The following is a 269248-nucleotide window of genomic DNA, read 5'->3' as shown; positions in this document are numbered from 1 at the left end:
CTAAATCAGGGGTCCTCAAACTGCCGCCCGCGGGCCACATGAGGCTGTGTGATTGTATTTGTTTCCGTTTTGTTTTTTTACTTCAAAATAAGATATGTGCAGTGTGCATAGGAATTTGTTCTTTTTTTTTTTTTTTTTTGTAGAGAGAGTCTCACTGTACCGCCCTCGGGTAGAGTACCGTGGCATCACACGGCTCACAGCAACCTCTAACTCTTGGGCTTAGGCAATTCTCTTGCCTCGGCCTCCCGAGCAGCTGGGACTACAGGCGCCGCCACAACGCCCGGCTATTTTTTTGTTGCAGTTTGGCCGGGGGCTGGGTTTGAACCCGCCACCCTCGGCACCCTACTCACTGAGCCACAGGCACTGCCCCATGGTGGTTTTTTTTTTTTTTAAACTATAGTCCGGCCCTCCAATGGTCTGAGGGATGGTGAATTGGCCCCCTGTTTAAAAAGTTTGAGGACGCCTGTGTCTAAATGCTATCATTGCTTTTTAAAAACCTATTTTATCTTCAGTCAAAGCAATAGTCAGCCAAAATCACAATTTTCATTTTCTTAAATTCACTCAATATATTAATACTACTCATAATATTTATAATATCTTAAATTATATTAAATATATTTATATTTAATTTATATAATATATGAATATGATTATATATAATTTAACATATTAATATAAATATAATATCTAAATATAAGTATATTTAATAATTATATGTAATTTAGTATATTAAATGTTAAATATATAATATTAAAAAATATTCATGTTTGGGCACAGTGGCTCACACTTGTAATCCTAGCACTCTGGGAGGTGGGAGTATCCCTTGAGCTCAGGAGTTCAAGACCTGAGCATGAGCAAGTCCCCCTCTCTACTAAAAATAGAAAAACTAGGCTGGGCAAGGTGGCTCACACCTATTAATCCTAGCATTCTGGGAGGCCCAGGTAGATGGATTGCCTGAGCTCAGGAGTTCTAGACCAGCCTGAACAAAAAAGCAACCATGTCTCTACTAAAAATAGAAAAACTAGGCTCAGCGTCCATAGCATAGTGGTTATGGTGCTGGCCACATGCACCAAGGCTGACAGGTTTGAACGTGGCCTGGGCTAGCTAAAACAGCAATGACAACTGCAACAAAAGGTGGCCAGGCATTGTGGTGGGCGCCTGTGGTCCCAGCTACCTGGGGGTTGGGCAAGAGGATTGCTTGAGCCCAAAGAGTTTGAGGTTGCTGTGAGCTATGATGCCATGACACTCTACCAAGGGCAACTGAGTAAGACTCTGTCTCAAAAAAAAAAGAAAAAGAAAGAGGCTCGCCGCCTATGGATGAAGCGGCTAAGACGCCAGCCACATACACCTGAGCTGGCGGGTTCGAATCCAGCCTGGGCCTGCCAAACAACAATGACGACTGCAACCAAAAAATAGCCAGGCGTTGTGGCATCTACTGGGAGGTGGAGGCAGGAGAATCGCTTGAGCCCAGGAGTTGGAGCTTGCTATAAGCTGTAATGCCAGGGCACTCTACCCAGGGCTATATTTGAGCTCTGATTCTCTGACTCAAAAAAAGACAAGAAAAGGAAAACTAGCTGAGTGTTGTGTCAGACTCCTGAAGTCCTAGCTACTTAAGAGGCTGAGGCAAGAGGATTGCTCTAGCCCATGAGTTTGAAGTTGCTGTGAGCTATGACACTATAGCACTCTACCCAGGGCTACAGAGTGAAACTGTCTCAAAAAAAAAAACCCCCACAATATGTTAATACATTCACATTTATTTAATTTAAAAATATTTGTTGAGGGCACTGTGTGGCAGACACTGTTCTAGATGCTGGGACACAGCTTAGAACAAAATGAACAAAATATTTACGTCCAGCAAGTGTGATGGGCAGTAAATATTAGAACAAAAAGAGAAAGCGAGAGAGAGAAATGTTCTGTGACTTTAAGTGATTTTTTTCTGGGAGGAGGAAAAGCTACTTTAGACAGAATGATCAGGAAGGGCCTCTCTGAGTAGGAGGACCTCCAGACAGGAGATGAAGCCAGCTTAATTAAAAGAGAACAAAAAGGTAGAAGGATCAATAAGTGCAAAGGCCCTTAGGCCAAAATGAAAGGAAACCAAGACAGTAAAAAATCCGCTAACACAAGGCAAGCAAGCCTTGACAGCTTTCTGTGTATTTCCATACTTCCAAATGCATGTGCACACAGATTTTTATCTGTGCTACAGGCCTTTGAACATGCTGTACCCTTTCTGAAATGCCATGACTTATTGCAAGAATAGGAGCTTGCCTTCTCATGCTTTCCGGATCACCAGGGTGAACTCCATCCCTCTAGGTTCTCAGAGTAGCTGGTACAGCTCCTATCCTGTGCATTCTCTTGACTATTGCCAGTTCCCCCACCAATCCCCAAGAAGGAGCCCTCTCAGCAGGGGAGACACTGCATCCATTCAGGCTGGACCTCGGGGAGTGGCAAAGAGACAACCTGGGATGCTTCACCGAAGGCTTGACATATGGGACAACTGAATGAGATTCAAGGAGGGAGAGTGCCACCACCACCAGTTTCCCCACTTCTATTCCTTCTGCTATCTCTTCCTCCACCAAAAACTTATCAGTCCCATGTCCCATTCCCTCAGGGCCACCTGGTTGGCACTGAACAGAATCTAATCACAGCTTACAGCCTCCTGGAGTAAATAATGAAGTAATTCCAGGCAAAAAGCCAAGCAGGAAGGAGAGAAGATTTGGGAACTTTCTTTTTTTTTTTTTTTTTGTAGAGACACAGTCTCACTTTATGGCCCTCTGTAGAGTGCCGTGGCCTCACACAGCTCACAGCAACCTCCAACTCCTGGGCTTAAGCGATTCTCCTGCCTCAGCCTCCCGAGTAGCTGGGACTACAGGCACCCGCCACAATGCCCAGCTATTTATTTTTTTGGTTGCAGTTTGGCAGGGGCCGGGTTTGAACCCGCCACCCTCGGTATATGGGGCCGGCGCCTTACCGACTGAGCCACAGGCGCCGCCCGATTTGGGAACTTTCTTTTTTTTTTTTATTGTTGGGGATTCATTGAGGGCACAATAAGCCAGGTTACACTGATTGCAATTGTTAGGTAAAGTCCCTCTTGCAATCATGTCTTGCCCCCATAAAGTGTGACACACACCAAGGCCCCACCCACCTCCCTCCTTCCCTCTTTCTGTTTCTCCCCCATAACCATAATTGTCATTAATTGTCCTCATATCAAAATTGAGTAGATAGGATTCATGCTTCTCCATTCTTGTGATGCTTTACTAAGAATAATGTCTTCCATGTCCATCCAGGTTAATACGAAGGATGTAAAGTCTCCATTTTTTTTAATGGCTGAATAGTATTCCATGGTATACATATACCACAGCTTGTTAATCCATTCCTGGGTTGGTGGGCATTTAGGCTGTTTCCACATTTTGGCGATTGTAAATTGAGCTGCAATAAACAGTCTAGTACAAGTGTCCTTATGATAAAAGGATTTCTTTCCTTCTGGGTAGATGCCCAGTAATGGGATTGTAGGATCAAATGGGAGGTCTAGCTTGAGTGCTTTGAGGTTTCTCCATACTTCCCTCCAGAAAGGTTGTACTAGTTTGCAGTCCCACCAGCAGTGTAAAAGTGTTCCCTTCTCTCCACATCCACGCCAGCATCTGCAGTTTTGAGATTTTGTGATGTGGGCCATTCTCACTGGGGTTAGATGATATCTCAGAGTTGTTTTGATTTGCATTTCTCTAATATATGCGTCTCTAAAGACGACAGACGATTTGGGAACTTTCTAACATCCCACTCCACAGTGAGTGCTCCAGCCACCCCAGAAAAGTTAATTTCTGTAGAGGGAGAGGAAGGTGGTGAACAGCTTAAACCAGACCCCCAGCTGCAAGGGGAAGAAAGTAAGGACACAAAGCAATGCTGGGTTCTGACATCTTGTCAGGTTTGTTGGTACTGGTAGGAGGCAACAAAGAATGGTGGCCATTATGGACTAAATTGTGTCCTCCCATCAAAATTTGTATGTCAGGCTTGGCGTGGTGGCTCACGCTTGTAATCCTAGAACTCTGGGAGGCCAAGCCAGGTGGATTGCCTGAGTTCACAGTTGGAGACCAGCCTGAGCAAGACCGAGACCCTGTCTCTAAAAATAGCTGGGCTTTTTGGCAGATGTCTGTAGCCCCAGCTACTCGGGAGACTGAGGCAAGAGAATTGCTTGAGCCCAAGAATTTGAGATTGCTGTGAGCTGTAATTCCATAGCACTCCACAGAGGGCGACAGAGTAAAACTCCATCTCAAAAAACGAAAAAAAAATTGGGCAGCGCCTGTGGCTCAAAGGAGAAGGGTGCCGGCCCCATGTACCAGGTAGGGGTTTAAACCTGGCCCTGGCCAAAAACTGCAAAAAAAAAAATTCATATGTCAACATCCTACCCCCCAGTACCTCAGAATGTGACTGTATTTGGAGACTGGGCCTTTAAAGGAGTAATTAAGGGCCTGGCGTGGTGGCTCACACCTGTAATCACAGCACTTGGGAGGTGGAGGAGGGTGTATTGCTAAAGCTCAGGAGTTCAGATCAGTCTGAGCCAGAGCGAAACCCCGCTCTAAAAATAGCCAGGCATTGTGGTGGGCAATTGTATTCCCAGCTACTCGTGAGGCTGAGGCAAGAGAATCACTTGAGCCCAAGTGTTTGAGGTTGCTGTGAGCTGAGACGTTATGGCACTCTACCAAGGGTGACAAAGCAAGACTCTTGTCTCAGAAAAAAAAGGTTGGGGGAACGGCTCAGCCCCTGTGGCTCAAATGGCTAAGGCACCAACCCGCCACCTGAGCTGGCAGGTTTCAAATCCAGCCCAGGCCTGCCAAACAACAATGATGGCTGCAACCAAAAAATAGCTGGGCACTGTGGCAGGCGCCTCTGGTCCCAGCTATTTGGGAGGAGGCAGACGCAGGAGAATCGCTCGAGCCCAGGAGTTGGAGGTTGCTGTAAGCTGTGATGCCACGGCACTCTACCCAGGGGGACAGCTTGATGCTCTCTCTCAAAAAAAGGGGGAGGGGTGGTGTAATAAGGTTAAATTAAGGTCATATAGATAGGCCCTAATCCAGTATGATTGATGTCCTTATAAAATGAAATTAGGGCACACATAGAGGGGGGGACCATGTGAGGACATAGTAAGGCAGCCATCTGCCATGCAAGGAGAGAGGCCTCAGGAGAAATCAAACCTGCTGAGACCTTGGTCTTGGATGTCTAGCTTCCAGGATTGTAAGAAAGTAAATTTCTATAAAAAAAAAAAAAAAGAAAGAAAGAAAGAAAGAAAAAAGAAAAGAAATAAAAAAGTAAATTTCTATTGCTAAGCTAAGCCATCCAGGTTATGATACAATATGTTGGTAGCCCTGGCAAACTAATACAGTGGCTAAGATCAGAGACTCTGGAGCCAGGGGATTTGAATTCAAATCCTGGCTCCTTCACTTACTAGCTATATCATCTTGAGCATGTTATTTTGCTTTGCTATGCCTCAGTTTCCCATAGGTTGGGGTGGCACCTGTGGCTCAAAGGAGTAAGGCGCTGGCCCCATATGCTGGAGGTAGCAGGTTTAAACCCAGCCCTGGCCAAAAACCACAAAACGCACACACACACAAAAAAAAAAGAAAGAAAGAAAAAGAAAACTTCAGTTTCCTATAGGTTAAGTGGTTATGGTTATAGTACCAACTTCATAGGGATGCTATGAAAATTAAATGGTTAATAAAGTATTCAGGAGGGCGGCGCCTGTGGCTCAGTGAGCAGGGCACCGGCCCCATATACCGAGGGTGGCAGGTTCAAACCCGGCCCCGGCCAAACTGCAACAACAACAAAAAAAAATAGCCGGGCGTTGTGGCAGGCGCCTGTAGTCCCAGCTACTCGGGAGGCTGAGGCAGGAGAATCACCTAGGCCCAGGAGTTGGAGGTTGCTGTGAGCTCTGTGACACCACGGCACTCTACCGAGGGCGATAAAGTGAAACTCTGTCTCTACAAAAATAAAATAAAATAAAGTATTCAGGAAACAATCCCTGGCACACAATATATACTTCGTATGTGCTCATTACATAAATTGTATTTCCCTGAGCAAGGTGAATATAGAGAAGGAGCCACAGAGTGATGTAAAATTTAAAAAGGTCACCAGGCAATAAATGTTTCCCCTTGTGGCAACTCTTTACCCTTTGCATACTGGGAGGCTCCTTGAGGACAGAAATTTATTCATCTCTGTGACAAAGGATGTAGCAAAAGAGAGTGCCCAGGAAGAACTTGCCAAACCAAATAGTTTCCAAACACCATCTCCTGATTCTGAACAATGTGGGAGTAGTAGGTGATATTTCTAGAAGTTCTTTGTGGTTCTTTTTCAAAATTTCCATTAAAAAAATCGTTTTCAAGCTGGCCGTGGTGCACATGCATGTAATCCTAGCACTCTGGGAGGTTAAGGTGAGTGAATCGCTTAAGCTCAGGAGTTCGAGACCAGCCTGAGCAAGAGCAAGACCCCATCTCTACTACAAATAGAAAAATTAGCTGGGTATCATGGTGAGCACCTGTAGTCCCAGCTACTTAGGAGGCTGCGACAAAAGGATCTCTTGAGCACAAGAGTTTGAGGTTGCTGTGAGCTATGACACCTGGGCACTCTACTGAGGACAACGAAGTGAGACTCTGTCTCTAAATAAATAAATAAATAAATAAATAAAATAATTGTTTTCATGGCTGGGCGAGGTGGCTCATGCCTGTAATGCCTGTAATCCTAGCACTCTGGGAGACCAAAGAGAAGGATCCCTTGTGCTCAGGAGACCAGCCTGTGTAAGAGCAAGACAGTATGTCTACTAAAACTAGAAAAAATTAGCCAGGTGTGGTGGTGCATGCCCCTGTAGTCCAGCTGCTCAAAAGACTGAGGCAAATGGATTGCTTGAGCCCAGAATTTGAGGTTCCTATGATCACACCACTGCACCCTAGCCTGGTAATAAGAGCAAGACTAATAGCTATTTTTTTTTTCTTTTTAGAGACAAAATCTTACTTTATCACCCTCAGTAGAGTAATGTGGCATCACAGCTCACAGCAACTTCCAACTCCTGGGCTTAGGCGATTCTCTTGTATCAGCCTCCCGAGTAGCTGGGACTACAGGTGCCGGCCACAACGTCCGGCTATTTTGTTGTTGCTGTTGCAGTTTGGCCGGAGTTGGGTTCAAACCTGCCACCATTGGTATATGGGGCTGGCGCCCTACCCACTGAGCCACAGGCGCCACCCAAGACTAATAGCTGTTTTCCAGTTTAATTTTTCTTCAAATGTATAAAACAAGCAAAAAACTTGTGTCAGTGTATTACAATACTTGAAATGTGTGTTGATCTGTTGATTACTCATCATGTTGTCTTGGGGGCCTGGTTACTTCTGACTATGTGCTGGTCATCACCCTTGAAAATTAAGGTTATTTGAAGCTGAAGATAAATGTGCCCTTCTCCAGGGAGGCTTTGTATCTGTTGTTGTTGTTGTTGTTATTGTTGTTTAGCTGGTCCAGGCCCGGTTCAAACCCACCAGCCTTGGTGTATGTGGCCTATCCACTGAGCTACATGTGCCGCCCTGCATTTGCTTTTTTGCCAAGGGTTTATGGGCACTTCTTGTCAGTTTTTACCTCAAACCAGGTTCCTAATGCATAGCTTGAGATTTCTTGATCTACCAGGATCTGTTTCCTGGGATGCAAAGGGACTCATCAATGGTCACAATTTTCCACAGAAGAGTTTTTTAAAATTCCCCTTTCCTTTATCTTCAACTACTGTCAGCACCAAGGCAACTTTTTTCTGCTGTCCCTTCGGGCTAGTGGTGTGGATTGTATGGCAGGCTCATATCATATTAGACTTAGGTAAAACCCTTTGGACTTTCAGCTTAATGGAGATTCTGTGGTAAGACTCCAGACTTTGGGCAGGCCCTGGGCTTTCACGTCTCTCCTTTCCTTGTATGGTTGACAAACTAAAACTCCCAGGTTCAATATTAGCAAATGTCCTCAACTCATAAGTGGCTGTGGTGTTCCAACACTCCAATCCTCCTGTTAACTATCTGGTTGCTGGGAATTCCTCATCTTTTTATTTTTTTGTTTGAGACAGAATCTCACTTTGTCACCCTTGGTAGAGTGCGGTGACATCATCGCTCACAGCAACCTCAAACTCTTGGGCTCAAGCAATTCTCTTGCCTCAATCTCCGAAGTAGCTGGGCCACAGGTGCCCACCAGAATGGCTGGCTATTTTTAGAGACGAGGTCTCACTGTGGCTCAGGCCGGTCTCAAACCTGTGAGCTCAGGCAATCCACCCACCTCAGCCTCTCAGAGTGCTAGGATTACAGGTGTGAGCCACCATGCCCGGCCTTGGAATTCCTCATCTTTATAAGCACTTCAGGGTTTTTAAGAGGATATTTTTATATATTATGTAACATAGTCACTATTTTCAGTGGAAGGATTAACTGAATAAATTAGTCCACCACTGCAAAAGAAAAATCCCAGAAAATCCAGTTTCAGTGATAATAAAGTAAGTCCAGCACAACTCTCTCCTTCACTGATTGCTGAAGTTGTCCTTCCTCTGACATGAGTCAATAATACATCGCAGCTAAAATACCATGTGACCCAAGTACCAGCCGACACCCTCACAAGTCATAGCCACCACTCAAAGTGTAGCTATTATCTAGAGACTACTCCACGCAGTGATATCATATGTAAACATCACCCATCCATACTTTGGGCCCTGGTAACACAAAACTGTCTTGCTTCAACAAGCATGTGTTGGCGTTACAGTGCTGGGATGACAGCAGAAAACAAGATGAGGTTTCTGCCTTCATAGAATTGACAGTCTGGTAAGGGGAATGGATAATGAACATGTTGTAAACCAACAATTTCAAAGTATGAAAAGTTCCATGAAGAAAAAATAAACAGGTTAATGAGTCAGAGTACAGGGATATCTAGGCAGTCCTCTCTGATAAGGTGGCATTTTAGCTGAAACCTGAAGGTTGGGAAGCAGCCAGCCATGAGAAAAGATGAGAGTGGTGCATACCCGGCAGGAAAATAGCAAGTGGGAAGGCCCTGAGAAAGAAGGGTTCCTGGCATGCTCAAGGAACAGAAAGGAGGCCAGTTTGGTTGGAGAAGTGTTCGATGACAAGAGGTGGAATATGGGAGGCAGGGGCCTGATCCCAGATTTTTTATTCATTCATTCATTTTGATCCCAAATTTTTTTTTTTTTGTAGAGACAGGGTCTCACTTTATGGCCCTCGGTAGAGTGCTGTGGCCTCACACAGCTCACAGCAACCTCCAACTCCTGGGCTTAAGCGATTCTCTTGCCTCAGCCTCCCGAGTAGCTGGGACTACAGGTGCCCGCCACAACGCCTGGCTATTTTTTGGTTGCAGTTTGGCCAGGGCTGGGTTTGAACCCGTCACCCTAGGTATATGAGGCCGGCGCATTACCGACTGAGCCACAGGCGCCGCCCTTGATCCCAAATTTTTAATTTATTTATTCATTCATTTTTTGAGATAGAATCTCTCACTCTTTTGCCCAGGCTAGAGTGCTGTGGCACCGTAGCTCACAGCAATCTCAAACTCCTAGGTTCAAGCGATTCTCCTGCTTCAGCCTCCCGAGTAGCTGAGACTACAGATGCCCACCACAACTTCCTGCTAATTTGTCTTTTTATTTTATTTCATTTATTTTTTTTAGAGACAGAGTCTCAACTTTGTTGCCCTTGGTAGAGTGGCATGGCATCACACAGCTCACAGCAACTTCCAGCTCCTGGGCTTAGGTGATTCTTTTGCCTCAGCCTCCCGAGTAGCTGGGACTACAGGCGCCCCCCACAACGCCCAGCTATGTTTTTGTTGCAGTTTGACCAGGGCCGGGTTTGAACCCGCCACCCTCGGTATATGGGGCCGGCGCCCTACCCACTGGGCCACCCTATTTATTTATTTAGAGACAGAGCCTCAAGCTGTCACCCTGGGTACAGTGCTCTGGCATCACAGCTCACAGCAACCTTCAACTCCTGGGCTCAAGCGATTCTCCGGCCTCCGCCTCCCAAGTAGCTGGGACTGCAGGCGCCCACCACCACGCCCGGCTCAGCCGTCATTGTTTGGCGGGCTCGGGCTGGATTCTAACCCGCCAACTCAGGTGTATTGTGGCTGGCGCCGAGAAAATTTTTATTTTATTTATTTTGCAGTTTTTGACCGGGGCTGGGTTTGAATCCGCCACCTCCGGTATATGGGACCGGCGCCCTACTCCTTTGAGCCACAGGCGCCGCTCGGAGACAATTTTTCTCTTTAGTAGACACGGGGTCTCGCTCTTGCTCAGGCTGGTCTTGAATTACTGAGCTCAAGTGATCCTCCCACCTCAGCCTCCCAGAGTGCTAGGATTTACCAGGTGTGAGCCACCACACCGAACCCCCTTCGGGAGGAGTTTGTATTTTATATTACAGGTGCCATGTAATTTACACTCTAAAAAGATAGCTATGATAACGGCTAAACAGTCAGAACCGTAGCGTCTAAAGAATATGCCCCGTTCCTCCCGCCGTCACCACCAGAGTCACCCACCCCAACTTTAAGGAGCGCGACTGCTCCTCTAGTAAACTTCGCTCCAAGACGCTTCTTTCACAGCCCACCTATGAACGGAACCCAAAAGAAAACGTCTTCTGATTGGACAAATGTGCGTGTGCGACCTTCCTGAGGCTGAGTCAGATGGAGCTCACTGTGATTGGTTACAAGCTCTCTATCTTTTCCAATCAGACAGCTATTCCGAAGAATGCGATCGTCCCATTCCCCTTGCGAGACGATTGCGCTCTGTGATAGGGTCGCCCTGGAAGAGTGACAGAAAACTCAGCCTATAAGTGCCACGACGCGACGGCCTGCTGGGGAGCAAAGGGGAGTACAGCTGGAGTCCGTGGCTGTCAGTTCGCTTCCACCTCCAAAGCTCCACGGGCCGCTCGCGCTATGGCCGCCCCGCCACAGGTGCGGGCTCTGCTCCTAGCCATCAACACACTGCTGCGCAAGCGCCGCTACCACGCTGCATTGGCCATGGTTAAGGGTTTTCGGAACGGAGCTGTGTGAGTGGGGCCGTCGGGCAGGGCTGGGGCTGAGGGACGGTCCTGGCTGGGGTCGGAGGCGCTGTGCTGTGTGCTGTGGAGCAGCCCTCTTATATCTCTAGATTTCGGTGTCTACTGTCTGTGCAAGGGAAACGGAATTTTGGATTCCCAACGCAGCTCTGGGCCAGGGCTCCCACTGCAGTTTCTGGGATCTCCGTGCTTTGCAACCTGGCCCTTTTGCTTTGAACGCCTCCATGCCAATCTTCTGTATCCCTTCATTTGGGTCCAGTTCACCCCGCTTCTCTGTGTGCCTCTGGGCCTGTCCGGCCTCAGGGGCCCCATCTGCACAATGGAAAACTGGACCCTGACCTCTACCAGGCCAACAGACATTTTTTGCCTATGCTGCCCATGGGCTCCTGTCCTGCTTTTCACTTTTCATCTGTCAAGTCCTCATTTGGTAAGGGGGCTTCTGGGGTGTGACAATGAATGTAAAAGAAGCTGCAACTATTCTAGCCGTTGTACCTGCAGAAAAGGTCTTAGGGTTATTTTGTCTGGCTGGTGCCCAGAGGGGAGCTTGTCCTCCCTTATACTCCATGCATAACAGCCACCATTTATTGAGGGCCTACGGTGTGAATATTGGGGACAAAGAAGAGGAACACACAAGACAAAGGTCTGCATCCCCCTGGAGTTGGCATCTTCCTGGCAACATGTCAGGTGGTCAGGCTCATCCTCACGTTGAACCCTGGTTCCACCTATCTGTGTGGTCTTGAGCAAGTCATTTAGTTTCTCTAAGCCTCAATTTCCACAAAATGGATATGACAATAGTACTTACACTATCAGGATTGAGTAAATACGTATGAAATGTGCAGCACAGCACCTGATGTGTAAAAATCACCGTTGGCGTTGCTGTTGTTATACTCACAGGATGTCTCCCTATTTTATTTTCTCACCTTTTTCACGGCTCTGTTTATGTGTTCCCTCCTCATGGAGGCCATCCCTGAACTCCCTACCTCCTCCTCTATTTTTTCTATATAGTACTTGTCACCATCTGACACTAAGTCGTTCACTTATGTATCTTTTTTTTTTTTTTTTAAGAGTTGGAATCTCACTCCGTTGCCAAGGCTGGAGTGCAGTGACACTATTATAGCTCAGCTGAAACCTCCAATTTCTGGACTTAGAGTAGGTGGACTTACAGAACCCACCACCACACTAATGTGTTTTTTTGTTTGTTTGTTTTGAGACGGAGTCTCACTTTGTTGCCCTTGGTAGAGTGCTGTGGCGTCACAGCTTACAGCAACCTCAAACTCTTGGGCTTAAGTGATTCTCTTGCCTCAGTCTCCCAAGTAGCTGGGACTACAAGGCGCCCACCACAACAACCAGCTATTTTTATTTTTTGGTTGTAGTTGTCATTGTTGTTTGGCAGGCCCAGGCTGGATTCGAACCCGCCAGCTCCAGTGTATATGGCTGGTGCCCTAGCCTCTGAGCTACATGTGCAGAGCCAACACACTAATGTTTTTAAAACAATTTTTTGTAGAGATGGGATCACATTATGTCTTTCAGGCTAGTTTCTTTACTCTTGGCCTCAGGCCATCCTCTCACTTAGGCTTCTCATATTGATAAGATTATATGTGTGAACCACTGTATCCAGCCTATATCCATGCCTGGCCTGTGTCTTATTTTGTCTTTTTTTTTGAGACAGAGTTTCACTTTGTCACCCTTGGTAGAGTGCCATGGTGTAAGAGCTCACAGAAACCTCAAACTCCTGGGCTCAAGTAATCCTCTTGTCTCAGCCTCCCGAGTAGCTGGGACTACAGGCGCCTGCCACAACACCTGGCTGTTTTTAGAGATGGGGTCTTGCTCTTGCTCAGGCTGGTCTCAAACTCCTAATCTTAAGTGATCCACCCACCTCAGCCTCCCAGAGTCCTAGCATTATAGATGTGAGCTACCACATCCAGCCCCTTATGCCTGGCCTGTATCTTGGTGGGTTTTTTGTTTTGTTTTGTTTTTTGAGACAGAGTCTCAAGCTGTTGCCCTGGGTAGAGTGCTCTGGCATCACAGCTCACAGCAACCTCCAACTTGTGGGCTTAAGCAATTCTTTTGCCTCGGCCTCCCGAGTAGCTGGGACTACAGGCACCCACCAGAATGCCCGGCTATTTTTTGGTTGTAATTGTCATTGTTGTTTGGCAGACCCAGTCTGGATTCAAACACACCAGCTCTGGTGTATGTGGCTGGTGCCTTATCCTCTTGAGCTATAGGCGTCAAGCCTATATCTTGTTTTTATGGTCCATCTCTGTCACTGAAAAATAAGCTTTAGGCTGGACATGTGACTCATGCCTATAATTCTAGCACTCTGGGAGGCAGGAAGATTGCTTGATCTCAGGAATTTAAGACCAGCCTGAGCAAAAGCAAGACCCCATCTCTACTAAAATTAGAAAAATTAGTTGGATGTGGTGGCCCACACGTATAGTCTCAGCTACTCAGGAGGCAGGAGGCTTGCTTGAACCCAGGAGTTTGAGGTTGTTGCAAGCTAGGCTGAAGCCATGGCACTCTAGCCCAGGTGACAGAGTAAGAGCTTCATGAAAGATGGAAATTTGTGGAAAAGAAAAGCTTCATGAGGTGGAAATTTGTATGTGTTTTGTTCCTTGGTGTATTCCTAGCATCTAATACCTGATAGACACTTGAATACTTATTGAATGAATTAATATGTGTAAAGTAGGATTTGCCATTGTCTCCATTTTCCAGATAAAAAGCCTGGCTCAGAGGTAAACCCTTTGCTCACAGTCACATCACTTGGTTAAGGCTGAATTGTTGAGCCAGAAATCAAACCAAGGCCAGACTCTTGGCTTCTGTGGCCACTCAAAATCGGGTAGAAACTGGTTCCCATGGGATCTAGCCAGATTATGTCAGCCACTGAGATAAGACCAAGGTGAGATGGACCCTGAGGTAATGATAGTGGCCCCTTTGCCAAACTATTCACAGGGCAAAGCAAGAATGAATAAGAATCACACAGGCCCTGGTGCCAGCAGGCATTGCCCAATGCCAACTTTGTACCTGCTCCTACACCCACTCTGTGTAATCTCAGAGGACCTTCTCAGCCAGAGCAGGTACTTTTTGGGGTTAGGCCCTAGCAGGCGTCCTCAAACTGCGGCCCACAGGCCACATGAGACGGTGTCATTGTATTTGTTCCCGTTTCATTTTTTACTTCAAAATAAGATACGTGCAGTGTGCATAAGAATTTTTTCATAGTTTTTTTTTTAAAACTATAGTCCAGCCCTCCAACGGTCTGAGGGACAGTAAACTGGCCCCCTGTTTAAAAAGTTTGAGGACCCCTGCAAGGCTAGAGTACCAGTTTCTTTCATTTATTTATTCATTGGTATTTTGAGATGGAGTCTCACTCTGTTGCCAGGCTAGAATCCCATGGCTTCAGCCTAGCTCATAGCAACCTCAGACTCTGGGGTTTAAGTGATCCTCCTGCCTCAGCCTCTGGAATGGCTGGTAGGAGTAGGGGCCGTGGCCTGCAGTGTGTTCAAGGCTAAAAAGGTGCCTGGGCTCTGTTCTGTGAGTAGGAGGAAGGTGTCAGTGGCTTTTAAGCTTGGAGCAATGAGATGGGATTTACATGTTTTAAAGATGGGAATGTTGGTTGGGGGTCATCCTTGTAATCCTAGGACTCTGGGAGGCTGAGGTAGATAGATTGCCTGAGCTCAGGAGTTCAAGACCAGCCACAGAAAGAACAAGACCTCTCTAAAAATGGCCAGGTATTGTTGTGGGTGCCTGTAGTCCCAGCTACTCAAGAGACTGAGACAAGAGGATCTCTTTGGCCCAAGAGTTTGCCCTCTCCTGAGGGTGGCAAAGTGAAAATCTTTTTTTTTTTTTGCAAAGTGAGAATCTTTGTCAAAAAAAAAAAAAGCTTACTTCAGCATCTGTAGCTCAAGTGGATAAGGCACCAGCCACATACACCAGAGCTGGCAGGTTTGAATCTGGCCCAGGCCTGCCAAACAACAATGACAACTACAACCAAAAAATAGCCGGGTGTTGTGGCGGGCACCTGTAGTCCCAGCTACTTGGGAGGCTGAGGCAAGAGAATCGCTTAAGCCCAGGAGATGGAGGTTGCTGTGAGCTGTGACGCCATGGTACTCTACCCAGGGTGACAGCTTGAGGCTCTGTCTCAAAAAAACAAAAGCAAACAAAAAAATAATAAAGGCGGGCGGTGCCTGTGGCTCAAGGAGTAGGGCGCCGGTCCCATATGCCAGAGGTGGCGGGTTCAAACTCAGCCCTGGCCAAAAAAAAAAATAATAATAAATAATAAAGGCTCGGCACCTGTGGCTCAAGAGGCTAAGGCGCCAGCCACATATACCTGAGCTGGCGGGTTCGAATCCAGTCCGGCCCGTCAAACAACAATGACAACTACAACCAAAAAATGGCTGGGTGTTATGGCAGGCGCCAGTGGTCCCAGCTACTTGGGAGGCGGAGGCAGGAGAATCGCTTGAGCCCAGGAGTTGGAGGTTGCTGTGAGCTGTGATGCCACAGCACTCTACCGAGGGTGACAGCTTGAGGCTCTGTCTCTTAAAAAAAATAATAAATAAAATGAAATAAAATAAATAAGTAAAATAAAAGATGGGAACGTCAGGATGGAACTGAAGGAACAACTCCATGAAGCCAGTTGAGCAAGGTTGGTGGAGAGCTTTTACATATACTGTCTTTTTCCATCACAATGATAGCTATTCCTCTGAGGTTTAACATCCCTATTTATAGTTGAGGAACCTAAGGTTCAGAGAAGTTAAATGACAAGTCTGAGCCCACATTATCAAGAAGTATCAGAGCTGGGCGGCGCCTGTGGCTCAGTGAGTGGGGCGCCGGCCCCATGTGCCGAGGGTGGCGGGTTCAAGCCCAGCCCTGGCCAAACTGCATCCAAAAAATAGCCGGGTGTTGTGGCGGGTGCCTGTAGTCCCAGCTGCTCGGGAGGCTGGGGCAAGAGAATCGCGTAAGCCCAAGAGTTGGAGGTTGCTGTGAGCCGTGTGACGCCACGGCACTCTACCCGAGGGCGGTACAGTGAGACTCTGTCTCTACAAAAAAAAAAAAAAATTAAAAAAAAAAAAAAAAAAAAAGAAGTATCAGAGCTGAGATTTGAATCCAGATCTAACTGTAAAGCCAGCATTATTTCTTCTCCCAAAGAAGTGTTAGAATTAGGGATGAGGAAGGGATAAGTTGTCAGAGGGAGGGCCCATAAAGATACCATGGTACAGTGATGCTGTAGTAACTATGTTCTTCTGTTTCCACAGCTATGGAGCCAAAATCCGGGCCCCTCATGCGCTGGTCATGACCTTTCTCTTCCGGACTGGCAGGTAGCTACCCCTATGGATACCTTTCAAACTGGGAGACAATGTGGTCACCCCTCAGTGCCAACACGGCTGCAGTACCTTCCTCACTGAGTCTAGCCTATCCCCCTGCCACAGATCCTAAAGTCCAACTCTGAGCCTTTTGTCCCTGCTAATACTGCCCTGTGACTTCCAAAGAAGCCCAACTTCTAGGCCTGGACTTTAAGGCCTTCTGCAGCCTGGCCTCAGCTACATCTTTACCGTGTCCACCCTGGGGCGCCCTTGGCACACACAACTCACTGCCATTCCATGCTCATGTCATCTGGTTCCATTTCCCACATTTGCTCATTCAGTATCCCCTTCCAGAAGTGTCTTTCCTTTCTCACCCCATCCTTATTTCCCTCCCTGCAACCCATACTGGTTCTCTAAGGATCACTTCCTCTGGGAAGCTGTCCTTCATCTCTCCTCTCTCACTCAAGATTCTTGGCCTTCCTCTGATCTCCTGTAACTATTCCCTCAAGGCACTTCTCAAACAAAGTGTGTGGCCTAGTTATGATATATGTAGACTCACACAGATCTAACAGGAATCATACTGGGTTTTTTGTTTGTTTTATTCCCTCCAAATCATTTTTTTAAAATCAAACTCATTCATTCTGCAGATATTTATTGAGCATCTGTTATGAATCAGACATTGTTCTAGGTGCCAGGGATTTAGCAATGAATAAAACAATGACCCTGCCCTCCTAGAGCTTACGTTCCAGCAGTGGGTAGCCAAAAATAACCATATTAAATAAGGTTACCTTATTAAGTATGTGGTATGTTAGAAGGCAATATGGCTGCAGAAAAGAAAAAATAGAGCCAGGAAAGAAGGAAAGGGGATCATCGGAGGTGCTGGGTGCAGCAGATTACAAAATTAAATAGGGACTGCTATACGAAAGTGACATTGTAGTAAAGACTTATTAGGAGATGAAAGGGTTGGCCAAGTGGCTGTCAGGGGAAAGAATGTTCCAGGCTGTGGGAGCAGCCTGTGCAAAGGTCCTGAGGAAGGATCATGCCTGTAAGTGGGAGGTGCCTGGAGTGGAGGGACTGAAGGTGAAAGAAGATTGGGGTTACAGCAGAAACCTGCATGGGTTCTCTCCAGCTTTAGAGCTTAGAGAGGAGTTTGGCTTTTTTCTTTTTTTTTTTTTTTGTAAAGACAGTCTCACTGTACCGCCCTCGGGTGAGTGCCGTGACGTCACACGGCTCACAGCAACCTCTAACTCTTGGGCTTACGCGATTCTCTTGCCTCAGCCTCCCAAGCAGCTGGGACTACAGGCGCCTGCCACAACGCCCGGCTATTTGAGTTTGGCTTTTTTCTTTAATCAGGACATCACTGTAAGATTTTGAGCAGGAGTGTGCATTATTTGACTTACGTTTTAACAGTGTGAATGTTAAGAATTTGCTGCTGGGTTAAGAAGAAATTGGTATGGCGGGAGGTTGGGAGGGACTGTGCAAGGGCAGAAGTAGGTTTGCACTGGAAGGCTGTGGCAATAATCCAAATGAGCAATGAAGGTAGCTCAGGTCTTAGTGGTGGCAGTGGAAGGGAGAAGCGTGGTCAGTCTCTAGAAATGTTTCGAAGGCAGTATAGTGCCAACATTTATAAACTGGGAGATTTCACATGAGAATCCAGCTTTCCTGCCTTAGAATTTGTTGCCATAGGATGAGAACCAACTGCTCTTGGTGTCCCCGCCCACCTAGCAGATTCCACAGGGCCTGGTGGAACCACCTCACTCTTCTAGGGTCACTTGAGTTTGCCATTCCTGAAGTGAGGAGTACACACTGCTCCTTTCCCTGCCTTCCCTTTGCTGCCCCCTCGTGATTGATATTTATTTATTTATTTTATTATTTATTATTATTTTTTTTTTTTTGAGAGAGAGTCTCACTATGTCACCTTCGATAAAGTGCTGAGGTATCACGGCTCACAGCAACCTCAAACTCTTGGGCTTTTTTTTTTTTTTTTTTCGCGGTTTGAACCTGCCACCTCTGGCATATGGGGCTAGTGCCCTACTCCTCTGAGCCACAGGTATTACCCAAACTCTTGGGCTTAATCAATTCTCTTGCCTTGGCCTCCCAAGTAGCTGCGACCACAGGTGCCCACCACAACACCTGGCTATTTTTTGTTGTTGCTATACTTGTCATTGTTGTTTGGCAGGCCCAGGCAGAGTTTGAACCCGCCAGCCCTGGTGTATGTGACTGGCACCCTAGCTGCCGAGCTACAGGCGCCAAGCCTTATTTATTTATTTTTGAGACAGAGCCTCACTCTGTTGCCCTGGGGTTGAGTTTTGTGTCATAGCTCACAGCAACCTCAGACTCCTGGGCTCAAGCCATTCTCTTGCCTCAGCCTCCCTAGTAGCTGGGACTACAGGTGCCCAATACAACGCCCTGCTATTTTTAGAGGCAGAGTCTCGCTCCAGTTAAGGTTGGTCTCTAACTCCAGAGCTCAGGCGATCTGCCCACCTTGGCTTCCCAGAGTGCTGAGATTATAGGTGTGAGCCACCATGCCTGGCCCTTAATGATTCTTAAAAGATAAACTGAATCCCCTTCTCTACTTAAATGTCACTTCTCAAGACAAAAACAAAGCAGCCCGGCTCCCAAGCCTCTGCCCCAATCCTTCTCCTCACACATTCTCAGCTCAGGCCACAGTGGCTTTTCTCTGTTCCTTTACTCCCCATGCTTGATCCCTTCTCAGGGCCTTTCCTGTGCTGAGCCAGGTGCCTCTGATGCAACCTCCCACCCCCTTGACCTCATGCACTCTTTCCCATTCATCAGCTCTTTCCTCAAGGTCAAAGTTTGACCCTTCTTTTGTGATTATTTCACATTTCCTGCTGCCATTGGAACATGAGCCCCATGAGGGTGGTGAGTAGATCAGTTTGTTTACAGACTTGTGTCCCCAGATCCAGCATGTAGTGGACACTCATTCTTGTATTCCTTTCTTCACATTTATTTAAAAAAAAAAAAAAAAAACGTTTTAGTTGGCCATGGTAGGTCATGTTGTAGCCCCAGCTACTCCAGAGGCTAAGGTGGGGGCATTACTTGAACCCAGGAATGTGAGACCAGTCTGGGGAGCATAGTGAGACCACATCTCTAAATGAGTAAATGAATGAATAAAAAATGTATTTATTTATTTATTTATTTATTTTTATTTTTTTTTTATAGAGACAGAGTCTCACTTTATGGCCCTCGGTAGAGTGCCGTGACCTCACACAGCTCACAGCAACCTCCAACTCCTGGGCTTAAGCGATTCTCTTGCCTCAGCCTCCCGAGTAGCTGGGACTACAGGTGCCCGGCTATTTTTTGGTTACAGTTTGGCCAGGGCCAGGTTTGAACCTGCCACCCTTGGTATATTGGCTGGCGCCTTACCGACTGAGCCACAGGCGCCGCCCAATAAAAAATTTATTGAACATCTACTATGTGCCAAGCCCTGTTGTGGGTCCTGAGGCTAAATAAGCCAGATCTAGATACCACTCTCCAGTAACTTGTCCTTGGGTAGGACAAAGGTCAGGGAAGATAATAAACAAGCATGTAGATGTCAGCTGGTGATACGGAAAAAAAAAGTAGGGTCAGAGGATGGGATATGATAGGCATTGTTTTCTGTAGGTGATCAGAGAAGGCTTCTCTGAAGAGATGGTGTTGAGTCCAGGCCCCCGAGGACATGATGGGTAGAGGCCTGGATGGAATGAGCATTGGCCATGAGCTCCGTGGCTGGTACAGTTTTGCTGTTGGAACAACTGGGCCTATTCTCATGGGGGACTCCCTGTTTCTGTGCAGCCTCCGGGAGAAGCTTCGGGCCATCCTGCAGGCCACGTACACCCACTCCAGGAACCTGGCCTGCTTTGTGTTTACCTACAAGGGTCTCTGTGCCCTGCAGTCCTACATGCAGGGCAAGACCTACCAATTTCACTCTTTCCTGGCTGCTTTCATTGGGGGCATCCTGGTGTTTGGAGACAACAACAACATCAACAGCCAGGTAAAGATGTTCCCCTGAGGGCGGGGCTGGGATGTGGGCCCTGGATCAGGTATAGAGGTGACAGTTGGGGTTGAAGAATATGAGCTCTTGGACCCTTCCCTGCCTGAGGTCTGTGATTTTCCAGTTCTTGTGTGATCTTGGGAAAGTCACTTCCCCTCAGATTCTCCATCTGTCAACCAAGTAGCTTGATGAAGTTCCATAATTCCCAAAATTAAAGTACATACTGCTCTCTGGGGCAAAGCTTTTATGCAAAAAACCTCTCTCTAGGGCGGTGCCTGTGGCTCAGTCGGTAGGCGCTGGCCCTATATACCGAGGGTGGTGAGTTCAAGCCTGGCCCCGGCCGAACTGCAACAGAAAAATAGCCAGGCATTGTGACGGGCGCCTGTAGTCCCAGCTACTCGGGAGGCTGAGGCAAGAGAATTGCCTAAGCCCAGGAGTTGGAGGTTGCTGTGAGCTGTGTGATGCCACGGCACTCTACCGAGGGTGATAAAGTGAGACTGTCTCTACAAAAAAAAAAAAAAAAAAAACAACTCTCTAGTGAAATGAGGGGAAAAAATGACCCTACAGTAAAAGAAAACACTAAACTCCAAGAATTATCTCTTATGGCTGGTCCAACTGCAGTAGTGTTTACAACTAATTGATCACAACCAGTTACAGATTCATTTGTTCCTTCTCCACTCCTACTGCTTCACTTGACTAGTCTTTAAGAAAAAAAAAAATGCCCATAACTCAGTGGTTAGGGCGCTGGCCACATACACAGAGGCAGGTGGGTTCGAACCCGGCCTGGGCCTGCTAAATAACAATGACAAATGCAACAAAAAAATAGCCAGGCGTTGTGGCAGGCTCCTGTAGTTCCAGCTACTTGGGAGGCTGAGGCAAGAGAATCGCTTAAGCCCAAGAGTTTGAGGTTGCTGTGAGCTATGATGCCACAGCACTCTACTGAGAGCGACATAGACTGTCAAAAAAAAAAAAAAAGTCTGTGACTTGTCCTTTTCTGGCTTAAAATTCCCTTTTTTAGGGAAGGATAATAATGATGAAATTAAATGCTACTTGTATTTTACTTTATTTTTGGAGACAAGGTCTCACTCTACCATCCTGTCTGGAAGGCAGTGGTGTCAGCCTAGCTGGACTGGACTCAAGTGATGTTCCTCCCTCATCCTTCCAGGCAGCTGGGACTGGAGGCATGCATCACTGCACCTGGCTAAGTTTTCTATTTTTTTTTTGTAGAGACAGAGTCTCACTGTACCACCCTCGGGTAGAGTGCCGTGGCCTCACATGGCTCACAGCAACCTCTAACTCTTGGGCTTACACGATTCTCTTGCCTCAGCCTCCCGAGCAGCTGGGACTACAGGCACCCGCCACAATGCCCAGCTATTTTTTTTGTTGTTGCAGTTTGGCCACGGCTGGGTTTGAACCCGCCACCCTCTGCATATGGGGCCAGCGCCCTACTCACTGAGCCACAGGCGCCACCCCAAGTTTTCTATTTTTTCTAGAGATAGGGTCTCGCTCTTTCTCAGACTGGTCTTGAACTCTTTTATTTTATTTTATTTTTTTTCTATAGAGACAGAATCTCACTTTATTGCCCTTGATAGAGTGTTGTACCATCACAGCTCACAGCAACCTCCAGCTCCTGGGCTTAGGCTATTCTCTTGCCTCAGCCTCCCCAGTAGCTGGGACCACAGGCGCCTGCCACAACGCCCGGCTATTTTTTGTTGCAGTTTGGCTGGGGCAGGGTTTGAACCCACCACCCTCAGTATATGGGGTTGGCGCCCTACTCACTGAGCCACAGGTGCTGCCCTTTTCTTTGAGACAGAGTCTCAAGCCGTCACCCTGGGTAGAGTGTGGTGGCATCACAGCTCACAGCAACCTCAAACTCTCGGGCTTAAGCAATCCTCCTGCCTCAGCCTCCCAAGTAGCTGGGACTACAGGTATCTGCCACAATGACTGACTATTTTTTTTTTTTTTTGGTTGCATTTGTCATTGTTTAGCTGGCCTGGGCTGGGTTCGAACCTACCACCCTTGGTGTATGTGGCTGGTGCCCTACCACTGAGCTACAGGTGCTGCCTGGTTTTGAACTCTTGACCTCAAGCAATCCTCCCTCCTTGGCCTCCCAGAATGCTGGGGTTACAGGCATAAGCCACCACTCCTAGCCTCATTTGTTTTTAATTTCTTTTTTTTTTTGTAGAGACAGAGTCTCACTTTATGGCCCTTCTGTAGAGTGCCGTGGCCTCACACAGCTCACAGCAACCTCCAACTCCTGGGCTTAAGCGATTCTCTTGCCTCAGCCTCCCGAGCAGCTGGGACTACAGTGTTTTTAATTTCTAATGAAAAAGAATAATAAAAGAGGGCTAGGCACGGTGGCTCATGCCTGTAATCCTAGCACTCTGGGAGGATTGCCTGATTGCCTGATTGATCTGATTGCCCAGATTGCCTGAGCTCATGGGTTTGAGACCAGCCTGAGCCAGAGCGTGACCTCATCTCTAAAAATAGCCAGGCATTGTGGGCGGTGCCTGTAGTTCCAGCTACTCAGGAGGCTAAGGCAGGAGAATTGCTAGAGCCCAAGAGTTTGAGGTTGCTGTGAGCTATGACGCCATGTCACTCTACTAAGGGCAACAAAGTGAGAGTCTGTCTCAAAAAAAGAAGAAGAAGAAAAGACATAAACAAGAATATTAAATATTAAAATGTCTGTTACAAGGTTGGGCACAATGGCTCACACCTACACTCCTAGCACTCTGGGAGGCTGAGGCAGGTGAATTGCTTGAGCTCAGGAGTTCGAGACCAGCCTGAGACCAGCAAGACCCTATCTCTAATAAAAATAGAAAAAAAGGCCGGGCACTAGTGGCTCATGCCTGTCATCCTTGCACTTTGGAAGGCCAAGATGGGTGGATTGCCTGAGCTCAAGAGTTGGAGACCAGCCTGAGCAAGAGGGAGACCTCGTCTCTAAAACATAGCCAAATGTTTTGGCGGGTGCCTGTAGTCCCAGCTATTTGGAAGGCTGAGGATCACTTGAGCCCAGGAGTTTGAGGTTGCTGTGAGCACTCTACCAGGGGTAAGAAAGTGAGGCTCTGTCTTCAAAATAAATAATCAAATAAATAAATAAATAAATAAATAAAAATAGAAAAAACAAGCCAGGTATTGTGGCAGGTGCCTATAATCCTAGCTACTCAAGAGGCTGAGGCAAGAGGATTACTTAAGCCCAAGAGTTTGAGGTTATTGTGAGCTATGTTGTCATGGCACTATCCAGGGGGACAGAGACTCTACGACAAGAAAAGAAAAGGAAGGGAAGGCAAGGGAAGTCAAGTCAGGTGTGGTGGCAGGCTCCTGTAGTCCTAGCTACTTGAGAGGTTAAGGCGGGAGGATCACTTGAGCCCAAGAGTTTGAGGTTATTGTCAGCTATGATGATGCCACAGCACTCTGCCCAGGGTGACAGAGTGAGACTCTGTTTCAACAATAAATAAATAAATGTCTGCTACATATACCTCAAGCTCTCTTGGCACATCAGCTTGGAAGAACACTGATCAGTGTGAGGGAATGGGTGGGCAGAAGGTTCCCGGTGGCTGCACCCACCAGTAATCCCTGTTATCCTCTCCCTGCAGATCAACATGTACCTGTTGTCTCGTGTCCTGTTTGCCCTGTGCCGCTTGGGTGTGGAGAAGGGCTACATCCCTGAGCCCAGGTGGGACCTGTTCCCGATGTTAACTGCAGTGGTGTGGGGGCTGGTCCTGTGGCTCTTTGAGTATCACCGGCCCACGCTGCAGCCCTCGCTGCAGTCCTCCATGACCTACCTCTACCAGGACAGCAATGTGTGGCATGACATCTCAGATTTCCTCATCTATAACAAGAGCCACCCCTCCAAGTAATGCAGTCCTGACGTAACAGTGGAGGGCTTCTCCACCTGAGTAGGCTCCAGGCAATGTCAACTGCAGCTCGGGGTTTGGCTCAGGAAACCCTCCCAGAGGATATCACCTTCTCAAAGTCACTGGCCTCAGACTCAACGTGTGTTATCCCAGGGTTCCAGGGGCCCAAGTAAAAGTACTGATGTCCACATCCCAGTAGGTACTCTTGAATGGTGGAACAAGTGGTGGAATGAGGCTGAGGAGTCTTGGGCTTGGTTCCAGCTGTGTATGCTGCTGACTTCTGTGAGATGGGGTGAGTCGCACCTCTCTCCGGGCCTTAGGGGTCACTGAGCTCGAAGGAAGGTCCTGAGGTCTCTTTCTGGTGGGTACATTCTTTCTCAGACTATTGTGATATCACAAAGTTCCCCTTCCTTTAAACAAAAAATTAAGTTCTTTATCTCAGGTTTTGTTCTCAGAGAAGTTCTAAAGCTCCACTGTCCAGTAGAAACCAAATGCGAGTTATGGAAGTAAATTTTTTCATTTACATGTTAAAAAGTAAAAAGAAGGGCGGCACCTGTGGCTCAGTGAGTAGGGCGCCCCATATACCGAGGGTGGCGGGTTCAAACCTGGCCCTAGCCAAACGACAACAAAAAATAGCTGGGCGTTGTGGCAGGCGCCTGTAGTCCCAGCTAGTCAGGAGGCTGAGGCAAGAGAATTGCCTAAGCCCAAGAGCTGGAGGTTACTGTGAGCTGTGATACCACGGCACTCTACTAAGGGTGACAAAGTGAGACTCTGTCTCTAAAAAAAAAAAAAAAGTAAAAAGATCCAGGTGAGATTAATCTTAATGAGATAGATACATACACACATATATATGTGTATATATAATATATATGTATTATATATAAACCCAATATTTCTAAAATGTTATTATTTCTGTCTTTCCTTTTTTTTTTTCTTTGAGATAGAATCTCACTCTGTTGTCCTGGGTAGAGTGCCATGGCATTATCATAGCTCACTGCAACCTCAAACTCTTGGGCTCAGGCAATCCTCTTGCCTCATTTTCCCAGGTAGCCATGACTACAGGTGGCTGCCATGATGCTCAGCTAATTTTTTCTATTTTTAATAGAGTCAGGGTCTTGCTCTTTCTCAGGCTGGTCTTTAACTCCTAAGCTTAAGCCACCACTTGCCTCAGCATCCCAGAGTGCTAAGATTACAGGCATGAGCCACTATGCCTGGCCTTAAAATGTTATTATTTCAACATAATTAACAAAAATGTAATTCAATGTTTTGTACTCTTTTTTTTTTTTTTTGGTACTAAGTCTTTAAAATCAGGTGCGTGTTTTACATAGCACACCTCAACTTGGACCACCCATGTTTCCAGTGCTCAGTAACCACATGTGGATAGTGGCTGCCAGATGAGCAACACAGTTATGTAATACCTGTGTCCTCACAGAAGATTCTAGTGGACGGTGCAGATCTAGAGCTAGAGGACATGGGTTTGAGTCCTCACTCCACCACTGTGTAACCTTGGGGAAGGTTCTAGATGTCTCAGAGCCTCCATTTTATCATAAAATGGGAATAATCATAATACCTGGTATCCACATTGGGCTAAGACAACTACAGCTGCTGCCACTACTACTAATTACTTCTGTTTAGTGACCTCCTACTTCCTCCTGGGTGCTTTGTACATGTTATTTTTAATCCATGCAATAACCTTGCAGGTATATGTTTTGATTCCCCATTTTACAGGTGTGGAAAGTGAGATCAGCGAGGGGAGTAACTTAGCCAAGGTAATATAACACATATGACACCCAAATCAGGATTTGAAACTAGATCTGTCTGATTTCAGTGCCTTGCTTCAAATTTAGAAACCTATGCCATACTATGCAAATGTTAGCTAAAGGATCTGAGCCAGAGGGAGGTGTAAACTCAAATGCCTGCAGGGGCCTGTAGTAGCATAAATGGAAGTGTTAAGGGTGCTATGCAGTAGGGAGTGATGAAGACATGGGAAACTGGAGTCTTGTGTTTCAGTCTGATGTTTTTAAACCACCAAGCCAGAACAGTCAAAACAAGTCTCCAGGCTAGGCACCTGTAGCTCAAGTAGCTAAGGCACCAGCCACATACACCAGAGTTGGTGAGTTCGAATCCAGCCCGGGCCTGCCAAACAACAATGACGGCTGCAACCAAAAAATAGCCAGATGTTGTGGCAGGCACCTGTAATCCCAGGTACTTGGGAGGCTGAGGCAAGAGAATCACTTAAGCCTAGGAGTTGAGGTTGTTGTGAACTGTGACGCCTCAGCACTCTACCCAGGATGACAGTTTGAGACTCTGTCTCAAAAAGAAAAACAAGTCTCTAGGAAAATTCAGTGTATGGGCTACCAATTGGAGAGCCTTGGTTTAGTAGGTACACTTTTATTATACTTGAATTTACTAATAGAAATGTACACATGAGTTACTGGAGATCTTATCCAAATAAAATTTACATTCTGATTCAGTGGGCCTGGAATGGGGTCTGAGAATCTTCGTTTCTCCCTGCCCATCTTTATTATCCCACGTGACAAGTGAGTCACAGAGCTGTAATTGAGGTGGGATTATGTCTGATTCTATAAGCATTGTTCTCAACCACAACCCCTTTTTTTCTTTCAGTTTAATGTGAGTATATAAACAACTGGGTTATGATATTTGCATATGTTAGGTAGAGTCCCTCTTGTGGTTGTGTCACGCACCCAAAAGGTGTGCCAGTACCCTTACATTGTGCCCATTTAGTGAGAGCATACCAGTCCTCACCCCCATCCCCTCTCCCTGCCCGTCATTCTCCCTCGCCCCAACTTGAATTGACTTTTTCTTTTATGTGGGTGCGTATTAGATCATCTACTGGTATTGAGTACACGGGATATTTGCTTTTCCATTCTTGTGATACTTCACTAAGAAGAATGTACTTCAGGGCGGTGCCTGTGGCTCAGTGGGTAGGGCGCTGGCCCCATATACCGAGGGTGGCGGGTTCAAATTCGGACCTGGCCCAACTGCAACAAAAAAATAGCTGGGCATTGTGGTGGGCGCCTACCTTCCCAGCTGCTCAGGAGGCTGAGGCAAGAGAATCTCCTAAGCCCAGGAGTTGGAGGTTGCTGTGAGCTGTGTGATGTCACAGCACTTTACCGAGGGTGATAAAGTGAGACTCTGTCTCTACAAAAAAAAAGAAGAAGAAGAAGAACGTACTTCAATTCCATCCAGGTTAATACAAAAGATTAAGTCTCAGCCACAACCTTTTACTGCAAGATGGGAGTAGGTGATTTTGAAGATCCTTAACTTACTCTGTGGAAGTTAGAAGGAGCAGGAGGCTGGCCCTCACCAAACGGGGTTTATAGCAGATGATGGGGTGCCCTGCCTACATCCACTCTAACTTACCATGTCACTGCACACCAGCCAACTTCTCCAGTTGCCACTCGTGTGTCTTTCTGCCCAAGAACACTTGTTACCGGTGCTTGTCCTGCTACCCTGCATTGGCCTCAGATGCTGGGGGATTAACACATCCCTGGAAAAGCCCTGAACCAATGGCTGATAAATATCCCATCCCAGAGCCTGCAACCCGAAATGGGATGACCCCAGGTATGTGCTCTGCACTGGCTCCCAGAGCTCCCCGGCAGTACTGAGCTCCGACTGCCCACAGTGGCAACTTGCTTAATAACCCTTCCCCCGTCTCCCTTCCTCCATCTCCCTTCCTCATGCCTCTACCCTTCCTGCAGCCACTTTTCATATGAAGTGCTGTTTTAGGTCTGCTGTGGGGGGCTTGTGGTGCAGCAGGTAAGAGGCAGTATTGCGTGGTGGTTAAGGACATAGGCTCTGGATCCAGAGTGCCTGGCCTCAAGCTCTGTCCTCACCATTTCCCTGGGTGAGTGACTCCACCGTTCTGTGCCTCTGTTTCCTCATCTGTGAAGTAGGTGTCGTGATACACACACCTTACAGGGTGATCTGGAGGATTAAATGAGGCAACACATAAAGTGAGCCCTCAATAAATGTTGCTGTTATTTCCAATACAGTGACCAAATGTAGAAGGAGGAAATATGGTCCTGAACTGAGTACAGCCTGCTTTTAGCCTGTCCTGCACCCCCAGCTGGAGGTAAAGGCTTGGCCAGCTGCCCTCCCTCAGTGCCCCCACTGCTGCTGGAGGTTGGCCGTCTCCACTACGGACTGTCTCTGCTCTCTAAGAATAGGTTTCCCTCACAGATGGCATCTCTCTGGACTCTGCCAGAGCATCTGGTGCCTCCAACTGCACACTCCAGGGAGGAAGGTGGTGTGGTCTCTCTGGCTGTGGCTCCCCACAGACCTGGGAGGTATCTCACTCTGCTCCTAGCTAGAGGACCCTGCATTTTCTAAGATCTGCATAATGGGGATGGCCAAAGGGCCTGGGCACACAGTAGGCACTGGCAGCTCCTAAATGCTATTTCCTGAAATAGCACAGTGGTTTGATTTGTGTTTATTAAGCATCTGCTATAGTCCTGTTAAGTCTTTTGACATGCAAGATTGTAAAAAAAAATTTTTTTTAAATCACTTATATATACACATAGTACAGAACTCAAACAGTTATAAGACTGTATCACAGGGAAAGGTCTGGTTCCCTCCTACCCCCATATTGCCACCCCCAGGCGCCCCCACTGTTAGCACTTTCTAGTATAGCCTTCCCGAGATAACCAATGCATAGTCACCTATCTTTGTTGTAAGAGAAACTTCTAAATTGCAAGATCATCTCAACTCTTTGGCATTTCCTCTGTGTGTTTGGTTTCTCTCTGATCAATAATCTGATATATAAATGAGTCCTTTCCTTGAGCCTGTCCCCCTACCCTCCTCTAATAACTTGGGCAGATCCTTCATGTGTTCAGTGTGAAGATGAACCAACCTAGATGTCCTGAGCCAACAACCCAACATTCAGGCCACAGAACTCCAAGTGAAAGGGGAAGCGCAGACTGGGGAGTTAATGTGGGGACCTTCTGCTGCTCAGATCCCAAATTAGAGATGTTAAGTGAGCCCATGTGAGAGAAGTGACTCACAGGCAGAGTGGCCAGGAAGCTGCCTCGTTTGATATCGCTGCTCCAGCCTTCTTCACTGGGGCTCCAGAAAGGATCCTGGAAACAGGGTTCCTTCTACACTATTCACTTTTACCCCGCTGTGAGTGCATTTTGGGTTTGTAAGTATCAGGCTTTGGAGCAGCACCTGTGGCTCAGTGAGTAGGACGCCAGCCCCATATACCGAGGGTGGCGGGTTCAAACCCAGCCCCTGTCAAACTGCAACCAAAAAATAGCCGGGCTTTGTGGCAGGCGCCTGTAGTCCCAGCTGCTCGGGAGGCTGAAAATCGCGTAAGCCCAAGAGCTAGAGGTTGCTGTGAGTCCTGTGACGTCATGGCACTCTACTGAGGGCGGTAAAGTGAGACTCTGTCTCTACAAAAAAAAAAAATAAGAATCAGGCTTTGAACCTACTCCTTCCTAAGCCATGGCCCAGATGAACCACAATCTGTGACTTCAGATGGGTTACTTTCTTTGACCAATTAGAGGGTAGTTATAAAAAGAAATGTTATTTTTTTCCTCCACTGTTTGTTCTAGATTCACAGGATGAGAAAGTATCTTCTTCAGCCTTAAAGAGAGCATTCTCTGCTAAGTGTTGTTTTGAGAAAGGGCTTCAGATGCAGGGCCCCCTGTCTTCTGTGCCAGAACTCTGTGCTCAGAGCTGCTGTAGGTGTTGGGATTTAATAAACAAAACAGAAACCAGGCCGAATTGAAATGCAGGCACCAGAGTCTGTGTCAGAAACCCGTTCTCATTGCATTTCCGAGTTCTCTTTTTATCTTCTCCTTGTGGGCTGGATATCAGCTGAGGGGAAGGATCAGGGCCAGACCACACATCAGCTCTTTAAGGACATCCTTTTTAGAGTTTTTGTTTTGTTTTGTTTTGTTTTTTGCAGTTTTTGGCCAGGGCCAGGTTTGAACCCCTCACTTCCAGCATATGGGGCCAGCGCCCTACTCCTTGAGCCACAGGTGCTGCCCTGTTTGCTTTTGTTTTTGAGACAGAGTCTCACTTGGTCACTCTCGGTAGAGGGCCATGGCCTCTTAACTCACAGCAACCTTAAACTCTTGGGCTCAAGGGATTCTCTTGCCTCAGCCTCCTGAGTAGCTTGGACTACAAGCGCCTGCCACAATGCCCAGGTATTTTTTTAGAGTTAGGGGTCTTGCTCTAGCTCAGGCTGGTTTCGAACTCGTGAGTTCAGGCAATCCATCCACCTCGGCCTCCTAAGTGCTGGGATTATAGGTGTGAGCCACTGAGCCCGGCTGAGTGTCTTTTTTTAAATGTGTGTCATGAGCCCCTTTGGCATCTGGTGAAACCCATCAACCCTTCACGGGCTATTTCCAAAACTCAGTAAATGAAATACATGGGATTAGAAAAAAGACCAATTCGCTGAATGTTGAAATAGTTATCAAAATATTTTTTAGATTTGTGATTTAGAAAATTAATGAAACTTGGGGTCTGGTGGATCCCAGATTCAAAGGAGTAGCCTTCCCAACCCCACCATGCAGCACCTGTTCGTGTTTACCAGGCCCTGAGCACAAGAATTATAAAGTAATAGCTAATGTTGGCTGAGTTCTTACCCAGTGCCCACTGATGGCAGAGGGCAGAATTCAGCAGTGAAAGAAGCCATTTCCTGCCCACCTAGGTTCATGATCTAGGAAGGGAAGACTGGCTCATGAATATGAAAGTGTAAAGGTCCTGAGGCGGGCACAGCTGAAAGCGTTCCAAGGCCCAGAAAGGGGCCAACCTGGCTAAGCAGTGTAGGGGTGGAGCTCCCCGAGAGGAGAGGCTAGCTGGGGTCCATGAAGTGGCTCCATGGGCTAGGGAAAGAGGTTTGGGCTTTCTTCTTATTGTGGTGGGCAGCCTTTGGTAGGTTTAGGCAGAGGAGTGATGTGATGGTGATGTGAGTTACGTTTTGGGAAGACCCTTGAGTTTCATGTGGAGAACAGAGTGTAGGGGCCAGGATGGCAGCATGAATCCCAGTGAGGAAGCCATGTGGTGGACTAGGTGAGAGTCTGTGATGGCCTCAACCAGGATCAAGTGTGGCAGGTGGTGACAGAGGTAGAGAAAAGTGGACAGATCTGAGTGTACTTTGGAGAAAGACACGGTGACTGAGCTTTGGAGGTAGGGGTGATGGAGAGGGGAACAATGAATGATTCCCATATCTCCCCTTCTTAGGCCTTGCCCCCCTGCCTCTTTAGCCCCCCACTGCCCTCCATGGCCCCTCTGGGCCTGCCGCCTGCCCACCCAGCCCCTGGCATGCAGGGCTTCCCAGCTGGCCCTGATTGTTGTTACTCCCCAGGGAGTCATGGGAACATGCTCCCCCACCCCCCTCCAGCCCTCTCTTCTCAGACAGGGCCAGGCCCTAACAATGCCCCCTCAGCCAGCCAGTGGCCTGGACACAATGCCCCTGTTGCCAGCTCCAGGAGGCCTGCTGGGTTTCCTGGCCTGTTTGGCATATATATAACTCTGGCTTCCAGCAGGGACTTTTTTGTTGTTTAAAAAATAAAAAAGAAACTGGCTCCTCCTCTTTGAATATCTTAGTGTATTATAAAACGTCTTTCTCTTCCCATCCTGAGCCCTCTCTTTTCCTCTCCCTGATTGCATTTGCCATGTGCCCATCAAGCTGGGGACCAAATGCAGGTCAGCAGGTGTCAGCAAGAAAATGAAAAGAAAGAAAGAAAAGCTGATCGTTCCACCATGGCCAACCTTGAATGTGCTGGCGATGCTGAAGATCATGAGCGTAACCTAAGGGCTCTTGACATGGCAGCACTGTGCCTGGGGTGTTTTGTACATCGTAGCTCTTTACTCCCAGGACACCACTGAAGATGATATGTGCCATTATTTTGTGCCCCTAAGAAAGAAAAGAACTATATTGACTTAAAAATGGACATTCCATTGATTATATGATGTGCCTCAATTTTAGAGATGTTAAAATATGAAAAAAAAAAAAAACCCTAGAATCGGGCAGCGCCTGTGGCTCAGTGGGTAGGGTGCCAACCCCATATACCAAAGGTGGTGGATTTGAACCCAGCCCCGGCCAAATTGCAACAAAAAGGATAGCTGGACGTTGTGGCGGGCACCTGTAGTCTTAGCTACTCAGGAGGCTGAGGCAAGAGAATCACCTAAGCCTAGGAGTTGGAGGTTGCTGTGAGCTGTGACGCCATGGCACTCTACCAAGAGTGATAAAATGAGACTCTGTCTCTAAAAAAAAGAAAAAAAAAACAGAGTCTCACTCAGTCACTCTGGGTAGAGTGCCTTGGTGTCATAGCACACAGCAACCTCAAAGTCTTGGGCTCGAATGATCCTCCTGCCTCAGCTTCCTGAGTAGCTGGGACTACAGGCACCTACCACATGCCCAGCTAGTTTTTCTTTCTTTTTTTATTTTTCTTGAGACAGAGTCTCACTTTGTCACCATTAGTAGAGAGCTGTGGCATCATAGCTCACAGCAACCTCAAACTCCTGGGCTCAAGTGATTCTCTTGCCTCAGCCTCACGAGTAGCTGGGACTACAGGTGCCCACCACAACACCTGGCTTTTTTTGGAGACAAGATCCTGCTCTGGCGCAGGCTGATCTCAAACCTTTGAGCTCAGGCAATCCATTCACCTTGGCCTTCCAAATGCTGGAATTACAGGCATGAGCTACCCACCTTGGCCTCCCCAGCTAGTTTTTCTATTTTTTCAGTAGAGACAGGGGTCTCACTTTTGCTCAGGCTGATCTTGAACTCTTGAGCTCAAGTGATCCACCTGACTTGGTCTCCCAGAGTGCTTGGATTATAGGCATGAACCACCCACTGTGCTCAGCCATCCGTTTTTTTTTTTTTTTTTTTTTGAGACAAGGTCTCGCTCTGTCACCCAAGTTGGAGTATAATAGTGTCACCATAGCTCACTGCAGCTTCAAGTGCTTGGACTGGAGAGAGCCTTTTACCTTAGCCTCTTGAGTAGTTGGACTATAGGTGTGTGCCACCATGCTTGACTACTTTTTCTTTTTCTTCTTCTCTTCCTTTTTTTTTTGTAGCAGTGGGGTCTCATTCTTGCTCAGGCTGGTCTCAAACTCCTAACCTTGAGTGATCCTCTGGCCTAGGCCTCCCAAAGCATTAAGATTAGAGGTGGGCCATTGCACCTGGCCTCAACCTTCATTCTTAATAAGAATTGACGCTCACTGAGCACTTCTTAGGTGCCAAGCACTGTTCTAACCACCTTAATACCTCAATGTCCCAACAACCCTATCAGGTAAACGCTATTATTATCATTCCCATTTTACGGATGAAAAAATTGCCCCTCTGCTTGCCAGTCTCCTCACTGTGGCCCTGGTCAGTGCCAATGTCCAGTTTTGACTCTTTCCTAAGAAAAACATATGTTTGGGTGATGCACAGAGAGAAAGTAGCACTGAAAGATCCCTGCAGGGAAGGGAGGTCCCCAGAGCAAGACCTCAGGGAGTGCCTGAGACTGGGGGATGGGGGCTCACTAATTGATCTGGGACCTGTCCAGTTACATTGGACCTTGCACCCTCCACCAAAACTCCACTGAACACATGAGCTGACTAATGGTCCAAGGCCACACAGCCAGGCTATTGGCTGGCTCTAAGCCACGCATGTCCTGTTTTACCATGAATGCCCAGTTTTCCTATCCTTCCATGTCCATGTCTTATCTTTAGTTACCTGCAAAACATAGAAGCTGTGCTGGGACCAGTTGGTTCCTTGATAGAAACAATATGACTAATAGTAGTTAAAGTTTACTGGATGTTCACTCTGTGCCAGGCACTATATGGAGGGGTTGCAAACTCATGCCTGGAATGTTCACTAAGAACTTGCCCTTGCAAGGAGGGACTGTGGTGGCTGGAGGGTCGAGGCACCGGCTAGATGAGGGACAATAACTGCTTACCAGCGTGATAGCCTGGCCAGCAATGCCTCATATTTGAATTTTTATTTCCAATTTCCCCCATTTTCTTTTCTTTTTTTTTTTTTGAGACAGAGTCTCACTGTGTTGTCCTCGGTAGAGTGCCGTGGCATTGCAGCTCACAGCAACCTCAAACTCTTAGGCTGAAGTGATTCTTTTGCCTCAGCCTCCCAAGTAGCGTGGACTACAGGTGCCTGCCACAATGCCCAGCTATTTTTGTTGTTGTTGCAGTTATCATTGTTGTTTAGCAGGCCCAGGCTGGGTTCGAACCCGCCAGCCTCGTTGTATGTGGCTGGTGCCCTACCCACTGGGCTATGGTCGCCTCCTGGCTATTTTTTTGGTGTTGTTGTAGTTGTCATTCTTGTTTAACAGGCCCATGCTGGGTTTGAACCAGCCCTGATGTATGTGGCTGGCGCCCTAGACACTGAGCTAGAGGCAATGAGCCCCCATGTTCTTTTTTTTGAGACAGTCTCATTCTGTGCCCCAGGCTAGAGTGCCATGGCCTCAGCCTAGTTCACAGCAACCTCAAACTTCTGGGCTCAAGCAATCCCCCTGCTTTAGCCTCTTGAGTAGCTGGTGAGAACCACCATGCCCAGCTAATTATTTTTATTTTTAGTAGAGACAGGGCCTCTCTTTTGCTTGGGCTAGGAATTCCCCCAAATCTTAAAATGAATTCATAATTTTAAAAAGTACTCTGTTGACAGCCAGGCACTGTGGCTCACTCCTAGCACTTTGGGAGGCAGAGACAAGTGGATTGCTTGAGCTCAGGAGTTCAAGACCAGCTTACACAAGACTGAGACCCCATCTCTACTAAAAATAGAAAAATTAGCCAGGTGTTGTGGTGGGTGCCAGTAGTCCCAGCTACTCGGGAGGCTGAGGCAAGAGGATCACTTCAGTCCAAGAGTTTAAAGTTTATGAAGCTATGGCACTCTACCCATGGTGACAAAGTGAGATTCTGTCTCAAAATAAAAATAAATTAATTTAAAAATAAAATAAATAAAAAATCATCTGTTGGGTTCGGCACCTGTTGCTCAAGTGGCCAAGGCGCCAGCCACATACACCAGAGCTGGCGGGTTCAAATCCAGCCCAGGCCCACCAAACAACAATGACAACTACAACCAAAAAATAGCCAAGCATTGTGGCGGGCACCTGTAGTCCCAGCTACTTGGTAGGCTGAGGCAAGAGAATCACTGAAGCCCGGGAGTTAGAGGTTGCTATGAGGTGTGATGCCACGGCACTCCACCCAGGATGACAGCTTGAGGCTCTGTAAAAAAATTAATAAAAAAAAAAAAACATACTCTGGGTGGCGCCTGTGGCTCAAGGAGTAGGGCGCCGGGCCCATATGCCGGAGATGGTGGGTTCAAACCTAGCACCGGCCAAAAAAAAAAAAAATAAGATATAAAAAATAAAAAAATAAACATACTCTGTTAACAAGTTAAATCATATCTAGGGGCCAGTGTGCAAACTTTGCTTGTCTTGTTTTCTTTTTTTTTTTTTTTTTTTTTGGTTTTTGGCCAGGGCTAGATTTGAACTTGCGACCTCCAGCATATGGGACCGGCACCCTACTCCTTGAGCCACAGGCGCCGCCCTGCTTGTCTTGTTTTCTTAAACCTGACACCTATCTAGTAATGAAACTATTATCCCTGTTTTACAGAGGAGGTGAGCAAAGCTCTTAAGAGGGTGAATCACTTTCCAAGATCATACAGCAAGGGGCTGCAGAATTGGGCTCTCCCTCACTCCAAAGGCTTGCCCCTATATTAGATTGCCTCTCCAGTGGGTAAAGGGTCAGTTCAGACACAGCAGAATTGGCACAGTGACAGAACATCTCCAGGGACAGTAAACTGTCAGTGTAGCATCAAGGGATTATTCAAGAGGAATGAGGAGTTGCAGATGCAAAACTCCCCACCTCCCTCTGCCAGAATTCAACAATGGATGTCTCTGTGCCTCTTAATAAAATTAAGTCATTATAGAACCATTTCTCCTAATTATGCATTCCTTATAATGATGGGATATTCATGTTTGGAGATTTTTTTTTAAGCTAAGAATGTATGTTTAGGGGAGGTGCTGTATGTGGAATAAATAGGTTTAAATTATTTGTGTCACTTGTCAAGCTTCTTAACAAGCATATTGTGCAGGGACATAGAAATGGTTTTTAATTCTCCCACTGGACTGTGAGCTCCAGGTGTCACAGATGTGTCTATCTTTCTTATAGCTGTCTCCCCAGCACCTGCCACAATATTTGACACATAATTGGTGCTTGATAAAAGCCTGTGGATTGGGCGGTGCCAGTGGCTCAGTGAGTAGGGCTCCGGCCCCATATTCTGAGGGTGGCAGGTTCATACCCAGCCCTGGCCCAACTGCAACAAAAAAATAGCCGGGCGTTGTGGCAGGCGCCTGTAGTCCCAGCTGCTCGGGAGGCTGAGGCAAGAAAATCACGTAAGCCCAAGAGCTGGAGGTTGCTGTGAGCCGTGTGACACCACAGCACTCTACTGAGGGCAGTAAAGTGAGACTCTATCTCTACAAAATAACAACAACAACAAAAAAAACCTGTGGATTGAATGAGTGAGGCTCAGAGGAAATGAATTGACTTGTCCAGGTTTACACACACACCAAGATTTCCATTTACATGCATCTGATTTGGAAGCGCAGGCTGTCAGCTCTACATCACCCTACCTCTTGGAAAGAGCCAAGGGAAAAATATCTCTAGGTAGAGGATCATGGACCCCAGAGCTTCCATCCCCTTGGATTCCTGTAGAGAAGCGGTTCTCAACCCCCTTTGGGGGACGAATGACCCTTTCACAGTGGTCACCTGAGACCATCCTGAATATTAGATATTTACATTATAATTCATAACAGTAGCAAAATTACAGTTATGAAGTAGCAACGAAAATAATTTTATGGTTGGAGGTCAGCAAAACATGAGGAACTATATTAAAGGGTCGCAGCATTAGGAAGGTTGAGAACCATTGCTCTAGAGTGAGGGGTTTGCCGGGTACAGTGGCTCATGCTTGTAATTCTAGCAGTCTGGAAAGCTGAGGAGGGTGGATTGCTTAAGCTAAGGAGTTTGAGACCAGGCTGAGCAAGAGTGAGACCTCCAGCTCTACTAAAAATAGAAAAAACTAGCTGGGTGTTGTGGTGGGTGCCTGTAGTCCCAGCTACTTGGGAGTCTGAGGCAAGAGAATCACTTGAGCCCAAGAGTTTGAGGTTGCTGTGAGCTACGATGCCAGACCACTATCAAGGGCGACAAAGTGAAACTACTCTGTCTCAGAAAAAAAAAAAAAAAAATAGAGTGAGGGGTTGGTGGAGGTCCTTTTTTTTTATTTTCCTTGAGACAGAGTCTCACTCTGTCATCCTGGGTAGGATGCCCGGACATCCTGATAATTCACAGCAACTCACAGCAACCCCAAACTCGTGGGCTCAAGAGATCCTCTTGGCTCAGCCTCCCGAGTGGCTGGGACTATAGGCATGCACCACCATGCCTGGCTAGTTTTTCCTATTTTTAGTAGAGTTGGGGTTTTGTTCTTGCTCAGGCTGTTTTTGAACTCCTGAGCACAAGCAATCCATGCACCTCTGCCTCCCAGAGTGCTAGGGCTACAGGCCTGATCCATGGGGGTAAACACTGGCTAAGTCACTACCCACTGTAGCACGTTTTGGAAACCACATAATTATCATCTCAACAGCCCTGACCTTGGCTCATGGATTTCTTACAGAGGGTGGCAAGTATGAAAGGTAGCCCCTGGGTTTTGCAGTGGAATAGGCCAAGTTCCCACCTCAATTGTGCTGTCTGACCTTGAGCTGTGAGTGCTCCTCTCTGAGCCTCCTCCTTCCTGCTAGCTTCATTTACAGGATGATGAGGTTGAAAGACACTCATCAGTGGAAGTGGCTGCCCAGTGATAGTGGATTTTTTGGAAGCCTAGCAGCAGGAAGAGGACTGTTGACATTGAGAACAGTCTTATCAGGATTTGCCAGGCACAGAGCCAAAGGGGCCTCATCTATCAAGCCTTTTCTGCTTTCAAGTAGGTATTAATAGATATAAAAGGCCCTTATCTCTTCCTTGGCTTTATGCTGGGAATTCTGGTCTTCAACTGAGGGATGTGAGGAAGTGGGAGAAGGGCACCTACTTCTACCTGGGATGTGTACTTAAAAACTTTGGGGAAGGCAGTGCTTTGGAAAACCCCTGGCCTTGGCCTCACCAAGCCTTTTCATCTATTAGGTAAATTCATGCCCTTTGGACCTCAATTTTCTCATCATAAAATGGAGCAATAATAACAGTATATGTCTCCTCTCTCTAGCAACCAGCATGATGCTGAACAAATACTTGTTAAATGATGTTGGGTTTTTGAGGGTTTTACAAAAGTGAGTGTCACTTTACAAGTGAGTTGTAAAGAGTAAATCACTTTACAAAAGTGAGCATTGAGTGTTATTGGCATCCTGTGGGACGGTGTCGGGAAAGGATGTGCTGTCCATCTGGAATGGGAATGTGCCAGTTTCTCTCACCCTCTGTTAGTGCCTGGCTTGGTTATTTAGAATGAGGCTTACCTAACCCTTGGATTCTCTAGGGGGGAAGAGGGACAGGCAGGCCCCAGGGCTGAGAATCCAGTGTAGGCCAGACTTTCTTAGTGGCTGGCTTTACAGTTACCTTCATCTAAATGAGCCTCAGTTTTCCCCTCTGTATAGCAAGAGGCTTATGTGGTCTCTGTGGTCCCTTCTAGTTTTGGCACTTCTCAGATTTGCAACTGGTAATTTCACAAACCATTCATTAGAGGAGAAAAGCAAATGCTGCTTTCCTAAACCACCTCATAGTTGATAAAACACTTTAAAATTGAAATCCGTTATGTTTTTCATCCTCATGGTGCCCTGGAAGGAGCCAGGGCAAGGTCTGTGTACCCATTTCACGGACAAGGAAATAGGCTGAGAAGCATCTTCGGGAGCCATAATTTGAGGCTGTAGCACATGTTTTGGTTACACAGTTATACCAATTTGTTCTCAAATGTGAGCGGGCATAAGAATCACCTGGAATGGGAATGGAAGGGCAATATTAAAATATAAATTCCCAAGCACCTAGAGATTCTTTTTTTTTTAGAGACAGAATCTCACTTTGTTGCCCTCAGTAGAGTGCCGTGCCATCACAGCTCACAGCAACCTCCAGCTCTTGGGCTTAGGCAATTCTCTGTTTTTTTAATTTTAAGAGACAGAGTCTCACTTTGTAACCCTCACTAGAGTGCTGTAATGTCACAGCTCACAGCAACCTCCAGCTCTTGGGCTTAGGTGATTCTCTTGCCTCAGCCTCCAGAGTAGCTGGGACTACAGGCGCCCGCCACAATGCCTGGCTATTTTTTTGTTGCAGTTTGGCTGGGGCCAGGTTTGAACTCACCACCCTCAGTATATGGGGTCGGCACCCTACTCACTAAACCACAGGTGCCGTCCTGCCCAGCTTTTCTTTTCTTTTTTTTTTTTGTAGAGAAGAAGTCTTGCTCTGGCTCAGGCTGGTCTCAAACTCCTAAACTCGGGGCAATCCACCTGCCTCCACCTCCCAGAGTGCTAGGATTAGATGCCTGAGCCACCATACCCAGCCAAGTTGGCAGAAATTATTAAGTCTTTCACATCTTCATGTTAGGTGTTCACACAAGGCCTGGTCAAATCAGCTCACCTAAGCTATGAGAAATACTGATGGAGATGTCTCCAGGCCTCAGGATTAAATTCATTATCATGCTCAGTCCCCTCACCTGCTCCCTTTGTGAGGTCTAACATAGACTTACTTTAATGGTGGAAACTGCTTCATCGTACTGTAAACATTGGTTACCTCTCTGTTCCCCTCCTCCCCTTTTCAGTAAATATGAGCTCCTTAGTACCAGTCAAGGTCTGAACTAAGGATAGGGCATAGATTAGCTGTTGTTTTTTTTTTTTGAGACAGAGTCTCACTTTATTGTCCTTAGTAGAGTGCCATGGCATCATAGCTTACAGCAACCTCAAACTCTTGGGCTCATGTGATCCTCTTGCCTCAGCCTCCCAAGTAGCTGAGACTACAGGCAACTGCCACAAAGCCCGCCTGGCTATTTTTAGAGATTGGAGTCTGGCTCTTGATCAGGCTGGTCTTGAACTCCTGCGCTCAATCCATCCGCCTGGGCCTCCCAGAGTGCTAGGATTACAGGCGTGACCCACCATGCCTGGTCCACAGAACAGGTTCTTGACATATTTGTTGAATGAGTGAATGAGTTCAAGCAGAGGCTGTATGGTGGCTATTGAAGGGATTTTGGATTAAATGGGGCTCCAGACTATATCTGGCCTGACATCCCTTCCCATTCCTAGCACACACCAGCTTGGGATCTGAAGAGGGATGGGACACAGTTTGAGAGTAAATGTCCTAGCTGCAAGTTGAAGATGGGATTTGGGCTGGGTCTTTGGAGATGGGCCTGAGGGAAGAAGAGGGGCTGAGCTGAGAGTATGGAAGCTACTAGGGTCTGGGGTTGAGGGTCTGGGGGTCTCATGGTATCTGCTGACAGCGGATGTGTAGTACCCTAGCTCTGTCCTAAGTCTTCAGTAGTCTGTAGAGCATCGGGGCGGGGTCCGGATCCCCACGCCTCCAGCAGGGGCCGCCTGGGCTGGGGGTGGGGAGTGGGAACACGCCTGGCATCGCCTGGACAAAGCCTGCGCGCGCCCCGCCCGGCGATTGGCCTCAGCACCTCGCGCCGCCGCCCCGTCCCGCCCACCACCGCCGGTCCCTCGCGCTGCAGCCAATAGGAGCCGCCGCCGCCACCTCCGTCACAGCCCGGAGAGCCAATGGTGGCGGCTCTCAGCGGCTCGTGGCTCTTTCGCGGCAAAAAGGATTTGGCGCGTAAAAGTGGCCGGGACTTTGCAGGCAGCGGCGGCCGGGGGCGGAGCGGGATCGAGCCCTCGCCGCGGCCTGCAGACATGGGCCCGCGTCGCCGCCGCTGCCTGCCACTCGGGCCGTGCGGGCCGTGAACGCCATGGCCGTGGCCGGGGCCCCAGCGGGCGGCCCATGCGCGCCGGCGCTGGAGGCCCTGCTCGGGGCCGGCGCGCTGCGGCTGCTCGACTCCTCGCAGATCGTCATCATCTCCGCTGCACAGGACGCTAGCGCCCCGCCGGCCCCAGCCGGCACCGCTGCGCCTGCTGCCGGCCCTGGCGACCCAGACCTGCTACTCTTCGCCACGCCGCAGGCGCCCCGGCCCACACCCAGCGCGCCGCGTCCCGCGCTCGGCCGCCCGCCGGTACGGACCCAGGGACGCCGGGCGGAGAGCGCTGCCCGTACCCCCAGCACAGACCCGGGCGGGCGCCGTGTTTGGCCTGGAGGCGGCGGGGGCGGGGGAGGGGTAGACTGAGGAGCCGGGGCTGGGCGACGCAGAGCTTGGGTTGGGCCTCTGGGCCCCGCCCTGGGGTGCGGGGTGACCTCGGGATGGTCAGCGTTTGCTCCCCTGTGCTCCGAGGCTCAGCTTCCTCACTGGAGTCTGTGGAACCTCATCGGGTCCAGGATAATAATGGCCCACGTGTATTCAAGTGGCGTTTACTGCATGGCAGTCCTTTGGCAGAGACATCAAGCCAGCTAAAAACTGACAACCCCTCTTTGAGCTCGGTTTTGTCACCGTGCCCATCCGACCGAGGAGGAACTGAGGCCCAGAGAGGGAAAGTGACTTGCCCCTGGTCACACGCTGCAGGTGGTGGGGCTGGAATTTGAACTGAGGCCTGCTGTCTTCAGATCAGGATTTGTACCTGGGTGGGGAGGCCAGAGGTGGGAGTTGGGAGAAGGTCCTGGGGCCTGAGCGTTGGAGAACCATCGAGGAGACCCTCAGTGCTGCCTCAATGCTCGATTGCCAGGTGCAGGCCTGGCCAACCAGGCCTCTGGGGATAGCCTTCCTGACTGGGAGGCCTTCTGCAGGGGCGGGGCAGCTGGGCCAGCTGCTGATCCCCTCCTGCCTGTCCTTCCATCTGCTGCCCTCCACCCTCCCAGACCCTGGTTGCCATGGAACCTCATTAATCAGGCAGGCAGACCCCTAAGTTTCTGTGGAAGGACTGGGTGGGTTGGGCTTCAGGGAGCTGGAGAGGAGGCCTCCAGAGCCAGGAGAAAGAAAAGGTCCCAGGGAGATCCCTTGTTAAAATCCTCCCTGATTCAGAGCAGCAAGGGACTCAAGACCATTTCAGATCAGGTGGCCCTGGAGAGCTGCTGAAGCACAGTAGGAGGAGTAGAAACCTGGAGCTTGGATCTGTGGGCTGCAGGACAGGGTGTGGAGACTTGTTTGACTGGCACAGCCTGTGTGTGAAGGTGGGGAGCAGACAGGCAGGAGCTAGCCAGGCAAGATGGGGTCTCTGAAGCCAGCTTGGAGCAAGGCGGAGAAACCAGGCAGGACCCAGGACTAAGAGTAGAAGCTGCTCAACTGCTGATGGGAGTGTGGGTGGCAGCTGGTCCCTGAGGCATCCTGGGGAGGCTCCCCAGCCTCCTTGGCCCCATGCCCAGTGCTGTCTGCCTTCCAGAATCACCAAAATGCTAATAATAATAACAATAGGAACCACCATTGTCTTAAAGATGATTTCTGTGCCAAGCACTTTAACCAATTAATTCTTTTAATTCTGTTTGTTAGCAACTGTCCCTTTTTACAGACAAGAAAGCTGAGGCCTAAAGATGTTAGAACTGTCCTGTGTCATTCAGCTAGTGAGTGGTGGGACCAGTCTGTATTTCCTGAGTGGCTAAATGACCTCAGGGATGCCTTACTTCCTGGGGATGCTAATAGAAGTTGAAGAAAGCCCAGGAAGGTCTTAGGGGTGCAGGAAGAGGTTGTAACTTTTCTTTATTCTAGGGGGCTTGTCCCATACCAGTTTGTGCTTTGGGCAAACATCCTCCATTCAGTTGTGTCACAAGCATTTAGCAGGCCCAGGACCACATAGACCTAGCAGAACCTGTGAGTCCTGTCCAAGAGTTGAGCTGCAGGCAGGGCTATGGGCTCCAGGCTTAGAGGAAGGGATGGAGAGGCAAAAAAAAAAAAAAAAAATACTACTGTCCTACCCCAGTGGAGTTGGGCAGCATCATTGGCCTGAGCATTCCATTCATTTGACAGTTGTTGAGTTAATGGGCTCGGAGCCCATAGCTTAGTGAGTAGGGCGCTGGTCACATACACTGAGGCTGGTGGGTTCGAACCTGCTTGGGCCTGCTAAACAACAATGACAACTGCAACAAAAAATAGCCGGGTGTTGTAGCAGGTGCCTGTAGTCCCAGCTACCTGGGAGGCTAAGGCAAGAAAACTTAAGCCCAAGAGTTTAGTTTGAGGTTGCTGTGAGCTGTGACACCAGGGCTCTCTACTGAGGGTGGCATAGTGAGACTGTTTCCAAAAAAAAAAAAAAAAAATAGTTGTTGAGTTAATGGATGCACATGAGGTGCTGGGGGCACAGAGATGAGGAGCCCCTACCCCCACAGTGCTTCAGGCCTGTAGGCTTTCTTTGAAGATGGCTAGGGTAAGGTCATGGAGCTGAAGCCCAGAAACATGACTCAGCTTTCGGCCTCCATCAACTTTCTGCACTGATATTTGTTTGGGGCAGTCCATAAAATGAACTTGGCTTCTGCACCCGTAAGCATTCATTGAATGCTTTCTGTATACAAGGCTCTGCAATTCAGCCATTCTTTCCGGTCTGGCCTTCTACCCTGTTAAAAAACTAGTTTTTCTTTCCTTTTTTTTTTTTTTTTCTGATGCAAAAGCAAAAGAGCCTTTATTGTCACAAGCTTGATCCTGGGCTCCTGGGGGCTCCACTGCAACGGATCCAAGCCAGGAGCCTAGAGTTTTTCTTTTTTCTTTTCTTTTTTTTTTTTTCAGTTTTTGGCTAGGGCTGGGTTTGAACCTGCCACTTGGGGCATATAGGACTGGCGTCCTACCTCTTTGAGCCACAGGTACCGCCCTCTTTTCTTTTCTTTTCTTTTTCAGAGACAGTCTCACTTTATCACCCTTGGTAGAATGCCCTGCATCCCAGCACACAGCAACCTCCAGCTCTTGGGCTTAGGTGATTCTCTTGCCTCAGCCTCCCAAGTAGCTGGGACTACATTTTTTTTTTTGCAGTTTTTGGCTGGGGCTAGGTTTGAACCTGTCACCTCTGGCATATGGGGCTGGCACCCTACTCCTTTCAGCCATACGTGCCGCCCTAGTAGCTGGGATTACAGGTTCCCGCCACAGCACCCGGCTATATTTTTGTTGCAGTTTGGCCAAGGCTGGGTTCTAACTGCCATCCTCTGTATCTGGGGCCGGCGTCCTACTCACTGAGCCACAGGTGCCCAAAACTACAGTTTTTCATTATAAATATAATACATGTGAAATTAGGAAATTGAAGGGGGCAGGATTCCAGCCCATCTATTTTTCCTTCTGTTCTCTTCCTGAGGTTTTTGATTTTGAGCTTTCATGCTTTTTTTAATTTTTTCTTTTGAGACAAGAGTCTCACTATGTTGCCCTTGGTAGAGTGCTGTGGCGTCACAGCTCACAGCAACCTCAAACTCTTAGGCTCAAGTGATTCTATTGCCTCAGCCTCCCTTAGTAACTAGGACTACAGGCACCTGCCACAACACCCGGCTATTTTGTGGTTGCAGTTGTCATTGTTTTGCAGGCTCGAACCTGTCAGCCTCGGTGTATGTGGCCGGTGCCCTACTCACTGAGGCGCTGAGTCAGCTTTCATATTTTAAAGTTTTAAAAATTTTAGTTTTTTATTTCCATGTTCATCATTCACACTGTATAGAGGTTGTCCCCAAATGCACTCTATAATAGAAACTGAACCAAAGAATTTCATGAGCTTTTTAATTCAGAAAGAGATAGTGTAAATATATTGCCCTATAGTAGTATTTTGCTTGTCAGTATGTCTGAGGGGATTCTGTGTCACCCTACTTCAGTCCCTGACAGGTGCTATTCCAGGGGCTAATAAACTAAAGCTTTCGTGCCTCTCCTTTACGAATGGGTGTTTGAGTCATTCAGATTTTTTTTGCCAGTGAATGTCTCTGCTTCTGGCTTTCAGGGACCCTGTGCCAGAGTTTATCTAGAGAGAAGTGGCAGAAATGGTCATCTGCTTGAGCCTTTGTTTTAGGATGTGGCACTGATCAGCCTTCAAGGATGGACAAAGGTGGTAGTCTCGGGGAGGTAGGGAGGGGTACAGTTGACTGGAGGGGGAGTGCACTCTGGTTAGTGCGGTGGGCGCCTGATTTCTGGACTAGATTCTGCGCCAACCTGTTAGAGTGAAAACCCTGGCTCTGTCAGTCACTGGCCGTGTGACTTCAAGATGGAGGTTGTCACCTGCTAAGAGGTGATTGGAGGGTTTGGTAGGGGAATGCAGATGAAGCAGTTAACTTCTGCACAGCTCTGCACTGGCTCTTCTCTCCCTGGGTGATGTGTGCATGGGAGGGAGCCTGTGGGGAGGTTTCAGCAACGTTAATGTTCAGGTTCTAAGGCAGACACTGGATGCAGAGATTATTTAGGCCCAGTGCCTGCCTCTGAGGGTGAGAGATACCTCTACAGAGTTACCTAGCAGGAAAGGTTTGAGGAAGTTCACAGGGAGAAGAGGTGACATCTCTCCTCACGGATGAGTGAGGTTCCTCCCCATAGGGGTGGAGGCAGAAGGTGTGAATGGGATGGGAGGGAGGCCAGGGCAATCCAAGGAAGGGGCTAAGGCTTGCAGGCATGGATTTGTGGAAAAACATGACTCAGCAGCAGTTCATATGGAGAAGAGGTTGGTGGCAGATGTGGGTACTAGGGCTATAGGGAGATCTGCCCTGACCAAATGAGATTTAGGAGGTCAGGGTGAAGATAGCTGAGTAGCCCAGGTGGGAGGTGACAGTAGAGCTGTCTGTAAAGTGGGGCCATACTGCCACTTTGGGGTGGAAGGAGCTCATGTATACAAAGGACTTGGTGAGCACCAGCTGCCACCCTGGTTATAGGTTAGTCAAACACGAGAGGAGGTGCACAGTAAACATTTATTATACAGTTTCTGTGGGTCCTGGAGTTCAAGTCAGACTTAGTTGGATGCTTCTGGCTTGGGGTCTATTCTGAGGTTGCAGCTAAAATGTTGGCTCTGGCTGCAGTCCTCAGAAATCATGACTAAGATTTGCTTCTAAGCTCACCCATGTTCTTGGTGGGAGGTCAGTTCTTTGCCCCACTTGTGCCCATCATTAGGACTCCTTGAGTGTCTGTTTGACATGGCCTATATTTAAGGGAAGAAGAATTAGGCTTTATTTTTTGAAGGAGAAATATTTAGAAATTTGCAGACATTTTAAAGCCACCACCAACCCCAGAGAAGTGGTGAAGCTGAAGCTTGAACTTGGGTCCTCTACCTTCTACTTCATTATCTCTTCCTGTGTAGTAGGATTATGACCCTTAGGCTGTTCCCTAGGATCTCCCTCACACACTTAGGCATCCTAGTAGAGAAACTGAGGCAGGGAGCAGCCCAGGGATACCAAGCCCTCAGCCAGGTCTCTTATTGCCTCACTCCTGGTTACTGGGCATCCTACCGTTGTTTTTGCCACAGGTGAAGCGGAGGCTGGACCTGGAAACTGATCATCAGTACCTGGCTGAGAGCAGTGGGCCAGTCCGGGGCAGAGGCCGCCACCCAGCAAAAGGTACCCTTGGAGCTCTAGCTGAGCAGACCTCTGACCAGGCTCAGGTTGGGGGTGTGGATAGATGAAATGCTTGCAGACTAAAGTCTGGCTTATCATGCTTGGACCTGGGCCAGGCCTTTGGGGGCCCAGAAGGGCAACTGGAGTCGCCTCCCGGCATGGTTTCCCCACGCCCTGGGGGATGGGGAGTTCCTTCCTTGGAAGAGAAATGCTGTGGTTGGCAAGCAGCAGCCACAGAGCCTCCCTGTATGGCCTCACCAGGGGGAAGGGGCCATCTGCCCTCTCCCCCCATCATCCTGTTTCTCCACATTGCCAGGGAAGCAGGCCTCACTGGGGGTGGGGTGGGTGCTGAGAGATCTTGCCTTCACTGACTATACCCCCCAGGTGTGAAATCTCCTGGGGAGAAGTCACGCTATGAAACCTCACTGAATTTGACCACCAAACGTTTCCTGGAGCTGTTGAGCCACTCAGCTGATGGTGTTGTTGACCTGAATTGGGCAGCTGAGGTGCTAAAGGTGCAGAAACGGCGCATCTACGACATCACGAATGTCCTTGAGGGTATCCAGCTCATTACCAAGAAGTCCAAGAACCATATCCAGTGGCTGTAGGTATCAGCCCAAAAGGGTGGACAACATCTGCTCATGCCAGCCCACAGGAACTAGTAGCATACCCACTGTGGCTGCCTGCATCCCTGTTTTATAGCGGGGGAAACTGAGTCTCAGGAGAGGTGGCTTCCTTGAGGTGACACGTGCTGAAAAGTGCATAGCTCTCACCTAGCCAGTTCAATGTACCTTTACATATTTATTGCCTGGGTTACCACCATTCAGATCAAGATAAGGAATATTTCCAATACTCTGAAAAGTTCTCTCATGACCCTTCCCAGTCATTGCCCACCCCTCATACCACCAGGTGACCACTGTGTGACTAGTATTATGGTTTTGTTGCCATCAGTGCCATTAGTCTAACACAGATGTTTATTCTTATTTTATTTTATTTTATTTTTGGAGACCGAGTTTCACGATGTCACCCTGGGTAGAGTGCTGTGGCATCACAGCTCACAGCAACCTCAAACTATTGGGCTTAAGCGATTCTCTTTCCTCAGCCTCACAAGTAGCTGGGAATACAGCAGCAGTTCATATGGAGAAGAGGTTGGTGGCAGGCTCCTGCCACAAAGGAGAAATAGCCACCCGGCTATTTTTTTTGTTGCAGTTGTCATTGTTTAGCTGGCCTGGGCCAGGTTCGAACCCACCAGCCTTTGTATACATGGCTGGCACTGTAACCACTGTGCTGTGGGCACCAAGCCAAAAGTTTGCTTTTAGGTTTATGATTTTTTTTTCTTTTTTTTTAGACAGAGTCTCACTTTGTCACCCTTGGTAGAGTGCTCTGGCATCACAGCTCACAGCAACCTCAAACTCTTGGGCTTAAGCGATTCTTTTGCCTTAGCCTCCCAAGTAGCTGGGACTACAGGCACCCACCACAATGCCCAGCTATTTTTTGTTGCAGTTGTCATTGTTGTTTAGCTGGTCCCGCCAGCCTTAGTGTACGTGGCTGGCACCATAACCATTGTGCTACGGTACTACGGGTGCTGCGCCTTTTTTTTTTTTTTTGGAGACAGAGTCTCAGTAAGTTGCCCTTGGTAGAGTGCTATGGCATCACAGCTCACAGCAACCTCAAACTCTTGGGCTTAAGTGATTCTCTTGCCTCAGCCTCCTGAGTAGCTAGGAATTATTCTTTCTAATTTTGATTTTTTCCTTTTCACCTCTGTCTAGTCATCCTGCTACTCTGTCTTCACTACATCTGCCTTGTCAGTTTTGGGTGGATCTTTCCTTTCTGTGTCATTTTCTTTCACTTGATGACATGTCTTGGAAATGGTTCCATGTGTACTTCTGATGCATTCTCATTCTTTTATACAATTGTACTATTCTGTGGTGTGTCTGTGCTATCATTTAATTCACCAGCCCCGTATGAGGGACATGTAGGTGTTTGCATATATTCTGGCCAGACTTTAAAGCCATGACAGGCTGATTTGGAGCCCAGCTGAGAAGCCAGACCCAGAAAGGGACAAGGGTATGCCTGGGCCTCACAGAACAGGAGTGGCAGCAGACTTGGTCCTGAGAGCCGGGGTTCCTGGGCAGAGCGGCAGGAACTGCTAACCTCCTTGGTGCCTACCCACAGAGGCAGCCATGCCACGGTGGGGATCGGTGGGCGACTTGAAGGGCTGACTCAGGACCTCCAACAACTTCAGGAGAGTGAGCAGCAGCTGGACCACCTGATGCACATCTGTACTACGCAGCTGCGGCTGCTTTCTGAGGATTCTGACAGCCAACGATATCCTTGGATTGGCTGAGGGCACAGAAGGTGGCTTGGCAGGCAGGGGCCTCACCCAAGTGGAACTAGAGAGGCCACCGACGCACTGGGTTCAGGAGAGGGCTCTGGCTCTGGACCCAAGTCCTGGGTCAGCATGTGATACTGGACATGTTACTTAACCTTTCTGGGCTTGTTTCCTCTATAAAAGGGGGATGATGATAATAATGATTGTACCCATAATTCATAAATACAACTTGGGTATCTACTAAATACAACTAAATTCAAACTGCAAATTTTAAAAAGCTAGTACCAGCAATGACAAGCATTTATTTAGTGCAATGATTCAGTAGATAATTGTAACTTGAAACTTGAGAAACATAAGTTTGGGCTGGGTTAAGTGGCTCACCCTTGGTAGATGGTGTGGTATCATATCTCACTAGCACTCTGGAAGGCCAAGACAGGCAGATGGCTTGAGCTCAGGAGTTTGGGAGCACCCTGAGCAAGAGCAAGGTAGCATTTTAGTAGCATTTTTCTACTAAAAGTAGAAAAACTACCTGGATGTCTGTGGTGGGCACATGTAGTCCTAACAACTCAGGAGGCTGAGATAAGAGGATCGTTTGAGCCCAGGAATTTGACATTGCTGTGGCATTCTACCCAGGGTGACAGAGTGAGACTCTACTAAAAAAAAAAGTAAAAAAAAAATAGATGTAAGTTTGTATTTTTCTTTTCTTTTTTTTTTAATGGTGAGCACTTTTATTTATTTATTTTTCTTTTTTCTTTCTTTTTCTTTTTTTTTTTTGCAGTTTTTGGCCAGAGATGGGTTTGAACCCGCCACTTCCAGCATATAGGGCTGGTGCCTTACTGCTTTGAGCCACAGGTGCTGCCCAAGTTTGCATTTTCATTAATAAAAATAGGAACTTTATTAACAAGTTTTCATTTAAGGCTGGGTACAGTAGCTCACACTGTAATCCTAGCACTCTGGGAGGCCGAGGTGGGTGGATTGCCTGAGCTTACAGGTTTGAGACCAGCCTGAGCCAGAGCAAGACCTCATCTCTAAAAATAGCTGGCAGTTGTGGCAGGCACGTGTAGTCCCAGCTACTTGGGAGGCTGAGGCAAGAGAATCACTTAAGCCTAAGAGTTTGAGGTTGCTATGAGCTATGACACCATGCCACTCTACCAAGGGTAAGAAAGTTTTCATTTTAGTAGATACCCAAGTTGTATTTGTGAATTTTGGGTACAATCATCAAGTTGATACCATGATCATGGGTCAAATTTAATTCTCATAGCCAGGTGTGATGGTGCTCACCTATAATCCTGGGTCTCAGGAGGCTGAGGGGGTAGGATCACTTGAGCCTAGGAGTTCAAGGCCAGCCTGGGCAATATAGAAAGATCCCATCTGTATAAAACAAGCAAAGAAAAGTAAATTATCAGCACCAGACCTAGATTGGGTTAGGCTTTTTTTTTTTCCCCCCCAAAGAGATAGGGTCTCCCTGTTGCCCAGACTTAAATGTAGTGGTGCAATCATGGCTCACTCTGTGTTTAAATTCCTGGGCTCAAACTATCCTGCTTTAGCCTCCTGAGTAGCTAGAACACACCCAGCTAAGTTTTTTGTGGAAACACAATCTCACTATATTGCCCAAGCTAGCCTCAAGTGACCCTTTTGTCATGGCCTCCCATTTTTTTTTTTTTTTGTAGAGACAGAGTCTCACTGTACCGCCCTCGGGTAGAGTGCTGTGGCGTCACACGGCTCACAGCAACCTCTAACTGCTGGGCTTAGAGCGATTCTCTTGCCTCAGCCTCCCAAGCAGCTGGGACTACAGGCGCCCGCCACAACGCCTGGCTGTTTTTTTGTCACAGTTTGGCCGCGGCTGGGTTTGAACCTGCCACCCTCAGCATATGGGGCCGGCGCCCTACTCACTGAGCCACAGGCGCCACCCGGCCTCCCATATTACACGTGTGAGCTGCTGTTCCTGGCCTGTGTTAAGCATTTTATGTGAAATTGTTGCTTGCAGCTATCATCACCATTACCTTGGGGTTAGTAAGTCAAAATGACCTTGTACAGATGTGGAAATTGAAGCTGGAGGGAATGAGGTATGTTTTGAGCAGGTGTGGGGACTGAGAAGATAGGAGTGACTAGGTAGATTGTGGGCCCCAACTTGTAAGCTGTGTGAGTGGTCCCTAGAGGTCAAAGGTCATATAGTCCTTGACTCCACCAACCCTGGCCTATGTGACATGCCAGGACCTTCGTAGCATTGCAGACCCTGCAGAGCAGATGGTCATGGTGATCAAAGCCCCTCCTGAGACCCAGCTTCAAGCTATAGACTCTTCAGAGGTGAGAACTGGGTCTCCAGGCCTGACCAAAACGGGCTGGGCTGGGCTGGGCTGGTGGTTCCTGGGGCCTCAGTTTATTGTGTCTGCTACCTTCACACAGACTTTTCAGATCTCCCTTAAGAGCAAACAAGGCCCCATCGATGTTTTCCTGTGTCCCGAGGAGAGTACAGGCGGGATTAGCCCTGAGAACACCTCATCCCAGGGAGCAGCTTCTGGGGAAGAAGACAGGGCAGCTGACTCTGCCACCACAGTTCCACCACCATCATCTCCCTCTTCATCCCTCACGGATCCTGGCCAGTCCCTGCTCAGTCTGGAGCAAGGTGGGTGAAGGGGTTTGGGTAAGCTAGGGCCCCTCTTCAGGGTGGGTGGGCAGGAATGACAGCCCCCTCTATCCTCCCTGCTGGGGTGTCCCAGGCCTGTGATGCTCCCCATTTCCCCAGAACCGCTGTTATCCCGGATGGGTGGCCTGAGGGTCCCTGTGGACGAGGACCGTTTGTCCCCACTGGTGGCGGCCGACTCACTCCTGGAGCATGTTCGGGAGGATTTCTCCACCATCCTCCCTGAGGAGTTCATCAGCCTCTCCCCACCCCACGAGACCCTCGACTACCACTTTGGCCTTGAGGAGGGTGAGGGCATCAGGGACCTCTTCGACTGTGACTTTGGGGACCTCACTCCCCTGGATTTCTGATGAGGTTTAGGGGGACCAGGGTTTCCTGAGATGCCCACCCAGTGTCTATAGCCCTGGAACTCCCTGCCTCTGGCCGTCCTTCCTGCCCCCATTGGAAACGTTTAATTTATACCCCCTCTCTCCTATCTCCAGTGGCTTCTAGCTCTAGGGTGTGGCTACTGCCAGGATGCTGAGCAAGCCTGGAAGGGAAGGATTCTGTGTATGGTGTGTATGTGCATGCACTCAACACCCTACATGTCTGTACCTGGGCTGAGTGTGGTGTGAGAGCATGTGTGTGTGCATGTACCGGGGAATGAAGGTGAACACATGTGTGTGCACTGCAGACACGCCCGTGTGTCCACACGTGTGCATGAGTTTATGCGTGTGAATGGAGGGGCTCTAACTGCACTTTTGGTTTTTTGTTCCGGGGGCCCCATAAGGCCCAGGGTGGCCGCCTGCTCCCAGAATCCTGTGCACTGACCAGGTCAGGCAGGGAGGCCTTGGCTGGCTGGGTTTGCAGCACAGCGAGAGCACTTCTGTCTTAAAGGTTTTTTTTTATGGAAGCTTTAATGAAGCGTTATTTATTTATCAAGGCCTCTTTGGCAAGCCTGGGAACCAGCAAAGGGTAGGAGGGTGGGGCTCATACCCTGACTCCCTACTCTCCTGGGCAAGGGCAGGGGTCCTGAGCTCTTTTTTTTTGTTTTTTTTTTTGCCCCACCCTGAAGGATCTGAGGCCTGAGTGATTTTATTTATTGGAAAAGTGAGAGAGGAAGACAGACTGACTTGACAGCCATGAGTGGGTGGATGGTGGGGGGGGGCCTCTCCAGAGGGCCACTTCAACTGCCCCTTAGGATGGATATGGGATGGGAGAGGTGAGTGGGGGACCTTCACTGACATGGTGGGCGGTGGTGGGGGGCTCTTGTGTTAAAGTGTTCCCCCTCATTACTCTGCCCCACCCTCCATTGTGCACTTTGATTTGCTTCCTAACAGCTCTGTTGCCTCTTGCTTTGGTTTTAATAAATATTTTGATGATGTTTGAACTGGGTTCTGGGACTCTATTGGGAGCAAATCTAGGGACAGGAGGGGCCAAGATCTCTGAGAAAATGCCCATTCTCCACTTTCCTTCCTGTTTGTGCTGATGTACTTTGATTTGAACCCCATAACCCTAAGGTAGTCTCTGGCACCATTTTGGGTTTAACTTTAAAATGATACAGTAAATACTTTTATAAAAAGTCAGAAATGCTAGGCTGCGGGTAGTGGCTCACGCCTGTAATCAACACTCTGGGTGGGGGAGAGTTGGGTGGATTGCTTGAGCTAAGGATTATGAGACCCCGTCTTTACTAAAAATAGAAAACCTAATGGGGCGTTGTGGTGGGCGCCTGTAGTCCCAGATATGCTGGAGGCTGAGAGAGGATCTCTTGAGCGTAAGAGCTTGAGGTTGCTATGAACTGGGACGCCATGTCACTCAACTCCAGAGCAGCCGAGTGAGACTCAAAAAAAAAAAAGGAATATGGAACGTTATTATCAGTGCAAAATAATGAGTAAACTTTTCCCTAGCCCCAGAGACCACTTGATCAGTTTGTGGTGCTCTTCCAGATGTTTCTGGGCAATAGTAAACATGGAACAGATACAATGGACTGGTTCTGTGTCAGGTGCTTTCCAGTACTGGGGACATGTATGTTCCTTCCACTCGAGGAGCTCTCAGGGTCTGATGGAGATTTGTACAAATGAAAAAATCAGGAGGGGCTTCCAGGAAGAGGCGATGCTTGAGTTGAGAGCTGAAAACAATATGGACAAAGGTCCTGGAGCAGGAGGGAAGAGGGCAGAGAGGATAGAGAGAAACTAGTGCCCCATGACCTGAGATCTGGGGGAGAGAAGGGTGAGTAGGAGTTAAACACTTTGCATTTCATTTACTGAGCCCCAACTGTTTTAATCTCTTTAATTTTGCAGACTGAGGCTACAGATTCCCAGTGAGGTAAAGTCCCTTGTGTCCCTCTCAGTGCCTCTGCTGTTTGCTTGTAGTACCTTACAGTGGTCTGGAGCCTGCCCTTTTGGTGGGCGTGCGCAGCTGTTCTGGCTGTGCAGTACTCGTAAGCAGACTGGTATTACTCAGCCTGTCCCAGGTGGAAAGGACCCCTTGGGGTGGCCCTCTGCAGTGGCCACCCCCAACCCACGAGGCTCCAGTGGCGGAAGCGTAGAGTTAAGCCGTGCTAGAATTTTACGTTGTGCAGCCTGGACTCTGCATTTTACAGATGGGAAAGCGAGGCCCAGAGAGGGCTTATCCGGCCAAGGTCTCGGTGGGTGGGGGGGCGGGGCCGCGGGGGCGGGGCTCGCGCAGCGGCGCCAATGGGCGGGCGTCCCCCAGCCCCGAGTCCGCGGCCGGAGCCGCAGCTGAGCCCAGCAGAGCCGGTGGCGCCATGGCGTGCGCGGGGCTGCTCGCAGTGTGCCTGCTCGGGCCGCCTGCGCCCCGGCCCCCGCGGCACCCTGAGCCCACGCCCGACGCCGGGCCCGCTGGACACGCACTCTTCCAGGACGTGAGTGGGGCCTCCCCAGGTCTCCGTCGCATCTTTCCCTGTGTCTCACTGGCCCTGTCTCTGCGTCTCTGTTTGTCTCTGTCTGTGGCAGTGTCTCTCCCGCCAGGTCTGTTGTACCGGGTCTGTGTACTTATCACTGCGGGCTCTGTTTTGGTCGCCCTTTTCTTACCCTGTCTGCCATTGTGTCTCTTGTTCTGTCTCTCTGAGTCTCCCCTTGTCTGTGCTCCCACTGCGCCTGCTGCATCCTGCCCCCAAACCCACCCCATCTATGTTTCTGGTGAGGGTGGGTGGTGTCAACAATCACAACAGCAGTCACTGTGCCCACTCTGGCGGCTGGGCTGCCTGGGCCCGGGAGCCTGAAAGCTAAGGAGCCCCTCCTGACCCACCAACCCAAGGGCAGTGGAGTCCCACAGTTGGTAAAGGCTGCCCACAGTCATCGTCTGTGGTCTGGCCCCACCTCCCATGGAGCAGCGGTGGCCCTGCAGCCTCTTCTCCACCCTGTGCTGGCCCTCTCATGCCCCTACTCCTGAGGTCCCTACCAGAGAGAAAGGTTGTATTCCTGCCCCCTCTCCACTGACCCCAGTGACTCAGCACCTTGAACGCAGCCCGCCGGGCTGGAAGGGACCTGATCCTCCCATTTCCCAGTTAGAAAAACTAAGGTCTAGGGCGGCGCCTGTGGTTCAGTGAGTAGGGCGCCGGCCCCATATGCCGAGGGTGGCGGGTTCAAACCCAGCCCCCGCCAAACTGCAACAAAAAATAGCCGGGCCTTGTGGCAGGCGCCTGTAGTCCCAGCTGCTCGGGAGACTGAGGCAAGAGAATCCCGTAAGCCCAAGAGTTAGAGGTTGCTGTGAGCCGTGTGACGCCACGGCACTCTACCCGAGGGCGGTACAGTGAGACTCTGTCTCTACAAAAAAAATTAAAAAAGGGCGGCGCCTGTGGCTCAAGGGGTAGGGCGCCGGTCCCATATGCCGGAGGTGGTGGGTTCAAACCCAGCCCTGGCCAAAAACCAAAAAAAGAAATAAATAAAAAAAAATAATAAAAAATAAAGAAAAACTAAGGTCTAAGGGGACGTGTCCTGGGTGGAGGCAGGGACATGACAGGGTGTGGCCCCAGGTGTCCTTATTCCCAGCTTAGCACCCCTACCCCCAACCCCACCCCAGTATCTCCATCTACCCTACCCAGGCCACACTGAGCTGCTGTGTGACCCTAAGCCAGTGACAGACCTCTGGTGAAGTTAGGGGTTGGAGTCATTCTTGAGCCTCTGTGACCCTGAGAAAACACCTGGTGAGAGTTGGCATTCAGGACCTGGAGTCTGTGGGGGATTCTCTGTCCAGGGCTTTAGCCTACCCCTCCTTGCCAGGCCTATTTACTGGTCTTCCACTTGCTGGCCTGTTTTGAGTGATCTAGGAGTGCTGGTCTATCAGATTCTGCTCCTCTCTGCCTCTGTTGCCCTTTACCTCTGTTTCTCCATAAATAAAGTCTGCTGACCCTGCCTTCTGCCACCCTTGCACACATACGTGTATATACATGCCTGCCCGAGGCCCTCACAGAATCAGCCTCATAGGAAGCCCCAGCCCTGAAAGGGTTAAGCCCAAGCTGCTCTCCCATGAGCTAGTGGGAAAACTGAGGCACCTGCAAAGAAAGGTCTAGCCACTACCTGTGTGTGTCATGTTGGTTTCCGAAAAGCACAGGATGAAATAGTTCAGAGAATAGTCTGGAGAGACCATGACCACATCGCACAGTTGCAGATTCAGGTCTGGAATGGCTGCCCAGGATCCTTGGGCCACAACTTGGCCCATCTCCCCAACCTTCCTCAAGCTGGGATTCTGCCAAGGGCTGATGCATCAAACAGAACTTGGGCTAGACCTCTGGGTGTGAGAGGGAGGGATGTAGGGAGCTGGCTTGAAGCACTCCCCTCCCTGCAGGCCAGGCCCTGCAGGAGACTTAAGCAAGGATGGCACCTGCTGTGTACTCATCCTGTGCCTCCTTCTGGGCTAAGCTGGGCAGTAGGAAAGGCTAGGCAGGGGATAGGCAGGTCAGCTGGGCCCTGCTGAGTTGGGAGGTGGGTCTCTTGCCTCCCAGACCCCACTCACAGCTCCCTCTCCCCCACTTTGTCCTCTAGGTTTTCCGAAGAGCAGACAAGAATGGTGAGTGTGGCTTCTCCTGGGTCCCATGGTGGGGGGTAGGGTAGGGGAAATCCAGGCTCCCTACATGTGAGGGACTTGGAAGGGTGAGGTAATGGAGACAAGGCCCTTTGGGATATTTTGCTTAGATTTTCAGAGGGCCTAGTAACTTTCATATGGCCAACCATCTGGACCTAGGGTGGGCTTGGAGGACACAATTAAACCCACCCTAGGGGCAAGGTTAAAGCTGGGTCCAGTGTCCAGGGAGTCAGCTTATCCTGCCCTAGGTCCTGGGCAATCTCAGACCCTGGTGGGGAAAAACCTTAAGAAGCTAAAGCAGAGCCCTAGAGGGTCCAGCAGGCAATAGGTTGCTGCCCCTATGTGACTTGGAGCAGCCCACTGTGCTCTGATGGCCAGTGGAGGGTCTTCGCTGAGGCAGCCAGTTAGCACTCCTTGCATCTGGGTCCTTAAAGCCTGTGTGTCTCACCCTCCTTGAGACGGGGTCATATCCCCACTCCCTGTCCCTTCTTGAGTCTCTTCAAACTGGTAGAGATGTTTGTCACAACCCATTGGTCAGGACACATGTCCTCACTTGGATCAGGGTCTTCTGTTGGGGAAGGCTCTGATTCTCTACCGTCTCGGCTCTTCCCACCCATCTGCTCAGAGACCTTGCACATCATTCAGACCAAATCTCTAATGTCGGGCGGTGCCTGTGGCTCAGTGGGTAGGGCGCCAGCCCCATATACCGCGGGTAGCAGGTTTGAACCTGGCCCCGGCCAAACTGCAAGAACAACAACAACAAAATATAGCTGGGCATTGTGGCGGGTACCTGTAGTCCCAGCTACTCGGAAGGCTGAGGCAAGAGGATTGCCTAAGCCCAAGAGTTGGAGGTTGCTGTCAACTGTGACACCACGGCACTCTACCGAGGTGACAAAATGAGACTCAGTCTCAAAAACAAAAACAAATCTCTAATGTCTTCGATTATCCCACTCTAATGCTCTCAGCTTCTGCCCACATTCCCCCTGTGATGAGGAGCTCATTCTCTCCTGAGCCAGCCTGCAGCTTCTTACAGAGCCTCTAACTCTTAGGAAGATTTCATCTGCCTCCCTGTGGCTTCTCTGTGAAGGTCCCCAGCACAGAGGTTCCCTCCACCCTGGAGCAAGGCTGGTTAGCATCTGGGGCAGAGACTCAGCTCCCAAGTCCTCCCAAGTGACATTGTTGAGGCCCTGCCATGCTCTGATGAGGCCCAGCCTGTTGATAGTTTCTTCACATGCCATATAAATAATTGAGTCCCTACCCAAAGCCATATGTGTACTGCCCAGTCCCCCAGTTGCCTTCAGTGGATACCTTTGAGGACCCCAGTCCTTTCATCTCTGTAAGTCAGCCTCCCTTCCCCCCGAGCTCAGACTCCCATCCCATCTTGCTGGGTGGTTGTGAGATGGGAGGTTGTGAGATGGGATGAGGCCTTTGGGTCTCGTGGCAGGGGTGCAGTCAGAAGTCAGGGATACCTACTTTGCTTCCTGTCCCCTCCACCCCAGATGATGGTAAACTCTCATTTGAGGAATTCCAAAATTACTTTGCTGATGGGGTTCTCAGCCCAGGGGAGCTGCAGGAACTGTTCAGCGGCATTGACGGGCATTTCACTGAGTGAGTACAGGAGAGGGGAGGGTTGGGCCATGGGTGGATGCAAAGCTAGGTTGTTCCCACCCTAATATGTCCTCTGCTGCCTGTTCTTTTTGGAGGACTCGGTGGGGGAGGGAGGAGGCAGAGAGAAAGGTGCTAGGGCTTGGTGCCAACTTAACCAGCCCACCCACCCCATCCCCAGCTCCAGCTTTGCCCATTACACTGCTTCCAGCTGGGACTCCAAAAATAGCCAAGTCTGAGTCACCACCCATGGCTCAGCTCTTCATTCCTGCTTCCTTAAGGGACCTGAGGATGCCTAGGGACAGCTGGGCCCCGCCTGCTTCCACTCAGTAATGCAGGTGCACAAACACACACACACTTCCTGAGTTGTGTTCCCACATATACACATCTTGGCAAGAGTGTACACACTCCTTTCTCTGCTTCCTCACATGGGTGCACACACGCACAGCTGTTCCTTCCTCTCACTTCCCTTTTCTCTTTAGGATAAATCTCAGATGGTGGGGGACCCACAGTGAGGCAGTGAGGCTCCCAAGACATGGGCTGGAGTCTTTCTAGTGTTCTCCTTCCCCCACTGACCAGACTCCCCAGATTCCTTGTCATTAAAGACCTGCTTTAGGCCCTTGTCTAGGAAGTCCCCCTGACCTATGGAGTGAATACCCCGTGCTGTTCCTGGACCTTGTCCTGTCCCAGTGCAGACCACTTCTTTGGCCTACATCCACATCTGTCTCCCCTGAGAAGCCAAGAGTGGGTCAGAGTCTTTGCCCTCAGAGTGTTTGATAGGGACAGTAGTACCCTTTCTCCTCCCCTGCAAGGGCTTAGCCCATGCAACAGCTTAATCTAGGGTGGAGCAGAATTCACCTCCTTGTCAGGCTGAGTTGGGAGTCAGTTAGTGGGGGGCGTTGGCTTCCCATTTTACCAAGCCCAAGTCTTAAGGTTCTGAAGGGCAACTTTTCTTTTCCCTGCAGCAATTTAGAAACAGAAAAACTGTGTGGTGAGTAGGCTCATGGGAGCTCTTATCTCCCGGGCCCCTGGATGGGTGGGTGTGGTGAGGGGATAGTTACCTGATGGACAGGGTGGATTGGACTTGGAATATGAGGCCTGCTTGATTGCTGCATACCAAGTTGGGTAGATGGGTGGGGGAGCCCAGGAACCCTTGAGTACCTCCTTTGCCCACAGACTACTTCTCAGAACACCTGGGTGTCTACCAGCCCGTGCTCGCTGCGTTGGAGTCACTGAATTGTGCAGTGCTCACGGCCATGGACACCACCAAGCTGGTGAGTGGAGTTGACTGATGGTGGGGGACTCACAGTGAGGCAGGGGGTGTCTGCTGGCTACTGGCTTGGCTCAGGACAAAAAAAAAAAAAGTTTCCACCTCCTTTTGCCCCATAGCTCTCTAGCTCTCTCTTGCTCTATTTTTTTTTTTTGTCACCCTAGGTAGAATGCTGTGGCGTCATAACTCATAGCAACCGCAAACATTTTTTTTCTTTTTTGAGACAGAGTCTCACTTTGTTGCCTGGCTAGAGTGCTGTGGCATCAAAGCTCACAGCAACCTCAGATTCTTGGGCTCAAGAGATTCTCTTGCCTCAGCCTCCTGAGTAGCTCGGACTACAGGCATGCACCACCATTGCCTGGCTAGTTTTTTCCTATTTTAGTAGAGATGGAGTCGCACTCTTGCTCAGGCTGATCTCAAGCTCCTGAGCTCAAGCTAGGAGTGCCAGAGTGCTAGGATTACAGGTGAGTCACCTGCTCAGCCAGCTCCATAGCTCTGGAGCTTGGAGGGAGGGAGCAATGAGCAGGACCAGGATTGTGCCTGACAATCTTTTTTACAGAAAGAGAAATTGAGGCCCTCAGAGCCAACAATCTATCTGAGTGCACAGCTGAGGTGAAGGCTTGTCCTGGTTGCTTTCAAGGAAGCAATTTAGTAGCTTTTCAGAGCTGCCCTTTGGGACCTGGTATGGAGTGTGTGTCTGAATGGTACATGGTGAGGGAATGAGGGGGACTTTCATATCTGTGGTGTGGACACAAGTGGTGGCATTGCCGTCCTTGTTGCCATGGAAACAGGGCCCTGGGGTGGACTGGCATTATCTGAACTGGCAGTGGTTGGGGGATTCAAAACTGCAGGTCAAAAATGAGGCGCCTGTGGCTCAAGCGGCTGTGCCATCCACATACACCTGAGCTGGTGGGTTCAAATCCAGCTCAAGCCTGCCAAACAACAATGACGGCTGCAACCAAAAAATAGCCGGGCGTTGTGGTGGGCGTCTGTAGTCCCAGCTACTTGGGAGGCAGAGGCAGGAGAATCGCTTGAGCTCAGGAGTTGGTTGCTGTGAGTTGGGATGCCATGGCACTCTACCCTGGACGACAGCTTGAGGCTCTGTCTAAAAAAAAAAGAGGGTCTCAGCCACCCTTTCCTGACCTCAAAAGGGTAGGGAGTAGACCATCACTACACAATGACCAGGTCAGCTCCAAACATTTGAGACTCTTTATCTGGTACTCCATGCCTCTGATAGAGCTACACCTTGGCCAGGGCCTCTTGCAGCCCTCAGTGGTACCACCCTCTCCAGTCCAGCCTGACTCAGTCGAACACTTTATGCACCAACCTAGGGCCACATTCCTGGTACATACTCCTGGTCATCCAGCTGCGTTGGAAGGAGCGCAAGGAGGCCACCATGGAGCCGCCTGTCCACACAGCAATGCCACGCCTGGGTTTGGCCACCAGGCGGGGCCGCAGGGCAGTGTAGCCTTGCCTCCGGCACAGTGCCTCCAGCTCCATGGCCAAGCGCTCAGGGAAGCCAGGGAAAAGCGTGGAGCCTCCAGCCAGCACCACGGTGTTGGCCAGCCGTGTCCGCAGCGTTGTGGGCATCTTGTGCAGAGCCCGGAAGGCCAGCACGGGCAGTCCCGGCTCAGTTTGCCCTACCAGACCTGGCTGGAAGATGGGTTCGGGGCAGCGGAAACGTTCGCTGCTAAGGTGGATGGAACACCCATTACTCATTAAGAAGCTGGCTGGACGGTGGCGGGCAGGGTTACGGAGATCGCCCTCAAAGTCCAGTGACACATAGCAGCAGCGCTTCTTTAGCTGTGTGATGGCTTTGCGGGGCAAAGCCTGCTCCCGGAGGTCTGGGCACCCTGATGCCAGCAGCTCCCGCAGGTAGCGTGAAAGGGTGCTGCCTGCCACATCCAGCCGGAAGGTGGCCTCCTGCCACGAGTGACCCGCGTAGATGGGCGTGGCGTGGCACACGCCCGCGCCCGCCTCTACTGCCAAACCGGTGAACGTGCCGGTGGAGCACAGCGCCAACAACGCGGTGCTGGCTATGTGGCACGCGGGCACTGCCAGGGCCTCGAACAGCAGCTCGGCCACCTTCTCGCGGCCCGCGGGCGGTGCAGAAGGCGAGTCGCTCACCAGCACTGGCCACTGCTCTGGGGACACCCGCAGGCCGCCCACTAGCAGACGCTCCCACAGCCCTTCCAGCGCCTCCCAGTCCACCACCACGCCGTGCTTGATGGGGTGCGCCCGCGCCACGCCGCCTGCCAGCTCGCAGCCTGGCGCGCCGGGCAGCACCGGCCGGTCCCAGCTGGGCACCAGACTGGAGCTCTTCAGCACTACGCGCGGCTGGTCCTCGCCCGCGAAGCCCCCCTTGGCGAAGCCCGAGCCCTGGTCTACCACCACAGCGACGTGGTCCCTTGAGGGCCGCCAGCGCACCCGGCGGCTCCCGGACGCCGACTCCACCTTCCGGGTTCCGCCCTGCCCTTCAGCGAGGGTCCCGCCCCCAACGCGCCGCTGATGCTTGTCTGGGAGACCTGCAGCAGTCGGAGGCAGGGTCTTGGCTCTTGCCTCTGCTTCCTGGACCTATGCCTCTTTTTCTGGGTCAGACAACTATCCTTTTCAGTTCTTGACTCCGTCCTCTGGTCGTAAAGCCCCACCTCTTCTGTCCACGGCGGCGGTCTCCTTTTCAGCTCCTAGCTCCGTCCCTGGCCTGAGACCCCGCCTCTGGTTCAAGTGTCAATCTGGGTTCTCGCTGGGCCCCGCTTCTCTCAGGACTCGCTCCTGCAGTGCAGCTTCGTCCCTTCAACTGAGGTGGGTACCAAGAGAGCAGAGCCAGATCCTTTCAGATACTGAAAGACCATCAGGACATATATCCCACTTGGACACCCAGGAACCCAGCCCAGTCCTTGAGCTCCAGGTAGCCTCCTCGTATCTCTCACCTGAGCCTTGGGGAAGAAGTTCCTGGTTGTGGAGGTGGATGGGGCCTGTCGGAGAAGGAAGAAAAGAACTTGGATTGGACTCATTGTGACCTCAGTCCTCAGCATCTGCTGCACTTCCATAGCCCCCTCCCCCCCACAGTTTCACGATTCATGAAAACTCCTGAATCCATTCTCTCTTGTGGACAAGGTCAAAGGCAAAGACTTCAGCGATCGGGGGGTCTGGCCTCAGCTGTCCAGCACAGCCAGTTTAATTTCGTCCCTAAACCACTTTGGATTATCTGATGTATTCTGGCCACATGTGAGGCTCCTCCTCTCTCAACACTCAGATCTACAGCTCTCTCAGAACTTCTGTGCCCTCAGCCTGAGAGGCTCAGGCAGCCCATATTAGGGGTCCCACCGTCAGGGGCCCTGTCAAATGGACTCATACAGGCCTGAGTTTCTGACTCAGTTCTGAAGCCAGCTCCATTGTGCAATCTCAAACAAGTCCTAGATTTTCTTTGGGCTCAGTTTCTTCAAAAGGTAGTGATAATCCTCATGGAAAAGAGGCTACTTCTCTCCACAAAGCCTCATTATTCTCTTTAGGACCCCTATGGTTGCAAGTAGAAAGCTCACTCAGGTGAACTTAAGATCAAATAGAGATTTATTACAAGGATATTGTTTTATGGATATGATACCAAAGGCAATGGTGAAATCAGTTCTCAGGAGTAGGGTCTGACCGTAGGGCTGTGGGAGGTGCAGTCTGTGCATTGTGTTTTTGTTCTTCTGAAAACTGACTTAAGCCTATGCTTGTTAATGTAGAAAACATGGTCCATTTCAGCTCATGAATTACAGTCCCCCTAAAGCGGCTGATACTTGTTGGCTGGACCAACTTGGACCAATCACATGTGGCCAGGAGGCTGGCCCCATGGAAGAATATGGTTGCCCTGGTTATAACTGTGGAGGTGGTAGTCAGTTCTCTCTCTTTTTTTTTTTTTGGAGACAGAGTCTCACTATACTGCCCACGGTAGAGTGTGATGGCATCACAGCTCACAGCAGCCTCAAACTCTTAGGCTTATCAATTCTCTTGCCTCAGCCTCCCAAGTAGCTGGGACTATAGGTGCCCACCATAACACCCGGCTATTTCTGTTGTTGTTGCAGTTGTCATTGTTGTCCAGCTGGCCCTGGATGGGTTCAAATCCACCAGCCTTGGTGCATGTGGCTGGTGGCTTAACCACTGTGCTACGGGCACCGAGCTGGTAATCAGTTATTGGACAGGAGTCATGCAACCTCCAGCCTGATGCAATGTGGAAGGGATGTTGATCATGTTGACAGTGACAAAAGTGCATCTTTCAGGCTGGGTGTGGTGGCTCATGCTGAGGCTGAGGCTGGAGGGTGGCTTGAGCTCAGGAGTTTGAGACCAGCCTGAGCAAGAGTGACATACCATCTCTACTAAAGATAGAAAAATTTAGCCCAGCATATGCCTGTAGTTCTGGCAACGCAGGAGGCTGAGGCAAGAGGATCACTTGAGCTCAGGAGTTTGAGGTTGCTGTGAGCTACAATGATCTCACTGTACTCTACCCAGGGTGACAACAGAGCAAGATTCTGTTAAAAAATAAAAAGTGCATTTTCAGCAGAAGCTGGGCTGGTGGCTCTAGTGATCTGGCCTTCACCACTACTGTATCTAACTCTAGAAGGGGACACTCTGAGGTTGGTCACCAGTGTGTGGCAGTAAGGAAGGCTGCAGGTTTGGCAGGGCTAGGCTGGCATTAGGGTGTGGAACTAGATTTGGGACCCAGGAGAATGAGAAGTGTCTGGGTTATACTACCAGAAAGTGTGCTTGGCCTGACTTGAGTGATTTAGGGAGCAAGCTTCACACTGGAGACTACAGGTGGGAGTATGGCTTGGATTGGACTCATTGTGACCTTAGTCTTTAGAATCCTCCTCCCCCCATGAAAACACTCTGGACCCATCCTCTCTTCTGGACAGGCCCAAGGACAGTGATTTTGGCATTCAAGGGTCTGGCCTCAGCTGCCCAGCACAACCAGTGGTTTGGAAGAAGACTTTGGCTGCAGTGTGGGGAAGGGCATGGGACAGGGTAGTTGGAGAGACAATGGTTGAATTTGACAGAAGTTTCTTGGGGAAGACTGGGGAGTGGGGATTACCAAGCACAGTCGGGTAGGAGTGAGGGGCAGAGGCTCAGGGGATTCCATCCTCGCCTGAAATCTCAGGCTCACCCTAGCTGACTGTGGGATCCTGGCTGTTCTTCCCCAAGATGGTGCCTGTCTGCCCAGGCCGCTGCCTCTAAGAGGGATTTCTGAATGCTGGGGACCCTCGAGGGTGTGTGTTAGGCCTCTAGTGGAAGCAGAGCCCTCCTAGCATACCACCCTAGCATGGCCAAGCCTGGATTTGACCAAGCCTGCCTTCCTTGGCCCTGGCGGGATCTGCTCTGGATCTGGTGTGTGAGGGGCATCCCGCCACTGCAGCAGAGCGTCCTCTTCCCAGATCAGGGAAGGGGTTCTGGTTCCGACCCTTGGCACGAAGAAGGAGAAGGCAAAAGACAGCCCTGGCTACAGACCATGGCGGTGGCTCTGCCTTCCGTTCGCCCGGTTCATCCCTGTGTGGCTCTGGGCCCGACGCCTCAGACAGAGCCAGCAGGCGCCAGGTTGCTATTGCGCTCTTTATTGGGCCGAGTCCCGGGGTCGGGGGTGGGGGCTGGGCCGGGCGCTCAGGGCCGCGGGCGAGGGCAGCGGCGCCGCTTGCGCGGCTGCTCCTCGGCGGCGTCGGCCTCGCTGTCGCTCAGCAGGCGCGCGTACAGCCGCGGCCAGCCCTGCGCCGCCTTGTTCCCGCCGGCGCCCCCGGGCCCGCCGCCCGCCCGCCGCCCCTCCTCCTGCAGCCGCGCGTCTAGCAGCAGCAGCAGGACCAGGATCTTCTTCATCTCTCTCCCGCGCGCGCCCTCGCGCCGCTCCGCGCCGTCGCCCGCTCCTCGCAGCATGGGCGCCTCCGGAGAGACCGCCGGGGCGCCCGACGCGTCCTCACTCGGCCGCCCAGCTTCGGCCACCTCCTGCCGCTTGTCCAGGGGGAAAAGCAGCACGATCTTGGCCTGGAAGCGGGGCAAGGGCGTGAGGGGAAAGCGCGCGCCCGGGGAGCATAGTCCGAGATCCGGAGTCAACCTGCTCTCCTTTCTCCTGGGACCCTCAATCGTCCGGCTCTGGGACTCCCCATGCGCCGGGCTGGTAGGGAGCCCACTGATCTATTCAGGCCAGGGAGAAGCGCACCCTTCCCTGCTGGACTCCAGGGACCGTCTCCCTGTCGCCTGGGACCCCCCCTCTTCTCTGGAAATCCTCATCCCCTCACCCCCAGGCTGACTTTCTGAGACCCAACTCCATCCACATTTATGAGACTCCTGCCTACCCTACCAGCCTTCATGATAGGGGCTCTCGCCCACCCCAGGCAGGGCCAGGACCTCTGCCCATTTGAAGGGGGAGGAATGTATCACATTTTGAGCCTGGGGGCTGAAAAGAGGGTATAAGGGAGTTCCCATGTCCATAGCCCCTGCAGCACCAACTAGGGCTGATTCCCTATGCCAGCACCTCCACCCGTTTGTCCCTCACTTCCACCCCCTGGGCTCCCAGGTCTCATCTACCCACGGTTTCTGGAATCCCTGTTCTCCTTATGGGCTTCTAGGACCCCTATCCACACCCATCTAGGCTCCTGGGACCCTCATCTTTGGGTTAACCCCGGGGACTTCTGCCCACAAGGCCTAGACTCTCAGTACCTCCCCCCACCTGTCCAGGTTCCCCTGACCCTTGCTTGCCTCCTCACTCATCCCATTCCACCTCCTGTACTCACATTTGGCTTCTTCCGCTTGACGTGGCTGAAGAACTGTTTACGTCGGGCCTTGTCCATGTCAGGTGGCCGCTCCTTGCGGGCCTGCTTGGGTGCTTTGGTCCTTTTGTGGGAACTGTTGTTTCCCATGGCAGGGCTGGTCACCACTGGGGGCCGCAGCCCATGCTGTCCCTGCTTTGTCCTCTGGGCCCTGACCCGTCTCCGGGGGAGGCCACATTGTGACCTCATGGGGTGAGGTCAGCAGCTCCAGGGGCTGAGCTCCTCCTCCCAGAACTCACAGGTGACTCTGGGCTCCATTCCCTCTGTCTCTGACTTCTGACCTTGGTTTCTCAGCTGTAGAACTGGGCTAATGCTCAGCAGCAATGCGTGTTAGGTGCTTGGTGGTGAGCAGAGAGGAATTCCTGTGGCTTGGCTTTGAATTCTGGCCCTGCTACTAAACTAGCTGTGTGATCTTGGTCAAGATTATCAACCCCTCTTGGTCTCAGTTTTCTCATCTGCAAAATGCAGTCAATTAGGGTTCCTGTATTGTTACTAGGGTTACATGAAATTCTTGGAATAGTGCCTGGCACAGAATGGGTGGTGTTTTTGTCAGTCGGTTTTGTTTGCAAGCAACACAAACTGATTATCTTAAGAGCCCAAAAGGGAATCTTGTGGAAAGATTTCTTGGAGAGAGAAACCCTGGTCTATGTGAGAATGAAAGGACCCAGCCTCCCCTCTGTCCCTGTCTCCTAGCTCATAAGCCTGGCCCAGGATTTCCCATCTGATGGCTGAGCTGAGGTCAGGGGCTGGAGATGAAGCCCCTGAAGGATGGAGCCTCCAGAGCCCCCTTGGAGGACAGGCTGTCAGATCATGGCTCCCCAGGGCTCACGTCCTCCCATCCCAGGCTCTGTGCGTGTGTGTTTCTGGTAGGGGTGAGCTAATTGTCAGGACACCCGTGACTGAAGGGTATACAAGTGGGCAGGTTCCTTGTTAGTGTTATGTTTGATGGTAAAAATATGGCAGTTCTCCTGGTATTGAGAACTTATTTTCTAGGCCCTGAACTGAGTCCTATGTAGGAATTAACTCCTGGGGCCTCTCAGCAGCCCCATATGATAAGTATTATCATTCTTGCTCTATAGATGAAGAAACTGAGGGTCCAGGAGTTACAGGGAGCTGGGGAGTCTCTGGGAGTCTCAGGATGGACAGTACAGGGCCTAGTCCTTGGCTGACCCCTGCCTCGCTGCTCACCTCGGGTGAGACTGGTGATATAGGTCAGGGTCAATACTAGGGAGAGGGGTGTGAGGAGAGCAACATGGTTGTCTCCTACTAAAAAAGGGCTCAGTAAACATTTCTTGTGAGAAAGAATGAATGAATGCATATGTAGAATGTCAGTTTTGCCTCATGTCAGAGTTGGCCCTTAGAAGTCCTATGACCGGGTGGCGCCTGTGGCTCAAGGAGTAGGGCGCTGGTCCCATATGCTGGAGGTGGTGGGTTCAAACCCAGCCCTGGCCAAAAACCACAAAAAAAAAAAAAAAAAAAAGAAGTCCTATGACCATCCCCACCCAGCCTAGCAGTGCCTAGGACCTTACTGGCCATGGTGACGGCCCTGATGGGGAAGGGGCTGTGAGATCCATAAAAGCCAGGCATGCCAGCTGGTAGACACCTTCCAAGAAGGGAGGCCAGATCGACCTTGATCAATAGTCTCAGTGCCCTCTTGCTCATCCCAGGTTTGCATGCCACTGTCCTTGGCACTGCCACTGTTGCTCTGATGGGCAAGAGGTAGGGGACCAGGGAGGTGGCTCCCCATTCAAAAGTAAACGTGTAGGCTGGGAACACTGGCAATGCTGACTGCCCCCACTTGGTCCCCAGGAGTATGAGCAGGCCTCCAAAGTGGATCAGTTTGTGACACGCTTCCTGTTGCGGGAGACAGTGAGCCAGCTACAAGCCTTGCAGAGCTCACTGGAGGGGGCGTCAGATACCCTGGAGGCCCAGGCCTGTGGCTTGCGGTACGTGGGACCCTGGCATCCTGTGAGTACAATTATAAGTGCTCATTGTCCCCATATCCCACAGCTTCATCACATTCCATAGTGTCAACATCCAAGAGCCCACTTTCTTGGGCAGGGAGTCCGTAAGGGGATGAGACAAGGTGGCTGGTTTCAGACCTAGGCCTTAATATCCCAGGAGGCCTCTCTCGTCCCATTCAGGTCCTTTCCTGGGGCCCCAGTCCTTGGCCCTGTGCGTCTAAGGGTAATGGCTGACCCTCCACTTCCCTTAGGTCAGTTGAAGAGAGTGTGGAAGCACAAAGCAGGCCCCGTGGCAGCCGACGGGCAGGGCGCAGGGTCCCGAGGAGCATCAGTCGGTCACCCACCCAGTCTCCTGGCTCCTCTGATATAGGTGTGCCTGTGATAGGGTGGGAGGATCCAGGGTGGGTGCTACACCCCCATGCCCCCAGCGTCTGCTCCCCTACTGCCCCTCAGTTCATCCTAAGAAGCCTCCTACCCTGAAGGGCCCAAGCCTAACCCCCTGGGGCCCCCACCCCCAGGGCAGAGCTCAGATGCTGAGATGCAGTGGCGGCTCCAGGTCAACCGTCTCCAGGAGCTCATCGACCAGCTGGAGTGTAAGGTGAGTGGTCATGTGGCCATGGCCCAACAGGGGTGGACCTTCTTGGCATCTGCCCAGGCCAGACCCATGCTGAGGACCCTACCCACACTCTTGGGTCCCTCACAGGTCCCCCGGCTGGAACCCCTGCATGAAGAGGACCTTGCCAAGGGGCCTGACTCGGTGAGCCGAGGGGAGGACCAGGAAGCTGGATGTCAAGGGCTAGGGATGCTCATGAAGTGAGGGTTCATGGGGTCAGCTGCTCACCCATCCAGGGCCAGCTGCTCACCTGTCCTCTGCTGTACGTGTGGGCCCTTTCCCAGGCCTCTGCAGGAGGTGCTGGGTTCTGTGACCCTGTAGAAACCCCTGCCCCTCTTGGGGCCTCAGTTCCCCTGTCTGCATTACTGAAAGCCAGGGCTGGTCAGCATACTGGGGGCATCAGGCAGCTCTGTTGGAGAGGGGGAGGAGAATGGAGTCCGGGATGTCCAGGGACAGGTTGGCAGCAGGAACCCACTGCAGGGTGGGCTGGCTGCACCTGGCACATGTCAAGAGGCTGAGGTCCTCCTGGAGCCACAGCCTGCCCCTCACCTTGTGCCCTGCCTTGTCCCAGCTGACTGGCTACCTCTCTTGCCAGCACATCTTCGTGGCCCAGAGGCAGTTCCAGGTGGCAGAGGAAGCCCTTAGGGACTTCCACCGAGCCCTGTGCTGCTATATGGACTTCACAGGGGCCCAGAGCCATTGTCTGCAGTGAGTCCCCAGCCAGCTTAGGTGGGGAGGGGGTGAGCATGGAGGGGTGCTGGGCTGGGACTCCTGGTTGGGTGGGCACTGGTGGTGGCAGCCCTGGCCTGGCCTGGTTGTCTTTTTGGCCCCACAGTGTGTCTGCCCAGAAGATGCTGGATAATGCCTCCTTCACTCTGTATGAGTTCTGGCAGGATGAGGCCTCCTGGAGAAGGTAGGAGTGACGGCCTAATAGCCAACATTTATTATGAGCCCTGGGGTGAGTCGGGATTGAGTCTGAATCTTCTTCTCCAACTTACTGAGGGGCCGCAGGTGAGTTACCTAACCCACCTGAGCCCCATAGTCCTCTTGTCAAAAATGGACATGACAGTGGTTCCAACCTCCAGTGGGCTAAATGATGATATATAAAGAACTGAATACAGTGCCAGGTACACAGTAGGCATAGTAGTGAATGTACACCAATGTGCTGTATGTCACATTCTATGCCAAGCACCTTCATTCAATCCTCATAGTATAGTAGCAAAGTAGATACTTTGTCCCCATTACACAGAGGAGAAAACTGAGGCTCAGAGCCAGCCTGAGGAAGGCCTGGTATCTGCATCCAGGCAGCAGGACTGGGATGGGCATGGGAGACCCAAGGGCACATAGCTGCAGCCTTGGTCCCCTCTGCAGGCATCAGCAGTCATCCTGCAGCAAGGCCTTCCAGCGCACACTCATTGACTACCTGCAGGCTCCGGACACCCTCAGCACTGTGTTCTTCCCAGGTGTGCTGCAGCCCACTCTCTCCCCAGCCCTGGGACCAGGAGGGGCGGTAGCCCCGATGGCTTATGACTCCCAACTCCAACCCACAGCTTCCTGGTGGATTGTGAATAATAACTGAGCCTGACCGGCATAAGCCAAGGACCCTGGGCCCTGCCTGCCTCCTTTAGGAGCCTTCTGGACTGGTCAACTCAGCACCAAGACCAAGGACCCTGCTCCTCCTAGACCTGGGCCAGTCCTGCTGGTGGAGGGTCTGTCAGCCCAGGAATCAGGGACTGGGCTGCTCGCTTTCTATTTATTATCAGTGTATTTATTGTTTGTAGCTTTAGTTTTCATGGCACTTTACCTTCCACCTGGCTCAGGAGGCCTGGAGTCTGGTCCCCTCTGCCCCTGCTTGCTATGTGACCCAAGGCAGGTCCCTTCCCTCTCCAGGTGGGCCTCGGGCCATCTGGCTGCCTAGCTGGTGTTCTGCTTTCTTCCTGCTGTCTTGGGGCCAGGCTTCTGCTCATTCCCAGCCAGTGGCAGAACCAGGCCTGATGCTCAGGGACCCCCTCCTAAGTCCCTCAAACCATGAGCCCTAAGGCTGGGCCACATCATTCAGCCATGTAGGGGAAGGACCTGGGTGTCCCCATCACCTGGCTGAGCTGGCAGGCCCCTGACTCTTCTAGCACCCATGGGTGAACCAGAGACCTCTGGAGGATCCTGGATTGGTTTGCATGTAATTTGCATGTACACACCCCCACCCATTCTCAGGGCACTATGGGGAGCCCCAAGGTGACTTTACCAAATAGCAATAATTTGGTCCTCGGGTTGCCTGCTGCCCCCAGAGACCTCTGAGCCCCAGTCTGGTACCCTGGCACAGAGGCAATAAAGGCAGTTGTCACCTCTGGCATCACTTCCTCTCTCTTGCCAAGGCCAGGACAGGGGGCCTGTAATGCCTCCTAGGCCAGAAACTCAGGGCAGGAAAACTTTCTTTAGAAATCACCTGAGTCGGGGTGGCGCTTGTGGCTCAAGGAGTAGGGAGCCGGTCCTATATGCCAGAGGTGGCGGGTTCAAACCTAGCCCCGGCCAAAAAAAAAAAAGTTTCAAACTTTCATAAAGGTGTTTAACTCATTAAAAAAAAAAAAAGTTAAAAAAAAAAAAGAAATCACGTGAGTCCTGGGCGGCACCTGTGGCTCAGTCCGTAAGGCACCGGCCCCATATACCGAGGGTGGTGGGTTCAAACCCGGCCCCAGCCAAACTGCAACAAAAAATAGCCAGGCACCTGTGGTCCCAGCTACTCGGAGGCTGAGGCAAGAGAATCGCTTAAGCCCAAGAGTTTGAGATTGCTGTGAGCTGTGACACCATAGCACTCTACCAAGGGCGACATAGTGAGACTCTGTCTCAAAAAAAAAAAATAAATAAATAAAAATAAAAATAGAAAAAATATCCAGGCAATATGGCTGACGTCTGTCTTCCCAATTACTCTGGAGGCTGAGGCAAGAGGATCACTTAAGCCCAGGAGTTTGAGGTTGCTGTGAGCTATGATTGTACCACAGCATTGGGAGACAGATAAAGACCTTGTCTTAACAACAACAACAACAAAAGGGCGGCGCCTGTGGCTTAGTGAATAGGGCGCCAGCCCCATATACTCAGAGTAGCAGGTTCAAACCCAGCCCCAGCCAATTTGCAACAAAATAAAAGCCGGGCATTGTGGTGGGTGCCTGTAGTCCCAGCTACTCAGGAGGCTGAAGTAAGGGGATCACCTAAGCCCAAGAGTTGGAGGTTGCTGTGAGCTGTGACGCAACAGCACTCTACCAAGGGCTGTCTCTATTAAAAAAAAAAAGAGGGTGGCGCCTGTGGCTCAGTTGGTAAGGCGCTGGCCCCATATACCGAGGGTGGCGGGTTCAAACCCGGCCCCGGCCAAACTGCAACCAAAAAATAGCTGGGCGTTGTGGCGGGTGCCTGTAGTCCCAGCTACTCGGGAGGCTGAGGCAAGAGAATCGCTTAAGCCCAGGAGCTGGAGGTTGCTGTGAGCTGTGTGAGGCCACGGCACTCTACCGAGGGCCATAAAGTGAAACTCTGTCTCTACAAAAAAAAAAAAAATAGAAATCACCTGAGTCTTATCTTGAACTTCCTGCTCACAGAGAGTGGAAACTTCATCACAGCTGGTATAGCTTTTCTCAATTCAGCACCGCCCCAGGCCTGTTTCTGGGGTCTTGTCTGGGAAAGGGGATGACATGGTCTCTCCTTTCAACACCCCAAATCTACCAGGGGTTCTAGCTTCACCCCATACAGAGCTTCTTAGGGTCCAAATCACTTGGCTGCATTCCTGTGGAAAGACCTGTCCCTAGACAGAACTGCCTCCCACAAACTGGGCTTATTGCTGCCATCACCTGCCATAGAGCCATTCCAGGAGAATAATGGCTGAGTGCCAGCCACTGGGAACCTTCCTGGGGGAAGAGAGTGGTGGCTTGGTGGGGGGTGACCAACGGACACCTAAGTTGATGCTGTATAGGATAGGGGAAGTATGTGGCACAAGAATGCAGGCTGGCGCCTCACTGGACTTGGGGTGTGAGGGAATGTTCCAGAGGGAATGGCCCCTATGGGGGAGGAGAGCTTGCCTGGTTGAGCCAGGAAAAGCTCAGCAGCAGGACTGAGGTGGAGGTGGATCTGGAGAGCAAAGGCATTTCCTCCCAAGGAAGCCACCGTAGGTGTTAAGCCAAGGGTAAGTGGAACTCCCTGATGGTGTCGTGTCCTTGTTGGGCACTGGGGCATGGCTAGAAAGGCAGCTCAGATGGCTCCAGCTCAGGGTGGGTGTCCCAGTCCAGGACTCCAGGCAGCGTGTTCCCTGTGGTTTTTCCCCAGTGGCCCCTGCAGGAGTTTCCTCCTCCAACCTGGCTACCTGAGCCAAAGGACAAATGCAGGGGTCCCTGGTGGTTCTTTGGCCAGTGCCAGTGCCGGGCGGCCCTCCTGCCACCACACACCCCAGAGCCCTGGCAGTTCCTAGAAAGTGCTGCCAGCATCTGAGCCATGTATGGCCCTGGGCTGGCTGGAGGAGGTAGTTCCCATGTGTCTGTGTGCATTCTTAGTGGAAAAGAAGCCAGCCCAGGAGGAAATAACCTGCTGCCTGTCCCCGCTGGAATGCCTTCTTTTTTTTGTCCTCTACAAAAACAGTAGCAACAGGAAGTCCTCACAACTAAAAACAACTTCCCATTGCCATCAGTAGACAAAGATGTCAAAGCCCTTAAGTTGACATCCCTGAAGTAGGTGCCTCCTTAATTTTACACCCTAGACACCTTGCCTGCCTCACCCGGTAGTGGAGTTCTAAAAGTTAACCCCTTTTTAATATTTTTAAAGTAAAATGGGCTGTGTCCTCTTTCCTCCCTTCTGAAGTCTAGAGTTGTGGGGGAGGGCCCTGCAAGTAGAGGTGTCCTATAGGGTCAGGAAGGCCACTTGGAGATGACCAGGTTTGGTCTGAGCTAGGACTGAGCCGAGGTCTGGGGGCAGACACCAGGTGGTTGGCAGGCAGAGTGCTGCAGGCAGAAGGGGACTGCAGTGTGAGACCGCCAGGGGCTGAGCTGTCTTACAGGTGACAGGGAGCTAGGAGGGTGCCAGACAGACAGGAGTGACGATATGAGTGGGTGTGGGGCTGACAAACAGGGATGGAGGTGGGGGGGCTGTAGCTGCAACCACAGGAAAGCAAACTTCTGAGCTGGAGCCAGGGCTGTGGGGACACAGGAGATCCTCAAGCCTTTGTGTTGCTTTACTCTACAAGCACATCTGCTTCTTCATCTTGCAGTCAGCCCCTCACCCTATCTCCCAAGTTAGGGCCACCGTCCACTGTGGCCTGGAAGACTGTAGCAATTTGGTTTTTTTTTTTTTTTGCATTTTTTTGGCTGGGGCTGGGTTTGAACCCACCACCTCCGGCATATGGGGCCGACGCCCTACTCCTTTGAGCCACAGGTGCCACCCAGACTGTAGCAATTTTTAAAAGAAAAAAAAAAAATTTTTTTTTTTTGAGACAGAGCCTCAAGTTGTCACCCTGGGTAGAGTGCTGTAGCATCACAGCTCACAGCAACCTCTGACTCCTGGGCTCACGCGATTCTCCTGCCTCCACCTCCCAAGTAGTTGAGACTACAGGCACCTGCCACAACGCCCGGCTATTTTTTGGTTGCAGCCATCATTGTTGTTTGGCGGGCATGGGCTGGATTCGAACCTGCCAGCTTAGGTGTATGTGGCTGGCGCCTTAGCCACTTGAGCCACAGGCACCAAGCCTAAAAGACATTTTTTTAAGAGATCAGGTCTCATTATATTGTCCAGGCTGGTAGCAAGTGATCCTCCCACCTTGGCCTCCCAAGGGATTAAAAGTGTGAGCCACCACTCCTGGCCTGTAGCAGCTGCTTATTGGGTTTCTACTCTCCACTTCCCCACCCCCAGTCCAGTCCCTATAAAGCCAGTTCAAAGTTTTGAAAACCACACTTCTCTGGCCAAGACCATTCAATGGCACCCACTGCCTTCAGCATCAAGATCAAGTTTGAGGCCACAGTACTCTATTGAGGGTGACATAGTGAGACTCAAAAAAAAGAAAAAGTTTGATTTCTGGTCCTGGCATTTAAGGCCCTTAGCAAAGAGCCCCCACCCCCAATTTATATAGCCTTTTTTTTTTTTTTTCTTCCAGTTTTGAGACAGAATCTCACTTTGTCACCCTCAGTAAAGTGCTGTGGCATCATAGTTCATAGCAACCTCAAACTCCTGGGCTTAAGTGATTCTCTTGTCTCAGCCTCCAGAGCAGCTGGGACTATAGGCACCTGCCACAACACCTGGCCCTTTTTTTTTTTTTTGCAGTTTTTGGCCAGGGCCAGGCTTGAACCCACCATCACTAGTATATGGGGCCAGCACCCTATTCCTTTGAGACACAGGTGCCACCCAACACCTGGCTATTTTTAAAGGTGAGATCTCACTTTTGGCTCAGGCTGGTCTCAGACCTACAAGTTTAGGCAATCTATCCACCTTGGCCTCCTAAATTCTGGGATTACAGGCATGAGCCACCGTGCCCAGCTAGCCACATTTCCTTAAAGGAGCTGGGTCATTTACACCCCCTCCATGGCCTTTGTCCTTAGCTACACGTCTATTATAGAAACACCTCTGCTGTAGTTCAGAGCCAACAGGCCTGGGACACCTTTCCCAATCTTGCTTTTGGTGGCACTTAGCTCCTTTCAACGGATGCTGGGCACCTGCTTTGTGACAGATGCTGAGGATGATATGTCTCAGGTTGGTGATAGCTAGCACCCAGGTGAAAGACAGATTATTAAAGCTGGGAGAGCTCAGAGCTCCTCAGCCAGCTGCCACCCCCACCCCTCTATTTATTCCCTGCACCTGCCTCACCTCTCTACCTATGACTTACCTGCACATGTTCAAACCTGCCCTGGGGACTGGCAACTAGTCTAAGACAGCAACACTCTAGATCAGTGGTTCTCAACCTTACTAATGCCGCGAGCCTTTAATACAGTTCCTGTGGGTCGTGACCCATAGGTTGAGAACCGCTGGTCTAGATGATAGCTATTGCCCTATAGCTCTTACAAGTCCCCTTAACACAGCCTCTGGTGGATTGAAAGGAAAGGACTGAGAACGAGGTGGGTCTTCAAAAGTTATTCTCAAAATAGATACAACTTGAGCAAGTCACCAGACCCTACGTAGGGTGCTGGGGACAAAAGTGAATCCTCAAGGAAATCACAGATGGCAGAGAAGGAAATAGGTGATAGTGGCGACCACAGTTTATGAGGGTTTCCTGGGTGCTAGACCTTGTGCTAGGGGTGATACCCATGTGATCACATTTTACCCTCACAACAACCCACTGGTGTAGGCATCATCAGCACCCCCAATTTACAAAGGAAGAAACAAGCTCAAGAGTAAGTACTTGGTCATACTCCCTTGGCAACGCTAGCTACTTGCCCAGTGTGAACAGCACTGAGGGAAGGCATCCTCTGGTGGCAGAAAGCAGCCCAGGCTGGAGGAGGCAGTGGCAGCTCTATCCAAAGAAGGAGCAATGCTAGGTCCTGGGGCCTGACAATGGCAGATGGGGCACCAGTGCAAAGCGGAGGGCAGATCAGGCCTGGGAAGGTGGGGGCTGTGGAGGCTGGTTCTGATCACTTCTAGAACTCCCTAGGAGACACCAAGGGGCAGAAAGGTAGCCTCAGACGAGGTGGTAAAAAGGGAGATGGCAAAAGATGCCGTGGGCACCCCAGAAAGGATTCAGTTTTGTGGACTGAAGTGCCACAGGCAGCATGTTCGGCTCTTTCCACAAGAGGGCTCCTGATAGCAGGCAATGAAACCAACCCAGGCAGAGGCAGCTTGTTCTGGCTCCAACCAAGGCGACATGCCTAAACCAGGATCCTGCAAAACCAGTGGTCAGAAACAAACCGAGACGAGAGGGAGGGGGAGAAGAGTTTAGATCCATGTGTTTTTTTCATCCTGAGGTAATCATCTCAGGTCAATTATTTCCCTTTAATACTGAGAAACACACATCAACAGGTTCCTTGAAGGCGGGGCGTAGTACCTCACCCAAGTACTCCTAGCACTCTGGGAGGTTGAGGCAGGTGGATTGCTTGACATCAGCCTGAGCAAGCATGAGACCTCGTCTCTAAAAATAGGCAGGAGCGGGCGGCGCCTGTGGCTCAATGAGTAGGGCGCCAGCCCCATATGCCGAGGGTGGCGGGTTCAAACCCAGCCCCGGCCAAACTGTAACAAAAAAAATAGCCGGGCGTTGTGGCGGGCGCCTGTAGTCCCAGCTGCTTGGGAGGCTGAGGCAAGAGAATCGCGTAAGCCCAAGAGTTAGAGGTTGCTGTGAGCGGTATGATGCCACGGCACTCTACCCGAGGGCGGTATAGTGAGACTCTGTCTCTACAAAAAAAAAAAAAAAAAATAGGCAGGAGTTGTGACCAGTGCCTGTAGTCCCAGCTACTTGGGAGGCTGAAACGAGAATCGCTTGAGCCCAAGAGTTTGAGGTTGCTGTGATCTATGACGCCACAGCACTTTACCCAGGGTGACTAAGCGAGACTGTCTCAAAAAACAAACAAAAACCAAATAGGCTCCTTGCTGTCTATGAAAGGGCTCTCCCCTCCCAAGCTACCTTCCAGAAAGAATAATGCTTTCATATTTACCATCTCTTTGTCTCTCTCTAACAAGGTAATGTGCTACTAATTTTCACTTCAAATTCATCTAATCTATTTAATAATGCACTGAGTATTTCAACGATTGTTGTTTCTAGAATTCCATTTACTTTCAAAACTGCCTAGTCATTTTCAGTCTTATTTTTTCCTGCTTCATAGTCACAGTCTACATCTGATAATTCCAATATATGAAGTCTCAGACATCTAAGTCGATTCCTGCTTTTTTTTTTTTTTGTAGAGACAGTCTCACTTTATCAGCCTCGGTAGAGTGCTGTGCCGTCACAGCTCACAGCAACCTCAAACTCTTGGGCTTAAGCGATTCTCTTGCCTCAGCCTCCCGGTAGCTGAGACTACAGGCACCCGCCATAACGCCCAACTATGCTGCAGTTGTCATTGTTGTTTAGCAGGCCCAGGCTGGGCTCGAACCCCGCCAGCCCTGGTGTATGTGGTCAGAGCCCTAACCACTGGGCTATAAGCACTGAGCGTCCTACTGACTCATTTCTGTGGATGTTCAGCAATTTTCCTGGACAGCTTATAATTGTTTGACATGTAATACATGGGAATGCTGAAGGTCCTTAGGTAATCATCTTAATTTTTCAGACCCAGGATTCCTTGACCTCTGGAGTAGTGTGACTTGGAACCCCAGTCCCAGACCTAAGATTCGAGCCTCTAGTGAGATTCCTTTTTTTCTTTTCTTTTTTTAAGAGATAATCTCAGTTTGTCACCCTTGGTAGAGTGCTGTAGTGTCACAGCTTACAGCAAACTCCAGCTCTTGGGCTTAGGTGATTCTCTTGCTTCAGCCTCCCGAGTAGCTGGGACTACAGGTGCCCGCCACAACCCCCGGCTATTTTTTGTTGCAGTTTGGCCTGGGCCGGGTTTGAACCTTCCACCCTCCGTATTTGGGGCCGGTGCCCTGCTCACTGAGCCACAGATGCCGCCCCCTTACTTCTTTTTCTCAAGCAGGGATGGGAGAGAAGTTTCTAGTTCAGTTCCCACTGCAGCAGATTTCCTTGCTGCCTTTTCAGGGGGGCCAAAAGACCCCCCCCTTCATGCAGCAAACCATGGTTTTGTTTCTCCACTTTGTACACTGTCTCAAAGCCCATTCTCACATTCTCCCCAAAGGCAGTTAATCCCTCCAACTCTTGAGTCCTTGGACCTTTTTTCCCACAAGCAGCACAAGTTTCAGCTTTTTTCCCCTGGCCTATAAGGATTTCTAAAACTTTACCAGTGACCTCAGCAATGCAGTGAAAAGTATATTCATTATAATTTGTCACGGGGGTTTGCCCATGGCAAATTCCCTTTGTACCAATATAGAGTTCAGCTCTTGTGCTAGGCTGACAGTCCCATGGCTGAAATTCTGTTATTGTTCTAGGTGGATTGTGACACAGCTCAGAAAGGCTCGCAGTTGGTACCACCTGCATCAAAGACCACACAGCCAAGTCCTGCCTTGCCTTCTGGGCCAAGGCTACAACCCAGCCCTTCTCCTTACCCCAAGATCTAGTAAACAATCCCTTTCTTTGCATTCTGGGGTCCTTCGAAGCTGGTGTTGCCAAAAGTCTCTCAGGCAGAGGCCACAGATGAGTATTCAAGTGATGATGTGAGGTCTCAGCTTAGCATCTAGTACCAGCTAGTAAACAGGACTGATGGCCCAAGGCTCCACACACAGGTGTGCCTGCACCAATCTCAGGCTCAGGTTAAGTATTACCTAGGGGCTGCTGGAGACACTGCAAGCTGGTAGCTTTCATGGAAACAGTCTGAACTGTTTCAGGCACGCGAGGAATGGTATTAAAAATCTCACTTTGGAAAATTATCCTAAGGAAATAAGGATATGAAGGAAGATGTTCACTTCAGTATGTCATACAGGAAAACGTGAAAGCAATCCAATTGCCCATTAGAAGGTGAAGAGTGAAAACAATTATGGTCTCAAATTATGCAACCATTAAGTAAATAAATGTGAAGGCAAAATGAACTAATTTATAATTTAACATAACTGTAATAAAGACATAACAATATTCACAAGTCCGGGTAATATTAGCGTTTGTGTTGAAATACATATGTTATTATAAAAGTCCACCACCCTATTTTTCTTTCTTTTTTTTGTAGAGACAGAGTCTCACTTTATGGCCCTCGGTAGAGTGCCGTGGCCTCACACAGCTCACAGCAACCTCCATCTCCTGGGTTTAAGCGATTCTCTTGCCTCAGCCTCCCGAGTAGCTGGGACTACAGGCGCCCGCCACAACGCCCGGCTATTTTTTGGTTGCAGTTTGGCCGGGGCCAGGTTTGAACCTGTCACCCTCGGTATATGGGGCCAGCGCCTTACTGACTGAGCCACAGGCGCTGCCCCACCACCCTATTTTTCAAACTTCCTGTGGTTGAATTGTCTTTTTTTAGACAGTCTCACTATGTCACCCTTGGTAGGGGGCCGTGGCATCATAGCTCACAGCAACCTCAAATTCCTGGGCTTAAGCAATTCTCTTGCCTCAGCCTCCCAAGTAGCTGGGACTACAGGCGCCAGCCATAATACCTGGCTATTTTTGTTGTTGTTGCTGCAATTGTCAATGTTGTTTGGCAGGCCCAGGCTGTGTAGGCTGTGTTTGAATCTGCCAACCCTGGTATTATGTGGCTGGTGCCCCAACCGCTGAGCTACAGGTGCCAAGCCTTTCTTCTTAACAGTGAAGACGAGAGAACAAGGAACTGGTAGTCTCTGTAAGCTGTCACTGGCACCTGACTCCAGGCCACTGGGTGGATTCAGTAGCTAAAACGGTTGGGGCCATCCCCTGTCCCCAGGCATGGGAGTTCCAACACCAGAAGCATCTCCTCAGCAGCACCTCCAGCTTTCTTTAGGCCATAATAGAGCCAGGTGGAGGCCCTGTTCCCTAAGACAGCTGGTAGCAGGTCACCTCCTCTGTATGCACCTTCCCACCCAGTCCCATTCCAGCTTGAGTCAGAAAAGGAATATAGTCTTTTTATTGACTACTTTAAGTAGAACAAACTAAATACATATTTAACAGTTTTGGTTCATTTATACAGTACATGAAATAAGTTATACACGAAGTAACAAAGATTCCTATCAGAGTAAAATGACAGAACACAGAAAAACCAGACTAACACATCCTGTGGGTGGTTTCACATTCATCATCCCCCTTTAAAAACCATGTTTGGAGGCTTTATTTATTTACATTATTAGCTTTCTTTTGTGAACGCAGCCTTTGTAACCTCATCACACCTCACCGGGAACTTGGAAAGCCACGTAAGCGGACTGAAGGCCTCTTAGCCGAACAGTCTTTTCACCATTCATTTAATGCTTTTTGCTGCTTCTCTCTGCCCACTCCAAGGCAGCAACTGGGCTGTCCTTGACAGACACCAGCTGCACCTGCTCTATTTGGTATAAGCATCAATGAGTGTACACGGGGCACCTGTAGGCCTAACCAGATGGGGTCTGCCGGGGAAGGTCCATCTCTGGAACTGTGAAGCAGAAGGTAGGGGACACCAGGCCTGCCCCTCAGGCCTCCTACCCTCCTGGTGCTTGATGGAAAAGGTCACCTGCGCCATCATCTTTGGAAATGAGCGTGTTAATGCCTGTGGGCAGAGGCAGGTAGTCAACAATTTGGTTTCACAGGAACTACAGATACTCAAAAGAGTTGGAAGGCCTGAGCTGTCCTGTGGTCCCCACCATATCCAAGCAGGACTCTTTGCAGATAGCTGGCCATATGGCCCATGCTGGAATAGTCCAGGTCCTTCTGGCTTTGACTACTTTTGGTTCAAACATGCTACCACCCAATTCTCTGAAAAAAAGTAAAAAAAATCTAAAGAAGTTGGCTTGGTCTACTGACCTGGAAACCTCGGTTCTAATATAGTTCTGAAGAAAGCCTCCAAGATGTGTTCTATTTTCAGTGATTTATTTAATCCATAACCCCTTCTACAGTTTTCAGGACAAATGGCCACATGGTCATTATTCATGCTTTCACTCTGAAGAACTGAATACCACACAATTCCAATTGTATTGCAGAACCTTCACACTTGCTGAGATATCTACACCTACCCAGGACAATGTCTACACCCTTTGCAAGGAAGTGACAGGGCTCAGGATGACTTCAACTTTGAGACAGGGCTGTACAAAGCAAATTGTAGATATTGTCTGGAAGCTGAAGATGCCCTAAGTTGACACCAAGAAGTGATGCACTCCTGGCAGACCTTCTGGCCCAGATGGGCAAATGAAGTCCATACTGCAGAGGAGAGCAGCCAGTGCAGGGGTGGAGTCCTGGTGCGTAGACGTGTCTTATTTCCAGACTTAGATGCACTGCCCTAGAAAATATCTGTGGGCTCATGGTCCCCTGACTGTACCTGAAGGGATCTGTGACAGCACTAACCCTGGAGCTGCAGGGAGCCCCCAGGTGGAGTGCTCACACCTCACAAGGTGGGCTGCCTATTCCTGAGCAGGTGGTTTTAAGCAACTTCTTACTGGGTCATCTTCCCCAATGGATGGAGTCAGCCATGGTGCAGGCAAGTGGGCATCCAAAGGACAATGAAAAGTATGAACATCCTGCCCTCAAGAATCCCTTGGAACTTTGCCACCTTTGGTCTTCTCTGGCTCCTAGAATCATTCCTCACTGGAGAGAAGACTGCGATGTCCCTGTGTTAGAGTGACTTCAGGGCTTGATGGTGGGCACTGGCTTTATCATGACTGATGGCCAGGGAGAGTTGCGTTTGCACTCGGTTTCTACTTTAACATCACAGAGCCTGTGACTAAAACACTACTCCACCCACTTTGACTTTAATGTCCGCACAAATATTAACTACCGAGGCCCTTTCAGTAGCCTGATTATATCAAGATATTTTTTCTTTTGTTGATGCCTGTAGCTTAGTGGCTAGGGTGCCAGCCACATACACTAGAGCTGGCAGGTTCAAATCCAGCCTGGGCCTGCCAAACAATGACAACTACAACCAAAAAATAGCTGGGCATTGTGGCGGGTGCCTGTAGTCCCAGCTACTTTGGAGGCTCAGGCAACAGACTCACTTCACACCAAGAGTTTGAGGTTGCTGTGAGCTGTGACGCTGTAACACTCTACCTAGGGTGACATAGTGAGACTCTGTCTCAAAAAAAGAAAAAAATATATTTTTTCTTTTAAATCCTACTGTAGATGAGAGTGGGAAGTCCAAATTTCTGCTCTCAATATGGTAGCTGGGGTAGTGTCAGCAGAGATTGGGAACCGTGTGGGGAACCTGGATTCAAGTCTTTTCCCTCCAGCTGGCCACCCCACCCCAGTGGTGTTCCTGCCCCCAACCAGAGAGGTCCAAGATTTCAGAAAGAAGCTGGAAAAGGGTATTCTTTAAATTTGAATAGCAAATGCTGTACAGATGCCCTAGCAACTTGTGTGAAACTGACCAGAATTAATACAACAAAGTATCTGCCAGGGAATACTGCCCAGGTTTCTAGATGGACAAATGAAGCCTAGAAAAGCATTACAAAGGGGCAGTGCCTGTGGCTCAAGGAGTAGGGCGCTGGTCCCATATGCCGGAGGTGGCGGGTTCAAACCCAGCCCCGGCCAAAAACCACAAAAAAAAAAAAAGAAAAGCATTACAAAGACTCCGAAATAAAACTGTTACTGGAACCACAGCCCACAAAAGTAGGCCAGGCTCTGTACTATGAGCTTAAACCTTAGCTGAAGAAGTTAACATTGTTAAACCTTAGCTGAAGAAGTTAACATTCTGGTAAATATTATTTTGTTGGTTTTGGTTATTTATTCCAACCAGTAAAATCTGGAGCTACTCTTGTGGCCATGAAAGATTTAAAAAACCTAGGCCGGATGTGGTGGCTCACACCTGTAATCCTAGCACTCTGGGAGACTAAGGATGGTAGATTGCTTGAGCTCACGAGTTCAAGACAAGCCTGAGCAAGAGTGAGACCCCATCTCTACTAAAAAAAATAAAAACTGAGGCAAGAGGATCTCTTTAGCCCGAGTTGGAGGTTGCTGTGAGCTATGACACCATGGCACTCTACCCAGGACAACAGCTTGAGACTCTGTTTCTCCAAAAAATAAAAAATTGTTTAGGGGAGGCTGAGGCAAGAGGTTTGCTTGAGGCCAAGAGTTCAAGACCAGCCTGAGCATGAGTGAGACACCATCTCTACAAAAAAAAATTAAAATATCGGGCGGCGCCTGTGGCTCAGTCGGTAGGGCGCTGGCCCCATACATCGAGGGTGGTGGGTTCAGACCCGGCCCCGGCCAAACTGCAACCAAAAAATAGCCGGGCGTTGTGGCGGGCGCCTGTAATCCCAGCTACTCGGGAGGCTGAGGCAAGAGAATCGCTTAAGCCCAGGAGTTGGAGGTTGCTGTGAGCTGTGTGAGGCCACGGCACTCTACCGAGGGCCATAAAGTGAGACTCTGTCTCTACAAAAAAAAAAAAAAATTAAAATATCAGCTGGGCATAGTGAAGTGTGCCTGTATTCCCAGCTACTTTTTTTTTCTTTTTGAGACGGAGTCTCATTATGTCGCCCTCAATAGAATGCTGTGGCATCACAGCTCACAGCAACCTCAAACTCTTGGGCTTAAGTGATTCTCTTGCCTCAGCCTCCCAAGTAGCTGGACTACAGGCGCCTGCCACAATGTTCAGCTATTTTTTTGTTGTTGTAGTTGTCATTGTTTAGCAGGCTCGGACAGGGTTTGAACCTGCCAGCCCCGGTGCATGTGGCTGGTGCCCTAACTGCTGAGCTACGGGCCCTGAGCCATGTATTCCCACCTATTTGCAAGGCTGAGGTGGGCAAGATCATTTGAGCCCAGGAGCTTGAGGTTGCAGTGAACTATGACATCACTACACTCTAGCCCAGGCAACAGAGTGAGACCCTGTCTCAGGAAAAGTTTTTTTTTTTTTTTTTGTGGTTTTTTGGCCAGGGCTGGGTTTGAACCCGCCACCTCCGGCATATGGGACTGGCGCCCCACTCCCTGAGCCACAGGCGCCACCCATGTCTCAGGAAAAGTTAAAAAAAAAAAAAAAAAAAAAGACCAACCTGGTCAATATAGTAAGACCCCATTCTCTACAAATAATAATAATAACAACAAAAGACCTGCTTAGGTGCTAATTCAACTTACCAAAGAAAAACCAGTAAGCCAAGGACAGACTCAGTGTATACCACGAGACACCACATCATAACTGATGCAGAAGCATTTTAAGGTACCACCTGTATTCCTGTTAAGTCAGGCTCCCCTACCAACTGATGTGGGTGAGGGACCCAAAGCATTAGGCTGATGGGAATGCTGTGGGTCTTATGCATTCCACAGTAAAGTAACATTCTTTGTCTGGTTATACCTTACTTTAGGGAATGGAAATCCAGGAATTTTAAGAGTACCATATACTGGGTTTCTTTCTGAGACTAAAAATCCTTGGGAATGGTAAGTCAGGGATGTTTTGCCTTGTGTGGCTTATGTGGGACAGTTTAACCCACTTAGGGACTTGAAGTAAGATACACCTTTGGGCAAGGACAAGGCTACCTATGCTGATCTCTTTTCCTTTATACTACTAAAAGCTTTTATTTAAGAGTCTGGTCAGTGCACAGAAGGCAGAGATAGAAACTTGGGTTTCCCAGGGCCAGCCAGAGCAGGGCCAACTGATTCCTTGTCAGAAGCATGAAGGTGTAGAGTGGGAGGGTCAGGGTCCTTGGACTTCCAACAAAACCCAAATAGCAGGAAAGAATGTATGAGGCAGTTTCTAACATTTCGAAAGGAGTATAGATGATGTCATGTTTGGCAGGCCAGGTAAGTACTGGAAAACTCCCCAAAGATCAGCCTTTCCCAACATGGTTCCCACATTGCACAACATCTTTCTGGATTGAAAGAAGGAAGCTTTCAGATAACACAGAGAAAGGAAATGGAGATTGCATGTCTAGTAATAAATCAACGAAGTAGCTATAATGACATGGAATTATGAGGTTTGTAGAATTTTTTCACGTCCAGGAGAGCTGCTCAGAGGAGACCAGGACTTGACAGGTGGGGTGAATCCTATCCACACACCACACCACATCCAGTGGGACAACTGCAGCTTAACAAGTGCCAAATAGAACCCAAGGCAAAAGGTGCCCAGGGTGCTCCAGACACGCATGGTCTGAGAGATAAAACAGCACAGAGTAAGATGACTGTGCAAACAGGCAGTGGCAGAAGGCTCTGCATTTTCAAGAGATGATCTACTTTATAATCTGGCAATACTAATTTGGCCAACATGCTCAGAGAGAACAGACTATCCACAATGAAGTCTCATTCTCACTCAGACCAATCCATGCGCTGGAAACAATTTTCTGCACAAGCAAAATCAAATTAGAGACGGAAAAAAATGGGTCCCACACTGAAGTAGCCAGCCAGGTTGGAAAATCTTGTCCCAAGTGATCTGTAACGCTTGGTGAAAGTTTTATTTTTTCTTGTTATGGGTGCTTTTACTGAAATGGTGACTTCTTTCCTATTGATTGTTTTAACAAGTCTGAATAGCAGGGTTGAGGAGAGAGTCCTGAGTGCCACTTTTTGCCTACCTAAATCCCTGTGAGGCCAATCAGTGTCACCTGCCAAGGGTAGAAATGGACCTTAAGGAGTTGTTTAGAGATAAAGAGGGGCAACCCCCCATCCAAGGAGGACTCCTCTCCAGCCTGCTGCCAGCTTCCAAGCCTTTGCAACATGAAGACCAGAGATGGAGTGGGAGATAGCGTGAGCTACCTCTAGCCTGGGTGGGCACACTCGACATCTGCTGACTCAAGGAGGCAGGGACGGGAGCTGAAAAGGGGCTGGCTAAGCCAGCTTCAGCTGGGAGAGGAACAAACCAGGAAAGATATGGAGGAGGCAGCTCAGGCCGGCCGTCTGTGTGCAGAGAGACTAGCACACTTGTTCCCCAAGGACCTAGACGGCAAGTGTCCAGAAAGGCCGCGGACTCTTTCTGCCTCCATTGCATCCCTTGTTGACGACCAACAGCTACTTGCACTAGTTCCAGCCTCCCCCACCCCTGATGCAAATGTTCTGTCATGCTGAGTGGTCACCAGAACAAGTGGAGTCTGGGCTCAGAGGCCATTGGTGTCAATGGCTGTCACGGAAGCAGGTGTTGAGGAACGCGAGGTGGTTGCAGAGGTCTTGTCCAGGGCTGGGCTGGGCACGCTGCAGTCGGCAGACCTGGATGAGGAGCCCCTCCCTCCAGGAAGCAGTGGCCGGCTCTGGCTGTGGGGACTCTGGCCATGCAGGTTCTGGCCACAAAGACGGTGGTGCCGCTCCCAGTCCTTGTGCTGGCAGAAAGAGCCACAGTATCGTGCAATATTGCAGCCACTGCATGTCTCGCTAGCTTTGCGGCCACAGTTCCAGCAGTTCTGCAAGACACAGGTATCAGTTAGTGATTGCTGGGCTCTCAAGAGGCAGGCTTGTCACTTGCTACCTGCATGGCAGAGCAGGGGCTGTATGTGGAGAGCCTGGGATTTGGAGCTACACAGACCTGTGGTGAGTCCTGCCTCTATAGTTAGTTACCTCTTTAACTGTGGGAAATACACAATCCCTTTCTGAGTTTCCTTAATTTGTTACACAGAAAAACTACCTATCCACAGCAGTGGATGAGAGGCTTAAAAAAAACCTTGCACGCGCTCACACACACACACAAAAGAGAAAAAACTTTGCACAACACAAACATATGTTTGGTAACAGCAGTTCTGTTTCATCTCCTGGTGAAGCACAGTCTTATTTTTTTGACTCATATTTTAATTTGGAGACCAAACTGTGTCAGCTTCCCTGCTATCTATCCTAAGAACACATAAGTATTTAAGACAAATAATTGTCTTTTGCTCCTCTCAACAGAGAAATAATCTTCATTTTTCACAGAAAATACACGATTTTTTAACTGATTTTTAAAGGAATATAGGTAATGATTCACTCTTTTAATAAAGTTCCCCTGCCAGGAAACCAGGATGGGTGAGCAGGAGTGGAAGCAGCTGTTACTTCCTCCTTTGTCTTCTGTGCCTGTTTTCCTTCCACTGTGAGTCTCATCATAGATGGGGTGGGATCATGGGAATACTTCTGGTTTGTTCTCAGGAGCCACCTAGAAGGCAAGGCCTTTGACATCTAGGTCAGGGGATCTTTTTACAACTTCTTGCACTTCCCTAGAAAGGGGGCAGATATACTAGGGCTTAGCAGAAACCACTAGGGAAAAAGAGTGCGCCTAGTGAGAATGTCCTAATTCAATTACAGAAGATATGAGCCACGTGAGGATGGTAAGAGGCAGAAGTAGCAGCCATGAACAGTCACTGGAGAACAGTGGAAACAGTCACTGACAGACAATTTTATATGTCCTACACTGGCTAAGAAGGAAGAGTGGCATCATACCACGTGAAGCTGGAGTACAGTTGCCAGCATTTGTGCCCTTTTGGCAGGCTCCATGTCTCATGACACACAAGAGCGCTTAACTTCTCCACGATCTGGTCTTATGGCACTAGCCAGGTGAAGCTGTCAGGAAGGACTAGCAGCCAGGCTGCTCCTCTCTCGTCATCCCTGTCCACAGGTACTCTAGAATGGCAGAAGCCAATCTTGAGAGAAAAAAGGCCCTATCCCAATCGAATCAGAATGCTCCTAGGTATAAAAGACAGACAAGTGCTGAAAAGGACTGAGGAATGACCTACTCCACTTGCTGCACTGTATAGGTGGAAAAACTGAGGGCCTGTGGGGACCTTATAAAAAAACTTGCCAATAAAAACACTATAGGACCAAAATAGGGAACAGAAGTGATTCTTAGGTTACATTTGCAAATCTCAATCAAACTGCATTCCAGACAGTTTCATACTTTGGAGTCTGATGGGCTGACTCCAAACAATGCTTTCGTAGAGTGTTCTTGCTTGTGGGGAAGATCTGAGTTGTTGCCTGTATGAGGCTACTGTGGATAGACAGGTCAATGAGCTGGCTGCCAGCACAGCGGGAGAGCTGCTACTCACCTGGTCAAAATAAGAACATCTCAGGGCTTGGTGCCTGTAGTACAGTTGTGACGGCACCAGCCACATACACTGAGGCTGGCAGGTTCGAATCTGGCCCAGATCAGCTAAACAACGACAACTCTAACAACCAAAAAAACACCCGGGCATTGTGGCAGGTGCCATAGTCCCAGCTACTTGGGAGGCTGAGGCAAGAGTACCACTTAAGCCCAAGAGTTTGAAGTTGCTGTGAGCTATGACGCCACAGCACTCTACCAAGGGTGACATAATGAGACCATGTGTCAAAAAAAAATCTCAGAACTGTGTTAGACTATTACTCCACTGGTGTTTTCATATTCGCTGCTATAATTTTTTAAATAGCTTATTTCATAATTTATAAAATACAATAAAACAAAATAAACAGCCTTCTACATAAGCAGAATCATAGAAATGCAAGAACAATGTGCTTAGTGCGGTGAAAGGTCAGTTTTATATTCTCTTCTGCTTTGGTTTTCCTCTGACTTAGCTAGAAGTGTTTTTTTTTCCCTCCTAAGGCAAAAGATTTATTGTTTTAGTCACCCTTCAAATAAGCATTCCTCAAAGACAGAGCCACAGATTTAGCCAAATAGTCATTTGTAGTTAATTGGGAAAGGTCATAATCCTTCTGAGTTACTGGCCAGGGAAGTCAGAAATGTGATTCTAGAATTTCCTTTGTCAAACAAGGACCATCAGTTTATGCTGGTATTACTCCAAGCAAGGCCTAGGACCCACCTGTATCAGAACTACCCAAGGCTTGTCAAAATCCCTGGGACCCATTTAAGACCTCCCTGGCCTTACTACAAACAAGAGAGAAATGACTCTCCATTTTACTAACAGCTGGTGGCCCTATTATGTTTGCCAGGAAATCCAGGTTAGGAACAGGCAATACCCTAAGCAGAAATAAGAAAACCTCTTACTTGGGCGGTGTCTGTGGCTCAGTGAGTAGGGCGCCGGCCCCATATGCCGAGGGTGGCGGGTTCAAACCTAGCCCCGGCCAAACTGTAACAAAAAAATTGCCGGGCGTTGTGGCGGGCACCTATAGTCCCAGCTGCTCGGGAGGCTGAGGCAAGAGAATCGTGTAAGCCCAAGAGTTAGAGGTTGCTGTGAGCTGTGTGACGCCACAGCACTCTACCCGAGGGTGGTACAGTGAGACTCTGTCTCTACAAAAAAAAAAAAAGAAAACCTCTTACTTCATGCCTTCACTCTCAGGCACCATAGGAAAGATGCTCTGTGTGCCTTCAAAGGAAGTGGTTCTTCTGTATGAGCAGGAGCTGGAACAGCTTACAACTAATCAATAGCATAACCAAATCCTTTCCATCTGCACACTGCACTGCAGTTTAAAAGGACTTCCTACAATTACGATCCAATTTTTTTTTTTTTTTTGAGATGGAGTCTGACTGTGCCCTGGGTAGAGTGTGGTTGTGTCATAGCTCACAGCAACCTCAAACTCTTGGGCTTGCGTGACCCTCTTGCCTCAGCCTTGTAAGTAGCTGAGACTACATAGAGGTATCCATCACAACGCCCGGCTAGTTTTTCAATTTTTTTTTTTTTTTTTTTGTAGAGACAGAGTCTCACTTTATGGCCCTCGGTAGAGTGCCATGGCATCACACAGCTCACAGCAACCTCCAACTCCTGGGCGTAAGCGATTCTCTTGCCTCAGCCTCCTGAGTAGCTGGGACTACAGGCGCCTGCCACAACACCCGGCTATTTTTTTGTTGCAGTTTGGCCGGGGCCGGGTTTGAACCCTCCACCCTCGGTATATGGGGCCAGCGCCTTACTGACTGAGCCACAGGTGCCGCCCTTCAATTATTATTTTTTTTTTTTAATAGAGATGGGTTCTGGATCTTGCTCAGGCTAGTCTTGAACTCCTCATCAGGAGATCCATCCACCCTGGCCTTCCAGAGTGCTAGGATTACAGGTGTGAGCCACTGAGCCCGGCCCAATTCTACCTTCCTAAAAATTACTAGACCAGGGACACAATTATAAGAGTGACTTTACCTAACAAATGCAATCAATGTAAGCTGGTTCTTTGTACCCTCAAGTAATCCCCAACAATAAAAAAACAAATAAATAAAAAGACATCCATGTTAAACAAACAAACAAAAAAACTACTAGACCAACAGGACCAGGGGCTGTAATACTCACTGGAGAGAGACAGAAATTGTACCTTTTAAAGATACACTATCAGTGTGAGGGAGAACTGGGACTAAAAATTAAAGTTCCTAACCTCCAGTCAGGGGCTCTTCTATATCAAACCACCTTTCATTAGAAACCCAAGGGATAACTTGGTGAACTTCAAGAGAATTTTCTGGATAAAATGGAGGGAAGCAGCCCTTCAGGTCCACAGCAAAGTCATTAAATGTTTTGGTCTTCCATTCTTCCCTTGCTTTGGAAAGTAATTTTGCTGGGTCAGATGTTGGTGTACACCTCACCAGCAGATCACTTTATGGACTGATTGAAATTACAGCTCCTTAAAAGCTCAATCCTGGGTGGCACCTGTAGCTCAGTGGCTAGGGTGCCGGCCACATACACCGAGGCTGGAGGGTTCAAACCCAGGGTGGGCCAGCTAAAACAATAATGACAACTGCAACAAAAAAATAGCCAGGTGGGGTGGTGCCTGTGGCTCAGTGGGTAGGGCGCTGGCCCCATATACAAAGGGTGGTGGGTTCGAACCCGGCACCAGCCAAACTGCAACAAAACAGTGGTGGGCGCCTGTAGTCACAGCTACTCCGGAGGCCAAGGGAAGAGAATTGCCTAAGCCCAGGAGTTGGAGGTTGCTGTGAGCTATGATATCACAGCACTCTACCGAGGGCGATAAAGTGAGACTGTGTCTCTAAAAAAAAAAAAAAATAGCTGGGCTCCTGTAGTCCCAGCTACATGGGAGGCTGAGGCAAGATAATCGCTTAAGCCCAAGAGTTTGAGGTTGCTGTGAGCTGTGACACTACAGCCACTCTACTGAGGGCGATGTGGTGAGACTCTTGTATCAAAAAAAAGCACAATCCTATAAATGGAGAGCTAAGATTAATTTACACAGTCCAGCTCCAGAATGCGTAACACCTTCTTTGGAAACAAACATGATAGCCGGGCGTTGTGGCGGGCGCCTGTAGTCCCAGCTACTTGGGAGGCTGAGGCAAGAGAATCGCTTAAGCCCCAGGAGTTGGAGGTTGCTGTGAGCTGTGTGAGGCCACGGCACTCTACCGAGGGCCATAAAGTGAGACTCTTGTCTCTACAAAAAAAAAAAGAAACAAACATGATTAGGGATAAACATAGAGATGAAAGCAGATAAATATGGGCTAACAAAGATACTGACATGGATGGTTATAAAGAATTCAACGGAGAGGGCGGCGCCTGTGGCTCAGTGAGCAGGGCGCCGGCCCCATATGCCGAGGGTGGTGGGTTCAAACCCAGCCCCGACCAAACTGCAACAACAAAAAAAAATAGCCGGGTGTTGTGGCGGGCGCCTGTAGTCCCAGCTACTCGGGAGGCTGAGGCAGGAGAATCACCTAAGCCCAGGAGTTGGAGGTTGCTGTGAGCTGTGTGAGGCCACGGCACTCTACCGAGGGCCATAAAGTGAAACTCTGTCTCTACAGAAAAAAAAAATTCAATGGAGAGAACAGAAATAGATCACTGCTTAAGAACAATTCTAAAGAAAAAGTAGAAGGGAAGGGGACTGGGGTTCAGAAAACTATTTTCTCACAATTCACAGTATCTTCCACTGGAATGCTTCAACATGGGATTCCGCCACATCCTCTAAGATGGCCACATGATAATGTAGGCATTTTCATCTTCATACTGCCATGCTATATTGAAAGTGATCATCTAAATATGATGAGAAGGCTAGGTATGGTGGCTCATGCCTTAATCCTAACACTCTGGCAGGCCATGGTGGGAGGATCCCTTGAGCTCAGGTATTTGAGGCCAGCCTGAACAAGAGTGAGACCCCGTCTCTACTAAAAATAGAAAAATTAGTCAGGTGTCATGGTGGGTGCCTGTAGACCCCACTACTCAGGAGGCTAAGGCAGGAGGATTGCTTGAGCCCAGGAGTCTGAGGTTACTGTGAGCTAAGCCAAGGCCACGGTGCTCTAGCCTGGGCAACAGAGTGAGACGCTGTCTCAAAAATAAACAAATAAATAAACAAGAAAACCATAAAAAAAAAAAAGAACAAAAAAAATATTTTTTTAAATTCAAAAGAATGAATATCCCAAATATCTCCCAATCCATAGACAGGATCTACCTACTACAGAAACAATTAGTGTCTTATGGCTGAAAAATGACTAAAATGAAAGTCATTAAATTCAAAAGGACAGTTATAATATTTTTGTCACAATGCTTTATTCTTTTCAGTTTTTTCATTTCTGTCCTGTATATAAGTATCACCAAGTCCTGGGCCCCAGGTCCTGGGCAGTTGGGAAGGTCTACCCAATCTGTCACTTTAGTTCATAAAAAGCTATCCTATTGGTAAGGAAACTAGATGTCATTTTCTTACTCATGTACTCTTGCTTTAGCACTGAGGAATTATGTCAGTTAAATTCCCTGGGAGCCAGATCAGAGTTTGCTTATCTGTAAGGTTCTACCACACAGGGTCATTGAGAGCATCAAAAAGGAAATATACTTAGCTGGGTGTCTGGCACACAGTGAGCCCATTCAGTCAAAGTTGGTCATCATTACCACTCAATTACACAAACTCTGTCTTTAGGGTGAGTCTTCAAAATTTAAACTAAGGATTCCCAGCCCAAGAATTAAAACTCTTTTGGAACTAGATAAAAATTATAGCCCCAGAGCTAACAGAGCTCAGACCTCCGTGGACTCTTCTTGCTCGTTTATGACCAGGAAGGCGTCCTCAGCAGCTTGCCGCTTGACGTCTGCTATGGTTTGCTCCATTCGAGCTCGCTCAGTTGCAATCACTTCAAAGGCTTTCTGTTCTGCCTCAGCGACGGCCTTCTGGACTTCTGACATGGCCTGAATTTTCACCTTATTCACAGCTTCTTCTAGAAGAAAGTGACAGTAAAATCAACTGGCCGAGAAATGTCTTCCCTTCCACCCCACAGCAGTATTTCTAAGAAGCAATAGAGCTGAAACAAGATTACTCTTTACTAACAATGCACAAGGAAGACCACATGATACCTACATTCACTTAAACAGAATGTTCTAGTTAGGTGTTGGCTGGGTACATAGATGGAGGTGGGCAACAAGCTAGGGCTGGGTATATCTGGGTGACTAGACACAGTCACACTCTCGTAACTGCTTGTGATCAGGGATAAAGGTGGTTCAGGTACATCATATATGGCAGTGTAAGAAACCAGAGTTCCAAGAAGAGTGGTCAGCTCTTCAAGGGGTAAGGGAGGGTCAAGAGAATGTGTTGGGTTGAGATGGGAGATAGAATTGAGTTTTTGGAAAGTCTTGCATGCCAAACTAATGAATCTGGCCTCCCCTCCGCCAAAAGAAATGTAAACTTCGTTAAGGGTTTTATGCAAGAAGAAGAAATGGAAAGAAACTGAAGACAAAGATAGCTACTGGGAGTAATCACGTCACTAGTGTTTGTTTGCTTTTTTTTTTGAAACAGGGTCTTGCTCTGTCCTAGGCTGGAGTGCAGTGGTGTCATCATAGCTCACTGCAACCTCAAACGCCTATGCTCAAGCAACTCTTCTGCCTTAGCCTCCCAACTCCCAAGTAGCTAGAATTACAGGCACACACCACCATGTTTGGCTAATTTTTCTAGCTTTGTGCAGTGGCAGTATTGTACATAGTCAATGAGGTTTATGTAAGGCACGATTATTGCTAATTTTTCTATTTTTGTAGAGATGGGGTCTTGCTCTTGCTCAGGATAGACTGGCCTCAAGCAATCCTACCACTTTGGCCTCCCTAAGTGCCAGAATTACAGGTGTGAGCCTATGTGCCCAAATTCACTACTTTCAGGGAGATCTTACACACATGCTAATCTAATCTTTTCCTCCACTTTTCAGTTATCTTCATTTTCCACAATTCTATTCCATTTCTTGTTATAATATACATTTTCCCATTTTCAACTGCAAGGATTTTTCTAAGTTCCAAATTGTTTCTAATGGTATAATAATACAGTAGAAACCCCATAGGTGACTACCTCCTTTAAGTAGACATGCATCTCACACACACACACTCATATAATTAATTACAGGAAACCTAGTTTCTTATGTTGACCACCTCCACACACTGAATACTTTGCTGGAGTCCCTTTGGTGGTCAACTTACTGGGGTTTGTTCTACTGTATTTTGTTATGTATCAAACTGTAAATTAACATAATCATTCACAGATATTTGTGAATTTTCCAGGTTGCCTTTCTCTTGCTCCCAGAATATGCCTTAAAATGGTATCTTTATAGATACTTTTCTTTTTTTGTTGCAATTGTCATTGATGTTTTAGCTGGCCTGGGTTCGAACCTGCCAACTTTGGTGTGTGTGGCTGGCGTTGTAACCGCTGCGCTACAGGTGCTGAGCCCGCTTCTTTTAACACGCTTTGTTTGTGTGTGGACCATTTAAAAGCATAAAAAAAAAAAAAAAAAGGAATGGTTCCCAGAATATGCAGGCACTAACTCTTGGTAATAAACAATTTCTTTCTTTTTTTTTTTTTTGTAGAGACAGAGTTTCACTTTATGGCCCTCGGTAGAGTGCCGTGGCGTCACACAGCTCACAGCAACCTCCAACTCCTGGGCTTAGGCGATTCTCCTGCCTCAGCCTCCCGAGTAGCTGGGACTACAGGCGCCCACCACAACGCCCGGCTATTTTTTTGTTGCAGTTTGGCCGGGGCTGGGTTTGAACCCGCCACCCTCGGTATATGGGGCTGGTGCCCTGCTCACTGAGCCACAGGCGCCACCCCAATAAACAATTTCTTACATAAACTTTTGATGAATTACAGTAGAACCTCTATAGTTGACCACCTCAAGTTGATCTAATTTTCATAGACCAGACATGTACCACATATACTAAGGTCTAATTCCTATGTTGACCACCTCCATATGTTATAGTCCTTTGGGCGGTCAACTTACAGAGGTTCCGCTGTATTTAGTGACATTAACAAAGTCTTCTAAAATGGTCAAAACTGATTATTAAATCAGGAGCTGATTTATCAGGGATATTTAATCTTGAACTTTTTTGATTAAGTTATTAATCTTGAACTTTTCTGTTTTTCCTACTGAGGAAAAACATTTTGCAATATGTTTATTTGTGTATCTCACAGTATAATGTGTTCTTATCTTCTATTTGTTTACTATTGCCTCGATGCTCCTGAAAGAGTCCTTATGAATACAGTCATTAAATTTTTACAAAAAAATTTTATCTTAGGAATAAGACCAAAAAATATTGGACTTAAAAAAAAAAAAAAGTCACTGGGAAGGGAACACAAGAAGGTAAAGCAGGCTATTACTTGGATAAGCCTAACATGAGTGATGTGAAGTTAGTTGCACTCTCTATCTCACAGGACAAGCAGTCCTCACCCTCCTTTATTCTTATAGAAAAAGAGGCCTACCAAGAACAGTCTTGACTGAGCTAGTTAACAGTGAAGGTGAAAGGAAGAGCAGAGGAATTGCAAAGCTATGCCAAGAGCAGATTGACAGCAGTGTGAACCGTCTGTGTAGATGCTAGCAAGGAGAGCAGATGAAATAAACTCAGCCACAGGCATGAAAGGGACTAGAGGGAGTCATTCCAAACTCCTGACCTGCAAAACAGCACAACAGGCAGTCTAGGAGACATGTGGGACAAGCTGGAGGGGGAGAGGCAGGAACCTAGAGCTCTATGAGGAATAAGTTATTACACAACCAAAGGACCAAGTTACCAATCTTTCACGAAATATGTGCTCCTTCCTCACACAAATTAGTGGGTACATGCAACCTGGGAGCAGTCAAACACATACCCGTTTTTTTCCAAAACTCCACAGGTACGTATCCTGTACTTGGCCTACTGTTAAATTCCCTCTGAGAATCTGCAGAACAAAGAGAAAGGAGTACAGAGTCAAAAGTTTATGATCAACAGTTTTATTTTTATGAAAACAACTTTCTAAGACTTCTCATTCATCACTTAGACTCAAACATGTATGTTTATTTAGCATAAAAATAAATTCTGGGCTAGGCATGGCAGCTGACGCATATAATTCCAGCATTTTGGGAGACTGCAAAGTTCCTAGTAAGGTGGGAGGATCATTTGAGCCCAGGAGTTTGATGATGCAGTTAGCTGTGATCGCAGCACTGTACTACATGCCCCAGGTAACAAAGTAAGACCTTATTTCTAAAAATAAAAAAAATTAAAAAAAATTCTGATAAGGACTAAAAATCAGATTAAAATAGCACACCTAGGGCGGCGCCTGTGGCTCAGTGAGTAGGGCGCCGGTCCCATATGCTGAGGGTGGCAGGTTCAAACCCAGCCCCGGCCAAACTGTAACAAAAAAATAGCCGAGCGTTGTGGCGGGTACCTGTAGTCCCAGCTGCTGGGGAGGCTGAGGCAAGAGAATCACGTAAGCCCAGGAGTTAGAGGTTGCTGTGAGCCGTGTGACGCCACAGCACTCTACCCGAGGGCGTTTCTACAAAAAAAAAAAAAAAAAAAATAGCACACCTAATTTTTAGTTTTAAAACATGCACATGTGACCAGGCACAGTGGCTCGTGCTTATAATCCTAGTACTCTAGGAGGCCAAGGTGGTTAGACTGAGCTCAGGAGTTTGAGACCAATCTGAACAAGAGTGAGACCTCATTGCTACTAAAAATAGAAAACTTATCCAGGAACTTATGGTGGGTGCCTGTAATCCCAGCTACTTGAGAGGCTGAGGCAGGAGGACTGCTTAAACCTAGGAGCTTGAGACTGCTGTGAGCTAGATTGACACCATGGTATTGTAGCCTGGGCAGCAGAGTGGCACTCCTAAACAAACAAAAAAGAATCCCACACTAACATCAAATATTAACAGTATTTCAGGGTAGTGAGATACCTACAGGTGGCAATTTCCCCCCCTATAAACCTGTACACTGGCATCATCCTGGCTTATTGCAACCTCAAACTCCTGGGCTCCAGGTATCCTCCTGTCTCAGCCTCACGGAGTAGCTGGTATTGTAGGTACAAGCCATCACATCTAACTACTTCTTCTATTTTTTGTAGAGAGGGGGTCTTGCTCTTGCTCAGACTGGTCTCAAAACTCTTGAGACTCAGAGAGTGCTAGAATTACAAGTGAAAGTCACTACACCTGGACATTTAAGGTACTTCTTAAAATACAAATATATAAATATAAGCACACACGTTTGCGTCTGTGTGGTATGTCTAATTTACCTGTACCCATCATGCATAAGTCTTTGGCATTGCTCTGTAGATAAGTCAGAGAATACAACTTTTGTTTCTTGGCAATTCTGAATCCCTATATGTAATTTAAGGCAGTTTCCTTTAAAGTTTCTTAAGACACTTATAAGATAAACTAAACTAAGAGAACAGTACATTTCAAAACATACCCCAAAGAGGCACCCCAGGGGTTAGCTTGGAAGGACATAGAGATGAGGGGTAACACCACATAAGTTTATTGTGATTATAAAATATGGCATTTTGCAAGAAATGGTTCCATTGCTTAAAACGTGTGAAACTTAGGTAATTTAATGTTGTTAGTACCTGGGAAATACTTTTTTCAAGCTTTAAAAAGTTTGCAATCTACACATAAAATTTACCATTTTAAAGTGTACAATTAAAAAAAAAAAGTGTACAATTCAGTGACACTTAGTACAGTCACGACATTGTACAATCATAACCATTACCTAGCTTCAAAATATTTTTACCACCCCCAAAGGGAACCCCTTACAGACACAATAAGTTTATAATTTTGATATTATTAGTGGTTTTGGGGGGACTGGGCTCTCTAGGAAGTGCCATTACCATTGCCAACAAAAAGGAAACTGAAGGGCGCTCTTCAAAACAGATTAGGTTCCAGATTCATGTGGCCATTTGTCAAACACTTAGAAACTACAGGGAAAAATCTACAACTCGAATAGCCAAAGGAACACAAGGGAAAGAACACATAGTGGATCATTTTAAAATGAGTCTTAAAGAAAAAAAAAAAAGGCTTGAAGCTCAAGTGGCTAAGGTGCCAGCTACATACACCAGAGCTGGCAGGTTCGAATCCAGCCCAGGCCCGCCAAACAACAATGACAACTACAACCAAAAAAAAAAAAAAAAAAATAGCCGGGCAGTGCCTATGGCTCAAAGGAGTAGGGTGCCAGCCCCATATGCCAGGGGTGGTGGGTTCAAACCCAGCCCTGGCCAAAAACTGCAAAAAAAAAAAAAAAAATAGCCGGGCGTTGTGGCAGGTGCCTGTAATCCCAGCTACTTGGGAGGCTGAGGCTGAGGCAAGAGACTCACTTGAGCCCAGGAGTTAGAGGTTGCTGTGAGCTATGATGCTACAGCACTCTACCCAGGGCGACAGCTTGAGGCTCTGTCTCAAAACAAACAAACAAACAAACAAACAAAAACAAAACTGGTGGGGAAAAGGGTCCCCACAGATAAGCAATCATCCAGTGTTAAATGACAGATAAAACAGTTTACTTGTGGGAAACGTGGGGAAGCCTTGACCAACCAAGAAAAAGCCACCTTACTTCAGTCATCAGTATGACCATGGTTGCCATCTGCCCCATTGTCAGCATTTTATTTCCTTGATAGAAATAAAAGGTGAGATGCACTTGACCCTCAAGGATCATCTCAGCTTACTCAGTATGGTCTGAGAACATTTTCTCAGAAGCTGGGAACATTTTCATTGTATTTCCAGAGGCCAGGGTAACTGGCTGCCAAAGTGTTGGGATTACAGGTACGAGGCACTTTTATATGGTTCTTGTATTGTTTGACCTTTTTACAAAGTAATTAATTTTTTAACAATTCCATTTAAAATCATATCCAAAGAAATGAAGTGAATCTAATGTTACCAGTTTATTAAACACATTCTAAAATTATAATAATAAAAAGTGTGATATATTGGGAAGCAGCATAACATAATTGCTAAAAGTGTGTGCTAGCTCTGCAATCAGAAGGCTGTATGTTAATTCCTAACATACTAGCTGTATGGCCAGTTTGGCCATGTTTTTAATTTATTTAAGCCTTGGTTGTACCATCTGTTAAAGAATATAATAGAAGTACCAGTATCTAAATACGTAGTTCTGAGAAACAAACAACACATGAGGCAGCACCCGTAGCTCAGCAGGTAGGGCGCTGGCCACAAACACAGGGGTAGGCGGGTTCAAACCCCGCCAGGGTCAGCTAAAACAACAATGACAATTACAACAAAAAAATAGCCACGGCAATGCCTGTGGCTCAATGGAGTAAGGCGCCAGCCCCATATGCCGGAGGTGGCGGATTCAAGCCCAGCCCCAGCCAAAACTGCAAAAAAAAACAAAAAATAGCCGGACAAGGCTCGGCGCCTGTAGCACCGTGGTTACGGCGCCAGCTACATACACTGAGGGTGGCAAACCCTGCCCAGGCCAACTTTAAAAAACAAACAAACAAACAAAAAAAAAAAAACTGCAAAAAAAATAGCCGGGTGTTGTGGCAGGTGCCTACAGTCCCAGCTACTTGGGAGACTGAGGCAAGAGAATCGCTTAAACCCAAGAGTTGGAGGTTGCTGTGAGCTGTGAAGCCACAGAACTCTACCGAGGGTGACATAGTGAGACTCTGTCTCAAAAAAAAAAAAGACCGGGGGCGGCACCTGTGGCTCAAGGAGTAGGGCGCCGGTCCCATATGCCGGAGGTGGCGAGTTCAAATCCAGCCCTGGCCAAAAACCAAAAAAAAAAAAAGACCGGGCATGGTGACTCACGCCTGTAATCCTAGCTAGGAGGCCAAGGCGGGTGGACTGCTTGAGCTCAGGAGTTCGAGACCAGCTGAGCAAAAGTGAGACCCTGTTTCTACTAAAAACAGAAAAACGGAGGCAAGAGGATCACTTGAGCCCAAGTTGGGGGTTGGAGGTTGCTATGAGCTATGATGCCATGGCACTCTACTCAGGGCAACAGTTCAAGACTCTGTCTCAACAAACAAACAAACAAACATCACATGTAAAAGGTTAGCACTGGCTGGAAGACAGTAAGCACCTATACATAGCTATTATGAAAAATGATAACTAATATAGTCAGATCAGAGAAGGAAGCAGAATGAAGCATTTATTTATTTATTTATTTAGAGGCAGAGTCTCACTTTGTCACCCTTGGTAGAGTGCCCTGGTGTCACAGCTCACAGCAACCTCCAGCTCTTGGGCTTAGGTGATTCTCTTGCCTCAGCCACCCGAGTAGCTGGGACTACAGGTGCCTGCCATAATGCCCAGCTTTTTTTTTGTTGCAGTTTGACCGGGGCTGGGTTTGAACCTGCCACCCTTGGTATATGGGGCCGGCATCCTCCTCACTGAGCCACAGGTGCCGCCCAGAATGAAGCATTTAATAGAATGTTGTATATGATAATTATGTCATTTTAACAGATAAAGGATGGTTTTCATTAATTGGTGGTGAAAAAATTTTGATTTTTGTATATCTCAAACTTTTGTAATGACCCATATATAATTTATCATCCAAACTGTTCTCAGTTTTGAGACTAAGGGAGGTAGTAGTAATAATTATGACAAGATACAGATGTAAACTAAACTGTCCCAAGCAGATCAGAACACATAGTCACCCTAGCTAAACCCTCAAGCAAAGGCTGAGAAAGATGAATAGTGGTATTCATTGCACAGCTGGCTCATGACAACATTCATTCTGTACTCCATGCTTTCTCACCCGCACGCTCACGGACTCATCAACACAAGGTGTGTGATTTAGATGGCGAACTTTAGGTAAGTTTCTGCAAGTTGTTATAAGGGATATTTGCAAAGGTTTAGGTGGTGAGGAAGACTAAATATTAGCTTTGTCTGTTTTTGAAGGTTTTGTAAAAGGAATTACTACAGGTATTCTTTGATGTCTTCCTGTGCTACATATGCCACATATTAGTGCTAGCCGCTGGGTGACTCAAGAGCTACTGCTATGGATAGGATGGGGGTGCGGAATCCCTTAGCTACCAAAGTTTAGACATATTATAGCAATTCTGGCTTTGCCTCAGTTTTTTTTGGTAGTCTTTCTGAAACTAACAGCTGTCTTCTCTGTGGAACATGCTAGGTCTGTCATAAGAAGAGATTTATTCTCCCTGGTGAACATTTGGGAACTTAGAGTGGGTGGGTGGGGAAGAAGTCAGATCACAGATGGCCTGTCAATCAGCTGAGCCTTTGATAGGGCATCTCTTCAGTTAGCGGGTGAATGTGATGGAACTTTTTTTTAGGAATAACTGTAGCTTCCTGGATGTATTCTAGATTGAGGAAAGAGCTGCTCATGTCTCTGCTACTTCAGGCTGGGAAAAGGCAAGATGGTACAACTCAGTTTGACAGAGTAAAAACTTTTGTAGGAAGCCACCAGGCTGTGGTTGGTAAGTGGCACTTTCCTGGATGAGGAGTTGGGGAAAAGAGGAAGGAAGGTGATATTAACACTTTTAGGGCTACCGTGAGGAATGAAAGTGATGACACCAGAGTACCTAGTACATTCAGCCAGGCTGAATTTAACACTCTTGGGTCATCATCTAGCACATGAATATGTAGAAAGAGTACGAGACAGAACAAACTCACATTATTTTCTCATTCTCCATCAGGGAGAATTAACATTTCTTCAACATGCCTGGTATTTTTTTATTTACTCTCATATTTTTCCATTTACTCTCCATATTTTTCCATTTACTCTCCATAATCACCTGAGTCTCATACTCCATAATTTAGCACCAATTCCCTTTAAAGTAAAATAGAAAAGCCTTCCTTACCATATTAGGTGGAGTCCTAAGGCTGATGCTTATTCTAGGTTCCCTTCAGACCCCTCTTACCATTGCTGAGATCTGTAGTCCCAGGGCTATGCTGCCTGGAGACCAAATCCGTCCCTGTTTTTCTCATCTCTGTGTTTTCATTACATCGTCTTTTCCAGTAGTTGAGCTCTTCGCGATCAGATTCTTGACAACGCCGCAGAACTGCCATGGAGCGTCGTGTTTTCTCTACCATTTCCATAATGCAATTCAGGGCCTGAGCCAGACAGGAAGTGAGGCAGAGATGAGAAAGAAAATTCAAACAACAAACATTGAAAATCAAGGACAGGCAAACACAATATAAAAAATTAAGGTTTAAGCATTTTATATTTAGAAGCCTTATTATACCTTCTTTGGAAAATATACATATATACACACACATAGTTATTCATTTCTTTAATTTAAAATAAGGCTTTTTTGATTCTTCAAAGTTGAAGGAGCCATATAGTCTCTTAATAACATGGTCTTCAAACTACAGTAAATCTCTGTCTAAATACGCCAAGTTATTTATTTTTTATTTTTTAGTGACAAGGCCTTGCTATGTTACCCTAGGCTGGCTTCTAGGCTCAAGCAATCCTCCTTCCTCAGACTTCTGAGTAGCTGAAACTACAGTCACTGGCCACCACACCCAGCTACAAAGCGCCCAGCTTGATAACCATTGTACTACCCAACTTTGCTTGGTTTACTACCTGAAGTGATTATCCCACCACAAAGATTTGGAAAAGACTCTGTAGCTCTCTAGCTGAGAGAGTAGCAGATAAACCAGCTTTTATTACAAGCTGTTATGTATTATTATATTAACTTCAAGCACGTATGCTCCATTAACTACTGATAGTATTAAGAATCAAAAGTAATAAAGAATTAGGGCGCCTATAGTCCCAGCTACTTGGGACTGAGGCAAGAGAATCCCTAAACCCAAGAGTTGGAGGTTGCTGTGAGCTATGACACTACGGCACTCTACCAAGGGTGATAAAGTGAGATTCTGTCTCTAAAAACAAAACAAAACAAAAAAAGCAATAAAGAATTAGGGAAATCACACACTGTAAGGTTCTTACATGGTCAAGATGTTTCCATTCATCAGCCCATTCCCTTTCTGTCAAACGGTGGTCTACCAACTCATCTTGATAGGTTCCATTTAGACCTATTACAAATTAGACATTAAATTTGAAGATAATAGGAAATAGTACAAAATTCTACCTAGTAAATATACACACATTCATAATAACTTTGAACATGCTAAGGCAATGATTTTATAATGAGGTATGGGTACTGTAAAATGATATATACCTAACAAAATATCACTATTCAGATTATATAAAGAACTCAAACAAATCAACTATGAAAGATAAATAGCCTAAAAGAAAGAAAGGCAAAAGAAATAAAAAGGTATCTCATAGGGTGGCGCCTGTGGCTCAGTCGGTAAGGCGCCGGCCCCATATACCGAGGATGGCGGGTTCAAACCCGGCCCCGGCCAAACTGCAACCAAAAAATAGCCGGGCGTTGTGGCGGATGCCTGTAGTCCCAGCTGCTCGGGAGGCTGAGGCAAGAGAATCGCTTAAGCCCAAGAGTTGGAGGTTGCTGTGAACTGTGTGATGCCACGGCACTCTACCGAGGGCCTTAAAGTGAGACTCTGTCTCTACAAAAAAAAGGTATCTCACAGATAAAAAACCATATACCTGGTGGCACCCGTAGTTCAGTGGGTAAGGCATTGGCCACATACACCGAAGCTGGTGGGTTCAAACCCAGCCCAGGCCAGCTAAAACAATAACAACTGCCACAAAAAAAATAGCCAGGTGTTGTGGCAGGCGCCTGTTCCCAGCTACTTGGGAGGCGAGGCAAGAGAATCGCTTAAGCCTAAGAGTTTGAGGTTGCTGTGAGTTGTGACGCTACAGCACTCTACCCAGGGCAACAGCTTGAGACTCTATCTCAACAAAAAAAAACAAACCATATCCCTATGATCCAAAAACATCTAAAAAGATACTCAAACTTAGCAGTCAGGCAATGCATAAAAACTTCATGGAGACAGCATTTCACATTTAATATGTCACACAAAAAAGTAAAACATTAGATTATACTGAGTGTTGGCAAGGATGTGGCACAATGCAAATGCTTAACCACTGCAACTAGAGTGCATACTGGTACAACTACTTGGAAATACCTTAGTATTTATTACCAATAGGTTTTTCTTTTTTTTTTTTTTTTTTTTTTTGCAGTTTTTGGCCGGGATGGGGTTTGAACTCGCCACCTCCAATATATGGGGCTGGTGCCCTATTCCTTTGAGCTACAGGCACCGCCCTTCCCCCCTTTTTTTGACATGGTATGCTATATTGACTGTGTGAATCAAGGGTAGAGTTGTCAACTATTTTAAAATATTCATGTCATGGGCAGCGCCTGTGGCTCAAGAGGTAGGGCGCCGGTCCCATATGCCGAAGGTGGCGGGTTCAAACCCAGCCCCGGCCAAAAAAAAAAAAATATATATATATTCATATCACATACAACAACACTGCACATAGTGTTTTCTTTTTCTTTTTTTTTCAGTTTTGGCCAGGGCTGGGCTTGAACCCACCACTCCCGGTCTATGGGGTTGGCGCCCTACTCCTTGAGCCACAGGTGCCACCCTGCACATAGTATTTGAATTGATAAAACAATACATCTGTTATCAGTCTGAATTTACAGGTATTATATTTATAGTGATTCTGTATCAGTGCAAGAATCTGCTTTTTTCATTTTATCTTCTAACATAGCCATGCCTGAGCATTAAAATATTTTATTATGATACTTTCTTATATATTATAATTAGAATAGTATGTTGGTCCTAAAATTATGGGTCAGGGTGGTGCCTGTGGCTCAGTGGGTAGGGCGCCAGCCCCATATACCGAGGGTGGCGAGTTTAAACCCGGCCCTGGCCAAACTGCAACAAAAACAAAAAAGAAAAGAATAGCTGGGCGTTGTGGCAGGCACCTGTAGTCCCAGCTACTTGGGAGGCTGAAGCAGGAGAATTGCTCGAGCCCAGGAGTTGGAGGTTGTTGTGAGCTGGAATGCCACAGCACTCTACCCAGGGTGACAGCTTGAGGCTCTATCTCAAAAAAAAAAAAAAGAATCAGGTATGGTGGGGTATGAACCTATAGTCCTACTAAAGAGGCTAAGGTGGGAAGATCACTTGAGCCCAAAAGTTTAAGTCCAGCCTGGGCAACATACTAAAACCCCATTTCCAATCAATCAATTGATGCAATTGACAATTAAAAAAAAACAAAACAAAAAACAAAACAGTTATGGGCAGCACCTGTGGCTCAAGGAGTAGGGTGCCGGTCCCATATGCCGGAGGTGGTGGGTTCAAACCCAGCCCCGGCCAAAAACCACAAAAAAAAAAAACAGTTATAGAAACTTGTTAGCAAATTTCTTTTGCAAATCAAACTGCCAAAAAACGGATATGACTTTCAAAGAAAATAATAACAAGCCTAGTGTTTAACAAATAAAAAAAGAGGCATTAAAACTATAGTGACTGGACACAAATACAGGCATCCTAGCGTATTGCCAGTGCACCAAAGCTTGGGGAGCATCACACAATTGCAGTCTGAATCTTGTCTCTGCTACTTACTAGCTATGTGATTTGGGCCCTAGTTTGTTCACCTCTCATCTGTAAAGAAAGGACAACAACTGCCTGGAACTTCCGTGATGATTAAATGAGATAACGTAAGTACAACACAATTTAAGTGGCAGCTAAGACTGAGTAAATGTTGATGCTGACAACCTCATAGCTGCCATGGCCTTGGGCCTTCACCATTCAGACACCACTGCATGAAGCCAGGGACTCCACTGTGGTTTCAGCCTCTAAACAATGCTAATGAGCCTAAGTCAGAAGAAGAGAGGGGAAAGATGTTGCAATTTCTTACTCCACAAGGTACTTCACAAAGTGAAATATAAGGGAAACCCCTGGAAGCTGGTTAGTCTTTGCTTCTGTGCCCTGACAGATGATTAGTAGTTAAACTCAAAAATCCTTCTGCAGTAAACTTTGTATACATACATGACAAAAAGCTCTGTCCAAGTGGTGGTTCATGCCTGTAATCCTAGCACTCTGGGAGGCCAAGGCAGGTGTATTGCCTCAGCTCACAAGTTTGAGACCAGCCTGAGCTAGAGCAAGACCCCATCTCCAAAAATAGCCAGCTGCTGTGGCGGGCCCCTGTAGTCCCAACTACTTGGGAAGCTGAGGCAAGAGAATCGCTTAAGCCCAAAAGTGAGCTGTGACGCCACAGCACTCTACTGAGGTTGACGATGTGAGACTCTGTCTCAAAACATAAAATAAAATAAAATAAAATAAAATAAAATAAAATAAAATAAAATAAAATAAAGGAAAAAAAAAGAAGTTCTGTCCAAAATTGATCTATGAGGTTAGGGGTTTTTGTTTGTTTGTTCCTAGATTTAATGGACTCAGAGGGCCCAAGTGTGAAGCATTCCAAATGTAACAATCCAGCTGAGGTGGTGGTGTCATCTCCATTTTAGAAATTACTATTCTGAGACTCAGAGCACCTAAGCAACTTGCATGAGATCACATAGCTAAGTTAGGATGCAGAGTCAAGATTTAAACTGAGATATACAATTTAGATATGCCTCAACTCCTGATCTAAATGTCCCTGTACATACTTTTGCCACTAACACTACATATTTTGCACCTTTCTTGCTCAATTTTAAAAACTTTTATTCTTTTATTAAATAAGTTTAGACTTACAGAAGTTGCCAGAAGGGTACAAAGAAATCTCACATACCCTTTACTGAGATTTCCCAAATATTATTTTACTTCATTTGCTTTTTCATTCTCTATTTTTTCCTAACCATCTGAGAATAAGTCATACCTCTTTATTTTTATGCCAGAGTAGTTCCTATAATTTGTTCTGTTTTAATCTCCACTTATCATTGCATTTATTATGCTATTTTTCTCAAGTTGATTTTGCTTTATTCAGAGTTCTGTCTTGATGGTAATACTACTTCTATTATATGATGACAGCAACAAGGTATGAAGTGATATTAATATTAAATGAAATCTTTTTTATTCTTTTTATGTACAATATTGTTTTATCTAATCAGTGAAAAAAGCAACGATGATATTATTTGATGTTATCACTGAGTAGGAAAGAATTCCAAGAATTTCATCTGATTTGAATCACTGTCACGCTGCATATGTCACTTACTAAGACTGTGGTGCCTATCACGAACTTCTCGATGTTCTACCATCTTGTTGGGCTCACGATACAGGTGAGAAGTTGCAATATCTTCTAAGGTATAATGCTGAAGAGGTGGAGGAGTAGGATGGAACTGGCCTCCAGGATTCATGAGGGGTACAGTGAGGGCAGGACTGTGCCGGGGAGCAGGGCTAATGGTACACACTCTCTTGGCAGGAGGCTCAGGAGCAATTGTATCTCTTTCAAAATTGTTCTCTTCTCTTCTGTAGAGGAACCACAAATGCACATCTGAGCTGTCAACAGGTGTTCATGCAAACATTTCCTGCACACCTGCTTTGTGTTACGTATTATGTTAGGCACTATCATAAACAGGAAGACTGCATGGAAAAGCACGCAATGAATTGTCTTTAGGGCCAGGCGCATCATGTAAACTGCTGATTTATGCCAGCATTAAAAGAGTCAAATCTACCCAAAACTTCACAGAAATATCAAACCCTCATGAAGCAAAGGCGAGACTAAGGTGATGATAGCATTTTCTTATGTCATAGGAATATTAAGAATTATCGGCTCAATTATATTTAGGAATATTTTAAAATCAAATTTGTTACCATGGAGGTGAGTTATTAGAAATAAATAATTCTCTACATGGGAGAAAAAAGGCTCACATAATTAATCCAGTTGTGACTTCAAAGTTGCAACAAATTTTCTTTAGTTACAAAAGGAAAACATTGCTTCTAGATTGTGTGTGGTGGCTCATTCCTATAGGCGCTCACCCCTATAATCCCAGCATGTTAGGAGGCTAAGTGGGAGAGTTTTCGGGGGTAGAGTGAGCAGAGTTTGACACCAGTCACACAGCAAGACCTCATCTTTATAAAAACATTAAAAAAAAGATAGGGTTAATTGTGGTGGCTCATGCCTATAATCCTAGCACTCTGGGAGGCTGAGGTGGGAGGACAGCTTGAATTCAAGAGTTCAAGACCAGCTTGAACAAAATCAAGACCTCTATTTCTACTAAAAATAGAAACAACTAGCTAGGGGTACTGGCATCCACCTGTAGTACTAGCTACTTGGGAGACTAAGGCAGGAGAATTGCTTGAGGCAGGAATTGGAGGTTGCTGTGATGATGTGGACAGTACTCTAGCCATGGTGACATAGCAACTCTCTGCCTCCCCCCACCAAAAAAAAAAAACTTCCCTGATAACTCATAGAATATTTTGGTAGCCACTCAAACCAAATTTTTTCAAGAATAAATTTATATAATTCTAATTTCAGTAATGTATTAAGTATTGTTATAATTATCCAAGAGTTCACACATTAGAAAAAAGATGCCTCTGACATAAAAATAATAAAAACTCGGCTCTGCGCCTGTGGCTGAAGCAAGCTAAGGCGCCAGCCACATACACCTGACCTGGCGGGTTCAAATAACAATGGGCCCACCAAACAACAATGACGGCTGCAACCCAAAAAAAAAAAAATAGCTGGGCGTTGTGACAGGCACCTGTAGTCCCAGCTACTTGGGAGGCAGAGGCAGGAAAATCGCTTGAGCCCAGGAGTTGGAAGTTGCTGTGAGCTGTGATGCTACAGCACTCTACCCAGGGTGACAGCTTGAGGCTCTGTCTCAATAATAATAATAATGATAATAATAATGATGATGATAATGATGATGATTCTCCAAAAAAAGGGAAAAGAATACCTTTGGAAGATAATTATTTTCTTAGGTTTCTAGAGTTTCTTAGCAGGGGTATGCAGAGTCATCTGAAGAGTTTTTGAAAAATATTCACGTCTGAGAGCTACTCCTATAGACTCAGACTTATACTACTGTTTGGTGTTGGGATAATGCAAAAATAACCTTACAGAAGTCTGAGACATTATCTGTTTACAACGATAGCAATAGAATTCTTTCTTTCACAAGCAAGGGAAAGGTCAGAGTAGTTCCATGAAGGCAAGGACAACAAAGCTCTTCTCCTGCTCACCTCTCTGGACTGGGCCTCTTCCCATTGCCATGTACCTCCATGAGCAGCTCAGAAGAGTCAGCAGGAGATGCGATGCTTGTGTTGAGAAGAAGGTGTTCATGCTGAGCCAGGTACTGGGATGGGGTCTGCTTGGCTGCCCGAGCACAGTGTAGCAGTTCTCGCTGCAGCAGGGGCAGGTTAGCCTTGAAAAGAAGAGGCAGTTTTCCCTACACAATAGGATTTAGCACCTCACAAAGGTTTTCATAAAGCCTATGATGTAAGGCAAAAAAATCCTCCCCTCCAGGTCAATATGATTTTCATGTGCTTCTGTGAGTAAAGTGACATCTATTATATAGTACTCAAATTACTGATTGTCTTTTGCCCGAACCAAATGTAAATCCTCTTAAGAAAGAGACTATGCCTTATTTACCTTTATGACCCACTACCAAGTCAAAGTCAAAGTTCAATAAAGATTTGTTAAATATACTAATTTAAAAACACACATTTTGATGACTTTGGTCAGTTAGAGAATTATTACTGCCTATATAGGAATATGAGGAATTCACTTTTTCCTCTATCATTATATGCCCTGGTTTCTCTCTTCTGAATTCTAACCTATCTCTGATAGTACTAGTCAACCTTCCTTTTTGTTCTCGATGACAGCTGCCACAGAATTCCAGAAACTGTGATCCTGCAACACTGGATTTTAAAAAGAAGTATTGGGAGTAATATAATATATAAAAGGATAATTAACTATCTACTGATATTTTTTCTTCTCTCATACTTAAAAGACCTATAATACGGAATCATGTTTAAAACCCTACACATACATATTTTTTTGAGATGAGGCTTTGCTATTTTGTCTGGGCTAGAAAGCAGTGGCATCTACATAGCTCACTGCAACCTTGAACTCTTGGGCTCAGGTAATCCTCCTTCCCTTACTTCCCCAAGTAGCCAGGACTACAGGTATGTGCTACTATGCTGGGCCATAAAACCCTATACATCTTTTAAACTTCAGCATTCTAATTCTATCATACATAGAATTTACTTTCCCCATATTTGTTTTATCAAAAAAAATAAGAATCAGGCTCGGCGCCTGTGGCTCACTCAAGTGGCTAAGGCGCCAGCCACATACACCTGAGCTGGCGGGTTCAAATCCAGCCCGGGCCTGCCAAACAACAATGACAACTACAACCAAAAAATAGCCAGGTGTTGTGGCAGGTGCCTGTAGTCCCAGCTCTTTGGGAGGCTGAGACAAGAGAATCGCTTAAGCCCAGGAGTTGGAGGTTGATGTGAGCTGTGATGTCACGGCACTCTACCCAGGGCAACAGCTTGAGGTTCTGTCTCAAAAAAAAAAAAAAAAAACAAAACAAAGAAGACTCATATTTTTCTCACCAAATTTAAAAATAATTCGGGCTGAGCCCATTAATAAAAGCCTTTATCCCAAGGGACACCCAAGCAACTGAAAGGACAGTACATGCAAGTAGTCATCCCTTCATGGACGGTTAATTTAGCAGGGACCATAATCAGTGACAGTTTTAAAGCAGAAATAAATTGACAAAACCCCAAATGCTAGCCAAAAAGCTGCCATAACAACCTACCTCATGCTGTTTTCCAAAATAACAAGAGTTAAGAATAGGGAATTTGATGATATAAAACACTTTTTAAGTCTGTTCCATAACCTTGATCTTTTTTCAACTATAAAAATTTATAGTTGAAAAAAATAACCGAAAAAAATAACATGACATCTTTACATTTTGAAAAAAAATAACATGACAGATCTTTACATTTGGAGCCAATTGGTGACATGTGTCCTTTGAAGGACAAAAAGCATGCTCATTATTTTCTATTAACACAAATTTCACAAATCTTTCTTTTTTTTTTTTTTTTTCTACAAATCTTTCTTGATTTTAGAGGCTTGGGGAAATAATTGTCTACTCGCTCGAACATACAGAAAGGAAACCAAGATAGAACTAGCACAGCTGCTTCAGGGCTGAAAAAGGAGCCATAGACTGCTTGTGGCAGCAGAGGCTTCAATGCCATTAGAACAAAGCCACAATAAAGGCTATGTACCTTCTTAGACCTATGTGTTTCCCTATGTCTGATATGCTCCAATTTAAAAAGTTGTTAAATTTTGAAAAGTTTTAAATTAAAAAAATTGGTATCTGTAAAGATAATACTATTTTTCTGATGCTATTATATTGCCTTAGGCTATGAAAGTAAGGTAAAAGAAGGTGAGAGGGACATATTTATTTGGCTAGACATTAAATATTTGAGGGTTTACAATTTGAGACAAAATTAATAATCTATATAGGTACTCATAAAAGAAAAAAATTTCCATAAATATTGTATTGGCAACATTCAAAATATAGTAACAGGCTGGGCTCCGTGGCTCATGCCTGTAATCCTAGCACTCTGGGAGGCCGAGGTGTGTGGATTGCCTGAGCTCACGGGTTCAAGACCAGCCTGAGCTAGAACAAAACCTTGTCTCTAAAAATAGCCGGGCATTGTGGTGGCGCCTGTAGTCCCAGCTACTTGAGAGGCTAAGGCAAGAGAATTGCTTGAGACCAAGAATTTGAGGTTGCTGTGAGCTATGACGCCATAGCACTCAACTGAGAGCAACAAAGTGAGACTCTGTCTCAAAGACAAACAACAACAAAAAACCCCAAAATATAGTAACAATTGAGTGTAATTGGAGGGGTAATATTTATCTACTACTAATGAAAAGAATAGAATTCTTTGTTCAGGGGGGAAGAAGAAATAAATAACATTTAGCTTAAGTGAGGTTCAAGTTAGTATTCCCTATGACCAAACTGATTGTAAATGTTCCTTGGCAAAAACCATTTTTAGCCATGGCATAAAATCATGTGGTGGGGTGAATTTGGGTTACAGTTTGCCAGCCTGTTCTCTAACACACTAGTATCTGACGCATTGCCTTTGAGCTATTTTATTTATTTATTTTTTTTGTAGAGACAGAGTTTCACTTTATCGCCCTTGGTAGAGTGCCGTGGCGTCACACAGCTCACAGTAACCTCCAACTCCTGGGCTTAGGCGATTCTCCTGCCTCAGCCTCCCGAGCAGCTGGGACTACAGGCGCCCGCCACAACGCCCGGCTATTTTTTGGTTGCAGTTTGGCCGGGACCGGGTTTGAACCCGTCACCCGTCACCCTCGGTATTTATTTATTTTAAAAAAAAGTTTTTGTAGGTTAGGCACAGTGGCTTATATCTGTAAAATTAGCATTTGGCACCCAGACTGTTACTGTATCTTAAATGTTGCCAATACAATATTTATGGAAATTTGTTTACTCTTTTATGAGTACGTATATACAGACAGGTAGATTATCTGAGCTCAGGAGTTTGAGACCCATCTGAGTAAGAGTCAGACCCCATTTATGCTAAAAATAGAAAAATTAGCCAGGGATGATGGCAGATACCCATAGTCCCTGCTATTTAGGAGGCCGAGTTAGGAGGAGTGCTTGAGTCCAGTAGTTTAAGGTTGCTGTGAAGTAGGCGAATGCCACAGCACTCTAGCCTGGAACTGAGCAAGACTTTACCTTGGGGGAAAAAAAAAAAAAGGTAACTTTACAGTGGGAAAGCAGGCTAGATGCCTTTATCAAATGATCGAGGTCAACATTTCCAACAATGGGACTAATTAAAATCTATTCCTTCTGGGGTGGCGCCTGTGGCTCAAGGAGTAGGGTGCCGGTCCCATATGCCAGAGGTGGCGGGTTCAAACTTAGCCCCGGCAAAAAAAAAAAAAAAAAAAAAAAATCTATTCCTTCTGAGAACATGCAGTGATACCACTTTCCTGCTATTCCTGCCTAAAATGTATCACATGAGTCTAATCATGACATCATCAGAAAAAAACAAATCAGGGTAAATTCTACACATATAAAGCAACTATCCTATGCTCTTCAAAAACGTCAAGATCGTAAAAAGCTGATAAACTGTTTCAGATTAAAAAGTAAAGAGGCATGACAACTAACTATAAGAAGTGATCCTGAATTGGATCCAGGACCACCCTCACCCCCTCAAAGCTTTCCTTTTGCTATAAAAGACATTAGTGGGGCTCAGTGCCTGTAGCTCAGCAGATAAGGTGCTGGCTACATACACCAGAGCTGGCAGGTTCAAACACAGCCTGAGCCTGACAAACAACAATGACAACTACAACCAAAACATAGCTGGGCATTGTGGCGGTCATCTGTAGTCGCAGAAACTTGGGAGGCTGAGGCAAGAGAATTGCTTAAGCCCAAGAATTTGAGGTTGCTGTGAGCTGTGACACCACAACACTCTACTTAGAGAGACATAGTGAGACTCTGTCTCAAAAAAAAAAAAAAAAAAAAGACATTAGTAGAACACTTTGTGAAATATGAATAAGGTCTATAGATAAGTGTTGTATGAATGCTAATTTCCAGATTTAGTAACTGCATTAATGTGTTTACACGTATAACATCTGCAGTTTGCTCTCAAATATTTCTGAGGAGGGCAGCGCCTGTGGCTCAGTGAGTAGGGCACCAGCCCCATGTACCGAGGGTGGCAGGTTTGAACCTGGCCCCAGCCAAACTGCAACAAAAAAATAGCCAGGTGTTGTGGCAGGGGGCTGTAGTCCCAGCTACTTGGGAGGCTGAGGCAAAAGAAACACCTAAGCCTAAGACCTGGAGGTTGCTGTAAGCTATGACACTACGGCACTCTACCAAGGGTGACAAAGTGAGACTCTGTGAGTCTCAAAAAAATTTCTGAGGAAAAAACAGAATGATAATATCTATGTGGTAAAATAAAACATTTAGAGAATCGGGGTTAAGGGTATATAGGAATTTTATTGCACCATTTTATGGCTTACTGTGAGCATGAAATTATTTCAAAATAAAAAGCTTTTTGGCTAGGCATGGTAGCTTATGCCTATAATCCTAGCACTTGGGGAGGGCAAGGTGGGAGGATCACTAATGCTTAGGAGTTCAAGACCAGCCTCAGCAAGTGAGACCCTGTCTTTCCTAAACATAGAAAAAATTAGCCAGGAGTTGTGGTGGGTGTCTATAGTCCTAGCTACTTGGGAGGCTGAGGAGTTTGAGCCCAGGAGTTTAAGATTGCAGTAAGGCACTCTAGCCCTGGGCAGTAGAGTAAGACTGTCTCAAATAAATCTTTTTTTTTTTTTTTCAAGTTGTCACCCTGGGTAGAGTACCGTGATGTCACAACTCACAGCAACCTCAAACTCTTGGGCTTAAGCGATTCTCTTGCCTCAGCCTCCCAAGTAGCTGGGACTACTGGCGCCCACCACAACGCCTGGCTGTTGTTGTTCCAGTTGTCATTGTTGTTTTAACTGGCCCAGGCTGGGTTCGAACCCGCCACCCTCAGTGTATGTGGTTGGTGCCCTGCTGACTGAGCTAGGGCAGCCGCCTCAAATAAATCTTTTTAAAAGGGGCATATTCCATATAAAGATAACACTGCCTCACTTATCACATAAGTATGACAATTTACAACAGTGTCCCCAAGTTATGTTCCAGAAAACACTAATCGCACCAGAGGACATTATTAGAAACCTGACCAACTGAGGCTTGGAGGATAACACCGTTTTTCTACATCCTCTTCTGCTTTTAGAGTAGTAAGTCCAAATTCCAACACCTTTCCTCTAAGCTAACCCACACTCTTCACACTTTGCTCTGGTCATACCCAAAAGATTTGGTGCCCAGTTACTTCCTCTGCCAGGAAGCCCGCCTCCACTCCAACCCCACCCTTCCAGCCCATTCCCTCCTGCACATAGACCATAACTCAAGGCTTTTGCAATTCTCATCTCATCAAGCACAAGGCTTAAGGCTTAACTGAAGATTATACTCACACCTCTCTTCAAGTCCAAAATAAAATAAATATATAAAAACACGGCAAGCCACACTGATTTAGATCATAGAACAGTGATCAGTAGATCTTGAGGAAATGCTGAAGATAAATGAAATTTAGTGCTTATCTCACAGAATTACCTTAAGAAATGGAATCACAAAAGGACGCAGAGGAAAGTTTGTGGCCTCTTGGAGCTTACAATGGAATTCTTCAATTGTCACTGTTGAGTTCTGAAAAGATAAATAATCTCACTCAACTTCCAAAACTGGATACTGGCTTATGGTGCTAAACTTTTTTTAACCTTAAGAAAAAGAATAATTCCAGGAGCTCTATTATGAACTCAGATCCCTCTCAAAAATTACCAAATTCTACTTCCTTTATGACAGACATTCAGCCTCCTGATTCTCTTTTCCACCACCCCAAATCTATATTGTTCTTTATCCAGCAGCCTGGGTTGCAGAATAGGATACTGCCTTCCTCACTGTCCATGAACAGATACACTCAGGTCCCTGCTATCAAGGGGTCTACTGTGAGTCACTACAGGGATAGGCAATCAATCAGACTTATTTTTCCTATTGAAGAGATCTTGATTCGGCCCAGGATGTCAATTAACAGACATATTTTTGAAATAACCCATTGCCATAACCTTTCAAAAGTTCAATTTTTTCAAAAGTTCAAGTTCTGCCCACCTCTTGGCATATATTCCAAAATCTTCTAAATGAAAACTTAAAAGAAAAAGAACCATAGGTGCCTTCTACCTTCAAGTGGCCTGTGTACATATAGGAACAATTCCAAATAGGCAAACTCCCACTGTTAAGTTTTTATTATTCTCAGGAAAGTTATCAGGATGTCCCATGTATTTCCTCAAAAGTCTAGGCTTTAGAGTAGGAATGAATCTGAGTTCTTCTTCTAAGAGAAATGAACGAATAAAAAATTTTTCTTCAAATTCACTGAATATTTTTATTTCATTTCCTATAGCACAGTACAGTACCAAAACAAAACAAAACTGCATTAAACTGAATTCGTACTCCCTCCAAAAGAGCAATTATCACTTGTAAGAATTTAGTTTTAGGAAATCAAGTGTTCAAAGGCCTAATACTTGATACACAAATTATTCACAGTGTAATACTGCTTCTTAACCTCCCACAAAGAAAACATATAGGTCCACCAACAGAAACCACAATAAAAAGCACAATAAAGTAATGAATCAGAATACTGGGGAGGATGGAGTATATTTGTATGCATTAATAAAGAAAAGTATCTTCAATATACTGCTAAGTGAAAAAACCAGAAACAGAACAGTATGTTTTCCAAGAATCCACCTATAAAAATCACACATGCAAACACACATAGATTATAACATTTTAAATATCTGTAAGGACAATTATTTCTGGGTATGAAAATACGCTGGATTTTCCAAATATATCATATTTATTATTCAATAAACATTAAGATATTGGATATATCCAATTTAACCATGTTAAATGAAAATGTTTCAACACTTTCTCTCATTCATTCCAAATACTTTGAGTACATGTTAAGTATATGACCTTTGTACAATACAACCAAAGAAATCTGTAATACTAATAGTCAGGAATAGAAACTAAGCGTGGGGCGGCGCCTGTGGCTCAGTCGGTAAGGCGCCAGCCCCATATGCCGAGGGTGGCGGGTTCAAACCCGGCCCTGGCCAAACTGCAACCAAAAAATAGCCGGGCGTTGTGGCGAGCGCCTGTGGTCCCAGCTACTCGGGAGGCTGAGGCAAGAGAATTGCTTAAGCCCAGGAGTTGGAGGTTGCTGTGAGCTGGGTGAGGCCACGGCACTCTACCGAGGGCCATAAAGTGAGACTCTGTCTCTACCAAAAAAAAAAAAAAAAAAGAAACTAAGTGTAAGAGTATGATACTCTTTTATCTCTACTGCACTGAATGCAATCAGGTCTTGAAAAGGAAAGAGAAAATTAAACGTATGGAAAGACTGCATGAATGCTTTTAGATTTTCTTATGGATATACAAAGAGAAAGAATGAATTGTGCAGCAAAGGGAAATAGTGAGTTAGGCCAGAGAAACGTACCCTGGGCTATATACCCTGTTTCCTCGAAAATAAGACATCCTCCGAAAATAAGACCTACTTACAGGAAAGATAAGACGTCCCCTGAAAATAAAACCTAGCGCATCTTTTGGAGCACACCTTAAAATAAGACACTGTCTTATTTTCGGGAAAACAGGGTATACCGTAAATACAGGGCAGTTCTGTTTCTGAGAAGGCTAAACACCCACTGCTTCCTCCACTTTTAATCATTTTATCATAAAGAACATAATTGTTTTTCCCCTCCAAAGAATGCACAGCCTGCAGTGGTGTCCAACCTGCAGCCCTTGGGCTACATGCAGATTTTTTGAGGCCCATTTTGCTTATCTGTGGTATTAGATATCACAAAAATTATACATGGACTTTTTTTGGTCATCAGCTTTTGTCAGCATTTGTGTACTTAATAAATGACCCGAGACCACTCTTCTTATTTCAATGTGCAACAGGAAAAAAAAAAAGTTGGACACTCCTGGTTCTAATGGGAAAAAGAGACAACTAAGCTGTTCATTACAGTATGATTAGGGTAAATGTGAGCAGGACACCACTAACTCACAGACAAGACATAACTGAATCAGACTCAGGGGAATAAGGATGGCTTTATAGAAGCATCACCCCTGGAAAAATTAAAGTGCAGCTCTCTGAAAAATGCTTCTGGCAAAGAGAGGAATTTGAAAGTTTAAAGTGTTAGGGTATCTGGTCTCTGAAGCTCATAGCATCAGAGGACAAGGAGTAGAAGACTAAAGTTTTGTTACTATGATTGTTTTTAGTTTTAGAGACAAGGTCTTGCTATACTACCCAGGCTGGAGTGCAAGGTATATTCACAGGCATGATCAGAGCCACTGTAGCCTCAAACTCCTCGCTTCAAGCAATGACCTCCTTCCACTTCCTAAGTAGCTGAGACTACAAATGTGAGCCACACTGAAAGTGGCTTAAAATATTTTTTATCTTTTAAAATTCTGAGATAATTATATAGAGTTAAAGGAATTTACAAAAATAGTACAGAGAAGTTCCTATGTATCCTATACCCAGTTCCCCCCCAATGGATATATCTTATATAACTATATTGTAATCTCAAAACATAGAAACCAACATTGGCCCAATCGAACCACTACTTATCAAAATACAGAAATCTACATGCCTTGAATCTCAGCATGCTGGGAGGCCGAGGTGGGAAGATCATTTCAGGTCAGGAGTTCAAGACCAGCCAGAGCAAAAGCAAGACCTTGTCTCTAGTAAAAATAGAAAAAATTATCTGGGCATTGTCCTATGCACCTGTAGTACTAGCTTTTTGGGAAGCTAAGGCAGGAAGATCACTTGAGCTTAAGAATTCGAGGTTGCTGTGAGCTATGATGATGCCTCTGTACTCCAGCCTGGGCAGCACAGTGAGACTGCACAACAACAACAACAAAAAGAAATCTAGAAACTGTATCAACTTTATCCTCCCCAGTTTATAATAAAATTGTCTCAATTATTTCCTCTATATACACTGACAACTGTTATCAATATTGTAATTTTTGCTTCAACCAACCAAACATAATTTAGAAAACTGAAGAGAAGGAAAGTCCACTTATTTACCTGTACTTTTACTCTTTCCATTTTTTATTCACCTATTCTGACGTTCCAAGATACTATATTTTATCATTTGCTATTATTTTCTTTCTTTCTTTTTTTTTTTTTTTTTGTAGAGACAGAGTCTCACTTTATGGCCCTCGGTAGAGTGTCATGGCATCACAGAGCTCACAGCAACCTCCAACTCCTGGGCTTAAGCGATTCTCTTGCCTCAGCCTCCAGAGTAGCTAGGACTACAACGCCTGGCTATTTTTTTTTGGTTGCAGTTCAGTCGGGGTCGGGTTTGAACCTACCACTCTCGGTATATGGGGCCAGTGCCTTACCGACTGAGCCACAGGCGCCGCCCCATTTGCTATTATTTTCAAGAACTTCCATTAGCCATTCTTGCAGAGTAGGTCTTCTGGAGATAAATTCTCTTAGTTTTATTGATACTTTATCTGAGAACATCTTAATCATCCCACCCTTAATTCCAGAAGGTATTTTCAATTAATAAAGGATTCAAGAGTGACAGTTCTTTTCTTTTACCTTTTATTTTTCTATTTATTTTGAGATGGAGTCTTGCAACGACACCCAGGCTGGCCTTGAACTATGATGGCTGGGATTAAAGGTACATACCACTATACCAACTGATAGTTCTTTTTATTTAGCACTTGAAAACTCTGTCACCTCCTTCTGGCTTCCATGGTTACTAATAAGAAATCTACCATAGTAGGATTTTTCCTTTTAGGTAAGATGCTTCCTGGTACTTTTGAGATTTGTCTTTAGTTTTCAAAAGTCTAAATATACCTTAGTATAAATTTTTGTGGCAGGGGGCTGGTGATGTTGTTATCTTTGCTGTTTTTTTAATTTTTTATTATTATTATTATTTTTGGAGACAGAGTCTCACTTTGTTGCCCTTGGTGGAGTGCCGTGATGTCATTGCTCACAGCAATCTCAAAATATTGGGCTCAAGTGATCCTCTTGCCTCAGTTTTTCATTTTTAGTAGAGACAGGGGTCTTACTCTTGCTCATGTTGGTCTCAAACTCATAACCTCAAGCCATCCACTCTTCTTGGCATCCCAGCCAATGTTCTTATCTTTTTTAAAGTTTGCTCAGCTTTCCTGAATCTGCAGGATTAGGTCTTTTGTGAAATTTGGGAAAAATTCAGCCATTATTTTCTAAAATGCTTTTTCAGCTTCACATTCTTTCTCCTCTCCTATTGTGACTCAGATCTTTTATTATAGTTGCTCAAGTTCCCGAGGCTCTTTTCTTCAAACAATTTTCTCCTGATGTTTAGATTGGGTTATTTTTTTTATCATTGTCCTACTTACAAGGTCACTGGTTCTTTCCATTCTAGACTCTCCATTCTACTGTGGAGTCCATCATTGAGATATTAATTTCATTATTTAATTTTGAGCTCTAAAATTTCCATTTGATTATTTTTTGTACCTTCTATTCCTTTGCTGAGCCTTTGTATTTTATTATTAGTATTTGTAATTGCAAAGCATATCTATGATGGCTGTGTTAAAATCTTTGTTAGATAATTTTAATCTGTATCATCAGTCTAATTGGCATCTGTTGGTTTGCTTTTCTCATTCTGAGAATGTTCCTGGTTAATTGTATGAGAAGTAATTTTCTATTGTATCTAAGACATTTTGGGTTCTGTGTTATAAGACTCTAAAACTTATCAATGTCTTATTTTCGGAGATCACTTCTGACACCGCATCACTGTATATTAGAGGTATATCTAGCAGATTCTCTAGAAAAACAGACTACTAGGATATCTATCTATGTCCAAGGGTAAGAAAAGAATGTAGCAGTTTTAGGGAAAAGAAAGAGAAAATTACCTTTTTTTCCCCTATTTTGTTCTGAGTCCTTAGCTAACTAGATGGTACCAGCCCACATTAAGAGTGGATCTTCCCCACTCAGTCCATGGACTCAAAAGCAGTCTCCTCTATCTCCTCTAGAAATACTATCACACACACCCACACCCAGATGTAATGCTTTACCAGTTCTCTAGGTATTCTTTAATCCAAGCAGGTTGACACTAAATATTAATCACAGAATAGGAGAATGCTTCATCAATATTGTCAGGTGGGGTCAATTTTCAGCTCTGCACTGGTGGTTCTCAACCTTCCTAATGCTGTGGCCCTTTAATACAGTTCCTGTGGGTCTTGACCCACAGGTGGAGAACCGCTGCTGTATTAACTAGGAGGGAGAGAGGTGGAAAGGAAAAGATCATGACTGTGGGTTAGGGGATGGATTTCAGGTTCCTCACTAAGCCTCTGATGGGAGGGGGAAAGGTGCCTTGTTACTGCATCGCCTCTACATTTCACTTGTCTCTTTCTCCTTTATGATCTGGCTGTAAATCCTTACTAAGCCTTTGTAATAAATCTTAGTTATGAACACAATTGTATGCCAATTCCTAAGACTTCTACCAAATCTCCAAATATGTAGCCTTTTTGGAGATAGAGTCTCACTTTGTCACCCTTGGTAGAGTACTGTGATGTCACAGCTCACAGCAACCTCAAACTCTTGGGTCAAGAGATTTTCTTGCCTCAGCCTCCCGAGTAGCTGGGACTAAAGGTGCCTGCCACAACACCTGGCTTTTTTTTTTTTTTTTTTTTTTAATAGAGACAGGGTCTTGCTCTGGCTCAGGCTGGTCTCAAACTTGTGAACTCAAGCAATCCATCCGCCTTGGCCTCCCAGAGAGCTAGGATTTTTTTTTTTTTTTTTGGCCGGGGCTGGGTTTGAACCCGCCACCTCCGGCATATGGGACCGGCGCCCTACCCGCTGAGCCACAGGCACCACCCCCAGAGGGCTAGGATTACAGGCATGACCCAACACGTGCACTCTCCAAATGTATAGTTTGAGGGTGATGTTGGCGACCCTGACACCGCCCCAAATTGAAAATTACTCATTGTCCAAGAGCCAAAAGGTATAAATTGTGGTATATTCCTGCAAGAAAACACTGTATAGCACTGAAAATGAGTAACTTACATGGTAGGGACTGAATTTCATAAATAATGTCACTTTACTACATTTTGCCTAATATGAAAATTGTTTCTTGGGCAGTGCCTGTGGCTCAGTCGGTAAGGCGCCGGCCCCATATACCAAAGGTGGCGGGTTCAAACCCGGCCCCGGCCAAACTGCAACCAAAAATAGCCGGGCGTTGTGGCGGGCGCCTGTAGTCCCAGCTACTCGGGAGGCTGAGGCAAGAGATTCGCTTAAGCCCAGGAGTTGGAGGTTGCTGTGAGCTGTGTGAGGCCACGGCACTCTACCGAGGGCCATAAAGTGAGACTCTGTCTCTACAAAAAAAAAAAAGAAAATTGTTTCTTTTATATTAAAATGAGAAACCTTTTAAGGGAGCAGTTCTTAAGTTTTTTGGTCTCAGAATCCCTCTAATTTATGTGGGTTACATCTATTGATATTCACAATATCGTTAAGTTAAAATAGAAAATTAAAAAATATTTACAGAATCCAATTCAACCCATCATATATTAAAATAAATAACATTTAGAAAAAGAAAACATAACTGCACTGGCTCCAACTGAAGTGGGATAAAAAAAGAATATATATATATATATATATATTTTTTTTTTTTAAAAGACAGAGCCTCAAGTTGTCACCCTGGGTAGAGTGCTCTGGCATCATAGCTCACAGCAACCTTCAACTCCTGGGCTCAAGCGATTCTCCTGACTACAGGTGCCTGCCACAACGCCTGGTTACTTTTTGGTTGCAGCTGTCATTGTTGTTTGGTGGGCCTGAGCTGGATTTGAACCCACCAGCTCAGGTGTATGTGGCTGGCGCCTTAGCCACAGGCACCGAGCCAGAATTATATTTTCTAAAAGAAATATACTGGCTCGGTGCCTGCAGCTAAGAGGCTAGGACGCCAGCCACATACACCAGAGCTGGCGAGTTTGAACCCAGCCCAGGCCTGCCAAACAATGACAGCTACAACCAAAAAAATAGCTGGGCTTTGTGGCCGGGTGCCTGTAGTCTCAGCTACTCGGGAGGTTGAGGCAAGAGAATTGCTTAAATCCAAGAGTTTGAGGTTGCTGTGAGCTGTGATACCACGGCACTCTACCGAGGGTGACACAGTAAGACCCCGTCTCAAAAAAAAAAAAAGAAATATACTAAGAAGAATGACATTGTTTGGCAATAATAGAGGATAGCTGGATTCTGCTACCTGCTTCTATATTTAATCTGTTGCAATATCACATGCCAGGCAGCCTGTAGAAAATTCCACTGTATACTCAAGAATAAGAGTAAAGGCTCAGCACTTGTAGCTCAGTAGTTAGGGTGCCGGCCACATACACCACCAAGGCTGGTGGGATTGAAACCGACCCGGGCCTGCTAAAACAACAATGACAACTACAACAAAAAGTAGCCGGGTGTTGTGGCGGGTGCCTGTAGTCCCAGCTACTTGGGAAGCTGAGGCAAGAGAATCACTGGAACCCAAGAGTTTGAGGTTGCTGTGAGATGTTATGCCACAATACTCTACTGAGGGTGACATAGTGAGACTCTTATCTCAAAAAAAAAAAAAAAGAATAAAAGTAAAAAAGTAAAAAGTATTATTATATATTATTATGAAAAGAGTTTTGACCTTTTAGAGCCCTGCAAAGGATCTTGATGAATCTCTGGGGTCCCTGGATTATACTTTGAAACTGTGACTTTAAAGACTGGTATTGTGATTCATCTTCTTATCACATAAAAATGGGCTAACAAGCAGAAAGGAGCATGGGATGCTTTTATTGGAGGTAAATCTTAAAAGAATTATTAGAAATATTGGGAACTGGCACAACTTCCCTTATATTAAACCCCACACAATTGTCAATGTCAGAAAAATCACTTCTTTAATACCCCAAGTTCACCACACTTAGTACAGAAAGAAAAATTATATGTACCTTGCAAATTCTAAAGAAACTGTATATGCATAAGGAGCTAAGCAATATAATCCTTATGATACAATTTATTTAGATGAAGAAATACATAATTTTATACACTATTATTTTGAAAATTAAACTTGCTATTTCTCTATTCTCTTTAGTTTAAAAACAATGCAGCAGGCATTGTATATATTAAATTTTAAAACCTTGCATTAACTTGGCTGAACTCAGTAGGCCTGCTGAAATCATTTTTAAGACAAATCCAAAGAGGCTTATTGTAATTAAATCAACACCTTAAACAATTAGATAAACATTATAGGTTTTATTCCTTTGATAGACACTATTGTCAGGAAATCTAAAATTTAACATTTTTATATAATTTATACAATAACTAATCCGTGTGTAGAATGTGGCACATTCCTATAGGTTTAAGAATAAGCAGAAACCTCCACTTCTCTGCTAGCTTTGGCTCTGAGCCACATACTCAGGAAGACGTCAACAGTGATGCTGTACTTACCACCAATGCTAGAACAAGCGTCCGCACCTTCTCCCCAATCTCAGGTGATATGTCATTGCCAAACTGTTGCAGAGTAGTGAGAAAGCGTTTCAACTTGCTGAGCTGCCGAGCTCCACAAGTGGCTGGCAACTGCTGGTTTGTTAGTGCAGATGATGTGGAAGAGGCAGGACCATTGCTGAATCTCTGTGGTGGTGATGGGGCACCATTCAGGGTAGGAGGAGAATGGTTGATTCCATTGCTTACTAAAAAAAGCCAAAATGAAAGACTCAGGGTTTTTTTGTTGTTGTTGAGGCAGAGTCCCACCCTATGCTCTGAGCAGAGTGCAATGGCACCATAGCTCACTTGCAACCTCAGACTCGGGCTTGTGGGCATCCTGCTGCCTCAGCCTCCAGAAGCTGCTGGGATTACAGGCACTCGCTGTGGCCCCTGGCTGGGTTTTCAGATTTTTTTTTTGGAGTCAGGGTCTCACTCTGAGGACTTTCGCTAAGTTTCTTGTCTGCACTCCCCTTCACTTTATTCAATTTTGTGAAGCACGTGTTCAAAGAGTATGCAAAACTCTGTTTCTGACCTCAATGAGATTTCTGCATAATAAGACAATCAGGCAGAAATGAAAACAAAATTAAGAAGTTTTTAAAAAAGTATACAGTACCATAAGAGCATGGAGAAGGGACATACAACTCCACAGGTGCCATGGGCAAGAGTGGCTCATGTTTTTTTTTTTGAGACTAAGTTTCACATTGTCGAGTGTGCCAAGATGTCACAGCTCACAGCAACCTCAAACTCGGACCCAAGCAATTCTCTTGCCTCAGTCTCCCAAGTAGCTGGGACTACAGGCACCTGCCACAACACCCAGCTAATTTTTAGAGACAGGGTCTTGCTCTTGCTTGGGTTGGTCTCGAACCCATGAACTCAGGCAATCCACTCTCCTTGGCCTCCAGAGAACAGGGGGTAGTTTTAAGAAAGACTTCATGGGTGGTGCCTGTGGCTCAAGGAGTAGGGCGCCGGCCCCATATGCCGGAGGTGGTGGGTTCAAGCCCAGCCCTGGCCAAAAACCGCAAAAAAAAAAGAAAAGAAAAAAGAAAAGATAGTGCTTGAGATGAGTCTGGGACAAAACATCTTTCTAGTGACTCATGCCCATGTTTTACATCACATCACCTTCCCAGTCTCAGGGTCCTAAAAAAACTAAGCAATCAGAAGGTAGCAGGACAACCAGATTTACCATAATGCGAGGGATATTTTTCTAGGCTATAGATTTAATGACTTATTCTTACTAAAAAATACCCATGTCCATTACACTCAGTTTTTCTCTGCCTTGACAGAATTAGATTAAATACTGCCTAATTCTTGGTCATTTAATAAAACATCTTTACAGGACACATACTTTTAAATTATTACTATTATTATTTTATTTCAGATTAATATGAGGGTAAAAATAACCCATTATTGGGCAGCGCCTTTGGCTCAGTGAGTAGGGCGCTGGCCCCATATGCCGAGGGTGGCGGGTTCAAACCCAGCCCCGGCCAAACTGCAACAACAAAAAAAAATTAGCCGGGCGTTGTGGCGGGCGCCTGTAGTCCCAGCTATAGGGAGGCTGAGGCAAGAGAATCGCGTAAGCCCAAGAGTTAGAGGTTGCTGTGAGCCATGTGACGCCACGGCACTCTACCGAGGGCGGTACAGTGAGACTCTGTCTCTACCAAAAAAAAAAAAATAAATAAAAAATAACCCATTATTATTGTTTTTACATAGATGGGGTCTTGCCATGCTTGCCAGGTTGGTCTCAAACTGCCATTCTCAAGTGATTCTCCTGCCTCAGCCTGCCAAAGTGTTACAGGGATGAAACACCACACCTAGCCTTGTTTTTTATTTCTGATCAAATTACAAATATGTCGTTACAGTCATTTCTTGGTAGTTTTAATTTGGAAAACAAACCTAGGCCTATATTTTTGGTAGTATTAAGTAAAAACTTCCTTTGTCACTGTACTGTGAAATAAAACTACCTACTACTTAAGGTTAATCTATAATTATATATATGCTTGAAAATCTAAGAAGGTGAAACTGTATCTAAAAATATAAGAAATAATTTAAGTCAAGATTTGAGTCATATTTAAAGAGCCAAATCATCTTTACTTAGCTTAGAAAACTGACATTGCGTGGTGCCTGTGGCTCAGTGAGCAGGGCGCCGGCCCCATATGCCGAGGGTGGCGGGTTCAAACCCAGCCCCGGCCAAACTGCAACAAAAAAATAGCCGGGCGTTGTGGCGGGTGCCTGTAGTCCCAGCTACTCGGGAGGCTGAGGCAGGAGAATCGCCTAAGCCCAGAAGTTGGAGTTGCTGTGAGCTGTGTGACGCCACGGCACTCTACCAAGGGCAATAAAGTGAAACTCTGTCTCTACAAAAAAAAAAAAAAAGAAAATTGACATTTACTTATATTTTGTCTATAAGAACTTATTAATCGGGCAGCACCTGTGGCTCAGTGAGTAGGGCGCTGACCCCATATACCGAGGGTGGTGAGTTCAAACCTGGCCCCGGCCAAACTGCAACAAAAAATAGCCGGGCGTTTGTGGCAGGTGCCTGTGGTCCCAGCTACTGGGGAGGCTGAGGCGACTCTGTCTCTACAAAAAAAAAAAAGAACTTATTAATCATGAAAAATCTTCCACTTGTTTTCTACTTTCTTTAAGCCAGTCATAGCCAGGTCAACCATCTCTGTTCCTTCTTCTTATATTGATCCATATTCAAATGTGACCTGGCAAACGCTTCTTCATCCTATATAGCTGTCATCTGTAGTAAGAGGTATTCTTTGACACATACTGCTGTTGCTCCACTTCAAGGAAGACTCCAGATTTACTAAACCTTCTCTGTGCTATCTAAGTATATCCTACAATTCTACTTTCAAGTTACACTTATTTCTTTCTATATTTGAACTCTTAATAAACTGTGTACTTCTTGATGAATACTACCTTCCACATCTGTGTATACTGTAATTAAGTTTTGCAAATAGTATACACTGCATAAGTGCATATACTTTCACTTTGCTCATTTGCGAGCAAATGGTAAGTGCTTAGAAAAATGCTGCTCAATGATTCACTCAAAAAAAGACTAACAGTTTGAGAAAAAGAGGGTAAGTCTTCCATTAAAGGAGATTACTAAAGCTACTGGAAAGGAAAGCTCAATACTTTACCTCAGCAATCCAGAAAATTACTGCACGGTTACAATGGTCTGCCATTTCTTTCTTTTCACAAAAAACTCAAATGCCATCGAAAAACTACCCTCTTTTGAAGCAACCCATACAAATAATAAAATAATATAATAATATAATATATTACTGTGCCACACTGATGTGCAGAAAGGCTTCTTCATACCTCTTGGTAAAACTGTATGATCACGTTTTCTAAAATACAACATATCCACCTCCAAGTTGCCAAAAATAGAGGTAAAAATAGGACTGAATTTATATATGCATATACTTATTGTCTGAATCTTGAAATCTGAATGATAACTAGGGTTTTAAATCTATTTCAAGATAGTACCTGTGCTCAAAGGGTGTGTAACTTTGAGATAAAAATTAGAATTAAAGAAAAAAGATGTCAAACTTCATATCATTCATTCTAGCTCAAACTGAGGGCTGCAGTTGCCACTCAATTTCAAATGTTTTGGGAAAATAATAATTAAACTTTCTATTAAAGCTGCATATCTTATAGTCTTTTTGGCTTTTTTTTCTTTTTTAGACTCAGTCTCACTCTGTCCACCTTGTTAGAGTACTGTGGTTCATAACAACCTCAAACACTTTGGCTCAAGCAACTCTCTTGCCTCAGCCTCCAGATTAGCTGAGACTATAGGTGTCCGCCTCAACACCCGGCTATTTTTAGAGAAAGGGTCTCACTCTTGCTCAGGCTGGTCTCAAACCCATGAGCTCAATCGACCCACCTCAGCCTCCCAGAGTGCTAGGATTACAGGCATGAACCACCATGCCTGGCCTTTTCTTCTGCTTTTTAAATTAATAAACACACAAAATACAAATTTTTGAGCAAAGATAGTATAAAAGTTTGTATATTAGCATTTAAATAAAATAATACACATGGCGTTCAGCACAGTGCTCTGACACATTTTGGGCATTAGAGAAATATAGCAAATGTGCTCTGGTTCACAAGGCAAAATATCTACAAGAGAATCAGTGTAAACTGGGGGTGGTAGCATGTGCACAGGAAGGCAGAACTCAAATTAAAATGAAGACATGTATGTATGTTGTAAGTCTAGATTTTGTTGTTGTTGTTGCAGTTTGGCCGGGGCTGGGTTTGAACTCACCACCCTTGGCATATGGGACCAGCGCCCTACTCAATGAGCCAGAGGCGCTGCCTGTAAGTCTAGATTTTAAACTGAAGTTAGTTTGTTTGTTTTTATATAGCACTGAAATTGCTGAGTCACTCCCCTGAATGTGGAGATTCAGTTTTAGTACATTTTACCAAACAATTTCCAGAAGTGGTTATTCCAAATTACATTCCAACCAGCAATGTATGAGTGCTCAAATTGCTCCATACATAACTCACCAAAACTTGACAGTTCTTTCTCATTTTGAACATCTGGAGGGTTTTAGTTTGCACTTCCTTGATGGCTGCTGAGGTTGAACACCTTGTTACATGTTTATTGGGTAATATAATTGTTATAGATTGAAGTATGTCTTCCTACCCACCCCCATACCCAATTTTACATGTTGAAGTCCTTGTGCCTCAGAATGTGACTGTGTATGGAAAGAGAGGTTTAAAGAAGTTATTAAAGTTAACTGAAGTCATATGGCAGTCCCTAATCCAATATGACTGTTGTCCTTTTAAGCAGGGAAAGAGATACTAGGTCTGCACATCAATGGAGGAAAGACCACGCGAGGACAAAGCAACAAGGCAATCAATCACCTACCTGTAAGGTCAAGGAGAAAGGCTTTAGGGCAAATCAAACCTGCCAACATCCTGATCTTTGAATTATAGTTTCCAGAATTGTGAGAAAACGAATACAAATATATTGTTCAAATAACTCAGTGTGTGGTGTAAGTTATGGCAGCCCTAGCAAATTAATGTGACGACGATATTCTCTTTGGTAAGGAGCATAACTACAATAGCCCTGGAACATTTTTAGATTTCAATAATTTTCTGAAACTTGCTTCAAATCATATGAAATTACACAATTTAAATTCACTATTCTTAAAGTCAAAGAAATGAAAAGTTATTTGCTAGCCAGAGAGTATGAAAACAAAATATTTAAACCACTAAATATCTAAATACCTAAGTACAATTCTTAGAGCAAATAACAATTCATAACAGTAAGAAACAGCAATCTCTAACTATACATTTTCTTTCTTTCTTTCTTTTTTTTTTTAAGAGACAGAGTCTCACTTTATCGCCCTCAGTAGAGTGCTATGGCATGAAAGCTCACAGCAACCTCCAACTCCTGGGCTTAGGCGATTCTCTTGCCTCAGCCTCCTGAGTAGCTGGGACTACAGATGCCTGCCACAATGCCCGGCTATTTTTTGTTATTGTTGCAGTTTGGCTGGGGCCGGGTTCGAATCCACCACCCTTGGTATATGGGGCTGGCACCCTACCCACTGCGCCACAGGCGCCGCCCATATCTATACGTTTTCAATTTCGAAAATGCTTGAATAGTATATGTGGAAGGTTTAACGAAAATCAGTCACTTAGATCCAAACGTCACTCTGAACTATAAACCCAAATAATTAAGAGGTCTCACATGCTGTAGGGGTAAAGGACACTGGCCTCGGTCCTCCAGGATTTATTGGTGGAAGGGGTGGCATGGTGGGAGGTGAGGATCTGGACTGTATCTTCACTTCCACAGGTGACCCAGGCATTGCTGGCACCCTTTTCTCAGAACCAACTGCAGAGAAAAAAAGAAATGGAGGTCAGAATTTTCCAGAACATAACGCAAATAGCAACAATAATTTGAAATACCAACACATTTTCCTAGACAATCAAGAAGTTAAGGGGCAGTGCCTGTGGCTCAAAGGAGTACGGAGCTGGCCCCATATGCCGAAGGTGGCGGGTTCAAAACCAGCCCTGGCCAAAAACTGCAAAAAAAAAAAAGAAGAAGTTAAGATGCTTCACACCAGTAGTCCCAGCGTTGTGGGAGGCCGAGGCGGTTGGATTGCCTGAGCTCAGAGGATCGAGACCTGTATGAACAGCAGTGAGCCAGAGTAAGACCCCGTCTCTACTAACATCAAAAACAGCCAGCCATTGTGGTGGGCGTCTGTAATCCCTGCTACTGGGGAGGCAAGGGGACAGAGCATCACCAGAGGAAGAACATCTAAAAAAAGAAGAAAGAAAATGAACAACAACAACAAAAAAAGTACTTCAAACGAAGAATGAACAAGCAAGCTGGAATTAAAAATAAAAAAAAGAAGTTAAGATGCTGTATGAAACCAGCACATTGTCCCCCTTGATTGAACAATTAAAAAAAAAAGTTAAGATGCTGAGTGTAATGGGTTGAATAGTGCTCCCCCCAAAGATATGTCCATGTCCTAACATTTGGAAATATGAATGTTACTTTATTTGGAAAAAGAATCTTTGAATATATAATCAGGTTAAGGATCTTGAGAGGCGGAGGTATACTAGATCATCTGAGTGGGCTCTAAACACAATCTGAATGGTGTCCTGTAGAAAAGAAGAAACGCATACACAGAGGTAAACCAATGTGAAGGCGTCACACAGAGAGAGAGGCATATGGTAGAAGCAGAGACTGATGCATCTACAAAGCAAGGAATGCTAAGGACTGTTGACAACCACCAGAAGCTAGGAGACAGGCATGGCACAGATTATTCCTCTGAAGCCCCAAGAAGGAATTAACTCTGGTGATACCCTGATTTTGGATTTGTGGCTTCTTAAAAATAAACTTTTATTGTATTAAGCTACCCAGGTTGATTTAGGTTGTTAAATCAACCCTAAAGCCAGGGAACAAGGATAAGGGGTGACATGATCTGAAAATTAACAGTCTAGATAGTGGCTGAAAAAGGAACAATGTTACAAACGTAGCTTACTCCAGATGCATTCCTTTTTTACTTCTCCATATAAATAAATGAATCAAACTAGTAGGGGGAAAAACTTAATGTGGGAATTATCTAGACTGGTAGGCCTCAACCACATAATATGAAAATAAAATCATAATCAGTTGTATATAAATTATTACTAACAATGAAGTATTAAGTGTTTAAATACCAACTATACCAAGTAGGGAAAAAGAGATGGAGTCAATCTCTCTTACCAGGTATATAAATATCATTTATATAAATTGTTCAAAAAGATGAAAAGTGGAATTGATTCTAAAGTAAGCAGAAGCTACTTCACCCATTAGAACAATTAATAATAAGCACCTGTTTGATAATTTGCTAAATGGCAACAAAATTCTGGAAACGGAAATGAGATAAAACTAACAATATTAAGGGGGGAGGATGAGTGGAGGGAGGGTAATTGGTGGGACCACACCTATGGTGCATTTTACAAGGGTACATGTTAAATCTACTAAGCATAGAATATAAATGTCTTAACACAATAACTAAAAAAATGTGGTGAAGGCTATGTTAACCAGTTCGATGAAAGTATTTCAAATTATATATAAAACCAGCACATTGTACCCCATAATTGCATTAATGTACACAGTTATGACTTAAATTAAAAAAAAAAGAACAAAAACTAACAATATGGGTGGCGCCTGTGGCTCAAGGAGTAGGGTGCCGGTCCCATATGCCAGAGGTGGCGGGTTCAAACCTAGCCCGGGCCAAAAACCAAAAAAACAAAAAACAAAAAACTAACAATGTTAGGATTAGGTCTGGACCAATATGAATCATACTTGATAATGAGAAGTAATGCTCTAATATCTTTAAGAATTATAATTCGTGGATGGGTATGGTGGCTCACGCCTATAATCCTAGCACTTTGGGAGGTCGAAGTGGGTGGATTGCTTTAGCTCACAGGTTCGAGACCAGCCTAAGCCAAACCCAAACCCTGTCTCTACTAAAAATACAAAAGAATAAGTTATAATTCGTTACATACTTGATTAACAATAGGCCAGGGATACCATAGCATCTTTTAATTGAGCTATGCTTCTCTTAGTGATTCTAAGCTCTTCACTTAAGTTTCATACATTCATCGTCTAATAACTGTTGAATTCAACTTAAAAATGCAAGAAGTGGGCAGCAAAGGTTCAAATGAGAATGTTATGTCAAAGTTTTCTTTCTGTGAGAACAGAGCTATTAAGACAACATATTGGCTTGGTGCCCGTAGCTCAGTCGTTAGAGTGCTGGCCACATACACTGGGGCTGGCAGGTTCGAACCCAGCCCAGGCCTGCTAAATACAACGACAATTACAACAAAAAAATAGCCAGGCATTGTGGCGGGCACCCGTAGTCCCAGCTACTTGGGAGGCTGAGGGAAGAGACTTGGCTTAAGCCCTAGAGTTGGAAGTTGCTGTGAGCTGTGACACCATAGCACTCTACCCAGGGCGACATAGTGAGACTCTGTCTCCAAAAAAACCAACAACATATTATAAACAAGACTGTTCACAATACAGTCAACAAGGTACATCTTTGCATATTCACAGGACATCTTATAGTGAGAAAAATATCTATTCTCATTTCAAAGCCATTTTTTTTGTGCTTGCAGTGGCCACACTTTGGAAAGAGATATAATGAACAATGAAATTCAATCAAGGATGCAATGCCCCTAATTTACAAATCCCCTGACAAAAATGTGCAGTTCTCTGAAAACCATGTGGGGCAACATTCTTGCCAACCTTTCTCATCTCTCTGTTCAGGACATTTTCTTTATGAAATTGATGGTCATCCTGTCTGATTAGTGGACTAATGAGCTGTTGCGCTCGCCTTTTTCTCCCTGACAGTATTTTCTCAATGCCCTTCAGAGAACAGTTGACACATTTCCAGCTTTTCCATCTGGGGCCCAGCTTTCTAGAGGTGGTAGGGGAGAAGGGAAGGAAGGAACTGACAGTTGTCTCGTACTGTAATGTGTTGTGTATAGTGTGCAACAACCTAGAGGAAGCCTTTCTTCAGACCACCTGCCTTTATAGCAAGGGCGCCAAAGGCCTGAGGAGGGCTCAGCAGTGAGATGTGTTTTAACATTCAGCACTTGGCAGAATAAAAAACCGTTGGAGCAGCCCAACTGCAGAACACTGAACCGTATGCTGTTACCAAATAAAAGATAATGGGCACAACCCAGCCGCTAGAGTAGTGTTTACAAATTAATATCCATTTCTTATTCATTTCATTACTCACAAACTTGTAACAACAATGTTATTCCTCATATTTCAAGCAATAATAAAGCAAAAAAAGGCACAGATATGGAGACCAAGAGATTTGGTGTGACTCCTCATTCTGTTACACGTAAGCCACATGAATTTTAGTAAATCATTTCTGGGTCTCTATTTTTTTTTTTTTGCAGTTTTTGACAGGGGCTGGGTTTGAACCACCACCTCAGGCATATGGGGCCGGCACCCTACTCCATTGAGCCACAGGCGCCGCCCCTGGGTCTCATTTTCAACATACGTAAAATAAGTAATAAAAAGATCAACCTGAAAGGAAAGATATAAGGATTAAAGAAAATGTCTAGGCTAGTTAAGCATAAAAAGGATGCTTAATAAATAGTAATGATGTTTAGAATACTGTGATCTTGGTGTCAAATTCTGGATTTACCACTTAACTAGGCATGTGACCCTGTCCAAGTTAACATGAACATGTTCCCTATAAAAAATGAGTTTACTACCAACAATTTATTCACTTAACCTCATAAATATTCTGCTGAATAACTACAGAATTACAGTTGCAAAGGCACCAAGCAAGGTAGTATTTTTGTTGGAGGCTAAGTGGCATTAATGCCTTTCATGTTTTAAGAGATCTATCCAAATAACATGACAAATTCAGCATTGCTCAGATGATGGGTAAGTTCCAAATGCCTACATCCCAAAGCAGGCATGCTACCCCTCTGCTTGGGGACAGAGCAGGATTAGAGTAACTTCCTATAAAATGATGACTATGACATGCTTTATGACATCACTGTTTTTCTGAAGTTTTATAAAACTGATGGTAGTGTTACATTCTAGCTGAATCCCTTGAAAGAACCAACCTTATCTTGAGTTCTTTTCAAATCCCAGAGAAATTTAGATAAAATTTAGTTCAAGGAAAAGAAATCTCTTTCTCTCACGTGTGTCTTGGGCCCATAAACACCACAAGTAACTATAAAGTGTTTGGTCCTAGAAAATCAAAATAACTGGGCTGGGTGTGGTGGCTCAGACCTTGTAATCCTAGCACTCTGGGAGGCTGAGGCAGGTGGACTGCCTGACTCACAGATTTGAGACCAGCCTGAGCAAGAGCGAGACCCCATCTCTACAAATAGCCGGGAGTTGTGGCGGGCGCCTATAGTCCCAGGTACTCGAGAGGCTGAGGCAAGAGAATTGCTTGAGCCCAAGAGTTTGAGGTTACTGTGAGCTATGATGCCATGACACTGTACCAAGGGCGATGAAGTAAGACTATCTCAAAGAAAAAAAAAAAGCAAAAAACTATTCTGTAGTTTCAAAAGAAAATAATACTAAACATATAGTCTGCCCTTATCTGTTGGTTGTCTCACTTTCCTCAGTTTCAGTTATCTTCAGTCAACCACAGATAGAAAATATTAAATAAAAAATTCCAGAAATAAACAATTCATTAAGTTTTAAGTTGTACACTGTTTTGAGTTGTGTAATGAAATATCACACCATCCCACCTGGGACACGAATCATCCTGTCCAGCTTATTCAATGCTATATATGCTACCTGCCTATTAGGCTTGCAGTAGCCCTCTAATGATCAGATCATTGTGGGGTGGTGGTGGTGGGGGAATCACAGTGCTTGTGTTCAAACAACCTTTATTTTACATAACAATGGCCTCAAAGTACAAGAATAATGATTCTGGCAATTTGGATACATAAAATACTTCCTGCAAATGAAAAGGTGGAAAGTTCTTGACTTAATGAGGAAAGAAAAAATATTGTATGTTGAGGCTGCTAAGATCAACAGTAAGAATGAATCTTCCATCTCTGAAATTATGAAGAAGAAACATGAAATTCATGCTAGTTTTGCTATTGTACCTCAAACTGTAAAAGTTACAACCTAGCTGGGCGTTGTGGCGGGCACCTGTAGTCCCAGCTACTCGGGAGACTGAGGCAAGAGAATCGCTTAAGCCCAGGAGTTGGAGGTTGCTGTGAGCTGTGTGAGGCCATGGCACTCTACCAAGGGCCATAAAGTGAAACTCTGTCTCTACAAAAAAAAAAAAGTTACAACCACAGTGCTTATCAAGGCTTAGTGGAAACATGGAAAAGTCATGTATGTAGGGTTTGGTACTCTCCATGGTTTCAGGCATCCACTAGAACGTATTTCCCTTGGGTAAGGGAGGACTACTGTATTATCGATAAATAACCCAGAAAAGTGCTACTGTCTGGCTCGGCACCTGTAGCTCAGTGGCTAGGGCGCCAGCCACATACACCAGAGCTGACGGGTTCAAATCCAGCCTGGGCCTGCAAACAGCAATGGCAACTACAACAAAAAATAGCCGGGTGTTGTGGCAGGCGCCTGTAGTCCCAGCTACTTGAGAGGTGGAGGCAAGAGAATTGCTTAAACCCAGGAGTTGTTGCTGTGAGCTGTGATGCCATCGCACTCTACCTAGGGTGACAGCTTGAGGCTCTGTCTCAAAAAAAAAAAAAACACAAAAAACAAGAGTTCTTAGCTTTTGTTTTCAGAGACACAGTATTGTTCCATCAACTCAGGCTGAGGTGAGGTGGTGAGATTAGAATCCTGCCTTGTACCTCACTTCAGCCTTGAACTTATGGCCTCAAGGGATCCTCCTGCCTTGGCCTCTGAGGTAGCTGTAATTACGAGTATGCGCCACCATGCCTAGCAAATTAAAAAATACATATTTTAGAGAGACAGTCTTAGTCTCACTATGTTGTCCAGGCTAGTCTCAAATTCCTAGCCTCAAGCCATCACCTCCCCAACTTGGCCTTCCAAAGTTCTGGGGTACAGGTGTGAGACACCACACCCAGCAAGATTTTACTGGAAAGTGACCAAGATTTTACCAAGGAAAGTGACATATACATTATTTGTTATTTCTTCTTCTTTTTTTTTTAAATAACATTTAAACGACAGGATGCTAACACTATGAAGCCAGAGCCAAGGCACTGCAAAGATAAGGCATCAACAGTTGAGAGATCTGCTTAAGAATATACTAGTAGGCTAGTAGGGTGGCGCCTGTGGCTCAGTGAGTAGGGCGCCGGCCCCATATGCCGCGGGTGGGGAGTTCAAACCCAGCCCTGGCCAAACTGCAACAAAAAAATAGCCGGGTGCTGTGGCGGGCACCTGTAGTCCCAGCTGCTTGGGAGGCTGAGGCAGGAGAATCGCTTAAGCCCAGGAGCTGGAGATTGCTGTGAGCTGTGTGACGCCACGGCACTCTACCAAGGGCCATAAAGTGAGACTCTGTCTCTAAAAAAAAAAAAAAAAAGATTACACTAGTAGTTATTTAAAGGGTTAAGACAAAAACTTCTATCTTACCTGAAGGCTAGGTATGACACCAACACCTGGTGTTTCCAATGGAATTCTTTTCTTTTTCTTTTTATTGAGACAGAGTCTCACTTTGTCGGCTTTGGTAGAGTGCAGTTGTCATTGTTGTTTTAACTGGTCCCAGGCTGGGTTCGAACCTGCCAGCCTCAGTACCTGTGGCTGGTGCTGTAACCAATGTACTACGGGCGCTGAGCTCAATGTAATTATTTTATATGGGCATCTCCTTTGGCTTGATTTATTGTGACTCACAGATGCCTATCTGCAGTGTTATGAAATATATATATATATATATACACACACACACATATACAGAGGGTACCAAATAATGTATACACATTTTTTTCTTTTTTGAGACAGAGTTTCAAGTTGTCACCCTGGGTAGAGTGCTGTGGCGTCACACCTCACAGTTAACATCAAACTCTCGGGCTTAAGCATTTCTCTTGCCTCAGCTTCCCAAGTAGCTGGGACTACAGGCGCCCACCACAATGCTGGGCTATTTTTAGAGGCAGGGTCTTGCTCTGGCTCAGGCTGGTCTAGAATGTGTGAGCTCAGGAAATCCACCTACCTCGGCCTCCCAAGTGCTGGGATTACAGGTGTGAGCTACTATGCCCGGCTGTATACATATTTTAAGAACGGAAAAAAACTGTATTAAAATTGTAAAACTTGGGCAGTGCCTGTGACTCAGTGAGTAGGGCGCCGGCCCCATATGCCGAGGGTGGCGGGTTCAAACCCAGCCCCGGCCAAACTGCAACAAAAAAATAGCCGGGCACTGTGGCGGGCGCCTGTAGTCCCAGCTGCTCAGGAGGCTGAGGCAGGAGAATTACGTAAGCCCAAGAGTTAGAGGTTGCTGTGAGCCGTGTGACGCCACGGCACTCTACTCGAGGGCGGTACAGTGAGACTCTGTCTCTACAAAAAAAAAAAAAAAAAAATTGTAAAACTCAATAAATACTGACATTTCTTATCTTGTATATTGTACTTTATATTTCTTATAACTGCAGAAGTCAAACATGATTTGAGTATCACATTTTAATACATATTTTCCCTTTCTTAAACTGTGTATATATATTTGTGGCATCCTCTGTATATTATATATGTGCGTGTATATATATTTATGTATTTGTCTTTTTTTTCCTTTTGTTATAATGTTGAGTGTTTTAGGCCTCAGGAGCAGGCCCCAGGAAAAATCATCTCTCTGAATTTCACCTGCCCCAAGGTAAGACTCTAATCTTCCCTCACCTAGCTGATTGTGGGTTCCTTCTAGACAGGGTCCTATCACACATACTGAAGGATGGTCACATTGTTGTTCATAAAAACCCAAGAGGACTAGTTTTAAAGAGCTTCAAACAGGCTTGGCGCTTATAGCTCAGCGGCTAGGGCGCCAGCCACATACACCTGATCTGGCAGGTTCAAATCCAGCCTGTGCCTGCCAAACAATGACAATTACAACCAAAAAATAGCCAGGTGTTGGGGTAGGCACCTGTAGTCCCAGCTACTTGGGAGACTGAGGCAAGAGAATTGCTTAACCCAAGAGTTGGAGGTTGCTGTGAGCTGTGATGTCATAGCACTCTATCCAGGGTGACATATTGAGACTCTGTCTCAAAAAAAAAAAAAAAAAGGAGCTTCAGACAAATGGTGGTGTCCCAGGGAGGGCATAGAATCTTTGCACTCTGTCCCCTCCTCCTGTTTCTCCCCCTATGCATTTCTTTATGTGAATCCTTTTACAATTTCCTTTATTATAAACCAGTGAACATAAATGTTTCCCTGAGTTTTATGAGCCACTCCAGCAAATTAATGGAACCCAAAGAGGATGTGAGAACCCAAACTTGAAGGTCAGTCAGAAGTTCTGGAGCATGAACTTGTGACTAGTGTCTGAAGAGATAGGGGCAATTTGGGAGAGTGAGCCTTCATCCTATAGGACAGAGGTTCTCAACCTGTGGGTCGCAACCCACAGAAACTGTATTAAAGGGCTGCGGCATTAGGAAGGTTGAGAACCACTGCTATAGGATCTGATGCTACCTCCAGGTAGATAACATTGTAATTCAATTAGAGGACAGCCAGGTGAATCCACTGTTTGGTGTGCATGGAGAAAACGCTCAAACATTTGGTCACTTAATTTTTCAGTGTTGATGACGACTGTAGTATAAGAGCACAAGAAAGGGCGGCGCCTGTGGCTCAGTGAGTAGAGTGCCGGCCCCATATGCCGAGGGTGGCGGGTTCAAACCCAGCCCCGGCCAAATTGCAACAAAAAAATAGCCGGGCGTTGTGGCAGGCGCCTGTAGTCCCAGCTGCTCGGGAGGCTGAGGCAAGAGAATCGCGTAAGCTCAAGAGTTAGAGGTTGCTGTGAGCTGTGTGATGCCACGGCACTCTACCTGAGGGCGGTATGTGAGACTCTGTCTCTACAAAAAAAAAAAAAGAGCACAAGAAAAAGAGTTCTTCCCAAAGCACCATCGCTTGGATGTAGAGGGCACAGCTGATGGTGTAGCCTCAGTAAGGAAGGCAGAATGTACTCGAAAGAAACCTGTACTTCAATCTACATCGAAAAGGTGACATCTATGCCTTTCATTATGTCCTTCATCTCTCTGACCGAGTCCTAATGAACTTTTTGGTTAGTCCTACTTTTATCTATGTTGATTCCCCAAATTTAAGGTAGGATTCCAATTACGTAAGATGACTACAGAATAATCACACACACAGACACTTTAGTAGCCAGAAAGGATATACAACCAATTGGTAGATGTTCTTATCTTGGGAGAGGGAGGCTGAGGGAAGTCTAGGCTTGTTCATTTTCTAAATAAAATACATATATATTGTTTTTCTTTTTTTTTGGAGACAGAATCTCACTCTGTTGTCTTGGACCACGTGCCATGGCCTCAGAGCCTAGTTCACAGCAACTTCACATTCCAGGGCTGGAGCAATCCTCAGGCCTCAGCTGGGACTACAGTCACACAATACAATGTCTGGCTAATTTTTCTATTTTGTAGTAGAGACGGGGTCTTTCTTTGCTCAGGCTGGTCTCAAACTCCTGAGCTCAAGGGATCCTCCCTCCTTGGCTTCCCAGAATGCTAGGATTATAAGTGTGAGCCACCATGCTCAGCCTTGCTTTCTCTGCTGTTATTTCCAGCTTCTAATTCTAGAAAACCAGGGTCTACTACACAAAGCCACCTTCAATCTAAACCAAAGCCCTTTTGGGAAAATCTCATTCACAAGGAAGATATGAAAAAGACAGAAAAGAAAGACAGGAAAGGAAACATGCCAATAAAGATCTTAATGAAAAAGAGAAGAGTTGGTTTTGTGAGACTGTTCTTTTGGTATACTAGTTTCCTAGGGCTATCACAACAAAGTGCTACAAATTGGGTATTATTTTTTTTGAGACAGAGCCTCAAGCTGTTGCCCTGGGTAGAGTGCCGTGACATCACAGCTCACAGCAACCTCCAACTCCTGGGCTTAAGCAATTCTCTTGCCTCAGCCTCCCAAGGAGCTGGGACTATAGGCGCCCACCACAATACTTGGCTGTTTTGGTTGTAGTTGTCATTGTTGTTTGGCAGGCCCGGGCTGAATTCGAAACCGCCAGCTCTGGTGTATGTGGCTGGCGCCCCAGCTGCTTGAGCTACAGGCGCCGAGCCCAAATTAATTTTAAACAACAGAAATTAATTTTCTCAAAATTCTGGAGGCTAGAAGCCTGAGATCAAGGTACCATATTTTGCCATGTATAATGCACACTTTTTTGCCCATATGTCTTCAGGGAAAAATAAGCATGTGCTATACATGGAAGGTACAGATTCTGTATCTATATAAATTTTTTTTTTTTTTTTTTTTTTTTTTTGCGGTTTTTGGCCAGGGCCAGGTTTGAACCCACCACCTCCGGTATATGGGGCTGGCACCTTACTCCTTTGAGCCACAGGCACTGCCCTATATTTTTAATTCTTTCATTTATGCCTATGCATTAAAAGTGAAACTCTAGAAAGCAACAACAGTATCCGAATACAAAATTATATGATAATATGCTGGAATACAGAAGCCAGTTTTGTTGATCTTACAACAGAAGCATTTTCTCATTATATACTGGAGCTCCTTATACACATGAAAATATGTTACAAACATATTTTCTTCCAATGCCTTGGTCCTCAGTTTACAGACAGCTATCTTCTTTATGTCTATTCACATAGTTCTCTTGTGTATATGTATCTAAATTTCCTTCTTATAAAGATACCAGTTATAATGGATTAGGACCCACCCTCACTGCCTTTTTTAAAACCTAATTACCCCCTCTAAAGATCCTATCTCCAAATAGGATCATATTCTGAGGTATTCTGGGTTAGGACTTCATATGAATTTTGAAGGGATATGATTCAGCACATCACAGTGTGGGGAAAAGGGAAGAGAATGAAGTCTAACCACATAAGAAGTTTGATCAACTTTTCCCAAAGGAATACTTATTATTTTTTCATCTATTCATTCACAAATATTTGAATAATTACTAGGTTCCCCACTGCTTAGGACCGAGGAGTAAATAAAGGAAGAATAAAAAAAAACAAAGGTCAAGGAACAATTTGGGTGTTTCTAGTCTAAGCAACTAGGAAGGATGGAGTTCCCATTTACTAAGAAGAGGGACATGGGAAAAAAAGACTGGTGGGGAAAAGCAGTTGGAGATCAGGACTTTCAAATGCCTAGCCGATATTCTAATAGATATGTTGGATAGGCAAGCTGGATATAAAAGTCTGGAGCTGAGGTCTTAGCTTGTGATTAAATGTTGTCACTAATGGTAAATAGATGCTATTTATAGCCTGAGACCAGATGTGATGATCAAGGTCTGATCTCCAGGTGCCCCAATTTTTAGAGATCATGGAAGACTAGAAACCAAAAAAAGGAGATTGAAAAGGAGTGGCCAGGGAAATAAGGGGAGAAACCAGATGCCCAAGTAAACAGTATAATCAGCTGTAGGCACTATAAATTTCAAGACTAAATATATAAATATTCAAATAAGTATATATGCTAGCTATGTAGATTATAATGAATAGACTTACGATTAATGAAATATCTTTTTTAACCTTATTTTAAAACTTGCTTTTTCAAAGAATCAGCAAGAATATGGTAACAAAGAATGTATGAACAAGCATACAATTTTTTGTAACAAATAATACAAAAAACATTTCCAGGACTGCACACAACTCTCACTCCAAAACTTAGGACAAGTACAATGGCTATTGTACTTTAGGCCAGATAAGAGTTTAATACAAAATTTTCCTTCCTCTCTCATCTCTTAGCTGAAACAGAATACATGGTAAATATGAAAAGTCTAGCAAAAGATGGTAAGGGTAGTTTGGCAAATAAACTACATTGAAGACCTTCTTGGGTAGTCAAAGGCAGACTGAGCATGAAACTACAAGACGTGACTCTGATTTTTCTGCTAATTTATCAGTTATTGTGGAACCCTAGACAAGTCACACTACACCCCTTGTTTCTTCATCTTAAAATGGAGGTGCAGGAAGTACTGAAAAATAAAGCAACATTTCAAAAACTACCGTATTAGACTATTCAAGTATAAGGTATTATCTAACACCTACCCACCAGGAATGCATTAACAATCATTATACCGGGCAATGCCTGTGGCTCAAAGGATTAGGGCGCAGGCTCCATATGCCAGAGATGGTGGGTTCAAACCCAGCCCTGGCCAGAAACTGCAAAAAAAAAAACAAAAACAATCATTATACCACTATAGGTTGAGAGTAACTAAAGGTTTTTTTCTAATGATAATGACTTTAATATTTACGATATGCTGTAATTGGCTGCCACTATCAAAACCCTGTTGATAACCTTAATGCAAGTTAAAAGCAGCAGCAGCACAGCTGACCTGATAATGTAAATAGGGAAAAGTAAAATATGGATTATTGTTTCCTAGCTCCAGCAAATGTTTATTTGGAATAATATAGTTATCTACTCCAGCAGCACACCATCTGTCTCAAGTCTCCATCAAGTTAATATTTCTCACATGAACAGAAATGACTTAAATTACATGTGACCAGGATCTTGTCTTCTTATGGAGGTTACACCTATCATACTCTAAATCTACTGCACCTCAACCTCTTAACAGTGTGTACCATCACTGTCCTGGCCACATAATCGCAGTCAAAGTCAGAAAACTCGGAATCTGGGACTGCCAGAGAAAAGGCAACTCAAACCTTTTTAATCAGATATAATCCTCATATTTTTTTCTGGACACAAGGAGAAATGCTACCAACTTCTCACACAGAGACTTAATGGCTTTCTCAACTTTCCTAAATTTCAAACTCTAACTTTCTGGTTCCAGCTACTGATGCATCTGTACGACAATGTCTCAGGAACAAAGAACCTTCTAGAACAATTATATCAGTAAGTCTTGACAATACAACTCTAAAATATATCACTTCTTCCATCTCTACTGTTCTATTTTAGCCACTATCATTTCACCTGGACTACTGCAACTGCCTCCTAACTATCCTTTCTGCTTCTGCTTTTGATCCCTCCAAACCATTCTTCATGTAGCATCCAAAATGCCGATTTAAAAACCTAAAATAGATCTTGCCCCACAAATCTATCCATTTTTACCTTTTATTTTTTTTTTAAGAGACAGGGTGTCACAGGCTAGTCTCAAACTCCTGGCTTCAAGTGATCCTCCCAAAACACTGGGATTACAGATGTGAGCTACAGCCCTGTTTAAACTCCTCTAATGGCTTCCCATTACCCTTAGAAACACAAACTCTTTCTCTTGGCTTAAATGCCATATTTGCTCAGCAGTTCTCAAAGTACCATCAAGGGACCTTCTGTGGGTTCTGGAGACCTTTGGGTATGTGTGGAGAGGAGGAAGGAGGGAAGAGGTTGAAACAAATTTCATACTACTACTACTACTAATAACAGCTTATTTGCCTTTTTCATTCTCACTCTCATGACTGTATAGTGGCTTTTCAGTGAGATTACATGATGAAGGGCGGCACCTGTGGCTCAAAGAGTAGGGCACTGGTCCCATATGCCGGAGGTGGCAGGTTCAAACCCAGTCCTGGCCAAAAACCACAAAAAACCAAAACAAAACAAAACAAACAAAAAAAAAAACATGATGAATATCATAACAGACTAAATGCAGAGGCAGACATAAGATTTCAGCTATCTTATATTAAGCCAGTCATTAAAGAGATTTACAAAACTCTTAAATGCTTGCTGTGGGGAAAAATTAAAAAAAAGAAAAAAATATATATATATATATATATTTTTTTTAGTCTCTCGACCCCTAGAAGCAGGGGTGGAAACCTTTTATTTTTTTTTGCAGTTTTTGGCCGGGGCTGGGTTTGAACCCGCCACCCCCGGCATATGGGGCCGGTGCCCTACTCCTTTGAGCCACAGGCACCGCTCTGTGAAAAATATTTTTCATAAAAATATTATTTACATCAACATGCAATAAGTTAATTATTGTTACTCTAAAGGAATTAGTATTTTAAAATTTTGTTTCAATCTCAAATGGGGGGAAGTATACATGTATGTGTACATTCCATAAGTATTGTTCTTTGGAGCCCTTAATAATTTTTAAGAGAGCAAAGGGATCCTAAAATCAAGGTGTTAATTAGGCTCAGTGCCTGTAGTACAGTGGTTCCGGTGTCAGCCACATGCACCGAGGTTGGCAGGTTCAAACCCAGCCTAGGCCTGCTAAACAACAATGACAACGACAACAACGAAATAGCCAGGCATTGTGGTGGGCACCTATAGTCCCAGCTACTTGGGAGGCTGAGGCAAGAGAACTGCCAAAGCCCAAGAGCTGGAGGTTGCTGTGAGCTGTGACTCCATGGCACTCTACCGTGACCGTGGGTGACATAGTGAGAATCTGTCCCCCCCCCAAAGAAAACCCACTGACTTATTAACCCAAGACTGTCTTTCCAATCTCATATCCTAAGTCCTGACCTCACTGTGTATTCTCCATGCTGACCTTCTTTCTACTTCTCAAATACTACTATGTCAGTAGGAGTTTTAGTTCAGGCTGTTTCTTTTGCCTAGAATTAGCTTTCCTCATATTTTTTATGGTTGATCCTTTATCATTCAGATGTCATTTCAAATATCACTTCCTCGGAGGAATCTTCCTTAACTAAAGTCTGTTTTCCCCTCACCCATAGACTATCCAATGATATATTTTCTTAAATTTCTTTTTTAAAAAATCATGCACCTTGGGCGGCACCTGTGGCTCAGTCGGTAGGGCGCCAGCCCCATATACCGAGGGTGGCGGGTTCAAACCCAGCCCCGGCCAAACTGCAATCAAAAAATAGCCGGGCGTTGGGGCGGGCGCCTGTAGTCCCAGCTACTCGGGAGGCTGAGGCAAGAGAATCACTTAAGCCCAGGAGTTGGAGGTTGCTGTGAGCTGTGTGAGGCCACGGCACCCTACTGAGGGTCATAAAGTGAGACTCTGTCTCTACAAAAAAAAAAAAAAAAAAAATCATGCACCAGGCAATGCCTGTGGCTCAGTGAGTAGGGCACTGGCCCCATATACTGAGGGTGGCGGGTTCAAACCCAGCCGTGGCCAAACTGCAACAAAAAAATAGCCGGGCGTTGTGGTGGGTGCCTATAGTCCAGCTACTCTGGAGGCTGAGGCAAGACAATCACCTAAGCCCAAGAGTTGGAGGTTGCTGTGAGCTGTGACTCCACAGCACTCAACCGAGGGCAACAAAGTAAGACTCTGTCTCTAAAAAAACTTCTTTCAGTCTATATTTCTACTTATTTCTGCTCTAGTTGGAGGCTTCTATCTTCCTCTTTCAATGAGAAAACTCAATGATTCATTCTAAATTCCTGACTTCATCACTCTCCAAAAATTTCTAATGCAATTTAAACTATTTAAATAAAACAATGTTTAGAACTAATGGTCCAGATGTGAGTGAACATCTGACTCTCATTTGCCTCAGGACAGAAATCACGGGGTAAGATTAACAGCCGAGACATAACAAGTTAAAATGAACTACATGTAAAATGATTCAACTTTGTCTTAGAATCATATAGTATATTTTCCAAACAGGTCCATTTAAGAAATGTATTTAAAACTGATCTCAATCAACAAAGGCAGAGCGTATTACATTTAAACAGTGAGGTTTATTCTCATATACTTTAAAAAGCTATCGGTCAACTTCATAGCTTCCAAACTATGACAATTCTCAATTTATGTGCCCTAATTATGTACTTTCTAAGGAAAAGAAAAATTAGGGGTTAAAAAATATCCCTCTGTGGAATCATAGGACTTTTTTCCAAATTTAGAGTCTTCTAGTGATACTTTCTCCTTGGCCTTTCATGCTTTAATTACAAAGAATTTTTGATTATTTAGACTCTATTGTCTTTTAAGATTTTATCTATTTTAAACTCATAGCCAATTCAAAAATCTGTTATAGATTACATATGGCTGACATAAATCCTTCTGCTGAGGTCAGAGAAAAACAGAATAAGATTAAGAACAGATTCCATTGTTTTGGCAAAAGACTATCAATAAGAAAATCCGTTTTTTTATCTCTATATTAGAGATAATAATGATAATAATTAATCACAATATTAATAGAATCTCATAAACATGTACTGGTAGTCCTTTGGGACACACTGTAAATTACCATACTAATTATCTAACTTTTTAGACATAATTATATGTAAAGAAGGACCAAAGGATTAAATTTATAATTTAACTGCAACCATGAAAAATTATCATGCTTTTTCTTCTACAGTTCAGCTTTCCTTCTAAATTTAACTTTCTGGCTCGGCGCCTGTAGCTCAAGCGCCTGTAGCTCAATGGTTAGGGTGCTGGCAACATACACTGAGTCTGGCAGGTTCGAATCCGGCCCAGGCCTGCTAAACAACAATGACAACTGCTACAAAAAAAATAGCCGGGCGTTGTGGGGGGCACCTGTAGTACCAGCTACTTAGGAGGCTGAAGCAAGAAAATCACTTAAGCCCAAGAGTTAGAGGTTGCTATGAACTGTGACACCACAGCAGGGTGACATAGTGAGACTCTGTCTCAAAAACCAAAAAGTTAACTTTCAATATACCATGGCCAAGCTTTTAAGATCATTTCCCTCACATTCCCTAAGCTGGTCCTCTGTTGCTCTGAGGGAATACTGAAAGAAAATAATTACGTTATTTCCAACTCAGGCTGTAAGGCTTTCTACATTATCTATATACTTACTTATTTCCATTAGTTCCAGTATCCAATTACTAATGTACTAGGAAGAAAAAGCACAGAAATAAATGTATTTCAAAGCACCAACATTCAATTAGCGGGGTTAAAAAAACATTTCTCTGCCAGAAAAATGTTCATACTGTTTGATTGTGTGACCTTACTCCTGGGAATTTGTCCTTAAAAAAATAACCCAAGGGAAAAAGCAATTTATACCACAGAGCAATGGTTAATTAAATCGTAGAACAGCATGACAATATGAACTATGAAGGCACTAAAAATTATAATTATGAAATCATTCAACACTTGGGGGAATGCATATAATGCAAAGTTATATGGGGGCGCCTTCTACACATATGCAGTATAATTATAATTATTTATGTTAAAAAATGGACACATGTTAATAGTAAGGGAAGAACATGAAAATGGAATTGATGACATAGTAGGATAATAGGTAAATACCATTTTCCACAAATCCTTTTGGAACATTGCTTATAAAATATTTCATTTGGTTTTTTACTAAATTTGCTTTCCTACAGAGGAATTATTAGATACCTACTCGGCTGCCAAGCATTGCTAACATGTTAGTATTCACACATGGGCAGCATGATGTAGTTATAGTGACCTCATGTTCAAAACCAAAATTATGACAAGTAGTTAAATGTGCTGAGTGGGCGGCGCCTGTGGCTCAAGGAGTAGGGCACTGGGCCCATATGCCGGAGGTGGTGGGTTCAAATCTAGCCCCAGCCAAAAAAAAAAAAAAAAAAAAATGTGCTGAGAAAACAATGGGACAGGGTATTTGAAATAATAAGCATGACAGAAAAGACCAAGGTTTAAAGTCAGAAGTCTAGTCTCCATTCTTTTTCCACCTAAGTAGCATAGATGGGTAAAAACATGTTGTCAAATTAGACTACCCTAGGCTATAATCTCAGTAACTTGGTTGTATGATCAAAGGCATCTAGTTGGCTTGGCGCCCATAGCACAGTGGTTACGGCGCCAGCCACATACACCAAGGGTGGTGGGTTCAAACCCAGCCTCAGGCCAGCTAAACAAAGGCATCTAGTTAATGTGCCAAAATCTCATTGTGAGTTTAAAGAATATATACTGTGGCGCTTGTGGCTCAAGGAGTAGGGCGCCGGTCCCATATGCCGGAGGTGGCGGGTTCAAACCTAGTCCCGGCCAAAAATCAAAAAAAAAAAAAGAATATATACTGTAAAGGGAGGGGGGTTAATATAGTAAATGCTTAAACAAACACACACATACACCAGTAACAGCAGCTCACTATTTCAGTAAAATGGGCAATTAAGTCTTCCTCTCTCCCCAACCTATTTTGTTATCAGAAAATGAACTTATAATAATCCTGTTTTAAACTTTAAACTATTTTATAAAATACGTCATCATCATCACCACCATCATCCACTATTATTGTTATTACTACATGTATTAGACCTACTAAGTCCTACTTTTAGTATGCACATATATACCTAATGGGCTAAGGGAGAAATCCTGTAATCTTAAAAATCCACTTAAACCTCTGCAATCAAGAAAGAAAAAAGGCAGGGTGTGGCTCACGCCTATAATCCTAGCACTCTGGGAGGCTGAGGTGGGTGGATCACCTGAGCTCACAAGTTGGAGACCAGCCTGAGCCACAGTGAGACCTCATCTCTAAAAACATAGCCAGGCATTGTGGCGGGTATCTGTAGTCCCAGCTAGTTGGAAGGCCAAGGCAAGAGAATCGCTTGAGTCCAAGAGTTTGAGGTTGCTGTGAGCTGTGACACCACACATCAAAAGTGAGGGTGACAAAGTGAGGGAAGGAAGGAAGGGAGGGAGAAAGAGAGGGAGGGAAGGAATCCATAATCAAATGCATGGTATTGTTGGCATGGGGGTAGGGGTACAGGAAAGTGCTTCTAGGATTTTGAGACAGTTATCCTACTGGAACACAGTGAAAGTACTGAGAATGAATACATAATATAATAGAATTTCCCACAGACAGAATATAGCTAATGAAATGGTTTCTAAATGCACTGCTAGTAGACATTTGGGTCACCATCTAAATCCAAACAAGTTGACTAAGGACTTAAATATATCTAACCAACCTCCCTCTTTGATTTAAATTGAACAAATAATGTACTCTCAGTTGTATGTAATTATACTTTTATAAAAATCAATATGTAGGGGCGGCACCTGTGGCTAAAAGGAGTAGGGTGCCGGCCCCATATATCAGTGGTGGTGGGTTCAAACATGGCCCCAGACAAAAACTGCAAAAAAAAAAAAAAAAAGTCAGTATGTAACAACTTAGATAGATTTAGAGAACATTCTCCTAAGTAAAGTATGGTAAGATTAGAAAAACAACCATCATATGAACTCAATATCAATTTGAAACTAGGAGATTAACAAGCACAGACCCACATGAGAGAAAAATCTCAAATTCAAGAATGGGGGCAAGGAGAGGAGGCGTAGTAGCTTTCTACCCAGTGGGTGTCATGCATGGATATATGGCACACGCCCTGGGTGTAGGACATAAACTACAACTCTGAATTTCACTTGTCATGTGTAAATTATTATATAACCTAATAGTTTGTGCCCTCATATTAACCTGAAATTAAAAAAAATGAAAACATTTTTAGAAAATATTTACTACTAAACATAATTTAAAGGGGGAAAAAAGTCCATAACTCTCATTCAATTATTGATTCCTAAAAATCTCACTTTTCCTCAGGCTGGTCTTGAACTCATGAGCTCAAGCAATCTACCCACCTTGGCCTCCTCGAGTGCTAGGATTACAGGCGTGAGCCACCTTGCCAGGCTGGACTGGAAAATTTTAAGGCTAACTTTTCTCTTTAGGGTTGAGAATAAAGAACAGATGGTCTCCACAGCATAAACTCTCACAAGAACTAATTTTTACCAATCACATGTGGTTAAAATCCAGATTTATACCTACAGATTAGTGAGCAAAACAAAAACCCTTATAATGACATGACAATTATTCAGCGTGACAGCTGTTTGTACCACTACCAAATGTTGAGTTTTAAAACATAGACTAACACCTCTGGCTCCCAGAGAATAAAACAAAACAACAAAAAACATGAGTTATAACACAGGTATACAGGGTATCCCAAAAGTCACCATACAGAGGGAAAATGGGAAATTGTAGCTAAATACACTTTTATTTACAAAATATCTCTATGTGTTGACAACTTTTCTCCACACAGCAAATACATTCCAAAATACCTGTTATTGTAATTCCCCATGTATGGCAACTTTTGGACACCCTATAAAATTAAGTTGTAAGAAAAATTTTTAAAGATAAGTAATACTGGCTCGGTGCCTGTAGCTCAGCTGCTAGGGTGCCAGCCATATACACTGGAGCTGCCGAACAACAGGGACAACCACAACCAAAAAATAGCCGGGCGTTGTGGCAGGCACCCGTAGCCCCAGCTACTTGGGAGGCTGAGGCAAGAGAATTGCTTAAGCCCAAGAGTTTGAGGTTGCTGTGAGCTGTGACGCCACCACACTCCACCGAGGATGACATAGTAAGACTCTGTCTCAAAAATAAACAAATAAATAAAAATAAGTAATCCTAAGAAATTAGGTAACCACCAGGGAAAACCATAGACATACATACCCACTCAGTTCAATATTCAGGTGGTATGCCACAGCTTCAGAAAATGTTTTAATTAAATTAAAAAAATAGCAATGTTATCCGTATACTGCCTATATGTCCTATTCAAATGGAGCCTCACCAGACTTTGATGGTGTTATCAGTGGCTGTGTGGTGAAGAATACCAAACAACTTCTGTTCACATCACAAAGTCCCAAATGCATCATTTGTTCATTTTTATTTGAGAAGGGGCCAGACTCTGCCCTTTAGGTTGCAAGCCCCTTGAGATGGAGACATGTTCATCTTGACCACTGCTATAGTCTCAATGATGGCCAGAATATATAGCATACTTGCTTATTTGCTTAATGAATAAAGTCAACTCTCAGATATTTCCACATATGTCCACATGTTTTCCTAATAATAGGACTATCAGGTTAAAAAAAAACAATCAGGGTTTATATTAAGGCCAGAATTGTAACTTTGATTTAAATACAAATAAAAACAAGGTACAGGCCGGGCCAGTGGCTCATGCCTATATTCCTAGCACTCTGGGAGACCGAAGCGGGTGGATAGCTTGAGCTCACAAATTTGAGAACAGCCTCAGCCACAGCAAGACCCTGTCTCTAAAAAAAAAACAAAATAGCTGGGTGTTGCGGTGGGCACCTATAGTCCCAGCTACTCTGGAGGCTGAAGCAAGAGACTCACTTGAGCCCAAGAGCTTGAAGTTGCTGTGAGCTATGACACCACAGCTCTCTTAAGGGTGAAAAAGTGAGACACTTGTCTCCAAGAAAAAAACAAACAAATAAAAAAACTAGGTAGAAGTTAGCTTTACTTCTAACAATGGATAACCCAAAGCACACTTCTATCTTAAAACAGTTTGTTACATACCTTTACATATATATGAGGGCTATCGGGAAAGTATCCAACCGTGTAATATGAATAATAAAGACATATGTGGCTGGATACTTCCTTGACAGCTCTAGTATACTTTATGTTAAATACAAAAGAGAAATCATACTATGCTCTAATACTATTCTACAACTTTTCACTGAAATTTGCAAAACGAATTTGTATAAATAAAAAAAAAAAAAAGAAACTTGCAAAACCAGTCCCGGAATAGCTGGGCGTTGTGGCGGGCACCTGTAGTCCCAGCTACTCGGGAGGCTGAGGCAAGAGAATCGCTTAAGCCCAGGAGTTGGAGGTTGCTGTGAGCTGTGTGATGCCATGGCACTCTACCGAGGGCCATAAAGTGAGACTCTGTCTCTACAAAAAAAAAAAAAAAAACGTTCCCGGATTTGGTAAAGTTTTAAGAATATTTCTTTTTTTTTTTGTAGAGACAGAGTCTCACTTTATGGCCCTTGGTAGAGTGCCGTGGCCTCACACAACTCACAGCAACCTCCAACTCCAGGGCTTAAGCGATTCGCCTGCTTCAGCCTCCCGAGCAGCTGGGACCACAGGCGCCCGCCACAACACCCAACCATTCTTTGGTTGCAGTTTGGCTGGGCCGAGTTTGAACCCGTCACCCTCGGTATATGGGGCCGGCGCCCCACCGACTGAGCCACAGGTGCCGCCCTTAAGAATATTTCTACATTTAAAAATAAAGGCAGGGCTGTGCCTGTGGCTCAGTGAGCAGGGCGCCAGCCCCATATACCGAGGGTGGCGGGTTCAGGCCCAGCCCCGGCCAAACTGCAACAAAAAAATAGCCAGGCGTTGTGGCGGGTTGCCTGTAGTCCCAGCTGCTTGGGAGGCTGAGGCAGGAGAATCTCCTAAGCCCAGGAGTTGGAAGTTGCTGTGAGCTGTGTGACGCCATGGCACTCTACCAAGGGCAATAAAGTAAAACTCTGTCTCTACACAAAAAAAAAATAATAATAAAAAATAAAGGCAAAAAAGAAAGAGCAAAAAGGATAGACATCAAGATGTTTCTATAATAATATTAAGGATACAGAATGGCCAAAGCAATCACAAAAAAGGACATGGTGGGAGGACAAACTCTTTAATGTCCAGACTCAGTGTCAAATAATTACAAATTAAACTGAATGGGGAAAAAGAAGTCCTTTTAACAAATATTGATGGATCTGGATATCCAAAGTGGATAAAAGTTACTTTGATCATATCTCACTCCTTACATAAAAACTGGTTTGTGATAGATCATAAATTAACACTGAGGATCACAAAATTTCTACAAAAAGGACAGGAAAATATCTTTATGATCTCATGGTAAGCAAAGAATTCTTAGGTCATAAAATATCAAAAATTGGCTCAGCGCCCGTAGCACAGTGGTTATGGTGCCAGCCACATACCCTGAGAGTGGCGGGTTCAAACTTGGCCCAGGCCAAAAACTGCAAAAAAAGAAAATGTATCAAATACACAAAGGTAGTCAACACCATACAATTGTGAAGGAAGTATACATTAAAAGTATAAGTTACTACCACACACTAACAAAATTTAAGAGACTGACTAAATGTTTTTGAAAATGTCATATTAATATGAGGGTACATAAAACGAGGTTACATTGTTTGCATTTATAAGGTAAAGTCCAAGTTGTAGTTGTGTCCTTTACCCAGGAAAAGACTGTCTAAATGTTTTATTCTTTTTTTTTTTTGAGACAGAGTCTCATTATGTTGCCCTCAGTAGAGTACAATGGTGTCACAGCTCACAGCAACCTCAAACTCTTAGCTGGGACTACAGACGCCAGCCCCAACGCCCAGCTATTTTTGGTTACAGTTATCATTGTTGTTAGTTGGCCCAGGCCAGGTTCAAACACACCAGCCTTGGTGTATGTGGTTGGTGCTGTAACCATCGTGCTATGGGCGCCCAGCCAAGACGGTCTAAATGTTAAAGCAAATGTGGAGCACCAAAAACTTTCATACAGGCTCGCGGCCTGTAGCTCCGCAGCTAGGAAGCCTGCCATATACACTAGGCCTGGTGGGTTCGAACCTGGCCTGGGGTCTGCCAAAGAACAATGAGAACTACAAAAAAAAAAAAAAAAAAAAAAAGCCAAGCATTGTGGCAGGCACCTATAGTCCCAACTACTTGGGAGGCTGAGGCAAAAGAATTGCTTAAGCCCAAGAGTTTGAGGTTGCTGTGAGCTGTGACGTCACAGCACTCTACCCAGGGCGACAGCTTGAGACTCTGTCTCAAAGGAATAAAAAAAAACCTTTCATACATTGCTGGTGGGGATGTAAAATGATATGATCATTTTGGAGAACTATTTAGTAGTTTCCTAAAGTTAAAGTTACATCTACCCAATGATCGACTCCAAGAGAAAGTAAAACATATATTCACAAAAACTTCTATATGGCTCTTTATAACAATCTTTCTCATAACAGCCTAAAGCTGAGGAAAACCCAAATGTCTATCAACAGGTAAATAAACTGCAATATAGCCATATAATAGACTACTACAATGTTAAAAAGAAATCATGCGGGTGGTACCTGTGGCTCAGTGAGTAGGGCACCGGCCCCATATACCAAGGGTGGCAGGTTCAAACCCAGCCCCAGTGAAACGGCAACAACAACAAAAAAAATAGCTGGGTGTTGTGGCGGGCACCTGTAGTCCCAGCTACTTGGGAGGCTGAGGCAAGAGAATCGCTTAAACCCAAGAGTTGCAGGTTGCTGTGAGCTGTGATATCACAGCACTCTACCCAGGGCAACCCAGCTTGAGACTCTGTCTTAAAAAAAAAAAAAAAGCCAGATACAAAAGATATATTCTGTATTGACTCCATTTACATTAAATGCAAATGCAGGGGAAGAAATGAGAAAACAGTTACAGGCAGTGAACAGGAACTCTCTGATCAATGCAATTATCCTAAGTTTTGTTTCAAAGGATGGTTACACACATGTAGACAATTATTAAAAACTTACTGGAAAAAACTATATTGGATTGAACACTTAGTATCTGTTTATTTAACTTTAAATATATATATTTTAATCACTGCAAAAGGATTTCACCACCCTTTCCACTGGCCCCCTCTAAGGGCAATTTCTACACATAGATGTGATATATTTTTTTCTCTGATGCAAAGAGAAAGCTGAAATTATGGTATCTTCTTAACATGTGGGAATCACTTTGGCTATTTTTGTACATCAGGTCTCTCCATACAGTAACTATGAAAGGGCCTTCTTTCAGATTCTATATATAACCAGTTTATGCCATCCTTCAGATTTCCTGCAGGATTTCATTCTCAAGGCTGAGCTGGATAATCAGACCAGCACTCTTGCTTCCTGAATGACCAGCATTCACTTCTAATCAATAACAGATGTGGGAATGGTGCCAGAGTGGGCCTTATGCCAAAGGAACAATTTTTCTCCTATTCGAGAGCAAATACCCTTCTTAAGCTCCAAGTCATCCAAACAGAGAGAATGACATCTGGAAATACACTGCAATGCCATGTGTTTGGCCCCTGTGGATGATAACTGTAAGCACTGCATGCAAAGGGTCGTGTGCCAGCCACTGTACACTGCAGAGTATAGCAAGTCCACAACCTTGTAACACGGAGAAAGCACTGAAAGCACAAAGGGAAAAAAATCTCCCTGTTGGAGGTTGCTGTGAGCTGTGTGATGCCACGGCACTCTACAGAGGGCCATGAGGTGAGACTCTGTCTCTACAAAAAAAAAAAAAAGAAAATCTCCCTGATTACAGTTCTTTTGCAAATAAATGTAAACTGTTTATCTCATTTTCATATTAAACTTTAGGCCTAAATTCTCTATTTATTCACAGCTTTAACTTTTTAACTCATTGCCATTTTGCCCCCCAAGTATTTTTAAAAACTAATACCCCCCAAGGAAACTAATACTCAGTGTGAATTAATCCATTCGGATTTAGGTTGCCCTAGTGGGGGCTAAAATCACAAAATTCTAGAGATGTGGAAAATTTTTAATTAGGGCTGTGAATACTAAAGTAGTCAACTGTAAAGGGGAAAAAAGCCACTTACTTTTAGTCTTGTGTTGCTGTTTCTCCAACTATTTGTATTATTCTTATATTAATTTGTGATATCTTTTTTTTTTTTTTCTGAGACATGGTCTCACTTTGTCATTCTAGATAGAGTGTAATGGTGTCGTAGCTCACAGCAACCTCATACTTTTGGGCTCAAGCAATCCTCTTGTCTCAGTCTCCCGAGTAGCTGGAACTATAGCCACAATGCCCAGTTATTTTTTTAGAGATAGGTTCTCACTCTAGCTCAGACTGGTCTGAACTTGTGAGCTCAGGCAATCCACCCGCCTCAGCCTCCTAGGATGATAGGCATGAGCCACCCCTCCCAGTCCAACTTGTTTTCTCTTGATGTTATTTGTGACCAATTGATACAAAACAAAATTAATTTAAAAGCCTTTCCTCCAATGTCCATGAAGTCTATACACCTTTTCTCAATCCACATAGATAATAATGAAGCAGTTCTCCAATTTACCTAAGATTTAAGTAGGACAAGACTTTCTTGCTGGCAAGGATAAGTCAGGAAGCGACCACAATAAGTAATAGCTACCATTACTCACCATTTCCATTTGTAAATAATAACAAAATATTTATTATGTGTAAAGAATGGTGGGAAGCATTCTATAAAATATTTTCTTATTTATACAACACTAAGACAACGGGAGTACCACCATCATTGCCACTTTACTCATTAAGAAACAAAAGCTCAGGGAAGTTAAATTATGCCCAAGTCACATAGCTAAGAAGTGACAGCTCTGCTGGGCTCCAAAACTCATAATCATAGCAAAAGAAATTGAGTGATGTTAAAAAAAAATCAATTATCATTGTATTCCATGAATTTTACACATCGTGACCAAGAATTTAATAGGGCAAAAGAAATGAACATGGATTATAGCTCAAAGAGACTTCACATTTTACTATATAGCTCTCATTTTCTTCAAAAATGTAGACATATGCTCAGCGCCTGTAGCTCAGCCAGCTAGGGTGCCAACCACATACACCGAGGCTGGCAGGTTCGAACCCAGCCTTGGGCCTGCCTGCCAAACAACAATGACGACTACAACAAAAAAATAGTCGGGCATTGTGGTGGGCACCTGTAGTCCCAGCAGCTTGGGAAGCTGAGGCAAGAGAATCACTTAAGCCCAAGAATTTGAAGTTGCTGTGAGCTGTGACGCAACAACACTCTACTGAGCGCAATATGGTGAGACTCCGTCTCAAAAAAAAAAAAAAAAAGGTAGAAGGTAAATGTATGGAATCTATAGCCAACACAGACCCTGGGGAAATCAGAAGACTGAGAGGTGGGAGCTATTATGTAGGAACCTACTTAAGTCCTCATCTGAAAAAGAGCCTCTGGCAAAGCAGATCCACTCTCAAATGGGCCCGAGGGAAAGCAATGGGAGTATCTTAAGGACTAAGCAAATAAACCATGATTTCAAAAATGTTGGCTCAACACCAAGATCACCCTTCTCTTCCCAGTATTCCTCCTCGAAAATCCCCAATCCAGAATATTCATTTCTTCACTATCTCCAAAAATTCCAAGAACTTTAGAACAATGGATAAATATGGGCGGCACCTGTGGCTCAGTGAGTAGGGCACAGGCCCCATGTCCTGAGGGTGGCAGGTTCAAACCCGGCCCTGGCTAATCTGCAACAAAAATAGGCATTGTGGCAGGTACCTGTAGTCCCAGCTACTTGGGAGGCTGAGGCAAGAGAATTGCCTAAGCCCAGGAGTTGGATCTTGCTGTGGGTTGTGACACCCTGGCACTCTACCAAGGGGGATAAAGTGAGACTCTGTCTCTTAAAAAAAAAAAAAAAGAAAGAAAAATGGATAAATACTATATAGGCACAAATACAAGGAGTCAACAGCCATCATTGCTCACTGAAGTAACTTTTTTTTTGAGACAGAGTCTTACTATGTCGCCCTCAGTAGAGTGCTGTGGTGTCACATATCACAGCAACCTCAAACTCTTGGGCTTAAGAGATTGTCTTGCCTCAGCCTCCCAAGTAGCTGGGACTACAGGCACCCGCCACAATGCCTGGCTATTTTTTTGTTGCAGTTGTTATTGTTGTTTAGCTGGCCCAGGTCAGGTTCGAACCCACCCACCTTGTTGTATGGCGCCACACTCATTGTGCTACAGGCACCAAGTCTGAAATAATTTTTTTTCCTTAAGAAATGGGATCTTAGCTCTGTGCCTGTGGCTCAAGTGGCTAAGGCACCAGCGACATACACCCAGGCGGGTTCGAATCCATCCTGGCCCGCCAAACAACAATGACGGCTGCAACCAAAACATAGCCCGGCCTTGTGGTGGGCACCTGTAGTCCCAGTTTCTTGGGAGGTGGAGGCAGGAGAATCGCTTGAGCCCAAGATTTGGAGGTTGCTGTGAGCTGCGATGCCACAGCACTCTACCAGGGCAACAGCTTGAGGCTCTGTCTCAAAAAAAAAAAAAGGAATGGGATCTCTTTCCTCATTAGGAGGTTAGCTAGGACTACAGGCAAGTACAACCATGCCTGGCTAATTTTTAAAATAATAGATATGGGACCTCACTATTGCCTAGGCTGGTTTTGAAGACCTGGCCTCAGCCTCCTGACCTACTGGGATTACAAGCATCAGTCACCCTGCCTAGCTGCAGTGACAATTTTAACACTGATATCCTAAAACATAACCAGGTATTCTCCTGTGTTTTCCAAAACAAACTGAAGGATACAGACAGAACAAAACCAGTTAGGAAAAAATTTTTTGGCAAAGATTTCAATGACACTATTAGCACCCACTCAGTTCGTCTATTATGAGAGCTCAATCTTATTTTGGCATTAAACTAAAATTGGTATAGGGAAGATAGGAACTAAACATGACAATATATAATCTTGGAAAAGTAGCAACCATTGAGATCTCATGGATTACTCCATCCAATACAGAATAAAACTCCCTCAAACAGAGTACACTTATAAGTGATTCCTCATAACTGGGAGCAGAAATATGGATATGCTATAGCAAAAGGCTACAGCTGCAGCTTGCAGATGTTGAGCTGTTAGCTCTGTGATCAGCAACCATGCTATCTGCCTCGCTGGTACTCTGCTCCTAGTCCCTGCCTCAGTCAGCACTCTAGGCTATGCTCAGAGAATTGAGGGAAGTTCCTGTTGGACTACACCTTTGTAATCAAGCAATGGAAAAAGAAAAAAAGACCTTCTTATCTGGGAACTGAAATCCTGATATGATGATAATGATGTCTTTGTTTCTTCCTATATAAAAATAAAAATACTACCACCTGGCTTTTATTTCCTATCCCTAGGGGGCTGTTATTAGGATAAAAAGCTTTGTAAATTAAGAGCACAATGCATATGTAAGTCTATATATTATAGTGGAGACAGAATCCCAAAACATAAATGGAAGGTAGATGGGCACTTTTGCAGGGCAAATAACCATGTCTGCCATCAGAACAGACTCTTGAGTTATTCTTTTATATTAAGAGGAAACCTCCAATAGTTGTTAAACAGACATAAGGCATATAAAACAGGTTGTACGCTCTGCCTAAGACGACCTTCTTTCCTGTGCTATGGCACTTCAGAAACTCTTACTTTACTGAAACATCATCTCTGCATTAATCCTCCCTGCACACTTAAAGAATTAAATCCTTCCACATCTGTACTCTTACAGCCCCTTATAAACTCCTTTATGATGTCAATTGTACTTTACCACAGGTGATTTATTTCAATGCCTCTCTCTGAGTTACTTCAGCTCTTCACTAAAGCTCCTGGGAATAACTGGTACACAGTATAGACTCTGTAACTCCTTCCTAATTCTACTTAACTAACTACAATACAGCATAGAAAGGTTTCTATTCCTTTTCTTTCTTTTTTTTTTTTGTAGAGACAGAGTCTCACTTTATGGCCCTTGGTAGAGTGCCGTGGCCTCACACAGCTCACAGCAACCTCCAGCTCCTGGGCTTAAGCGATTCTCTTGCCTCAGCCTCCTGAGTAGCTGGGACTACAGGCGCCCGCCACAAAGCCCGGCTATTTTTTTGTTGCAGTTTGGCTGGGGCTGCGTTTGAACCCGCCACCCTCGGCATATGGGGCCGGCGCCCTACTCACTGAGCCACAGGCGCCGCCCTTCTATTCCTTTTCTATTAAGACAGAACTGCCCAAGCTGTGTGCCAAGGAATACTAGAGAGGTAGGAATGATTATTAGTTTATTGATATATTAATTTCCTCAGCCTGGGACAGACAACCAGAATTTATCACTTTCTATGTGTGCCATGATATGAAAAGAGGCTGGGAAGCACCATAAAAATGTGAAGATTTAATATTTTTAACATTAAACTAATAGAAAAGCAGAGTAAAGCAGTACACAAATTATGACAATTGCGGTTATCAAGAAAAAATGCAATCCCGGCGGCGCCTGTGGCTCAGTGAGTAGGGCGCCGGCCCCATATGCCGAGGGTGGCGGGTTCAAACCCAGCCCCGGCCAAACTGCAACAAAAAAAAAATAGCCGGGCGTGGTGGCAGGCGCCTGTAGTCCCAGCTGCTCGGGAGGCTGAGGCAAGAGAATCACGTAAGCCCAAGAGCTGGAGGTTGCTGTGAGCTGTGTGAGGCCACGGCACTCTACCGAGGGTGGTACAATGAGACTCTGTCTCTACAAAAAAAAAAAAAAAAAAAATGCAATCCCTAGAATAATTGCTTCACATACTTCTGACTAGAAAATAAACATTTCAGAACACTGCCATCAGGTAAAACATCATATCCTAAAAGAGAAAAATAATACAGCTACCTCGCATAGCAGTCAGCCTGAGCAAACACCATATGGTCTGCTAACTTAATCAAAAATATCCCAGAATTTACTTTTGCATCCTGCAGATAAAATGAAAATGAAATTGCTAGAAATACATTAGAAATTATTTTGCCACACCCAATGTCTAATAAAATATATAGGGCACCCAGGCTTATTTATTCATCTAAATTCCCTTTGAAAAACACAAAAACTCTTTATCAGCCACATTTTAAGAAAAACACATCAAAAAATCAGCTTAATCTCTCTTTTTTTTCTTCTTGCAGTTTTTGGCCAGGGCCAGCTTTGAACCCACCACCTCCGGTATATGGGGCTGGCGTCCTACTTCTTTGAGCCACAGGAGTTGCCCATTGTTTGTTTGTTTGTTTTTAATCATAAGAATGTTTATTTTTGCAAGGAGCCCAGTGGAGGGAGCGGCTACATACACAGAGGCTGGTGGGTTCGAATCTGGCCCAGGCCAGCTAAAACAACTATGACAACTGCAATAAAAAATAGCTGGGCATTGTGGCAGGCGCCTGTAGTCCCAGCTACTTGGGAGGCTGAGGCAAGAGAATTGCTTAAGCCCAAAAGTTTGAGGTTGCTGTGAGCCTCTGACACCATTGCACTCAACCCAGGGCGACTCTGTCTCAAAAAAAAAAAAAAAGAATGCTTATTTTGTTAAGTGATACTTTAGCTACAATGTCCCCACATTTTCACATGACCATATTTTTTTTAATACTTTTTAAACATTACTCACAGAATTTATAAAAAGTTAAAAAGGAAAAGTGCATTCTTTCCTCTGAATAATCACATTCTATTTAACTAAAGATTATTCATCTTTTGAATATATTTTCATTTTTAATTTATTTCAAAGGAATCATTCTTTGCATCACTCATGCCCAAAATCCTCTAACTTTCTCCATTCTACCTACAAGAGACAAAGCTCAGATCTCTCCCATCTCTTGCCTAGACCTATCATAATCACTTAAAAATTGTCTCCCTGATCCTAAGATTGCTTCCAGAAATTTCATCTTTTGCCCAGAAGCCTTCATCTCAAAAATGCTAATCAAGTCATACTCTCCTGCCTACAGGATAAAGTCCATATTCCTGAACACAGAATAGAAGGCACTCCATAACTTAAGACATCAGTTACTTCTCCAGTCTTATACTTTCTGTCTCATACTTTACTGGACCTCTTCTCTCCAAGATAATGTTCATTCATATGTGAAAAACTGACCTGGGTATTGTTCCCTAATCAGATGATTGGGGGGTGGGGCTGGGGGTGAGGAGGTAGCGGGGAAACAGGTCAGTAGTGCAAGCCTAAGCAGCAATGGATTCATTCCACTTATCAAATTCCTTGATCTTCTGCTGGTTTTAATGCTTTCCTTTTTTTTTTTTGAGACAGACTCTCACTTTGTCACCCTTGCAAGAGTGCCGTAGCATCACAGCTCACAGCAACCTCAAATCCTTGGGCTTAAGCGATTCTCTTGCTTCACCCTCCCAAATAGCTGGGACTACAGGCACCTGCCACAACACCCAGATATTTTTACAGACAGGGTCTCACTCTTTTTGTTTGTTTGTTTTGCAGTTTTGTGGGTTTTTTTTTTTTGGCTGGGGCTGGGTTTGAACCCACCACCTCCGGTATATGGGGCCGGCACCATACTTCTTTGAGCCACAGGAGCCGCCCTGGGTGTCTCACTCTTGCTCAGGATGGTCTCGAACCCGTGAGCTCAGGCAATCCACCCACCTTGGCCTCCCAGAGTGCTAGAATTACAGGCATGAGCCAGAGTACTAGAATTACAGGTGTGAGCCACCATGCCAGGCCTTTAAGGTTCTCTTTCTAATCTGTTTTTTATTGTAATCATCTCAGAACCCTTGGATACAGATAATGTTAAAAAAAAGAGTTATTAGCTCAGCACCCATAGCTCAGTGGTTAGGGTGCCAGCCACATATACTAGGGCTGTTGGGTTTGAACCTGGCCCTGGCCTGCTAAACAACAATGACAACTACAACAAAAAAACTGCCAGGTGTTGTGGTGGGCACTTGTAGTCCCAGCGGTTTGGGAGGCTGAGGCAAGACAACCGCTTAAGCCAAAGAGGAGTTTGAAGTTGCTGTGAGTGGTGATACCATAGCACTCTACCGAGGGCAACATAGTGAGACTCTGTCTCAAAAAAAAAGAGTTAGCAAATTGTTTATATTTCTGTTATTAAATTAGTCCTCTATTATATACAAATATTTCATGTGTGCCTTTTCATTGCCTTACCAAGACCTGCACTCCTTTGAACCTTACTCTAATTTCATTGATCATTGATTGGGTGATTTTCTGATGATCCTCAAAAAGATGAATGCGATTATAGGGAAAGTCAGGATTATACCCCACAAGGAACTATCATCCTCAATCTCCACTGTAACATGTACTCAAAAGGTGAGAGACACAATGTACCACATCCAGTGCTCCATCTTCTTGCATTCTCAAAATCATCACCTTTCAGTGGACATCCTCTGTAGCTACCCTCCTCAACCTAACCTGGATCATTGTTAAACCCATTCCCTTTCTCCTTAGCAGCTTTTATTTTTGGTAACATTATGAATAGAAAGCATCTTATATATGCTATATATACGTACATAAAACATACACTTTAGAGTACATAATTATTACTTATTAATCACCTTTATTGCCCATCTCTCACATGAGAATTTAATCTCCATGAGGGTAGGAGCTTTGCTTTACTCACTGATGTAACTTCAATACCTAGAATAGTGCCTGACACCCAGTGAGCACTAAAGTACGCAAATGAATGGATGAATAACTAGGAGAACAGATTTGATAATAGCCTGAAAGTACCTTGCCCCCTTCAATGTTCAATCCACAACAAGCTCAGAAAACACTAGAATAGACCAATTCATCCATTCTCTCTCTGCTTTTTTTCTTTTTTTGAGACAGTCTCAAGCTGTTGCCCTAGGTAAAGTGCTGTGGTGTCACAGCTCACAGCAACCTCAAACTCTTGGCCTTAAGTGATTCTCTTGCCACAGCCTCCCAAGTAGCTGGGACTACGGTGCCTGCCACAATGCCCGGCTATTTTTTGGTTGTAGTTGTCATTGTTGTTTGGCAGTCCTGGGCTGGGTTCGAACCCGCTAGCTCCAGTGTGTGTGGCTGGTATTCTAGCCACTGAGCTACAGGTGCCAAGCCCATCCATTCTTTTTTTTAATTATCCATTGTCATGAACCGAATCCAAATTTACCATCTTTTTCCCTTCAGGTCTTGCTGCTTTCTGCCATGATTACATAATTCTTTCTCTATACCACAGAAAGAATAATCTTTAAAAAAATGTAAATCAGGGCGGCGCCTGTGGCTCAAGGAGTAGGGCGCCAGTCCCATATGCCAGAGGTGGCGGGTTCAAACCTAGCCCTGGCCAAAAATCCAAAAAAAAAAAAAAATGTAAATCAGATCACATTACTACCCTCTATTTTTAGAGATGGGGGGGTCTCAACTCTTGGTCAGGCTAATCTCAAACCTGTGAGCTCAGACAATCCATCAGCCTCGGCCTCCCAGAGTGCTAGGATTACAGGTGTGAGCCACCTCACCCAACCACTCTGTACTTTATTGATCTGTGCATGCAAAATGTGAGAAAATGAAATGAAGTGCAAAAAATGAAATAAAACAAAAAAGCCCAAGGACCTTACATATTTGTATCAAAGTGTTTGAAGTTGACTCTAAAAACCAAAATTTTCAAGACGAATCACCAATTCTCCTATCCCTCCTCCAGAAACACTTTAAAAAGTTTGTTGTTAGAGATGGTTCCATAGCTGGGAAGGCATGGAAACACTTTAATCCATTCTCCAAAACAAAGATGGAAAAGAACATTTCTAGAAGGTCAAACACGGGCGGCGCCTGTGGCTCAGTCAGTAAGGCGCCAGCCCCATATACTGAGGGTGGCAGGTTCAAACCCAGCCCTGACCAAACTGCAACCAAAAAATAGCCAGGCGTTGTGGCGGGTGCCTGTAGTCCCAGCTACTGGGGAGGCTGAGGCAAGAGAATCGCTTAAGCCCAGGAGTTGGAGGTTGCTGTGAGCTGTGTGAGGCCACGGCACTCTACCAAGGGCCATAAAGTGAGACTCTGTCTCCAAAAAAAAAAAAAAAAAAAGAAGGTCAAACACACCTACATTGTCACCCTCCCCTACTTCAGACATGAAGACCAGGGCCAGGACAGGGGTGACGCAAGTGAGGTGCCTAGGGCCCAAACAATCAAAATATATTGGGCTGTAATGCTTCTCTATTTAGGGAAACAGAAGTATGGTTTGCTTGTGAAAACTCAGTTTTCATTGGGGGAGAGGGAAGCTAATGTCAGTTTCATCCTGGCATTAGCCCAGGAATGGTATGGGACAACCTATCTCATTAAAATTTTTTAAAAGGGATGTAAAGGGGCAGCGCCTGTGGCTCAGTGAGTAGGGTGCCAGCCCCATTTACCAAGGGTGGCGGGTTCAAACCCAGCCCCAGCCAAACAGCAACAACAACAACAACAACAAAGGGATGAAAAGAAAATTAGTCTCACACTAGACTGCAAGGCAAACTCCCTGTTTCTTGTGCTGGAAGAAGAACCATACTTTGACAGGCCACTAAAGGAAACCCTCATTCTTCTAAGAAAAGAAAGGCTAACAACACATGCACACCTCAAGATAATATTTATAGGGCGGCGCCTGTGGCTCAGTGAGTAGGGCGCCGGCCCCATATGCCGAGGGTGGCGGGTTCAAACCCAGCTCCGGCCAAACTGCAACCAAAAAATAGCTGGGCGTTGTGGCGGGCGCCTGTAGTCCCAGCTACTCGGGAGGCTGAGGCAAGAGAATCGCTTAAGCCCAGGAGTTGGAGGTTACTGTGAGCTGTGTGAGGCCACAGCACTCTACCGAGGGCCATAAAGTGAGACTCTGTCTCTACAAAAAAAAAAAAAAAGATAATATTTATAGCAACACGGGGCTTACAATCAGTCCCAATGAATACTAGCTCAAATTTCAAATAAAAGTATACCTAATTGAGAGTCAGAGCCCCATTTCATATCTTAACACTTTCCCTTTCCCAACTTCTCTACTTTTTCATTTCATCACAGCTTAAAATAAGGGCATAGATTAAAAACTCTCAAAAAACTCATCAAGTACTACAAATCCTTGGCTGGGCACAGTGGCTCTTGCCTATAATCCTAGTATTTGGGGTGCGGGCAAGAGAGGTAGATTGCTTGAACTCTGGAAGTACAAGACCAGCCTGAACAAGAGTAAAACCCTGTCTCTAAAAAAAAAAAAAAAATAGCCAGGCATTGTGGCAGTCACCTGTAGTCCCAACTACTCAGGAGGCTGAGGGAAGAGGATGGCTTGAGCCCAGGAGTTTTAAGGTTGCTTTGAGGTATGATGCTACAATACTCTACCTAGGGTGACAAAGTGAGACTCTCTCAAAAAAAGAAAAAAGTACTATAAATCCTAACCTGTTGTAAATGCTGTACCTGTAGGCTTCCCTTCATAGGAGCTTTAATTTTAATTCTAGCACTTTTTTTTTTTTTCTCTATTACCTAGGCTGGTCTAGAACTCCTGGGTTAAAAGTGATCCTCCATGTTAAGATGTGAAATGGGGTCTCTGACTCCAATGATCCTCCTGCCTCAGCCTCTCTGCAAGTAGCTGAAACTATGGGTACGTGCCACAGTGCCCAGTTCCAGTGACTTTTTAAACTCAAAACAAAAACAAAAAAATGCAACAGAATAGAAAGAATAGAGGAAAAAAAGAAACAAAATGGCCCTTTGTTCCATATTTGATAAAAGCTCTACATAGGTAAGTTTAAAACACTGAAATTATTACTTTAAATTCATAATTATTAAATAATTTAATTTGAAATGTTATAAACTGAAGATTTTACTTTAAAACTGGGTTGCACAGCTAAACACTCAGCAGTCAAAAGGCAGTTACCTTCCGCCTTGATTTCTTGGGCTATTAACTCCTAAAGACTACCAGGATGCTTCTTACTAATGTTGTAGTGATATTGTCAAGGTCACAATTCAATTTATTAGAAGTTAAAATAGCTTCCAACTATCCTTAAAATTCTATTTAGGGTTTTAAGGTAGGCACTTCAATTACATGGTTAGAACAATAACCAAAACATGGGCGGCGCCTGTGGCTCAGTCGATAAGGCGCTGGCCCCATATACTAAGGGTGGCGGGTTCAAACCTAGCCCCGGCCAAACTGCAACCAAAAAATAGCCGGGCGTTTTGGCGGGCGCCTGTAGTCCCAGATGCTCGGGAGGCTGAGGCAAGAGAATCGCTTAAGCCCAGGAGTTGGAGGTTGCTGTGAGCTGTGTGAGGTCACAGCACTCTACAGAAGGCCATAAAGTGAGACTCTGTCTCTACAAAAAAAAAAAAAAAGAAAAGAACAATAACCAAAACAGAACACTTAAATTAGTTTACTGATGAAAGAATAAGGAATTCTGGGATACCAGCCCTCTCACTGCAATATTTATTCTAATAAGTAAACTAGAACAACTATTTGTATAAACTCAGACAGCAAAACAAGGATTTAACTAATACTGATTTCATGTAGTTTTTCCTACAAAATGTATTACCCCTTTAAACCAGGCCCCACTCCTAACATACTGACCACCTTGATTAAATTCAATAAACCAAAATGCAAGTGATGAAAATTTGTGTCTCCCACCCCCACCCTGAAGGCCTACTGGCCATGATTTGCTTGAATATTATGGGTGTGGCATAAAATATTTAAAGCAATGACTAAAATTTTCCATAAAAGCCCATCCAAAGTCTAAAAGCTCTACTACTCAGAAATAGATTCATTTCCAAACATTTAAAAGATTTGCTATTCTACTTATAACACTCTGGTTTTTCTACATTTAATATTTAGGGAGGAGGTGATGAAGGGGGAGAAAGAGGGTATAATTAGTTTTGCTTGTAAAACGTTCATCACAGTTGTAGTGCCAACTGAGCTATACAGCCTATTGGGGGTCTAATAGATTTCAGGGTATTATAGTTTGAGTAATAGAGGTTGAGGTTGTGGTGGAAATCAATAAATGGCCACTACTTCTTTGCATAGTCCCATATGGAAGTAATCAAGCGCAAGGGTGGCAGCTGGGACCAATAACAGTCACCTGCAGTTGAGGGACATGGGGGTTTCAGATGGGTTTTTAATGCTAATTTCCTACAGAAACAATGAGCTAGAAAGAGCAGAGTAACAGACGAGGCCGGATGAAGAGAGACCAGCCAGAACAATGGCTGCACCTGGTGCTGGGAGCAGAGGGACAGAGCAGGCACGCGCCCGCCATGCCCGCCGGCAGCAGAGGGCACATCTGTCACCCTCAAAGCAGCCCATCCCCCAGCTCTTCCAGCAGGGTAAGTAATGCAAGGTCCCTAAACATTAACAGCTTGCCACACAGCAACAGGTTTGAGTTTTTAAGGCTGCTGCATTCTCTACACGCATCCTTCTCCCATGACTAAGAATTAGTTAAGGAAGTAGAGTTGGTTCCGTCAGTCTTAAGAGAGACATTAAAAATATGCAAGAAACACATTTTAACTAAGTCTTATAGTTGCTGTGACGTCAATGTTTTAGAGGGACTAGGAAAAATCAATGGAAAGAGAAATCTTTTTTTTTTTTTTTGGTCGGGGCTGGGTTTGAACCGGCCACCTCAGGCATATGGGACTGGTGCCCTACTCCTTGAGCCACAGGCGCCGCCCGGAAAGAGAAGTCTTATCTAGTATTCATGCAGCAAACATCATACTAGCTACTTTCTAACTTAATCCTTACATCTCATTTTTACTCCTTTACAGTTGAGAAAACTTAGCCTTAGAGTTGAAGGTTAAATTAACTCATGGTCACACTACCTAATGTCAAAGCCTACACAATCTTTGCTGCCTTTCCTCCACCTATCCTAACTACCACAACTAAATGAAAATAGTCCCCCTACCCCACCTACAAGGGACAAACTCCAAGACCCCAGTGAATGCCTGAAACCTCAGATAGTACTGAAACCTATGTATGCTGTGTTTTTTCGTATACACACATACCTATGAAAAGTTTAATTTATAAATTAGACACAGTAAGAGATTAACAATAACAGATAACATACTGTAATAAAAGTTATGGGAAGTGGTCTCTCTCAATTATTTTATTCTAATATACTACAGGTAACTGACACCATGGGAAGCGAAAATGCAGGTAAGAGGAGATTACTATATATACTCTATTTCCTTCAGAACTCCAGTTTTGAGAGGCAGCTGCAGATAATATGTACATATAGATTCTATACAGAATTGAATCCCTTGCCAGTCACCCCTAACAAACTGCTCGGGATTGAATAATAACAAGATTTCCCCTTTAAACAAAACACAAAGAGTTGCTTAGCAGGTTTTCGCATACTTCAGGAAAGTAAATCCACACACACTTTAAATTTCCCAGCATAAATCTGTGTTGCCATATAGTTCTTAAAAGTTAAAAGCTGTTTGGAAAGCCCATTAGCTAGTGAGAAAACAACAACCAGTTACAATAGGTTGTTTTGCAAGATACAGTCACTACTAAAATTCCTGTATTTACTGAGTTCAACTTGGAGGGAAAATTAAACAACCTATAGTTTGTCATAGTAGAAACCTTTTAAATTAGAGCTTCCTATATACAAATCACAAATTTAAAAAGAGAAAGTGGACATGTACGCATAGACGTAAGTATCTCAGAAGCCAACAACCACTCTAGGATTCAGAAAGATAGTAACAGCCAGATATTACTTTACGACATGGCAGAAGTCAATCCTATGAAACCATGCATTTAATAAAGTCTAATTAAGTAACTTAGGTCTTGTAAAAAGAGAATTTTCCATCCTCCCATTATGCCCCTTCCAAACACAAGAAGTCCAAATCCTTTCCATCCTTCTAAATTCCGATCAAATGCTACCTCCTCTGGGAAGGTTCTCTTATCCCCCTGTGTTGGTATTAATTTTCAGGACTTACCACTTTTGTGTATTTATGTATATTTTACATCCCCTATGACATTTCACCTTTTTAAAAAATCCCTTACCCTACTTATTGTCACACAACAGGCAATCAAAAAATGTTTGAAAAAATGAATGTCCTAAAATTCAGAATTCCAGTCCAAGCTTGGCTACTAACCTGGGTATTAAACTCTGGCCAGGCTGACTTTTGGCCAGCTTATTATCCTTTCCTTAACTTTTCTTACCTATAAAAAAAAAAAAAAAAACTACCTTCCTAAAGTGCAACAGGACTTTTAAATCAACCACCTTTACTCAGTCAGTGGATATTCACATATTAAAATGCATATAACTTATTATTTATTATGTTTCTTAAAACTCTAGCATCAAAAGTATTTACAGCATGGGCATACCGTAGTATGAAATCTTTTTAGGCCCTCCATATAGACCCTATCCTACACTTTAGCATTAAGTTCTTTGCTTCCCACTCATGACTAGGAGCATGTTTCCCAGAGTGAAATGCAAAGTGTTTTCTCACTGATAGGGAATACCATGTAAATTTAATATACGCAATATATCTTCTCAAATATTCACACAAGTTCCAAAGATGCTGCACCCTGCATGTATCAAAACAGAACCCCCAAATTTTTATTAAACCATTTAATCAAACTGACATAAAAAGATACTTGTAAAAATTTCCATTTACAAAGTTCTCTCCACTTCAAGAAATCTGACTGTAAAATTAAGGAATAAACAATAATATACTATCCTCCTAAAATAATTACCTAACTGATATAAATAAGGGTTGAAGAACTTTAAGGAATAAAAGTATTTTTTAAAGGTCCTATTTGAGAACTCGTAGGAAAAAAAATATGATGCAAGCAGAGCTGTCACAAAGCAGTACAATTCAATTACACCTCATTCTTGTTTGTTGACTTTTTCAAGTTCTTCTGTTCTGATATAGTTTAACAGGTTCATTTGCATTATAAAAGTTAGAACGTTTTCCAAACTATAATCATAGCAAAGCTTAGCAAAGACAGCATACCTAATAGATATAGATGATCTAGGAAGAAGGTACCCAAAAAAGTAGAGCTACAGACCAGACCCATTCTTACCCAAGGGTTCAAGTTAAAAATATGAAGTTTTGGAACTTATCACAGCAGAAAAGTGAGTATCTAGAAACTTTTGAAACTAACTTGTATGCCTACTATATGCCAGACAAATTTCCCCAATAATATGAGTCAGTAATTACACAAAAAAGAGCTTTAGAGAATAGTGGCTTGACATCAGAAAATTAGTGAATAATGGCTATGTGATATAAGTAACTTATGTTCTTCCCATAGGTGGCTGGATTTAGAGGCCTCAATAACAAATACGATGTACAGAAACAGTAAAAACAGGCATCACAAACTAACAAGGACTTAGAACACAGTATATGTAGTTATATACATGTGGATTTATTACATCATAAAACTACCCCAAATTTACAAGGAGGTCAAATTTGTTATTATTTATTTTATATGTAGGAAGTAAATACAAGAAAACAGCTTAGGAGCAAATGTAATGAAAGAGCGAAATACACCTAAAATGAAGAGAGGCTACCAGTTTTACCGCAATCTCTCTTTTAGTTGACATTTGCTTGAACACATTGAAATAAAATCTAACAATAGGAAAGATTATGTTTTATGAGCCATCTTTTTAATACTGCCTATTGGTAATATCCACACTAAAGGAGAAAAAAATTTCCCTCAACATCACAAAATGATCCAATGTGTAATACCTTATGGAAATATTTGTGGAACTACTTTTCTAGCTGTAGAATTCATATATTACATCTGATTATTAACAACACATTCCATTCTAAAAAGCACAGCATTCAAATATAAAGGTGGCAACTGAAAAATGATATAAAAACATAAATATGAACCATTAAAACAAAACTGAGTAAAGGCTGACTAAACTCTCTCATATCAAATATCAAACATCTATTATCATCTTAATTGAAGATAAAGTAAAACGCTTTGAAAGGCAGAGAATCATGTACATTAACCCCCAAAACTAAATTAAGATGTACTTACCCCAAATGCCCAGATTATAACAATCCAGATTCTTAACAGACCAAATTTATTTGAAATAGATATTAAAAAGCTCCTCTTTTTCTCCTTCTAATCTTCAAAGCCCAATCTGAGACCAGCCTTTCTCCTTCTTTCATTAGCTGGACATGTGTCAGCTCTCTCTCATCTGCGATTTCTCACTGACTAGAGCTGCCTGTCCCATTCCAGGGAAACACAGATGGATCCCAGATGGGAAGGTCCTGCCAAACAGACCAGCTCTTCACCTTGCCAGAATCCCCAGATACAGTCTCTCTCTTTTTCTTCCTCCTGCTTCCTCTCTCTCTACTACCCTTCCAACCCTTCCTGTTACCAGGGCTCTTTGCCAGCTGATGTCACTAAGTACACACCTCCTAGTGGCTCCTGGCCAATCTGACATTAATTTGTTAAATACGCGTAATTTGTTTATGGCTGACAATAACAGCAAAGATAGTGTGCAAAACCTATCTGTGCAAATCCCTAGTGGAATAACATGTACAGACACACATAAACATCCCGACTCACATTTTGGGGAACATTCAAATGTTTAGCAATTACCATTTAAAGTACTACATATTGTCTAGTTTCTGCTATTGTTTAATAGCTTCTGCTCTTTCAGCCAGTTTTTAATTCCTACATATGACAAATTCCTTCTTAAAATATATTATTAAAAATATGCTTTGAACATGTAATTGGATGAACAATATAAAGCTACAAGTGAATTTGGGGAATATAAACAGAAATGTATGTAAATGATTCACACAAGCTGCCTCTCAGATCTAGACTTGGTAGCACTGCAAAACTAGCACGTGATTAAAATAAGACAATGCAGGCAACACGGTTCTGATGCTGTAAAGATTATAAATGGAAGATGGGAACACAAAGCAAAAATTGTTTTAAAACAAAGCAAACATATATGGGAGGAATAATATAATGTTTAACATTAAAAGAACTGCTTTATGCAGTTTCAACAATAACAGCCAAAATAAAAAGCATTTTTAGAAATAACAATAAGACTCCAGAGAGAGGACAGAGCTATACAAGGTCAGAATTTAATCCTTCATACCCCCAAAGAGCTACTAGTGTACAATAGCTGCTCAATTTCAGCTTAATAAAAATTGATGGTTGAAAACTAATACTGCACTGTAGTTACACAAAATGTTACCACTGGAGGTAAACAGAGGGAAGGGTCCACTAGACCTGCCAATTTTTTTCTTTTTACAATTTCTTTTGAATATGTATTTTAATATAAAAAGATAGTCAGGTGTGGTGGCACACACCTAGAGCCCCAGCTACTTTGGAGGTTCAGGGAGAAGGATCACTTTACTTAAGCCCAGGAGTCAGAGTCTGTGACATGATCCTGCCATTGCACTCCAGTCTGGGCAACAGAGCAAAACCCTGTCTCTTTATATATTAAAAAAAAAAAAGTTAAAAGTGGGGACTAGCTTCTTCCTAGGTTACATTACATGATATATATCACACACTAAAAGCTACATGAACACACATAGGAATGAAAGGTCTTCTATACACATAACCAGCAAGTGTGATTATAATTCTCTGACCCAGCTCGGCGACTGTAGCTCAAGCGGCTAAGGTGCTAGCCACAGACATCTGACCTGGTGGGTTTGAATCCAGCCTGTGCATGCCAAACAACAATGACAACTACAACCAAAAAAAAGGCAGGGCGTTGTGGCGGGTGCCTATAGTCCCATCTACTTGGGAGGCTGAGGCAAGAGAATCTCTTAAGCTCAAGAGTTAGTTTGAGGTTGCTATGAGCTGTGATGCCACAGCATTCTACCCAGGGCAACAGCTTGAGGCTCTGCCTCAAAAAAAAAAAACCTCTAATCCATCCTCTTCTATCATACTTGTGATATCTATAATCTGTAAAAACTTTTTCTATCATGGCAATTTTTGACAAATACGAAAGAAGACTATTTCTGTCAAGGGCAACTTAATGACTTCGGTTCATCCCTGTCGTGGTAGTAATAATTAATAGCCACAGCAGGCTCAGTGCTTACCTATACTAAGTATACTAAGTGTCAGAAGCTGTCCTAATTCCCTGAATTGTCACAAAGATCCTATATAATAGGGCCTATATGGTAGGTATTATTATTTCAGTGTTATAAGCTAAGAAAAGTAAGGGACAAAGAAGTTAATGCCACATAAGTAGTAAACATCAGCACTAGTATTCTGGATCTACATTCAGAGTACTACACTCCATTAGCTAGTAGGAAAATAGATCAAAAGACCCTACTGGCCGTCCTAAATCACTTGCTCTTGAGAAAGCCAGCTACTAAGTCATGAAGACACTGAGATCTCTTGCCAATAGGCAGCCAATATCAAATTGCTTGCTATGTGAGTAAGCAATCTTCTCAGCAGACACCAAACCACTACCACTCAGCTAAGCCAATCCAGAATTATGACCCACACAAACTATGTGAGATAACTATTTACTGTTGTTTAAGAAAGGAAAAAAAACAAAACAAGGCTACAAGTGATGGCTCACACCTGTAATCCTAGCACTCTGGGAAGCCAAGGCAAGTGGACTGCTTGAACTCAGTAGTTTCAGACTAGTCTGGGCGAGATCCTGTTTCTATTAAAAATAAAAAAATCAGCCTGGTGTAATGGCACACACCTGTAGTCCCAGCTACTCAGGAGGGAGAATCCCTTGAACCCAAGAGTTTGTGGTTGCTGTGAACTATGACACCATAGCACTCAACACGCATTGTGGCGGGTGCCTGTAATCCCAGCTACTAGGGAGGCTGAGGCAAGAGAATCACTAAAGTCCAGGAGTTTGAGGTTGCTGTGAGCTGTGAGGCCAAGGCACTCTACCCAGAGTTATAGCTTGAGGCTTTATCTCAAAAAAAAATTAAGACCTGGATGGCTAGCACCTGTAATCCCAACTACTAGGGAGGCTGAGGCAGGGCGATGGATTGAGCCCAGGGTTTTGAAATTGCAGTGAGCAATGACCACCCAACTGCTTTCTAGCATATGCAACAGAACAAGATGGAAAAGAACACGAGAGAGGGGAGGAAGGAAGGAAGGAAGGAAAATTAAAGAGACATAACAATTAAATACAGTATAAAGAACATTACAGGGATAACAAAATTTGAATCATCTGTGAATTAGGTAATAACATGATATTAAACTTCCACATTTTGATATCTGTAGTGTGGTTATTTAAGAGAATACCTTTGTTTTTAGAAAATATACATTTAAGTATTTAGGAATATAAAAGCATATTTCTACTTACATTCAGAATGGTTCTGAAAAAAATTTTAATGTCACTTGCCAAAGGAAAAATTATAGGTAACATACAACAATAAAACACACAAAAAGTAAGCAAAGCAATAAACAGGAGTTTTTATTTATTACAACTGTCTGTAAGTTTCTTGTATCAAAAAGAAAAAAACAATCCCCGTTCATGAGAAAACAGTTTGAAAACTCCCTTGTGGGTGTTAAGTGAACATGTGCAGCAGCCCATGGAGTTCTAATGATCATGCTCACAACAGTCACTCCTTTGGTCTCGCACTCTGATAATCACAACTGTACGCCATTATAGTTCTGTTTTTTTCTTTAAAATTTTTTTAATTGGGCTGCCATTAAGCTGTAACAGCTGCCTCCAGCATCTATATAAGCAAATGCAGCCCAATGTAAACAGTAAAATGAAACTTGATTTTAACCAATCAAAAACTGTCAACCTCTAACTACAGGCTTTCGGGTCCTCAAATTGTGGCCTGTGGGCCACATGAGGAGGTGTGATTGTATTTGTTCCCGTTTTGTTTTTTTACTTCAAAATAAGATACGTACAGTGTGCCTAGGAATTTGTTCAGTTTTTTTTTTTTTTTTTTTTTTTTAACTATAGTCCGGCCCTCCAACGGTCTGAGGGACAGTGAACTGGCCTGGCCCCCTGTTTAAAAAGTTTGAGGACGACTGCTCTAGATCAATGCTTTTCAACATTTTTTATCTCACGCCACACTTAAACCTATAGTTAACTTCCATGGCACACCTTAAATTATGTTGGTCAAAAAAAAAAAGAGTGAAAAAAAGAATATATTTACTGTACTTTAAACTTTGGAAAATAATTTCATTAATAATCTCTAAAATTGGGCGGCGCCTGTGGCTCAAGGAGTAGGGCGCCGGTCCCATATGCCGGAGGTGGCGGGTTCAAACCCAGCCCCGGCCAAAAAAAATCACAAAAAAAGAAAATAATAATAATAATAATCTCTAAAATTTATCACAGCACACCTAAGATCCTCTTAGTTGAAAATCACTGCTGTAGGTCAATATTCATTTAAGGCAAATGCCTTGCTATAGCCAATCAAGTAATTATCTTGCGACCATGTTCACCCTATAAAAATCTACTGCTAAAGCGGATCTCTCTGAACCTCTTCTGGTTGAAAGCTGCCTGAAATCTTTTTAATGCTCAAATAAACTCTGCTGAATTTATTTTCCCTGAACTTTTTCTTTAAATAGTTCAAAACATTAAATTATTTTAAATTTTTTGGGCGGCGCCTGTGGCTCAAGGAGTAGGGCGCTGGTCCCATATGCCAGAGGTGGCGGGTTCAAACCCAGCCCCGGCCAAAAAAATAAATAAATTATTTAAAATTTTTTTCTCTCACAATGTTCATTTTATACCTACAATGGGAAACTGTGAATAGTTTCAGAATCTCAGTCACTAAATATAAATTAATGAGAAACAAAAATAATGATTCTATAAATATGCCTGGGATCTTCACCTTTGAGTTTGATTTATCAGATCAAATCTCTCATCACACATTAAGATGGCTGTACACCTTCAAATAACTGTCTAAAAAGAAGAAAAATAGGGTGGCGCTCATAGCTCAGTGGGTAGGGCGCTGGCCACATACACCAAGGGTGGTAGGTTCGAAACCCACTAAAGTTTAAGCCAACTAAAACAACAATGACAACTACAACAACAACAACAAAAAAAATAGCTGGGAGTTGTGGCAGGTGCCTGTAGTCCCAGCTACTTGGGAGGCTGAGGTGAGATGGGTGGCAGCAGCCTCATCACCCCCATAAGATGGATACCACCTGTCACTGACTTGCACCGGGGGCTGTGTAGGATAAAAGATGAAAGGACAAAAGATGAGAATACCATAACTCTGAAATGATGACAGGCACTATTACTCTTAAATAGTCTGGATTGGGCCGGAACAGAACAAGATAAGAACTAATGGGCCAAGTACTCTCATAATGAGAGTTAACAAGTTAAGTGCTGTGACAAATTATTTTACTTATTTGCTAATTGCCAGATCTGCTTTACGTGACTTTTATGTTACCTATCTGCTAATCCGTTAAACTCTAAGGTTTGCTTCTGTAAAAGGGGTCATGGTGACCCCATGCTCGCTTTTTGCTGAAAGAGCCAACTTTTAGCCCACCTGTTTGTCCTTTTGCCAACTTTCAGACTATAACAACCCCAACTTCAGTCACCTCAATGCTCTCTATGTCTGCTTTAGACTTTGCTGAGACAGTCCTGCGGTTAATAAAAGACTACTTTTTAAATTTCTAATTTGAGTCAGTGGTCCTTATCTTGCCCCGTAACAGAGGCAAGAGAATTGCTTAAACCCAAGAGTTTGAGGTTGCTGTGAGCTGTCACGGACTCTACCAAGGGTGACAAAGTGAGGCTCTGTCTCAAAAAATAAAAATAAAAACAAGAATTTTTTAGACTCGGCACCTGTAGCTCAGTGGTTAGAGCACCAACCACATACACGGAGGCTGGCAGAATTCAAACCCAGATCTGGCCTGCTAAACAACAATGACAACTGCAATACAAAAATGGCTGGGCATTGTGGCGGGCGCCTATAGTCCCAGCTACTTAGGAGGTGGAGGCAAGAGAATCGCTTAAGCCCAAGAGTTGAGGTTGCTGTGAGCTATGATGCCAAAGCACTCTACTGAGGGCAACAAAGTAAGAATCGGTCTCAAAAAAAATGCGGCGCCCTTGGCCGGCGCCTGTGGCTCAGTGAGTAGGGCGCCGGCCCCATATGCCGAGGGTGGCAGGTTCAAGCCCAGCCCCAGCGAAACTGCAACAAAAAAATAGCCGGGCGTTGTGGCGGGCGCCTGTAGTCCCAGCTGCTCACGAGGCTGAGGCAAGAGAATCACATAAGCCCAAGAGCTGGAGGTTGCTGTGAGCCGTGTGATGCCATGGCACTCTACCCGAGGGCAGTACAGTGAGACTCTGTCTCTACAAAAAAAAAAAAAAAAATGCGGCGCCCATACTCAGTGGGTAGGGTGCCAGTCACATATACTGAGGCTGTCAGGCTCAAGCCCAGCCCAGGCCAGCTAAACAATGACAACTGCAACAACAACAAAAAAATAGCCAGGCATGGCTTGGTACCTGTGGCTCAAGTGGCTAAGGCGCCAGCCACATATACCTGAGCTGGCGGGTTCAAAATCAGCCTGGGCTCGCCAAACAACAATGACGGCTGCAACCAAAAAAAAAATAGCTGGGCATTGTGGTGGGCACCTGTAATCCCAGCTACTTGGAAGTGGAGGCAGGAGAACTGCTTGAGTCCAGGAGTTGGAGGTTGCTGTGAGCTGTGATGCCACAGTACTCTAACCAGGGCGACGGCTTGAGGCTGTCTCAAAAAAAAAAAAAAAAAAAAGCTGGGCATTGTGGTAGGCGCCTGTCTGTAGTCCCTCTTGGGAGGCTGAGGCAAGAAAATTGCTTAAGCTCAAGAGTTTGAGGTTGCTGTGAGCTGTGATGCCACAGGTATCTACCGAGGGCAACGTAGTGACACTATCTCAAAAAAAAAAAAAAGGTAAAAAGAAAAAAGTAGTACCCTCTACTTAAGCATCATCTTACCCCCACACCAATTTTGTTATAAGCTTATTGAAGTAGATAGAATATACCTATCACAAAATTCACCCATTTGGGGTGTACAATTCAATGATTTTTAATAAATTTATAGAGTAGTGCAACCATTACCATAATCTCACTTCAGATGGTGGAGGATGGGGAAACACCAGCATATAGCACCCCTCTTGGGGGTGGGACACAATCATAAAAGAGACTTTATCTAACAAATGCAATCAGTGTAATCTAACTCTTTGTACCTTCAATGAATCCCAAACAATTAAAATAAATAAGTAAATAAAGAACATTTTTGTCACCCAGAAAAAATACTCCATAGTAAATCTTATTTTCATTCATAGCCCTAAACAAACACTAATCTGGGCCAGGTTCGGTGACACACAACTGTAATCCTGGCATTCTGGGAGGCCAAGGCAGGTGGATTGCCCTGAGTTCGCAGGTTTGAGCAAGACCCCATCTCTAAAAAATAGCAGGGCATGGGGGGCGCCTGTGGCTCAGTGAGTAGGGCGCCGGCCCCGTATGCTGAGGGTGGCGGGTTCAAACCCAGCCCCGGCCAAACTGCAACCAAAAAATAGGCGGGCGTTGTGGCGGGCGCCTGTAGTCCCAGCTGCTCGGGAGGCTGAGGCAAGAGAATCGCGTAAGCCCAAGAGTTAGAGGTTGCTGTGAGCCGTGTGACGCCACGGCACCCTACCCGAGGGCGGTACAGTGAGACTCTGTCTCTACAAAAAAAAAAAAAAAAAATAGGAGGGCATGTGGTGGATCCTGTAGTCCCAGCTACTTGGGAGGCTAAGGCAGGAGAATCACTCAAAGTTGAAGACTTTGAGGTTGCTGTGAGCTATCACATCAAAGCACTCTACAGAGGGTGAAAAAGTGAGACTGTCTCAAAAAAACAAAAAACACTCACTTTTTTCTGTCCCTACAAATTTGCTATTCCTGGATATTATACATAAATGCAATCATGTAATATGTAATCTTTTATGCCTGGTTTAATTTAGCTTAATCTTCCTGAGATTCTTCCATGCTATAAAATGTATCAGGATTCATTCCTTTTTAATTCTGAGTAGTAGTCTATTGATGGGCATACCAATTTGTGTATCTACTTACCAATTCATGGGTATTTGGATTGTTTCCACTTTTTTTTGTTTTTTTGTAGAGACAGAGTCTCACTTTATGGCCCTTGGTAGAGTGCTGTGGCCTCACACAGCTCACAGCAACCTCCAACTCCTGGGCTTAAGCAATTCTCTTGCCTCAGCCTCCCGAGTAGCTGGGACTACAGGTGCCCACCACAACGCCCGGCTATTTTTTGGTTGCAGTTTGGCCGGGGCTGGGTTTGAACCCGCCACCCTCGGTATATGGGGCCGGCGCCTTACCGACTGAGCCACAGGCGCCGCCCGGATTGTTTCCACTTTTTGGCTGTTGAACAATGCTTCTGGAAAAAATGCTCTACAAGTTAAAAATAATTATTTTTCACAATTTTGTGCAGTTTTATCTTTTTTTTTTTTAATTGAGACAGAGTCTCACTTTGCTGCCCTTGGTAAAGTACTGTGACGTCACAGCTCACAGCACCTCAAACTCTTGGGCTTAAGTCATTCTCTTGCCTCAGCCTCCTGAGGGATTATAGGCATCCGCCACAACGCCAGGCTATTTTTTGGTTTTTAGCAGGCCCCAGCTGGGTTCAAACTCACCAGCCCTGGTGCATGTGGCCGGCGTTCCACCGACTAAGTTATGGGCGCCGCCCTCATTTTATCTGCTTTTTGAGAAGAGGGTTTACCAAACATCTTACTCTACCATTCTAAGAGTTCTGCACTAACAACAACAAAAAAAATTATATTTTTTCCTTTGATTATTTTGAGATTATGCTTTTTTTTTTTTTTTTTGTAGAGACAGAGTCTCACTTTATGGCCCTCGGTAGAGTGCCGTGGCATCACACAGCTCACAGCAACCTCCAACTCCTGGGCTTAAGCGATTCTCTTGCCTCAGCCTCCCGAGTAGCTGGGACTACAGGCGCCCGCCACAATGCTTTTATCAGTAGTTTGTCATTTGATTTTTTTTTTTTTATTAGAGACAGAGTCTCACTTTGTCACCCTGGGTAGAGTGCCGTGGCTTCACAGCTCACAGCAACCTCCAGCTCTTGGACTTAGGTTATTCTCTTGCCTCAGCCTCCCGAGTAGCTAGGACTACAGCCGCCGGCCACAACACTGGGCTATTTTTTTGTCGCAGTTTGGCCGGGGCTGGGTTCAAACCTGCCACCTTTGGTATATGGGGCTGGTGCCCTACCCACCGAGCCACAGGTGTGACCCCTATCATCTGATTTTGATGATACATTTGGAAAATTTTCCCTGTCCCAAATTATAAGAAGATACATATGTTCTTCTAGTACTCTTCATGGTTTAACTTTTTCATTCTTATGTAAAATTTATTTTGATATTGGGCAGTGCCTATGGCTCAAAGGAGTAGGGTGCCAGCCCCATATGCCAGAAGTGACAGGTTCATACCCAACCCCGGTCAAAAACTGAAAAAAAAAAAAAAAAAAAAAAAAAAAAAAAAAAAATCTTGGGCAGCGCCTGTGGCTCAGTGAGTAGGGTGCCGGCCCCATATACCAAGGGTGGCGGGTTCAAACCCAGCCTCGGCCAAACTGCAACAAAAAAATAGCTGGGCATTGTGGCGGACGCCTGTAGTCCCGGCTGCTTGGGAGGCTGAGGCAGGAGAATCGTGTAAGCCCAAGAGCTGGAGGTTGCTGTGAGTCCTGTTATGTCATGGCACTCTACGGAGGGCGGTAAAGTGAGACTCTATCTCTACAAAAAAAATTAAAAAAATTAAAAAGAAATTAAAAAATTTATTTTGATATTTATAGAAAATTGAAGGTTGAAAAACCTAAAATATAAGTTTTATTAGGATAATTATATTTATTGTTGAAGCCAAAGGAAACTACTAAAAAGGTCCAAAGATCAGACAACTAACATAGAGATCAAAATTCCTAGTACTCAAGATAACAGCGAACCCACAGTTGAAAACTAAAATTCATATAATCCAGAGATCCTGCCTTCCTTATAAAATTTTCTACTTAATATATTGAGATTATTTGGTCTTCCTAATCTTTAGTAAAACGTTTCTGGTTTTATAAATAAAAGTTAATGAGAAACAATGCACATTTCACATAGAGGATCTTAGGATTAGTCTTGTTGAAAAGCCTTCATTCAAAAAACTCGGGAGTGCCTAAGCAGATTTTCATATACACCTGAGTCCATTTTCTGCTAAGCAAGACTTTATTTCCTATCTTTTGACAGAAAAGGAAACATAAGGAAAACTAAACCGTTCACTATTTCAAGTATATAATCAGTAGTTCTGTTAGAAACACAAAATATTAAGGTTAATAATCTTCTACATAATTCTATATCCTACTGGAAAGCCCTACAAATTCTTCAATTAATTACAATTACTCTTCTGCATCTTACAAGTTTACTTCTACCATATTCCCTGAAAATTCCTTAATAAGGCCTCAGATTTCACATTTTTAATAAACTCTGGCTCTGAAATGAAATTAAACAGAGGGGTAACGTAAAGTTACTTTTCTCTGCTATTACAAGTGGTAAACTTTTTTTTTTAGGCAGAGTTTTGCTCTGTCATCCCAGATAGACTACAGTGGTATCATCTTAGCTCACTGCAACCACCAACTCCTAGGCTTAAGTGATCCTCCAACCTCAGCCTCCTGAATAGGTAGAACTACAGGTGTGCACCACAATGCCCAGATGTGTTTCCTGTTTTTTTTTTTTTTAAGCAAAGACATAGTCTTAAACTTGCTCAGGATGGTCTCGAGTCCTGAACTCAAGCAATCCACCTACCTCAGCCTCCCAGAGTGCTAGGATTACAAGGATGAGTCACCTTGTCTAGCCTAAGTGGTAAATTTTCAATGGTAAACAAAACAGTGAGATAGGCCATAGTGATCTAAATTGATTTTTCTTTATTATTATTATTATTTTTTTTTTTTGAGACAGAGCCTCAAGCTGTCACCCTGGGTAGAGTATCATGGCACCACAGCTCACAGCAACTTCCAACTCCTGGGCTCAAGCGATTCTCCTGCCTTTGCCTCCCAAGTAGCTGGGACTACAGGTACCCGCCTCAACACGTGGCTATTTTTTTTTTTGGTTGCAGCCGTCATCGTTGTTTAGTGGGCCCGGGCTGGATTCGAACCCAACAGCTCAAGTATATATGGCTGGCGCCTTAGCTGCATCAGCCATAGGCGCCGAGCCTCTTTTTTTTTTTTTTTTTGAGATAGTAGCCTTTATTTTTTTTTTGAGATCATAGTCTTTAGTAGAGTGCCATGGCGTCATACCGCACAGCAACCTCAGACTACTGGGCTCAAGCAATTCTCTTGCCTCAGCCTTCCAAGTAGCTGGGACTACAGGTGTCTGCCACAACATCCAGCTATTTTTTTGTTGTTGTTGCAATCGTCATTGTTGGAACCCACCAGCCTCAGTGCATATGGCTGGCGATGTAACTACTGTGCTATGGGCACCCTAAGGGTGCCAAGCCTAAATTGATTTTTCAGAGCAAAAAACCCCCACAAATTTAAAATTCACACCAACTAAAAGTTTAGTTTTTAGACTGGGTCTGCTAAAGGCAGGTATTATAACTTTCATTATTTTCCCATAGAAAAACCATGACAAAAAGTGTTTATTCTAGTATCAAGTCATTGTAAATTTTCAGGTAAAAGAAAACATCTCAGTCCCAGCTACTCGGGTGGCTGAGGCAGGAGAATTACCTAAACCCAGGAGTTGGAGGTTGCTGTGAGCTGTGTGACGCTACGGCACCCTACCGAGGGCAATAAAGTGAAACTCTGTCTCTACAAAAAAAAAAAAAGAAAACATCTCAGGGCAGTACCCTGAGCTCAGTGGGTACTGCACCAGCAACATACACCTAGGCTAGCAGGTTTGAACACAGCACACACCTGCTAAACAACAATGACAACTGCAATGAAAAAACAGCCAGGCATTGAGGCGGGCACCTGTAGTCCCACCTGCTTGGGAGGCTGAGGCAAGGGAATCGCTTAAGCCAAAGAGTCTGAGGTTCCTGTGAACTGTGACGCCACAGCACTCTACCAAAGGTGACAAAGTAAGACTCCGTCTCAAAAAAAGAAAAAAGAAAAAGAGAAGAAAATATCTCAGTTACTAATAGATAAGATATAGTACCAATTTATGTACAAATAACTATCTTCTCCATCAGATAAACAGTTTAAGTGGAAGAAAATTCAGTATTATTATTAATCAACTATTAAGTGCTTAATACCTGGTAGCTTGAACAAAAAGATACAAGCCTTATAGCACAATTAACAGAACATCCTCCTACAGTAATGCTTTCATTATTTAAATTGGCACATGAGAGATTATGTTCCAGATTTATTTATTGACTAAGTCTAATCCTATTTCCTCAGTTGGCATCAATATGTCTACTATTTACGTTCATTTCAACACTGGATATTTGTTCAAAAGTCTTCCATATTTGATTTTCTACCACAGAATTTTGAGTTTAATTGAAATTTAGTGTTTTTCGGGGTAGAGGGCAAGAAATAAAAACTCTGAATGAGAGCTAAATTCACTTCCTTTGTCAATCTCATTAACAAGCCACACAATTTACTTTTTATTTCAAGGAAAGAGAACACCTTGTAATTAAGTGTTAAATGGCAATGAATTAAGATCCAATAACCTAGAGGTATTTTTCTTTTCTTTCTTTTTTTTTTTGTAGAGACAGAGTCTCACTGTACCGCCCTCGGGTAGAGTGCCGTGGCGTCACACGGCTCACAGCAACCTCTAACTCTTGGGCTTACGCGATTCTCTTGCCTCAGCCTCCCGAGTAGCTGGGACTACAGGCGCGTGCCACAACGCCTGGCTATTTTTCTGTTGCAGTTTGGCCGGGGCTGGGTCCGAACCCACCACCCTCGGCATATGGGGCCGGCGCCCTACTCACTGAGCCACAGGCGCCGCCCAACCTAGAGGTATTTTTCAAAAATTGGTCAAGCAGCTCGGCGCCTGTTGCTCAAGCGGCTAAGGCGCCAACCACATACACCTGAGCTGGTGGGTTCGAATCCAGCCCGGGCCTGCCAAACAACCATCAACTACAACCAAAAAATGGCTGGGCGTAGGGCAGCGCCTGTGGCTCAGTCGGTAGGGCACCGGCCCCATATGCCGAGGGTCGCGGGTTCAAACCCAGCCCAGCCACATTGCAACAAAAAAATAGCCGGGCATTGTGGCGGGCCCCTGTAGTCCCAGCTGCTCGGGAGGCTGAGGCAAGAGAATCACTTAAGCCCAGGAGTTGGAGGTTGCTGTGAGCTGTGTGAGGCCACGGCACTCTACCGAGGGCCATAAAGTAAGACTCTGTCTCTACAAAAAAAAAAAAAAATGGCTGGGCGTTGTGGTGGGCGCCTGTAGTCCCAGCTACTTGGGAGGCTAAGGCAAGAGAATCGCTTGAGCCCAGGAGTCGGAGGTTGCTGTGAGCTGTGATGCTACAGCACTCTACCCAGGGTGACAGCTTGAGACTCTGTCTCAAAAACAAAAAGAAATATTGCTTCCTGACCTCTTTGAGAAGAATCTGAAAGAGGAGAAATCACTGTACCCATGCAAAGTCAATAGGGAGATGGACCAGGGGATGTACCATTCCTACAAAGTTAGCTAAACAAATGGGGCTGCCAAGCTGTCAGAATAGGCAAGAAAGTCATCTTGAATCAGAGAGGACCACACACCAGTAGCAGATGCATGACAAATTGAAAAGATAACATTGGGGCGGCGCCTGTGGCTCAGTCGGTAGGGCGCCAGCCCCATATACCGAGGGTGGTGGGTTCAAACCCGGCCCCAGCTGAACTGCAACGAAAAAAATAGCTGGGCGTTGTGGCAGGTGCCTGTAGTCCCAGCTACTCGGGAGGCTGAGGCAAGAGAATCACTTAAGCCCAGGAGTTGGAGGTTGCTGTGAGCTGTGTGAGGCCACGGCACTCTACCGAGGGCCATAAAGTAAGACTCTGTTTCTACAAAAAAAAAAAAAAAAAGAAAAGATAACATTGTAGCTCTCCTCCTCCACACTGCCTACCAAGGCAACAGCCATCTCCTATTCAGCATCATGGCTGCCCTCAGACCCCTTATGAAGATCATCAAAAATAGGACCAAGAGGGCGGCGCCTGTGGCTCAGTGAGCAGGGCGCTGGCCCCATATACCGAGGGTGGCGGGTTCAAACCCAGCCCCGGCCAAACTGCAACCAAAAAATAGCCGGGCATTGTGGCAGGTGCCTGTAGTCCCAGCTACTCGGGAGGCTGAGGCAAGAGAATTGCTTAAGCCCAGGAGTTGGAGGTTGCTGTGAGCTGTATGATGCCATGGCACTCTACCGAGGGCCATAAAGTGAAACTCTGTCTCTACAAAAAAAAAAAAAAAAATAGGACCAAGAAGTTTATCTGGCACCAGTCAGACCAATATGTCAAAATCAACTGTAACTGGCAGAAACCCAAAGGTATTCACAACAGGGTACAGAGAAGATTCAAGGGCCAGATCTTGATGCCCATCATTGGTTATAGGAGCAACAAGAAAACAAAGCATACACTGCCCAGTGGTTTCGGAAGTTCCTCATCCACAACAAGGAACTGGAAGTGCTGCTGATGCGCGAAAAATCTTACTGTGCAGGGTGGTGCCTGTGGCTCAAAGGGGTGGGGTGCTGGCCCCATATGCCGGAGGTGGTGGGTTCAAGCCCAGCCCTGGCCAAAAACTGCAAAAAAAAAGAAAAAAGAAAAATCTTACTGTCCAGAGAATGCTCATGTGTTCTCTGAGAACCGCAAAGCCGTTGTGGAAAGAGCAACCTAGTTGGCCATCAGCATCACCAATTCCAATACCAAGCTAAGCAGCGAAGAAAATGAATAGACAGCTCATATGCACATTTTATTTGTGTTTAAATAAAACCATAAAAACATACACAAAAAAGATAAAATTGTATTGTGAGCATTTAACAACTAAAATAAATAAATAAATAAGAAATACTGCTTCCTAAAGTGTAAAATGCCTAGTAGGGGCTGTGCCCAGTGGCTCACACCTGTAATCCCAGCACTTTGGGAGGCTGAGGCGGGTAGATTGCTTGAGCTCGCAGGTTCAAAATCAGCCTCAGGGCAGTACCTCTGGCTCAGTGAATAGGGCACCAGCCCCATATACCAAGAGTGGCGGGTTTGAACCTAGCCCCAGCCAAACTGCAACAAAAAAATAGCTGGGCATTGTAGAGGGCACCTATAGTCCCAGCTACTCAGGAGGCTGAGGCAAGAGAATCGCCTAAGCTCAGGAGCTGAAGGTTGCTGTGAGCTATGACGCCACAGCACTCTACTGAGGGTGACAAAATGAGACTCTAAAAAAAGGTCTCTAAAAAAAAAAAAAAGACCAGCCTGAGCAAGAAAGAAACCCCGTCTCTAAAAATAGCTGGGTGTTGTAGCAGGACCCTGTAGTTCCAGCTATTAGGGAGGCTTAGGCAAGAGAGTCACTTGAGACCAAGAGTTTGAGGTTGCTGTTAACTATGACACCATAGCACTCTACCAAGAGCAACAAAGTAAGACTCTGGCTCAAAAAAAAAAAAAAAGAATGGAGGGTGGCGCCTGTGGCTCAAAGGAATAGGGTGCTGGCCCTATATGCCAGAGGTGGTGGGTTCAAATCTAGCCCCAGCCAAAAAACTGCAAAAAGAAAAAAGAAAGAAAGAATGGAAAGTAATGAATGAATATTGAAATGGGCTTCATTGACTATGAAACATGAGAAGATTCATACAGCCTGAAAAGGGATCAGAGAGCAGCATAAACAACAATATAGAGATAAGATACGGACGGAAGCATTTATTCATTTACTCAGTATTCATACCAGTGCCAGGCTAAATATTTACAGACTTCCCACACTGTGTTGCAGATACATAGCTACAATTACCATGTTTTCTCTTTTAATCTCACAATATAGTGTAAAGACCTTCTTGTGCTATTTTCTTCCCACGGGTGAGCAAACAGGCCCCCAAATTAAGGAACTTCCCTGAAATTGCATAGATATTTAGTAGCAAAGTGGGAATTCATACAAGACTCCCAACCTCAACTCTGATGCCCTCTCCTCATCTATTATTTTAAGTGGGAACTGAGCTAGAATAAGTCCGACTCATCAACACATGACCAATTACTAGCAGGAAGGGAACAATCCCAATATAGAGGGGTATATGGGATAGAACCTCATGTAATTGGTACCTGAGAATCATTATATGGCCTTGAACAAAATGAAACCAGTGTTTTGTGAAGATAAGTTTTCATGGCCACAAGGAGGATAGACTGAGAAAAGAACAGCAGGTGTTGAAAAGACTTGCTTAGAAGGCCATTAAGTAATTTGAAAACAACAGAAAAATCCATGGTAATGACTAGGATCAAGATGATAGGAAATAAAAAGGACAGACTCTCTAAAGCAATGACAACAGAAAACATTGGTAAGGCCGGAGGAGGTGGCTCAGGCCTGTAATTCCAGCACTTGGGAGGCAGAGGCGGGTGGAATGCCTGAGAGCGAGTTTGAGTTTGACTCTGTCTCTAAAAAATACCCCGGCATTGTGGTGGGTGCCTGTAGTCCCAGCTACTTGGGTGGCTAAGGCAAAAGAATCGCTTGAGCCCAAGAGTTTGAAGTTGCTGTGACCTATGACAACACAGCACTCTACTGAAGGTGACCAAGTATGTCACCAAAAAAAAAGAAAAAGGAAAAGAAAAAGAAAGAAAGAAAGAAAGAAAGAAAGAAAGAAAGAAAGAAAGAAAGAAAGAAAGAAAGAAAGAAAAGAAAGAAAACAAACACTGGTAATAAGTAAATGAATAATAACTGCATTTCTTTTTTTTTTTTTTTTTTTTGCAGAGACAGAGTCTCACTTTACTGCTCTCGGTAGAGTGCCATGACATCACAGGACTCACAGCAACCTCCAGCTCTTAGGCTTCCGTGATTCTCCTGCCTCAGCCTCCCAAGCAGCTGGGAATACAGGCGCCCACCACAATGCCCAGCTATTTTTTTGTTGCAGTTTGGCCGGGGCTGGGTTTGAACCTGCCACCCTCGGTATATGGGGCTGGTGCCCTACTCACTGAGCCACAGGTACCACCCTCTTTTTTTTTTTTTTTTTTCTATTGTTGGGGATTCATTGAGGGTACAATAAGCCAGGTTACACTGATTGCATTTGGTAGGTAAAGTCCCTCTTGCAATCATGTCTTGTCCCCAGAAGGTGTGGCATGCACCAGGGCCCTGCCCCCTTCCCTCCTTCCCTCTCTCTGCTTTTCCTTCTCTCCCATAACCTTAATTGTCATTAATTGTCCTCATATCAAAATTGAGTACATAGGATTCATGCTTCTCCATTCTTGTGATGCTTTACTAAGAATAATGTGTTCCACTTCCATCCAGGTTAATACGAAGGATGTAAAGTCTCCATTTTTTTTTAATGGCTGAATAGTATTCCATGGTATACATATACCACAGCTTGTTAATCCATTCCTGGGTTGGTGGGCATTTAGGCTGTTTCCACATTTTGGCGATTGTAAATTGAGCTGCAATAAATAGTCTAGTACAAGTGTCCTTATGAAAACTGCCTTTCTTTGTGGATGATGTGCAGAATCCAGTGGAATCTAGAAAAAAAGCTACTAAATAAGTAAATTTAGCTAACTTGCAAGATACAAGATCAATATACAAAAATCCTATATTTCTACATAGTAGCAATGATCAAATACTAAAAAAAAAAATATGACAGTACCAAAGACTGTGAAATACTAAAAGATAAATTTGACAAAAGACGCATAATGCTTACACATAGAAAATGTCAAAACACTAGTAAGAAAAATTAATTAAAATAAATTTGGCTGGATGCGGTCGTTCACGCCTATAATCCTAGCAATTGGGAGGCCAAGGTGGGCTGACTGCCTGAGTTCACGGGTTCGAGACCAGCCAGAGCCAGAGCAAGAACTCATCTCTAAAAACACTAGCCAGGTGTTGGGGCAGGTGCCTGTAGTCCCAGCTACTTGGGAGGCTGAGGCAAGAGAACCTTTTGAGCCCAAGAGTTTGAGGTTGCTGTGAGCTATGACATCACAGAACTCTACTGAGGGGGACAAAGTGAGACTCTGTCTCAAGAAAAAAAAAAAACAAATAAATAAAAATAAAATAAAAGTACAGGTGCGGTGGCTCACGCCTGTAATCCTAGCACTATGGGCAGCCAAGGTAGGTGGAATGCCTGAGCTCAGGCATTGGAGACTAGCTGGAGCAAGAGTGAGACCACCATCTCTAAAAAACAGCCAGACACCGGGTGGTGCCTGTGGCTCAAAGTAGGGCTCCGGCCCCATATGCCAGAGGTGGCGGGTTCAAAACCAGCCCCGGCCAAAAACTGCAAACAAACGAACAAAAAAAACCAGCCAGACATCTGTAGTCCCAGCTACTTGAGAAGCTGAGGCAAAAGGATGGCTTGAGCCCAAGCATTTGATGTTGCTGTAAGCTACAATGCCATGGCACTCCACTGAGGGCGACAAAATGAGACTTTGTCTCAATAAATAAATAAGTAAATACCTACAAAACAGAGGTCCAGGCACACTGGCTCGTACTTATAATCCTAGCACTCAGGGAGGCTGAGGCAGGAGGATACTTTGAGCTCAGAAGTTCAACAGCAAGTAACCTAAGCAAAAGTAAATTAGAAAAAATTAGCCAGGTGCTATGGTTGGTCCCTATAGTTCTACATACTTGGGAGGGAGACTGGGTCAGAAGGATTCCTGAAACCCAGGAGCTTGAGGGTGCTGTGAGCTAGGCTGACAACACCACACTCTAGTTCACACCATAGAGTGAGATTCTTCTTTCAAATAAATAAATAAATAAATAAATAACAGAGGGTGTCAAGAAAGTACACACATTTTAAGGAAGGAAAAAAAAAAAAACCTGTTAAAACTGTAGTACTCTTGGGCAGTGCCTGTGGCTCAAAGGAGTAGGGCACCGGCCCCATATGCCAGAGGTGGCAGGTTCAAACCCAGCCCCGGCCAAAAACTACAAAAAAAAAAAAACAAACAAAAAACTCTAATACTCTACTTGGCTCAGCGCCCATAGCACAGTGCTTATGGTGCCAGCCACATGCACCGAGGCTGGTGGGCCAGCTAAACAATAATAACAACTGCAACAAAAAAATAGCTGGGCCATTATGGTGGGTGCCTGTAGTCCCAGCTACTTGGGAGGCTGAGGTAAGAGAATTGCTTAAGCCTAAGAGTTTGAGGTTGCTGTGAGCTATAACGCCAGAGAACTCTATTGAGGGCAACATAGTGAGACTGTCTCAAAAACAAACAAACAACAACAAAAAAAACTGTAATACTCAGTATATACCTATGACAAAAGATAAATACAAGTCACATCAAGCACCTCTCCTAATTGCAGAGGTCAAATGTACTTGAATATTACAAATTTCATAAATTTTTCCTCTATTTATAATGTGTATCAATGTTTTTGGTACCTTCTGTATATTTTAACAATAATACTTTATTTCCTTATCACCTATTAATTATTGTCCTACTCATCACAAAGTCTAAACACAGTATTCCATACACATGAGTACTAAAACAGGGAAAAGAAGTGTTTTATGGCATAAGGCCAAAGGTTACTAAGACCTAGAAGGATCTGGAGACCAAACCCAAGTCTTGTTAACTACATTTATTGGAGGTAGGAGGACAGGTTCATACATTATTCTGTCTACTATGTGCATGTTCAAAATTCTCCAAAGGGTAGGTGAAGATATGATTAAACCCTTCGTGCTCTTACTTTGCTACCTTTGAACTTTTCTTTTTCCTTTTAACTTGATCTTTGCCAGCCTTTCCCCCTTTCTTGTCAATAGGTCCACTGGATCATTAGCCATTTAACAAATGGTGGTTTGCAGGATAAAAGACAGACCTTTTGCACAGGCAGTGGAATTCCAAACACTAGACTCTTGGCTCCACGATGTCTGACTCAGAAGAACTGCTGGGAGCTATTAGTTTGGCTTGCCCACCCAGGCATGTAAGACTCTTAAGAGTTCCTTTTAGACCACTCTCATATGCCTCTCATTTATGACTACACAGTTTTGAGATTGTATGCTTTCACTTAGTACAGAAACAGATCAGGCTCACTATGACCACAGAAATTATAAAGAAAGTCCAAGGATAAGGAATCCAGAATGAGACGGTTTTAAATATGGAACTGCAACTGATCAGAACTTTCTTTTCTAGTGGGGCAATAACCCAACAAAAATGCATTTCAAAACCCCCAAATACAGGATAAGGAGACTATATAATAGCAGTGTATGAAATACACTGTGCCCAGGGCGGCACCTGTGGCTCAAAGGACTAGGGTACCGGCCCCACATGCTGGAGGTGGCAGGTTCAAACCCAGCCCCGGCCCAAAACTGCAAAAAAAATACACTGTGCCCGAAATGAGAACACCTGTCATTTTGTAATCATCCCTATGCTTTTCCCCTTCTGGGCCTTTGTTAACTCTCCCCAATACCTGAAAATACAATAAATCTGCTTACATTTTCCTTCATTCCTCTATCTTGGACTCTTCCTTCAACAAACATTTATTGAACGTGGTACCCTGGCACTTAGTCTGTAAACCCTTATATCTTTTTTTTTTTTAGAGACAAGAGTTTCACTTTTATCAACCTTGGTAGAGTGCCGTGGTGTCACAGCTCATAGCAACCTCCAACTCCTGGGGTTTTTTCAGGCAATTCTCTTGCCTCAGCCTCCCAAGTAGCTGGGACTACAACAGGCGCCTGCCACAACGCCCGGCTATTTTTTTGTTGAAGTTTGGCCGGGGCTGGGTTTGAACCTGCCACCCTCGGTATATGGGGCCAGCGCCCTACTCACTGAACCACAGGTGCCGCCCTAAACTCTTACATCTTATAATTAATTCATCCTTATTACTCCTAGAAGCTATCTTTATTTTCTTGGGATACCCACAGCACTTAGTTCACATTATTTTCTGGTGCTTCTCACAGGTGGGTCAAGAATGGGGATAAGACCCCAAAACTGGTACAACTAACCTATTTTTTTGAATGCAGAGCATGCCCTCTCATGTTCTCTTTAATGACAGTAAAACATTAAAGACATGCAGTTTTAACCATTTTCCCACCAGAGGTGATGCCAGCCTGAGAAAGACTGAGACAGTGAGCAAGATAGACAAGAGAAACCAAGAAATCAGGTTGCTTTACTGCTGATACCAATAAAGAATTTTATTAGCAGATCAGCACCTGTAGCTCAGTGGTTAGGGCCTCAGCCACACGCACAGAGGCTTGGTGGGTTCAAGCCTGGCCTGGGCCTGCTAAAGAACAATAACAACAATAACAAAAAAAAAAAAAAAAAAAAAGCTGGGTGTTGTGGCAGGCACCTGTAGTCCCTGCTACTTGGGAGGCTGAGGCAGGAGGACTGCTTGAGCCCAAGAGTTTGAGGTTGCTCTGAGCTATGATGCCATAAAACTCTAGCCTAAGCAACAACAAAGTGAGACTCTGTCTCTAAATAAACAAAAAATAAATTTGGAAACATTTTTTTCATTAAAAATATTATTAAAAGATACCAAGGAAGAAGCCCCCAAAGCCTACAATAAACCCAAGTTATTTTATAATGGAAAAACAGCAGGCTAGCATTAATCACAATGTTCTATGACTATGTAGTACTATGTACTAATCTCTTAAAATACTGATGGGGGAATTCAGCCCAGGAGCTCACGCCTATAATCCTAGCACTCTGGGAGGCCCAGGAGGAAGGACTGCTTGAGCTCAGGAGTTCCAGACCAACCTGAGCAAGAACAACAACAGATCTCACCTAAAACTAGAAAAACTAGCCAGGCATTATGGTGGGCACCTGTAGTCCCAGCTACTTGGGAGGCTGAGGCAAGTGGATCACTTGAGCCCAGGAGTTTGAGGTTGCTGTGAGCTGTGATGACACCATGACACTACCCAGGCCAACAGTGCAGTGAGATTCTGTCTAAAAAAAGAAAAAATATATATATAGATGGAGGGATAGTCTACACCAGTCAAATGGGCTAAGAAACACTTCACACTGTTACTACTTTCTTACAATTCACAATACAAATATTACCTTATTAAAGGCACTAAGAAAATATGCACTAAACTATCTCAATCTTTCACAAACTGTTTTGATCATAATGAGACCTTTTTTCCTTCATAATGTCTATGGATATCTTATAGAACGGTTTGCAATATATTCCTTGGGAAATGACACAATGGACAATAAAATGATTGCAATAATAGTAAACTAAACAAAATTCAACAAACTTGATTATGGTATTTTTTTTTTTTTTTATTGAGACAGAGTCTCACTTTGTAACCCTTGATGGAGTGCCATGAAATCATAGCTCACAGCAACCTCAAACTCTTGGGTTCAAGCGATTCTCTTGCCTCACCTTCCCTAGTAGCTAGGACTACAGGCGCCCACCCCAACACCTGGCTATTTTTTTTTTTTTTAGCAGGTCCTCGTGTGTTAGAACCCACTAGCCCTGGAGCATGTGGCCGGTGCCTTAACCACGGAGCTACGGGCACCCAGCCTTGATTTTGGTTTTTACTAATCTTGAATACTGGAATACAAACAACTAAAAAGAAAAAAACAAATTACAAAATAATAGGGCTGGGTGCAGTGGCTCAAGCCAGTAATCTCTGGGAGGCTGAGGCAGGTGGAATGTCTGAGCTAACAGGTTCAAGACCAGCCTGAGCCAGAGCTAGACCCTGCCTCTAAAAATAGCCTGGCATTGTGGTGGGCACCAGCTACTTGGGAGGCAGAGGCAAGAGAATAACTTGAGCCCAAGAGTTTGCGGTTGGATGGCGCCTATGTGAGTAGGGTACCAGCCCCATATACCGAGGGTGGAGGGTTCCAACCTGGTCCCGGCCAAACTGCAAAAACAAAAAAAGATAGCCGGGCGTTGTGGTGGGCGCCTGCAGTCCCAGCTACTCGGGAGGCTGAGGCAAGAGAATCGCCTAAGCCCAAAAGTTGAAGGTTGCTGTAAGCTATGATGCTACAGCACTCTACCGAGGGTGACAGAGTGAGACTCTTGTCTAAAAAAAAAAAAGAGTTGGCTCAGCACCTGTGGCTCAAGCAGCTAAGGCACCAGTCACATACATCTGAGCTGGCGGGTTCAAATCCAGCCCAGCCCGCCAAAGAACAATGACAGATGCAACCAAAAAATAGCCGGGAGTTGTGGTAGACAATGCTACTTGGGAGGTGGAGGTAGGAGAATCACTTGAGCCCAGGAGCTGGAGGTTGCTGCCATGGCACTCTACTTAGAGCGACAGCTTGAGGCTCTGTCTCAATAAATAAATAAATAAATAAATAAATTTAAAAAATAGCCAGGTGTTGTGACAGGTGCCTATAGTCCCAGCTACTCGGGAGGCTGAGGCAAGAGAATTGCCTAAGCCCAAGAGCTGGAGGTTGCTGTGAACTGTGATGGCGTAGCACTCTACCAAGGGTAATAAAGTGAGACTCTGTCTCTAAAAAAAAAAAGAGTTTGAGGTTGCTGTGAGCTATGACACCATGGCACTCTACCGAGGGCAACAAAGTAAAACAGGAAAGGGAAAGGGGGAAGGGGGAAAGACATTAAGGGGGAAGGGAGAAAGACAGTAGGGGGAAAGGGGAAGGGAACAGGAAAGGAAAAGGAAAGGAAGAAAATAGAAACTTATGTAGGGGATTTGGGAACACTTATTTTAAAAGACTGCCACATATGAATTTCATTAAAAAAAACATCAGGAGGCTCGGCGCCATGGCTCAAGTGGCTAAGGCGCCAGCCACATACACCTGAGCTGGCAGGTTTGAATCCAGCCTGGGCCAGCAAACAACAATGACAGCTGCAACCAAAAAAAAAAAAAAAAAAAATAGCTGGACTTTGTGGCAGTCACCTGTAGTCCCAGCTACTTGGGAGAAGGAGGCAAGAGAATCACTTGAGCCCAGGAGTTGGAGGTTGCTGGGAGCTGTGAGGCCACAGCACTCTACCCAGGGTGAGAGCTTGAGGCTCTGTCTCAAAAAAAAAAAAAAAAACGAGGGCGGCGCCTGTGGCTCAGTGAGCAGGGCGCCGGCCCCATATACCGAGGGTGGCGGGTTCAAACCCAGCCCCAACCGAACTGCAACAAAAAAATAGCTGGGCGTTGTGGCGGGTGCCTGTAGTCCCTGCTACTCAGGAGGCTGAGGCAGGAGAATCACCTAAGTCCAGGAGTTGGAGGTTGCTGTGAGCTGTGTGAGGCCACGGCATTCTACCGAGGGCCATAAAGTGAAACTCTGTCTCTACAAAAAAAAAAAGAAAGAAAGAAAGAAATCAGGAGAATAATGTTATAGAGCGGAGAGTGAGGAAGCTGCGTCTGGCTCATGATCTCAACAGCCACTGCACTACATTGAGCTCCACAGGGATAGTGCCAAGGCAAGTGAGAGCCAGACAGGCACTGGGCGACTCTGTGCCTCACTGAGGAAAAATAACTAAACATGGGCAAAGGAGATCCTAAGAAGCTGAGAGGCAAAATGTCATCATATGCATTCTTTGTGCAACCTTGTTGGGAGGAGCACAAGAAAAAGCACCCAGATGCTTCAGTCAACTTCTCAGAGTTTTCTAAGTGCTCAGAGAGGGTGGCGCCTGTGGCTCAAAGGGGTAGGGCACTGGCCCCATATGCTGGAGGTGGCGGGTTCAGACCCAGCCCTGGCCAAAAACTGCAAAAAAGAAAAGAAAAGAAGTGCTCAGAGAGGCGGAAGACCATGTCTGCTAAAGAGAAAGGAAAATGTGAAGATATGGCAAAGGCGGACACAGTTCGTTATGAAAGAGAAATGAAAAACTACATCCCTCCTAAAGGGCAAATGAAAAAGAAGTTCAAGGATCCCAATGCACCCAAGAGGCCTTCTTCACCCTTTTTCTTGTTCAGTTCTGAGTACTGCCAAAAAGGCAAAGGAGAACATCCCAGCCTATCCATGTTGCAAAGAAGCTGGGAGAGATGTGGAATAATACTGCTGCGGATGACAAACACCCTTATGAAAAGACAGCTGCAAAGCTGAAGGAAAAATACGAAAAGGATATTGCTGCATACCGAGTTAAAGGAAAGCCCGATGCAGCAAAAAAGGGAGTCGTCAAGGCTGAAAAAAGTAAGAAAAAGAAGGAAGAGGAGGAAGATGAGGAAGACGACGAGGAAGATGAGGAAGACGACGAGGAAGATAATGATGATGAATAAGTTAGTTCTAGCGCAGTTTTTTTTTCTTTTCTATAAAGCATTCAACCCCCCTGTACACAACTCACTCCTATTAAAGAAAAAAAAATTGAAAGGTTAAAAAAAAATTAGGATTACCACTTTCCTCTTTCTTTACACTAGTGGTTCTCAACCTTCCTAATGCCAGGACTCTTTAATACAGTTCCTCACGTTGTGGTGGCCCCCAACCATAAAATTATTTTTGTTGCTACTTCATAACTGTAATTTTGCTACTGTTATGAACCGTAATGTAAATTTCTGATATGTAGGATGGTCTTAGGCAAACCCTGTGAAAGGGTCATTCAACCCCCAAAAAGGGTCGTGACCCACAGGTTGAGAACTGCTGCTTTACACAAAGATACTGCAAGTAATCTTATGCCTAGCTCATTATTTTTATTTTTTGTAACTCACAAAGAACAAATTGAAGGGGAAAGAAATGAGAAATCCGTAATTAAACTAGACTTGAAAAAGAAACAATGGAAGGTTATTATAAAGAACATGAATATGACAGAAAAAATGTCTTAAGGTGCAAATAACTGGGCCATGCATCTCCCAAGAGGGAAAGAAAAAGGTTAAACACTTCCTCACATCAGCCAACTGGTGGCACCACGAGCTTAGAACTTGTATTGGCTGGAATACATGTAGATGGATTAAGTTGGTTCTTGGGAAACAGCCTTGATTCTCAACCAAAAGAGTGAACATTTTAATGAGACTATCTGCTATCTGTAAGGAAGTATAGACTTTTTTTTTTTTGCAGTTTTTGGCTGGGGCTGGGTTTGAACCCAGGACCTCCAGCATAAAGGGGCCGGTGCCCTATTCCTTTGAGACACAGGCGCCGCCCGCAAGTATAGACATATTAAGGTGTACTGAACATAGTTGTATATACAACTCTGGCAAAAAAGTGCAGAGCAACTTCAAAGGGTACTTATAAATTGTATCCCTGACTCCACACACAGAGTTAAGAACAGAAATACAACTGGCACTTAAGTTAGAGGCTGATAATGAAGAACTCACTGGGATCTTATGATTAAAGGGGAAAGGCAGCCCACCAATCAAGACAGTCAAAAAATCTGGGTTCCAGTCATGATCGCTCTGATCCTCTAGATCACTTTGAAAGCTATCCTTAAAGGCCTGATTCAGACGGCATTTTTCACATGCAACCTTTACTGATCACTGATCACTTCCTTTATTCCTCTCATTTTTTTTTTTTGAGACAGAGTCTCAAGCTGTCACCCTGAGTGCCTGGCGTCACAGCTCACAGCAACCTCTAACTCTTGGGCTTAAGTGATTCTCTTGGCTCAGCCTCCCAAGTAGCTGGGACTACAGGCACCCGCCACAACACCTGGCTTTTTTTTTTTTGTTTTTTTGGTTGTAGTTGTCATCATTGTTGTTTGGCCCAGACTGGATTCGCACCCACCAGCTCCAGTGTATGTATGGTGCTCTAGCCGCTTGAGCTATAGCTGCCAAGCCATATGTGCTCATCTTAATCTATTTTGCTCACTCAAGTGCAAAAACCGTATCTCTCACCAAGTATCAAGTTCCTTAAAACTCTGCAATTTTTTTTTTATTTATTTTTTTTTTTTGAGACAGAGTCTCACTGTGTCACCCTTGGTAGAGTACTGTGGCATCACATCTCACAGCAACCTCCAACTCTTGGGCTTAAGCAATTCTCTTGCCTCAGATGCCCAAGTAGCTGGAACTACAGGCGCCTACAACAACACCCAGCCATTTTTCTGTTGTTGTTGCAGTCGTTGTTTAACAGGCCCAGCTGGGTGAGAACATACCAGCCAGGGTGTATGTAGCTGGTGCCCTAACCACTCAGCCATGGGGCCAAGCCAAAATCATAAAAATTTTGAACACAAGCACTGTGATAAAAAAGAAACAATCAAACAACAACAACAACAAAAAATTGGGAAATTTGTCTTATGCAGAATTCCTACTCTCCGCCTTTCATGAAAAAGATGTTAAATGGGAGCAGCACCTGTGCCTCAGTGAGTAGGGTGTCGGGCCCCACATAGCAAAGGTGGTGAACCCAGGCCCAGCCAAACTGCAACAAAAAAAATAGCCAGACATTGTGGCAGGCACCTATAGTCCCAGTTACTTGGGAGGCTAAGGCAAGAAAACTGCCTAAGCCCAAGAGCTGGAGGTTGCTGTGAGCTATGATGTCACAGCACTCTACCAAGGAGGACAAAGTGTGACTCTGTCTCTAAAAAAATAAAATAAATAGGTGGCACCTGTGGCTCAAAGGAGTAGGGCGCCGGCCCCATATGCCAGTGGCAGCAGGTTCAAACCCAGCCCTGGCTTAAAAAAAAAAAAAAAAATTAAAAAAATAAAATAAATAAAAAGAAAGACAGAGCCCCGTCTCTACTAAAAATAGAAAGACTAAGGCAAGAGGATCACTTGAGCCAGAGTTGGAGGTTGTTGTGAGCTGTGAAGCTATGGCACTGTGCCTCAAAAAAAAAAAAAAAAAAAGTTGGTGCCTGTGGCTCAGTGAGTAGGGCACTGGCCCCATATACCAAGGGTGGCGGGTTCAAACCCGGCCCCGGCCAAACTGCAAAAAAAAAAATAAAAGCTGGGCATTGTAGTGGGCACCTGTACTCCTAGCTACTCGGGAGGCTAAGGAATTGCCTAAGCCCAGGAGTTGGAGGTTGCTGTGAGCTGTGACATCACAGCATTCTATCGAGGGTGACAAAGTGAGACTGTCTCTTAAAATTAAAAAAAAAAAAAAGATGTTAAATGTATTTTGTTTGGTTTTTGAAATCTGGACAATTTACAATCTCTACATTTTAGAGGACTAAAAAAAAATTTTTTTTTGAGACAGTCTCACCATGTCGCCCTCAGTACAGTGCTGTTGCGTCACAGCTCACAGCAACCTCCAACTCATGGGCTCAAGCAATTCTCTTGCCTCAGCCTCCCAAGTAGCTGGGACTACAGGTGCCCGCCACATTGCCTGGCTATTTTTTTTTTTTTTTGGTTGTAGTTGTCATTGTTGTTTGGCAGGCCCAGGATGGGTTCGAACCCTCCAGCTCTGGTGTATGTGGTTGGTACCCTAGCTACTGAGCTACAGGCGCCAAGCCTAGGGGACTAAAATTTAAATAATCAGGGTGGCACCCAAAGCTCAGTGGGTAGATGGCCACTTATACCCAATGCTGGCGGGTTTGAACTGGGCCCGGGCCTGCTAAATGACAACTACAACTAAAAAATAGCTGGGCATTGTGGCAGGCTCCTGTAGTCCCAGCTACTCAGGAGCCTGAGGCAGGAGAATCCCTTAAGCCCAGGAGCTGGAGGTTGCTGTGAGCTGTGACGCCACAGCACTCTACCGAGGGTGACAAAGTGAGACTCTGTATCCAAAAAAAAAAGTAGTAAAACTGATGCAAGAGGATTGCTTGAGCCCAAGAGTTGGAGGTTGCTATGAGCTATGACACTACAGCACTCTACCCAGGGCAACGACTTGAGACTCTTGTCTCAAAAAAAAAAAAAAAAAGAAAGAAAAGAAAAATAATTTGTAAAAAGGTTCCTGGGTTTGGCAAACTTTATAAATATATATATAGATGGTTAGCTCAACATGGCTCACACCTGTAATCCTACCCCTCTGACAGGCCAAGGTGGATAGACTGCTCGAGCTCCCTGAGCAAAAGCAAGACACCACCCCCCACCTCTACTAAAAACAGAATAAGTAGCCAAGCACCTGGTGGTGGGCACCTGTAACCCCAGCTACTGAGCAGCCCGTGATGACACCACAGAATTCTACCCAGGGCAACAGAGTTAAGTCTCTGTCTCAAAATAGAAAAAGAAAGAAAGGAAGGAAGAAAAGAAAAAGAAAAATTAGCGAGGCATTGTGACAAGTGCCTGTAGACCCAGCTACTAAGGAGGCTGAGGCTTGAGCCCAGGAGGCTGAGGTTGCTGTAAGCTAGCACAGAATGATGACACAGCACTCTAGCCCGGGCAAGTTAGTGAGACTCTATCCCAAACACAAAACAAAACAAACAAACAAAAAAACCCATAATCTTGTCTTGTAATGCAGCTAAGAACCAGAACAAAAGCTACTTATTGCCAACTCATCCTATAAAATCAGGAAACACTGGAATGATCACAAACCCAGATAATAACAGATGTAGAGATCTGCTTATCCTATCAAGCAATTGTACACCTGCACTCACTTAACTATGTGGCCCAACACTTACCCTGAATATTGCAATGCAAGCCAGATGAGTAAGACAAAGAACTAGGAGAACTTAGGGCTTCCAACTACAAACTAACTCTTGCTAAACTCTTCTCAGAGTGGTTGTCATAGAACAGTTCCCTTCATATGGAAATATGGCTTCAGATATATAGGGTGAGGGGCAGCGCCTGTAGCTCACTGAGTAGGGCACCAGCCCCATATACCAAAGGTAGCATGTTCAAACACAGCCCTGGCAACACTGCAACAAAAAATAGCCGGGGGTTCCGGATGTGCACCTGTGGTCCCAGCTACTCGGGAGGCTTAGGCAAGAGAAACGCCTAAGTCCAGGAATTGGCGGTTGCTGTGAGCTGTGAGGCTACAGCACTCTACCCAGGGCGACATAATAAAACTGTCTCCAAAAAAAAAAGAAAGAAAGAAAGAAAGAAAATTCCGATTTTTCTTTGGCTGTGGTGGTCTTAGCCCTCTGGAAGGCCAAGTTGGGTGGATTGCTTAAGCTCATGAGCTTGAGACCAGCCTAAGCAAAACCAAAACCCAATCTCTACTAAAAAATAGAAAAACTGAGGCCAGGGGATCACTTGAGCCCGAGTTGGAGGTTGCTGTAAGCTATGATGCCACAGCACTGTACCCAGGGCGATAGCTTAAGACTCTGGCTCAAAAAAAAAAAAAAAAAAGCTCCCAGGTGCTGTTTGCTAGTTCCTAGAATACACAATGTGTATCTGTGTATCTACTTTCCATTGTGAAATAACTTTGATGCCACCTTCCCTTTCTTGCCTAGTTGTAAAGAGACAAGTATTCAAACAGTCAATCTTTGCAAAACAATCCTTAAAGACTCATCAATCCTCTATGCTTTCTCTTCATCAGGCAGTTCTGTAAACTTTTCAAGTTGCACTTCTTTCTTTTTTTTTTTTTGAGACAGAGCCTCAAGCTGTTGCCCTGGGTAGAGTGACCTGGATAGAGTGCCTTGGCATCACAGCTCACAGCAACCTCCAACTCCTGGGCTTTAAGCGATTCACTTGCCTCAGCCTCCCAAGAGCTGGGACTACAGGAGCCCACCACAACGCCTGGCTATTTTTTGTTTGTAGTTGTCACTGTTGTTTGGCAGGCCCAGGCTAGATGCGAAGCCACCAGCTCTGATGTATGTGGCTGGCGCCTTAGCCGCTTGAGCTATAAGCGCCAAGCCAAGTTGCATTTCTTTTTCTTTTTTTTTTTTTTTTTGTAGAGACAGAGTCTCACTTTATGGCCCTCGGTAGAGTGCCGTGGCATCACACAGCTCACAGCAACCTCCAACTCCTGGGCTTAGGCGATTCTCCTGCCTCAGCCTCCCGAGCAGCTGGGACTACAGGCACCCGCCACAATGCCCGGCTATTTTTTTGTTGCAGTTTGGCCGGGGCTGGGTTTGAACCCACCACCCTCGGTATATGGTGCTGGCGCCCTGCTCACTGAGGTACAGGCGCCGCCCTGCATTTCTTTTTCTTTTTTTTTTTTGTAGAGACAGAGTCTCACTTTATGGCCCTCGATAGAGTGCCGTGGCCTCACACAGCTCACAGCAACCTCCAACTTCTGGGCTTAGGCGATTCTCCTGCCTCAGCCTCCCGAGCAGCTGGGACTACAGGCTCCCGCCACAACGCCCGGCTATTTTTTTGTTGCAGTTTGGCCAGGGCTGGGTTTGAACCCACCACCCTCGGCATATGGGGCCGGTGCCCTACTCACTGAGCCACAGGCGCCGCCCCCTGCATTTCTTTTTCTTAATCATACTTGGAAATCTTTTGAACCCTCTCAAATGCTGTCCATTGTATATCTCTTAACTGAAGATGTTAAACCTTATGTGGGATAAGGACAAAATTCCCAACTCCCTTCATGTATCCCAGTTGTATGACAGTTTCTGAAATAACACTGTAATAGTTTCCTTTCAGTTTGTAATACCAGATGAGTGGAGATCATGTATATACTGGTTGCTCCCCACATTAAACTGGTCTGCTCACCTACTTTGCTATCTGTCTGTAATGTATCGCTGAATGTGATCTACTGGCTTTAACTATTGGTTTCTAAAAGACTTTTTCACCCAGTGGCTCATGCCTGCATTCCTCGCACTCTGGGAGGCCGAGGCAGGCAGATCACTTGAGCTGTGTATTCAAGACCAGCCTGAGCTAGAGGTAGAACGAGACCCCGCCTCTAAAAATAGCCAGGCGTTGTGGTGGGTGCGTATAGTCCCAGCTGCTTGGGAGGCTGAGGCAAGAGAATCACTTGAGCCCAGGAATCTGAGGTTGCTGTGAGCTATGACACCACAGCACTGTACTGGGGGCGACAAAGAGTCTCTGACTCTATCCTCAAAAACAAAAATGAAAATTAAACTAAAAAAAAAATGCTTAAATTATCTTTCTCAATCCCAATCAAAAACCAAAACCAAAAACACACACATAAGCAGCCAAATTCACACCTTTTTTGTCCACTTTTGCTGTTATTGTGTGACCAGAGTCAACATCTTTGTCAAGGTAAAAGCAGTGCTTAGGTGTATGTGACTGGAGAAAGCTGGAAAAGCAATCAGTCAGCTCCTCTCCTTCGTCTCACCAGCTGTGTCTTCCTGATGACACAGTCCGTCCACCTGCTCCCACACATGGCACAGCTGTAGTTAAAGTAAAACACCTGGTTCTGGATAGTGACATATTGTTCGAACAATGCTAGCTATAGAGCAAGCAAGCACAGGTCAGCATCTTCATCTTATTGCCTAGATTAAGACCAATGCCATTTCAATTTATAGGATGCTACAATATGCTTCTTCTCCCCAATACAAATACAAAAATTTGAGGTTATAATAATAATGTCAAAGAATTGTTACATGAAGTTAAATGTCAGGAAGAAAAAGAAATTGTTAAAAAGTGTGACAATACCAGATTACAGATTTAATTGTCATTAAGCACTTTCCAAACTACTTTAAAATTTAGAACATTTATAGGAAGACAACACTAGTATAATACGGTCATTACTCCTTAGTAGTACATGGGGCTTCATATTTCATATTAGGAATGGTAGTATCAACACCAGTAAATGTGCTTAATAGATGGATAAAGCTAAATAAATAAAAATTACTTTCTAGTTTTATACTTGAGAAACTTCATAACTGAGAAATGTTTTATTCTCCCCATCAGACTTTAAATCAACCACTACTTATATCCTCAGAGGAATTTTCTCTGCATTAAGGAAGACTAATTGATATTGGTAAACTAAAAAGTGTTTATTAAAACACTTATAAGGTGGCTTGGTGCCTGTAGCTCAAGCAGCTAAGGCTCCAGCCACATACACCAGAGCTGGCGGGTTCAAATCCAGCCCGGGCCTGCCAAACAACAATGACAACTACAACCAAAAAATAGCTGGGCGTTGTGGTGGGCATCAGTAGTCCCAGCTACTTGAGAGGCTGAGGCAAGAGAATCGCTTGAGCCCAGGAGTTGGAGGTTGCTGTGAGCTGTGATGCCATAGCACTCTATTCAGGGCGACCGCTTAAGGCTCTGTCTAAAAATAAAAAACAAAAAACACTCACAAGGTCACAAATGATTTTATGCCAGTGTTGAAAAGTTATACTTCTTGGGTGATGCCTGTGGCTCAGTGAGTAGGGCGCCGGCCCCATATGCCAAGGGTGGTAGGTTCAAACACAGCCCCAGCCAAACTGCAACAAAAAAACAGCTGGGCGTTGTGGCGGGCGCCTGTAGTCCCAGCTGCTTGGGAGGCTAAGGCAAGAGAATCGTGTAAGCCCAAGAGTTAGAGGTTGCTGTGAGCCGTGTGACGTCATGGCACTCTACCCAAGGCGGTACAGTGAGACTCTGTCTCTACCAAAAAAAAAAAAAAAAAAAAGAAAAGTTATACTTCTTTTTTGAGACAGAATTTCACTCTGTTGCCCTAGGCTAGAGTCCCCTGATGTTAGGCTAGCTCACAGCAACCTCAAGTTCCTGAGTTCAAGCCATCAATCCTTCTGCCTCACCTTGTCGTGTTGCTGGGACTACAGGTATGTGCTACCAGACTCGCTAATTTTTTCTATTTTTCATAGAGTTAGGGTCTCACTCTTGCTTAGGCTAGTCTTGAACTCATAAGTGCAAATGCTCCTCCTGTCATGGCCTCCCAGAGTGCTAGGATTAAAGGCATGGGTCCACTGCACGGGGCTAAGAAGTTATATTTTATAGATATTTCAATGGCTTATGAAAATAATGGTGTGATATATTAGAAGTTAGGAATTTTCCAGGACTGTAATAAACATATAGATATGAGAACTTGGTTACCAAAAGACACTATAGCATTATTAGATATATAAAAGAAACACAAACGAAAAATATATCCCTCAAGTTTAAAATAAAATCCACTGAGGCAGGTGGCTTGCCTGAGCTCACAGGTTTGAGACCAACCTGAGCCAGAGCGAGACCTCGTCTCTAAAAATAGCTGGGCTTTGCGGCAGGTACCTGTAGTCCCAGCTACTTTGGAGGCTGAGACAAAAGAATTGCTTAAGCCCAAGAGCTCAAGGTTGCTGTGAGCTGTAATGCCACAGAACTCTACCCACAGCGACAAAGTAAGATGTCCAAAAAAAACGTAATTCAAGGTTGAGTAATCAGCTGAAGCCACAACTTTGGTCATTTATAAACTGGAATCCAAGTGCTGAGAAAATCAGTCTAAAGTTCCTTTCTCACCAAGCTGCAATACCTAGATAAAAGGACCTTTTTAACTTTTTAAATAAGGAAAAATGTACCCATCTGTTACTGACAGATCTTTCCCCAAAAGTTTCCTTTCAAAAATGTCATTATTCAGGGTAAGTTTAATAAAATCTGAAGCCTTGTTTTCCCCCTTAATCTGTGGGATTTGAATCAGTCTGTCATGTTCTAATATTTAATTGGCATAGATGCCTGTTTTCCCTATAACCATGAAGAGGGTTCACAAGTAAACAGGATTGATCTGGTAAGTGAATAAAAATGTACAAAGAGATCCTTTCCTTGAAACAAGTTTGTGCTCCACACACAGCTAAACACTCATCCAATAAACTCTTCAGCAGCCTCCAAGCTAAAAAACTGAAGTCAAACCAATGAACTCTAATGGGATCCTAATTTTCTATCTTTTTTTTTTTTTTGAGACAGTGTCTCACTTTGTCACCCTTGGTAGAGTGCTATGGTGTCATAGCTCACAGCAACCTCCAACTATTGGGCTCAAGGGATTCTCTTGCCTCAGCCTCCCCAGGAGCTGGGATATAGGCGCCTACCACAACGCCCGGTTATTTTTAGAGACAGGGGTCTCGATCTTGCTCAGGCTCGTCTGGAATGGGTGAGCTCAGAGCAATCTGTTCAACTTTGCCTCCCAGAGTACTAGGAGTGAGCCACCACATCTGGCCCTAATTTCCTATTTCTGATGATAAATCTTGGCCAATCTTCCCAAATAATCCTTTCACACTTAGCTCCAAATCTGCATTTATGTAAATGTACTACAATCAAAAAAGCTTTGATTATAGCACGTTACAGATTTCACTACCACAACCAACATATGCTTTTAAAAATTAGGGAACTTCAATTGCTTTTAAAAATTGAAATAACTTTAATTAGAAAGTTGATGATTGATAAGCTAAATTTGACCCAATTGTTGTCCCCAACATTACATGTCCTAACAATCTGCACAACTAACCTATTCATCTACAGCCACCAAAGCGAACAAACTTTTAAAGGTTGTCAGACATCGGGTACAGTGTAATTTAGTCTAAGGATTTTATGACAGTCACTCAGGGGCGGCACCTGTGGCTCAGTCCGTAGGGTGCCGGCCCCATATACCGAGGGTGGCGGGTTCAAACCCGGCCCCGGCCAAACTGCAACAAAAAAATAGCCGGGTGTTGTGGCGGGCACCTGTAGTCCCAGCTGCTCGGGAGGCTGAGGCAAGAGAATCGCTTAAGCCCAGGAGTTGGAGGTTGCTGTGAGCTGTGTGATGCTTGGCACTCTACCTAGAGCCATAAAGTGAAACTCGGTCTCTACAAAAAAACAAAACAAAAAAGACAGTCACTCAGGATTTATTGCCATTTAATTCAAAGAACAAGTGAGAAAGACCTCAGAGATTCTTTAGTTCAACTACTTTTGTTTTCCTACATTTAGAGCATTCCTCATGGCAACAAAAATCTCGGTACCCAGTATGTGCATACAAAGGTGCTCAAAATGCATTTCAGAACTCACTAGTTCAAGCAAGTTCAAAAAATGCCCGCCTGGCGGAGCCTGTAGCTCAGTGGGTAGGGCACCGGCCACATACATAGGGGCTGGTGGGTTCGAACCCGGCCCGGGACTGCTAAACAACGACAACTGCAACAAGAAAATAGCTGGGCATTGTGGCTAGTGCCTGTAGTCCCAGCTACTTGGGCGGCTGAGGCAAGGGAATCGCTTAAGCCCAAAAGTTTGAGACTGCTGTGAGCTATGACATCACGGAACTCTACCAGGGGCAAGAAAGTAAGTCTCTGTCTCAAAAAAAAAAAAAAAAAAAAAAAAATAGAAAGGAAGGAAAAGATTGGTTTATGACAGGCATCATTTTCTCTAAGAAGCCTCTTTTGAAACACTCATACATGCATACCTACACATTAAGTCAGATGCCCCTCCTTGGTGGGCTTTATTCCCTACACATCATAATCAGTGCTTACCATTTGGTACAAAAACTATAAATCTGTCTATCCCCTATTGGATTACATATAAGTTCCTCAAAAGTCTTGGAACTCTCTTGATATCCACCAGCAACTAATACAAAGAGCTCAATAAATGTTTGTCAAAGTAAATGAATATTTGAAATCAAGACAATCTTAGAAAATCAATAACTTTTAGTCACTGTAATGGTAATTCATTATAGTACACCTTCTAGTATAATTAGCTATCTTTCCAATAAAATACAAATATCAGGCCCCGGGGCGGTGCCTGTGGCTCAAAAGAGTAAGGCGCCAGCCCCACATGCTGAAGGTGGCAGGGTCAAACCCAGCCCCGGCAAAAAACTACAAAAAAAGAAAAAAAAAATTTATATATATATATATATATGACCCCACAAATAAATGATTTATTGAACTCAATTATCAGAGGGATAAGTGAGCTAAAATAATCCAAAAAAATCTGGTGAAGTACCCATGAAAAAAAATCCATAAAAAAAGAACATTCACATAATCAAGAATTGATTTTAGTATATCAACTTACTACTTAATAGCTATGGTTTTTTATGAGCATTCTTCTCATTTACCACATCATTCCCCAGAGTCCAACAGCCACAAAGTTGGCATGAATTATTTACACACCTATAGAAAGCTCACAGCAAGCCAAATGTTGATGTCCACAGCTGGAGCTAAGTACTCAGTGGCTGTGGGGCATGAATTGCATTCATGAGAAATTCCCTGCCTCCACTGACTGAACTAGAACCCTCACTTTTCACTATTTCCCAACACAACTCTCTCCCACCCCACCCCCAGCATCATTTACAAGGGAAAAAGATAGAAGACCCCAAACTTAACTGAAATCCCAGTTTATATGTTTTCACTTCAAGTGCTATCAGAATGTTAGGACACAGAAGGATAAACAAAACTGGAAAGAAAATCTCTGAGGACAAGAAAAGTCAATCTTACCTACCTTGGCAGCCCTCTAGCATTTAGCACAGTCCTTGCATCTAACAGCTCCACAATATAGTTGTTGACAAATGGTTTGGTTTCACTTAGAGACCAGAATGAAGATTTTTATTTTATCTATATTGTTTGATTTTTTTAAATGTACTTGTGTAAAACAAAGGAAACATGAAAAAAGGAGGTCTTGGGCAGTGCCTGTGGCTCAGTGAGTAGGGCGCCAGCCCTATATGCCAAGGGTGGTGGGTTCAAACCCAGCCCTGGCCAAACTGCAACAAAAAAATAGCCAGACGTTGTGGCGGGCACCTGTAGTCCCAGCTGCTCGGGAGGCTGAAGCAAGAGAATCGCGTAAGCCCAAGAGTTAGAGGTTGCTGTGAGCTGTGTGACATCATAGCACTCTACCAAGGGCGGTACAGTGAGACTCTGTCTCTACAAAAAAAAAAAGAAAAGAAAAAGAAAAAAGGATAGCTGGGCGTTGTGGCGGGCACCTGTAGTCCCAGCTGCTCGGGAGGCTGAGGCAAGAGAATCGCGTAAGCCCAAGAGTTAAGAGGTTGCTGTGAGCCGTGTGACGTCACGGCACTCTACCCAAGGGCAGTACAGTGAGACTCTGTCTCTACAAAAAAAAAAAGAAAAAAAGAAAAAGAAAAAAGGGGGTCTTGTGTCTCTATGTAACATTCGACATGTTGCTATTCAGCTTTTATATTAAAAGCATCAAATGGTTTCTATTTCTATACAACCATTTTTTCTGCAAACTTGTAAATAAGGAAACCACCATAAATGGAGAGTATTACAAAATTGCTCATGTAATAACATACAGCTTTCAAAACACTAGGTAGTTAGCAGTCCCTCAAGTGAGTCTCACTTTGTCATGTAGACAGAGGTATACTTGTACTGTTTCACAAATTATAAAAGTAACTCAAAATCTAAATATAAATTGTTCAAAACTGCACTGTTTGGCCAGACACGGTGGCTCACACCTATAATCCTCGCACTCTGGGAGGCCGAAGCTGAGCTCAGGAGTTTGAGACCAGCCTGAGCGGTTCTCAACCTGTGAGTCAATGTAACAATGAAAATACATCGCGGCATTAGGCAGGTTGAGAACCACTGCTCTAGTGAGACCCCAAACCCTAGCAGACCAGTAGTACTCAAGGGAAAATTAAGCCTTAAGAGGCTGGCTGGGAGATGCCAAGAGCTAAAACTATCACTTCTTCCCTAATTCTCCTTCATTATAGCCAATTCCACCTTTAATCTCAGCCATAAAATTAGTGTAGCTCTACGGATACGAAGCCAAAATGAATTATCTGTGATGTTTGTTCCCTTGACTTCAAAAAATTAAAAGCAGACAGGACCTCTGTATAGAGATGGCTAAATTAACAAAGGAATAAGGGAAACATCTTAAGACAGGAAAAGGTCAAAGCTGTGTGTCAAGGGAGCTGTCCTATGCTAGTATTAACAATTCACTAGAGATGCTGGAGAGGCTGGATTACATATTTGTTGCCATCAGCTAATTTAATTAAAAGGTCTAGCCAACTCCAAAGCTATAAATTCAGACAAAAGGATATCAAGCTTTGAGTTATTCTGAATTGTACTGTGATTTCTGTGGTTAATTACAGCAATACAATATATAAGGGTAGAATCAAATCTTAAAGAGCCACATTGCAAAGTAAAGGTTCACTACATTGTCTATATTTGATGATTCGTGTTTGACATGTCCTTACAGAGCAATACAAAATAAGTATGGGAATTTCTTGGGCTTTTGATGTTCACCACAATCATCTGCTTCGCTGCTAAGATCAGGAAACATATGGGATGAATTGGTAAAAGCTGTTTAAAGTTTGTTGCCTTTTTTTAAAATTCATCTCTACAGCCAATTTAGGATATCCATGAATAAGATAGAATAGCTATCTTTAAATCACATCCAAATTCCTTAGCCATTTTTAAAATAAGAGGTGGTGGCTCACGCCCCTAATGCTAACACTTTGGGAGGCTGAAGCAGGAGGATGGGTTGAGCTCAGGAATTCAAGATCAACAAGGCAAGACCCTATCTCTACTAAAAATAGAAAAATTAGCCAGTCATTGTGGAGAGCACCTGTAGTCCCATCTACTGGGGAGGTTGAGGCAGGAGGCTCCCTTGAGTATAGGAGTAAGGTTGCTGTGAGCTAGGCTGACTCCATGGCACTCTAGCTTGAGGCAGCAGGGTAAGACTGTCTCAAAAAAAAAAAAAAAAGAAGTGGTTAGGAAAAGAAAATTGTTGAAAAAAGCAATGAGAGATAAAGTTATCTTTAGGGAGCTCTGGAACATATAGAGCCATAAAATAAAGAGTAAAAAACAAACAAAAAGTGGTTTTTAACACTGACCTCAATGTATGATGAATGAACTCAACACCAAGACTGAACTAGATCGGAACAGTGAATCTATTAACTATTAACCGTGTGACCTTGCACAATATACTTCTTTCGGCATAATTTCATTAGCAACAAAAAGATTCTCTCAAATTTGTTCTAAAAATTACATTCTGAGATGATCCATCTATGTAAAAAGTACCCAGCAGAAAATCTAGAAAAGACTTTTTTTTTTTTGATTATTTTTTTATTTTTTATAGAGACAGAGTCTCACTTTACTGCCCTTGGTAGAGTGCCGTGGCGTCACACGGCTCACAGCAACCTCCAGCTCTTGGGCTTACGCGATTCTCTTGCCTCAGCCTCCTGAGTAGCTGGGACTACAGGCACCTGCCACAATGCCCAGCTATTGACTTTTTTTTTTTTTTTAAAGAATTAAACTAGGGGGCAGCACACTTAGCTCTGTGGATAGGGTGCCAGCCACATACACCAAGGCTGGTGGGTTATTTTATTATTATTTTTTTTTTTTGTAGAGATAGAGTCTCACTTTATAGCCCTCAGTAGAGTGCCGTGACGTCACATAGCTCACAGCAACCTCCAACTCCTGGGCTTAAGCGATTCTCCTGCCTCAGCCTCCCGAGTAGCAGGCTGATGGGTTTGAACCCAGCCCGGGCCAGCTAAAACAACAATGACAACTGCAACAAAAATATAGCCGGGCGTTGTGGCAGGCACCTGTAGCTACCTGGGAGGCTGAGGCAAGAAAATTGCTTACGCCCAAGATTTGGAGGTTGCTATGAGCTGTGACATCACAGCACCCTACCCAGGGCAACAGCTTGAGACTCTGTCTCAAAAAACAAACAAACAAAAAAGGGCTCAGTGCCTGTGGCTCAAGCTGCCAAGGCACCAGCCACATACACCTGAACTGTTGGGTTCGAATCCAGCCTGGACCCACCAAACAACAATGATGGCTACAACCAAAAAATAGCCAGGCGTTGTAGCGGGCGCCTGTAATCCCAGCTTCTTGGGAGGCAGAGGCAGGAGAATCGCTTGAGCCCAGGAGTTGAAGGTTTCTGTGAGCTGTGATGCAATAGCGCTCACCTAGGGCGACAGCTTGAGGCTCTGTCTCAAAAAAAAAAAAAAAAAAAAAAAAAGGGGAATTCAGGCTGGGTGCCTGCAGCTCAGTGGCTAAGACACCAGCCACTTACACTGGACCTGGCAGGTTCGAACCCAGCTCAGGCCTGCCAAATAACAATGACAACTACAACCAAAAAATAGGAAGGCTGGGCGTGGTGTCTCTTGCCTGTAATCCCAGTACTGTGGGAGGCTGAGGCAGCAGGATGCCCACAACCTAAGTGTGAGATTGCAGCGAGCTATGACGCCACGTGTTGAGGCGGGTGCCTGTAGTCCCAGCTACTTGGGAGGCAGAGGCAGGAGAATCGCTTGAGCCCAAGAGTTTGAGGTTGCTGTGAGCTGTGGTGCCACAGCACTCTACCTAGGGTGACATAGTGAACCTGTCTCAAAAAAAAAAAAATTCCAAGGGATAACTGTGAAACACAAGGGCTAATGAGAGAGCACCTCTAGCCTAGAAGAACAAAGGGAAAAAACACTTTTCAAACCTATATGGAGGGAATTATGTAGAGAGGACCACCGTTAGAGGAGCAGTGATCTTCTATCATAAGTCAATTGTCAGTCACAAGACACAGTCAACTAAGGGCAACATCCCTTGAAAGGGAGAAGGGAAATAAATTTCATAACTTTGGAAGGGACAGAAGCCCATTGATGTAGTCCATGTAGGTAACTCAGCTTCCCAGGGCAGAGAATAAACAGGGTGAGAAAGGATAGAGCTAGAGGAGCAGAAGGAAGGTATCTATTCGACCTCAGAGAAGTCTTTCCGGTATACTTACCTATCTCTTCTGTATTTCTACTAGGTATGTGCCATATAAAGAAAGGGTTAGTGGCTCAGTGCCCACAGTTCAGTGGTTAGGGTGCTGGCCACATAAACTGGGGCTGGCGGGTTTGAACCCAGCCCGGGCCTGCTAAATGACAACTACAACTAAAAAATAGCTGGGCATTGTGGCGGGTACCTGTAGTCCCAGCTACTCGGGAGCCTGAGGCAAGAGAATCGCTTAAGTCCCAGAGTTTGAGGTTGCTGTGAGCTGTAATGCCATAGCACTCTACCAAGGGTGACATAGTGAGACTCTGTCCCAAAAAAAAAAAGGGGGGGGGGTTATGATGGGCCAGGCACCATGGCTCATGCCTGTAATCCTAGCACTCTGGGAGGCCGAGGTGGGTGGACAGCTTGAGCTCATGACTTCAAGACTAGCCTGAGCAAAAGCAAGACCCTAACTCTACTAAAAATAGAAAAACTGAGGCAGGAGGATCGCTTAAACCCAAGTTGGAAGTCGCTGTGAACTATGACACCACGGCACTTTACCCAGTGTGTTAGCTTGAGACTCCATCTCAAAAAAAAACAAAAAATAGTTAGGGAGAAAAATTAGCAGGGCATTATGGCAGCCACCTGTAGTCCCAGCTACTAAGGGAGGCTGAGGCAAGGGGATCACTTGAGCCCAAGAGCCCAAGAGTTTGAGATTGCTATGAGCTATGATGGCAAGGCACTCTACCCAGGGCAACTGAGTGAGATACTATCTCAGGGAAAAAAAAAAAAGAAAGGGTTATAGAACGTGACATAAATTCTCACTCTTTTGAACAGTAATATACAGTGCCTATCTATTATAATATATTTGTAACCAAGTTTTCACTAGTAAATATGGTTCATTATCATTTACTTGTTTTTTTTTTTTTTTTTGTAGAGACAGAGTCTCACTTTATGGCCCTTGGTAGAGTGCCATGGCATCACACAGCAACCTCCAACTCCTGGGCTTAAGCGATTCTCTTGCCTCAGCCTCCCGAGTAGCTGGGACTACAGGCGCCCGCCACAACGCCCAGCTATTTTTTGGTTGCAGTTCAGCCGGGGCCGGGTTTGAACCTGCCACCCTCAGTATATGGGGCCGGCGCCTTACCAAGTGAGCCACAGGCGCCACCCTACCATTTACTTGTTAACTGGTTAGACTTTCTTGAAGGTCCAGTGATTTATATACTTTTCCCCATACTTTTTTTTTTTTTTGAGACAGTCTTACTTTGTCACCCTGGATAGAGATCTGTGGCACCACAGCTCACCGCAAACTCAAACTCTTTAGCTCAAGCAATTCTCTTGTCTCAGCCTCCCAAGTAGCTAGGACTATAGGAGCCCGCCACAACGCCCGGCTATTTTTTTGGTGTTGTTGTCAGTGTTCTCTTTAACAGGCACAGGCTGGGTTCCAACCTGCCAGCCCCAGTGTATGTGGCCCATGCCCTAACCACTGAGCTATGGGCACTGAGCCACCTTTCCTCACACTTAAGAACTTCCAACTCACCTTACTAGGCAAAATAAAATTACAAAAATGCAAATACCTGTAGCATTAAAACCCTTAAAGAGTTTATAGTCTAGAAATTTATATTCTTAGATAACTAAGTAGGCAGAATGAGGTAAGTGCCAGAGAGAGGAAAGAGTTGTGGCTGTGGAAAGTCATGAACAGGTTTCCTTGCCATCTGGCCCTTGCCTGGCACAACTCTAGGCAGAATTCACTGTTTTTCTATTAACAAGGTATTGAGTGGCACCTGTGGCTTGGTGAGTAGGGCGCCAGCCCCATATACCAAGGGTGGTGGGTTCAAACCTAGCCTGGCCAAACTGCAACAAAAAACAGCCAGGCATTGTGGTGGGCACCTGTAGTCCCAGCTACTTGGGAGGCTGAGGCAAGAGAATCACCTAAGCCCAAGAGCTGGAGGTTGCTGTGAGCTGTGATGTCACAGCACTCTACCGAGGGCAACAAACTGAAACTCTGTCTCTTAAAAAAACAAAACAAAAAACTATTAACAAGGTATACAAGCTTCTATCAGTTTTCCTGTAGGTCTAGAACTACTCACTAAGCCCACAAAAGTCTCAAAATTTCCATTCTCTATCCTCAGTCAGTAAAGTTCACCCCTCCTCCACCTGGAAAAAGCCCCTTTCCTTCTTTAAGGCCTGGTTCAAATGTCGCCTCTTATCTGGTCCTTAGACCCTCAAAGAACAATTAGTTTTGCCTCTTATGCATTCCCAAAAACCTTATGCTTAAACCATATCCTTTACCTATTTACCGGTACAGGGCCTCTAGTAGACTGTGAGATTCTAAGGCACCTTTGTATCCTCAGACCTAAAACAGAGTGTCAAGCACTGTTTATATACTTTATGTACATTAACATATTAATCATCACAATAAAATTGCAAATGAAGTAGGAACTCTCATCATCTTGGTTTTTCAGATGAGGAAGATGAAATACACAGAAAGGTTAAGTAACATTCTCAAAGTCTCAAAGTTTATAAGGACTGGTACCCCAGGATTTCAACTTAGACACAACTCCAGAATTAAATTTCAAAAGTTTTGGGCGCAGTGGCTCACGCCTGTAAATCCCAGCACTGTGGGAGGCTGAGGTGGGAAGACTGCTTGAGTTTAGGAGTTGAGGCTTGTCTGAGTGTGAGTGAGACCCCGACTCATGAAAAAAATGAAAAAACCCAGCTGGGTGCCATGGCAAGTGCCTGTAATCCCAGTGGCTTTGGAGGCTGAGGCAGCAGGATGCCCATAGCCCGAGTCTGAGGTTGCAGTGAGCTACAACACTATTGCACTCTGCTCAGGGCACAAGGGTAGAACTCTATTTCAACAGAAAAAAAATATTTTTTTCAAAAGTTTTGAATTTCGGGGCGGCGCCTATGGCTCAGTCGGCAAGGCGACGGCCCCATATACCGAGAGTGGCGGGTTCAAACCCGGCCCCGGCCAAACTGCAACAACAACAAAAAAATAGCCGGGCGTTGTGGCGGGTGCCTGTAGTCCCAGCTACTCGGGAGGCTGAGGCAAGAGAACTGCATAAGCCCAGGGGTTAGATGTTGCTGTGAGCTGTGTGATGCCATAGTACTCTACCGAGGGCCATAAAGTGAGATTGTCTCTACAAAAAAAAAAGTTTTGAATTTCAGTCTAAACCATTACATTTCACTTCTATTGAATAAGTTAGATTTTTCCAGTGTAACAGGCCTAATGGGTTGAGGGGAAGCTTCCACTATAAAATCAATCATCTCCACCCCAGGAAGCATACTTCCTATCTACCATTGAAGTGTGGAAAGACAATATTGGAACTTCTCCTCATATTTATTTTAGCTCATCCTTCTGTAAAATGTCTATTTTTATATGATATAAAATGTACAAAATACAGAGTCAAAGTCATTTAAAACAAACCTTTATATAACATGTGTGCATACTCAACTCTGTTTACTGATGGAATGAACACTAAAATTATGAGGTTAGGCTCGGCGCCTGTGGCTCAAGGGGCTAAGGCACCAGCCACATACACCTGAGCTGGCAGGTTCGAACCCAGCCCAGGATGCCGAACAACAATAATGGCTGCAACCAAAAAATAGCCAGGCTTTGTGGCGGGTGCCTGTAGTCCCAGTTACTTGGGAGGCGGGGGCAAGAGAATCACTTGAGCCCAGGAGTTGGAGTTGCTGTGAGCTGTGATGCCACTGGCATTCTACCCATGGCGACAGTTTGAAGCTCTGTCTCAAAAAAAAAAGAAAAAAATGAGGTCACAGTTCTAGACTACTTCTCTAAGAACTCTGGTTCAGGAGCACTAGTCTTAGCACTGAGCTTCTACATTCTCTCTCCCCAGCACTTCAGTTCAAAACATTAGGCAGGCCAAGCTTAGTGGCTTACACTGTAATTCCAGCACTTTGGGAGGACAGGGTGAGAAGACTGCTTAAGGCCAGGAGTTGGAGGCCAGCCTGGACAACACAGGGAGAACCCTCTCTACAAAAACTAGAAAGATTAGCTGGGCCTTGTGGTATGAGCCTTTAGTCCCGGCTATTCAGGCGGCCGAAGCAGGATTGTTTGAGCCTAGACATTTGCAGGTTGTAGGGAGCTATAATGACACCACTGTACTTCAGCCTGGGCAAATAAGCAAGACTTTGTCTCAAAAGAAAAAAAAAATTAGTTCAGAAAAAAGGCCTTTCATTTTACTGAGAAGTTGTGTGCATCTTTGTTAGACCAAAAGTGTCACCTCAGGCAGGGGCATGGTGGCTCACGCCTGTAATCCCAGCACTCTAGGAGCGTGAGGCAGGTGGATTGCTTGAGCTCAGGAGTTGGAGAACAGGCTGAGCAAAAACGAGACCCCATCACAACTAAAAATAGAAAAACTAGCCAGACATTGTGGTGGGCACCTGTACTCCCAGCTCCTTGAGAGGCTGAGGCAAGAGGATAGCTGGAACCCAGGAGTTAGAGGTTGCTGTAAGCTATGACACCACGGTACTCTACCCAGGGTAAGAGTAAGACTTTGTCTCAGTCTGGGCACAGTGCCCAATGCCTGTAATCCTAACACTCTGGGAGGCTAAGGCGGGTGGACTGCCTGAGCTCATGGATTCAAGACAAGCCTGAGCAAGAGCAAGAACAAGACCCCGTCTCTAAAAATAGCTAGGTATTGTGGCAGGTACCTGCAGTCCCAGCTACTTGAGAGATGAGGCAAGAGAATTGCTGCAGCCCGTGAGTTTGAGGTGAGCTATGACGCCAAGGCACTCTACCAAGGGTGACAAAGTGAGTCTGTCTCAAAAAAAAAAAAAAATAGTGTCACCTCTGTCTCCCCCTTTAGTTGTTCCTGGCCCCCAAACAAGTAATTCTTAAAATTGTTTTGTCTCGATGCCTGTAGCTCAAAGCGGCTAAGGCACCAGCCACATAGAGCAGAGCCGGCAGGTTCGAATTCAGCCCGGCCTGCCAAACAATAATGACAACTACAACCAAAAAATAGCCGGGCAGTGTGGCAGGCGCCTGTAGTCCTAGCTACGTGGGAGGCTGAGGCAAGAGAATCACTCGAGCCCAGGAGTTTGAAGTTGCTGTGAGCTGTGATGCCACGGCATTCTACCCAGGGCAACAGCTTGAGTCTGTCTCAAAAAAAAAAAAAAAAAAATTTTTTTAAAAGATGGCTTGGCGCCTGTAGCTCAGCAAGTAGGGCAGCTCCCACATACACCAAGGCTGGCAGGTTCGAGCCTGGCCTGGGCCTGCTAAACAACGACAAATGCAACCCAAAAAATAGCCAGGCGTTGTGGCGGGCACCTGTAGTCCCAGCTACTTGGAAGGCTGAGGCAAGAGAATCTTAAGCCCAAGAGTTGGAGGTTGCTGTGAGCTGTGATGGTACAGCACTCTACTAAGGGCATAGAGTTAGAATGTGTCTCTAAAAAAAAAAAAAAGAATTTTAGGGCAGCGCCTGTGGCTCAAAGGAGTAAAGCACCCGCCCCATATGCCGGAAGTAGTGGGTTCAAACCCAGCCCCACCCAGCCAAAAACTGCAAAAAAAAAAAAAAAAAAAAGATAAAAAGAGAGGCTGTGTGGGTGGCGCCTGTGGCTCAAAGGAATAGGGCGCCAGCCCCATATGCCAGAGGTGGCAAGTTCAAACCCAGCCCCGGCCAAAAACTGCAAAAAAAAAAAAAAGAGAGAGGCTGCGTAGGGCGCCGGCCCCCATATACTGAGGGTGGCGGGTTCGAACCTGGCCCCGGCCAAACTGCAACAAAAAACTAGCTGGGCCTTGTGGCAGGCGCCTGTAGTCCCAACTACTCAAGAGGCTGAGGCAAGAGAATCGCCTAAGCTCAAGAGCTGGAGGTTGCTATGAGCTGTGATGTCACACCACTCTACTGAGGGCGATAAAATGAGACTCTGTCTCAAAAAAAAAAAAGAGAGAGAGAGGGGCTGTGTTTTAAAAGCTTCCTTTTACATGCTGAAAACATCAACCCTGAGGCTAGAACACAGTGTTCCCTTTTTCCTCTCAGTTTCATCCTCTGCAAAACAGGCACACTCAGATACCTTAGTCAGACTGTCACCAAGAGAAAACATGCAAGATCCCGCCTGTTTAAAGGGTACATTGTAGAGCCAAACTTTGAGTTACTGTGCAAGATTTTGTTTTGTTTTGTTTTGTTTTTTGAGAGAGCCTCAAGCTGTCACCCTGGGTAGAGTGCTATGGCATCACAGCTCACAGCAACCTCCAACTCCTGGGTTCAAGTGATTCTCCCACCTCTGCCTCCCAAGCAGCTGGGACTACAGGGGCCCGCCTCAACACCTGGCTATTTTTTGGTTGCAGCTGTCATTGTTGTTTGGCGGGCGGGCTGGATTCGAACCCTCCAGCTCAGGTGTATGTGGCTGGCACCTTAGCTGCTTGAGCCACAGGCGCAGAGCCAAGATGATTTTTTTTTTTTTTTGATGCTGTCATTTGTAATGTCTTGTGAGAATCCTTCAGATTAAAATTTTGGTTACAATTGTTTAAAAAAAAAAAAAAAGGGTGGCGCCTGTGGCTCAATGGAGTAGGGCACGGGTCCCATATGCCAGAGATGGCGGGTTCAAACCCGGCCCCGGCCAAAAACTGCAAAAAAAAAAAAAAAAAAAAATTGTTTAAAAAAAAAGAAAACATGCAAGACAAATTTATCTGTATACTCATTTACTGCCTCCCTCTCTTCTCCTAGATAAATTCAAAGCTCAAGTTTGGTCTATCTTGTTTGTTGCTATATTCCCAAGGCCTAAAATGGTTTTTTTTTACTTAATACATGACTTAACAAATATTAAATGCAAAATGCCTAGTGTTCAAAAAATGTTGGGTATTATTACTACTGCAACGAAAGGCAATTAAAATTTTGTTTTATTAAGAAATGCAACCCCTCCCCCAAGGGTCGCACCAATCTAGAAGGAACACTAGATAAATGCTGGAATGGGTAAAATGGAGATAAGAATAACAACAGGATCACAGGGCAAGACTAAAACGACAAAATAAGGCCAACACATAACCAGCGCCCAACCTCGGACTTCTCCTGAGCCAGGCGCACTTTAGCTAAGCGTAATAAACCGCAATTACAATGACAGTTTTCACGCTTGAGTATGTGCGACTGTCTGCGCCGCGTTCTACTGGCCTCACTAAACCCAAGAATCCTGGGGGTGGGTAGGAACGCTAAGCATACTCCCATTTTTCAGATGGGGGAACTGAGGCTCCATGAGTGACAAGGTCACAACTTGTAAGCAAGGGAGCTGGGATGTGAATCCAGAAGTCCGAACCGGGAGCCGACGCTCAACAGGCCCCTTCGAACCGCCATCCTTGCCTCCTCCAACATCTTACCACACACCCTCAAAATCGGGCGGGTGTAATTATTTCCCTTGTGGCCCCAGCACCAGGAGAACAAAACAATACTTGGCCGCGAGCAAGTCCGATCGACGCCGGCCTCGCCTGGGCTACGAGGCCGCGATCCCCACAGTTTCTCACACAGGGAGACCCGAGCCCTCCGGGCGGCGCAAGAAGCGCAAGAGTGGCTTCGGGAGCCCGGGAAGGCCTGGCCCACGGCGTGACCTTGGATCTGCCACCCTGCTTTGGGCCTCAGTTTCCCCAACCCGGCTTCGCGCTGGACGCCTCTTGGGAGCTTCTCGCCAGTGGAACTGCAGGCCCCTCACACGCCCCCCTCTGCCGCCCGCCTTCCCGCCCCGCTTACGCTGGAAGGCGGCCGCTCCAGAGACGCCCACCATCGCCGAGCGCCGCCCGCCGCGTGCCGTCCGCCTCGGGCAATGACCCGGGTCCCTTGCAGGCGCCGCCGCGGGACCTGCAGCAGCGGAGCTCGCCAACACGACTGCCGCGGACGTCGCCGCCGCGGTTAGGCCGCGCACCTCACCTCCCCCCCGTTGGCCCCGCCCCGCCCTCCGGGCACGCCCCCGCCGCGCGCTCTCGCCCGCCAGACAAACGCACGCGGAAGCTCTGCGCAAGGACCCTCTCCTTCTAAACCCCACCCCCTGACCTGACCCGCCCCTACCGCGCGAACCTCCTACCCTATCCCGGCGCATCCTGCTTCCTAGACCCACCCTTCCCCCCCATTGCGTCACGCGCGGCCGTCACGCGCACGACAGGTCTTCTAGCACAGGGCTTCCAGGAGCGTGTGGCTAGGGTAGTGGCCCAAGCTCGGGGGCGGAGTCCTAGGGGGCGGGGCTTAAGGAGAGGGCTCGGCTCCTCACCTGAGTTCTCCAGGTATCTAGGCCTGATCGCCTTTATGCATGTCTTTTCCAAGTACCTTCCCCTTTATTTGCTTACAGTGTTCTAAATGTCTAAACTGTTATTTCTTTTTTTTTTGAGACAGAGTCTCTGTCGCAGGGGTAGAGTGCTGTAGTATCCTTGCTCACAGCAAGTTCAAACTCCTGGGATCAAGCAGTCCTCTTGCCTCAGTCTCCCTTGGTAGGCCTAGGCTATAATGGAAAAATACCAGTTAACTCCTGACAAATTCCTGGGCTGCAAGCCCTCAACAAAATGGAGTAAGTCTGGTTTACTACCAAGATAAATGGGAAAGTACTCACTTCTTGCTTGACTAACTCCTGGGCTTGGGAAATGAGGCCACTGTGCCTGGACTGACCTTTAGACAATACCAGGTAGAGAGAATACTGAGACAAAGATGTATGGAGGAAAAGTACTGGAACTAAGATGTATGGGAAAATATTAAAACAAAGATGTATAACGTATGTCTAACAGCAAAATTCTGCTTCTGTACAATGCTTGCTTGCTACCTCCACCCGAATGCACCTGGACAGCCTGCATGCCAACCAGGATGCAGGCTAAGCTTTAAAAACCTGACCCCTTAAGCACTTGGGACTGCTCTCAGAAACCCCATGGTTGGACACTGAGGCAGTTGCCAGCCCACTTTTCAATAAAAGGGCTCTGTTGTGAATTTGGCTTGTTTGGCAGTGTAGTCTTTGTAGAACTCCTAGGCATAACACCCAGAGTAGCTGAGACTACAGGCCCCCGCCACAAGGCCTGGCTAGTTTTTCTATGTTTTAGTAGAGATAGGGTCTCACTCTTGCTCGGGCTGGTCTGAACTACTAAGGTCCAGCAATCCTCATGCCTCAGCTTCCCAGAGTGCTAGGATTACAGGTGTGAACCACTGTGCCCAGCCTACTGTTATCGTCATATTCATAACCACTAGCTATCATTATTATTATTGAGCTCTTAAGTGGTTCGGGTGTTATTTTTGTACACTATATGCCGTTAATTCACAATGCACATGAGGAAAGGGCTTATCCCACTGCTTACCTGCCCCTAGCTGTTAGCAAAAAGAAAGCAGTAATGTGATAGGAAGCAAAGTACTTTGGATTTCAGACCCAGTACTTTGAGCTACTCTGAACTATCCTCCATCCCAAAGACTCAGATACAGGCATTAAAATTAGAGTGATTATGGCTGGGCGCCTGTACACACACCTACACTGAGGCTGGCAGGTTCAAGCCCGGCCAGGCCTGCTAAACAACAATGACAACGGCAACAACAACAAAAAAAAAGCCGGGCGTTGTGGTGGGCACCTGTAGTCTCAGCTACTTGGTAGGCTGAGGCAAGAGAATGGCATAAGCCCAAAGAGTTTGAAGTTGCTGTAAACTGTGATGCCACAGCACTCCACTGAGGGCAACACAGTGAGACTCTATCTCAAAAAAAAAAAAAAAATCCAAACTCCTCTATGTACAAAGACATCATAAACAAAATTCCTTTAACTTTGTCTTTTACAAGCAAAAGACTGGAAGAAATATTTGCAGCAAAGTCAACAAAGAATCAGTATGCAGAATACAGAACTACAAACCAATAGGAAAAAAGATAACTTAATAGAAAAATGGGCAGGTTCAGCGCCTATAGCTCAGGGGTTAGGACGCTAGCCATATATACCAGAGCTGGTGGGTTCAAATCCAGCCCTGCCCTGCCAAACAACGACAACTACAACCAAAAAATGGCTGGGTGTGGTGGCAGGCACTTATAGTCCCAGCTACTTGCGAGGCTGAGGCAAGAGAATCACTTAAGCCCAAGAGTTTGAGGTTGCCGTGAGCTGTGATGCCATGGCACTCTACCGAGGGTGACATAGTGAGACTCTGTCTCAAAAAAAAAAAAAAAGAAAGAAAGAAAAATGGACAAAAAGGATAATAGACAATGCACAGAAAAGAAAATCTGAATGATAAACACCAAAAAGTGATGCTCAACCTCTAATAAGTCGATGAAACAATTAAACAATAAATTACTGGGCGGCCCCTGTGGCTCAGTGGGTAGGGTGCTGGCCCCATATACTGAGGGTGGCAGGTTCAAACCTGGCCCCAGCCAAACTGCAACAAAAAAAAAATAGCCAGGCATTGTGGCGGGTGCCTGTAGTCCCAGCTACTGGGGAGGCTGAGGCAAGAGAATCACCTAAGCCCAGGAGCTGGAGGTTGCTGTTAGCTATGTGACATCACCGCACTCTACCCAGGGTGATAAAGTGAGATTCTGTCTCTACAAAAAAAAAAGGAAATTACCATATTTCATTATTGGAAATTCCACTTGTGAGTCTCTATCTCAAAGAAGTACTTGTTTATGAGTGCAAAATTTGCATAGGCAAGAAGTATATCTCAGAATGATTTATAAGAACAAAAATTGGGGCCTATTTGATGTCTGTGGTGAACTTATCTTGTTCTATAAACCTACATCTTGCTCTTGCACTGTAAACCTACCTTTCTCTTCCTCAAAAAATTTTGTTTCACACTTGCCTTGCTTTAGTGACCCTGGTCATTCTTCTGCCAAGAGCAAACCAAAACATAAGAACACAAACAAGTGCCTGAACTCTGACAGATAAAACTGCTAGGACTGGCTCGGTGCCTGTGGTTCAAACGACTAAGGTGCCAGCCACCTACACCTGAGCTGGCAGGTACGAATCCAGCCTGGGCCCGCCAAACAACAATGATGGCTGCAACCAAAAAATAGCCAGGCGTTGTGGCGGGCACCTGTAGTCCCAGCTACTTGGGAGGCAGAGGCAGAAGAATCGCTTGAGCCCAGGAGTTGGAGGTTGCTGTGAGCTGTGACGCCATGGCACTCTACCCAGGGTGACAGCTTGAGGCTCTGTCTCAAAAAAAAAAAAAAAAAACAACAAACCTACTAGGACTCAGGCCAGGGAAGATGGCTCACACCTGTAATCCCAGCCCAAGAGTTTGAGGTTGCTGTGAGCTATGGAACCACAGTACTGTACCCACCATATGCCGAGGGTGGCGGGTTCAAACCCAGCCCGGGCCTAACTGCAACAAAAAAATAGCCGGGCGTTGTGGCGGGCGCCTGTAGTCCCAGCAGCTCAGGAGGCTGAGGCAAGAGAATCGCGTAAGCACGAAAGTTAGAGGTTGCTGTGAGCCGTGTGACGCCACGGCACTCTTAACCGAGGGCGGTACAGTGAGACTCTGTCTCTACAAAAAAAAAAAAAAAAACACTGCCAGTTTCCCTTAAGATGGTCTTGGGTTTTGTTTTGTTTTGTCTTGTTGGCAATCCTCCTGCCTCAGCCTCCCCAGTAGCTGGGACTTACAGGCACCTGCCACAAAGCCTGGCTACTTTTTCTATTTTTGGTAGACACAAGTCTTGCTCTTGATCTCCAGCTCAAGCAATCCTCCCGTCTTAGCCTCCCAGAGTGCTTAGGGTTGGTTACAGGCATCAGCCTGCGCTTGGCCTCCTGAAGACTGTTCTTTTTTTTGAGACAGAGTCTCAGTATGTTGCCTTTGGTAGAGTGCTATGGCATTGCAGCTCACAGCAACCTCCAACTTTTGGGCTTAAGCAATTCTCTTGCCTCAGCTTCCTGAGTATTTGGACTATAGGCACCTGCCACAATACCAGCCTATTTTTTTTTTTTTTTTTTTTGTAGAGACAGAGTTTCACTTTATAGCCCTCGGTAGAGTGCCGTGGCATCACACAGCTCACAGCAACCTCCAACTCCTGGGCTTCAGCGATTCTCTTGCCTCAGCCTCCCGAGTAGCTGGGACTACAGGCGCCCGCCACAACGCCCGGCTAACCAGCCTATTTTTTGTTGCAATTTTCATTGCTGTTTTAGCTGGCTAGGGCTGGGTTCAAACTTGCCACCCTCAGTATATGGAGCTGGTGCCCTACCCACTGAGCCACAGGCGCCACCCAACACTTGGCTATTTTTAGAGACGAGGTCTCACTCTAACTCAGGCTGGCCTCAAACCTGTGAGCTCAGGCAATCCACCTGCCTCGGCCTCCCAAGTGCTGGAACTACAGGTGTGAGCCACCTGCCAGCTAATTCTACATCTTGATTGTCATGATGGTATCTGCTTGTTAAAACTCATAGAACTGAGGCCTGGCTTGGTGGCTCAAGCCTATAATCCTAGCATAGATCCTCCCTTGAGGAGGGTGGATCTTCTGAGCTCAAGAGGTTCAAGACCAGCCTGAGCTAGAGGGAGACCCCTCTGTCTACGAAAAATAGAAAAACTATTTAGGTGTGGTGGTGGGCCCCTGTAGTGCCAGCTACTTGGTAGGCTGAGACAGGATGATCCCTTGAGCCAGGGAGTTTGAGGTTGCTGTGAGTTATGACACCAGGATACTATATCCAGGGTAATAGGGTGAGACTCTGTCTCAAAAGAAGAAAGGAGAGGAGAGGGGAGGGAAAGAAAGGAAGAAGGAAGGAAGGAAAGAAAGGGAAGGGGAAGGGGATGAAGGGGAAGGGAGAGGGGTGGTATCAGTGGGTAGGGTGCCAGCCCCATATACTGAGGGTGGCGGGTTCGAACCTGGCCCTGGCCAACCTGCAACAAAAATATAGCTGGGTGTCGTGGCGGGTGCCTATAGTCCCAGCTACTCAGGAGGCTGAGGCAAGAGAATCACCTAAGCCCAGGAGTCGGAGGTTGCTGTGAGCTGTGACGTCACAGCACTCTACCGAGGGTGATAAAGTGAGACTCTGACAAAGAAAGAAAGAAGGAAAGAGAGAGAGAGAGAAGGAAGGAAGGACGGAAGAAAGAGGCTGTGCCTCACCAAGCTTAGGTGAAGGTTAGGCTCAGGTGATGGAATTTAATTCTGACATTTAATTTGCAACCTTCTGAAAGAATTGTAGGCTCAGATAGCCCAAAGAATTACTTGGGGCCCTGGCAATTTCTTGCCCAGACTAAGGATTGTTTTTCTTTAACTAGTGGAAAGAAGAATAAAGGTGGCAGGCTGGGAGAAGTGCCTGCTGCCTGCCATCTGCCCTCACCATGCCCATTCTGCTAATGAAGGATAAACACAAGACCAGGCCAGATGACAGTCAGCAAGGGGAAGCGACTTAGAGGTATATGGTCCTTGCTGGGTAAACATGAATCTGAAATACCCATGGCTCTTTATTATTTATTTATTATTATTATTTATTTATTTTTTGCTGCCATTACTTGGATACGAATCACCCATGGCACTTTTGAAAGCCTTTCTGTGCACCAGAGAAATATTTGACATGGCCAAGACTTCTCTAATTAGCAAAACATCTTCTCCAAAGAAGGCTGAAAAGCCCAGAAGCTCCCAGGGGGAGAGATGAACAAGTTGAGTTTCTGGCTATTGCTTATATATTAAAATTCATTCTTGTTTGTGATTATGAGAGGACTGTGAACATGCTCATGGTGAAGAGTTTGTATACTACACAAGAAGATTGTGAAGAAAATTAAAAACACTCTTACTTCTTACCACTGAGAAATAAATTGTTCTCACCATTTTACTTTATATTCTTCTCAATTTGTTTTTGTATTCATGGACATATTGACATAATTGAAATCATATTGTTAATGCATTTCTGCATTCTTCCCTTTATAAAAACTATTCTAGGGTGGCACCTGTGGCTTAGTGAGTAAGGCACCGGTCCCATATACCGAGGATGGCAGGTTCAAACCCAGCCCTGGTCAAACTGTCGCAAAAAAATAGCTGGGCTTTTTTTTTTTTCTTTTTTTAATTTTTTTCTTATTGTTAAATCATAGCTGTGTACATTAGTGCAATCACCTGTACCCATTCTAAGATGCACCATAGATGTGGCCCCACCCATTACCCTCCCTCCACCAAAACCTCCCCCCTCCCTTCCCCTTCCTTGGCCCTTTCCCCATAGTCTTGTGCTATAGTTGGGTTATAGTCTTCATGTGAAAGCTATAATTTAGCTTCATAGTAGGGCTGAGTACTTGGATACTTTTTCTTCCATTCCTGAGATACTTTGCTAAGAAGAATATGTTCCAGCTCCATCCATGCAAACATGAAAGAGGTAAAGTCTCCATCTTTCTTTAAGGCTGCATAGTATTCCATGGTATACATGTACCACAATTTGCTAGTCCATTCGTGGGTCGATGGGCACTTGGGCTTCTTCCATGACTTAGCAATTATGAATTGGGCTGCAATAAACATTCTGGTACACATGTCTTTGTTATATTGTGACTTTTGGTCTTCTGGGTATAAACCTAGCCAAGGAATTATAGGATCCAATGGCAGGTCTATTTTTAGGTCTCTAAGTGTTCTCCAAACATCCTTCCAGAAGGAACGTATTAGTGGGCATTCCCACCAGCAGTGTAGAAGTGTGCCCTTTCCTCCACATCCACGCCAACATTTCTGGTTTTGGGATTTTGTTATGTGGGCTACTCTTACTGGGGTTAGGTGATATCTCAGAGTAGTTTTGATTTGCATTTCTCTGATGATTAAGGATGATGAGCTTTTTTTCATGTGTTTGTAGATCTTGCATCGGTCTTCTTTAGAGAAGTTTCTCTTCAAGTCCCTTGCCCACCCTGAGATGGGGTCACGTGTTCTTTTCTTGTTAATACATTTGAGTTCTCTGTGGATTCTGGTTATTAGACCTTTATCGGAGGTATAACCTGCAAATATTTTCTCCCATTCTGAGGGCTGTCTGCTTGCTTTACTCACTATGTTCTTGGCTGTGCAGAAGCTTTTTAGTTTGATCAGGTCCCAGTAGTGTATTTTTGATACTGCTTCAATTGCCTGGGGAGTCCTCTTCATAAAATATTCACCCAGGCCGATTCCTTCAAGAGTTTTCCCTGCACTTTCTTCAAGTATTTTTATAGTTTCATGTCTTAAGTTTAAATCTTTTATCCAGCGAGAGTCTATCTTAGTTAATGGTGAAAGGTGTGGGTCCAGTTTCAATCTTCTACAGGTTGCCAGCCAGTTTACCCAGCACCATTTGTTAAATAGGGAATCTTTTCCCCACTGAATGTTTTTGTTTTTTTTTTTTTTTGGTTTTTGGCCAGGGCTAGGTTTGAACCTGCCACCTCCGGCATGTGGGACCGGTGCCCTACTCCTTGAGCCACAGGCGTCACCCATCCCACTGAATTTTTTTTTTTTTTTTGTAGAGACAGAGTCTCACTTTATGGCCCTCGGTAGAGTGCCAAGGCATCACACAGCTCACAGCAACCTCCAACTCATGGGCTTAAGCAATTCTCTTGCCTCAGCCTCCCGAGTAGCTGGGACTACAGGCGCCTGCCACAACGCCCAGCTATTTTTTGGTTGCAGTTCAGCCAGGGCCGGGATTGAACCTGCCACCCTCGGTATATGGGGCTGATGCCTTACCAACTGAGCCACAGATGCCGACCCCACTGAATGTTTTTAATTGGCTTGTCAAAGATCAAATAACGGTAAGTAGCTGGATCCATCTCTTGGTTCTCTATTCTGTTCCAGACATCTACTTCTCTGTTTTTGTGCCAATACCATGCTGTTTTGATCACTATCGATTTATAGTACAGTCTCAGGTCTGGTAGCGTGATTCCTCCTGCTTTGTTTTTATTGCTCAGTAATGTTTTGGCTATTCGAGGTTTTTTCTGATTCCATATAAAATGAAGTATTATTTTTTTAAGATCTTTAAAGTATGACAATGGAGCTTTAATAGGAATTGCATTAATATATATTGCTTTGGGCAGTATGGACATTTTAACAATGTTGATTCTTCCCAGCCATGAGCATGGTATGTTTTTCCATCTGTTAACATCTTAGGCTATTTCTTTTCTTAGAGTTTCATAGTTCTCTTTGTAGAGATCATTCACGTCCTTTGTTAGGTATACTCCCAAATATTTCATCTTCTTTGGCACTACTGTGAAAGGAATAGAGTCCTTGACTGTTTGTTCAGCTTAGTTATTGTTGGTATATATAAAGGCTACAATTTATGGGTGTTGATTTTGTTGCCTGAGACATTGCTATATTCCTTGATCACTTCTAAAAGTTTTATAGTAGAATCCCTAGTGTTTTCCAAATATACGATCATATCATCTGTGAAGAGTGAAAGTTTGATCTCTTCTGACCCTATATGGATACCCTTGATCGCCTTTTCTTCCCTAATTGCAATGGCTAAAACTTCCATTACAATGTTAAAGAGCAATGGAGACAATGGGCAACCTTGCCTGATTCCTGATCTAAGTGGAAATGATTTCAATTTAACTCCATTCAATACGATATTGGCTGTGGGTTTGCTGTAGATGGCCTCTATTAGTTTAAGAAATGTCCCTTCTATACCAATTTTCTTAAGTGCTCTGATCATGAAGGGATGCTGGATATTATCAAAAGCTTTTTCTGTATCAATTGAAAGAATCATATGGTCTTTATTAAGTTTGTTTATGTGTTGAATTACATTTATAGATTTATGTATGTTGAACTAGCCTTGAGACACTGGGATAAATCCGACTTGGTCATGGTGTATAATTTTTTTTTTTTTTTTTGTAGAGACAAAGTCTCACTTTATGGCCCTCGGTAGAGTGCCGTGGCCTCACACAGCTCACAGCAATCTCCAACTCCTGGGCTTAAGCGATTCTCTTGCCTCAGCCTCCCGAGTAGCTGGGACTACAGGCGCCCGCCACAATGCCCGGCTATTTTTTTTTTGGTTGCAGTTTGGCCAGGGCTGGGTTTGAACCCGCCACCCTCAGTATATGGGGCCGGCGCCCTACGGAATGAGCCACAGGCGCCGCCCTGCTTAGCTTCTTTTTGGAGGATCTATCCAGGACTGCTAAAGGGGTGTTAAAATCTCCAACTACTCGGGCGGGCCTGTGGCTCAGTTGGTAAGGTGCCGGCCCCATATGCCGAGGGTGGCGGGTTCAAACCTGGCCCCGGCCAAACTGCAACCAAAAAATAGCCGGGCGTTGTGGCACACGCCGGTAGTCCCAGCTGCTCGGGAGGCTGAGGCAAGAGAATCGCTTAAGCCCAGGAGTTGGAGGTTGCTGTGAGCTGTGTGAGGCCACGGCACTCTACTGAGGGCCATAAAGTGAGACTCTGTCTCTACAAAAAAAAAAAAAATATATCTCCAACTACTCGGGCGGCGCCTGTGGCTCAGTTGGTAGGGTGTTGGCCCCGTATACTGAGGGTGGCGGGTTGAAACCTGGCCCTGGCCAAACTGCAACCAAAAAATAGTCGGGCGTTGTGGCAGGCGCCTGTAGTCCCAGCTACTCGGGAGGCTGAGGCAAGAGAATCGCTTAAGCCCAGGAGTTGGAGGTTGCTGTGAACTGGGTGAGGCCACAGCACTCTACCGAGGGCCACAAAGTGAGACTCTGCCTCTACAAAATAAAATAAAATAAAATAAAATCTCCAACTACTATGGAAGTGGAGGAAATCAAGTTGCTCATGTCTGTTAGAGTTTCTCTTATAAATTGAGGTGCGTTGTGGTTGGGTGCATAAATATTAGTAATTGAGATCTCATCATATTGAGTATTACCTTTAACAAATATGAAGTGTCCATCCTTATCCTTAATTATTTTGGTTGGTTTAAAGCCTATTGCGTCTGCGAACAGGATTGCAATGCCTGCTTTTTTCTGCTTTCCATTTGCCTGGAATATAGATGACCATCCCTTCACCTTGAGTCTATACCTGTCTTTTAATGTAAGATGCAATTCTTTTTTGTTTTTTTTTTTTTGTAGAGACAGTCTCACTTTATCGCCCTTGTTGGAGTGCTGTGGCATCACACAGCTCACAGCAACCTCCAACTCCTGGGCTTAAGCGATTCTCTTGCCTCAGCCTCCGAGTAGCTGGGACTGCAGGCGCCCACCACAACGCCTGGCTATTTTTTGGTTGCAGTTTTGGCCGGGGCCGGGTTTGAACCTGCCACCCTTGGTATATGGGGCTGGCGCCTTACTGACTGAGCCACAGGCACCGCCCAAGATGCGATTCTTGGATGCAGCAGATATCTGGCTTGAGTTTTTGTATCCAGTCCGCCAACCTATGCCTCTTTAGAGGACAATTGAAACCATTCACATTAATTCAGAGTATTGATAAGCCTTTCGAGAGACCGGTGGACATTTTTAATCCTTTTGCGACTGTGGAAGTTGGAATTTGATCAAGGATTTTTTGGGTGGGTTTACTTTTGCGGTGGAGAATTATGCTGGTCTTTATGGAGGATAGGTCTAAGAATGTCCTGGAGAGCTGGTTTAGTTGTGGCAAATTTCTTCAACATGTGAATGTCGTTGAAGTATTTAATTTCTCCGTCATAAATGAAGCTCAGTTTAGCTGGGTACAGGATCCTGGGTTGAAAGTTATTTTGTTTTAGGAGATTAAAAGTCGATGACCATCCTCTTCTAGCTTGAAAGGTTTCAGCAGAGAGATCTGCAGTTATTCTGATATTCTTCCCCTTGTAGGTAATGGTTTTCTTTTGTCTGGCAGCTTTCAGAATTTTCTCCTTCATATTAACTTTAGTGAAATTGATTATGATGTGTCTGGGGGATGTCTTATTTGGGTTCAGTCGTGCTGGAGTTCTGAAACTGTCCACTATCTGAATTTTGGAATCTCTTGGCATGTCTGGAAAGTTCTCCTTCATAATCTCATGGAGAAGAGACTCTGTGCCTTGTGAAGCCACTTTGTCACTTTTAGGAATCCCTATAAGATGAATATTGGTTTTCTTCAAATTATCTGAGAGCTCTCTGAGAGAGTGGTCTGTTTTTGCTCTCCATTTCTCTTCTTTTTTGAGGGTTTGGGAGTGTTCGAAAGCTTTGTCTTCAATGTCAGAAATCCTTTCTTCTGCTTGCTCCATTCTGTTACTGAGGGATTCTACTGTGTTTCTCAGATCTTGGAGGGATGCAACTTCATGTCTCAATGTGTCGAAATCTTTGGTCATTTCGTCTTTGAATCCGTTGAATTCTTGAGATAACTTTTGGAATTCTAATTTGATCTTATTTGCTATCCAGATCCTGAATTCAATTTCTGACATCTCAGCTATTTGTTTGTGCATGGGGTCTTGTGCTGTTTCTGCCCCATTGATCCTTGGGGGTGTTGATCTACTCTGATTATTCATATTGCCAGAGTTTTTCTGTTGATTTCACCTCATGATTGTTTTTCACCATTGCCTCTGGCTGTCCTCAGAGTTGGGAAGGTGTCTCTCCAAGATTAGACCCCAGCAGGATCACTCTATTGTTGCTGGATCTTTGTAAGGAGTGACCCTGTGTAGTTCCTCTGGGGCTGCTCTAGCTAGGGAGTTCTGGTTGTAAAAGCAGCTCCGGTTTGTGACACACCCGGATCCAGCAACAGGGCTGGGGGTAGTGCGCACGGTTCTGGGAGTGCCAGGTGCCCAGCGACTTTGGCACAGAGAGCCCAAGGCTCCAGCAGTCTCTAACCAGGAGAAGAGCTCTGCGCAGAGGCAGGGAGGGCTCCAAAGGGCACGCAGCTACCAGAGTCCCTGTCCAGATGAATGGGCTAGTGTGGAACCTGGGAGGACACAGGAGGGAGGACGCAGGGTTGCGTGGCTCGCACAGTTCCTGGTCAGGGAATGTGGAGGCCTGGTAGGTGCGGGTCACCAGTCGGAGGTCGCTGCACAGCTCTTATGGAGGTCTGGGGGGCGCCAAGCCCAGGAGTTTGAGGTTGCTATGAGTTGTGACGTCACGGCACTCTACCCAGGGCAACAGCCCAAGGCACCAGTGTGCCAAAACCGGCTCACTCTGCTCCTAAGGATTAAGGCTGTAAGGCAGCTCAGTCCCCGCCTTTAGGCTGCTCAGTCAGTAGGTTACTTTGACCAGCCCAATCCTTGCTCTGAGACCCTGAGGGCAGAGCTTGCCAGGGCAGTTCTTTCACAATGGCTTCCTGCACCCAGCTCAGTGGCTCAGTCTGGGGCCCCAGACAATGCCCAAAGTTCTCCACACTCCTGCTCAAGCTCTCCCCAAGGCAGTTCAACTGAGTGCCAAGTCCAAGAATACCGAAACAGTTCACAGGTAAGGCCTTTCCGGTTTGCAGTCTCACTGCTGCTTGTACTTACGGTTGCCGGCGTGATTAGGATGATCAAACACACGCAACCACTTGCCAGTTTTCCACTGTTTTTGTCCTCCTTTTGGGGTCCAGAAGTCCCTTGCTGGCTCTCTATATCCTCAAAGGGATGATTATAGGCAGATCCCACCGGCCAGAGATGCCTGGAGTCTTGTCTCCCCAGACTCACTGTTCCCAGTTGCAGGGAAGCTGTTACTCGGCTGCCATCTTTAATCTCCTCCCCAATGCTGCAGTTTATCTCAATAGCTGGGCTTTGTGGTGGTCGCCTGTAGTTGCAGCTACTCAGGAGGCTGAGGCAAGAGAATCGCCTAAGCCCAGGAGTTGGAGGTTGCTGTGAGCTGTGTGACGCCACGGCACTCTACTGAGGGCAATAAAGTGAGACACTGTCTCTACAAAAACAAACAAAGAAAAAACTATTTTATACCTCAGAATTTTTCCATGTCACTAAAAAAAATTCATAAACATTACCCTAATGGAAGAACATATACTATGCTACCTTTTTTTTTTTTTTCTTTTGAGGCAGAGTCTTATTTTGTTGCCATTGGTAGAATGCCATGGCATCTTAGCTCACGGAAACCTCAAACTCCTGACCTTAAGCGATTCTCTTGCCTCAGCCTCTCAAGTAGCTGGGACTTAGCCGGCCGGGTGTTGTGGCGGGCACCTGTGGTCCCAGCTGCTCGGGAGGCTGAGGCAAAAGAATCGCTGAAGCCCAGGAGTTGGAGGTTGCTGTGAGCTGTGTGATGCCATGGCACTCTACCGAGGGCCATAAAGTGAGACTCTGTCTCTACAAAAAAAAAAAAAAGTAGCTGGGACTATCGGCACCCACCACAATGCCCAGCTAGTTTTAGAGATGGAGTCTTGCTCTAGCTCAGGTTGGTCTCGAACATCTGAGCTCAGGAGATCCACTCACCTCAGCCTGCCAGAAGTGCTAGGATTACAGGTGTGAGCCACCTTGCCTGGCCTTAATATGCTACTTTTGGTAAAATCCAATGTGAATGATTATCAGGGCTTTTTCTTCTTCTTCTTCTTCTTTTTTTTTTTGTAGAGACAGAGTCTCACCTTATTGCCCTCTGTAGAGTGCCATGGCGTCACACAGCTCACAGCAACCTCCAAATCCTTGGGCTTAGGCGATTCTCTTGACTCAGCCTCCCAAGTAGCTGGGACTACAGGCGCCCGCCACAACGCCCGGCTATTTTTTTGTTGTTGTTGTTGTTGCAGTTCGGCCGGGGCTGGGTTTGAACCCGCCACCCTCGGCATATGGGGCCGGCGCCCTACCCGCTGAGCCACAGGTGCCACCCCTTCTTCTTCTTCTTCTTTTTTTTTTTAATTATTATGAGTTTTTGCCTTGTTGAAGATTTCTACATTCCTTTTTTCCTGTTCCCTAGAACAGATTTCTCAATATGGTGTTACTGGGTCAAATCATAGCAACATTTTCAGTTTGTACTTTATTTTGAGACAGAGTCTCCCTCTGTTGCCCTGGGTAGAGTGCCATGGCGTCATAGCTCACAGCAACCTCTAACTTGGACTTAAGCAATCCTCTTGTCTCACCCTCCTGAGTAATCTGGGACTACAGGCGTTGTACCATCACACCCAGATAGTTTTTCTACTTTTAGGAATGATGAGGTCTCTTTCTTGTTCAGGCTGGTCTCAAACTTCTGAGTGCAAGCAATCTACTTGGCCCAGTAGCTGTACTACAAGTCCCCATCACAAAACCTGGCTAATTGGCTGGGCACGGTGGCTCATGCCTATAATCCTAGCACTCTGGGAGGCCAAGTCAAGCAGACTGCCTGAGCTCGTGGGTTTGAGAGCAAGACCCACCCCATCTCTAAAAATAGCCCAGTGTTGTGGTGGCACCTGTAGTTCCAGCTGCTTGGGAGGCTGAGGCAAGAGAATCGCTTGAGGACCAGAGTTTGAGGTTGCTGTGATGGCATGACACTCTACCCAGGGCGACATAGTGAGACTGTGTCTAAAACACACACACACACACACACACAAAACCAAAAACAAAAAATCTAAAACAGGGCGGCGCCTTGTGGCTCAAGGAGTAGGGCGCCGGTCCCATATTCCAGAGGTGGTGGGTTCAAACCTAGCCCCGGCAAAAAACAAACAAACAAACAAAAAAAAAATCTAAAACAAACAAACAAAAAATCTCCAGTGGCCCAAGATGTGCTAACCAAGAAGAGAAATCCAGGCTTTGAAGGTCCTCTGAGAATGTTAAAGACTCATCTATTCAGAGCTGCCCACCCTTATAACAGAGGGTCTCAGACCACATTCCTATGTACCTGGATGAATTCCCTGGGTCCCCACAGAATTTGTCTCCTACGATTCCTTGGCTACCAATTCTGATCGTGTGTGTTTGGGAGTGTGGGTGAGTGGTATAAGAGACACACTTTGAATAAGTCTGTTACTAATGTGGGGCATGTGGTAGTCTCTGAACCTCAATTTCCCATCTGTAATAGCAGCACCTCCCTTAGGGGCAAACCATATCAAGTGCTCGGCATGACATCTAGCACAAAACTTGTACTTTCTTCACTGAGTGCAAACTGTGTGCCAGACACACTGCTAAGCGATGGGGATGCAACAAGTGATGAAGACAGTCAAACTCCCTGCACCATGGAGCCAGCGTTCTTTTTTTTTTTTTGAGACTGAGCCTCAAGCTGTCACCCTGGGTAGAGTGCTATGGTCTCACAGCTCACACCAACCTCCAACTCCTGGGCTCAAGTGATTCTCCTGCCTCCGCCTCCCAAGTAGCTGGGACTATAGGCACCTGCCACAGTGCCCAGCTGTTTTTTGGTTGCAGCCATCATTGTTGTTTGGCGGGCCCAGGCTGGATTCGAACCCACCAGCTCAGGTGTATGTGGCTGGAGCCTTAGTCGCTTCAGCCACAGGCGCTGAGCCAAGAAACCAGCATTCGTATGAGGGGACATTGACCATGAACTGACAATAAGCAAATGAATAAATATATATACTATGATCAGTGTTTGGAGAAAAAGCAAGGCAGGAAAAAGGTAAGAGTGTCAGTGCAGGTGCTATTTTTATGTAAGGTAGCAAAGAAATCTGTAAGGAGTGGCATTTGCATTGTTTTTTTTTTTTTTTGCAGTTTTTGGCTGCGTGGCCACCTCCGGCATATATGGATATATGGGGCCAGTGCCCTACTCCTTTGAGCCACAGGCGCCCGGTATTTGCATTCTCAAAACCTGAAGAAGGTCAGAGAGTTGCTGGACTCAGAGGGACTGATGGCTCCTGAAGAGGGAAGCAGGAGTAAAGACCCTGGGGCAGGCTTGGAAAAGACCTCATTATAAGGCTGGAGACTGAGGCCTGTACCCCATAAGCAAGGAATTTATCTTTGTTTTGTGAACTGCAATAAAATCTTAATGTTTCCTCCAAGAGGCTGATTGACTGGACCAGTCTTGGCCAAGGGGATCCCTTAAAACTGAGTTGCTAGGGCGGCGCCTGTGGCTCACTGAGCAGGGCGCTGGCCCCATATACCGAGGGTGGCGGGTTCAAACCCGGCCCCGGCCAAACTGCAACAAAAAAATAGCCAGGCGTTGTGGCGGGCGCCTGTAGTCCCAGCTGCTCGGGAGGCTGAGGCAGGAGAATCGCGCCTAAGCCCAGGTGTTGGAGGTTGCTCTGAGCTGTGTGATGCCACGGCACTCCACTGAGGGTGATAAAGTGAAACTCTGTCTCTACAAAAAACAAAAACAGAAAACTGAGTTGCTACCCCTGAGAAAGAAGTCAGACATCCTTCATCACCTTCCCCTCCCTTCTTAGTGATGTTCCTCATGACTCATTCACAGGCCCAGGGCTATGCAAGACAAACTTGCAGGTCCTCAATATACATAACAAACCACTTGAGTCTCAGTGTGAGGCCTAAATTTTGTTCTGATTAAGAAACCCTTATCTTGGGTGGCGCCTGTGGCTCAGTCGGTAAGGCGCCGGCCCCATATACCGAGGGTGGTGGGTTCAAACCCGGCCCCGGCCAAAGTACAACCAAAAAAATAGCTGGGCGTTGTGGCGGGCGCCTGTAGTCCCAGCTACTCGGGAGGCTGAGGCAAGAGAATCGCTTGAGCCCCAGGAGTTGGAGGTTGCTGTGAGCTGTGTGAGGCCATGGCATTGTACCAAGGGCCATAAAGTAAGACTCTGTCTCTACAAAAAAAAAAGAAACCCTTATCTTAATTCAAGCATTCCTTTTCTGGGTCTTTTAGCCAGAATCCAACTCTTTCAGCTAAATGTCAACCAAAGAATCTTTAAACACACCTATAATCTATAAGCCCTACCCCCAATTTGAGATGTCCCACATTTTGGGCCAAAACAATGTATGCCTTCCAAGTATTGATTTATGACTTCACCTGCAATTCCTGTCTCCTTGAAGTGTATAAAACCAAATGGTTAACCCCACCACAGCAAATCTACTTGCTCAAGGCTTCTTGGGTCTGACTTCAAGTCATGGTCCTCACATTTGTCTCAGAATAAACCTCTTTAAATTATTTTACAGGGGCTGGGCGCAGTGGCTCACGCCTGTAATCCCAGCTCTCTAGGAAGCCAAGGCAGGCAGATTGCTTGAGCTCAGGAGTTCAAGACCAGCCTGAGCAAGAGCAAGACCCTGTCTCTAAGAATACCCTGCGTTGTGGCTGGTGCCTGTAGTCCCAGCTACTCAGGAGGCTAAGGGAAGAGGATCCACTTGAGCCCAGGAGTTTGAGACTGCCGTGAGCTATGATGTTACAGCACTCAACCCCAGGGTGACAAAGTGAGACTATGTCTCAAAACAGAAAAAAATAAATAATTTTACAGGGGATGGCTTCTTTTTTATTTTATTTTATTTTTTTTGAGACAGAGCCTCAAGCTGTCACCCTGGGTAGAGTACCATGACATCACAGCTCTCAGCAACCTCATACTCCTGGGCTCAAGTGATTCACCTGCCTGTGCCTCCCAAGTAGCTAGGACCACAGACACCCACCACAACGCCCGGCTATTTTTTGGTTGCCACTGTCATTGTTGTTTGGCGGGACCAGGCTGGATTCAAACCCACCAGCTCAAGTGTATGTGGCTGGCGCTTTAGTGGCTCGAGCCACAGGCGCTGAGCCAGGGGATGGCTTCTTCTCCAGTGTCAGTCTCAGATAATTTTGGAGCCACTAGACAAGTTTCGAGCAAAGAAGTGATGTGGTCTTCATTCCTCCAGGGAAGAGTGTATTGGAGGGGGCAAAGGTGGGAAGCTGCTGGGTGGCTCAGATGAGCACAGTGGCCCTAGAGATGGTGAAAAAGGATTAGATTCAGGATATATACTGCTGCCAACGGAGTTTGCTGATGGCTTATTTGCGGGGTATGAAAAAGACAAACATGAAGAATAATGCCAAGGTTCTAGGCTTGAACAACTGAAAGGACAAAGCAGCAATCCCAGAGACAGTGGCAGTTGTGGGATGAACACATTCCAAGATAAAAAGCAAGAGTTCAGGTTTGGGGATGGTAACTTGAAGATGTAGATATTATTGTGATTGTTCAACTCCTGCCTCTCCCCAGAGTTAAGGTGGGGCCTCAGGAGATGTGGAATGTGTACAGTTTGAAATAGTCTAACATTGACCTACTCAGGTCTTTCACAGCCTCTGGCCTTTGAGAGGTTTCCAGCCCTCCCCATCTCCCTCCACTCTAGGCTTCCCATCTGGCACACCTGCCCCAGGTGTCAGCTGTGCTGGAAACCACTCATCCCAGGCTTAGACTTGTTGTGTGACCTTAAACTGACTCCGGGAGGTGGTGGGGACAGGGCCCACAATTCCCTGTGCCTTCCCTCCCTCTTCCCCCCTTTGCAGGTGGAGGCTCCTGCTGGTGCCTGAGACAGAGTTGGGTGCAGTTGTTTGCTTTACAACATAAACAACTGAGCTCATCCCCTCAGTGCCCCAGGGCACTGCTCCACACCTGTTCACCTCCTGCCCAGGTGCAGGCTCCCGGACAACAAAAGAACGCCCACTCACCTCGGTCATTATATTAATAGTATATTCTGTGAGGGTTCAGCTTTACCTGAAGTTTCAGCCATCCACCTGGGGTTTTTGGAATGTATGCCCAAGGATAATTAGGAACTACTATTCCTCGATGGGAAGTGGAAAGAAAGTAGGCAGAAGGGAAAGCCTTATTCCACAAAGGGAGGAAAAAGTCAGAGGGATTAGAAGGTTTGAATAAGCACCATCCAATAGAATGTTCTAAAATGATCTATATCTGTGCTGCTCAGTATGATAGCCACCACATAGGACTGTTGAGCACTTCAAATGTGGCTGGTGTGACTGAGGAACTAAAGTTCCAATTTTACTTAGTTTAACTTAATTTAAATTTTAGTGACTGCTGCATTGGACAGCCCAGGTTTTTTTTTTTTTTTTTTGGTTTTTGGCCGGGGCTAGGTTTGAACCCGCCACCTCTGGCATATGGGCCCGGCGCCCTACTCCTTGAGCCACAGGCGCTGCCCTGGACAGCCCAGGTTTTACTGTTGGCTCTGGAGGATATTTGGATGGTATGTTTAAGTAATAACAGCTATCATTTTTTGAGCACACACTTAATGTCAGAAACACTGGACAGATCTCATTTACTGCTCACAACCACTCTATGGGGAAAGCGTTGTCTCCATTTTACAGATTACGAACAGCGTGGCAAAGTCACTTGGCCAAAGTCCCAGAATAAGAGACTCCCTTTCAGCTGAAGGCTGAAAGAGAACACCCAAAATCATACTTAAAAACCCCACTCAAATAAGTCCAAAGGACCCAGTGGGCTTTCCTGAAGTCTATCCCTCAACAAATGACTGGGATGTGCAATTTAGTAAAAGATGCAAATCGGCCTCCTATTTGGGGGACAAATGATCAGTACTCTGGTCATACCCTCAGTCTTTCTTCTGGCCTGTGTACGGATGAGGGCAGAGCAAGGGTGACAGGGAGAGATCTCGGAGGAGGGGGTGTTCAGGTGGGGGTGGGGCTGGCCAGCTGGTGTCAGCCACCCAGGACATCAGCTGGCTGGCGGGCTGGCAGGCTCAGACAATGGGCGGGGGCCTGGTCGGAACCCTCCTCCTCCCTCTGCGCAGAGCCCTCTCCCCTCACCCTGGCCAGCTGCCGTAGGCTCCTTCTCAGCCTAGGTTTATGGAAAGCAGGAGAGCAGGGGGAGGGCAGTGTAACTTGCTAGGAAGTTCTGTGTAGAATGACAGAGGAGGGGATGGAAGTAGGGTTGGGGAACCCTTTATGAAGGTCTCCTTACTTCTAGACATTGCTCTGGGGGATTTGCATACATCCTTCCCTTTGCTCCTCCCAAAGTCCCCCTGGTAATATTGATAATAATTATTATCAACAATAGCAATCAGGTACCTCACGCTGAGCCCTCCTGGCTGGAGCTCAAGGCGTCAACTCAGTAATCCTCATGACCACCTTGGGAACCAAGGACTTTTATTATATATACCCTTTGCCAAAGGAGGAGCCCCAGGCTCAGAGTGGTTAAGGGACTTGTCTAGCATCACTGAGGTAAGAAAAAGTGGGTCTTTTCTCCCTACTCTGTGAACTATGTGTAAGTAAAGCTTCAAACTTTACAGTGACTAGATGTTTTATTAGAACACAGGCACATTTATTATTTAATAATAAATGTTGTCTCTTTTTTTTTTTGCAGTTTTTGGCCAGGGCTGGGCTCGAACCCACCACCTCTGGCTTATGGGGCTGGTGCCCTACTCCATTGAGCCACAGGCACCACCCTATGTTGTCTCTTTACTCATAGTGTGCATAGCTGCCTGCTCTGACAGCAAACAGAGAGACCACAGATCACAAGGACCACATAGCCTAGGTTTTACCTTCCCTTTTTCTGCTTGGCCCCTTATCCAGGAGTTATCTACAGAGGGTGGTGGCAATCCAAACTCTCAGTCTCCTGAAGGTTCTCCTTAACTTAAGCAGGTCTTTTTTCCATTCTGCCTTCATGTGTTCATTCTACAAATACAAAGCAAATGTCATCCTTGTCTGCAGATATCAGAGTCACCTAGCACATTTCTAAATAGAAATAGTGCAGAGTCTTGTGAACAGCATGCAGGGAGAACTTGAAGAGCATTTGACAGTGGAGCCATGTTAATGTGGCCATCTGGGAGAGCTTCCTGGAGGAGGTGATAAGTAGATACTAGGTCCTAGGACATCTCCTGTACCTTATCCCTCCACCCGTTCATTTCAATTCCTCTCCAATGTCTTCTCCTAAGAACCAAGATCTCATCTTAGGTAAGACCAGTTTTGTAGGGAAAGATGCATAGTGACTTCCCTGTCCACCCATAAGATGCAATATTGAGTGGAGGCAGAGCATGTCAGAGAAGGCAGGTGGATAACTTAGCAGTCACTATTTTTTTTTCTTTTCTGTTGCAACCTACTCTTACTCTGTTGCCCCAGGCTAGAGTGCTGTGGCATCTGCCTAGCTCACAACAACCTCAAACTCTGGGGCTCAAGCAAGACTCCTGAGTAAGTGGGACTATAGGCACTTGCCATAATCCTTGGCTAATTTTTCTATTTTTTTTTTTTTGAGACAGAGTCTTACTTTGTAGCCCTCCGTAGAGTGCTGTGGCATCACAGCTCACAGCAACCTCAAACTCTGGGCTCAAGTGATTCTCTTGCCTCAGATTCCCTAGTAGCTGAGACTACAGGTGCCCACCCACAATGCCCAGCTATTTTTAGAGAAGAGGTCTGTCTCTGGCTCAGGCTGGTCTCGAAACTGTGAACTCAGGCAATCCACCCACCTTGACCTCCCAGAGTGCTAGGATTACAGGCATGAGCCACTGCACCCCACCTATTTGTTTGTTTGTTTTTGACATAGAGTTTTGCACTGTCACCCAGGCTGGGGGGCAGCGGTACAATCACAGCTCACTGCAGCCTCAAATGATCCTTCCGCCTCAGTCTCCTGAGTAGTCCTAGCTATTCATGCCTCCTTGCCTGGCTAATTGTTTTATTTTTTGTGGGGATAGGGATCTTGCTGTATTGTCCAGCTTGGTCTCAAAACTACTGGAGTCAAAGGATCCTTCTGCCTTGGCCTCCCAAAGTGCTAGGGTTATAGACATGAGCCATCATGCCCAGGTTCTGATATACTGTTAAGTAGCGATAAACACTATGGAGAAAAATAAACTAGGTGGCAATTTGAAATAGGGAGGTCAATGAAGGCCTCCCTGAGAAGGTGAGGGTTTGAGCAGAGATCTGAATGTTCTATGCGGGTATCTGGAGGAAGCCTGCATTGCTGCAACACCAAGAAGCCAAGAAATTCAAATCGATAGAACTCGCAAGTCATGAAATCCTAAGTAATAGAATTCTGTGGCCATGGAATGCTAATCAATATTTCTGTGGTGCCATAAAATTCTAATCAATAGAATTCTCTGGCTATGAAAGTCTAATCAATCAGGAAACCTCCCTATGAAGGAAAGTAGCTGGGGAATGAAATTCTCAGTGATCAGTGGAAGTTAATCATGTGAGTCTAGCAAGGAAAGAATGGGGGGAGGATGGAGAAAACACCTAGCCGAGCGCATGTAAGGATCCTGTGGCAGGAAGAGTTGGATGTTAGAACCTGTCTCTCACTTAGCCATTTAGTATGACCACATGTTGCAAAATAGTCTGTTTCTTTTTTTTTTTTTTTTTTGAGACAGAGCCTCAAGCTGTCACCCTGGGTAGAGTGCTGTGGCATCACAGCTCACAGCAACATCCAACTCCTGGGCTCAAGCGATTCTCCTGCCTCCACCTCCCAAGTAGCTGGGACTACAGGCGCCTGCCACAATGCCTGGCTATTTTTTGGTTGTAGTTGTCATTGTTGTTTGGCAGGCCCGGGCTGGATTTGAAACCACCAGCTCAGGTGTATGTGGCTGGCACCTTAGCCACATGAGCCTCAGGCACCGAGCCAATAGTCTGTTTCTTATTGCACACCTAGGCTGAGCCAGGCCTCCATTTCCAGATTTTCCTCTAGCCAAGCCTATAGCCTATGTAGCACTCTCCCCACTGCATTGAATCAGAGGACTCTGTGGTGACGGTGTCTGGGGTCTTGGTCCTAACTCTTCCCCTAGGCCAGTGGTTCTCAACCTTCCTAATGCTTCGACCCTTTTATTTTTTGAGACAGAGTCTCACTTTACCTCGACCCTTTAATATAGTTCCTCATGTTGTGGTGACCCCCAACCATAAAATTATTTTTGTTGCTAACTTCATAACTGATTTTGCTATGGTTATGATTCGTAATGTAAAGGTCTGATATTTTTTTTGCCTGGGGATGGTTTTGAACCCGCCACCTCTGGTATATGGGGCTGGCATCCTACTCCTTGAGCCACAGGCGCTGCCCCTGCAGGACATATTTAGGTGACCCCTGTGAAGGAGTTGTTTGACCCCCAAAGGGGTTGTGACCCATAGGTTGAGAACTGCTGCCCTAGGCTATGACAATGATGTTGTCTTAGACTTCCTCTTGTCACCCCCATTTATTTATTTATTTTATTTTGTATTTTATTTATTTATTTATTTTATTTTTTTTGTAGAGACAGAGTCTCACTTTATGGTCGGTAGAGTGCCGTGGCCTCACACAGCTCACAGCAACCTCCACCTCCTGGGCTTAAGCGATTCTCTTGCCTCAGCCTCCCGAGTAGCTGGGACTACAGGTGCCCACCACAACACCCGGCTTGTGTATTTCTTTTTATTTATTTATTTATTTATTTATTTATTTATTTATTTATTTTTTGTAGAGACAGAGTTTCACTTTATTGCCCTCGGTAGAGTGCCGTGGCATCACACAGCTCACAGCAACCTCCAACTCCTGGGCTTAGGCGATTCTCCTGCCTCAGCCTCCCGAGTAGCTGGGACTACAGGCGCCCACCACAACGCCCGGCTATTTTTTTGTTGCAGTTTGGCCGGGGCCAGGTTTGAACCCGCCACCCTCGGTATATGGGGCCGGCACCCTGCTCACTGAGCCACAGGCGCCGCCCGTGTATTTCTTTTTAAGAGACAGAGTCTCACTTTATTGTCCTCAGTAGAGTGCCATGGTGTCACACTACTCACAGCAACCTTCAACTCCTGGGCTTAGGCGATTCTCTTGCCTCAGCCTCCTGAGTACCTGGGACAACAGGTGCCCACCACAATGCCTGGCTTTTTTTTTTTTTTTTTTTTTTTGGTTGTTGCAGTTTGGCCAGGGCCAGGTTCGAACCTCAGTATATGGAGCTGGTGCCCTACTCACTGGGCCACAGGTGCCACCCTATTTATTTATTTATTTTGCAGTTTTTGGCCAGGAATGAGTTTGAACCCGCCACCTCTGTCATATGGGGCCACTGCCCTACTCCTTTGAGCCACAGGTGCTGCCCTTTACCCCCATTTATTATTCATTCCTTTATCTAATGTTTATTATTATTATTATTATTTTTGAGACAGAGTCTCAAGCTGTCACCCTGGTGTCATAGCTCACAGCAACCTCCAGCTCGGGCTCAAGCCTCAGTTTTTCTATTTTTTTAGTAGAGATGGGGGTCTTGCTTTTGCTCAGACTGGTCTTGAACTTGTGAACTCAAGCAATGCACCTGCCTCGGCCTCCCGGAGTGCTAGGATTACAGGCCTGAGCCACCACACCCGGCCTGTTTCTTTCTTTTTTTTTTTAATTTATTTTTATTTTTTTGAGATAGAGCCTCATGCTGTCACCCTAGGTAGAGTGCTGTGGCATCACAGCTCATAGCAACCTCCAACTCCTGGGCTTATGCTATTGTCTTGCCTCAGCCTCCCTAGTAGCTGGGACTACAGGTGCCCGCCACAATGCCCAGCTATTGTTTGGTTGCAGTTGTCATTGTTATTTGGCAGTCCTGAGCTGGATTCGAAACCGAGAGCTCTGGTGTATGTGGCTGGTGCCTTAGCCAGTTGAACTACAGGCGCAGAGCCCCAGCCTGTTTATTATTATTTTTGAGACAGAATCTCACTCTGGCACCCAGAGGAGAGTGTGGTGGAATCACTGTAGCTCCAGCAACATCAAAATCTTGGTTTCAAGAGATCTTCTTGCCTCAGCCTCCCAAGTAGCTGGAACTACATGCAGGGACCACAATGCCTGGCTAATTTTTCTTTTTTGCAGAGATAGAGGTATCTACAAAAGACTCTGGCTGGTTTTGAATTCCTGAACTCAAGCAATCAACCCACCCTGACCTCCCAGAGTGCTAGGATTACAGGTGTGAATAACAACACCTACATTATTCTTTTTTTTTTTGGAGACAGAGACTGACTTTGTCACCTTTGGTAGTGTGCAGTGATGTCATAGCTTACAGCAACCTCAAACTCTAGGGCTTAAGCAATTCTCTTGCCTCAGCCTCCCAAGTAGCTACAAGGGTCCACCATGATGCCTGGCTATTTTTAGAGACGAGGTCTCACTTGGGCTCTAGCTGGTCTTGAACCGATGAGCTCTGGCAACCCACCCGCCTTGACCTCCCAGAGTGGTAGTACATTATTCTTTTAAAACGCACAAAATTTTCCTGAAATTCTGTGATGGAACAAAAAAACAAAAACAAAATACACAAAAGAACCTAAAACTCACAACAACCCTTGTACAGTACTTTTTATTACTTTCGTTTTATATGTGTAGTGGAAGAAACTCCGCATATAAAACTATATATGTGGTTTTCATCTTATAGTATACATACAGTTTTCATTTTATACATTTCATATATGCATAATTTAGGTTCAGAGAAGTTAAATGCACATATTGCCCAAGGCCACACAGCAAGTGGCAGGGAGAAAATTCCAAGCTGTTGGAAGCCAGAGGCTGAATTCTGAGAAATATCTCCTGGCTCCTTTACACCCTCCACCTCTCTGCCTCACCCAACATCTGGGTCTAGTTTCTTCATAATTCCCCTATTGGGTATCCACCTCTCTCCCTCCCTGACTCCAAAGAAGTGAGGGCTCCAGCACAAAGACCTCCCCTGGTCACACCCCACAGATTGTATGCTTTAATGCCTCTCTAACAATTAGACCAGCAGCAGTCTGGTTTCTGAGAAGATGGAAATGTCTGTGCTTGTTCTGTAGGGTAGAGTCATCAGCCACATATATCTATTGAGCACTAGAAATGTGGCTTGTGCAACAGAGGAACCGAACTAATTTGATTTCATTATAAATACATGTGGTTAATGGCTAATGTATTACATAGTGAAGATCTAGAGTGGAAAGAATGCAAACCCTGGGCTTGGCACCTGTAGCATAGCGGTTACAACGCTGGCCACATGCACCAAGACTGGTAGGTTTAAACCCAGTCTGGGCCAGCTAAACAACAATGACAACTGCAACAAAAAATAGCCCGGCATTGTGGCGGGCACTTATAGTCCCAGCTACTTGGGAGGCTGAGGGAAGAGAATCACGTAAGCCCAAGAGTTTGAGGATGCTGTGAGCTGTGACTCTACAGCACTCTACCGAGAGACTCTATCTCAAAAAAGAAAAAAAAAATTCAAACCTTGCATGACATTCAAGGCCTTTGGTTTCGGGTCAGAAACTTGCTGACTGGGCAGCACCTGTGGCTCAAAGGGTTGGGCGCTGACCCCATATGCCGGAGGTAGTGGGTTCAAGCCCAGCCCCAGCCAAAAACTGAAAAAAAAAAAAAGAAACTTGCTGACTGATCTCTGGTATAATAGTCACAGACTGGAGGCTTTGGAGTCTGACAGATCTGGATTAAAATCTGTATCCACCAGCTGTGTGGCATTGGGCAAGTCATTTAATTTCTGTCTGCCTCCAAATTTTCATCTGTGAAACGGGACTAAGAAGAATTCCTACATTATAGATTTAATTAGATCCCACTTTTTTTTTTTTTTAATTTTTTCTGTAGAGACAGAGTCTCACTTTGTGGCCCTCGGTAGAATGCCCTGGCATCACACAGCTCACAGCAACCTCCAACTCCTGGGCTTAAGCGATTCTCCTGCCTCAGCCTCCCAAGTAGCTGGGACTACAGGTGCCCGCCACAACGCCCGGCTATTTTTTGGTTGCAGTTTGGCTGGGGCCGGGTTTGAACCCGCCACCCTCAGTATATGGGGCCGGCGCCTTACCGACTGAGCCACAGGCGCCGCCCAGATCCCACATCTAAAGGTCTTGGGGCACTGCTTACTCTCCAGAGGTTAACTTTTCTGATCATTAGTCCCCATCAAACTGTGCCATTTCATGTTCTTTTTTCTCCTGTTCTATCCCTCTGGCTTTTCCTGACTTGGGCATCTGGGCAAACTGAGACTCTGAGAGAATTTAATTTTCTCTTTTTTTGTAGAGACAGAGTCTTACTTTATGGCCCTCAGTAGAGTACCGTGGCCTCACACAGCTCACAGCAACCTCCAATTCCTGGGCTTAAGCGATTCTCTTGCCTCAGCCTCCCGAGTAGCTGGGACTGCAGGCGCCCGCCACAACACCCGGCTATTTTTTTGGTTGCAGTTTGGCCGGGGCCGGGTTTGAACCCGCCACCCTCGGTATATGGGGCCGGCGCCTTACCGACTGAGCCACAGGTGCCGCCCGAATTTAATTTTCTCAAAGTCCCTCAGGAAGAACCAGGCTCGGGGCTTGGCACCTGTGGCTCAAATGGCTCAGGCACCAGCCACATATACCTGAGCTGATAGGTTCTAATCCAGCCTGGGCCTGCCAAACAACAATGACAACTACAACCAAAAAATGGCCGGGTGTTGTGGCAGGTGCCTGTGGTCCCAGCTACTTGGGAGGCGGAGGCAGAAGAATCGCTTGAGCCCAGGAGCTGGAGGTTGGTGTGAACTGTGATGCCATGGCACTCTACCAAGGGTGATAGCTTGAGGCTCTGTCTCAAAAAAAAAAAAAAAAAAAAAAAGAACCAGGCTGGGTTAGGTCCCTTTTACTCTCCAAGATCCACCATCTAGGTGGCAGCTGTGTGACCTTGAGCAAATTACATAAACACTCTGGGCTTGGTTTTCACTTCTTCAAAATGGGGAGAGAATTATTACCTCAGACATTCTTGAGATAATAAATGATAAATGAGACAATGTGTGCTTAGCACACTGATAAGATCTCAAGGCCAGCTATTATTATTCTCTCTCTTTCTTTTGAGACAGACTCTCATTTTATCGCCCTCAGTGGAGTGCCGTGGGGGCACAGCTCACAGCAACCTCAAATTCTTGGACTTAAGCAATTCTCTTGCCTCAGCCTCCCAAGTAGCTGGGACTACAGGCGCCCCCCACAATACAGGCTATATTATTATTCTCTTATTCTGAACTTTTAACTACAGCATAATAATAATAATAATTATCATGGTTATTCCAGCCCAGAGCTGTTTGCCTGCCCTATAAAACCCATTGTGGCCTGAGACTTTGTATTTTCAGACCCAAACAGACCCCCATTCAGCTCTGAGGACCTGGGGTAGAGCACACCTAGTCACCTACCAAGTCGAAGGAGACGCCCAGACTGAGAGGGAGGAGACAGAAGAGAGGACATCTGGAAAGAGGAGTCTGCGAAGCTCATTCATTCCTTGGAGGCAGAGGGTGCCAAGGAACGTGTATTGGCTTAGAGTCCTGGCAGATTCTGGGTTCAAAACATAGATCTCCTGGGTGGCGCCTGTGGCTCAGTGAGTAGGGCGCTGGCCCCATATACCAAGAGTGGCGGGTTCAAACTGCAACAAAATATAGCTGGGTGTTGTGGTGGGCGCCTACAGCCCTAGCTACTGGGGAGGCTGAGGCAAAAGAATTGCCTAGGCCCAGGAGTTGGAGGTTGCTGTGAGCTGTGACAGCACGGTACTCTACCGAGGGCGACAAAGTGAGATTGTCTCTAAAAAAAAAAGAAAGAAAAACATAGATCTCCCTCAGTTACATGGAGCAGTGATTGCTTCTGAAGCCTCGCAGACCAATACCATTTTTTATTTTTTTGTAGAGACAGAGTCTCACTTTGTCGCCCTCGGTAGAGTGCTGTCATTTCTCAGCTCACAGCAACCTCCAACTCCCAAGCCTAGGCAATTCTCTTCCTCGGTCTCCCTAGTACCTGGGACTACAGGCACCTGCCATGAAGTCCGGCTATTTTTTAGTTGCATTTTTGGCTGGGGCCAGGTTTGAACCTGCCACCCTCGGTATTTGGGGTTGGTGCCCTACTCACTGAGCCACAGGTGCCGCCCCTAACACCATTATTAGTTTGTGTGACTTTGGGCAAATTCCTCAATTGATCTGAGACTTTGTTTCCAAATCGGTGAGCAGAAAGTATACATAGTGCTGGAGTTGTGAGGATTCAGATCTCAGCATGGTGCCTGGCACACGGCAAGTGCTCATTAAATTTCAGTTATTATTATCATTGAGTTACTTAAACTTCCTGGTCTGCAGGGCCCTAGACTACTAAACTCTTGGGGTCAGAATAAGGTTATATGCAAGGTAGTAAATAATAGGGGTTAAGAGTTTCAGCTTTGGAGGGCGGCGCCTGTCGCTCAGTTAGTAGGGCACCAGCCCCATATGCCGAGGGTGGCGGGTTCAAACCCAGCCCCGGCCAAACTGCAACAAAAAAATAGCCGGGCGTTGTGGCGGGCGCCTGTAGTCCCAGCTACTCGGGAGGCTGAGGCAAGAGAATCGCGTAAGCCCAAGAGTTGGAGGTTGCTGTGAGCCGTGTGACGCCACGGCACTCTACCGAGGGCGGTACAGTGAGACTCTGTCTCTACAAAAAAAAAAAAAAAAGAGTTTCAGCTTTGGGCTGGTGCAGTGGCTCACACCTGTAATCTTAACACTGGGAGGCCAAGGCAGGAGGATCACTTGAGCTCAGGAGTTTGAGATCAGCCTGAGTAAGAGCAAGGACCCCCATCTCTACCAAAAATAGAAAAACTATCTGTGCATTGTGGTGAGCACCTGTATTCCCAGTTTCTCTGGAGGCTTAAGCAGAAGGAGGATCACTTATGCCCAGGAGTTTGAGGGTACTGTGAACTGGTCTGAGGCCATGGCAGTCTAGCCTGGAGCAACAGAGTGGTACTCTGAGAAAAAAAAAAAGAGTTTTAGCTGTAGGTTCAAAGACCATCTCCATCAAGTGTGACTCTGGGTAGCTCCTTGGGCCCTCTGTGTCTCCACTTCCTTTCCTGTGCAATGGGGACGAATTTAGTCTGTGAAGTGCCTGGCTCTTGGTCTGCCTAGGTTGCAGACTTCCATTTCCTTCATCCGGATTCTGCTCCTCAGCCTTTGCAAGCTAACCTCCTGACTTTCTGGCCAAATTCTTTTCTTTTTTTTTTTTTTGAGACTGAGTCTCACTTTGTCACTCTTGGTAGAGTGCCCTGGTGTCACAGCAACCTCAAACTCTTGGGCTTATGTGATTCTCTTACCTCAGCCTCCCAAGTAGCTGGACTACAGGTGCCCACCACAATGCCCGGCTATTTTTTTTGCGTATGTGGCCAGTGCCCTAACCACTGAACGACAGGCGCCAAGCCTGAGCCCATGAATTTGAGGTTGCTGTGCACTAGGCTGAGGAGAAAGCACTCTAGCTTGAGCAACAGTGTGAGGCACTGTTTCCAGACCAAACCAAACCAATCCAAACCAAAACCTTGCAATTCTAAAAAAAAAAATCTGGGAGGCACCTGTGGCTCAGTGAGTAGGGTACTGGCCCCATATACCGAGGGTGGCGGGTTCAAACCTGGCTCAGCCAAACTACAGCAAAAAAATAGCTGGGTGTTGTGGTGGGTCCCTGTAGTCCCAGCTACTTGAGAGTAGTCCCAGCTACTTGAGAGGCTGAGGGAAGAGAATGACCTAAGCCCAATAGCTGGAGGTTGCTGTGAGCTGTGACAGCCATCGCACTCTACCGAGGGTGACAAAGTAAGATTCTGTCTCTAAAAAAAAACCAAATGATGCTTGCTAAAGTTTAAAAGGAAAATCACCGAGGTAACTATTTCCCCAAATAATCAAATACTGCCATTTGAATTATGTTATTTCAAATCTTTTTGCTTTTTTTTGTAGAGACGGAGTCTCACTTTATAGCCCTTGGTAGAGTGCCGTGGCATCACACAGCTCACAGCAACCTCCAACTCCTGGGCTTCAGCGATTCTCTTGCCTCAGCCTCCCGAGTAGCTGGGACCACAGGCGCCCGCCACAACGCCCCCGGCTAATTGCTTTTTAAACAAAAATGACAAAACATTATAGCTTCAATTGAAGGCCTCAGCCTATTCCTCTTTACTACTGCCCTTCTTACCTCTCCATAATGGGGAGTCTGGGCTCTATTCTAATATCAGAAACTATTTTTTCTTTTTTTTTTTTGAGACAGGGTCTCACTGTGTCGCCCTGAGTGTCATGGCATCACAGCTCATAGCAACCTCAAACTCTTGGGCTTAAATGATTCTCTTGTCTCAGCCTCCCAAGTAGCTGCTGGGACTACAGGCGCCCGACACAATGTCCTGCTATTTTTATTTTTTTTATTATTTATTTTATTTTATTTTTTTGCCCCTCTATTTTTAGAGACGAAGTCTCACTCTGGCTCAGTCTGGTCTTATTGCAGTTTGGCTGGGGCCGGGTTTGAACCCACCACCCTCAGTATATGGGACCAGCACCCTGTAACACTCACTGAGCCACAGGAGCTGCCCCTCAAGTCTTGAACTTTTGAGCTCTAGCAATCCACCCGCCTCAGCCTCCCAAGTGCTAGGATTACAGGTGCGAAACTTTTTTTTTTTTTTTTGGAGCCAGAGTCTCACTTTGTCGCCCTGGGTAGAGTGCTGTGGCGTCATAGCTCACAGCAACCTCAAACACTTGGGCTCAAGAGATTTTCTTGCCTCAGCCTCCCAGGTAGCTGGGACTATAGGCACCTGCTACAACGCCCAACTATTTTTAGAGATGGGGTTTTGGTCTTGCTCAGGCTGTGTTTTTTTTTTTTTTTTTGTAGAGACAGAGTTTCACTTTATTGCCCTCGGTAGAGTGCCATGGCATCACACAGCTCACAGCAACCTCCAACTCCTGGGCTTAGGCGATTCTCCTACTTCAGCCTCCCAAGTAGCTGGGACTACAGGCTCCTGCCACAACGCCCGGCTATTTTTTTTGTTGCAGTTTGGTCGGGGCTGGGTTTGAACCCGCCACCCTTGGCATATGGGGCCAGCGCCCTGCTCACTGAGCCACAGGCGCTGCCCTTTTTTTTTTTTTTTAAATTTTAAAACATTTACTTGCTTTTTTTGCGCTCAACCTTATATGTTCAAGATCCATCCATTTTTAGTTCATTTAATTTACCTGTTATAAAGTTTTCCATTGTATAAATAGATCACATTCAACTTTTCTATGAAGGCCGCCAGGGAAAACCATTGATTAAACAAAACTGAGTTTACTAAATTAGGCGCAGCAAGGGAGAATAATATCTTGTGGGAGTCTTAGTCCCTTAAAAGTGTGTGGTCAGGGCGGCGCCTGTGGCTCAGTCGGTAAGGTGCCGGCCCCATATACCGAGGGTGGCGGGTTCAAACCCGGCCCCGGCCAAACTGCAACCAAAAAATAGCCGGGCGTTGTGGCGGGTGCCTGTAGTCCCAGCTACTCGGGAGGCTGAGGCAAGAGAATCGCTTAAGCCCAGGAGTTGGAGGTTGCTGTGAGCTGTGTGAGGCCACGGCAGTCTACCCCGAGGGCCATAAAGTGAGACTCTGTCTCTACAAAAAAAAAAAAAAAAAAAAAAAAAAAAAAAGTGTGTGGTCAGCCTGGGCAACATACCAATACCCTATCTCTAAGAACAATTAAAATATTATGGCTGGGGGGCGGCACCTGTGGCTCAGTGAGTAGGGCGCCGGCCCCATATGCTGAGGGGGGCGGGTTCAAACCCATCCCCAGCCAAACTGCAACAACAAAAAAAAATAGCCGGGCGTTTTGGCGGGCGCCTGTAGTCCCAGCTGCTTGGGAGGCTGAGGCAAGAGAATCGCATAAGCCCAAGAGTTAGAGGTTGCTGTGAGCCATGTGACCACACGGCACTCTACCCAGGGCGGTACAGTGAGACTCTGTCTCTACAAAAAAAAAAAAATATTATGGCCGGGTACAGTGACTCATGCCTATATCCTTAGCACTCCGGGAGGCCAAGGCAGTGGATCAGCTAAGCTAGGAGTTCAAGGTCAGCCTGAGCCAGAGGCAGACCCCATCTCTAAAAAAAGAAAAAGAAGGGCGACACCTGTGGCTCAACGGAGTAAGGTGCTGGCCCCACATGCTGGAGGGGGTGGATTCAAACCCAGCCCCAGCCAAAAACTGAAAAAAAAGAGAAAAAGAAAAATCCAGGCACTGTAGCAGGTGCTTGTAGTCCCACCTACTACAGAGGCTGAGGCAAGAGGATCGTTGGAACCTAAGAATTTGAGGTTGCTGTGAGCTATGATGTCATGACACTCTACCAAAGACAACAAAGTGAAACTCTGTCTCAAAAAAAAAAAAGAAAGAAAAAGGCTTGGTGCCTGTGACTCAAGAAGCTAAGGCGCTAGCCACATACACCTGAGTTGGCAGGTTCAAATCCAGCCTGGGCCCACCAAACAACAATGATGGCTGCAACCAAAAAATAGCCAGGCGTTGTGGTGGGTGCCTGTAGTCCCAGCTACTCGGGAGGCGGAGGCAGGAGAATCGCTTGAGCCTAGGAGTTGGAGGTTGCTGTGAGCTGTGATGCCATAGCACTCTATATCCAGGGCAACAGCTTGAGGCTCTATCTCAAAAAAAAGAAAAGAAAAATTAAAAAAAATCAGCCAAGCTTGGTGTCTCATTCCTGTAGTCCTAGTGACTTGGGAGATTGAGATGGGAGGATTGTTTGAACCCAGGTGTTCAAAGCTGTGGCGAGTCATGATCACTCCATTGTACTCCAGTCTGGGTGATACAGAGAGACTCTATCTCTTTAAAAAAACAAGGGAGGAGATGTAATCAGGAAAGAATATATAGGTCTGGGCTTAAGTGGTTTCAGGTGAGTCTCTTTTCTTACTTAATTTTTTCCCTATTTCTAGTAGAAGATGTGGATCTCTTTCTTGCTCAGGCTGGTCTCAAACTCCTGAGCTCAAGAAATCCACTGGCGGGGTGGCGCCTGTGGCTCAGTCGGTAAGGCGCCAGCCCCATATACCGAGGGTGGCGGGTTCAAACCCGGCCCCGGCCAAACTGCAACCAAAAAATAGCCGGGCGTTGTAGCGGGCGCCTGTAGTCCCAGCTGCTCGGGAGGCTGAGGCAAGAGAATCGCTTAAGCCCAGGAGTTGGAGGTTGCTGTGAGCTGTGTGAGGCCACGGCACTCTACCGAGGGCCATAAAGTGAGACTCTGTCTCTACAAAAAAAAAAAAAGAAATCCACTGGCGGGTGGTGCCTGTGGCTCAGTGAGTAGGGCGCCGGCCCCATATACTGAGGGTGGCAGGTTCAAACCCAGCCCCGGCTGAACTGCAACCAAAAAATAGCCAGGCGTTGTGGCGGGCGCCTGTAGTCCCAGCTGCTCGGGAGGCTGAGGCAGGAGAATCGCAGAAGCCCAAGAGCTAGAGGTTGCTGTGAGTCCTGTGATGTCATGGCACTCTACCGAAGGCGGTAAAGTGAGACTGTCTCTACAAAAAAAAAAAAAGAAATCCACTGGCCTCAGCCTCCCCAGACTATTGGGATTACAGGTGTGAGCCACTGAGCCTGGCCAAGATGAGTCTTTTTTAAGCAGAAAACTGGAATAGGGCAATTTGAGACAGTTAAGGGTTGGTAGAAAAACTAGCAGGGCATAGTGGAGGGCTCTGTAGTCCCAGCTACTCGGGAGGCTGAGACAAGAGGATTGCTCAAGCCCAGGAGTTTGAAGTTGGTGTGAGCTATGATGATGCCATGGCATTCCACCCAGGGTGACAGAGTGAGACTCTGTCTCTAAAGGAAAAAGAAATTAAGTAAACTGTTGTCTGAAAAGATGTATTTGCCAAGGTGAGCAAGCTGTTTGCCCAAACAAATAGGTTGGAAAGAATTTCCTGAAGCAAACAGTGAGGTTATACATTGGTTTACAGTTTTATCTTTCTAGGCAAGAATTTCCTGGAACAGTCAAATCATATTGACATAGGAGCCCTATAATTGAGTAAGATAGTCTCTAGTCTTGGTTCTTTTATTTATCCAGTCCCTTATTGATGGGCTTTTAGGTTTTTTCCAGTATTTCTCTATCATATGCAGTGCTGCAATGACATCTTGAGCACAAGGGTGAGGGTCTCACTGGGGCTCCACATACAAGTGGAATTGCCAGATAGTGAGAAATGAATAAATATCTGCAGTTTTTCTGGAGTCCTATATTCTTTCTAACTTACCTCCCTGCTTCCCAGAAGAGGAAAACTTCTCGCTATCTCCACCAGAGCAGACGGCAGGAACTGCCAGGGCTTTGCCCACATCAGCTGCCTGCCCACCCACCCGCTGTCCCTTGTTCTAGCAGATTAACGGTGACCTGTGACCTTGACAGGCTGGCCACACTCCCAGCCAATTTCAGCCTGTCGATAGGAGTCCCAGGGGTGGCCAGGGCCCGGGGATGTGTTAGCCAGATGGGCCTGGGAGGTCTCTGGTTGGCTTATCCCAGGAGGCAGAGCAGGTGGGCAGCCCTCAGCACCAACCCCCCCATTTTCCCTGTCATGCATCACTGGGCTGGAGCTGCAGCCAGATGGTGGGGACCGGGCGGCTTGCAGCTCCTGGCCTGACAAAGGATCCTCTATACTGTACCCCTCCACCATGACCCTGACCAGCTTGGGAAGTCTAGTCTCTGGCTGCACAATCATTTTCGGCCCTGATGTCCTGCCTTGGTCAGTCTTTCTGCAGTGACTGTCTCTTCTCTCATCCCATTTGTGGAGAAAATTTGCTAGGCAATGTTCCTAAAAGCCTTGGACTTGAAAATCCACTTACTGGCTTGGTGCCTGTAGCTCAAGTGGCTAAGGTGCCAGCCACATACAACAGAGCTGGCGGGTTCGAATCCAGCCCAGGCCTGCCAAACAACAATGACAGCTACAACCAAAAAATAGCTGAGCATTGTGGTGGGTGCCTGTAGTCCCAGCTACTTGGGAGGCTGAGGCAAGAGAATCGATTAAGCCCAGGTGTTGGAGGTTGCTGTGAGCTGATGATCACAGCACTCTACCCAGGGCAACAGCTTGAGGCTCTGTCTCAAAAAAAAAAAAAAAAAAGAAAGAAAGAAATAAAAGAAAAAGGAAAATCCACTTACTATCAACCTGACAGTGGGCAGGTATGACCAGGCAGTACGGCCCTGTGGCAGGGCCAGGTAGGGATTATTGAAAACTGGTGCTTAGCACTCAGCGAGCTAATGCTGCAAATGGAGAAACCGAGGCCTGGAGAGGAGCATCGTGGTTGGGCCACTAGGCTTGGGAGTCAGGCCTACCTGCATTAGTTTGGATCTGTTGAGAGTGAGTCCTTGGTGAGATCACCTGGGCTTTCAGTTTCCCCATATGAAAGGGGACTAAAGGCGGCACTCGTGGCTCAGTGGGTAAGGGCGCTGGCCACATACACCAAGGCTCTCAGGTTCGAACCCAGCCCAGGCCAGCTGAAACAACAATAACAACTGCAACAAAAAAATAGCTAGGCATTGTGGCTGGCTCCTATAATCTTAGCTACTTGGGAGGCTGAGGCAAGAGAATCGCCTAAGCTCAAGAGTTTGAGGTTCCTGTGAGCTGTGACGCCACACACTCTACCCAGGGTGACAGCCTGAGACTCTGTCTCAAAAAAAAAAAAATGAAATGGGACTGAAATTAAATCCTTATTATATCGCGAGAGTAAGGAAAGATAATGCAGGGAAGGCATCTGGTAGGTAGTGTGGGGAAGGAATCCTCATGCCACTGACAAGATTATATCCATTTTGGGAGACAGTGAAGAAAGCAAGCCAGAAACCAAAGTGCATGACCACAGCAACCCCTACTCACATACCTGTAAATCCTCACGACCCTGACAAGAGTATTGCCATCTTGGGAGGACAGATAGTGATAGAAAGCAGGTCAGAGACCAAATGGCATGGTTACAGCAACACCCTCCCCATACTCCTGGAATGCTTCAAGGCCAGTGTTCCTGGGAAACATCAGAACAAGCAAACTCCTACCCTGGTCCTGGCTGACACAAGAGATAAGATCTTGGTGCAAGATTAACACTTTGGTGGAAGAGAGTAATTCTAAGGCAGGTCCCTGACACAGCATCATTCACTCTGCTGAAAAAAGATGACTTTCCCTCACTTCTCATAACCGCCACCCAAATTCCAACTACACCAATAAAAGACCTTGAAACTGGGCAGCGCCTGTGGCTCAAAGGGGTGGGGCGCTGGCCGCATATGCCGGAGGTGGAGGGTTCAAACCCAGCTCGGCCAAAAACTGCAAAAAAAAAAAAAAAAAAGCTGAGCGTTGTGGTGGGCGCCTGTAGTCCCAGCTACTCTGGAGGCTGAGGCCAGGGAATCACCCAAGCCCAGGAGTTGGAGATTGCTGTGAGCTGTGTGATGCCCCGGCACTCTACCATGGGCAATAAAGTGAAACTCTGTCTTTACAAATAAATAAATTAATTAATTAAAAAAAAAATAAAGCAGGGCGGTGCCTGTGGCTCAAGGAGTAGGGCGCTGGTCCCATATACCAGAGGTGGCGGGTTCAAACCCAGCCCCAGCCAAAAAAAATAAAAAATAAAAATAAATAAAAATAAAGCATTTCTTTAATTCCTAGACTGGCCTTCTCTCCTTGCAGAGCCTCACTCAGACTGTACCCCTAACCCTCTCACATAGTAAGCATTTAATGCATGTAAGCTAAATCTCATTATCCCAAATCTAGGCAACAGTAGTTGACTGATTCAGGCCTAGTGTCTTCCCCAAGGACTCTCCTAGTTAGAATTATATCATCTTCTTGCTGTGACTCAGTTTCGTTATCTGTCAAGTGGGTTAAATGGCAGCAGCAATTTCACAGGGATGCTGGGAGGATTAAGTAAATTACCACCTGGAAAGTTTATGAACCATACTCAACCAGTATCAGCTATTATTTATCAGGAGGAAAGGGGAGGAGCCTGGGGGAAGTTCCAGCCTGGGGAGTCCTTGGAGAGAGGGGCTGAGTGAAGGCTTTTTTTTTTTTTTTTTTGAGACAGAGTCTCACTATGTTGCCCTCAACAGAGTGCAGGGGTGTCACAGCTTACAGCAGCCTCAAACTCTTGGGCTTAAGAGATTCTCTTGCCTCAGCTTCCTATGTAGCTGGGACTACAGGCACCCGCTACAATGCCTGGCTATTTTTTGTTGCAGTTGTCATTGTTGTTTAGCAGGCCTGGGCTGGGTTTGAACCCACCAGCCTTGGTGTATGTGGCTGGTGCTGTAACCACTGTAATGCAGGTGCCAAACCTGAGTGGAGGCTTTTAACCGCCACCATCTCTGAGTTTCCTCTTCCAGGCTGGGTTTGGAGGGTTTCCAGGTCAGATCTGCCTTGGGGTATAGGTGAGGGTGGGAAAGGCTGCCTGGGACAACTAAGGGGCTCTGGGCTCCTTTCTGCTTGCTGCCTCTATTTTGTGGTGTGATTCTAGGTCTGTGGCTAGTGGATGATTTGGCCTCCATCCTTTTTTCTCCTCCCTCCCCTCCCTTTTCCTTTCTCCTCCTTCTTCCTCTTTCTCTTCCTCCTCTTCTTCTGACAGAGTCTCACTCTGTGCCCTGACATCATAGCTCACAGCAACCTCAGTCTCTTTGGCTCAGCCAATCCTTCTGCCTCAGCCTATGGGAGTAGCTGGTACTACAGGGACCCCCCCCCCACCAACCCCAGCTAGTTTTTCTGTTTTTTGGGGGTTTCTATCTTTAGTAGACACAGAGATCTAACTCTTGCTCGCTGGTCTTGAACTCCTGAGCTCAAGCAATCTACCCACCCCAGTCTTCCAGAGTGCTAGGATTATAGGTGTGAGCCACTGTGCTTGGCCTCTTTTTTCTTTTTGGTGGCCACCATTTCTCAAAAGCTGACAGTTCGACGATTTTCTCTGTGACTTGGGTGGGAGTGAAGAGGGGTTGGGGAGGGAGGTGAGCAGGGACTAGCCAGGACCAGCCAGACAGGCACTCTTGCGGGCTGCCTCCAGGAATCCCTCCCTATGCATGCAGGGCCTGGGCGCTTTTCAATTGGCTCCTGGCTGCCAAGCAAAGTCTATTAATATCAAAGTAATGAGGTAATTACTGTGATTTGGAAAAATTGCTAGTGAATGCTTTTGAGGGAATTTCAGAGCAGAGAGGAGGGTGGGTGAAACATCTGTGGGGAAAGGGATGAAGGGTTGTTCCGGATGAATTGGAATTGTGAGAGTGGGTGAGTTTTGGGCCTGGTGGCAAGGGGTGGGTAGAGAGGTTGGAGGGGATTGCTACAGCCTCAAGCAAGCCCATGGTACTTCTCAATGAATGATAGAGGGAAGAGCACGCATATACGTGTGTGTGTGTGTGTGTGTGTGTAACCAGTTAGAAGGATTTTCAGATCTTAGGAATTCCTTGGGTTTGGCTGCAAAACAGCAGATTCCAGGGCAACTGACAAATCCTGGAGCCAGAAGGCCCCCCCTTTTCATAACCCAGTCTTCTGTCTCTGATTGTCCTTGATGGATCTCCACCCACAGATTCACTACAGCCCTGAGGCCACAGGCCTAAAGAACAATTAAAGGAATGAGAAAGACTGGGCAGAGCTCAGAAGCACAGTTGGTTATAGTGTGCTTTTCTTTCTTACTTTCTTTTCTTTTCTTTTTTTTTTTGTAGAGACAGAGTCTCACTTTATGGCCCTCGGTAGAGTGCCATGGCCTCACACAGCTCACAGCAACCTCCAACTCCTGGGCTTAAGCGATTCTCTTGCCTCAGCCTCCCAAGTAGCTGGGACTACAGGCGCCCACCACAAGGCCTGGCTATTTTTTGGTTGCAGTTTGGCCGGGGCCGGGTTTGAACCCGCCACCTTCGGTATATGGGGCCGGCGCCTTACCAACTGAGCCATAGGTGCCGCCCTCTTTTCTTTTTTTTAATAGAGACAGCCCTTGGTAGAGTGCTGTTGTGTCACAGCTCACAGCAACCTCCAACTCTCGGGCTTAGGTGATTCCCTTGCTTCAGCCTCCTGAGTAGCTGGGACTATAGGCCCCCACCACAATGCCCGGCTTTTATTTTGTTGCAAATTGGCTGGGGCTGGGTTTGAACCTGCTACTCTCAGTATATGGAGCTGGCACCCTACTCACTGAGCCACAGGCGCCGCCCTTTTTTTTTTTTTTTTTTTTTTGTTAAGACAAGGTCTTTATCTGTCTCCCAATGCTGTGGTACAATCATAGCTCACAGCAACCTCAAACTCCTGGGCTTAAGTGATCCTCTTGCCTCAGCCTCCAGAGTAATTGGGAAGACAGGCGTCAGCCATATTGCCTGGCTATTTTTTCTATTTTCTATTTTTATTTATTTATTTATTTTTTTGAGACAGAGTCTCACTATGTCGCCCTTGGTAGAGTGCTATGGTGTCACAGCTCACAGCAATCTCAAACTCTTGGGCTTAAGTGATTCTCTTGCCTCAGCCTCCCAAGTAGCTGAAACTACAGGCGCCCACCACAACACCTGATTATTTTTTTATTGCAGTTGTCATTGTTGTTTAGCTGGCCTGGGTCAGGTTTGAATCCGCCACCCTCGGTGTATGTGGCTTGTGCCATAACCACTATGCTATGGGTGCCTAGCCTATTTTTTCTATTTTTAGTGGAGAGGGGGTCTTGCTCTTGTTCAGGCTGGTCTTGAACTCCTGAGCTCTAGTAATCCACCCACTTTGGCCTCCCAGAGAGCTCGGATTACATGCCTGAGCTGCTGCACTCAGTCAATTTTTTCGTAGAGACAGAGTCTTGCTACATTGCTCAGGCTGGTCTTAAACCCCTGGCCTCAAGTGCTCAATCCTCCTGCCTCAGCCTCCCTAAGAGCTAGGATTATAGGTGTGAGCCATTGTGTCTGGCCCAAAGTGCAATTCTTGTACAGTACTGGCAGCATGGTCACCAACTGGGAATTTATTCAAAATATAAAGTTTCAAGCTCCTGCAGCTCCTGGTAAATCAAACTCTGGGGTGAGGACTGGTAATCTTTTTTTTGAGACAGAGTCTCATTTTGTCGCCCTCGGTAGAGTGCTATGGCATCACAGCTCACAGCAACCTCCAGCTCCTGGGCTTAGGCAATTCTTTTGCCTCAGCCTTTTTTTTTGTGTTTGTTTGTTTTTGTGGTTTTTGGCCAGGGCTGGGTTTGAACCTGTCACCTCCAGCATATGGGACCAGCGCCCTACTCCTTGAGCCACAGGTGCTGCCCAGTCTCAGCCTTCTAAGTAGCTGGGACTACAGGCGCCTGCTACAACGCCCAGCTACTTTTTTGTTGCAGTTTGGCTGGGGCCGGGTTCGAGCCCACCACCCTCAGTATATGGGGCGGCCTACTCACTGGGACGCCCTACTCACTGAGCCACAGGTGCTGCCCAAGGACTGGTGATCTTTTTCTTTTTTGAGACAGAGCCTCAAGCTGTCGCCCTGTGTAGAGTGCTGTGGCATCACAGTTCACAGCAACCTCCAACTCCTGGGCTCAAGCGATTCTCCTGCCTCCACCTCCCAAGTAGCTGGGACTACAGGCGCCTGCCACAATGCCCGGCTATTTTTTGGTTGCAGCTGTCATTGTTGTTTGGCGAACCCGGGCTGGATTCCAACCTGCCAGCTCAGATGTATGTGGCTGGCACCTTAGCAGCTTGAGCCACAGGTGCCGAGCCTTTTCCTTTTTTTGAAGTTTTTGGCTGGGGATGGGTTTTAATCCACCACCTCAGGCATATGGGGCCGGTGCCCTACTCCTTTGAGCCACAGGTGCCGCCTAGGACTGGTGATCTTGCAGTTTTTGGCCGGGGCTGGGTTTGAACCTGCCACCTCCAGCATATGGAGCCAGCGCCCTACTCCTTTGAGCCACAGGCGCCGCCCTATAAGACTGGCGATCTTTTTTATTGTGTGTGTGTGTGTGGTTTTTGGCCGAGGCTGAGTTTGCACCCGCCACCTACGGCATATGGGACCGGCGCCCTACTCCTTGAGCCACAGGTGCCGCCCAGGACTGGCGATTTTTTTTTTTTTTGGTAGAGACAGAGTCTCACTTTACCTCCCTCAGTAGAGTGCCATGATGTCACACGGCTCACAGCAACCTCCAGCTCTTGGGTTTACGCAATTCTCTTGCCTCAGCCTCCCAAGCAGCTGGGACTATAGGCACCCGCCACAACGCCTGGCTATTTTTTGGTTGCAGTTTGGCCGAGGCTGGGTTTAGAACCCGCTACCCTCGGTATATGGGGCCGGCGCCCTACTCACTGAGCCACAGGTGCCACCCAGGACTGGCGATCTTAATAGAGGGCTGGAATGTTAGGCTGAGCCACGCCTGGGAAATGGAGGTTGGAGTTGGCTCTGAGAGGCTTTTAGGAAGCTGAATCCATAGGAATTGAGGTCAGAGGGGTGGTGCCTGTGGCTGAAAGGAGTTAGGGCTCCAGCCCCATATGCCGGAGGTGGCGGGTTCAAACCCAGCCCTGGCCATAAACTGCAAAAAAAACAAAAGAAGGAATTGAGGTCAGAGTGGATGTGGAAGATAATATGGGAGTAGAATAGTTGTAGTGATAATAATAACAGCATACTTCTGTCTGAATTACAGCTAAAAAACCCCCAGTAATAATGACTAAGCATGTATTGCACATTTTTTCTTTTTTTTTTCAATTTTGTCTGGGGTTGGGTTTGAACCCGGCACCCCCGGTATATGGGGCCAGTGCCCTACTCCTTGAGCCACAGGCACCGCCCCCCACCTTTTTTTCTTTTTTTTTGAGACAGAGTCTTACTATGTCCCCTTCGGTAGAGTGCTGTGGCATCACAGCTCACAGCAACCTCAAACTCTTAGGCTTAAGAGATTTTTTTTTTTTTTTTTGTAGAGACAGAGTCTCACTGTACCGCCCTTGGGTAGAGTGCTGTGGCGTCACACGGCTCACAGCAACCTCTAACTCTTGGGCTTACGCGATTCTCTTGCCTCAGCCTCCCGAGCAGCTGGGACTACAGGCGCCCGCCACAATGCCCGGCTATTTTTTGGTTGCAGTTTGGCCGAGGCTGGGTTTGAACCCGCTACCCTCAGCATATGGGGCCGGCGCCCTACTCACTGAGCCACAGGCGCCGCCCAAGAGATTCTTCTTGCCTCAGCTTCCCAAGTAGCTGGGACTACAGGAGCCCGCCACAATACCTGGCTATTTTTTATTGCAGTTTGGCTTGGGCCAGGTTCGAACCTACCACCCTTGGTATATGGGACCAGCGCCCTACTTGCTGAGCCACAGGCGCCACCCTATGATCTTAATTTTTCACATAGGAAACTGAAGAGCAGAGAGGCTGAATGTCCAAGGCTGCACAGCAGATATGTGGTGTGGTGGAGACAGGCTGTAATTTCAGTCTTCAGATGCTGGGTTGTTTTTTGCCTCTTCTCTGATATCAAAGCTGTTTGGTAATTTGAAGAGCGTGGCCAGTGACCTGCATGACCAGTATAGGGGTGTCCAGAGGAGATGTAACTTTAAGGGAAATACACTCTGTTTTTGAAGTCTTTTTTTCCTCTTTTTTTTGGAGACAGTCTCATTCACCTAAGCTAGAGTGCCGTGGTGTCATCATAGCTCACAGCAATGTCAAATTCCTAGGTTCAAGCAATCCTCCTGCCTTAGCTTCCCAAGTAGCTGGGACTACAGGTACCCACCATAATGCCCTGCTAATTTTTTCTTTTCTTCTTTTTTTTTTCAGACAGAGTCTCTTTTCATCGCCCTTGGTAGAGTGCGTGGTGTCATAGCTCACAGCAACCTCAAACCGTTGGGCTTGCTTCAGCCTCCCAAGTAGCTGGGACTACAGGTTCCTGGCACAACGCCCGGCTATTTTTTTGAGACCAGGTCTTGCTCTTGTTCAGGCTGGTCTCTAACCAGGGCAATCCACCCACCTCGGCCTCCCAAGTGCTAGGATTACAGGCATGAGCTAGTGCAACCAGCCTAACTTCTCTATTTTTTAGTAGAGGTGGGATCTCACTCTTGCTCAGGTGGGTCTTGAACTCCTGAGCTCAAGTGATCCTACAGCCTTAGCCTCTCAGAGTGCCAGGATTATAGGTATGAGCCACTGTGCCTGCCCTCTGTTTTCGTTTTGAATTTACTGAGTACTTAGTATGTGTCAGGCACAATGCAAAACATTTACTGGTGCATTGTCACACTTACATGTCATAACGATCTTTTAGGTGCTGTAACTATTCTGTTTTACAGATGGTAGAATTGAGGTTTCCATCTTGGACCATCAGCCCAACATCATATAGTGAGTAGGAAGTTAGCAGGAATTTGGAATCCTGGCTGTGGGAATCTGCCCCTAGCACGCAGGGGCCTTCTCTAGTTCCCGGTATCTAGCACAGGTCCAGGCACACAGCATGCTCACAGTACATATCTGGAACATGACATTAATAAAATGTGCCTAAATAAAACAGTCTACAGAAGCCAGGGGAAGAAATTAAAATTTATGGAGGCTTTCTCATGCCCCAGGCACTTTACTTACACAAGACCGATTCAATTCTCCCAGAGTTCTCCAGGCTTCTGGTTTTTTTTGAGACAGAGGCTTATTATGTTACCCTCAAAAGAGTGGCATCGCAGCTCACAGCAACCTCAAACTCTTGGGCTTAAGCGATTCTCTTGCCTCAGCCTCCCAAGTAGCTGGGACTACAGGAGCCTGCCACAGAGCCCAGCTATTTTTTGTTGCAGTTGTCACTGTTGTTTAGCTGGCCCACCAGCTTCAGTGCATGTGGCTGGCACTGTAATCACTGTGCTATGGGCGCCGAGCCTGGCTTCTGTTTTATTATCCTCATTTTATAGATGAGGAAAGTAAGACTCAGAGAAAGTCCTGTTTGGGTCACCTGATGAATCAGTGGAAAAGACAGGGTTTGAGCTCATGTCTGCTTGGTCCCCACATGGGTTCTCTTGGGATGGACTCAATAAATGGAGACAGGTGTAATAATGGTAAAAATAATAATTGCTATTGGTACGGCGCCTGTAGCTCAGTGGCTAGAGTGCCAGACACATACACAGGACATGGTGGGTTCGAACTCAGCCCGGGGCTGCCAACAACAATGACAACTACAAATACAAACTACAACTACAAAAATATACCTGGGCGTTGTGGCGGGCACCTATAGTCCTAGCTACTTGGGAGGCTGAGGCACTCTACCAAGGGCAACAGAGTGAGACTGTCTCAAAAAAAAAAATACTAATAATTACTATTGTCACCATCTGAGAAATAGATGTATAATCCTCATGGTTACATGGAAACATGGAGAAGGGAAGTGCTTCAAAAGTGACAGTCTCGGCTCGGCGCCTGTGGCTCAAGCAGCTAAGGGAGCAGCCACATACATCTGAGCTGGTGGGTTCGAATCCAGTCCGGCCCGCCAAACAACAATGACGGCTATAACCAAAAAAATAGCCTGGCATTGTGGCAGACGCCTGTAATCCCAGCTACTTGGGGGGCAGAGGCAGGAGAATCGCTTGAGCCCAAGAGTTGGAGGTTGCTGTGAGCTGTGATGCCACGGTACTCTACCCAGGGTTACAGCTTGAGGCTCCATCTCAAAAAAAATAAAAATAAAAATAAAGTGACAATCTGGGCAGCGCCTGTGGCTCAGAGAGTAGGACGCTGGCCCCATATACCGAGGGTGGTGAGTTTGAACCCAACCCTGGCCAAACTGCAACAACAAAAACAAAATAGCTGGGCATTGTGGTGGGCGCCTGTAGTCCCAGCTGCTTGGAGGCTGAGGCAAGAGAATCACCTAAGCCCAAGAGCTGGAGGTTGCTGGTGACAAAGTGAGACTTTGTTTCTAAAAAAAATTTTAAAAAACTGACAATCTCACTGGTCCTGGTGGCTCATGCCTGTAATCCTAGCACTCTGAAAGGCTAAAGCAGGGATAATGCTTGAGTTTGGGAGTTCAAGAACAGCCTGAGCAAGAGTAAGACTCCCATCTCTGCTAAAAATAGAAAAATTAGCTGGGCTAGCCGGGCGTTATGCTGGGTGCCTGTAGTCCCAGTTACTCGGGAGGCTGAGGCAAGAGAATTGCTGAAGTACAAGAGTTAGAGGTTGCTGTGAGCTGTGACGGCACAGCACTCACCAAGGGTGACAAAGTGAGACTGTCTCTACAATTAAAAAAAAAAAGGAAAAATTAGCTGGGCATGGTGGCTAATGCCTGTCATTCCAACTAGCAGGAAGATAGCGTCAACCAGGAGTTTGAGGTTGCAGTGAGCTAGGGTAAGCCATGGCATTCTAGCCTTGGTGACAGAGCAAAACTCTGTCTAAAAAAAAAAAAGGGTGGCAGCAATCTCAAATTGCCCAGCTTCCCACCCAAGTCCCATTTTCTGACCTTTGGTCTTTTCTTCTTACAGGGCTGAGATGGCCCTGGCTCTCTGCTGTCCCCTGCTGGCATGTGTGAGATGTGGCTCCTGGATGTGCAATTTGTGCACCCTTCAGCATTGGCGGGTCTCCTCCATGTGTATTGTCTTTTGTGAGAGACCAGTACTAGGCTAGGAAGGAGAGGCTGGTGATGTCCCCTCTTGGGCCTCTGGTTCTTCCCTTGTGAAATGCTGGCTTGGGACAAAAGTTCTTAGACTATGACTCTGACTCTTTCTGCCAAGGTTAACACCTTCCTGGCCCTTTATTGTCTCCAACAAAAAAGCCAAACTCTTTGTCCTGGCTCCTGTCCCCTGTGCTTCCTTTCTCTGAAAGTGTTTTGCTCCTCCCCATCTGAGCGTCATTCAGGCCCAGCTTGACCCTCACAATCATCCTCACAAGGTTTATTTTCTTACCCTGGGTCTAGAATTAGAGGCCCAGGGTTAGTGTCTGGTTTAAGAGAAAAACTCTTCCTTAATCAGTCCCCTATACATCCATACCCAACAGCAAATGTCCTGCTTCCCGAACTATTTGTCTATTTTTTTTTTTTTTTTGGTTTTTGGCCGGGGCTGGGTTTGAACCCGCCACCTCTGGCATACGGGACTGGCGCGCCCTACTCCTTGAGCCACAGGCACCGCCTGAACTATTTGTCTATATCTGCTCTCTTCTCTTCTGCTTGATATCTCCAGGGCTCAGTCCATGGCCCATTTTTGTTCTTTTTGGCACTGTTTTCCTAGGTTATCTTAGACCATCACACCCTTTAAACATATATCTGCTATTGACTCTTCCTTAATCTCCTTGATCCATGCCATCAGCAAGTCTTAGAAATCTTATCCCCGCAAGACATGATTGCAAGAGGGACTTTATCTAACAATTGCAATCAGTGTAACCTGGCTTATTGTACCCTCAATGAATCCCCAACAAAAAAAAAAAAAAAAAAAAAAAGGGCGGCGCCTGTGGCTCAGTGAGCAGAGCGCCGGCCCCATACACCGAGGGTGGCAGGTTCAAACCCAGCCCCGGCCAAACTGCAACAAAAAAATAGCGGGGCATTGTGACGGGCGCCTGTAGTCCCAGCTACTCGGGAGGCTGAGGCAGGAGAATCGCCTAAGCTCAGGAGTTGGAGGTTGCTGTGAGCTGTGTGACGCCACGGCACTCTACCGAGGGCAATAAAGTGAAACTCTGTCTCTACAAAAAAAAAAAAAAGAAATCTTATCCCCTTAACACTTCTTTTTTTTTTTTTTTTTTTTTTTTGGTTTTTGGCCAGGGCTGGGTTTGAACCCGCCACCTCCGGCATATGGGACTGGCGCCCTACTCCTTGAGCCACAGGCACCACCCAACACTTCTTAATTATATTTAGTCCTCTCTATTTCCACTGCAGTCACCTCCCTAGTCCATGTCACCACCATGTGAATGAACTTCAGTAACCTCTATGCAGACTGTATTTTCCAAAAATGGCTACAATATCTCTCCTCACATATGCCTTTCTAGAATCTGGTTATTCTTTCAAGAGATTGAGTTGAATTTTCCTTCTCTTGAATCTAGGAAGAATGTTGTGACTGCTTTGACCAACAGAGTATAATAGAAATGAGGTTATGTGACTGCTAAGGCTGGATCACAGAAAGCCGGTGTCTAAGGGCTCTCTTGGAACACCTACTATTCCAACCCACCCACCATGCTGTGAGGAAGCCCAAGCCCCTGGTAGAGAGGAACAGAAGCTCCCAGCCCTTAGCCTCAGTTGAACTCACAGCCAAGAGTTTACACTAACTTGCCAGTCATGTGAATGAGGCATCTCGAAGGTGCATCCTCCAGGCTCCAGTAAAGTCATAATGTTTTTTTGTTTTTATTTATTTATTTATTTTTTCTTTTGAGACAGAGTCTTATTCAGTTGCTCTGGTGTTGAGTGCTGTGGAGTCATAACTCATAGCAATCTCAAGCTTTTGTGCTCAAGTGATCCTCTTGTGCTAGAGTAATCTTCTTGCCTTAGCCTCCCAAGTAGCTGAGACTACAAGTGCCTACCATGACAGCTGGCTAGTTTTTCTATTTTCTTAGTAGAGAGGGAGTCTTGTTCTTGCTCAAGCTGGTCTGGAACTCCTGAGCTCAGGTTATAGGATTACAGGCCTGAGCTACCATGCCCAGAGCCTAGGGCCAGGGCCTAGGGACATTTGAAAGGTCCCTCTCCTAAATGCCAAGATTTTAGGATGCCAACATTCCTTTACTAATTAATCTAAATTCCACAAGCTTATGATTTGAGTTCTGTAACAATCTGAGTCCAATTCTATTAATAACTAGTATCTTAGGAGAGCCCAGTGAAAGTGGTCAAGGCTTTGGAATTAGAAATAACATTGTTCGGGCGGCACCTGTGGCTCAAGGAGTAGGGTGCCGGTCCCATATGCCGGGGGTGGCAGGTTCAAACCCAGCCCCGGCCAAAAAACCACAAAAAAAATAAATAACATTGTTCATATCTGGGCTTTGCCATGTATTAGCTGTGTGACCTTGTACAAATAACTTTCCCTTTGTGAGCCTTTGTTTCCTCCTCTGCAAAATGGTTAGGCTAATTCATTGGGCTGCAATGAAGATTAAAAGGTGACATATAAGGGAAGCACCTGGCCTGGTTTTCACTGGGACTTGAGAACCTCAGATTACTTTGGAATCCTATCTTTCACTAAGCTCCAAACCTTTCCCAGGGTACAGTCAAGTCAAACTGTGGTGCCAGACTGCGTGGGCTTATTCATGTCTCAGAGCCTCAGTTTCTTCACTCTGCCTACTGAGGATAATAATAGGACCTATCTCCTAGAGGATTGTCTTAAGGATTAAATAACATAATTCACAGGAAGTACTGATTATGTTAAATCTGGTCATGTTAACTTTCTTTTTTTTTTTTTGATAAAGAGTCGCACTATGTCGCCCTCGGTAGAATGCTGTGGCATCACAGCTCACAGCAGCCTCAAACTCTTGGGCTTAAGCAATTCTCTTGCCTCAGCCGCCCAAGGAGCTAGGACTACAGGCACCTGCCACAATGCCCGGCTATTTTTTATTGCAGTTGTCATTATTTAGATGGCCCAGGGTGGGTTTGAACCTGCCACCCTCGGTGGACACGGTTGGCACTGTAACCACTGTGCTACAGGGCCAAGCCTTTTTTTTTTTTTTTTTGGAGACGGAGTCTCACTATGTTGCCCTGGGTAGAGTGCTGTGGCATCACAGCTCACAGCAACCTCAAACTCTTGGGCTCAAGCAATTCCCTTGCCTCAGCCTCCCAAGTAGCTGGGACTACAGGTGCCTG

General features: G+C 45.6%; 6 protein-coding genes and 1 pseudogene across 11 annotated transcripts; 4 read left to right on the top strand and 3 right to left on the bottom strand.

Moving 5' to 3' along the window:
• The first annotated feature begins 10831 nt into the window (after nt 1-10831).
• PXMP4 (peroxisomal membrane protein 4) lies at nt 10832-26660 on the top strand. The gene is made up of 4 exons (XM_053574612.1): nt 10832-11036; nt 16295-16357; nt 20138-20336; nt 23933-26660. Exons 1-4 carry the CDS (start codon nt 10924-10926, stop codon nt 24194-24196), a joined length of 639 nt encoding a protein of 212 aa, XP_053430587.1. The 5' UTR covers nt 10832-10923; the 3' UTR covers nt 24197-26660.
• A 14290-nt stretch (nt 26661-40950) lies between these two features.
• E2F1 (E2F transcription factor 1) lies at nt 40951-53054 on the top strand. 3 transcript variants are annotated; one of them, XM_053574608.1, is made up of 8 exons: nt 40977-41351; nt 46624-46714; nt 47096-47315; nt 48887-49039; nt 51236-51350; nt 51450-51669; nt 51790-51975; nt 52170-53054. In XM_053574608.1, exons 1-8 carry the CDS (start codon nt 41091-41093, stop codon nt 52208-52210), a joined length of 1287 nt encoding a protein of 428 aa, XP_053430583.1. In that variant the 5' UTR covers nt 40977-41090; the 3' UTR covers nt 52211-53054. The 3 variants fall into 3 exon arrangements, with proteins under 3 accessions (XP_053430582.1, XP_053430583.1, XP_053430585.1); XM_053574607.1 differs by having other exon boundaries at nt 40951-41351; nt 51790-53054; XM_053574610.1 differs by lacking the exon at nt 52170-53054 and having other exon boundaries at nt 51764-51903.
• On the top strand, nt 52833-71305 carry NECAB3 (N-terminal EF-hand calcium binding protein 3). The gene is made up of 14 exons (XM_053574611.1): nt 52833-52888; nt 53967-54550; nt 56673-56697; nt 58212-58320; nt 59283-59308; nt 59494-59591; nt 68191-68327; nt 68597-68715; nt 68864-68943; nt 69049-69102; nt 69554-69666; nt 69794-69871; nt 70330-70421; nt 70509-71305. The coding sequence occupies exons 2-14, from the start codon at nt 54269-54271 to the stop codon at nt 70535-70537; spliced, it is 1242 nt and encodes a 413-aa protein (XP_053430586.1). The 5' UTR covers nt 52833-52888; nt 53967-54268; the 3' UTR covers nt 70538-71305.
• Nucleotides 60890-62637, bottom strand: ACTL10 (actin like 10). The gene is made up of 2 exons (XM_053574823.1): nt 62518-62637; nt 60890-62161 (listed from the first exon to the last, which is right to left on the bottom strand). The coding sequence occupies exons 1-2, from the start codon at nt 62635-62637 to the stop codon at nt 60890-60892; spliced, it is 1392 nt and encodes a 463-aa protein (XP_053430798.1).
• C21H20orf144 (chromosome 21 C20orf144 homolog) lies at nt 65222-66508 on the bottom strand. Its single transcript, XM_053574822.1, has 2 exons — nt 66346-66508; nt 65222-65596 (listed from the first exon to the last, which is right to left on the bottom strand). Exons 1-2 carry the CDS (start codon nt 66469-66471, stop codon nt 65222-65224), a joined length of 501 nt encoding a protein of 166 aa, XP_053430797.1. The 5' UTR covers nt 66472-66508.
• Nucleotides 71306-84553: 13248 nt separating the features above from the next.
• Nucleotides 84554-220392, bottom strand: CBFA2T2 (CBFA2/RUNX1 partner transcriptional co-repressor 2). 4 transcript variants are annotated; one of them, XM_053574596.1, is made up of 11 exons: nt 220216-220392; nt 130093-130236; nt 124362-124603; nt 115466-115555; nt 109515-109720; nt 107551-107804; nt 103420-103505; nt 102389-102581; nt 96407-96475; nt 93319-93509; nt 84554-86901 (listed from the first exon to the last, which is right to left on the bottom strand). In XM_053574596.1, exons 1-11 carry the CDS (start codon nt 220247-220249, stop codon nt 86602-86604), a joined length of 1809 nt encoding a protein of 602 aa, XP_053430571.1. In that variant the 5' UTR covers nt 220250-220392; the 3' UTR covers nt 84554-86601. The 4 variants fall into 4 exon arrangements, with proteins under 4 accessions (XP_053430571.1, XP_053430572.1, XP_053430573.1 ...); XM_053574597.1 differs by having other exon boundaries at nt 93319-93506; XM_053574598.1 differs by having other exon boundaries at nt 109515-109696.
• Nucleotides 195778-196511, top strand: LOC128574010 (high mobility group protein B1-like; annotated as a pseudogene).
• Nucleotides 220393-269248: the final 48856 nt, after the last annotated feature.

The sequence above is a fragment of the Nycticebus coucang genome, chromosome 21, assembly GCF_027406575.1.
Source record: "Nycticebus coucang isolate mNycCou1 chromosome 21, mNycCou1.pri, whole genome shotgun sequence".
Taxonomy (NCBI): Eukaryota; Metazoa; Chordata; class Mammalia; order Primates; family Lorisidae; genus Nycticebus; species Nycticebus coucang.
The sequence above is the reverse complement of the archived record's forward strand: the minus strand, read 5'-3'. Positions and strand labels throughout refer to the sequence as shown.

What these genes read in the sequence shown, in the direction of transcription:
- ACTL10 (XM_053574823.1), bottom strand. Translation starts at nt 62,637, where the DNA reads ATGGAAGTGCAGCAGATGCTGAGGACTGAGGTCACAATGAGTCCAATC. An exon ending in ACTTCTTCCCCAAGGCTCAG is followed by an intron (nt 62,162 to 62,517) that starts GTGAGAGATACG and finishes AAAGAGGCATAG; the next exon opens with GTCCAGGAAGCAGAGGCAAG.
- E2F1 (XM_053574607.1), top strand. Translation starts at nt 41,091, where the DNA reads ATGGCCGTGGCCGGGGCCCCAGCGGGCGGCCCATGCGCGCCGGCGCTG. An exon ending in AGGCCGCCACCCAGCAAAAG is followed by an intron (nt 46,715 to 47,095) that starts GTACCCTTGGAG and finishes TATACCCCCCAG; the next exon opens with GTGTGAAATCTCCTGGGGAG. An exon ending in GAGGATTCTGACAGCCAACG is followed by an intron (nt 49,040 to 51,235) that starts ATATCCTTGGAT and finishes GACTCCACCAAC; the next exon opens with CCTGGCCTATGTGACATGCC.
- CBFA2T2 (XM_053574596.1), bottom strand. Translation starts at nt 220,249, where the DNA reads ATGGTGGGCGTCTCTGGAGCGGCCGCCTTCCAGC. An exon ending in GTCCTTTACCCCTACAGCAT is followed by an intron (nt 124,604 to 130,092) that starts GTGAGACCTCTT and finishes GGCTTTTTTTAG; the next exon opens with TAAGCAATGGAATCAACCAT. An exon ending in TTGTGATTCCATTTCTTAAG is followed by an intron (nt 109,721 to 115,465) that starts GTAATTCTGTGA and finishes CCTATTGTGTAG; the next exon opens with GGAAAACTGCCTCTTCTTTT.
- NECAB3 (XM_053574611.1), top strand. Translation starts at nt 54,269, where the DNA reads ATGGGAAAGCGAGGCCCAGAGAGGGCTTATCCGGCCAAGGTCTCGGTG. An exon ending in TCCTGGCTCCTCTGATATAG is followed by an intron (nt 68,716 to 68,863) that starts GTGTGCCTGTGA and finishes CCCCACCCCCAG; the next exon opens with GGCAGAGCTCAGATGCTGAG. An exon ending in GATGAGGCCTCCTGGAGAAG is followed by an intron (nt 69,872 to 70,329) that starts GTAGGAGTGACG and finishes TCCCCTCTGCAG; the next exon opens with GCATCAGCAGTCATCCTGCA.
- PXMP4 (XM_053574612.1), top strand. Translation starts at nt 10,924, where the DNA reads ATGGCCGCCCCGCCACAGGTGCGGGCTCTGCTCCTAGCCATCAACACA. An exon ending in TTTCTCTTCCGGACTGGCAG is followed by an intron (nt 16,358 to 20,137) that starts GTAGCTACCCCT and finishes GTTTCTGTGCAG; the next exon opens with CCTCCGGGAGAAGCTTCGGG. An exon ending in ACAACAACATCAACAGCCAG is followed by an intron (nt 20,337 to 23,932) that starts GTAAAGATGTTC and finishes CTCTCCCTGCAG; the next exon opens with ATCAACATGTACCTGTTGTC.
- C21H20orf144 (XM_053574822.1), bottom strand. Translation starts at nt 66,471, where the DNA reads ATGGGAAACAACAGTTCCCACAAAAGGACCAAAGCACCCAAGCAGGCC. An exon ending in TCAAGCGGAAGAAGCCAAAT is followed by an intron (nt 65,597 to 66,345) that starts GTGAGTACAGGA and finishes CCCCGCTTCCAG; the next exon opens with GCCAAGATCGTGCTGCTTTT.